The sequence below is a fragment of the Hippopotamus amphibius genome, chromosome 5, assembly GCF_030028045.1.
Source record: "Hippopotamus amphibius kiboko isolate mHipAmp2 chromosome 5, mHipAmp2.hap2, whole genome shotgun sequence".
Lineage (NCBI taxonomy): Eukaryota > Metazoa > Chordata > Mammalia > Artiodactyla > Hippopotamidae > Hippopotamus > Hippopotamus amphibius.
Genome location: NC_080190.1, coordinates 83242447 through 83530804, shown reverse-complemented (window position 1 = coordinate 83530804; position 288358 = coordinate 83242447). Strand labels below are relative to the sequence as shown.

The 288358-nt window shown below is 38.9% G+C and overlaps 6 protein-coding genes, 1 long non-coding RNA gene and 2 other non-coding genes across 24 annotated transcripts in view; 6 read left to right on the top strand and 3 right to left on the bottom strand.

Annotated features, from left to right (window-relative positions):
• B3GALNT2 (beta-1,3-N-acetylgalactosaminyltransferase 2) overlaps positions 1-3827 on the top strand; it is a 50459-nt gene extending 46632 nt beyond the window's left edge. The window contains exons 10-12 of one of the 2 annotated variants that reach the window (XM_057735396.1): positions 363-522; positions 1181-1237; positions 2466-3827. In XM_057735396.1, the coding sequence (XP_057591379.1) occupies positions 363-522; positions 1181-1237; positions 2466-2603 (355 nt within the window). In that variant the 3' untranslated portion in view covers positions 2604-3827. Of the gene's footprint in view, positions 1-266; positions 523-1180; positions 1238-2465 lie in introns of those variants that run through there. The other variant, XM_057735397.1, reaches the window with a different exon arrangement.
• TBCE (tubulin folding cofactor E) lies at positions 3825-94035 on the bottom strand. Of its 4 annotated transcripts, XR_009053770.1 has the most exons (19): positions 93952-94035; positions 82321-82398; positions 59130-59263; positions 34345-34429; positions 25792-25977; positions 20840-20928; positions 15098-15197; positions 13831-13933; positions 12376-12452; positions 10982-11077; positions 10381-10445; positions 10226-10290; positions 9703-9855; positions 8983-9136; positions 7439-7507; positions 6834-6893; positions 5645-5722; positions 4305-4396; positions 4093-4111 (listed from the first exon to the last, which is right to left on the bottom strand). XR_009053770.1 is itself a non-coding variant. In XM_057735393.1 (18 exons), the coding sequence occupies exons 3-18, from the start codon at positions 59227-59229 to the stop codon at positions 4019-4021; spliced, it is 1587 nt and encodes a 528-aa protein (XP_057591376.1). In that variant the 5' UTR covers positions 59230-59263; positions 82321-82398; positions 93952-94035; the 3' UTR covers positions 3825-4018. The 4 variants fall into 4 exon arrangements, 3 of the variants coding, with proteins under 3 accessions (XP_057591376.1, XP_057591377.1, XP_057591378.1); XM_057735393.1 differs by lacking the exon at positions 5645-5722 and having other exon boundaries at positions 3825-4111; XM_057735394.1 differs by lacking the exons at positions 5645-5722; positions 93952-94035 and adding an exon at positions 91493-91674 and having other exon boundaries at positions 3825-4111.
• Positions 38019-38119, top strand: LOC130854695 (small nucleolar RNA SNORD46). The gene has a single exon (XR_009054135.1). It is a non-coding gene; the product is annotated as a small nucleolar RNA SNORD46 (small nucleolar RNA).
• A 6036-nt stretch (positions 94036-100071) lies between the features above and the next one.
• LOC130853049 (uncharacterized) lies at positions 100072-106618 on the bottom strand. Its single transcript, XR_009053653.1, has 3 exons — positions 106533-106618; positions 100811-100944; positions 100072-100136 (listed from the first exon to the last, which is right to left on the bottom strand). It is a non-coding gene; the product is annotated as an uncharacterized LOC130853049 (long non-coding RNA).
• A 2485-nt stretch (positions 106619-109103) lies between these two features.
• On the bottom strand, positions 109104-120565 carry GGPS1 (geranylgeranyl diphosphate synthase 1). Of its 5 annotated transcripts, none has more exons than XM_057737454.1 (5): positions 120376-120565; positions 118070-118171; positions 115930-116022; positions 111793-111863; positions 109104-111543 (listed from the first exon to the last, which is right to left on the bottom strand). In XM_057737454.1, exons 3-5 carry the CDS (start codon positions 115997-115999, stop codon positions 110782-110784), a joined length of 903 nt encoding a protein of 300 aa, XP_057593437.1. In that variant the 5' UTR covers positions 116000-116022; positions 118070-118171; positions 120376-120565; the 3' UTR covers positions 109104-110781. The 5 variants fall into 5 exon arrangements, with proteins under 5 accessions (XP_057593437.1, XP_057593436.1, XP_057593438.1 ...); XM_057737453.1 differs by having other exon boundaries at positions 118070-118126; XM_057737455.1 differs by lacking the exon at positions 120376-120565 and adding an exon at positions 119962-120163 and having other exon boundaries at positions 118070-118126.
• Positions 120566-120961: 396 nt separating this feature from the next.
• Positions 120962-252755, top strand: ARID4B (AT-rich interaction domain 4B). Of its 7 annotated transcripts, none has more exons than XM_057735546.1 (24): positions 120962-121380; positions 122213-122267; positions 170558-170668; positions 173224-173289; positions 178460-178550; positions 180889-180968; positions 185859-185950; positions 194078-194216; positions 198320-198399; positions 200115-200191; positions 201427-201581; positions 204778-204850; positions 206532-206626; positions 207663-207760; positions 208487-208730; positions 209041-209216; positions 213806-214060; positions 230511-230595; positions 233578-233776; positions 238660-239874; positions 242927-243040; positions 245224-245439; positions 246358-246504; positions 250985-252755. In XM_057735546.1, exons 2-24 carry the CDS (start codon positions 122262-122264, stop codon positions 251110-251112), a joined length of 3942 nt encoding a protein of 1313 aa, XP_057591529.1. In that variant the 5' UTR covers positions 120962-121380; positions 122213-122261; the 3' UTR covers positions 251113-252755. The 7 variants fall into 7 exon arrangements, with proteins under 7 accessions (XP_057591529.1, XP_057591531.1, XP_057591530.1 ...); XM_057735548.1 differs by having other exon boundaries at positions 121077-121214; positions 213806-213952; XM_057735547.1 differs by having other exon boundaries at positions 121077-121214.
• A 3499-nt stretch (positions 252756-256254) lies between these two features.
• Positions 256255-269402, top strand: RBM34 (RNA binding motif protein 34). 2 transcript variants are annotated; one of them, XM_057737267.1, is made up of 11 exons: positions 256255-256361; positions 256474-256648; positions 256869-257008; positions 258894-259125; positions 260542-260601; positions 264087-264130; positions 265088-265171; positions 265320-265383; positions 266736-266775; positions 266980-267098; positions 268779-269402. In XM_057737267.1, exons 1-11 carry the CDS (start codon positions 256309-256311, stop codon positions 269055-269057), a joined length of 1290 nt encoding a protein of 429 aa, XP_057593250.1. In that variant the 5' UTR covers positions 256255-256308; the 3' UTR covers positions 269058-269402. The 2 variants fall into 2 exon arrangements, with proteins under 2 accessions (XP_057593250.1, XP_057593251.1); XM_057737268.1 differs by lacking the exon at positions 260542-260601.
• Positions 269403-271345: 1943 nt separating this feature from the next.
• TOMM20 (translocase of outer mitochondrial membrane 20) lies at positions 271346-285492 on the top strand. The gene is made up of 6 exons (XM_057736973.1): positions 271346-271540; positions 271988-272426; positions 277095-277141; positions 279567-279648; positions 282707-282849; positions 284248-285492. The coding sequence occupies exons 1-6, from the start codon at positions 271346-271348 to the stop codon at positions 284290-284292; spliced, it is 951 nt and encodes a 316-aa protein (XP_057592956.1). The 3' UTR covers positions 284293-285492.
• Positions 272859-272993, top strand: LOC130854698 (small nucleolar RNA SNORA14). Its single transcript, XR_009054138.1, has one exon. It is a non-coding gene; the product is annotated as a small nucleolar RNA SNORA14 (small nucleolar RNA).
• Positions 285493-288358: the final 2866 nt, after the last annotated feature.

The window sequence follows — 288358 nt, the reverse complement described above, 5'->3', positions numbered from 1 at the left end:
GTGCCACTCAGATTAGAAGCTACTGTACATTAGAATAAATTTGTGACACATTTCTGAAACCATTTTCTGTGTCTTTAGGAATGCAGTATGGATTGGTGATTTCTTTTTCATTTATTTTTAAAATGTCTACACAAGATGGTCGAGAAACTCCACGAACATGACTTCGAGAGAATTTAACATAGCAGTCTTTTATAAAAAAACACCACTAGATAATTCCTTTCCTCAGACTAAAGAAATCATCTCTCATTCTTCTCTTGCTTCTACAGCTTATTCCTTTGTAGTGATAATTAAGGACTCAAGCTTAACTAGCGGTAGGATAGGTGTGAGAACAACACAAAGCAGCAGCTCACGTTGCGTCTCAGTTTCAGACTGAACTGGGCTGTTGACCGGACCGGGAAGTGGCAGGAGCTGGAGTACCCCAGCCCTGCTTATCCCGCCTTCGCGTGCGGGTCAGGGTACGTCATCTCCGGGGACATCGTCCACTGGCTGGCCGGCAACTCGGCGAGACTGAAGACCTACCAGGTAATTAAGGACGTCTGACCTGACAGTACACTCATCGAACGCCTTTTATCCCACCCAGTATTCCATCACTGAAGGCGGAGCCAGCTGGCCTTGGGGAAAGGCATGTTACTCTTTCCAGATAGGAGTCAGCCCTCGAAGGTGAGGGATACACTCCTGTCCCTCAAATCTTGGCTCTACGTTCTATTCCTCAATCTTGGAGCCTTCTGTTATGTCTTCAGCCTATATTTAAAGGTATATTCCCTAAAGGAATGTAAAGATTTATATTCATAAGAAAGAAGACTAAGCAAACTTAAGACTAAGCTTTCTTTTTTGCTGATTTTGAGATAGCAAAAAATAAGATAAAATAAAACAGCTCTGCCTGGTTCTTAGCTTGACTGTATCTTTCATGCTGTCAGTGCTGGAAGTTTAAGGCCCACGGGAAGAGGGGCTGACTGCTTACTTAGTGTGTAGAGTCTTACTTCATTGTGGTGTGTGCGGCCTGTTAATGGCCAGTAGCTTTTACTTCGTGTATCAGTGTTAATGCAGGCTCGGCCTTTCATACTAGAATAATTACAAAACAAAGTAGAAGAAAGATTATTTATGGGAACGGGCGTGGCATTGTTTTTGCAGATGAAGTAGCATTTACGTTTTCACATGTAACCTTACGGGGCCTGTGCAGGGTGAAGATGTAAGCATGGGCATTTGGATGGCCGCCATAGGACCTAAGAGACACCAGGTAAGCAGGCCTGAGCGGGGCTGGCCTCTGGGTTCTGAGTTGAGTGAGGTTCCTCTTTCAAACCTTCAGCAGAACAGTGAGTGGAAGGGCTTCTAGCATCATAACTGTGCTCTTGATTCAATTCACAATTATCGGCCTAGATCTCATACAATATTTTTCTGAGTTTAAACCAAAAGGAAGTGTTTTGGACGGAAGGTCTGCTACTCACCAAGAAATTTTAAGTTTTTATACGTTTGATCAGAAATTCTTTGCAGCTTTAAAACTTAAAAGAATCCGCTGATGTCAGATTCTGGCAGTGAGGTTGGCTCCACAGGTGATGCCAGCCGCTGCCCCCTCAGTGCGGGCGTGGGTCCAGCCCCCCCCTCCTCCCCAGGGTCCAGGCGGAGAAAGACAAGCCTCCTCGGTTTCCCTGAATACCCTGGAGGCTCTGGGTACTCAGGGCACAGCTCTCTGTAGGAGGGAATCTGGTCAGTCCCCATCCCCGGGCACGGCCTGTCCGAGGCACACGCTGCCTCCAGGGCCTTCTACTCTCAGGTTTCCTCTCCTTTGCCGCCAATTCAGCCATCCTTTAAAAAGACATTTTTTAATGATATCCCACCTTTTTATGTTCCCACATTGAATGGGCTCTGTATTCTGCTACATTGCGGGAAACAAGCCAGTCGATGGAGCTGGAAAGTAGGCTGGTGGGTGAGAACTCGGGCTCTGAGTGGGACAAGACTCCATCTTAATCCTTCCTACTCAGCCTACCAGCATGAACCTCACTGTGACCTTGAGCAAGGTTCTTCACTCTTTGTTTCTCAGTTGTAAAAAGGAAATAATTCTTACCTCACAGGGTTATGGTGAGAATTAAATTGGATCGTATTTATAAAGCACTTGGTATTGTCCCCTGAATGTTGTAACCATTCCCTCAGAATACTTGCTGTTGTGCTACCTCTTCTCCAGTAGCAAATACGAAACTGCATGTGTGGTCTCCGCACCCTCTCTCCATAGAACTCCCGCTGTAGACTCTTAGCGCACAGCGCACGGTTTCTCTATTCCACAGCCTCGGGGTCACTGGCATGTGCTCTCCCTGCGCCCCCCCCCAGAACTGAGTGGGTTCACGCATGCACTTGTCTTTGAACTAACTTCAGCCTCACTGGGGTCTTGAAGCGCCTGCACGCACGCTTCCTGTCTGCCTCCAGCAGGGTGTCACGGCTGCCAGGTCAGCTTCTGTCTCATCTTCCAACAGGACAGCCTGTGGCTGTGTGAGAAGACCTGCGAGGCAGGAATGCTGTCCTCCCCTCAGTACTCTCCGCAGGAACTCGCACAGCTGTGGAGACTGAAGGAGTCGTGTGGTGACCCTTGTCGGTGTGAAGCAAGAGGATGATGAGGTCAATTCGCCGTGTGAAAGGTCGGGGGGAGGGGGGCGAGTGACGATCGGAGCGCGAGTCTGAGGAAAGCTCAAGGTTTGGCCGCAGATTATATGGTCTTTCAGGATAGTTCTCGGCCAGCACTTTCACTTGTCACCAATGTGGCATTTCGTAACATTTGCACAAAAAATTTCCTTTTTAAAAATCAACAGATACTGTAGCATAAGAAAAAATTTACTTATATGTTGGAAGATGATTTGAAAAATACCAAATTGTTTATAAAAGAAAAAAATATTTCCAAGTCCTGGTGCATCATTTCTAGTTAGTAACTTATTACCTATCATCTTTGGTTAAAACTTGGCCTAGTTGAGAAATCTTGAGTAGTAACTGGAAGTCTAAATTTCAACTTGGATTGCAGAATAGCTCTGGGTAGCATAAGTAGGATAATCAAGGGCCAAAAAGAACTCACAGAAGTGCTGTGTGATCTGTGATCCCTCCTGAGCAGCGGTCACTTATACCAAAGTCTGGGTTTCTGGAAATCGTGTCGGATTTTGTGGATCTCCAAATGAAGTGAGCAACTTGAAGAGGAACCAATCTAATTCTCAGTTTTGGACTTTGTTTTTCAAGTTCATTTTTAAGTGGACTGATTCCACCCAAGTTTTCTTTTGCCATTTAACACAAATCCTAACGATCACAGCTTAGCACTCCTAATTTAAGTGCTAAAGTTTTGTGAATATAAGTAAAATCAAATACCTCTCAGGGTTTTAATGCCATAGGGAAGGATATTTCTAAATCCTTGGCATGAAAGAATTTTGCTTTCTTCCTTTCATTGCCTAATGTTTACCCAATATGAGTGAATTTCAATCAGAGCTGGTAATCTGTAGAAAAACGTATGCTCAGTTTAGGTATAACTGTAGGGAAAAGCATGTAATTAATTTTTGTAAGTACTCTAAAAACACTGCAACCAAGAAGAGAGATCATAGCGTACACATTTGCATAGAGATGTGCTTCCTTCAGTTTAAGGAACATTTCCCAATATGACCAACCAAATCATTTTAGTACTTTCAGTACTTTTAAACCAGTAGTATCGATAGAGGATTCCATTAAAACTGGTCTTATGAAGGCATTAACTGTGTTCAGTTTTTCTTAGACTAGCAAGATTGTATTTAGTATTGAAATCTTCTCATAATGAAATACAGTCATGAACTATGAAATAAAATCTGCAAATTGTTAGTAGGTGCAAAGCCTTGATTATTGCTGTTATATATACAAGCCTAGAAACGGTCTCTTCCCTATGAAAAAAATATAGCTGTTTTATACTTAAGGCAAGTTGTGAAACCTCATTTTTTTGGACAGAATTGTCCCAATAAGTCATTTAAAATGAATCCCAGTCATGATAAATGGTCTAACCTCTGAATTTATTAGTTGGCTGTTACCATCGCACTAACAGACAGTCTCCATTTTCCACAGAATAAAACTGTAATGACTGTTGGTCATTTTCTAGTTCAATCTCTCTGCCCGGCATCTAAAATTAGAACAAAGGGATGGGGGTGATTAAGACAGACGTGACAAAACACATATATATACCCACCTCCCTCCCCCAACCAAGATGTATGGTTTCCATTTAGAATCAGCCCAGGTTCCACAGAGATTTAGCTTAGCAGTACATCACACTGCAGGGAACTCAGCCTGACTTTGTGTTTTGCTGGGCAGCTTACTTTGGGACTTTCATAGGACAACAGAAGTTCTGACACAGGAACTTTGAGAAGACGTGACAGCAAGCCTTTCACCTTTTGAACTGTCATGGATTCTGTCAAGGAAAAGAAAAACCATCAGTTCTCTCAGACAACAATTACATGTAAAATGAGCTCATGTCACAAGACCACAATTGTAATGACAGCTGTCACTGTCACTTCATACCATCAAGTTTACCCAAGTAAATGATCAGGGAATGGCTCAGCCACCACGTGGACACCAGATGACGGTGTCGCCACTTAGGGGGTTCGGGAGACTGGGAAACGGAGCCAGTGTTTGACCTAAGTGCCCTTTGATAATGAGTTTTCATACCATTCCAGTGGTGTTACTATTTCCTCCTTAATCTGAATAAACCAGAAATCATATTCTCAGCACAGAAGAATAAATGTGAGTGAAATCATGAACATTTTAAGCCTTTGTATTTACTTGTGCATTACTGAAAGAACACTGGTGTGCGGCTCAGGTGCTGGGAGGCCCTGTCTCAGTCTCTCTGGCCTTAGTTTCCTCCTCTGTAAAGTGAGGTGTAGACTAATGAGCCACAAGCCCCCTTCTGGCGCTCACAGTCTGTAATCATCGTGGTGTGTAACGTGCGACACACACATACAGGGGACCCCAGGTACGGGGATGTAACAATGGGGAGGAAATGCTTTGGTTTGTTCAGAAAACACTATGAACTTCTTTCCAAAGATGGGTTGGGATAAATACTGAATATTTTGATGACGAGAAATAGTTTCTTTGAAGCTTTAGCTGGTGGTACAGTGATCGTGTGGTGTTCCTACAAATCACATGTATTCACACAAATATTTTTCTATCAAAAATAATTTTTGTAAAAGCTGTCTGTTTTTATGCAACTTGTGATAATAAATGTTATCTTTATTTTAGAATAAAAACTGGCCCTTTTCTTGTCTGTGTATTGAATGTAGACACTAAATAGACATTTATGTCAATTAACATAATTTGCTCTTTTATTTGTGAGACTGATAGATAATCTTGTCCTTTCAAACGATCTAGGTGGACTGGCTTTCCTTGTTCAGAGGGCGGTTAGTGCTGGGTTAACTCTGACTGCTGAGTTGAGAGAATACAGGACTCAGATTTGGAATAGCTGAAAGTGTAATTATTACACATTTTTAATTTCTCTGGATTATTCTAATCTCTGCTATTTCCACCTAAGGATTAATAAAACTCAGAGCAGGAACGGTGGGTGTTCCAATGGGAAGGATGGGACCCAGTCTGGTGTGCACTGTGGGGGTGGGGGAGGAGCCACCAGCCCCATCGGCCCAGGTTGGCGCTCACTCCCACTCACCACTGTCCTTGACCCAGGGAGGCTGGGGGGGAGGGGGCATCCTTCATGCCTTCCCAGAGGAAGCCCTGAAAAGGAAAACTTAACACAGACCTAATGAGAACATTCTTGAGCATGTTCCCACAAGTTGATTTCATGTAAAAGAAGGGGAAATGGAAACACATGCAAAGCTGACTGTATTAACAAAAAGTTCTGGTCCTCCTCCACTTGTCTGTCCCCATGCGCGCCCTTACTGACGGTATTTAAGTTTGAAAACAATAATGAAGGGGGAACTGCTAATTTTAATTCATCATCATGTAACAGTAGCAAAATTACATGTCACAGGCATAGAGACTGGATTTCTAGTAAGTAAAAATGGAGCAATACTGGTAAATTGATACTAGGTGATGGTTTTAAGTCATAAAGGTACTTCTTTGGGCACAACCAAAGCCTTCCATAAGCAATACTGTGATAAGCTTGTTTTACTTGATGAAAATGAATTAGAAAATCAATGTGAATTCACTGCACTGACAGGGAAACAGAAAGGTATTTCACTAGAGTCATTTACAGTGATTGATATTTTATTTCTTCAGATCCTCACTGTGCTAAATTTAAGCTGTTTATATTTTAGTATTTAACTGTGAATCAAGTTTAATCTTGCGATACAACGATCATTTTTTTTTGAGTGAAAGTTTAGGTACATTACATTGATCTAATTTGTTGACATAAAAATATTTTCCAAATAAAACGAATTCAGTTCCAGTAGAATCAAGGTTTAAAATTCTGAAGTAGCTTTTTTTTTTCAAAGAAAACCATTTTAAGTGTGTCCATTAAAACAGCGGCCAAGAGCTGTCTCTGCAGGGGCTCCTGGCTGGTAAGGAATGGAAAGCAGCCAAGCCCAGGCCACAAGGTCTCTGGCCGAGGAAAGGCCCTGGAGCAGCAGTGTGAGGACTAACCAGCAGAGGGCCTGGGGGAGGCCCCGGAAGGGCCAGGGCTCCCTCGCTCCTGCCTCTGGCTAAAGAGGCAACCACACCGCAGCTGCTCCTTCCGGGGGGAGGGATGTTAGCATGATGTTAGTATTTTAGAACGTAAAAGGCTCGTGAAAACCTGTAAGCTGTAAAAGCCCACACTTGCAGAAATGATTGAACTATTTTACTTTCAGCTGCCTGGCCAGTGATTCAGAAGCATAAGGAGTGGAGAGACTCATTCTTACCTGGCAGTTGTTTCTCTGTGACTTTCTGATCAAGTTGATTAGGATATTTTATCTTCAGTGCTTGAAAGAAGAAAGGAAAGAGGCGAGCTGAGCCCTGCCGCAGGAAGGATTTAAATCACCTGCACATTAACAGTGATGGCCAAAGGATGCAGCTCTTCAGTACAACTTGGCTCAGATCCCACTAAAGGAACAGGACTTACGGATATTTAAAATTCCTTCTGTTAACACTTCACTGAATTACTAACAACAACAAAAAGAGCTGGACCAACCTTTTACTGCTTTCCCTTTTCCCCTCAGTACTTCTTTCCTGACAGTTTATCTAGGTTTTCAAATGTAAAAGTCACGAATTTCCAAATCACAATTCAGTTCACCACCCAGATAGTTTCCACATTCAGAACACTGTTAAGTGAGTGTGAAGAATGGGGATGGCTGACATGCTCAGCGTCAGAATTTAGATGTGTCTGAGACTCCTCATTTCTTTAAAAATTGAAGTACTCATCTAGGCACTTAAGAGAAACAAACAATCCCTGTTAGGTCACCACTGTCTGTTTCAGCATCTACAGACCTGAACACAAATAAGCTGTCTTTGAATGTGGGGTTCTTACTTAGTAGCTGGTTTTTGAGCAAAAATGGCTGTTGTGTTCTGAGTTCCCCATCTTCAGGTGCACCATATTCTGTTTAAGAAAAAGGAAATGAAAAAGGATGAATAATACACCAAAAGGCCACTACTGTAAGGGGGAAAAAATGTATAGGTAAGTGTCAACCTAGCCTTTTCCTTTCCCAGGACGAAGCCAGCAGCAGCTGGGATGCGAACCTGGGATCTGCTTCCTTTTATTTGGTTACTTGTTCAGTGTATTTTTGGAGGGATGGACAGACAGCAACTGCTTCCAAAAAGCCTGGCATCCTTCTGTCTCCTATGTATCACATCACTGAGACAAGATGAGGCTGTGCTTGCAAATACTTAGAGCACTGATGCTAAGTTTCACCTTTGGTCACAGTCCCCTTTCTTTCCGGGTCCTGAGAGAAACGTGACCCACAGACACCTTCACCAGGCGGCAGCCAGTTCATGCTATGCTGACCTGGGCACTCAGAACCACCTGCTGCAAACCAGGTCCCCCGCCAGGAAAAGCGGCCTCTACGTAAGGTGTAAGGAGAGCAGTCCCCTTCTGCTCTCACTTCTGCCAGACTCGCCGAGGACAAAACGTCTATAAACACCCCACACACATCTGCTTTGTCGTCTGCATTCTTAGCGGGGAGATGCTGAGCCCTACGTGCAGGGCTGCTTCAGAGCCTTCCCTTCCCGCCCCCGGGTGATTTAGAATTCACCTCAAGTGGCCAGGAAATCGGGCCAGCTAATGGAGTCATTTGAAAGCAATTCCCATGGGCAGCTTTTCTTCCTCAAAGATAATGTTCCAGCCTGAATCGTTTATGCAGTGAGCTTCTTACATTAGGAAATATATAAAAAAGAAAACCGCATAAAAATGAAATTTGGAGTAATAAGTCAAAATAAAATGGAAAGTACATCAGGGACAAAGAGTCCTGAAGTCAGAGCTTCAATGTCCGAGGACCAGGCTGGAGAAGGTCGGGAAACACCTTGCACACCAGGTGCCAGGACTGGTGAGTCCTTCGAACAGAGCGCCCAGGAAAAGTGCACTCAGCTCTCAGGAACATTAAAATTACCCGGGGAGCTTAAAAAATACCAGTGCCTAGGTTCCACATTAAATGCTCTTCATTTAAAACACTGTCCAGGGTATAGCCAGGGTTGAGATGACCTAGAGTGCTTTCTGCCCTTCCTACAGTAGGAAGTGGGACCCACCTCCCGAATCCAAAGTCTGGTGAGTAAACACAAATGAGAAGACCGTCTGTTTAAGAGCTGTTTTCCCCTCCCCAAATGCCATGCTCTCCCTTCCAAAAACCTAGAGACTGCCCAGCTTCCTTCTGCTGAGAGATGCTGATTTCTCTAAAAAGAACTACTGAATTAATGATCCGCTCCCAACGAGCTGCAGGAGCCCCTCTCGTCCCCTGAGCTGAGCACAGAAAAGCCCCAGTGCAGAAAAGCAGCAACCCCGAGGACTTCCTCTGACACCCAGAGGAAGCTGTGTCCCGGGGCACAGTCCCCGGGGCAAGGGCCCTGGCGCACAGCACGTACTCAGGCAGAGGGATAGGTATCTAGGATGGGCTGCAAGAAACTCCTCGTTTGGTCTGTTTTTGTCTGGATCCTGATGGCCACCAGCCTTTTTCCAGTCATTTCCAAATGCTTTTCGGTAGTCCAGCTCAGCCCCACGCCTTTCCTCTGGCTGAATCTATATGGATATGAAATAAAAGCAGGTCTCTTAAAGCACTTTTCTAATGAGTGTGTCTTGAGCCCTGGCCTTTCTCCACTGCCTACCTGTAGAGAATAATCAGACCGAGAGGGACAAGACAATATATTTCTACCTTTCCTTTTTACCATCAACAGAATCCAGTTTATTCAAAAAGAAAAATGGAGTGCAGTTTTATCCTTTTCTTCTTGAGAATATCTACCCACGAACCAGTTTCTGGACTATGCCTGGGGCCGAAGGTTATGGCACGAGGCCCTCGGCCTGGAGGAGCTGACTTGCTGAGAGAGTACCCAGTATTCCTCCCCCGCCTCAGAGGACAAAAACTGGGCCGGGGCAGCTGAGCAGCAGCTTTCCCTGCAGGCATCCGGGTGTGACGCCACCTCCTGAGGAGCCGGAAAGAACTGCCATGACTCAGCCGCACAGGGACGATACTCACCACTTGGAAACGGTATCTGATACCCTCTACCATCTTCCACTGTCGCGTCTCTTTACACTGGACTGTTTGGTTTCTAGTTTAAGAAACGCCTTGTCAGGACACCAGCACTCACCTCACACTTGTTCAGGGTCCTCAGCTGAGCGATCCTGGCGATGAGGAACTGCCGTGTGGTCTGAGCGTCTTTGCTGCCTTCCGTCAGGGGGTTTCTGGTGCAGGACAGCGAGTGCAGACTCTGCAACTTATCCAGCTCATTGATAGAGGACCACTGAAACCCAACAGAAGAAAACATATGAAAATAGACGTTTAAGGCTAATTTTTCAGATTATTTGGACTAGCAGCCGAAAAGCAAAAGTCCCCAGTTCCAATGGAGGCATGGAATTTCATCACGCAGCTAGCACCCACCAGGAAGACCACATTCTTTACGACCGTGCCGTGTAAACTGACAGGCGGGCTGCTTAAGTGTGAATTAATCTAATTTCTTTTTTAATATTTTTGGGTTTGTGTGAGGAGTTTCACTCTGAGGAAGCATTTCTCTTTAAATTTAAAATATTCTTTAATAACAGCAACCTACAAACCCCATCACGAGAGTGGAAGTAAGTGATAATATAGTACGTACGTTCTGAAGAAGCTCTTACCTGTGATATCCGATTGTCATTTAGTACAAGGTATTGCAAGGAAGGAAACATTGATGTTTTGCACCCTAGAAGAAGAATTAAGTTACATACTAGAAGAGAAAGAAAGCTGAAGCATGGGGGAGCCGGGGGAGGGGTTACTGAATAATCTCATATACCAATTCCAGCGTCCGGAAATCGTATAGAAGAAAGTCCAATGTCAGAAAGGATTAGTTGTTCTAATCTGAAATGTAAAAATGTTAAATTTGATTACATAGAACAGTATAAAATGTATGGGCTATCAACCAGACTAGACTTGTAAATTTTTTCCTACACCCTACGTTTTCATCCCATGTAAAATGCTTGGAAACCATAAAGTCCGATTTAGGGCACGCAAAGCAGACTCTGTGTGCTACATTCTGATGATGCTGCCGTCATCAAACAATTCCTGGTGCCTGCTGCTGTGCTAGGTGCTAAATGGGTCTCAGAGGAAAGAGACATGGTCTTACCTCCCAAAGTTTATTGAATGAAGACTTGATATTAGCACCAGGGCAAAGTTATTCATTCTTCAGTGATCTAGTACAGACACAGACTACACTGTATGTGGTTCACAAGTCAATTCTCTAAATGAATTCAAATCAAAATTTCCCAGAGGGAATTACTCAATTTGGGAATTCCATCATCATCATATTTCCACCGAGAAAGTGTACATAGCGCAGGACCCACTGACTAAAGATGCACCAAGCACTACTGTAATAGGCATTTCAGGAGCCGGGTTACCTGGGCAGGTACGCTATTAGAAGCAGCTGGTTTTCATCAATTAACTGATTAGAGGAAAGGTCTAACAATTTGACGGTCTGTAGAACATCAGTTGGCCTGTATGGGAGATAAAATGTTTTCAACATAAACTTAATTGTTTTCAAAGATCTAGCCTTAACATACCTGCATCTGGTGTTAAGGAGAGGTCGAGGGCTGGGAAGCAAGTGTATGATATGACTATAAGAGGGCACCACAAAGGATCCTAGTGGTGATGGGAATGTTCTGTGTCTCGACTGGACCAGTGTCCTGGCTGTGATATTGACCATAGCTTTGCAAGATGTTATTGGGGGGGGAACTGGGTGATGGGTACAGGTGATCTCTGGGTACCATTGCTTATAACTGCATGTGAATCCAAAATTAACTTAAAATTAAAAGTTTAATCTTTTAAAAACTGCATTGCCTGTATAATAAATAAAATTCTGAAGAGTAAATTTTCAGATTTGAATCCTTTGAGAATTTGCTGTAAATGTGTCCATGTTTAAGTTTATTTTACATACTAATTTAATGATATCAACAAAAGAGGAAGATTAGGCAACAACATATTTAATCTACATAAGAAAATAGGCTTTTTACACATACAGTCATCCCTCAGAATCCGCGGGGGATTAGTCCCAGGACCCCCATGGACACCAAAACCTATGGATGCTCAAGTCTCTTATATAAAATGACACTATTTGCATATAACCTACACACATCTTCCATGTATTTGAAACCATCTGTAGAGTACTTATAACACCTAATGCAATGTAAACAGTTCCAGTGCACAGCAAATTCAAGTTTAACTTTTAGGAATTTCTGGAATTTTTTTCCAGAATATTTTCCATCTGTGGTTGGTTGGATCTGGGGACACAGAACCTAGGGGTATGGAGGGCTGTACTTTTTGGTACACGGACCTTAAAAAGGTAATTTAAAATCCATATTTAATCCTTATAGCGTGTCCTACAGAACTTCCATTTAGAAGCAGAAGTTAAATACATTAAGTAAAACTAATACAATTCATGGCTTCAAAAATATTTAATTCAAGGTTTTCACTCTGGTGGGGTTTCCTCATTTAGAACCTCTTAGTGACGTTTGAACTGACATTCTAATTTGTGAAGGGAGTGAATAATAAACATTTCTCTATCTCTTGTTTGCAAATCCTCCTAAAAATTAATGTTAGGTATAATTGAGACCAGTTATTTATTCAGAATGACTAAATGATACACAGGTACTTGTCAGAGAGGAAATGATTATGCCTCTTTACCCTTGAAGTTTGGAAAAACTATAATATTTTAATACATAAAAATGCTTTTGAACTAATATAAAAAAAAGAATGACTAAATAGTGACAGATGCATTGATGTAAACCCTGGTTACCTTTCTGAAATGACGATATTGTTAGACTCAAGGTACAGTTTTTCAAGGACAGGCCACCCAAAGGCACAGCGGAGCACCTGGGGGGAAACTCAAGTCAGGGTGAGGCGGCCTCGCTGGTCATTTTCCCCGGGTGTTTATTACTAGAACCTCCAAAGGAATTCAGTTCAGCTACTGTTTTAGAAAACAGTGCCCTTTGGGGCTTCCCTGGCGGTTCAGTGGTTAAGACTCTGAGCTTCCACTGCTGGGGGCACAGGTTCAGTCTCTGGTTGGGGAACTAAGATCCCGTGAGCTGCGCAGCACGGCCAAAACCGAAAATAATTAAAAAGAAAAAAAAGAAAAGAAATGCCTTTGGACATCCTGTTACAGACTTTATCTCAGGCCAGGAGTGCTGGTGGGCGGCTGATTAAATTACAGTGTTGAAGGGCCAAGCTTGAATGGCACGGAGCACTCACTACGGCCACCTGGGAACAGCCAGGATAGGTATCAGCCCATCGTGCAGGTACACCCTGACCTGTCCAAGGTGGAGCTGGAGGTGGTGACTTCACACACTCTCATTAGCGGATACAGTTTAACAGAAGGAAACTGATGTTAAATACCTTTCCTCACTTCTCAATGCCAACCTGGGTTTATAAGGAACGTACTAATAGGACAAACTTTCTCAACAACTATTTCTACATTTTCTCACTGGACCTTTACTGCCATCTCCACCGCCGGAGTCTCTCTGGGCCGTGCCCTTCCTTCCTGTTCTGGAGGGAGCCGCTCTCAAGGAAGGAGCCCTAGGAAGGAAGGCGGCCGGCTGTGGTCACAGATGGCCCAAGTGAGAGGCCACTTATCTCTTGTGGAGGTGCCTGGGCTGTACTTCAGATGAACAGCTTTGCTGGGATATGCTTATCTGCACTTGGTTTGAAAGTGGAGTGTTCTGGGTGTGTGAAGTCAGTAAAGCTCTGACAGAGCCGAGCAGCACCAGATCTAAGTTCCAGAGGCTGCTGGGCCCAGGACCCACGGGTCCGCTCTGGAACCCAGCTGTGTACGTGAGCACTGGCTTCTAGGAGCTCAACTGCAAACAGGAAAAGGTTGTGAGAACTTGTCTGCAGGTTGGCCAAGGCCCTAACAAGAACCCTCGTGGGGAAACTCAGGCAGCTAAAAGCTCAATCCACAGCCAACTCTAAGGCTTTTCAAAGCCCGGTGCGCACTTGCTGCAGACCACCAGCAGAACCACGGCTCGGGAGACACCGGAACTAGTCAGAGGCACCGAGAGAGAGGATGGATTCTGAGATATAAACTTCTACTAACTACGAGGATTTCGTAACTCCTTTCTGTAAGGCTGTTTAAAGAACCCTATTATCTGGATAACAGGATGATTAAAATGAAGTCACTGGTGGACTTCAATCCCCCTTTAAACCAAGAATTTAAAACTGCTTATTACTGGGTAGCAAACCAAAGGAATACAATTACCTCCGCCCATGTTATTCCTGTCCGGTTAAGGACCAAAACCTTCAGTGCAGAAAATGTTCCAGTTGGAGATGGTGAAGAGGAGGGAAATTTTAGTTTATTTTCACTGTGTAGAAAAAGAGACACAATAAGCTTATTGCAATAGAGGAGGCCCAGCTGAGACAGTTACAGAAAGCAACAATTTGGGATTTGATAGGAGTTGTCTGGTTTGCTTCAACCTTAAAATGCAATTACATTAAAAACAAAGTGAGTCAAGACTACCTAATTTTTAATAGTTACAACATACAACTTGTTGGTATCTGACATGCAGAGATGTGTTCACGGGGTTAGGGCTGCCATGAGGCTGCAGATTTCCTGAAACACAAGGCTCAGACATGGATGTGTGAGGTCAGCTTCTGGGTTCACAAGCTGCAGCCCTGAACGCTGTAAAATCCAGTCCTGCTCGCAAGAGTCTTACTGACATGTTAGAATTTTGCTTCTAAACAGAGCCTGCCCTTCTGCTGTCAGAATGGATGAAATAAATTACTGCCCTTTAAGTTCTCTCTCAAGATCCTCATCTTAGAAGGTACTGCATCTTGACAGTCATTGTGAAAGAAGATACCATAAAAGCACATTAGCTCTTATTTCCAGAAGAGGTGACACCATGGTTCCAAGGACACTCTTTGTTCTATTTGGAAGGATAACTAATTTAGGCCTGTCCATCTGATCCACTGAACCTGCCTGAGCCAGGAACAACTCACCTGTATGTGTAAAGTTGGCTCAGGTGTGAAAGGGGGAGCCTGGCTGAGCCCTTGGAAAGTTAGGGTCTGAGATTACAACAAGTCAGATACTCGAGAAGCCCTGGCAAACTGTGACATTAGTCAAATATGGAGCTTGGTGAAAAGTCTTTATCAGAACTGAATTAAACAGCATTCCAATGAAATGAGTCATTCCTAAAGCAATTCCATTTTGGGCACTTCAGAAGGAACAAGCACCTTTACTCACATCTCCTTCTCCCCAGTTAAATATCAAGCTCCCCAGATGGCCCATCGTCTATGGTCAGGCCTACAAGAAACACGAAGACCTTCCAGCTTGATATGGTAACCTACCTGCCCCCCCATCAAAAGTAAAATACATTCCCTATTAATGAATTGCCTCCATGACCATTTGAAAAACCAGAATCATCCAAGAATATTAAAGAATAAGTTAAACTTAGGTAAATTCAACTAAGCTGTCCTCCCCACCTCAGTCTCACAGAGATGCTGACAATTAGGCCATGACGAGTTCGTACCTGAGGTTAAGGACTTCCAGGCGCTTGAGCTGCTCAGCAATATCTGTGACTTCATCCCATGATGACAACAGGTTTTTTGACAAATCTATGCTTCTAATATCTAAATGCACGTGTTAAGAAACAGTGATATGGAAAGATTCATAAAAGACAGGATAGTAATTACCTCAATTCTAGAACATGGGATTGTTACTTTTCACTTTACACCTTCTATTCTGCTTGAAATTTTTTCTTGAGCGCACATAACTTTAACCCATTTTAATCAGCCAGCTGTTCACCCAGAAACCAGAAAGTTCATTGTCACACACTGCAAACTTGAGACAGACACAGACAATCAAATGAGTGAGAACCGAAGGTCATAACGCCAAGATTCTAGCATTATCCGATGAAAAGAGAAAAACCAACAGTGATGGTAATTTTGATTCACGAAGCACCTCAGGTGCACCCACAGGCCTTGCCCTTGGCGCTGCGGAGCCCTGCAGTCTCACATCAAGCACAAGCATCTCCCCCCGGGGGCACTGCTGAACTCTGTGCTGTGGGAACCCCCAAGAAAGGAGAGGCACCTCCAGGGGGTCAACAGGGGTTAGTGTGGACATATGTTCAAAAGTGTTAGGAGTGACCTGGGACTCAGAGGGTCTCCTATAGACTGGATGGAGTAAGTGTGACACCCACCGTCCCTGGTACAGGAATCCAAAGGGGGTAAACCAGTAGGACGGAAAAAGAAAGGCAGCTGATGCCAGAGGGGAGTGGTGACAGCGCCATCAAGGGGCCTAACCCTGGGCAGAGAGGCAGAAGAGGAGCTTGGAGCAGCACTGGACCAGCTCAAGGAGATCTTACACACCGCTCTGATACATGCGGAAACTGTTCAGTTCATCCTCTATTCTGCAAGTTAATGACTGGGGGCCAGATGTCCAGCAGTGAACATGCCCATCAGTAAACACATGCATCTCTGGTGTGCTAGATACAGACACGTGCTCAGAGTAACAGAGCCAGACCTGCAGCAAAGGGAGTGTGTGGGGAATTTATACACGGTGCCCACGAAAGACCACTTTCTCTATAAGGTGACATGTGAGCAGAAAACTAAAGGAAATGAGGGAATGCCATCCTGGAGAAGAGCACTGGGACAGAGAGGATGGCATGAGCAAAGGCCCTGAGATCGGAACGGGTTTGGCCTGTGGCCGGGACAGCAAACTCCCATGTGCCTGGGCAGAGGGCGTGGGGCCACTAGAAGGGAGGTCCCAGAGGCCGCGGGGGCCAGGCCAGATCACAAAAAGCTTTGCAGGACCTTTGTTAGTCTCTGCCTGAAAGGGGAGCTACTGGTGTGAGCTGACCTAGGCCTTGAGAAGGTCACTCTGCTGCTGTGTGAAGGAGCAGACTGCTGGGAAACAAAGGGCAGAAAGAGGGGGCGGGAGGTTCCTGAACAATCTGGGCTCGGACCAGACCAGGGCACCAGAGGGGATGCGGATGTCAGACTTGATATCCTGATAGGAAAGCGGAGCTGATGGGACTTGGGGATGGATTTAGACGAGAGACGTGAGAAAAAAAAAAGAAGAGTTAAATTAACTCCAGGGCTCCTGGCCAGCGCTACTGGAGCTGCCCTTTACTGACCCAGGAAAGACTACAGTTGAGCAGGTGAGAGGGGACTTAACGTCCTGCCGTGTCCCGTTGCAGATGACTGTGAGACACCCAGAGTATCAGACACACAGTGGACAGAAAAGTCTGCAAGCGGACAGGTCTGGCCGCAGTGCAGGAGCCCGGCATCTGCAGGCTGGAGGCGTCTCCTCGGGAGCGAGCGTAAACAGAGAGGCCGAGGGCCAGGGCCTGAGCCTGGGGCGCAGCAACCTCTGCAAGAGAGACTGAGGAGGAGCGGCTGGTGAGGGAAAGAGAATCAGGATCAAAGAACAACAACTGCCCGTGTGCCCCACCACCCACTGCGCGCCGGCAGCACTGCCCCTTATTACGGAAGGAAACAACAGAGGCACAGAGCAGTTAGTAACTGTGCCGCCTGGTGCAGACCAACAGGTGTGAACTTAAACCCAAATCAGCCTCAGTCCAAAACCCATTTTCTTACAACCCACAATGCAACAGGGCGTCTTTACACATAAAGCATGGAGAAAGTAGCTTTTAATAAAAATAGTGGTGTCAATCGACAGGGCTGGCTGCAGAGGAAAGCCTTTCAGGCAGGTACCAGTTAGGAAGCTCCAGAGGTGGCAGGAAGAAGGGAAGGAAGGTTGTGGAAATGCACAGAAGGGGATGACCCCACCCAGCGGCAAAGCAGAGCCTGTGCCCGGCTCCAGCTGGCCGCGGGAGAATCGGGCTGGGGGCTGAGGTCGGTTTGGACGGTTTTAAATGGTTACATCTTAGGTGGTTGTGTAAGCACCCACACGACACCCTCCAGCTTGTTGGCTGGCCGTAGGCCCAGGTTTTCACTCTGTGACTCTTAGGGAACAGCTTGCCGGCTCCCGACCTAAGGAGACTCTAGAAGAACACAGTAGGGGCGCAGTAGGGACTTGGAACTAACGCCCAGAACGCTGGGGGCAGAATTCTTGGGCCCTGACAACGAGACGAGGGGCAGCACGGCGCTCGTCCAAGCTCTGGGTCCCATTGCCGGAAACAGGAGAGAAAAGCTGGGCTTCTTTTCTCCCCCTAGTAGGACAACTACCACCTAAAGGTGTCAAATCAAACAGCAGGAAAGCTGCAAGCACGGGCCCACTACTTACTAGCCAGATACAGAGCATCCTCAGTTCCCTCGGGCTCCTCCCCAGCGACCCGGCCACCCACTCCCTCTGAGGGGCTCTAGGCTGCCGCAGGAGCAGGGGCTTGACCCCGACACGGGCCTCTCCTCCTGTCCCTGCAGTGCAGCGCCTTGTGCTGCCCTGTGTCCCCACGGCCACTCCATCCTAGACACGCCGACCTCCGTGTGATGGCTGAGCCGGGCGCCTTTCATGCCTGGCGGTCAAACTCCAGCCGCCCTTCACTTCCACCAGCCCTGCTAACTCTGGGCCATTATGCTGGTGGGAAAGGGTTCAAGTCCAGTAATTCTCCACTCGCTCACACTTCCCACTGTGTAGCTAGAATTATACATGTTCCCACTAGTCTGTGCAGAGCACAGGGACAACCTGCATTCTGACACCAACTCCAAACAATCTGACAGTTGTGAACACAGTGCCCCCCTCACGTGTGCACACACGCACACACACAGTCCAGGGAGTTCCTGGTGCTCTTGCTCCTGCGGGCAGAGGTTCTTCCCCAAGTTTACAGCCAGCTGGTGAGGCATCTCTTCCCAGCGGAGCTCTCTGACCTGACACGCTCCCACTGCCTTCAGTCCCGGCTGAGCCAATGACCTGAGAGGAATGAGCCTAAAAATGATGACTGGATTAAACACAGCAGGCAATCCTTCAACTCAGGGCAAGAATTCAATCAGCAAGTCCCAGGCATCCATCACTGGGTCTGCAAATATAGGCCATGACTTGATTACCTCACCAAACTTCACTGCCTCACATCATGGGTGGACGTTCCTCCCCAGGAGAGAGCGGTATACAAGAGAGACGCTGACTCCCTAGCACACTGCCGACAGGTCCAATCAGCCACACAATCTACACGCCCAAACCCCTCTGCTGACCCGATCAGCGGATTCTGTGTGTTGAAAAGGAGCCTTGTCCAAAGAAGACATACAGATGGCCAAGAGGCACATGAAAAGCTGCTCAACATCACTTAATTATTAGAGAAATGCAAATCAAAACGACAATGAGGTATCACCTCACACCGGTTAGAATGGGCACCATTAGAAAATCTACACACAGTAAATGCTGGAGAGGGTGTGGAGAAAAGGGAACCCTCTTGCACTGCTGGTGGGAATGTAAATTGATACAGCCACTATGGAGAACAGTACAGAGGGTCCTTGAAAAACTAAAAAGAGAGTTACCATATGACCCAGCAATCCCACTACTGGGCATATACCCAGAGAACACCATAATTCAAGAAGACACATATGCCCCAGTGTTCACTGCAGCACTATTTACAATAGCCAGGTCATGGAAGCAACCAATATGTCCATCAACAGAGGAATGGAAAAAGAAGATGTGGCACATATATATAATAGAATATCACTCAGCAATAAAAAGGAACGAAATTGGGACATTTGTAGAGACATGGATGGACCTGGAGACTGTCATACAGAGTGAAGTAAGTCAGAAAAACAAATATCATATATTAACACATATATGCGGAATCTAGAAAAATGGTACAGATCAACTGGTTTGCAGGCAAAAATAGAGACAGATGTAAAGAACAAACATATGGACAGCAAGGGGGGAAAATGGAGGGGGGAGTTGGGCTGGGATGAACTGGGAGATTAGGATTGCCATACATACATTACTAATTAGAAAAAAAATCAAATTGTAGTTTACTGTATGTCAAGTATATCTCAGTAAAAGTCCTTCAAAAAAGAGAGAAGAAAATGAGCCTTAAACCACCCGATTCCCAGTCTTCCGAAACCACTGAGGAGGAGGCCAGGCAGACTACACAATGCGCCAGGCACCTCTGTGGCACTTTGCTCCCTCCAAGCGCCACTCCACACCCACGTCAACGCCCCAGCTCTGCCCCCTAACCTGCAGAGGGAGCCACCGCATCTGGGGCCAAGGCGGGGTGGGAAGCTGCTCACAGGCAGAAGTGACCCATGGTCCCAGGTCCCCACAGACCCCCAAGGCGCAGGGGACCGCGCCTCCGACACACTGGCTGGGGAGCGCCCCTCTAATTCTGTCACCACAAGGCAGGTACTGTCAGGGTGGCCAGAAGTATTCTGCTAAAGTAAAGCTACTCACCTGCCATCTCTTCAGCGGAGAAACCTGAGTATAAGCTGCTATCTTTTGCATAAACTATTATGTAGGGACTAGGCAGACTTAAGGAATTGGGAGAAGACCTTTTAAAGTTAGAGAAAGTCTATTTAATTCACCACCTGGTTTTGTTTTTTGGGGGTTGTTTTTTTGTTTTTTTTAAGGCCAAAAAAACCCCCACCAGCATTTATTTGGGGTTTGTTAGGACGGCAGCCCAGGAGATAGATCCAGGAAGTACTTGAATTGTGTCCCACAGACTACAAAACGGGGCACGTTTATTGGGAACGTTTTTAAACGTACCTCCTATATTTTTAGTTGTGGGCATACGAGCTATACAGGGCAAAAAACCCAAAAAACACACTTGTAAGAGAAGGTACTCATAAGAGATGACAAACCAGAAAAGCCTGTTTTGAGGTATTCTAACAAAACTGCACCCAGCTGCATGAACAGGAAACTTACTAATGGAAAGAGCTGACTTTCCTCCCTCGCAGGAAGGCAGTCGGGGCTGGCACGGTGGCCTGGGTACCAGCCATGATGCCAGCCCCTCCCATCCCTTCCCTCCCAGCCCACCCTGGACGGCCTTCTGCCCACAGGTCGCCTGCCGAGCGCTAGGCCTTCTGTCTGCGCTCAAGGCAGGGGGCACAGAAGGCAACGGACAGAAGCAGACCCAGCCGCATCCGTCCTGCTTGAAGGAGCCCGGTCCAGAAACTCCCACTTTACATCTCCCTGGCCAGGGAGAGTCACATTGCCTCACGTACCTAGACCAGGAAGGTAACAATCTACCTGGGCAGTGACAACCCCAGGTGAAACCGCATCCCTGTTAGAAGAACGGACACTGGGCAGGCAACCAGGGTGTTCAAGTGTCAAATCCATCCAGACCCCGGGGACGAGTTCCCATTGGAAAGGATACTAGGACAAGCTTTGGCAATTCCTCCTTTGTCACCAGCACCATTTACTGCGCAGTTCCTCAAAGACACTTCTTGCAACTTGCTCAGCTGACTGCATGAAAAACACATAGTTCACACATATGCATAAATAGGTATGCTATCCACCCATCATTCAAAAAAATTGAAAAGTGTTTCAGATGTGTAAAAAGGCACCAAAAATAAGTCCCAGTACGACCCACCACCCAACTTAAGAAATAAAGCATTACTGAAAAAAAAAAAAAGAAAGCAAGCATTACAAACACCACACATGTAACTGAAGTCCTTTGAGCTCCTTTCCACCACCCCTTCACCTCCTCCTCCACTCCCCACAGGAGTGTTTATTTAATGTTAAGCATTTCTTAATAGTGTTACTACATATTTCCATGTCCCTAAACAGTTACAGTATCTCTGTATATTATGAAACTTGACATAAATGGTAGCATACTGCACATATCCTCCTGCAACTGACTTCCCCTCAACAGTACGTCATGCAGCAGTGAAATGTAGCTATGTGGACATGTGCTCCAGAACATGCGTCTTCACACCCTGTAGTCTGTTACTGCATGGAGAGACCACAGGTGATTTATGTCCTCCACTGGGGACAGGTAGATTCGTCCCAACAGTGCCGAAGGACACACTACTGTGTAGTCTTTGCACCCACGTGCGAAAGTCTCTCTAGGGATACAGCCTAGAGAGTGTGTGTGCATGTCTTCACCTTTTTTAGATACTCTCAGAAGCCACTTAAAAAAAAAATTTATTTATTCATTGGCTGCCTGGGTCTTTGTTGCTGTGTGCGGGCTTCCTCTTTTTGTGGAAAGCCGGGGCTACTCTTCATTGCGGTGCATGGGTTCCTCACTGTGGTGGCTTCTCCTGTTGTGGAGCATGGGCTCTAGGTGCCTGAGCTTCAGTAGTTGTGGCACGTGGGCTCAGTAGTTGTGGCTCAAGGGCTCTAGAGCACAGGCTCAGTAGTTGTGGCGCAAGGGCTTAGTTGCTCTGAGGCATGTGGGATCCTCCCGGCCCAGGGCTCGAACCCGTGTCCCCTGCATTGGCAGGCGATTCTTAACCACTGCGCCACTAGGGAAGTCCCAGAAGCCACTTTTTAAGTGTAGAGAATCTGTGTTTTCTATTCACTAAAAGAGCCCATGGGGGAAAAGAAAAGTTTCCATAGTGACGCCTGTTGTCAGGGTCACTGCCGCCTCTTCTCAGACCATCCTGTCCTCCCCCCACTGCCCACCCGTCAACCCCATCCCTGCCCTGAGGCCGGAAGGTGGTTCTGGCGCCAGGACTCAGGTAGAGTCGGTAGAGACAGCCACCATTAAAAAAAGAAAAAAAAAAAAAGAGAGAGCCCACGGGTCACAGTGCCAGAGAGTTCAGAACGCAGGATCTGGAGCCAGACTGCCTGGGCTGAAATCCCAGTTCTACCCCTCTTCTGGCCTTGGGTGAGACCACATCTACACACCCACGTTCACAGCAGCGCTGTTCACAACAGTCACGTGTAAGCAAAGCAAGTGTCCAGTGACCAATGAATAAAGTGTGGTCAATCCACACGACGGACTATTACTCAGCCTTAAAAAGGAAAGAAATTCTGACACATGCTGCAACACTTGTGAACCTGGAGGACATTATGCTAAGTGAAACAGGCCAGTCACAAAAGGGCAAATACTGTATGATGGCCTTTGGATGAGGTACCTACGTGGGCCTCAACTTCACAGAGACAGAAGTAGAATGGTGTTGCCAGGGGCTGGGGGAGGGAGAGATGCAGAGCTGTTCCTTAAGGGCTACAGGGTTTCAGTTTGGAAAGATGACAAGATTCTCAAGACGGAAGGCGGTGATGGTTGTACAACAATGTGAATGTACCTAACGCTACCGAACTATACACTTAAAAATGGTTAAGATGGGGGCTTCCCTGGTGGAACAGTGGTTAAGAATCCCCCTGCCAATGCAGGGGACATGGGTTCGATCCCTGCTCCAGGAAGATCCCACATGCCACGGAGCAACTAAGCCTGTGCACCACAACTATTGAGCCTGCACTTTAGAGCTCGTAAGCCACAACTATTGAGCCCATGTGCTGCAACTACTGAAGCCCACGTGCCTAGAGCCCGTGCTCAGCAACAAGAGAAGCCACGGCAATGAGGAGCCTGCGCACCACAACGAAGAGGAGCCCCCACTCACCACAACTAGAGAAAGCCCGCGCACAGCAAAAAAAAGACCCAACACAGCCAATAAACAAACAAACAAACAAACAAATAAAATGGTTAAGATGGTAGATTTTGCGTGATGTATATTTTACAATTTTAAAATGCTATGATAGTTTAGTGAGTATTTGTGAAGCTCTCAGAATACTGCTGACATACAGTAATCATTTTATAAGTACTTATAAAAATAAACATAAAACTGACAACCTCTGGGCGGAATACGAAGACCAACACGCAAGGCATGAACTATTAGTCATCAGAAACTAGGGGGGAAAGGCAGGAGCAAAGTTCCAGGGCAGAGGCTCCCAAACTTTCCCAGTGCACAGGGCCCTTTGTGTTTCAGTAATTTTCCACAGTGCCCCTAGGCCAAAAGAAATACCTCACAGTTCCATTTACTAAGCAGTGAGGGCCAAACAACTTAAAAATTATTTATGTCCCATCAAACTAATGTCTGTCGGACACTGCGCAACTTTCCAAACTCTGGAATCAGACTGGACCCCACCACCTCCTTTTCCTGTTCCGTGATGATTTTCAGGACATGCTTCCTTTTCTTTCAGCACGAGAATGGCCAAAACGCCAGCTATGCAAGGATATGACACCATGGAAAGGAACAGCAGGAATAGCATGAAACTGAACTACCTCCAACTAGCAGTTTGCACTGTGTCCGACAGATGTCACTGTTTCCCTCTAAAATTAAAAATATCCTGCTGTGCCCCAGCGAGTTCCCTGCAGTGCTTGAGAAACCTTGGTACAAAGCTTAGGGATCCGGGTCTCAACACAGACATCATTCCAGGGCCACAGCCATCTCCAAAGAGAAACCATAATGGTCTTTATTTGGGTTTGATTGCTTTATTATGCATTCCTCAGTGCAACAAACTCAAAGCTGGTCAGCTGGAATTATTACGTAGATAAATACAGTGGCTTAAAGTAGAGGTTTCCGTCTCCAACAGTGATGCCTACCGTTCACGGCAGGATCTCAACAGCTATTCCGAACAGCTCTAAGAGCTTAGGTGTTGTTTTGGAAATGAGGAAACTGAGGCTCAGAAGCCCGAATTAACTAGCTCTAACTGGTGTCAGGGCTAGAAAGTGTCTCCGCTGACATCTGAACCCAGCCTGACTGACTCCAGCATTGGATCCTTTCCAGGGAAGACACCAGGTAACTACTGACCGCACTGATACTCAGGCAGCAGAGCCATTCACCAGAAAACTCCATGAGCTGTGTGCAGTTGCTCATACACTAGGGGAGGAAAATCTCTTCCCGTCTGTTGTTAATAGTCACAGACCCCATGGTGTTCTCTGAAAGAGATTAACCAATAGGGGGAAAAATGCCTCTTTTGGGTAAATGATATTTAAATATTTGCATTTTAAATGGAAAAAATAAAGCAAAGCACTCTAACCCTATGAAGCACATAGTTCTATAAATCAACAGCAGAAACCATTCACGTTAGTTCTCTCTTGACTAGTCACGACTCTTGTTCAATTTATATCTTCTAAATCCTCAACAATGAATATATATTGTTTGTAATTAACCATCAAGTTATTGCTTTTTCAAAAATCTTGATTTATTTTGAATCTTTTTTTTTTTTTTTAACGGCTGGTCATCTATGCTAAAAAGCAGAGGCATCAACACATGAATTTACTGGGAGTTCCCTGGCGGTCTAGTGATTAGGATTCAGTGCTTTCACTGCCATGACCCAGGTTCAATCCCCAATTGGGGAACTGATACCCCACAAGCCGCACGGCATGGCCAAAATTTAAAAAAAATTAAAAATAAAAAAAAGAAATATATTTACTCTTCAGCATTATCCCCATGTGCACTTAAACCCTGGATCATGTTAAACCTTAGTAACAATAATAACAACAAGAGCAACAAAGGGATAGCAGAGAATTTTACTGAGAACAAACCCACAAAGTGAAAAATCACAGGCCTACGCCAAGCAGCAGCAAAGCTACTCTCCAGAGTGGCCACCAGGGGGCACTACTAGGATGCCTCATCCAGGTCAGGGTCAACCACCAGGCCCTGACCATGGCTAACCCAGTGCAACCTGGGAGGTTCTTGAGCAGTCGTGGGTGGTTCTGTGTGAGTATCAGCTTCCACTCTCTCTGGTTCACGGGGTGCATCAGAATGAGCTTCTCTGCACAGCATCACTGTGTCCAGAGAGTTTGAGAGGACAGAGACAGTTCAAACGAACCAGTTTCAAAATGCACTGTGTAGTGCCCCTCAGACTGCTACACAGTCACTTGGGGTACTTCTTAAAAGCAAGAGCCCATGGTATTCGGATGCAGCAGGTCTGGGATGGGACCCAGGATTCTGCATAGTGCAGAAGCAGCCCCGGTGATGAGGGTGTGGAGCCAGAGATGGGAGCCACTGGGTTCTAGAAGGTGCCAGTGCTACACGGCTACAATGTAGACTTCTGTTTCCAATTCTGACTTATCACCCAGATGTCAACCTATCAACCTTAGTTTCGTCCTAATTAGTCAATACAACAGAGCATTAATATTAATAATGGGCAAATCAATGTTTTATATGCAATCTAGGACAGTCCTATGCTAAAATAAGGATTTTAATTTCCCTAAATACTCAATCCTTGGATTCCTCTGATTGCAATCTGCTGCTTTGTGGAAAAGACAGACCACTTTGGGAGCAAAGTTCTGAGCACTGACATACTGTCGGGTGAACTTAAATCCTGAACTGTGATAAAACTGTAAAAGCTGGCTCTACCATTATCGGTTCCACTGACCTTTGCTGTTTCACAACGGAGTCAAAACCAATGGTTTCTACAGGTTTATTTCCAATTGTAACAATCTGCTCTTTTTCCTCTTCCTCCGGTTCATCTTCTAACACATAGCGATTCTTAATTGCAGTGAGAAAATCTACTCCAAAACTGACCTTGTTTGGACGAATGAAAGATCCTCCTGTCGGGTGCCTGGAAGAGGAGAGAAACGCAACAGAGGAAGTATCACCCATGGGAGCCTTTAAATAAGACCACACACACAAAATCCTTTCTAAACTGTCCGTCTGCCACAAATGTAAAATGTCTGCATTTACAAATATATTAGCAAAGAAAAACAATTAATTTTTAAAAAGAAGGAAAAAGAAAATATCATCTTCCATGAGGCAGTGTTCTAAAGGTCTTCAAAATTTTCTGTATGCTGAAAAAGTAAAATCAGCATAAAAGGGAGGGTGATATACTAAAAAAATGTGTAATTGATACAACTGATTACAAATGGTTGTGAGCTGATGGAAGCACATAAAATCCCAATAGATAGACAAGAAATATGGAATAGATGATTCAGGAAAAAGGAAAGAGAAGTATTAAATCCATGGGGGAAAGTTTTACCTTGCTAATGATTAAGAAATGTAAATTCAAATAATGAAACTATTTTCAACAAAAATGACAAAAAATAAAGTCCTAACACTCAAAGACTGCAAGGCTGGGTTAGTTCTTGATTGATTGTATAATCACACTCCTGGGAATCTATCAGCAGGCAATGATTTAAAAATAAAAACAAAATTGCATTTACAAAGATTCTATATAATAGCATTTTTCTTTCTTTTTTTTTTTGGTAATTCAGCACCTCTGGAAACCATAAAAATGCCCAGCTGGACAGGAACTATTAAGTAAACCAGATAGATGTAGTCATTAAAATATTCTAGCTGTAATATTCAATAAAATTACTTACAGAATAACGTTGAGAATTCTAAAAATTGAACCAAATTCTACATGACACAACTGCGGTAGAATCATATCTACAGCTACAAAAAGATCGAATCAGGGCACAAAGAAATGAAAATATTTGTGGATAACAGGATTATATACAAAAATCTTTTAAATGATAATTTGAACTAAATGAAAGTTCAAATATGGGGCCGAAATAGAGCATGTGGAAAGAATTCTACAGAAATATAGGATAGTTTGCCACAATTTATATTTAGGTTTTATAGCAATTTTTGGTAATAATCTCTAGAATTTAATAAAATATTAATCATATTGCTGTATGTAATGACTGTTGTCAGGCTTTCCAAGAGATTCAAAACAGATCTTTAGACACATTAAATTTCAGCATTCAGCACCGCATCATGGCAACAATAGGTTACTTTCAGGGAAATCTAAGTATGCCTATAAAATGGCTGTAAATGTTAATATCATCATTTGATCACAGTAGAGAATAAATGAAGAAATATATGAATTGCCAAAAATTGTATGATAAACACTATTTTGGCTTACATCCTTTAACTCTTAAAGAAATCAAACTTCCCTAGAAGTCACCATAATTAAAGAGGATGAAAACAATCCTGATGATAAATTTTCTCAATATAAACATATATACTTTTTTCCTGGGAAGTGGGTCGATAGCGATTACCAGATTGTGAAAGGAATTTGTAATCCCAGGAAGTCAGAAGTCATGCCACAGGCAAAAAGAAGTGGCCCAGAGGTCGTGAGAACCCCCCGAGAAGTTGGTGTCCTGGAAGGCAGTGAACACCGAGGACAACCGTGTCCAGGGCTATGAAAGCCCAGACGATGACAGCTGAGTTTGGCCAGTGACTCTCGCACGTGGAAAGTGACCCTGGGAGAAGCGGCTGGGGTGGGGCAGTGGGGCAAGTTCCAGAGTGAGAGGAGCACGGGCCTGCACTACTCTTGCCCCGAGGAGTTTTACTGGAAAGGGGAGAGGAGGGATGGATAGGGAAGATGTTTTCAGATGGGAGAAAGCATCAAACTTGTATGAGATGAAAACAACCCAATGGAGAGGGGGAAACTGTCGATGCAGGAAATTAAATGTTCTATTGCAGCAAAATCAAGGGTCTGTGTCATCTGCTGTGATATCAGAGGATCACTGGCTTCCAGAAGCTGCCTAGAAAATATTTTGTTTTAACCATAGCAAAGGCTCCTAGTGTAAAGAACACAGTTCTGTTTTAACAAGCACATTTCCGTCACTCAGCTAAAGAGGTTCAATGTAGCTAGCCTCATTCTTTTTTTAAAGTTCAAAGGGATCTACCTAACAGATTACCTAGTCTAGGACTGCTCAAACTCAACCCGAAATGCAGTCAGTCACCTGGAAAGCTTACTAGAAACCACCCCAGGAAGTACATTCAGTGCACTGGGCTGGGACCCAGGTTCTGCTGGCTAAAACAATGCGGATTCTGATGTAGGGAGGCCTCGTGTTAGCAAACTCTGATCTAATGCAATCCCGTTTCAGCTGGGGATTCTGGGGTCACCACCACAGAAGGCAACACAGCCAAGACCTGGATTCCTGGCCACCAATGCATTCCTTTCCTGTGTTTCTGTCTTCATTCTCCTCACTACCACAAATTTTAGTAGTTATTAGATCCATCAGTAGGTACTATTTTAATGTTATTTAGTAAATAAATATATAACTGGAGCATAATTTTTAAATATTATTTTTGATTACTTCAATGTGACTAAATTTCCTCTGTAATGCAATGTATTTTTTTTCCCCTGTTTTTAAAAACATTATGTTATGCCTCCCGAAAGGACACACAACATAAAGAGAGTCCTGGTCTAGCGCGTATTCCACAAAGAAGTAGAATCTGAGCTGGACCTTGAAACACGAGTAAGAGTTTGATGAAAAAGTGGTGGTCCTTTTGTCCTACAATAAGCATCAAACAGGATCCTACAAGAAAATCCCTATGAGAAAAGAGAAAGTACAGCAAAAGCAGTACAACTTAAAAGAAAACATTTCTAGAACCGTAACATGTTAAATACAACATTATGTTTTAAACAAAGATGCTTCACCCCCAGTGTTCACTGCAGCACTACTTACAGTAGCTAAGACATGGAATCAATCTAAGTCAATCAACAGATGCATGGATAAACACACACACACAGATACTACTCAGCCATAAAAAAGAATGAAAATAATGCCATTTGCAGAAACGTGGACGGACTTAGAGATTATCACACTACGTGAAGTAAGCCAGACAAAGACAAATATGTGATATCACTTATACGTGGAATCTAAAAAAAAATGATGCAATGAACTTATTTACAAAACAGAAATAGACCCACAGATAGAAAACAAACTTATGGTTGGTTACCAAAAAGGAAGGGGGGGGGGAAATTAGGAGTGTGGGATTAACATATACACACTACCATATATAAAATAAACAACAACAAGGTCCCACTGTATAGCACAGGGAACTATACCCAATATTTTGTAATAACCTATAAGGGAAAAGAATCTGAAAAAGAGAAAGTATGTACATATGTATATATGTATATATGTGTGTGTGTGTATATATAGAACTGAATCACTGTGCTGTACACCTGAAACTAACACAATATTGTAAATCAACTATACTTTAATAAAAAATAAAAATAAACATAAAAATAAATAAAGGTGTTTCTTACGAAGTAAATTACAAAGATCACTTTTAGGTTGTCTCGTTTAATTTTCCATTGTGACTGCACATAAGCCAATCTTGTGTTTACTGACAACTAGATGTCATGTTAAATGCTTTCCGTGTACAAGGCTGAACTAAATCCCAAGGTAGGTTGTTAGGTGTTGGAAAAATAATTCCAGACAATTTAGAACACTAGTTTTTGTACCTCAATCTATCTAAATGCATACAAACAAATGAGTTTTGCATCTAACAGACTATTCCTAGATTCTCACGTTTATGAAATAAGCTTGGCTTATGAAACAGTGAAATTTAATGAAACGAAATCATGAAATGTATGAAATAGTATTAGTGTTGCTTAAAGGAATAACATGGGAGGAAATAGAAGTAGGAAAATATGTTGCTCAAATATTATGTGATTTAAATGTAAAAAGAAGTATGAGAGCACAAAATTTAAAACTAGCACATTTATAATAAATGAGAAAACAACAATGCAAAAACAAATATCATGGTTTTCATTTCTCTCCTAAACTTACACTTTTTAGAACAGTGGTAATGGACAATTCAAGAAGAGACTTTTATTGCCATTTAGTTTGCTGCAGGCAGAAGAACGGAGTCAGGAATGGTGTTAGGTGGGTGCAAAGCAGATGCTGTGTCCTTTACAGATCAAAGAATAACATCAAAGATCAGTCTCCTTTGGAACATTCCTGGCAGGTTTCTCAGAAAACAAAACAGCCCAGCAAATAATGAAAAATGCTAGTTGAATGAGTGCCCACCAATAACAGTAAATCTTCAAAGATAAATAATTCATAGATTTCACTGAGATCTTATTGTCAAGATGTTGCATCTGAACACTGAAATCCTGAACCCTGTCTAAAAGAGAAAAAACTGGGGGAGGGGAGGAAGTGGAGGGGGGAAGGGGCTGAAATTTTTTCTCTTATAGGCACTGTTCACTTCCTGTCTCCTTCTGCCCACCAATTACAGATGCAGCTAGGAAAATCCACATCCTGACCATGGCCCTTGCAGAAATGGAAGTCTCTCAGGAAGCCCTGAAAACAAGACTTAATCTGCCCAATAGAGTTGTCAGATAAAATTCAGGTGCCCAGTTAAATCTGGATTTCAGTTAAAGAATCTGAAATTTGTTACATACTTACAATTTCTCACTACAAGGATGTATGGTGCACGCCCCATGCTTAAACTCACAAATGACTGACTGCTTATCTGAAATCCAAATTTCACTGTGCATTTTGTATTTTTATTTGCTGAATCTGACAATACTACTCAAAGGTAGAAGGGTCCCCAACAGATTCCAAAACTCCTATAGTAAGCATCTTTCTCATTGGGGCTTGTTTAGATGCTGGGAAAGACTGGGTCTCTGGGGAGTTGATGAAAAATGTCATTGATCTTGATACCCTGTTTGTTACAGGCACGTGTAGATCCTTTTCAGCAAGATTGCGTAACTAACCATTCACCAGGAGAGGAGGAATATTCACTCTCATTTAATGCACTTTGCTATATCTATCTATTTTATTTATTTATTTGTTTATTTATTTATTTATTTAATTTTTGGCTGCATTGGGTCTTTGTTGCAGCATGCAGGATCTTTGTTGCAGTGCACAGGCTCTTCGCCGCAGCACATGGGCCTCTCTCTAGTTGCGGTGTGGGGGTTTTCTCTTCTCTAGTTGTGGCGCACAGGCTCCAGGGCATGTGGGCTCTGTAGTTGTGGTGCACAGGCTCTCTAGTTGCGGCACGCAGCCTCAGCAGTTGTGGTGCGCAGGCTTAGCTGCCCCACGGCATATGGGATCTTAGTTCCCTGACCATGGATGAACCTCAAAACACTTTACAACAATCTTATGACACACACAGGATAAGTAACCAAGGGGCTTCCATCTGTTAAGCTGATCAGTACTGTGGGCACAGTCTGGACACCACGTCCCCTCTGATGCCAAGTATTAAAATTACACTCCATTCATGGTGCTGAAGGAAAGGAAGAGTTTAAGATTTCTTGCTCACCAGGAAAAAGAAATCATATAATTACTTAGAGGACATTTTCAATAAAAGCTGAGGGTAAAATAATGACCCACGCAGTTCTAAGAGTTTAGAGTATACCCTTTAGTTTAGGTTGAAAGAAAAGAACTGGAAATCTAAAGGCCAGGTAGACAGAACTTCAAGGTTCATTACTTTAATTAAACCTCTCAATTCCCTAAAAGACAAGAGATGGAGAACAGAGGCACCTGGGAGAAACACTGATGATTGATTCACAGCCATAAATTTGGGATAAACCTAGGTACTACTACTGTAAACAGTTCACAAACATTAATTATGGGTAATTAAAATTATAATCAGGAGACTGCCATATTTACCTTAGGTTATATATGAGATCAGATTGAAACTAAAGAGTGACATGAAATATCAGCACCCATGTTCAGAAGGGAACTTACAAGGTAATCTGGTTCACTCCCTAAACTTCTGTCAATGTCACAGCAACTATTCCAGTAAAAAATTTACCCTGTTTTTAGAGACCTACACTAAAGAGGAGTTCATTCATAGCCAGGATTTGAGCTTGACTCCGTTTTTCATGCTCTACCCATAACCCACTTGGTCACCAATACCTGTCATAACCATCTCAAGGAGTCAGAGTAAGGAACAAATGTGATAACATGGAAACACTGAAAGCTAGCAGTGAAAACATTTCTTCTCTGGGTTAAAGCCCATCTTATATTCTTCTTTAAGGTCACTGTTAAAACAGAAATTAGACCTTTGCAGATGTTATTCTATTCTAAACTAGAATCTCCTGAGATCACCGTGAGCTGATCAGTTGGGAGAAAAATACACAGGGGAGAAGGTATGCCCTGAGGCAGGCCTTGAAAACCACCCTGTCTGTTCCCAAGTTCTGTCCTTCAGTGGCAGGACCTAACCCTGAGCAGCAGGGGGTCATCCAGCAATCTGAGATGCTGGAGAGACTCAAGAAGGAGCTCACCAAACACCCCACTCAATACACCCTGATACCCTGCATGCAACACAGAGGCTGGCAAACTAAGCCTTGTAAGACACACAACTGCACTGTACACTAGGTCTAACACACTCTCAGCCACTTGACATGAACACATGCTTCTGAAGAGATGGGGATCTGAGTTCTGCTATAAAAATGACAACTTTTGACTCATTTCCCTCATTTTGCCATTTACCTATTTCACAAGTATAAGATGGGAACATTTATGATCTGACAACTTTAAATTGGTTTGGCTTCAGGAAAATAGCATCTAGGCCTTAAAAAGAAATGTTTACTGTGGTAAAATACTTATTGTTATTATGACTTTCCAAGTAAAATCTGAACTGTAAAAGAAGACTCCAATGAAGTTAGTAAGAGATCTGAATTAGCTTCATAACAAGTACATGTGATATAATCTATTTTGTCTGATTTAGAGATCCTAAGATATTGGTATAATCTTTACTAGCTGAAGCCATGTTCTAACTAATACCAATATAAGCATTAACAACTATACAGGATAAAGTAATGCCTTTAGTCTAGACCAGTGCACATCAGAGCCAATGCTCCCTTTTATACTGCCCCCAAAGTGAAATGGAATTTCCTACCCATATAGGATCTCAAAGTCAACAAAATGCCCATTTCACTGAAACAAAAGTAATTTATAAGAAGATAATATGTATTTCAACATGCAAATGCTCAGGCATGTCTGCACTAGGAGACACAGCAAAGCAAGGAAATGCTTATTCCAAGGGTAAGAACCTGAACACTAAGTCTATGCCCATCAGCACTTCAGGGCAAATCCCAGCTCTGCCAGGACTGACACGGTCTTCATTTTCCTACTCAGAGTAACCAAGACTGAAAATACCACCATATCCAGAGACCATGAAGGATACGTAACCATGGACGATTTGGGAGGTGCTGGGGCAGGCTCCACAGGGAATGTTCCCTCACTGGAGGTTTTGTGAGGTCATGGTCCAGGCAGGTAAGGGATCAACAGGCCAAGCTAAGAAATTTCTGTTTTCACACCTCTCTAAACACATAAATTGCTCCCTTCATCCTCCACGAACTCTTGACAGATTCTGAGCTGGCCTCATGCCATGTCTGTCACCATCGCTGGCCTCTAGGAACACGCCAACTCTTCTTCTATCCTGACTTCCCAAAATTACAGAATGCTGCACTTGAAAACATATTTTGCTATTATCTGATTTTGACCTTCATTTTAGAGGTTAGTAAATTTAGCCTGGTTTAGGGCCATAAAGATTGTTAAAAGCAAAGCTAGAGGCCTCTGGATTTCCAGGCCAGGTGTGTGTTCACTGTACTACATGTAAAGAATGATAAGCTCAATATTATGACGTTCTTCCAAGAAACTGAAACTTAGGGAAAACAAACAATAACAAAAAATATAAAAGATAGACTCTGCCTGAAATTCCCCACCATTCTTTTCAGAGCTTCACGCAGTTTCTCTGAAATCAAGCAGGTAAAAATATTAGTAGATATGCACTATGAGGTGTAATTCTTTTCATGTAAGAGCTTTTTTTTAAATAGTGGCCTAGCATTCCACTATTTGGATGTTCTGTATTTTGTTTAATCAGCTGCTTCTTATTGGATCTCCAGGCTATTTCTCTTTTTTACTATTCATTTAGTGGGTAGTAAATTGTTAATGAATCAATGAGAAATGTTTGTATCCATCCAATTAAAAAAAAAAAACTCTCACAAAACAAAAGCACAAAAAGGACAAAAAAAAAACACCACTTGTAAGGTTAAGACTCAGAGTTTTAAAAACAAGGAAAAAACTCTACAAATAGAATTGTCTTTTTAGAATACACCAAATTCTATATTATTACTACCCCAAGAGTCACACATGTCTTCTTCTCCACCCCCCTTCATTCAGCTATTAAATATCCTCCTAGATAACCGTGTCAATTCATAATGGAAAATTACCTGCATTTAAAATACACAGTCCCTTCGTGGCTTCCATCATGCTTTCCCCTCTCAGGATTGTCCCACTCTACTCCTAACCAGAGTCCTGGCAGAAGAAGAAAAACCAAAAGGGCAATAGATTAGGACAGAGATCATGCTCCATTTTTCTGCAAGCAAATACAGTCTGCAATGGAAACCATATCACACAGATACCACTGGAGGAGACAGGAACGTCTTTAGAAAAAGACAAGTTAAGCTCAGGCTCAGGACTTCATCAGCAAATGCAACAGCAAGTTTGGTTCAAAAAGCCAACAAAAACCACAACTGCAGAAAACAACAGCAGCTAAAATTTAAGCACTTACCAAATGTCAGAAACTTTTCTTTGCTTATCTCATGTTATCCTTACAACAGACATTTCATGTTTACAAAGGAGATATTATCATTATCCTCTTTTTTAACAGTTCCTGGACAAATACATGCTTTTTTGAGTTCTAGTCTAGTAATATGCTGTTCATAAAGTAAAATTCTATATATAATTACTATTTTTATTCAGTATAGGTAAGCTAACACCCAAAGTTACACATCTTCAGTATACGTAAGATAACAGCCAAAGTCACACATCTTCATATCTAGGTCATTCTAACTCCAGAAGCCAATACTTACCCACCATACTATGCCACCTATAACTCATATCTTATATTTGCAAACCATCTTACAGTTTCCAGAGTATTTTCTTTACCTTGCCTCCTCTCCTCCACCTCTATTTATTAAGTACCCACTACGTATACAGAGCTGTGCAAGGTATGAAGGTAAGACAAAGAGTTTCACTTCTGGATCTACCCTCCTGCTAAGAACTAGAAAATCTAGATAAACTATTTTTAAAATCACTTTATACCAATTAGGACAGCTCATGTCAACAAAACAAAAGGGAAAATAAGTGTTGGCAAGAATGTGGAGAGAGTGGAACTCTTGCGCATTGCTGGTGAGAATGTAAAATGGTGCAGCCACTATAGAAAACAGCTAAACACAGAATTACCATATAATCTAGCAATTCTGCTTCTGCATAAACACCCAAAGAACTGACAGCAGGAACTCAAATAGGTGTTAGTATACTCATGCTCCTGGCAGCATCAGTCACAACAGCCAAAAGTGGATGGATGGATGGATAAACAAAGCGTCCGATGATGGGTCAGTGGATAAACAAAATGTGGTCTATTCATACAATGGAATATTCAGCCTTAAAAAGGAATGAAATTCTGACACATGCTACAAGATGGAGGAACCCTGAAGACTTTATGCTAAGTGAAATAAGCCAGACACACAGAAACAAATAATACATGATACCACCTACAAGAGATACCTAGAGTACTCAAATCCATAGGGACAAAAAGTAGAATGGTGGTTGCCAGGAGCTGAGAGGAGGGAGAATGGGGAGTTACTGTTAAATGGGTACAGAGTTTCAGCTTTGCAAAATGAAGAGTTCTGGAGATGAATGGTGGTGATAACTGTACAACAATGTTATTGTACTTAATATCACTGACCTATACACTTAACTGACTAAAATCGGAAGTTTAGTTATGTATAACTTACCACAATTAAAAAAAAAAAAAAAATATATATATATATACACACATATATCTTTTTCAAAGCACCACAGAGCCAACAAGGAAATGAAGAATTACAAGGCCAAAATCTGAGAGAAAAGGGGAAACCCAGAGTTAAATGAAGCCTTTAAAGCAAACTTTTTCCCCTCAAGGCATCTGCTGATTTGGTTAGAAAAGGCTGAAAAGCTAAAAACCTGAACAGAGCTTCGGCCAGAGCTTTTGAGGGACTAAGAGATCAATAATGAAAATTACAGCCTCCCAAGGAAGGTGGAGGTCGTAAGAAACTCTCTAGGTTTTGTACTGGAGCTTGAAGTGTCTTCATCCCAAGAGTAAGAAGGAAAGAACTCTAGATAGACTAGCCCTTGTATGGACTGAAGGTCAACTTCAAACAATCTCATTTCTAGATTTGTTTAAGTGATCTGGGATTGCTACAGACCCTCGCCATCTGCCAGAGTTAACTTCGGTCTTCTCTGGAGGAAGCTAACACCATTGCAAAGGTCAAATTATAACTCTTCACAATCAATATCTGGCACTCAAACAAAAAAGACCAAGCACAGAAAAAGTCAAGCGTCTATGACTGAAAACCAAACTGCAAGGAAGAGTAGCCCCCGCAAGCAACTAGAAAAAGCCCGCGTGTAGCAACAAAGACCCAACACAGCCAAAAAAAAAAAATCTCTAAGAATACACAGTACAAATGCAAAATACGAAAAAAAACAACAAAAAAGAAAACAAAACAAAACTCCACCAGCTGCCACACAACAAACAGAAAAATCTTAAAACAGCTCAGGGTGAGAGAGAGGAAACAGATTATCTTCAAAGGAAAAAAAGCCATAAGATAAATGAATGATACCTTCAAAATACTGGGGGAAAAAAAGTTAAAAAACAAACAAAACAAAAACAAAAAGTAAAGGTAAGCAAGGGGCCCTAAATACCCAAAACAATCCTGAAAAAGAAAAACAAAGTCAGAGGGCTCACCCTTTCCAATTTCAAAACTTGCTACAAAGCTACTGTCATCAAAAAACTGTGGTACTGTCATCAAAAAACTGTGGTACTGTCATAAGGATCAGATCAAAGGCGTAGAATTGAGAATAAAGAAATAAGCACATACATGGTCAACTGGTTTTTGACAAAAGTGTCAAGTCCACTCAATGGGAAAGGACAGTCTCTTTAACAAATGGTGCTGAGACAACTAGATACCCACATGCAAAAGAATGAATCTGGACACCCAACTCATATAATAGATAAAAAATAACTCAACAGATCAACAACCTAAATATAAGACCTAAAATCATAAAACTCTTAGAAGAAAGCTTAGAAATAAATCCTAAAACTTATACATAAATCCACAAAACCACTGATTTGGCACTGGGTTCTTACGTGGCGCCGAAAGCTCAAGCAACAAAAAACAGATAAACCAGAATTCATAAAATTTAGACATCTTTGTACATCAAAGGACATTATCAGAAATGTGGAAAATGTGCCACTCTGGTGGGGGATGTTAATAACGGGGGGGTTATGCATGTGTGGGGGCAGGAGGTATATGGGAAATACCTGTACCTTCCACTCAACTTTGCTGTGAACCTAAAGCTATTCTAAAAAACAAAGTCTATTTTTAAAAGGTTAAAATGGTGTGTAACTGACAAAAATATCAAATCACTATGTTGCACACCTGAAACTAATAGAATGTAAGTCAACTATACTTCAATAAAAAGAAAAAGATTAAAATGGTAGATTTTGTTACATATATTTTATAACAATTTTAAAATTTTAATGGAAAAAATGGATAAAATGGCAAATTTTGTTTTATATATGTGTAACCACAATTAAAAAAAATTTTTTTTAAGGCAACATAAAGGTAACTTCAACAAAGACATATCGACAGGGGTGATTTTCAAGGAAAAAGAAAATTATCTCAGAAAGAAGCCTGAGGATACAGAGGGGAATGAAGGGGAACAAAATGGAAAATATATGCTAAGCCTAAATTAATACTGAAATATGAAAAAGCAGTAATATCAGCTCTTCAGGCTTAAAATACACATAGATTAAAATACCCAGGGACTTCCCTGGTGGCTCAGTGGTTAAGAATCTGTCTGCTAGAGTGATGAAGTATCCTTAGGCATGGTTGTGGCCGTCTTGGTCACCTGTGTGCCACTTGCCAATGGTAGGACTTGTCATAGTTACACTGACTGTTACCTCCGTCCAGTCCGGGTTCCCTTCCCTCTCTCCAGCTTGTCCTTGATAACCCAGTTCCTGTCTCCTTAAAAAAAAAAAAAAAAAAAAAAGAATCTGCCTGCCAATGCAGGGGACATGGATTTGAACCCTGGTCCAGGAAGATCCCACATGCCTCGGAGCAACTAAGCCTATGTACCACAACCACTGAAGCCCACTCACCTAGAGCCCACGCTCCGCAACAAGAGAAGTCACCATGATGAGAAGCCCGAGCACTGCAACGAAGAGTAGCCCCCACTCGCCGCAACTAGAGAAAGCCCGTACACAGCAATGAAGACCCAATGCAACCAATAAAAAAATTAATTAATTTTTTAAAAAATCCAACATATGGATAAGGAAACAGGTAAGTGGAATTAATGTTCAAGTGTTCTAAGGTCTTTGCATGAGTCCAGGAAGAGGTAAAATCACTAATTTTTATTAGACTTTTGTGAGTAAAAGACATGTTTTAATCTCTAGGGTAACCACTGAATTTTTTAAAAATGTATAACTACCAAATGCATAGAGAGGGAAATTTTAAACTAATCAATCCAATGAAGGAAAAAAGAACACAGGCAAGACAAATTTGAAAGTAAATAATCAGAGGGTAGACATAAATCCAAATTATCAACAATTAAATAAAACAGTAACAGACTAAATATTCTAGTTAAAAGAGAGCTTGCAAAAACTGTCCTTGGGATTTTGAGAGGGATAGCCATTGAATCTGTAGATTGCTTTGGGTAGTATTGACATTTTAATAATACTAACTATTCAAATCCATGAACATAGGATGTCTTTCTATTTATTTTCTTTAATTTCTTTCAGTGTTTTATTTATTTTGTTTTATTTTATTTATTTGCTTGCATTGGGTTTTCATTGCTGTACACGGGCTTTCTCTAGCTGCTGTGGGTGGGGGCTACCCTTCATTGTGGTGCACGGACTTCTCAGTGTGATGGCTTCTCTTGTTGCAGAGAACAGGCTCTAGGCATGCAGGCTTCAGTAGTTGCAGCACACAGCCTCAGTAGTTGTGGCTTGCACGCTCTAGAGCACAGGCTCAGTGGCTCTGTGGCATGTGGGATCTTCCCAGACCTGAGATCAAACCCCTGTCCCCTGCATTGGCAGGCAGATTCTTAACCACTGTGCCACCAGGGAAGTTCCCTCAGCAATGTTTTATAGTTTTCATTGTACAAGTCTTTTACCTCCTTTGTTAATTCCTAAATATTTCATTTTTTGATGTGGTATAAACATACAATGGAATATTATTCAGCCTTAAAAAGGAAGGAAATTCTAACACATGCTACAGCATGGATGAGCCCCGAGGATATTATACTAAGTGAAGTCATCCACTTACAAAAGGACAAATGCTGTATGACTCCACCTATATGAGGTACAGTAGTCAAATTCATGGAGACAGAAAGTAGAATGTGGTTGCCAGGGACGGAGGGGAGGGGAGAATGGGAAACTACTGCTTAATGAGAATGAAGGTTCAGTTTGGGAAGATAAAAAAGGTTCTGGAGATAGATGATGATGGTGGTTGCACAATATGAATGTACCTAATGCCACTGAAGAGCACACTTAAAAAATGTGAAAAATGTAACTTTCATGTGTATTTTGCCATCATAAAAAATAAATAAGAATTTAAAAACTGAAATGACAGAGTAGGTTCTCTCAACACAGTAGAATTCAGCAGGAAGTCAATAACACAAAGTTTATTAGAAAATCCTCATATATTTAGAAATTAAGCAATATCATCCTAAATTACCTTGCATCAAAAAAGAAAGCACAATGTCAATTAGAAAATATTTTGAACCAAATGCTAATGATAACACTACATGTTAAAATTTGGGGAATGCAGCTAAAAGTTGCATTTTGAGAGAAACTTACCAACCTAAATGTATATGTTAGGTGGAAGATGGAAAATAACCATTTGTCTCAAAATGTTAAGGGGAGAAAGACAAGTGAATTAAACCTATAGAAAGTAGAAGGAAGTAAATAATGAGTGAAAACTAATAGGACAGGAAAATAAATAAGACAGTTCTTTGCTCCAAAACATCTTAAAGTTTTCTAATAGGGATAGATGTGTAAACTAACAGTTGTTACATAAAGGATCAATCTTGGAGTAAAAGTAAACACAGGTGTTATGGGAGCACAGATAAGAAGACAAGTTAATACTGTTGGGAGTGGTTATGGGAAAGACATACAGAGGTAACATGTGAGGTTAGCCTTGAAGTAAAAATGTGCCAGGTGAAGGCTAGTGTGAGATTTCATAATCTGTTTAGAAGACCTCAAAATATCTTAAGTAGCTAAAGCTAAAAGTGTTGCCCAGAGGTTGCACAGGAGCACATAGCTCAACAGAAAAAAACTAAAGGTGTTAAAAGAGACTGCACCTGTGTCAAAAGAGGCTGCAACATGGTAAAGAGTTTGAACTTTACCCTCCTTCTCTACAGAACCCTACTTAATAAGCATGGAGAAAAGACGACATACAGATGGCCAAGAGGCACATAAAAAGCTGCTCATCATCTAATTATTACAGAAATGCAAATCAAAACTACAGTGAGGTACCACCTCACACCGGTCAGAATGGACATCATAAAAAAAATCCACAAATAAATGCTGGAGAGGATGTGGAGAAAATGGAACCCTCTCACACTGTTGGTGGGAATGTAAATTGGTGCAGCCACTACAGAAAACAGCATGGAGGTTACTTGAAAAACTAAAAATAGAGTTACCATATGACTCAGCAATCCCACTCCTGGGCATAGACCCAGACAAAAATATAATCCAAAAAGATACATGCACCCTATGTTCACAGCAGGACTATTTACAATAATCAAGGCATGGAAGCAACCTAAATGTCCATCACCAGATGAATGGATAAAGATGTGGTACACATATACAAGGGAATACTACTTGGCCATCAAAAAGAATGAAATAATGCCATTTGCAGCAACAGAGATGGACCTAGAAATTATCACACTAAGTGAAGTAAGTCAGACATAGAAAGACAAATACCAGATGATATCACTTATACGTGGAATCTAAAATATTGATACAACACAAATGAACATATCTACGAAACAGAACAGAAAAAGACTCAGAAACACGGAGAACAGACCTGTAGCTGCCAAGGTGAAGGGGGCTGGAGGAGGGAAGGATTGGGAGTTTGAGATTAGCAGATGCAAACTATTATATATAGAATGGATAAACAACAACGTCCTACTGTATAATATGGGGAACTATACTCAATAAACCATAATGGAAAAGAACATGAAAAAGAATATGTGTATGAGTCACTTTGCTGCACAGCAGAAGTTAACACAACCTTGTAAATCAACTATACTGCAATACAATTTTTTTAAAAAGCATAGAGAAACATGATCTCAATTTTAAAGATAAAAACTGACGCTCGGGGGAAATACGTGACTTGTTAAACGGAAATCTCTGTTTCCTCCTCTAATCTCACAACACTTCTGACACCAGATGTGTGGGTTTTCCTACACCAAGCAATGCCCCAGTTCTTGGTGCACATGCAGGGGGTGCTGCAATTCAACTCAGTTCTGACACTGACTGCCTGGAGTTCGTGCAGACCCCCCAGGTTAAGGCCTCAGTCCCACAAGACTGCCCCCACTTCAGATGCCAGTCTCAAGTCTGTCACCTGCACTTCTCACCAATGGCCTATAAATCAGGGGTCTCCACATTCCTTCCTCAGGTTCAATTATTTGCTAGAACAGCTCACAGAACTCAGGGAAACATGCTTACTGGTTTATTATAAAGGATGTAATAAAGGATACAAATGACGAGGTACACAGGGCAAGGTCTGGAAGAGCTCTGAGCGCAGGCATCTCGCCCTATGGCGTTTGGGGCACCACTGTCCCAGCATGTGGGTGGGTTCACCAACCTGGGAGCTCTCCAAATACACAGTTTAGGGATTTTCACGGAGACTTCAACATGTAGGCATGATTGATTATTAACTCAATCTCCAATCCTCTTCCCTCCCCAGAAGGAAGGAGTGGGGCTGAAAGTTCCAACCTCTTAATCATGCTGTGGTCTTTCTGGTGACTAGTCCCGACTCTGAAGCTATCTAGGGGGTCTCATCAGTCTGGAGATTCCAAGGGCCTTAGAAACTCTTGTGTCAGGAACTGAGGTCAAAGACCAAATATTAGAACAAAAGAGGCTCCTAGCATCCCCACACTCGGGAAATTAAATGGGTTTTAGGAGCTGTGTCAGGAATCTGAGGCAGAGAACAATATCTATTTCTTATTATGTCACAATTGCCAAAATAACATCGGCAAAAAGAACAGGATCCTATACTAACAAACACACAATTCTCGTGTCCTAATCCACTTTTTATCAAAGGCCTTTATATAAGAAGTAAATACAGTTAATGTTATTCATCATAAAAGCCATCAAAATGAGTGAAGCTGATGGTTGTTACCAAGAAGAATGCACAACACAAGGCCACTCTTTCACGTTACGAAGAACAAGTCACAGCTCAAGCTAACAAAGGTGGAAAGAGCAAGGCCAGCATTCAGTTGTGATTCCTGTAACTCTGATGAAGAATACCTATTGTTTGGCAAGCTACTACCCAGAGGCCAGTGCATTAAACACAGAGTAGTGAGCAGAGAAATCACTGTAGTACATTGGTGGGGGGCGGTGCAGTTGGGCAGGACATCCTCATCAGTCAGCTCCCAAAAGCGTAAGATCTGGCTCTGCCTTCTACATGCCAGGGGTGGTAAGACCCTGATTAGCCTCAGTCTAGCAAATTCAAATGCACAAAAGGCTGAAGCAGACACGAGAATATAGGTTTCTTAATTTACAATGATAAATAAAACTGTCACACACAAGCCAAATCTTTTGACTAACCTGAGTACTCCATTCTCTTCCTGGACAGCAAGACACATGAAAAACCAGTTGTAATCAGACCCAACCTCACTGAAATCACAAGAATTAAAAACAATGACTCCAACAGTCCAGCAGTCACACTTCTTGGTATTTACCTAAATGGGCTGGAAACGTACATCTACACAAAAGCCTGCACACAGATGTTTATAGAAGCTTTATTCATAACTGCCAAAACTTGGACACATGGACAAATATTTCACCTCGACAATGGAATATTATTTAGTGCTAAAAAGAAATGAGCTATTAAGAAATGAAAAGTCATGGAGGAAATTTAAACACATTACTAAGTGAAAAAAAGGCGATGTATAAAGTCTACATATAGTAGGATTCCAACTATATAAATTTCTGGAAAAGGCAAAACTATGGAGACAGTAAAAAGATCAATGATTACCACAGCTTAGTGGGAGAGAGAAATGAATAACCTGAGCACAGGAGATTTCTAGGCCAGTGAAACTATTCTATGTGATAATAGTGGACAAATATCACTGAACACTTGTCAAACCCCAGAGAATGTACGACAGCAAGAGTGAACTCTAAAGTAAACGCTGGACTCTGGGTGATGATGATGTATCAGTGTAGGTTCATCAGTTATAGCAAATGTACCGCTCTGGAGCTGGGTGTTGGTGCTGGGGGAGGTTGTGCTGTTGTGGGAACTCTCTGCACTTTCTGCTCAATTTTGCTGTGAACCTAAAATTGCTCTAAAAAAGTCTGTTTTTAAAAAATAATGATTCCATATATATGACTGATATATTCTACTCCTGTAAACAGACTAACACAAGAAGCCATACCATAAATCAGGAGATTGCTTGGTGAGCATGAAATACAAACTAGAGGAGTTCAATAAATGAAATATTTAATGGTGTTTGGTAACAGTATCTAGACCTATCTATCTCATAAGGTCAGTAATCTTAATAATGAGACAGGAATCATTTCCAGTCCCCTGGCTATAACCCCTGGCTCCATCTCCCCACTAGGGCTGCGCCAGGGACAGCGTTCCTTCGCCTTCCCACTGAGAAGTCCAGGATGGGTGCTGGCAACATCTGCCTTGGTGAGTCTTCTGCTCCTTCCTTCCTGGACTGACCAACTCCTGAAATAACTGACCCTTTTTTTTTTTAAAGATATGTAACTACACTCAAGTCATCCAAGTCTGAGAAATTCAGAGAATCTTCCATCTCCTTTAAGTGATGCCGCTAATGTGATTCACTGTTAACCTTTATAAAATTATTCTCAGAGAGAGTACCAGCTTAGAGCCTCCAAATGCTGTCCACAGCTCATAGCTGAAACCAAGTCAGAGTTTCAGTCCTCCAACAGCTGGAATCACTTTACTACACAGTCTAAAAAACCTTGGGTCTTTGAAATAATGAAGTAAGTTACTTTTAACACTACCCTAGGCAGTCTTAGGAATATTCCAGAGCCTCCTGGAGGTAGGCTCTTGCTTTTAAGCTGTAATGTGTAACTTGAGAGTGTCCTTAAAAGATTTACAATAACATCCAATTAAAAAACATTTCAGGGGAGAGGGCTCCAATCAAGATGGTGGAGTAGTAGGATATGGAACTCACCTCCTTCCACAGATACATCAAAAATACATCTACAAATGGAACAATTCTCACTAAATACCTACTGAACACCAGCAGAAGACCTCAAACACCTGAGAGGCCACAAAAGAGCTCCACCTAACCAGATAAGATGATAGGGGAAAAAAAAAAAAAGAGGATGTGGGACCTGCACCTCTAGGAGGGGGCTGGAAAAAAGGAAATGTTCCTGTACTCTGGGATGCCCCTCCATGGAGGGGAGATCAGCTGGGACAGAAAAAGAGCTTCAGAGGCTCAGAGGAGATCCTAACAACCAGTCTGCGGCAGGCAGACAACAGAGAGACCTACACAGACAGGCCATGCCACCACCCTGCAACCCCCAGTCTAAGACGCACATCCACTGGTACCAGCGGGGGCTGGGTGCTGAAACTCGGTGTTTAGAGGACAAACCTGGGAAGAGGACTGGTGTTGGCTGTGCAGAGACAGCCTGAGGGGCTGGAGTGTGGTACAGCTGCAACCGGGGTGGCTGCAGAAGAAGACTGGGCCCGCCACAGAAGCCTAGCACCACTGTTAAGTGGTGTGCGGAGGGAGGGAGGGGCAGGGCCACCATTATAGCCGCTTTCTCCACTGTCAGGCCCCCGCCTCTGTGGGCTTTGGGAGAGCACGCCCCAGCCACCACCTTGGCTGGCTCTTGCCTGGGCAAGCTCGTTGGTCCCAGCAGCCACCTAGCCAGGCTTCCATGCCAACCACTGCCTTGGCAGGCCCCAGGAGCAGATGCCAGCCCCAGGGTTACCCAGGCACAGAGGTGGACCAGAACCACAGCTGAGCCCCAGGGGCTGCCTAACTCAGGAGGCAGGGCTGAAATCTCTCCCCGTACGGATTTACACCTCTGTCTCTGGCTTTGTAAATTCAGCACCTGTGAGACATCTGAACGGACAATGGGTGCTCCCACAGCTGGGACGGGTATGGCCTTAGCAGCCGTGGGCTTTGTGGGCACGTGACAACGGGGGCTGGGCCAGGACAGGGTCTGAGCTGCCTCCACAGCTCCCACAGCAGGTCTGGGTGCACAACTGCTGCAATCCTGGGACCTGACTTAAGCAGGTCTGCATGGGTGGCTCTGTGAACACAATGCCTGAGAGATACCAGGGCCAATTGCCAGCATACCCAAGGCTGAGGCAGTGCCAAGGGCAGTGGTAACGCCAGTGTACTTTGTGAGCTTGCACAACAGGTGAAAGGTGACACAACAGAGCAAACTCACCAGTGAAAACCTCTGGTGCAGGAATATTTGGTGGCTTCCCTCCCAATAGGAATGCTCCAATCCCACCTATCTCACACTGTAGCTCAGAAACACAGCTCAGAAACGGATCTGGGGCCTTCTAATCCAACAACTAGGGAGCAGACCCTGCCCCTAAAAGGGCAGTGACAACCACAGAGCAAAGAGGAGGCCCCACTCAACATCCAGTGCAGGCTCTGGTGACCACAACACCAGTCACACCATCTATCAATGGGATAATGGCCAGCATACACTGAGGAAAGCGGTGTCAGACACCTATAATGAATACAATCCTTGCACCAAAAAAATCAAACCCACGCAGGCTATACAGGGACACTCTCACATAAAAATAGCCTCCAAGATGAACAGTCTCCTCTAATACTCTCCTACCATTATTATCCACTCACATCAGTGGACAGATCTTCTAGATAAAAAACAATAAGGCAACAGAGATTCTAAATGATACAATAGAACAGTTAGACTTAATTGATATTTTGAGGACATTACATCCAAAACAAACAAACAAATAAAACCAGAATACACATTCTTTTCGAGAATGAAACATTCTCTAGAACCGACCACATACTAGGACACAAGCCTCAACAAATGCAAGAGTATAGAAATTATCTTAAGCATCTTCTCTAACCACAATAGCATGAAACTAGAAATCAACCACAGGAAAAGAAATGGAAAAAAAAAAAAAAAAAGATTACATGGAGACTAAACAACACACTACTAAAAAAAAAACCAATGGGTCAACAAGGAAATTTTAAAAATTTAAAACACCTTTGACAAATGACAATGAAAAAAGAACCATACATAAAATCTATGGGACAGAGCCAGAGCAGTTCTTAGAGTGAAGTTCATAGCGATACAGGCCTTCCTCAAAAAACAAGACAAATCTCAAATAAGCCAGCTAACATACCACCTAAAAGAATTAGAAAAAGAAGAACACACAAAACCTAAAGTCAGCAGAAGGAAGGAAATAATAAAGATTGGGGAGGAAATAAATAAAATAAAGATTAAAGAGCAACAGAAAAAAAAAAATCAATAAAACCAAGAGCTTGTTCTTTGAAAAGGTAAACAAAATTGATAAGCCTCTGGACAGGCTCACTAAGAAGAAAAGAGAGAGAACCCAAATTAAAAATATGAAGAAATAAAAACAGATAAATCTCAACCAATAACACAGAAATACAAAAAAACATAAGGAATACTATGAACAATTATATGCCGACAAATTTAACAACCTGGAAGAAATGGACAACCTTCTAGAAACTGAATTAAGAAAAAATAATTAATTTGAACAGATGGATCACTAGAAGCAAAATAGAATCTGTAGTTTAAAAAGAAACTCCAAACAAACAAAAGTCCAGGAACAGATGGCTTCTCAGGAGAATTCTACCAAAGACACAAGGAAAAATTTATACTGATCCTTCTCAAACTCCTCCAAAAGAATGAAGAGAAGGGAACATCCTGAAGACATTCTATGAAACTACCATCACCCTGATACCAAAATCAGACAGAGATACCAGCAAAAAAGAAACTTACAGGCCAATACCTTTGATGAACATAGATGCAAAAATTCTCAACAAAATATTAGCAAACTTAATCCAACAACACATAAAAAACATCATACACCATGACCAAGTAGGATTCATCCCAAGTTTACAAGGATGGCTCAACATACAAAAAGCAATCAATGTAATACACATTAACAAAAATCAAAAACCACAGGATCATCTCAATAGATGCAGAAAAAGCATTTGACAAAATTCAACATCCATTTATGATCAAAACTCTTACCAAAGTGGGTACAGAAGGACATATCTCTAGATAATAAAAGCCATTTACAAAAATCCACAGCCAATACAATACTCAATGGTGAAAAGCTGAAAGCCTTCCCACTAAAATCTGGAACAAGGCAAGGATGCCCACTCTCACCACTTCTATTCAACATGGTATTGGAAGTCCTAGCCACAGCAATCAGACAAGAAAAAGAAATAAAAAGTATCCAAATTGGAAGGGAAAAGGTAAAATTGTCACTCTATGTAAAAATGATATGACACTATATATAAAAACCCTAAAGATTCCACACAAAAACTACTAGATCTAATAAATGAATTCAGAAAAGCAGCAGGATACAAAATTAACATACAGAAGTCAACTGCATTTCTTAACACTAACAATGAAATATCAGAAGGGGAATGTAAACAAGAAATCCCTTTTAAAATCACATCCAAAAAAAAAAAAAAATTTGGGTGGGCCAAAAAGTGCTTTTGGTTTTTTAAGTAAAAATAAAAGACACATACTTCATTTTCACCAAAAACTTCATTGAACAATGTATTCACCCTTTTGTTCCACCACCTTCTGCCATTTTTCAGGCAACCTCATAATTTCATCTTCCCAAAACTTTTTATCTTTTTGAGCAAAGGACCGTTCCAGGTGTCTTTTAGTCTTCCACAGAAATGAAATTTTCTCCACTAAGAGAATTTTGTAAAGACCAAAATAAATGGAAATCTGGTGAATATAGCTGATGAATCAGAACTTCCCAGCCAAGCTGTAACAGTTTTTGCCTGGTCATCAAAGAAACATGCAGTGTTGCATTATCCTGATGGAAGATTATGTGTTTTCTGTTGACTAATTCTGGAAACTTTTCATCGAGTGCCACTTCCAGTTGGTCTAACTGGGAGCAGTACTTTTTTGAATTAATTGCTTTGTTTTCTGGAAGGAGCTCATAATAGAGGACTCCCTTCCAATCCCAACATATACACAACATCACCTTCTTTACATGAAGACCAGCCTTTGCTGTGGTTGGTGATGGTTCATTTCGCTTGCCCTGTGATCTCTTCCATTCCACATTACCGTACAGTATCCACTTTTCATCGCCCAACACAATTTGTTTTAAAAACAGAATGTTTTAATGTTTCAGTAGAGAACTGCATACAGGCAATCAGAGAAGAAAAAGAAATAAAAGGAATCCAAATTGGAAAAGAAGAAGACTGTTTGCAGATGACATGATACTATACATAGAAAATCCTAAAGATGCTTCCAGAAAACTACTAGAGCTCATCAATTAATTTGGAAAACTTGCAGGATACAAAATTAATGCACAGAAATCTGTTGCAATTCTATACACTAAAAGCAAGAGATCACAAAGAGAAATTCAAAAAACAATCCCATTTATCATCGCATCAAAAAGAATAAAATACCCAGGACTAAACCTACCTAAGGAGACAAAAGACCTGTACTCCAAAAACTTTAAAACGCTGATGAAAGAAATCAAAGATGACACAAGCAGATGGATAGATATACCATGTTCTTGGATTGGAAGAATCAATATTGTCAAAATGACTATACTACCCAAGGTAATCTACAGATTCAATGCAAACCCTATCAAATTACCAACTGCATTTTTACAGAACAAAAAAGTTTTTTAACTTGGATGGAAACCAAAAGACCCCAAGTAGCCAAAGCAATCTTGAAAAAGAAAAATGGAGCTGGAGGAATCAGACTCCCTGACTTCAGACTGTATTATAAAGCCATAGTAATCAAAACAGTATGGTACTGGTACAAAGACAGACTCATAGATCAAAGGAACAGGACAGAAAGCCTAGAAATAAACCCATGCACCTGTGGTCAACTAACCTATGAGAAAGACAAGCATATACAATGGAGAAAAGACAGTCTCTCCAATAAGTGGTGCTGGGAAAATTGAACAGCCACATGTAAAAGAATGAAATCAGAACACTCTCTAACACCATACACAAAAATTAACTCAAAATGGATTAAGACCTAAATGTAAGACTAGAAACTATAAAACTCCTAAAGGAAAACATAGGCAGAACACTGTTTGACATAAGTTGCAGTAATATATTTTTGGATCCACCTCCTAGAGCAATGAAAATAAAAACCAAAATAAGCAAATGGGACCTAATTACACTTAAAAGCTTTTGCAGAGCAAAGGAAACCATAAACAAAATGAAAAGACAACCCACAGAATGGGAGAAAATATTTGCAAATGAAGCAACCAACAAGGGATTAATCTCCAAAATATACAAACAGCTCATGCAGCTCAATATAAAAAAAAAAAAATTAACCCAATCAAAAAATGAGCAGAAGATCTAAATTAGACACTTCTCCAAAGAAGACATACAGAAAGCAAAATAGCACATGAAAAGATGCTTGACATGGCTAATTATTAGAGAAATGCAAATCAAAACTACAATGAAGTTTCACCTCATAGTAGTCAGAATGGTCATTATCAAAAAGTCTACAAACAGTAAATGCTGGAGAGGGTATGGAGAAAAGGGAATCCTTCCACACTGTTCGTAGGAATGTAAATTGGTATAGCCACTATGGAGAACAGTATGAAGGTTCCTTAAAAAACTAAAAATAGGGAATTCTCTGGTGGTCCAGTGGCTAGGACTCGGTGCTTTCACTGCCGGGGCACCAGGTTCAACCCCTAGTCAGGGAACTAAAATCCTGCAAGCTGTGTGGCACAGCCAAAAAAAAACAAAAACAAAAACAGAGCTACCATATGATGCAGCAATCCCAATTCTGGGCACACATCCAGAGAAAACCATAATCCAAAAATGTTCACTGCAACACTATTTACAACAGCCAAGACATGGAAGCAACCTAAATGTCCATCAACAGAGGAATGGATAAAGAAGACATGGTACATATATACAAGGGAATATTACTCATCCATAAAAAAGAATGAAATAATGCCATTTACAGAAACACAGATGGACCTAGAGATTATCATACTAAGTAAAATAAGTCAGATGGAGAAAGACAAACATCATATGCAGAAACAGATTCACAAACTTAGAAAACAAACCTATGGTTACCAAAGGGGAAAGGTGGGTGGAAGCAGGGTGGGATAAATTAGGAGGTTGGAATTAACATATACACACCACTATATATAAAAAAGGGAATCAACAAGGACTTACTGTATAGCACAGGGAATTCTATTCAATATTCTGTAAAAACCTATATGGGCAAAGAATCTAAAAAAAGAATAGATACATGGGACTTCCTAGGTGGTGCAGTGGTTAAGAATCCGCCTGCCAATGAAGGCGACACAGGTTCGATCCCTGCCCCAGGAAGATATCACACGCCGTGGAGCAACTAAGCCCGTGCACTGCAACTACTGAGGCCAGCACGCCTAGAGCCCGTGCTCTGCAAGGAGAAAAGCCACCACATCACAGTGAAGAGTAGCCCCTGCTCGCCACATGTGCAGCAATGAAGACCCAACGCAGCCAATAAATTTATTTTAAAAAAAAGAATATTAAAAAAAAGGATAGATACATGTATAACTGAATCGCTTTGCTGTATACCTGAAACTAACACAATATTTAAGTCAACTATACTCCAATATAAAATGAAAAGAAAAAAGCTAGTGTAGAATTTTGATGGCATAAACGGCAGATTAAAAAACCTAACATTTTGGGGGGCTGGGGCACCTGCCTCCTGGGAAAAAAAAAAAGACCTATAATTTTGAAGGACCATATGATGACCCATATTAAAGAATGTACCTACTCCATCTTGGGATTAATCTTCAAGGACTGTAAACCAAGAGGTTAATAAGGACACAGTTTTTCTATAATCTGGTTTATCTACTGGTTTAAAAGAACCCTATTCACCAATATGACAACATGAATCAAAATTTAAGTTTAAAGTATACATAGTATTTTGTAAGAAAATGTGTTTATTTTTTAGAGAAGCATAGTGAAGTGTTTAGGGATGAAATACCACTATGTATATCATTTAATTTAAAATGCTTAAGCAAAATATAAAGAAATGTAGCAAATATGGCAAAATGTTAACTGTTAAATTGACAAGTATACACAGGTGTTCCCTATACTAGTCTATCTACTTTTCTGTACGTTTGAAACTTTTTATAATGAGTACCAAAAAGTACACACATCCTCCTTAAATTTACCCTATCTCTAGGAATCCTACAAATACAGTTCTGTCCACTAAAAAAGGCCTAGAAACAATGACCAACCCAGTAGCAATGACCAACCTCAGAGCTCAGACTGAGGCCTCCAAATGCTATTAAAATGCCACTTAAAAAACAAAAATTAGGCTCTTGGAGAAATGGCTGATTGTGATGTGAGGCAAAACACATGTACGATGAACCTTGCATATTTGATTGTTTCCTTATCCTATCAGGAATAAAGAAGCTATCAAAAACCACTGGGTCACATCAAAAGTACTGAGGAGCCAGTGTGAAAGGATTCCTACTTGCCAAAGATGGGATAATATGAGCAATTAATAAGAATAATAACATCAGTAGACTGAAACATAGCAAATATGTTTAAACCCATGACTTTATAAAGCTTTTTAAGTTCACTGGTCTTCTAGGGAATCATCTCATTATTACACAGACTGATCAATAAATGGAAAGAATCAACCATTTCTCCTGCCTTTCAGTCACCCAATTATTTTGGAAAGTAAGCAATTAACACAGGGAATTTTCCCATGATGCAATCTGTCCAGCTACTTGTCTCATCCACCAGAAGAATGATGATAAGAGAAAGAAAATTATCAGAATGTCACCACTTTACAAGCCCAAATGGGATAATGGGTTTAAGCCATATACACCAACAGCTGCTACTGTAGCAAAGAGACACAGCCAGACATTATGCGCTTTCTGACTGAAATATACATCACCTATAAAGTATCTGCACAAAAAATAAAATATCAAATCTGAATCTAATCAAGCCTATACGTAGCTACCAACTTACAGGGAATGTAGGGGACAGAAGAACATATTAATGACATCATGGGGATGCAATCAGAAAAATCCAGATTATGAGAAATTTTACAAGACAAACAACACAATTTTTTCAATAAATAAGTTGTAAGGAAAGAAAAAAGAGAGAGAGAGAGAATCAATCCAGGAAATCCTGTATGCAACCAACAGAACTGCCAGAAAAAAAAACAAAGCAGGTATAATGGAAGGGTCAAATTAATCAAAGGTTTTTTTTTTTTTAATTTATTATTTATTTATTTATTTATTTATTTACTGGCTGTGTTGGATCTTCGTTGCTGCCCAAGGGCTTTCTCTAGTTGTGTCGAGCGGGGGCCACTCTTCGTTGTGGTGCGTGGGCTCCTCGTTGCCATGGCTTCTCTTGTTGCATAGCACGGTCACTAGGAGCATGGGCTTCAGTAGTTGTGGCACATGGGCTCAATAGTTGTGGCTCATGGGCTCTAAAGCACAGGCTCAATAGCTGTGGCACACGGGCTTACTTGCTCCGCAGCATGTGGGATCTTCCTGGAGCAGGGATCGAACCCGTGTCCCCTGCATTGGCAGGCAGATTCTTAACCACTGCACCACCTAGGAAGCCCAATCAAAGGTATTTTAGGAGAAAACTTCTCATAACTGAAGAAACACTATGACCTCAGACTGAGCAGGATTAACCAAGAAAACACCAAGGACAATGAGTGAAGAAATACCCGCAGCTGGGCACAGCTGCTTTCATCACAAGCCCTTTTCTACTGTATTTTTACCATGGTCATGTATTATGTTAATAAACACTAAGAAAAGAGAAAGAAAACACAGCAGCAAGGCTTCCAAAACGTCCCAGAAGATCTAACACCCACCCCAGGGCCTGTATACTCTGGTTTTCAGTATCTATGGGATGCCCACAGTATCAGCCCCTGCGTTCCTGGGGTGAAGTGGATTTGCTGAGTTTCACAGTTTAATAAAGGCTGCCCGCTAGGTGGCCCTCTGAGCATCAGGACCACCCAGGGGAGTGTGCAGAGGGGCTGCAACCAATCCCGCCCCCAGTGGGTGGTGAGGGAGCTCACCGCTAGCTTAAGTGAAGGGTACAGCCGGCTGTTCACACTGAGGTGAAGGGAGGGGTAAGGGACTGACTCCGAGTCCAGTAGCATGAGGGGAAAGAGGGATTAAGTAGGGCCTCTGGGCCCCCACTACCCTATGCTGAACATGGCCCAAGGCTCAGTGGGGTCTTCCAGGGTCATCCTCATTCTTCTGGGTTCCACAGCTTGGGAGAGAGCATGTCCCAGGCCCCTGAGCAGCCTGGTTCCCACCCACCCTTTCTCCCTTCTCATCTGCCTCGCACTGAAGCTGGACTCTCCCAGGAAGAGGAGGCAAAGATGTCTCCATCTCCCAGCTGCAGAAACTGACCTCCCTCAGCTCCTGTTTGAAGGGCAAGCAGAACAAAGCCAGTTCCCCAGAGAAAGTGGCCTGGCCGAGCAGGTGGGGAGGCCGTGGATGGACTGAGGGACGGAGCCCCTCAGCCGTGTCGCTCTCCTTCCATGGGTGTCGGTGCCTCCCGGGTCTTCCTCTAAATTATGGCGGCACCATTTGTCAAACGTTCACATTCTGTGACTTTAGCAGATGAACCGAAGCAAAGGAGTGAAGGTCTTTTTTGTGAACAGTAACTGTTCCCCCAAATGACAGACCCAAGATACCAGTGGGAGCCACACCCCCTTGGACTAAACTGGACTCCGTGTTAACAAGATTAAGGCACGCGCACCCCCCTCCCGCCCCCGCCCCCACCGACCCAGAGAGGAACCAAGTCTGCTGAGGCAGATGGGGCTAGGCTGCTTTAGCAAACAGCCCGGCCAGCTCTGGAAGCCCCACCCAGATCCTCTGGGGAGTTTCCAGCCCACGATCACCTGGGGAACCAGCTGGTGAGAGCTGGAATCCGTGCTCATAGTTCTGCCCACTGCACCGCTAAAGCAGATAAACGGCAGGGCCCAGAAACTGCTAGCACACAGCAGCGGATCAATCCCCACTGCCTGGTTCATTCCTTCCCCAGAACTGACACCTCCCTAAGAACTGTTAACCCTTCACAGCTCCGAATATGCCCTTACTCTGTGTTTCTTCCGCATTTTACTCAGCACAGGGGTTAAGAGTCAGAGCACCTGTGTTAAATCCTGCCTCATCAATTCCTAAACAGGCCTACTTAACCTTTCTGTGCCTCAGTGTCCTCATCCAGAAAACAGGGATGAGTCTGTCTACCTCATTGGATGAGAGATCATTCAGTCATTCAACAAACGTACTGAGCAGCTACTAGGCACTTGGTGGTCAGTGTACACCAGTAACTGGTCTAAGTGCCTTTAAGCTTTTAACTCATTTAGTTGTCACAGCAGCCCTATAACAACATCCAGTGAAGTAATCCCAGGAGTAAGTACTAAATCTGTGTCCAGTTTCTCTATATCTTTGTAGTACCATCCCACAGGTGATCTCTAAAAGAAATCCAAGAGTAGCACCAACTGAAGTAACGGAGAGAATGCCTCATACGATATAATTAATAAAGAGTAAATACACAGTAGCTCCCTCTTTGCAGAATTATAAGTTTCGGGGGAAAATGTCTAATACACACATGAAGAAAGTATCAAAATCACAAGCAATTTAATAAATAAAAATAATATATATCACTTCATATTTGCTAAACTACCATTAAATAGCTTCCATCTAAGTTACTGTATTTGTGAGGTGCCACTCCAATCTGCCTTTAGGAATTGGAACGTATTCACCCCAGCTGCTGGGAGTACTGGTTTAGGCAGTTCGCACTCAACTATGGGCCCTCTTTGAGAAGTGTCTCCGCTGAGAAAAGCACCTTGCCCCAAAGAACACCTCCTTCCTAAGGCAACCAGAACCCACTGATAGATCATCACACCTCAACTACGAAAGACTCTGAAGGGCCATCCTATCTGCAGAGTTCCCCCATGGGGTCAGCTGAAACCTGTATTTAGAATAATCATGGCCCAACCTCTCTCTCCACCCAAGCCAGCCCCCTCCCCTTCCCCTTCCTTGCATTAGTGTCAATCCTAATTGACACTAATACACTTTTTGAACTGTAAACTTCCTAAATGTGGATCTCCATCTCAGTTTGCTTCCCAGAGAACTGGGGTATTAGGAATTTCCAAGAACTGGACATTGATCCAATATTTTCAGACAGCAACTTGGCAATATATATCAAGACTCTCAAAATATTCATATTCTCATATTCTTGAGAAGCAACAGCATAGAAAGAGTATGAGCTCTAAAGCAGTTTCAAATTCCAGCTCTTCATGAGAAAGCTTTGAGACCTGAGACTTGGTCTCCTCATCTATAAAAATGGGACAAATAACATCTACATTTTAGAGTTGTTATAATTTTAGGGTTGCAATAATGTTCTTGTTCAAAGTGGAGAGCATATGTAAAAGTACCTGGTACACAATGACTGCTTAATTAGCAATTAAGTTTGCTAATCAGCTGATTTTAAATGTTATTTTCTCTTCTAATTTACCAATAATCCAAGACAAACAAGGCAAGAAACCCTCTCCATACTAAATATCCTAGTAAACCTTAGGTCCATGAAGGCAGAGTCGATATCTATCTAGGTCAGTGGTTCTCAAATCTTAGTGAACTTAGTAAAATATCCTGGAGAGCTTCTTAAAACACAGATCGCTGGGCCCCACCTCCAGAGTTTCTGATTCAGTAGTTCTGGGGTGAGGCCCAAGAATCTGTATTGCTGGGACTTCCCTGGTGGTCCAGTGGTTGAGAATCTGCCTTCCAATGCAGGGGACACAGGTTCAATCCCCGATCGGGCAACTAAGATCCCACATGCCCGGGGGCAACGAAGCCCACAAGTGCCTGCCACAACTAGAGAGAAGCCTGTGGGCTGCAACGGAAGATCCTGCATACAGCCAAATAAATAAATAAATATTTCTTTAAAAAGAATTTGTGTTGCTAACAAGTAACCAAGTGAGGCTGATACTGGTCAGTGACCACACTTTGAGACTCTCGGGTGTAAGTTAATCACTGAATCCCTCTGTATTGATTCAAGCCAGTTCCAAATATATAGGAGATACTTAAATATTTGTTGATTGACTAAAACGTATAAGTCTACTATACTGTTATAGTAGACTTTACAAAAGTAAAAAACTAGAAATTAATGTCTAAAAGGGGGGAATGAGTAAACAAACTATGTACTGTACTGAATGTAACCATTAAGAAACACAAGTAAAATCAACAAAATGAAAAGGCAACCTACTGAATGGGAGAAAACATTTGCAAGTCATATATCTGATAAAGGGTTAATATCCAAAGTATACAAAGAATTCATACAACTCAATAGCAAAAACAATCTGACTTAAAATTGGGCAGATGCTCTAAATAGATATTTTTCCAAAGAAGACATACAGATGGCCAACAGGTACATGAAAAGATGCTCAACATTACTACTTATCAAGTAAATGCAAATCAAGACCACAATGAGATATCAACTCACACCTGTCAGAAATGCTATTACCAAAAATACAAGAGATAACAAGTGTTGGTGAGGCACAAAGAAAAGGGAATCCTTGTGCACTGCTGGTGGGAATGTAAACTGGTGCAGCCACTATGGAAAACATTATGGAGGTTCCTCAAAAAATTAAAAACAGAAGTACCACAGGACCTAGAATTACACTTCTGGGAATTAACCCAAAGGAAACAAAACAGTAATTCAAAAAGATATTTGCACCCCCATGTTTATTGCAGTGTTATTTACAATAGCCAAGACATGGAAGCAACCTAAGTGTCCATTGATGGATGAATGGATGAAGAAGATGTGGTATATATATAGAATGGAATATCATTCAGCCATAAAAGAAAGGAAATCTTGCCATTTGCAACAACATGGACAGACTTTAAGAGCATTATGCTAAGTGAAGTAATTCAGAGAAAGACAAATATCATATGATCTCACATGTGGAATCTAAAAAAAGAAAAAAGAGAAGAGAAGAAAAAAGGAAGGGGAGGGGAGGGGAGCGACGGGAAGAAAAGAAGGACTTCCCTGGTGGCACAGTGGTTAAGAATCTGCGTGCCAATGCAGGGGACATGGGTTTGAGCCCTGGTCCAGGAAGATTCCACATGCCTCGGGGCAACTAAGCCCATGCACCACAACTACTGAGGCTGTGCTCTAGAGGCCACAAGCCACAACTACTGAAGCCCACGTGCCTAGAGCCCGTGCTCTGCAACAAGAGAAGTCACTGCACTGAGAAGCCCACACACCGCAACAAAGAGTAGCCCCTGCTCTCCACAGCTAGAGAAGGCCCACACAGAGCAACAAAGACGCAATGTAGCCAAAAATAAATATATAAAATAAATAAATATTTTTTAAATTTTATTTATTTATTTATTTATTGGCTGCGTCGGGTCTTTGTTGCTGCACACGGGCTTTCTCTAGTTGCTGCGAGCGGGGGCTACTCTTCATTGTAGTGCGCAGGCTCCTCATTGTAGTGGCTTCTCTTGTTGTGGAGCACAGGCCCTAGGCACGTGGGCTTCAATAGTTGTGGCACATGGGCTCAGTAGTTGTGGCTCACAGGCTCTAGCGCATAGGCTCAATAGTTGTGGTGCACGGGCTTAGTTGCTCCGTGGCATGTGGAATCTTCCCAGGGCAGGGCTCGAACCCATGTCCCCTGCATTGGCAGGCAGATTCTTTACCACTGCGCCACCTAGGAAGTCCAATAAATAAATCTTTAAAAAGAAAAGAAACACATAGATACAGAGAACAGATCAGACTGCTGGTGCCAGAAGTAGAGGATGAGGGGTGGCTAAAACGGGTGAAAGGGGTCAAAAGGTACAAACTTCCAATTATAAAATAAGATGTAACATTCAGCATGGTGACTATAGTTAACAGCAGCATATTGTATATTTGAAAATTGCTAAGAGAGTAGATCTTAAAACTCTCAAAAATGTGTAAATATGTGTGGTGATGTATGTGAGGTAGACTTATTGTGGTGATCATTTTACAAAGTATACAAACATTGAATCATTATGTTGTATACCTGAAACTAATACATGTCAATTACATATCAATAAAAAAGGAAATACAAGTAAAATAATGCTATAGAAACAGATAAATATATACCAAATCACAAGTGAAAAGTGGTAACACAAAATTGTATTTATATCAATTTAAACTACACATACAAATGCATTAATAAGAGAAATTTCAAAAATATTACTCCATTTTTGAGCTTAGGATTATGGGAATTCAAGATTTTTTGTTATTGCTTAAATTTTACTTAATATATTTTAAGGTTCACTTAATATAAAATAGCAATAGTAAATAATTAGATACGTCTGTAATCAAATAAAGCCATGGAGAGCACAGGATATTGTCACCAAAATAAAACAACTTATATCAGAGGCATACGTAACTTGGTTGTTTCCTCAAAACTGGTGTTATAAAGCACTACTGAGAAATCAACCCAGAAACAACTACAAAATAAACACACACACACACACACACACACACACACAGAGTCATAAATTACCTGCCATGGGAGGGATAACGCCAGAAAAACGCACTGTTGCAAATTCTCCATTAACTTCAACTCTCCGACCAATGACATCTGATGTCAAAGTGTCATTCATTATAACATAGCCAGAATCCAAAATATGAGGAGATCTAGAAAGAAAACACAACATTGACAAGAATTTAATAAAATTCTTAAAAAAGATTTTTTTTTACCTGTAGATACTCATGAGGTCCATGCTTCTACCCAATTTAGTCTTCATATTTTGGTGAAGAGAAGACCTAAAGGTTTATGTATCAGACTCCCAATACTTGATTTCACTTTACTGTCTAACTATATTTGATAATTTAATGCATTTTTTAAAATCCTGCTTAACTCCAGTTAGGTCATATCACATGACTGTGTATTTTATCGTTTACTGAAGTGGGTAGGAAGGGAAGGAGACTAGAAGAGAGGGGAATAAAGGTTACAGAGAAAAGGGGAAGGAAACAGGCAACATGGGCATCGTTCTCGCCCCAGGAAGGAGAAACACACACATCTACAGGTGCAGGAAGGAACGCAAATAATGAAAAATTCAGGGAATTCCCTGATGGTCGGGTCAGGACTCTGTGGAGTTGCACAGCACAGCACAGCAAAGCAAGAGAAGAGAAGAAGAAAAGGAAAAAAGAAAAGAAAAAAAAAAAGAAAGTAAAAAAAAAAAGAAAAATTCAGAACCCTAAAAATAAGGAGCACAAGAGAAAAGTATCATCTATGTAGGAATGATCACTAGATCCAACTCCAACAAATCGGTTACTTCAAATGAAAAACAATGAGATGGGAGGAAAACAAAGAAATTAAAAGAAATTTAAGAGATGTCAAGCAGTTGCAATGTATACGCTTTATCTGGAAACTAAATTCTTAAAAATTGCATATAGGGACTTCCCTGGTGGCGCAGTGGTTAAGAATCTGCCTGTCAGTGCGGAGGATGTGGGTTCAATCCCTGGTCTGGTAAGATCCCACGTGCAGCAGAGCAACTAAGCCTGTGCACCACAACTACCGAGCCCGCATGCCTAGAGCGCATGCTCCCTAACAAGAAAGCCCACGCACTGCAACGAAGACCAGCCCCGCTCGCTGCAACTACAGAGAGCCCGCGTACAACGAAGAATCAACGCAGCAAAGAAAAAAAATATTAAAAACAAATTTTTTTAATTAAAAAAAACTTAAAACAGTTAAAGAATTTTTTAAATTTAAAAAAATTAAAAATTTTTTAAACTGCATATAATTTTCAAAATAAACTAAGAGAAAATTGAAAATGTGAATGCTGACTAGATAGTTGATGATATTCAAGAATAATTGTCTCCAATAAGGCTAAGACAAAGTCAATTTATTTTGGGGAAAAAAGGGAAAGAATAATTGTTAAATGTTTAGCTGTGATAATGGTATAGTGGTTACGACTTTTTGAAAGACTTGATCTTTCAGAAATACACAATAAATTATTTACAGATTTTTAAAAGTTTATTTTAGATATATCACACCAGTGGCAGTATAGACAATACACTGAAAAGAAGTTAAAAGCAGAATAGCCAGTTAGGGAAATAGTGCTGAAATTCAGGAGAAAACAATAAGACCTTGAGCGAAGGCAATGGCCTCCATTCATTCATTCAACACACACTAAGCACTGACCACATACTGGCTAATACGTTGGACCTCACATTGCACACATAAACCCTACATGTGTGATTCCTGACTCAGAAGCTTACAGGCCAGTGGCAGTTAGACCTGAGAGAAGGGTATGGATTCTAGAGAAAGTTAAGAGCTAGAACAGGGTCTGGAGATTAAATGGATAGAAATGGTGAAAGCGAAGACTAGGAAGACAAGATTTTATTCAGGGTAGATGGTGGTGCCAGACACCAACAAGAATAATACAAGAGGAGGTTTAAGCCTGGGAAGGAAGAGTTTGTTTGGGGTGCCTACAGAATGTCATGATGGACGTGGGTCTCTAGTTTTTCAAAAGACATGTTTTCACTAGAAATGAGTATTTGGGAGTCATGAGCACAATTTGTAACTGATTACCATGACAGTGGGTTAGATCAAAAGTGTATTAGGTAGAAAGCAAAGAGTATCACTGACAGAACTAGGGGGAAATAAAATATTTAAAAGAGAAAGGGAAGAAACCCCTAAGAGAGTCAGAGGAAAACCTGGTTTCCTTTTACCCTTTCTGGCTTTTCCTCCTCTGACTCAGCAAGTGGTGCTGGGAAAGTTGGACAGCCGCATGTAATAAATCAATTAAGTCAGAACACACCCTCTCCATACACAAAAATAAACTCAAAATGGCTTAAAGACTTAAGATATGACACCATAAAACTCCTAGAAGAGGTCATAGGCAAAACATTCTCTGACAGAAACTGTACCAATGTTTTCTTAAGTCAGTCTCCCAAGGCAATAGATATGAAAGCAAAAATAAACAAACCTAATCAAACTTAGAAGCTTTTGCACAGCAAAGGAAACCGTAAACAAAACAAAAAGCCTACAGAATGGGAAAAAATATTTGCAAACAATGCGACCGACAAGGGCTTAATTTCCAAAATTTACGAACAGCTCCTACAACTCAACAACAACAAAAAACAAACAACCCAATCGAAAAAATGGGCAGAAGACCTAAAGAGACATTTCTCTAAAGAAGAAATACAGATAGCCAATAAGCACATGAAAAGATGCTCAGGCGCTTCCCTAGTGGCGCAGTGTTTAAGAATCTGCCTGCCAATGCAGGGGACATGGGTTCGAGCCCTGGTCCAGGAAGATCCCACATGCCGTGGAACAACTAAGCCCGTGTGCTACAACTACTAAGCCTGTGCTCTAGAGCCCACAAGCCACAACTATTGAGCCCACATGCCTAGAGTCCATGCTCTGCACAAGAGAAGCCACTGTAATGAGAAGCCTGCGCACCGCAAGGAAGAGTAGCTCCCATTTGCCACAACTAGAAAAAGCCACGTGCAGCAACAAAGACCCAACACAGCCTAAAAATTAAAAAAAAAAAAAAAAAAAAGCTCAACATAGCTAATTATTAGAGAAATGAAAATCAAAACTACAATGAGGCACCACCTCACATCAGTCAGAAAAATGGCCATCGTTAAAAAGTCTAAGAATAACAAATGCTGGAGGAAGTGTGGAGAAAAGAGAATCCTCCTACACTGTTGGTGGGAATGTAAGTTGGTGTGGCCACTGTGGAAAACAGTATGGAGGCACCTCAGAAAACTAAAAATAGAATTATCATATGATCCAGCAATCCCACTCCTAGGCATATATACAGACAAAACTATAAAGACCCATGCACCCCTATGTTCATAGCCGTACTATTCACAATAGCAAAGACATGGAAACAAACTAAATGTCCATCAATGGATGAATAGATAAAGATGTGGTACATATATACAATGGACTACTACTCAGCCATGAAAAAGAACTAAATAATACTGTTTGCAGCAATACGGATGCAACTAGAGATTATCATACCAAGTGAAGTCAGAAAGAGAATGACAAATACCATATGATATCATCTATATGTGGAAACTAAAATATGACACCAATGAACCTGTGTATGAAACAGAAACAGAATCATGGACATAGGCAGACTGGTAGTTGCCAAGGGGAAGGGGGTTGCGAGGGATGGAGTGGGGGAGGTTGGGGTTAGCAGATGTAAGCTTTTATATATAGAATGGATAAACAACAGAGTCCTACTGTATAGCAAAGAGAACTATATTCAATATCCTATTTTAAACCATAATGGAAAAGAATATTGTAAAAAATGTATGTATATGTATAACTGAATCACTTTGCTGTACAGCAGAAATTAACACAACCTTGTAAATCAACTATACTTTAATTTAAAAAAATATTGATTAAAAAAATAAATACATGCAAACCTCTAAGATATTGTGTGTTTGGTTCCAGAACACCATAATAAGGTGACTATTGCAATAAAAAAAGTGGGGGGAGCTGACTTTTGATGGTTTAAATATGTGAGGACAAAAACAACAACAACAAAAACAGAGAAAGATAAATATAGGAGGACAGGACAGTCGGGAAGGGGCCAACATCTAGATCTAAACTTGCCTGGTAGGGCTGAAAGGCAAAAAGGGTATCAGCCCAGAGCCTAAAAATTGGTGGGAAAAGTCAGAACAGTTCAGATAATCTGATGATAAAGTCAACAGGAGGGTGGGGCAGGTGTGGGAAAGCCATGTTTCAGTAAGCTCAGACACACGTGGAGTCTGGTCAGTAGGTAGGGCCCTATTCACAAGCCTGCGGTCAGATGTGAAGTTCTAGTCCCTGAGGAGACAAACAGATAAGATCACTGTAGAGTGCCATTCCTACAAGAAGTTAAAGTAGTAGGCCGAATCTTGGTTCCATGAACTAGAGTGCACGGGGGTTATCCAAATTCAGAAACTCACAACCAGGCCCCACAATCAGTCTGAAAGCTCTGGCCCGGGCTCAGCCTAAGGGGACCGCCTTGCAGATCAGGCCTACAGCGAGAATGTCTTGGTGAGAATAATGGATCAGTGGTCAACTGGTGATAGGAAACCAAGTGGCATAAATGGCAGAAGTGAGGAAAGAAGACATTAGGAAGTCGTCCTCATTTTCCTTTAACATATATAAGTAATTGATGAATTATACAGTTCCTTCACCTGCTTGATCCTATTTAATCTCTTTATTATTATTTTATTTTATTTTTTTGGGGGGTACACCAGGTTCAATCAACTGTTTTTATACATATATCCCCATATTCCCTCCCTTCCTTGACGCCCCCCCCCCTCGATTCCCCCCCACCCTCCCTGCCCCAGTCCTCTAAGGCATCTTCCATCCTCGAGTTGGACTCCCTTTGTTATACAACAACTTCCCACTGACTATTTTACAGTTGGTAGTATATATATGTCTGTACTACTCTCCCGCTTCTTCTCAGTTTCCCCTTCACCCCCCGCCCCCTCCCATACCTCGAGTTCTCCAGTCCATTCCCTGTATCTGCTTCCCTGTTCTTGTCACTGAGTTCATCAGTACCATTTTTAGATTCCGTATATGTGAGTTAGCATACAATATTTGTCTTTCTCTTTCTGACTTACTTCACTCTGTATGACAGATTGTAGTTCTATCCACCTCATTACATATAGCTCCATCTCATCCCTTTTTATAGCTGAGTAATATTCCATTGTATATATATGCCACATCTTCTGTATCCATTCATTTGTTGATGGGCATTTAGGTTGCTTCCATGTCCTGGCTATTGTAAAGAGTGCTGCAATAAACATGATGGTACAAGTTTCTTTTGGGATTATGGTTTTCTTTGGGTATATGCCCAGGAGTGGGATGACTGGATCATATGGTAGTTCTATTTGTAGTTTTTTAAGGAACCTCCAAATTGTTTTCCATAGTGGCTGTACCAACTTACAGTCCCACCAACAGTGCAGGAGAGTTCCCTTTTCTCCACACCCTCTCCAACATTTGTTGTTTCCAGACTTTGTGATGATGGCCATTCTGATTGGTGTGAGGTGATACCTCATTGTGGCTTTGACTTGCATTTCTCTGATGATGAGTGATGTTGAGCATCTTTTCATGTGTTTGTTGGCCATCTGTATGTCTTCTTTGGAGAAATGTCTATTTAGGTCTTCTGCCCATTTGTGGATTGGGTTATTTGCTTTTTTGGTATGAAGCTGCATGAGCTGCTTGTATATTTTGGAGGTTAATCCTTTGTCCGTTGTTTCATAGGCAATTATTTTTTCCCATTCTGAGGGTTGCCTTTTAGTCTTGTTTATGGTTTCTTTTGCTGTGCAAAAGCTTTTAAGTTTCATGAGGTCCCATTCGTTTATTCTTGATTTTATTTCCATGATTCTAGGAGGTGGGTCAAAAAGGATGTTGCTTTGATGGATGTCAAAGAGTGTTCTGCCTATGTTTTCCTCTAGGAGTTTGATAGTGTCTGGCCTTATATGTAGGTCTTTAATCCATTTGGAGTTTATTTTTGTGTATGGTGTTAGGAAGTGTTCTAATTTCATTCTTTTACATGTTGCTGTCCAATTTTCCCAGCACCACTTATTGAAGAGGCTGTCTTTTTTCCATTGTATACTCGTGCCTCCTTTGTCAAAGATAAGGTGCCCATATGTGTTTGGGCTTACTTCTGAGTTCTCTATTCTGTTCCATTGATCTTCCTTTCTATTTTTGTGCCAGTACCATACGGTCTTGATCACTATGGCCTTGTAGTATAGTTTGAAGTCAGGAAGCCTGATTCCACCAACTCCATTTTTCCTTCTCAAGATTGCTTTGGCTATTCGGGGTCTTTTGCGTTTCCATACAAATCGTAAGATTTCTTGCTCTAGTTCTGTGAAAAATGCCATTGGTAATCTGATCGGGATTGCATTGAATCTGTAAATTGCTTTGGGTAGTACAGTCATTTTCACGATGTTGATTCTTCCAATCCAGGAACATGGTATATCCCTCCATCTGTTTATGTCATCTTTGATTTCTTTCATCAATGTCTTAAAGTTTTCTGCATACAGATCTTTGGCCTCCTTATGCAGGTTTATTCCTAGGTATTTTATTCTTTTGGTTGCAATGGTGAATGGGAGAGTTTCCTTAATTTCTCTTTCTGCTCTTCCGTTGTTAGTGTATAGGAATGCAAGAGATTTCTGTGCATTAATTTTGTATCCTGCTACTTTACTAAACTCATCAATGAGTGCTAGCAGTTTTCTGGTAGAGTCTTTAGGGTTTTCTATATATAGTATCATGTCATCTGCAAAGAGTGATAATTTTACTTCTTCTTTTCCAATTTGGATTCCTTTAATTTCTTTTTCTTCTCTGATTGCTGTGGCTAACACTTCCAAAACTATGTTGAATAACAGTGGTGAGAGTGGACACCCTTGTCTTGTTCCTGTTCTTAGAGGGAATTCTTCCAGTTTTTCTCCATTGAGAACAATGTTGGCTTTTGGTTTGTCATATATGGCTTTTATGATGTTGAGGTAATTTCCTTCTATGCCCATTTTCTGGAGAGCTTTTATCATAAATGGATGTTGAACTTTGTCAAAAGCTTTTTCTGCATCTATTGAAATGATCATATGGTTTTTATCCTTCAATTTGTTGATATGATGTATCACGTTGATTGATTTGCGTATATTGAAGAATCCTTGCCTCCCAGGGATAAACCCCACTTGATCGTGGTGTATGATTTTTTTAATGTGCTGTTGCAGTCTGTTAGCTAGTATTTTGTTGAGGATTTTTGCATCTATATTCATCAGTGATATTGGTCTGTAGTTTTCTTTTTTTGTGACATCTTTGCCTGGTTTTGGTATCAGGGTGATGGTAGCCTCATAGAATGAGTTTGGGAGTGCTCCGCCTTCTGCAATATTTTGGAAGAGTTTGAGAAGGATAGGTGTTAACTCTTCTTGAAATGTTTGATAGAATTCGCCTGTGAATCCATCTGGTCCTGGGCTTTTGTGTGTTGGGAGATTTTTAATCACTGCCTCAATTTCTGTACTTGTGATTGGTCTGTTCATGGTTTCTATTTCTTCCTGGTTCAGTCTTGGAAGATTGTATTTTTCTAAGAATGTATCCATTTCTTCCAGGTTATCCAATTGATTGGCATATAGTTGCTTGTAGTAGTCTCTCATGATGTTTTGTATTTCTGAGGTGTCCGTTGTGACTTCTCCTTTTTCATTTCTAATTCTGTTGATTTGCATCTTCTCCCTTTTTTTCTTGATGAGTCTGGCTAATGGTTTATCAATTTTGTTAATCTTCTCAAAGAACCAGCTTTTAGTTTTATTTATTTTTCTTATGGTTTCTTTCCTTTCTTTTTCATTTATTTCTGCTCTGATCTTTACGATTTCTTTCCTTCTGCTCACTTTGGGGTTTCTTTGTTCTTCTTTCTCTAGTTGTTTGAGGTGTAAGGTTAGGTTGTTTATTCGATCATTTTCTTGTTTCTTAAGGTAGGACTGTATTGCTATAAACTTCCCTCTTAGAACTGCTTTTGCTGCGTCCCATAGGTTTTGGGTTGTTGTGTTTTCGTTGTCATTTGTTTCTAGATACTTTTTGATTTCCTCTTTGATTTCTGTAGTGATTCCTTGGTTGTTTAATAGTGAATTGTTTAGCCTCCATGTGTTTGTATTTTTTGCAGTTTTTTTCCTGTAATTGATATCTAGTCTCATGGCGTTGTGGTCTGAGAAGATGCTTGATATGATTTCAATTTTCTTGAATTTGCTGAGGTTTGATTTGTGACCCAAGATGTGATCTATCCTGGAAAATGTTCCGTGTGCACTTGAGAAGAAAGTGTAGTCTGTCGTTTTTGGATGGAATGTCCTATAAATATCAATTAAGTCGAGATGGTCTAATGTGTCATTTAAAGCTTGTGTGTCTTTATTTATTTTCTGTTTGGATGATCTGTCCATTGATGTAAGTGGGGTGTTCAAGTCTCCCACTATAATTGTGTTCCTGTCGATGTCCCCTTTTATAGCTGTTAGCATTTGCCTTATGTATTGAGGTGCTCCTATATTGGGGGCATAGATATTTACCATTGTGATACGTTCTTCTTGGATGGATCCCTTGATCATTATGTAGTGCCCTTCCTTGTCTCTTTTAATAGTCTTTACTTTCAAGTCTAATTTGTCTGATATGAGTATTGCTACTCCAGCTTTCTTTTGACTTCCATTTGCATGGAATATCTTTTTCCATCCCTTCACTTTCAGTCTATATGTATCCCTTGGTCTGAAGTGGGTTTCTTGTAGGCAGCATATAGAAGGGTCTTGTTTTTGTATCCATTCAGTCAGTCTGTGTCTTTTGGTTGGAGCATTTAATCCATTTACATTTAAAGTGATTATTGACATGTGTGTTCCAATTACCATTTTCTTAATTGTTTTGGGTTTGTATTTGTAGGTGTTTTCCTTTTCTTGTGTTTCCTACTTAGAGAAGTTCCTTTAGCACTTGTTGTAAGGCTGGTTTGGTGGTGCTGAATTCTCTTAACTTTTGCTTGTCTGGAACGCTTTTGATTTCTCCCTCAAATCTGAATGAGATTCTTGCTGGGTAAAGTATTCTTGGCTGTAGGTTTCTCTCTTTCAGGACTTTCAGTATATCCTGCCATTCCCTTCTGGCCTGCAGAGTTTCTGTAGAAAGGTCAGCTGTTATCCTGATGGGTTTTCCCTTATATGTTGTTTGTTGCTTTTCTCTTGCTGCTTTTAATATTTTTTCTTTGTGTTGAATTGTCGTTAGTTTGATTAATATGTGTCTTGGTGTATTTCTCCTTGGGTTTATTCTGTATGGGACTCTCTGTGCTTCTTGGACTTGGTTCATTATTTCCTTTCCCATGTTGGGGAAGTTTTCCACTAGAACCTCTTCAAATATTTTCACAGACCCTTTCTTGTTTTCTTCTTCTTCTGGGATGCCTATAATTCGAATGTTGGTACGTTTAAGGTTATCACTGAGGTCTCTGAGGCTTTCTTCTAGTCTTTTTATTTTTTTATCTTTTTCCTGCTCTGTGGCGTTTATTTCTTCCATTCTATCTTCCAACTCACTTATTCGTTCTTCTGCCTCAGTCATTCTGCTGGTTAGAGCATCTAGAGTATTTTTAATTTCCGTTATTTTGTTATCCATTGCTGTTTGTTTTTCTGAGTTCTTATGAACTGTTTCTTGTACTTTCTCTAATTTGTTATCGAGATTTTGTATCATTTTTAGTATCATTACTCTAAATTCTTTTTCAGGCATTTTTCCTATTTCCTCCTCATTTATTTGGTCTTGTGGGTTTTTTTCCTGCTCCTTTGCCTGCATGGTGTTTCTTTGTTTCCTCATGGTTGTCCAAGCTTTTGGGGTTGCTTGTCCTGGTGATAGAGGTGTTTATAGAAGACTGTCCAAGCCTCAGACTAATGTCCAAGTATTGGATTAGACGAATATTCAGTCGGCTATGTCAGGTTCTCCACAGCCCTTTCCGGTGTCCGAGGCCGTCTGCTGGTGTTCAGCTGGTTCTCTGTGGGAATGACTGTGTCCTTCCGTGCATTCCCAATGCATCTGTGGAGAGGGATGCCTATTCTTCTATTTAATCTCTAGTAACAATTCCTTTCATTCCCATCTGTATGTCGTGCCCATAGGACCTGAGATCATTAGGTAGAAGGTATTTAAGGTCAGTAATTAATTGGCTCTGCATCATGTTTTTGTTTTGTTGGTTTTTTTTTTTTCCTGGTCACACCATGTGGCTTGTGGGATCTTAGTTCCCCGAACAGGGATTGAACCTGGGCCCTAGGCAGTGAAAGCATGGAGTCCTAACCACTGGACCACCAGGGAAGTGCCTGAATCATGTTTTGTTTTTTTTTTTTTAATTTTTTTGGGGGTACACCAGGTTCAATCATCTGTTTTCATACACATATCCCCGTATTCCCTCCCTTCCTTGACTCCCCCCCCCTCGAGTCCCCCCCACCCTCCCTGCCCCAGTCTTCTAAGGCATCTTCCATCCTCGAGTTGGACTCCCTTTGTTATACAACTTCCCACTGACTGTTTTACAGTTGGTAGTATATATATGTCTGTGCTACTCTCTCGCTTTGTCTCAGTTTCCCCTTCACCCCCCGCCCCCTCCCATACCTCGAGTTCTCCAGTCCATTCTCTGTATCTGCATCCTTGTTCTTGTCACTGAGTTCATCAGTACCATTTTTAGTGAATCATGTATTTTTGATGATCCTGTCTAGTCGCTTGACCCTTCTAATAATTGTTTCTTGACAGTGTGATCTTTTGTGAGGGTCTAGAAATTGGATCCTTGTATTGGTGACCTATGCCTTGATTCTCTCTCCCTCTGGCCAACCACCCAATAAGTACCTGTATTCTGTAGTCAGACCCTCTTGATGCCAGTTATTGGTCCACCCTGGACCTCCACAGCCTGTTGCTAACACCGCCACTTCGATTACCCCCAATCCAAGCCCTCCTTGTATGTTAGTGTCTAGTCAAACTGTCCTGAAGTCAGGTGCCCACCTAGTTATGAGTGGCATGTCACTGTTCCTTGATTAGGTTCATCCAGGTGCCAACCAAGCCTTGGTTTAAGCCTTTTATTTAAATATACATGCTCACTAACTAACGAAGTTGGCCCATTTAATTTTCCAGTGACTCCACTTGCTGGATAGTAGTTCTTTAAAAAGAGATGAAACATGCCACCCTATCATTTCCACCCACTGATTTTCATACTGCTCTCTGCAGCTACAGAGAATCAAACTATTCCCTTTCCAGCTGACGTTTAAATATTTGAAGGCCACCATTATGTTATTATTTCTCCTCTCTCCGCTTCCTGTCCCCACTTCCTAAAACTCTTTACCAGCGTAAACATTCCCAGCTCCATCCTCATGTGAATTTCAAGTTCTCCATAATTCATTTACCAATTCTTTTCTTAAAAATACAACACCTAAATGAAAACCATGTTCCAAATGTGACAAACTGTGTGTGGGTTCAACAGTCTGAACATCACACATCTAATAACGTAGCCTAATATTACAATTCACTTTTCCCCCTTTTCATGGGAAAGACTGTTGCTTGCTATTAAGATTACAATGAAATAAACTCCAGTGATTTTTGAGTTACTATCACTTTCTGATCATAAAATTAAAATGCTTAAATTTCACTATAATTACATTACCCTTAAAAAGTTTTCAAGAGTTTTAAATGCCCCTTCGAATTTAATTAACATGTAAATAGAATTTTATTACAATAGAAATAGATATATAATTTCTGTTCTACTTCTTTTAACATTCTATAAACATTTTCCTATACAGCCACACTATCATATTAATCACTTTATTATTGACATGTATATACCACAACTTAATCTTTTCTCTATTGTCATGTTTTTATTGTTTACTATTCCAAAGAAAATAGCTAAAAAATCTTTCATTTTTAAATTATTAGTGTTCTTTGAAGTATTTCCTTAGGAAAAATTCTTGAGACAGTTATTCCAAGTAAATAAATATGTTTAAGATTCTAGAAAGCCATGACCAAATTGTCCGTCAAATTGACACCAACAGAAAATCTACTTGTTTACTTCTTTCTACAAAGTCTTAGGAATTCTCATCAAGAGTGTGATCAAGACAGTATGGTACTGGCACAAAAACAGAAATATAGATCAGTGGGACAGGATAGAAAGCCCAGAGATAAACTGTGGTCAACTCATCTATGACAAAGGAGGCAACGATATACAAAGGAGAAAAGGCAGCCTCTTCAATCAGTGGTGCTGGGAAAACTGGACAGCTACATGTAAAAGAATGAAATTAGAACACTCCCTAACACCATACACAAAAATAAACTCAAAATGGATGAAAGACCTAAATGTAAGGCCAGACACTATAAAACTCCTAGAGGAAAACATAGGAAGAACACTCTTCGACATAAATCACAGCAAGATCTTTTTTGATCTACCCCCTAGAATAATGAAAATAAAAACAAAAATAAATAAGTGGGACCTAATGAAACTTCAAAGCTTCTGCACAACAAAGGAAACTATAAGCAAGACGAAAAGACAACCCTCAGAATGGGAGAAAATACTTGCAAACGAATCAACAGACAAAGGATTAATTTCCAAAATATATAAACAGTTTATCCAGCTCAATATCAAAAAAACAAACAACCCAATCAAAAAATGGGCAGAAGACCTAAATAGGCATTTCTCCAAAGAAGACATACGGATGGGCAAGTGGTACATGAAAAGCTGCTCAACATCACTCATTATTAGAGAAATGCAATCAAAACTACAATGAGGTATCACCTCACACCAGTTAGAATGGGCATCATCAGAAAATCTACAAACAGTAAATGCTGGAGAGGGTATGGAGAAAAGGGAACGCTCTTGCACTGTTGGTGGGAATGTAAATTGATACAGCCATTATGGAGAACAGTATGGAGGTTCCTTGCAAAAGTAAAACTAGAGTTACCATATGACCCAGCAATCCCACTACCTGGCATATACCCAGAGAACACCATAATCCAAAAAGACACATGCACTCCAATGTTCCCTGTAGCACTATTTACAATAGCCAGGACATGGAAGCAACCTAAATGTCCATCAACAGATGAATGGGTAAAAAAGATGTGGTACATATATACAATGGAATATTACTCAGATGTAAAAAGCAATGAAACTGGGACATTTGTAGAGACATGGATGGACCTAGAGACTGTCATAGAGTGAAGTGAGTCAGAAAGAGAAAAACAAATATTGTATATTAACACATATATGCGGAATGTAGAGAAATGGTACAAATCAACTGGTTTGCAAGGTAGAAATAGAGACACAGATGTAGAGAACAAACATATGGACACCAGGTGGGGAAAGCAGGGAGGGTTGGGGGGAATTAACTGGGAGATTGGGATTGCCGTATATACACTACCAGTACGAAAAAAAATACCAAATTGTACAATCTAAATATATGCAGTTTATTGTCTGTTAACTGTATCTCAATAAAAGTTCTTAAAAAAATAAAAAAATAAAAAAAATTTAAAAAAATAAAAAAGCTTTCAAATCAGGTCTTCTCTATTCTATACTTATATGTTTGAAGTACATGTTAATATATTATTATATTTAGGACTTTATATTTATATACATTAAATATTCAATAATCCAATGTATTAACTATCTCTCCCAGCTGTGTCCTGTGCAACTTTTGTGAAACAAGGACAAAAAAAAGAATATAAGACACTGACCAAAGACAGAAACCCATGGGTAAAATTGTTCAGTTACAGGGTTTCCAGCTCACATTTAAGAACGTCATGAACTTTATGAAAATTTTCACTGAAATAAAAATACACTGTCAGTCAGAAGATATACTCTTGTCAATCAGATAGAGGAGGAATGGGGTAAGAGAAGGAATACTTTCAATTGTTAACTTACCTCTGAGTTGTATGAATATTTTTGGAACAAGTAATTGTTATTTTTTTTTCTATTAATGAGAAGGAGGAAAAGAAGGATGATTTTGAAAAGAGGGAGGAATAATGCACTGTTCTCACTGAATTCTCCTGACTTGCCTGCTGGTCACTTAGTGGCCATCTGGTTATCCAATCAACTGTTGAGGCATCACAGTGCCTGTGTTCAAGTCACCCTTATTTTACTTAAATAAGGCCCTAACGCACAAGAGTAATGATGATGGCAACTCAGGTGCCCAAGAGCAGGTGGTAAAGTGCTTCCTTTAAGGAAGAAATGAAAGTTCCCCACTTATTAAGGAAAGAAAAATAAATCATATGCTGAGGTTGCTAAGATCTACGGTTAAGAACAAACCTATCCAGGAAACTGTGAAGAAGGAAAAAGAAATTCACACTAGTTTTGATGATACCTCAAACTACCAAAGTTATGGCCACGTCCATGATAAGTGTTTCCATTTAAACATTGAATTTGTAAGGCATTGAATTTGTACAGTAAGATATTTTGAGATGAAATCACATTCACATAACTTTTATTATTTTTATATGATTATAATTGTTCTATTTTATTATTAGTTAGTTAATCTCTTACTGTGCCTAATTTATAAATTAAAATTTATAAATTTTAGGAAAACACAGAGCATAATTACGGTTTGGTACTATCTGCAGTTTCAGGGATCCACTGGGGGTCTTGGAACATAATCCCCACAGATAAGGACTACTGTATTTTTCTCTTTTTTTATGTTTAAAAATGTTTATGATTTTAAGTTAAAAGGGAAGGAAGGGAGGAAGGAAATGTATTACTATACCTAAGAAGTAGCCTTTCTCATACTACTTTTTAGTCTAAATCAATCCTAAAAGCTTTATTTTTCTTGTCTTCACATCTTTTCACATGTTAATTTTGAGGTTCATTAAGAGGTCTGTTCGAGGTTCTAAAAGTCATTGGTTTAGGACTATCTGCTTTTCCATTTTAGTACTTCCCTTTGCATTTTTCTATGCATATCTTTTCCACCTAATTTTCTATTTTTTTAAATAAATTTATTTATTTATTGGCTGCATTGGGTCTTCATTGCTGCACATAGGCTTTCTCTAGTTGCGGCGAGCAGAAGCTACTCTTCATTGTGGTGTGCGGGCTCCTCATTTTGGTGGCTTCTCTTTTTGTGGAGCAGGGGCTCTAGGCATGTTGGCTTCAGTAGTTACGGCACAGGAGCTCAATAGTTGTGGCTCACGGGCTCTAGAGGGCAGGCTCTATAGTTGTGGCACACAGGCTTAGTTGCTCCACGGCATGTGGGATCTTCCTTGACCAGGGATCGAACCTGTGTCCCCTGCATTGGCAGGCAGATTCTTAACCACTGCGCCACCTAAGAAGTCCCTCACCTAATTTTTGAGTGGGTGATACTTGAAAGTACAAAAAAGGAACACTCTGAAAGTTCCCCTTCCACTCCAGTTAGTCATTTTCCCTTCCCACTGACTACAGCTTTATTCATATCTTATAGATATTTCCATATATATTCTATGCATATAAAAGCAAATATATTCTTTTCTTTATCTACACAAATGATGACGTACTATACATGTGCTTCTGTTCCTTGTATTTTCACGTTCAATAATACATCCTAGAAATGTATCCACAGCCGTGTCAGGAGCTTTTAAATTTTTTATGGCTGCATAGGATTTGTACAGACATAACAATTTATGTAACTAGTCTTCAAACTGATTGACATTTAGGTTATTCCCAAGTTTTTGCAACTGCAAACAATACTGCAAGGATTAATCCTGCTCATTTATCCCTCACACTTGTGCAAAAATATCTCAAAATGGGCACTGCTAAGTCAAAGAGTATGTGCATTTCTCATTTTATAGAGTAATGACAAATGTCCCTTTCTAGTGGCTGAACCAATTTACAATTCCATCAGCTGTGTATAAGCCTCCACATCATCACAACCTTGCCCTTCACACAATACTGACACACTTTTAGTCACCTGTCAGTCTCATAAATGAAATATGTATTTTATGTGCATTTCCTTTTATGAGGGAAGCTAAATAAGCACATATTCATTTTGATCTTTTCTGTCAACTGTATGTTCAGAATCCTTTGTCCATTTCCTATTGGTTTGTGGATCTTTTCTTAATTTGTTTTTAAAATCTAAACTCTGTTTCCTATATGGTCTTGATGAGATACGACATAATTCCTCAAATAAAATAATCTGAAAAGAATTGAAAGGAGGGGGACTTCCCTGGTGGTGCAAGCGGTTAAGCATCTGCCTACCAATGCAGGGGATGCAGGTTTGATCCCTGGTCCGGGAAGATCCCACGTGCCGCCGAGCAACTAAGCTCATGTGCCACAACTACAGAAGCCTGAGCACGTAGAGCCTGTGCTCCGCAACCAGAGAAGCCACCACTCTGAGAAACCTGCACACTGCAATGAAGAGCAGCCCCTGCTCGCCACAACCAGGGAAAGCCCATGTGCAGCAACAAAGACCCAACAGAGACAACAAATAAATTAATTAAAAAAAAAGAATTAAAAGGAGTGACTCAAGCAGATGTTTGCACACCCACATTCACAGCAGTATTATTTACAGCAGCCAAAGGTGGGAACAACTCAAATGTCCATGTTTGATCCCTGGTCAGGGAACCATCCCACATGCTGAACAGTGTGGCCAAAATACTGGGAAAAAAAAAAAAAGAAGAAAAAGAAGATAAAATAAAATAATAAAAAATTAAATAGAAATGGTTAAGATGGTGAATTTTATATTATCTGTATTTTACTAGAATTAAAAAAATAATTTGAAATTTAATTCCCAAAATTTCAGATTCAGGTTTTAGAGAACTTTGATTTGGTTCAGCTTTAACTTGGACACTGAATCTTAAAAGTATGATAATTCTCCATTTTTCAAAATATACTTTCCTGATACCCAAGGAAGCAGTTTGACTATATTCAGCATTTTATTTGTTTGGGGAGACTCTCAAAAAATAATAGTCTCTATTTCCACAATATTTCAGGGTCTTCTACTTCACCTGTTTCTTCCTCCTTGTTAATGAGATTTCAAACCAAAGGAATCCTTCCTCTCATTTTGTTTCTTCCAAGGAACTTAAATGGTCAAAAACGAAAACAAAAACAAAAAAATGGTCTTCTCCCGAGAAAGGAATGGGCCTCTAGCAGAATTTAAGATAGTTGAAATCTTCCATCACAACTCTATCTTATTTTCGTGTCACTTTTACAATCTGGTATTAGGAGAACAACAATCTTATTCTCCTCCTTACATATGATCTATAGTGTGATCTACAGATTTCTTCCACTTCTTTCTCCTTTTGTCATTTATGCTTTATACTCTCATGCCAATACTCTTGGCTACAAAGAAGTATATGTATCTTCCTGATATACACTACCCACCTCACAAATCTTATATTGGATTGTTCTGAACAAAGACATATATTTCCACTCAAATAATAAGCCTATCCCAGCAAAATTTTAGTGATATTCATACTATTGCATATATTTTCTAGAAAGGACCCTTGAGGCCACAAGTTCAGTTACCATGGTTTTGCCACAATATCTCTTCCTAAATAAAAGTTTTTGGCTATTTCCTCCACTGCTTTGGTTATCTATCACATTCTCTCTTCCCAACAGCACCCAATTCAATGGTTCACAGGCAATTTTTTCCCTCTCCATAAAATGTTAGCATCCATTCTTCTCAATCACGTTTTCTTGATTCTTACTGAAAACTATTTTTCCCAATGCCTGTGAGAGGCAAAATGAAGCTGATCATTATCTGGGAAGACAAGAAAGGAGGAGAAAGGCCAGGATCTGAGTTACTATACATATTTATTAGAAATAAAAGATGGGGAGTTCCCTGGTGGTCCACTGGTTAGGAGCGTGCAGTGAACCCTGGTTGGGGAACTAATATCCTGCATGCCTCATGGCGTGGCCAAAAGGAAAAAAGAAAAAGAAAAAAAAAAGATGGAAGAGAATATATCTCAGTGGTTAAGTCTTGACCACCAGAAATTTAGACTGGAGGCAGGTCAAGGTTAATATCTGGTATCTATGGATTCAAGAAAAAATAGATGACTCTCCTCAAAAGAGGGGAGAGAACAGTAACCATCCAGGTGGATGATTCTCAGAAACCCAAAGCCAGTATCTAGGAAGGCTGGTCAAAGAAACATAGCACAAGTCACAAGACTGGGGATCAGGGGCAACTAATATGAGCAAAGTGGGACCAGGAAGTTACAGTGCTAGGCTGATCACCCACACAGAGCCTAAGCAAGGCGTTCTCTACCTGAGGTCCATGAACTCTCAAGGTATCTCCTCACTGAAGAATTTCACTAACTTCTAACTGAAATTTAGCATCTCTCTAAATTATAAAAATAGGAAAAAAAAATCAGGTGGGTTAGCAGCACCTACGATCACAAGTATTTATAATATTATAGCCATTACAGATACCTCAAAATAAACTTTACATTTACCACTTCAAAATTACAATATTTATTAGACCTGCCACCAGACTGTTATTTAATATATTTATAAAGAAACACACACACACACACAAAAGCGACTTCCCTTGCAGTCCAGTGGTTAAGACTCCACACTTTTGCAGGGCGCATGGGTTCAATCCCTGATGAGGGAACTAAGATTCTGTGTGCTGTGCTATGCAGCCAAAAACCGAAAGAAAGGAAGGAAGGGAGGGAGGGAGGAAGAGAGAGAGAAAGAAAGGAAGGAAGGAAAAGAAAGAAAGAAAGAAAGAAAGAAAGAAAGAGAGAGAGAGAGAAAGAGAGAGAGAGAGAGGGAAAAACACATATACTATTATAACTTTTAAAGTATTTTGACATTTTGATAACTTCATGTAAATGGTTTCATCTGAAATCCTGTTTTTCTGTATTTCAAAACATTCTAAGGAGTTCACAGCCTTTATCAGACTGCTAAGGGGTCTTTATCCTAAATAATTAAGAAAACTGGAGGACATGAGAGGAATTTAGTGGTGAGTCTCTCGTACCAACAACAAAGCATGTGATTGAAAATAAATTATGGCACCGTACAAAGTTCTTTCATTTTCCTTATCTTAACTGCACAACATTCATTCAAAATTTTAACAATTTGTCTAAGAATAACTGTGTTACTTTTTAAGAGTGGAAAGCTCTTAACTTGGGAAAGGCACCTAAACAAAGAGCAAGAGTTGCCCCTATGCTGCCAAAATGAGTCTCCCAATTTTCTGTTTCTTTCAACTCAGTACCTTCCCCTTTGGGGAAGTGCATTTTCTCCGACTAGTGGGCTACCTTTCCCTCGCTACAGGAGTAGACACATGGCCCAGGACAGCCAATCTGATGACTCTTCAACCCCATTTCCTTGCACACAGCAATTGATCCATGTGTGAAGATCCTAGCCCAAATGGAGCCAATCTTTCAGGAAATGATACTGCAAAAAAATTAATAAACAGAAACCTCAATTAAATAGTCAGGAGACCAGAAAGGGGGAGCTCTCATGCCCTGTGACCCTAGCAGAGCGCAACGGGAGGAAAGACTCCTTTTCCTGAAAGGCCTCAGCCAATGGAAAACCATGGACACTGTTTACTCAGCCCTCCCAACTTCTTTTCTCTCTATAAAGCCTTCTCCTTCCCTTGACATGTGGGGATTTGCACGTGGCCCACCATGGTTGCAGACCCTGAACTGCAATTCTCTGCTGATTCCAAATAAACCCATCTTTGCTGGAGAGATAACTGGCAGTCCACTTGTTTCAGGTCAACAACATGGACCTTGAAGAGAGGACTCATCTTTTTCATTCCCAAAACCTTAAAACAAAAGGACCACTGAAACAGCTGAGGAACACCTTTGCTATTATGTGGAAAAAACTGTCTGAAAATAAGGCCAAACAGAAAAGCAGAGTTGACCCAGCTATGCCTAAAGCCTTTCATTAGCCCAGTTAAATGAACCATGAAATTCCTCTTCTGTTTACATCAGTTTGACCTGAGATTCGTTCTCCTGAAATTGAAGGAATTCTCAAAAATAAGTAAGAATTTAGGTTATATTTGTTCCTATTTAATATTATATGGACATTATATGCAGATAGAAATTCTACCTCTCCAACTACATGCTATTATGGGAGACTGGACAACTTAATCTGTGTCAGTTTCCCCATCTGCAAAATGTAGATAATATTAAGACCACAGGGCTGTTTTAAGAATTAAGTGAGTTACTATGTGTAGAATTGTTCAAAATATAGTAAACATGTTAGTCATTTAACATCATAACTCAGATTGTATATTTTTTTAATGTTTCCTTATTGTGGTAGAAGTCACATAGCATAAAACATATTATTTTAACCATATTTAACAGTAGAGTTCAGTGGCACTAAAGGACATTCACATTGTTGTGCAACACTCACCATCATCCATCTCCCAAATTTTTCACTTTCGTAAACTGAAACTCTGTCCGCATTAAACACTAACTCCGCATTCCCTCCCCACCATCCCACTCCCCAACAACTACCAATGTACTTTCTGACTCTATGAATTTGATTCATTTAAGTGGTCAGGTTCCATATTTAGGAAAAGGAAAAGAATTCCACAAATCAAAAGAAATACAAGTTCAAAATAACAGTAGCTGAGACTGGAGACAAGATGGCAGAGTAAAAGGTGCTGAGCTCACATCTTCTCATGAAAACACGAAAATGATAACTACCTGCTGAACAACCACTGACAAAAAAGACTTGCACCTACCAAAAAATATATTCTACACCTAAATACAAAGAAGAAGCCACAACAAGATGGTAGGAGGGGCAGTTTCGAAATGTAATCAAAATCCCATACCCGCCAGGTGGGTGAACCACAAACTGGAAAATAATTACATCGCAGAGGTTCTCCCACAGTAGTGAGAATTCTGAACCCCATGTCAGGCTCTCCAACCTGGGGGTTGGGCATCAAGAGGAGGAGTCCCCAGAGCATTTGGCTTTGAAGGCCAGAGGGGCTTCAGTGCAGGGGCTCCACAGGACTGGGGGAAACAGAGACTCCACTCTTGGAAGACTCACACAAGTTTTTACATGCACTGGAACCTAGTGCAAAGCAGTGACTCCCAAGAAGCCTAGGCCAGACCTACCTCCAGGTCTTACAGGGTCTCCTGGGGAGGCGGGGGTTGGCTGTGGCTCACTGTGGGGGCAAGGACACAGGTCGCTGATGTCCAGGGGATACTCACAGGCATGAACTCTCCCAGAGGTCACCATTTTGGCACTGAGACCTGACCCCACCCAAAAGTCTGCAGGCTCCAGTGCTGGGACACCTCAGGACAACCAACAGGGTGGGAACACAGACCCACCCGTCAACAGAAAGACTGCCTAAAGTCATCCTGAGCCAACAGCTGCTTTGAGATGGCCCTACCCACCAGAGGGGCAAGACCCAGCTCCACCTGCCAATGGGCAAGCACAAGTCCCTTCCCACCATGAAGCCTGCCCAAGCCCCTGGACCAACTTCACCCACCAGGGAGGAGACACCAAAACCAAGAAGAATTACAATCCTGTAGCCTGAGGAACAGAAGCAACAAACACAGAAAGGCAGACAAAATGAGAGAGCAGAGAAATATGTTCCAGACAAAGGAACAGATAAAACCTCAGAAGGACAACTAAGTGAAGAGGAGAAAGGCAATCTATCTGAAAAAGAATTCATATTAATGATAGTAAAGATGATCCCAGATCTCAGAAAAAGACTAGGGCACAAACTGAGAGGATACAAGAAATGTTTAATAAAAAGCTAAAAACTTCAAAGAACAGAGATGAACAGTAAAATAATTAAAATTAAAAATACACCAGAAGGAATCAACAGCAGAATAAATGAGGCAGAAGAACAAATAAGTGAGCTGGAAGACATTGGTGTAAATCACTGCTGTGGAACAGAATAAAGAAAAAACAATGAGGGACTCTCCTGGTGGTCCAGTGGTTAAGACTCTACGCTCTCAATAAAGGGGACCTGGGATTGATCCCTGTCAGGGAACTAGATCCTGCATGCCACAATTAAGAGCCCACACGCTCAAGAATGAAGATGCAGGTGTAGAGAATGGACTTGAGGACATGGGGCTGGGGGAGGGGGCGCGAAGGGGAAGCTGGGACAAAGTGAGAGAGTAGCATAGACAGAGATACATTACCAAATGTAAAATAGCTGGTGGGAAGTTGCTGTATAACAAAGCAAGATCAACTCGATAATGGGGGATGCCTTAGAGGGCCAGGACAGGGAGGGTGGGAGGGAGTCATGGGAGGGGGTATATGTATAAATACAGCTGATTCACTTTGGTGTACCTCAAAAACTGGTACAAGGGTGTAAAGAAAATATATTCCAATAAAGAGCTTAAAAAATAAAAAAAGAGCCCACATGCTGCAACTAAAGACCCTGCATGCCGCAACTAATAAAAAGACCCCACGTGCTGCAACTACAAAGATCCCACATGCTGTAACAAAGATCCTGTATGCCACAATGAAGATCGCACGTGCCACAACTAAGACCCGGCACAGTCAAATAAATAAGTATTTAAAAAAAAAAAGAAAAGGAAAGGAAAAAGAGTGAAAAGAAAGGAGGACAGTCTGAGACCTCTGGGGCAATATTAAATGCACCAACATTCACATCACAGGAGTCCCAGAAGGAGAAGAAAGAGAGAGAAAGGGCCTTCGAAAATATTTGAAGAGACAATAGCTGAAAACTTCCCTAATATGGGAAAGGAAACATTCACTCAAATCCAGGAAGTGCTAAGAGTCCCATACAGGATTAACCCAAGGAGGAACACACCGAGACACACATTAATCAAACTGACAAAAAGACAAAGAGAATATATTAAAAGCAATAAGGGAAAAAAAACAAACAACATACAAGGGAATCCCCATAAGGTTATCAACTGATTTTTCAGCAGAAACTCTGCAGGCCAAAGGGAGTAGTACAATATATTTAAAGTGAAAAAAGGGAAAAATGTACAACCAAGATTATTCTACGTAGCAAGGCTCTTGTTTAGGTTCAACAGAGAAATCAAAAGCTTTACAGACAAGCAAAAGCTAACAGAATTCAGCAGCACCAAATCAACTTTACAACAAATGCTAAAGGACCTTCTCCAGATGGGAAAGAAAATGCCACAACTAGAAAAAAGAAAATTACAAATAGGAAAGCTCACTGGTAAAGGCAAACATACAGAAAAGGTAGCAAATCATCCACACACAGATATCAATGCCAGCAATAGTGAGAAGAGGAGAGTACAAACACAGGATATTGGAAACACATTTGAAATTAAGAGACCAACAACTTAAAACAATCTTGTAAATGTATAGACTGCTATATCAAAACCTCATGGTGGGAATTACCTGGTGGTCGAGTGGTTAGGACTCTGTGCTTCCACTGCAGGGGGCTCAGATTTGATCCCTGGTCAGGGAACTAAGATCCTGCAAGCCATGCGGTGTGACCAAAAAACAAAACAAAACAAAAAAACCACATGTTAACCACAACCTGAAAATTTACAGTAAATATACACGAAGAAAAAGGACTTCTCTGATGGTCCAGTGGTTAAGACTCTGTGATTCCACTGCAGGGGGCATAGGTTCAATCCCTGGTCAGGGAACTAAGATTCCACATGCTGTGTGACACAGGCAAAAAAATAAATAAAGCCATTGCCAAAATTAAAAAAGAAGAAGAAGAAGAAGGATTCCAAACACAACACTAAAGTTAGTCATCAAACCACAAGAGAACAAAAGAGGAAGAGAAGAAAAAAGACCCACAAAAACAAATCCAAAACAATGAACAAAATGGCAATAAGAACATACCTATGGGTAGTTACCGTAAATGTAAACGGATTAAATGCTCGAACCAAAAGACAGACTGGCTCAATGGATACAAAAATAAGACCCTTGTATATGCTGTCCACAAGCGACCCACTTCAGATCTAGGGATACATACAAACCGAAAGTGAGGAGATGGAAAAAGATTTTCCATTCAAATGGAAATCAAAAGAAAGCTGGAGTAGCAATACTCATATCTGACAAGATAGACTTTAAAGACTGTTACAAAGTACTTGGTGATGAGGAAATGACATGCATCTTTAAACTTGTTATGGAGAAAATTTAATATAAAACCAATTACAGAAAACCCTCAACTTAAGAAGAGAGCTTGGAAAATGGCACTGCAGCTGCCTTTTAAGGGACTGGTTTTCCAGATCAGTTAGTTGTGTGAAACTTTATGTTGTCATTTCTCTTTCTATACTGTAATCCATGTTTTAAATGAATTTGCTAAATGAAATAATGCCATTATTGTTCTTGACAAATATATTTTTTATTTTGTGTATGATTTTTCTAATGAAACTTTAAACCTTTGCAAAAAAAAAAAAAAGAGAGAGAAACAAAAAAGGACACTACATAATGATCAAGGGGTCACTCCAAGAACAAGAAATGATAATTGTAAATATATATGCACCAAACATAGGAGCATCTCAGTATATAAGGCAAATGCTAACAGCCATAAAAGGAGAACTCAACAGTAACACAATAATAGTGGGGGGACTTGAACACCTATTTACATCAATGGACTGATCATCCAGACACAAACTCAATAAGGAAACACAGGCCTTAAATGACACATTAGACCAGATGGACTTAATTGATATTTATACAGCATTCCATCCAAAAGCAGTAGAATACACATTCAAGTGCACATGGAACATTCTCCAGGATTGATCATATGCTGGGCCACAACGCAAGCCTTGGTAAATTTAAGAAAACTGAAATCACATCAAGCATGTTTTTCAACCACATGGTATGAGATTAGAAATCATCTACAAAGGACAGAGTCAAGATGGGGGACTAGGATGACATGGAATTCACGTCTCTGCACAACTAGGGCACCTGTTAAGCACTGGTGGGGGACCACGGACACCTAAGGTGATGGGAGGAACCCCCAGTGACCAGGTAGGATGTTGAGGGGAGTGAAGGGGTAGGAGAAGTGGAAGCAGGACAGGACCAGTGCCTCTAAGGGGCAGATTGGGGAGTGGAAAGGATCCCACAACTTGGCGGGGAAAGAAGAGAGACCACTGGGAGGGCAGAGGATTAGAAGGGAGCATGCCCTGCATTTCCCCTACCTACCTGCGCTCCAGGGCCTGCTGAGATCCTGAGCTGGATCCTCTGCCCACTGAGGCCCCCTCCAGCCACATGTGTCCTTAGGGAGTGGGAGGGAGGGAAGCAGGAGCAAAAGTAAAGGCCGACTGATGAGACCAGCACCCCTGAGGAGTGGCTTGGGGAGAGGAAGAGTTCCCATAACCAGTGAGACCCACCCACAGTTCCCTGGTGATAGGAGAGGCACTCGGGAGAGCATAGGAACAGAAGGGAGCATGGCCAGCACTTTCCCTGCCCACTTGGGAACCAAGGAGCCTGCTGGGCTCCCAGGCCTAATCCGATGCCCTTGGAGGCTTCCTCCAGCAGTACAGAGCTTAAGCCCCACCCCTACAACCCCACCCAGGGCCCTACCTCTACACACACTCCAAGACCCCCACCAAATGTGCTGGGCTTAAACCCCGCCTGCACACACTCACCCAGGGCCTTACTCCCAAAGTCAACCCTCCAAGGACCCCCTTCAGGACATGCTGCCTTTCCCCTGCTGCTCAGGTCCTAAGCCTAGACCCCACCCCACAGCTTGAAAGTCGCCCCACCTAGGCTCTGCCCCAACCCTAAACCCCACCCCCAACTAAGTTCCACCCCCTCACCCAAGCTCTGCCCTTCACAGATAGCCAAGGCCTTTTCCAGCTGTTTTTTCCTTCTGTTTCTTTTTTTTCCCTTTTTTCTTCTTTTCGATTTGGTCCTGTTTTACCTTGCTATTGTTGATTCATTTATATTTCTATTTTATCTACAAAATCTTTTATTTTTCTAATTTTATTTTATTCTTTATACTTTTGTCATTGTTCTACTCCTTTTGGGTTGTTCACTTTAAAATTTTTCTTTTTTCTGTTGTGGTTCTGCTTTACCTTGCTATAGTTGTTTCAATTATATTTTTAAATTTTTCCTCATTTTTTTTATCTTTCGAATTTTATTTTCTGTTTTATTCTTTGTTACTGTACTGCCATTTTTTCTTTCTTTTGTCACAATGTACCATGTGGCTTGTGGGATTTTGGTTCACAAGGCAGGCAGGCCTGAGCTCCTGTGGCAGGAGCGCTGAGTCCAAACCGCTAGACTAACAGAACCTCAGACCCCAGGGAATATTAATCCAAGTGAGGCCTCCCAGAGGTCCTCACCTTGGTACCAAGACCCAACCCTACCCAACTGCCTGCAAACTCCACTGCTGGACATTTCAGGCCAAACAACCAGTAAAACAGAAATGCAGCCCCACCCATCAAAACAAAAATGAAATGACACAAAAATATGTTACAGACAAAAGAGCAAGGTAAAAACCAACAAGATTAAATAAATGAAGAGGAAATAGGCATGCTACTTGAAAAAGAACTCAGTAATGATAGTAAAGATGATCCAAAATCTGGGAAATAGAATGCAGAAAATACAAGAAACATTTAACCTAGAGGAACTAAAGAGCAAACAGTGACGAACAACACAAAAACTGAAATTAAAAATACTCCAGAAGAAATCAATTACAGAATAACTAAGGCAAAAGAACAGATAAGTGAGCTGGAAGATAGAGTGGTGGAAACAACTGCCATAGAGCAGAAAAAAGAAAAAATAATGAAAATTGAGGACAGCCTCAGAGAGCTCTGGGACATCATTAAATGCACCAACATTCAAATTATAGGGGTCCCAAAAAAAGAAGAGACAGAGAAAGGGTGTCTGAGAAAATATTTGAAGAGATTATAATTGAAAACTTCCCTAATATGGGAAAGGAAATAGCCAACCAAACCCAGGAGGCACAAAGAGTCCCATATAGGATAAACCCTAGGAGAAACACACCAAGACACTTTTTTTTTTTTTTTTTTGCTGCATTGGGTCTTTGTTGCTGCATGCAGGCTTTCTTTAGTTGTGGTGAGCAGGGGCTACTGTTCGTTGCGATTCATGGGCTTCTCAGTGCGGTGGCTTCTCTTTTTGCAGAGCATGGGCTTTAGGTGCACAGGCTTCAGTAGCTGCAGCACACGTGGTCTCAGCAGTTGTGGCACATGGGCTGTAGGGCTCATGTGGGCTTCAGTAGTTGTGGCACATGGGCTCAGTAGCTGTGGCACATGGTCTGTAGGGCACATGGGCTTCAGTAGTTATGGCTCACAGGCTCTAGAGAGCAGGCTCAGCAGCTGTGGTGCACAGGCTTCATTGCCCTGTGGCATGTGGGATCTTCCCAGGCCAGGGATCAAATCTGTTCAGCTACACTGGCAGGCAGATTCTTAACCACTGCACCACCAGGGATGTCCCACCAAAACACATATTAATCAAATTAACAAAAATTCAGTTCAAAGAAAAATATTAAAAGTAGCAAGGGAAAAATGACAAATAACACACAAGGGAATTCCCATCAGATTATTAGCTGATTTCTGAGTGGAAACTCTACAGGTCAGAAGACAGTGACAGGATATACTTAAAGTGATGAAAAGGAAAATCCTACAACTAAGATTACTCTACCTAGCAAGGATCCCATTCAGACTTGGTGGAGAAATCAAAAGCTTTACAGACAAGCAAAAACTAAGATAATTCAGCACCACCAAACCAGCATTACAAGAAATGCTAAAGGAACTTCTCTAAGTGGGAAACACAAGAGAAGAAAAAGACCCACAAAAACAAACCCAAATCAATTAAAAACATAGTAATAGTAACATACATATCAATAATCACCTTGAATGTAAATGGATTAAAGGCTCGAACCAAAAGACACAGACTGGCTAAATGGATACAAAAACAAGACCCTTATATATGCTGTCTACAAGAAACCTACTTCAGGCCTAGGAACAAATAAAGACTGAAAGTGAGGGGATGGAAAAAGATATTCCATGCAAATGGAAACCAAAAGAAAGCTGGAGTAGTGATACTCATGTTAGATAAAAGAGAATTTAAAATAAAGACAGCTCCAAGAGATAAGGAAGTACACTACATAGTGATCAAGGGATCAATCCAAGAAGAAAACATGACAATCATAAATATTTATGCACCCAACACAGGAGTACCTCAATACATAAGATAAGTGCTAGCAGCCATAAAAGGGGAAATCAACAGTAACACAATAATACTGGGAGACTTTAACACCCCACTGACACCAATAGACAGAAAATAAGGAGACACAAGCTTTAAATGACACAATAGACCAGAGAGACTTAACTGATATTTATAGGACACTCCACCCAAAAGCAGAAGAATACACTTTCTTCTCAAGTGCACACAGAACATTCTAGAACGTTCTCCAGAAGAGATCACATCCTGGGTCACAAATTAAGCCTTGGGAAATTTAAGAAAATTGAAATTGTATCAAGCATCATTTCCGACCACAACACTATGAGATTAGAAATCAATCTCATACAGGGACTTCCCTGGTAGCTCATTGGTTAAGAATCTGCCTGCCAATGCAGGGGACATAGGTTTGATCCCTGGTCTGGAAAGACCCCACATGCCATGGAGCAACTAAGCCCAGGTGCCACAAATCTAGAGCCTGTGAGCCACAACTATTGAGCCCACATGCCACAACTACTTAAGCCTGAATGCCTAGAGCCTGTGCTCCACAACAAAAGAAGCCATCATAATGAGAAGCCCACACACCACAACAAAGAGTACCCCTGCACACCGCAACTAGAGAAGCCCACACACAGCAATGAAGCCCCAACACAACCAATAAATAACTAAATTTATTTAAAACAAACAAAAAAACTTCCAACAAAGAAAAGTCACAGGCAAATTCTATCAAATGTTTAAAGTTAACACCTAACCTTCTAAAACTCTTCCAAAAAATTGCAGAGGAAGGAATACTCCCAAACTCATTCTACGAAGCCATCATCATCCTGACACCAAATCCAGACAAAGATATCACAAAAAGAAAATTACAGGCCAATATCACTGATGATCAAAGATGCAAAAGTCTTCAACAAAATACTGGCAAATCAAACCCAACAATACATTAAAAGGACTGTACACCATGAAAAAGTGGGATTTATGCCAGGGATAAAGGATTTTTCAATATCCACAAATCAATCAGGGTGATACATCACATTAACAAGCTGAAGAATAAAAACCATATGATTATCTCAACAGATGCAGAAACTTTTTGATGAAATTCAACATCTATCTATGATAAAAACTTTCCAGAAAGTGAGCACAGAGAGAACTTACCTCAACAAAATAAAGGCGATATATGCCCACAGTTAACATCATACTCAATGGTGAAAAGCTGAAAGCATTTCCTCTAAGATTAGGAACAAGACAAGGATGTCCACTCTCTCCAGTTTTATTCAACATAGGTTTGGAAGTACTAGCCACAGCAATCAGAAAAGAAAAAGAAATAAAAGGAATCCAAATTGGAAAAGAAGTAAAACTGTCACTGTTTGCATATGACATAATACTACACATAGAAAATCCTAAAAGATGCTACCAGAAAACGACTAGAGCTCATCAATTTGGTAAAGCTGCAGATAAAAAATCAATACATAGAGATATTTTCCTGATGGTCCAGTTAAGACTCTGTGCTTCCACTACTAGGGCATGGGTCAGGGAAGCTAAGATCCTACATGCCACACAACACAGCCAAAAACAAAACAAAACAAAAACACGCTAACTTAATACACAGAAATCTGTTGACTTCAGACTATGCTACAAAGCTATAATAATCAAAACAGTATGGTACTAGCACAAAGACAGAAATATAGAACAATGGAACAGGATAGAAAGCCCAGAAACCCACAAACCTATGGCCAATTAATTATGACAATACAACAAAGGAGGCAAGAATATACAATGGAGAAAAAACAGTCTTTTCAATAAGTGGTGCTGGGAAAACTGGTACATGTAAAAGAATGAAACCAGGACATTAACACCATACACCAAAATTAACTCAAAATGGATTAAGACCTAAATGTAAGACTGAATACTATAAAACTCTTAGAGGAAAACAAAGCCAGAACACTGTGACATAAATTGCAGCAATATCTTTTTGGATCCACCTCCTAGAGTAATGAAAATAAAAACAAAAATAAACAAATGGGAACTAATTAAACTTAAAAGATTTTGCACAGGAAAGGAAACCATAATAAAATGAAAAGACAACCCACAGAATGGGAGAAAATACTTGCAAACAAAGCAACCAACAAGGGATTAATCCCCAAAATATACAAACAGCTCATGCAGCTCCATGTCAAAAAAAAAGGAACAATGCAATCAAAAAATGGGCAGATCTTAATAGACATTTCTCCAAAGAAGATACACAGATGGCCAAAAAGCACATGAAAAGATGCTCAACATCTCTAATTATTAGAGAAATGCAAATCAAGCCTACAATGAGGTATCACCTCACAGCAATCAGAATGACCATCATCAAAAAGTCTACAAACAGTAAACACTGGAGAGGGTGTGGAGAGGAGGGAATCCCTCTACACTGTTGGTGGGAATGTAAATCAGTACAGCTGCTATAGAGAATAGTATGCAGGTTCCTTAAAAAACTACAAATAGAGCTATCATATGATCCAGCAATCCCACTCCTGGGTATATATCCAGAGAAAACTGTAATTCAAAGAGATACATGCACCCCAACGTTCACTGCAGCACTATTCACAGTAGCCAAGATGTGGAAGCAACCTAAATGTTCGACAGAGGAATGGATAAAGAGGATGTGGTACATACAGACAATCAAATATTACTCAGCCATAACAAAGCATGAAATAATGCCATTTGCAGCAACATGGATGGACCTAGAGATCATCATACTAAGTGAAGTCAGACAGAGAAAGACAAATTTCATATGATATTACTTACATGTGGAATATTAAAAAAAAAAAAAGATACAAATGAACTTATTTACAAAATAGAAACAGACTCCAAAAACAAATTTATGGTTACAAAAGGGGAACGGTAGGGGGGAGGGATAAATTGGGAAATTGAGATTAACATATACAGACTACTATATATAAAATAGGTAATCAACAAGGACCTACTGTACAGCACAGGGAACTTTACTCAATATTCTGTAATAACTATATGGGAAAAGAATCTGAAAAATAGATATATGTATAGCTGAATAACTTTGCTGTACACCTGAAATTAATACATTGTAAATCAACTATAATATAAAATAAAAAAATAAATTAAAAAAAGAATAACAGTAGCTGACATGGGGAAGTTTAAACCCAGTGTGGCTACTCCTACAGTAGGTCAGGATTCAGTTCCCACGTTTCCTACCTTGTAGCCACCAAGGGATCCAAGAGATCAAAAAACAAGTTTGATGCACAACAGAAAAGATGAAAACACTGGCACTTTGTGAATTAATTTTAGGAAAAAAGTTGTTCATGTATTCTGTTATCTAAATGTATTTTGCTTAATCTTTCCTAATATTTGTTCAAAACTGTACCAAAATAATTGGCATGAGATCTGAAGTATCATTCACAGACTGACACATATCAAGTAGAAAACTCAACATGAACGGGAAACAGGCTTCACTGAAATTAGAAGCTCTAGGTAGTAATCCTGGCTTATAAGCTATGAATCCTGATATTCATTAATCTTTCCGTCATGAAGTACACAAGCAAGTAAAAGACATGCTCTTATAAGGAACTTAGAGTTTAATTAGTAGAGATAACAGCAAACAATTAAGACCTATACTTAGCAATGTAAGGATCAGATTCAGTGACGGAGAAGAAACAGGTGGGTTAAGAGTGAGGAGGACTTGGGGAGGGTGGGGGGGGAGTCGAGGGAGGGTGGGGGGGAGTCGAGGGAGGGAAGGAATACGGGGATATGTGTATAAAAACAGATGATTGAATTTGGTGTACCCCCCAAAAAATAATAAATAAATAAATAAAATTATTAAAAAAAAAAAAAAAGAGTGAGGAAGACTCCATGTGGAAATCATTCCCTAGGTAAACTGATGGATAAGGGCAGCATAAATGAAGAGAACAAGCTTTCCAGGTAGGGAAAGGTAAGAGGTGTTTCACTGAGGTTTTGGAGGTTCATGCTGGGAGATTAAAGAAGGAGAACATGCAAGGGCAAAAAATGACCACCTAAAATGTAACAACTTCTGAGTATTTAATAGCTCAATTTTAAACAAACACACCTTTTTCTCCTTTTAAAAAGAAATTTAATTGTCATAAAAAACACATACCATAAAATTTATCATCTTAACCATTTTTAAGTGTACAGTTCAGTGACATTCACACTGTTATGCAACCAATCACCAAAACTTTTTCGTTTTGCAAAACTGTAAGTCTATATCCATAAAACAACTCCCCATAACCTCCTTTCCCCAGCCACCACCTTCCATTTCTATTAACTCGACTGTTCCAAATATCTCACAGAAGTGGAAGCACACAGTATTTCTCTTTGGTGACTGTCTTATTTCACTTAGCATAATATCCTGCTGTCCTCTGGTGTGTCATACCTAATGTCAAAGCCTGTGTCCAAGTTCTTCTACATCTTCACAGTAGTTCCTTGGCTCTCACACACTGAACTGCCTCACATCATTTTCAGTAGCTCCTCCAAAAAGCTGTAGGCTTTCTGAAGAGGCTGTAGACATATCTTCTCTTTCAAACACCCATGACTTAAATCTACACCGAGCCCAAAATTTTTATGATACAACTATATGAAACAGAAAGAATAAAATTAATGAACCCATCAGTTTGTGCCTTTTCTCTACACACTTTCAAATACAACCAAATCTTCCCAAATCACTCCTCCACAAATTCATTCCAGCTGCTCCTAATAACCAGCAAACTGTTAAATTCCCTCCTTTCTGATAGTCTCTACCTACTTTCTGGGCAATATTCATTTCACACTTAATAATGTCTATCATATTTTCTAATGGACTCTTTTGCACATTTCCCAGCAAAATGCTAAGGTACAGAAAGTATCATACTCTTTTTAAAAAATAAACTTTGGAGTGCTCAGTACACAGTAAATATTCTATTAAGATGTGTGATAAATTTAATAAACCAAAAAGGAAAACAATCAAAACCACCAGGAAATAGCAACAACTACTAGTTTTATTGTTGAACATTTACATCTTACAAAATTAAGTACTGAGATGATCCAGGAAGCCTGATAAAATCAGTAGCTTATAGGTAAAAACAATATTGTTCTGCAAGGTTAAGATTCTGATTAGCTAAATTAAAAGGTTAACCACTATAAGAACAGAAATAAAGTATATAGAGTAACGTATCTTCCAAACAAGTAGAAGGGAAAAAGTGAAAAGAGAAGACAAGACAAAACAAAACCTCAGTTCAAAAATAGGCAAGAAAAGAGAAAGAAAAAGTATAAGATGGTGAAAACAAACAAAAAAAAAGGCCAAATCTACTTACTCATGGAGAGCCCACTAAAAGCCAGATATTGTTTCAAGCACTAGGGATACAGCTGTAAACAAAACACAAAAAAATACCAGCCCTCATGAAGCTCCTATCCCAGTGGGGTAAACATTAAAGAACCAGAGAAATGAGTAAATCACATGGCCCCCTGTCATACGCTGCTAAGCACAAGGGCAATGAATACAATGGAAACGTAAGGGAAGTCTATTTCAGGGAAGACCTCACTGAGAAGGTAATATTCAAAAAAATATGAGGGAGGTAAGGGATTAAATCCTGTGGACATTTAGGCAAAGGAACTGCAGGTGTAAACATCCTGAGGTTAGGATGTGCCTGAGGCAAGAGGAGAGCAAAGGGGGAGGGGAGCCAGGGATGAGATCAGAGCTAAAGCAAGGGCCGGATCACACAGAAACTTGACAGCCACTGTGAAGAATCTGGCTTTTAATCTGGGTGAAACGGGTAGTCCGTGGAGGATTTTTTGAGAGGAGGGAGATACTCTGATTTTTTTAAAAAGAAGAATCACTCTAGATGTGATGGAAAGACTGAGAAAAAGCAAACTACTTAAGTGGCTACTGCAGAAATCCAGGTGAGAGATGCCGGTAATGTGAATAAGGGTAAGTGGTGAGAAGGGCTCGGGAATCTGGGTAGATTCTGAAGGCCGAGTTCTTGCATTTGCTGATAGATTACATGTGCAGTGAGAATGAGATGCGTCAAGGATGACTCCAAAGGTTTTGGCCTGAACAAACATCTCAGTAATGACAGTGAATGTAAGTACAATAAGCCTGCCAGTCAAAAGGCAGAGACTGTCCACTTGGATTTCAAAAGAAAAAAGAAAAAATCTCTAGCAATATGCTATTTACAAAAGCATACGTAAAGGTTAATACTAAAAAGATGAAAATAGTTGAGACAAATATCAAACGACAGTGGCCATGGCTATATTAACGTCAGACAAAAGGGAAGTCTGTTCTCTTAATCTGTCTACTCTGTCCTTCTCTAACACTTTGGCATCTGTGAGCCCTGCCTTCCCGACGGGGCCGTCGTTTCTTTGGCACCAGGGGTGTCACACCTGCACTGGGATCCACCCACAACCTAGAACAGTCCCCGGTTGGTAGTGAGCCCTGTGTAAAACTTGTAAACGTCCTCCACCTACTTCACGTTATTTCTCCTACATCACAAATGGTAAAGGATTTGGAAAGCCAGGGCTGTTTCTCTAACCTAACACCAAGTCGCTGGTCGCCTGTAGCAGTTTCACCTCTTCCAAAGTGACAAGTCAATAAGGCTTTTCTGGGAAGTGCAGTGCGATGCTCCCGCTCCCGCTCGCCAGCCGCGGGCCCAGGCCCGGTACCCCGCCCGCCCCCACGAATGCATCCTCTCGACCTGGCGCAGCTGGGTTCGGTCAAATCCCAGGGAGCAGGCAACGCCCGGAAACCTGGGAAGTTTCTAGGAAAGGGAAAAAAGACCGAGAGCCCTGCAGGTTTGCACCGGTCACAAGCCAGCTAGCAACACACGGCTCCCTCCACTTCCCGGATCCTCGGAAGCTCACCTGCCAGCAGTCCGCCAGGGTGGTCAGGGCGGCGGCCCCTTGCTCGCGCCTTGCCCCAGGGCAACTTCCGGCCCTGGACGGAAGTGCTCCTTTACGGAGACAGGAAGTCCCGCCCCCCCCCCCCGCGAGAAGCGGCGGCGGCGGCTGGAGCTCGGCAGTAGTTATCAATAAGAGTCTGGGTAGCCGCAGGTGTAGTTGGTCCATCCAGACCCAGCGGAGCTCACTGCTCCTGTACTGCCCGAGCAGTTCCTCCGAAACCTGGGATGACAGAACGACCCCAGGACCGCGCATGTGCCAGTTTACTTGTGATCGCGGAAGCGCTATGTCCTGTATGAGATTCAGTTCCATGTTCATTGAGGATCTACCACGTAGGAAGTCTGTGGTGGTCACAGAGAAGGATGTAGTGTTGATTCCACAAAAACGAGGGGAACAAAAATTAACTCGCTGAACCTTAAAGCAGAATGAAAGTGAAGGCGGTAATAGAAAAAGCAAATTCCGTAGACATGTTCATTTCTAAGGCTTTTCTCATATCTCAAGAGTTGTGAGGGTCAAATGAGACGACGCATAAATAAACATGTAGCCGTGGAGCCTGGTACATGATTAAAGCATACAATTAATACCCGCAGTATTGTTATTGTTGGTGAAAATAAAAGAGGCCTTTAACCCAACCAAAGGGAAACTGAGTAACACTCCATAGAGGTAGCCTTCAAGCTGAATGTTAAATTTTAAGCAGAATTTCAATACATGGAGATACTCGTTATGAAGCTGTAAAAACTGCTTTTGTTGATTAATTAAACGACATAGGCTAAAAAAACACTTGTTCCAAAAAACAAACTTTCAGTAGCTTTGTTGTTTGAAATCATATGAGTAATAATGGAACATCCCAAGTCCTGGCAGAGCTGAGTCCTGGGGATCATTTTGACACGTGGCGGGCACAGGCATAGTGCTTCAAATAAGGAGTTTTCAGATGTAACATTCCACGTTTATTTTAACTTCATAGTTTTCAAGGATACATGGCCTTGGAGTCAGCTTCACAGCTCAGGCCTGAGCCTACTTAATTCTTATCTATTAATACACTCCACCAAATCCTATGCTATGTCTGCCTCTTCCTTTTTTTCCCCCCATTTACACTGCCCCAGTTCCTTTGGTGTGTTTTCCTCGTTTCGGCAACTTAATAAATTTTGTTAGACTACAGGTTTGACTCAGATGGCTTTATCAGATGGACTTTATCATTATTTTGATCGAGCCTCCTGTAGTCATGAAGGTTGGAGGACAACTTTGGCCCCAACTTGGACAAAAACTGAAACAGAATAAAGGTAAGTTATTTACTGACATTCATCTGTGTCCTGAGAAGAGCTGTGCACTTTTTAACTTGAGAGTTTGAAATTATCTTTTGGCAGAGAATGATCACAGTTTTTGAAAATTATTGGCATCCACCAAATTCAGACCAGCCCCACAACAGATACAGAAAACATGTGTCTTCCTTTTCTTTGTAAAATACTTTCCTGTCTCCACTGAGTTGCAACAATACTTGCCTGGTTTTGCCTAGAGTGAAAGAATGATCCCTCTCTGCCTTCAGTCCTTTTCTCAAGACATTGATCCCCTGCACTGCCACCTCAACCACATTATCTCCTTGAAGTGCTTTCTCTGCTACATTTTTCCGTAACAGAGATCTATACACCCTGTCTCTCATTCCTCACCCTCCTCTCACTTTAATCCTTTCCAACCTGGCCTTCTGGCTTCTCTCTTCCCTCCAGTTCTTCCACAATTATCTTTCAAATATCACCACTGACTTCAGATCACTAAGGTGGTTTTTTAGTCCTTATATCCCTTGATTTCTCTATAGCATAGGTTGATAGGGTTATTTATCCCCCTTTGTTGTAAAAATCATATTTAAAGCAGTGTATTAAAAAAGCACAAACTGGACTTCCTAGGTGGTGCAGTGGTTAAGAATCTGCCTGCCAATGCAGGGGACATGGGTTTTTGATCCCTGCCCCAGGAAGATCCCACATGCCGCAGAGCAACTCAGCCCGTGTGCCACAACTATTGAGCCTGCACTCTAGAGACCGTGAGCCACAACTATTGAGCCCATGTGCCGCAACTACTGAAGCCCATGCGCCTAGAGCCCGCACTCTACGAGAGAGGCCACCACAATGAGAAGCCCATGTACCACAATGAAGAGCACCCCTGCTTGCCACAACTAGAGAAAGCCCATGTGCAGCAACGAAGACCCAACACAGCCAATAAAATAAATAAATAAATTTATTTTTAAAAAAGCACAAACTTAAAATATCAAATATTTGCAATGCAATTCATTTTGAGTTTCATCATTCATGCATCAGGTAAATAGATGCGAGATCTGCACCAAACACTGTTTTTAGGCACTGGAGATCTAGCAGAGAAAAAGAGATGCAATGTTCCAGTCCTGGACAAATGTATATCTTAATGGTATGAGATAGATGATATATAAATTAAATGCAGAAGATAATTTCAGATTGTGTGAGGTATAATAAAGGAAATAGATGGTTCTGTGATAATATGTTACCAACTGAAAGTAGGACCGTAAGGGGAGGATAACTTTCAAGGTGACATGTGAACTGACAGCTGCAAGATAAGAAAGATCAAGCAATGTAAAAAAAGAAAAAAACTGGAGGAAGATCTTTCTAGGTCTATTGGTTAACAAGAGTGGGAGGCAGGGCTGAGGGAGGCTTAAGAAGGTCACTTACAGGGAATTCCGTGGTGGTCCATGGTTAGGACTCAGTGCTTTCACTGGCGGGGCCTGGGTTCCATCCCTGGTCAGGGAACTAAGATTCCTCAAGCCACATGAACAAAAAAAGGGGGGGGGGTCACTTTTGAACTACTGTAATCATTTCATCTTGGGCACAAAAGGAAATGGTGACTTAAGCCTGAGAGGTTGGAGCAAAACTGGAAGACTGTGGGGTCACCACTGCTGAGAAGTCAAGTAAGATGAGAAGAGAGAACTATTCACTAGATTTCACAAAATAAATGTCAGTGTCGTTGACAAGAGCAATTTTGGTAGAGTAGAGGCCTCAGAAGCCAGACCGCAGTGAGTTGAAGTGGAAAGGAGATTGAGGGAGCACAACCTAAATGGCTCTTCAGAGAAGAGCCCTTCTAATTGCCATACTGATTGAACGTTTTTCAGTCAATATCCTATTGGGTATCTCTACTGCATTATACTTTTAAGGGTTCACTCCTTGAAACCACATGGTTTCTTTCCAATGATTACTTTTTTTTTTCTTTTTCTTTTCTTTGTTGTTGTTGTTGTTGTTGACAGGGAGTTAAAAATCACTTTGGAAATCTGATGAGAGGTATCCACATACATGCAAATCTCGCATATAATTTCAGGGAGTTAATTAATCCTTTGAAGACTATTAATGGGCCCCAGAGAAGTCCATGGATCACAGATTAAGAACCTTCTCTCTTTTCAATTAGCTAGTCTCTTCTTCCTTCATGGTTTCCTTATTCTTTTAATTGTTCTCTCCTTGATAACTGTCCTTGCCTGTTCCCCTTCTTGTGCTACATACTCTCTCAGTGACTACATCTACTTTCTGGATTCTTGATATCAGGACCATGACACCTATTTTACTTTTTTATATATGTATATAAATTTATTCACTTATTTCTGGCTGCATTGGGTCTTTGTTGCTGCGCACAGACTTTCTCTAGTTTCCATTAGTAGGGGTTACTCTTCACTGCGGTGCACGGGCTTCTCATTGTGATGGCTTCTCTTATTGCAGAGAACGGGCTCTAGGTGCGCAGGCTTCAGTAGTTGTGGCACGAGGGCTTCAGTAGTTGTGGCTCATGGGCTCCAGAGCACAGGCTCAGTAGTTATGGCTCACGGGCTTAGTTGCTCCGTGGCATGTGGGATCTTCCTAGACCAGGGCTCGAACCCGTGTCCCCTGCATTAGCAGGCAGATTCTTAACCACTGCACCACCAGGGAAGTCCTATTTTACTTTTTTTTAAATTTGTTTTATTGAGATAAAGTTGATTTACAATGTTGTGTTAATTTCTGCTGTACAGCAAAGTGATTCAATTATACATATATACATTCTTTTTCAGATTCTTTTCCGTTATGGTTTATCACAGGATATTGAACATAGTTCCCTGTGCTATATAGTAGGACATTGTTCTTTACCCATCCTATACATAATAGTTTGCATCTGCTAACCCCAAACTCCCAATCCATCCTTCCCCCAATCCCCACCCCCTTGGCAACCACAAGTCTGTTCTCTATGTCTGTGAATGTGTTTATGTTTTGTAGAAAAGTTCATTTGTGTCATTTTAGATTACACATATAAGTGATATCATATGATATTTGTCTTTGTCTGACTCACTTCACTTAGTATAATCCCTAGGTCCATCCACGTTGCTGCAAATGGCATTATTTCATTCTATTTTTATGGCTGAATATTATTCCATTTTATACACACACCACATCTTCTTTATCTTTTCATCTGTCGCTGGGCACTTAGCTTGCTTCCATGTCTTGGCTACTGTAAATAGTGCTGCTATGAACACTGGGTGCACGTATCGTTTTGGGGTTTTTTTTGGCTGCACTGCCCAGCTTGCAGGATCTTAGTTCCTTGATCAGGGGTTGAATCTGGGCTATGGCAGTGAAAGTGCCAAGTCCTAACCACTGGACCACCAGGGAATTCCTAATTATTTTTAGTTTTTTGAAGAACCTCTGTACTGTTTTCCATATTGGCTGCACAATTTACAATCTCACTTGTAGTGTAGGAGTGTTCCACCTTCTCCACAGCCTCTCCGGCATTTGTTATCTGTAGACTTTAATGATGGCCATTCTGACTGGTGTAAGGTCATACCTCACTGTAGTTTTGATTTGCATTTCTCTAATAATTAGCAATGTTGAGCACCTTTTCACGTGCCTGCTGGACATCTGTGTGCATGCCACCTACTTTCGTACAGAAGCCCTTTAGAGTTGTGGGGTAACTTAAAAGAAAATCAAGATCAATTAAGCCCACTCAATATCTGGAGATTTATTTGATTTCATAGTGTCTCACTGGACATCATAGGAGTTGAGGCTGTGAGTAATTGTTCATAAGGGCATCCTGAAAAAGATTTTTATAAGAAAAAGAAATCAAAAGCTAAGTCTTTTATTATAACATTTTACAATCTTCTTCCATATCCGTCTTCCTCACAGCTCCATCACAAGGAGTCAGCTTTCCACTGGGAACTTCACAGTGGCAGATGTTTACCATGCAAAGTTCCCTCCACTCTTCTTCTTAGGAACTTTTGGTACCTTCTGATGCAACTTTTCATCTTGGCATGTGGTTGTGAAGATTAATTTTACATGTCAACTTGACTAGGCCACTGTACCCAGATATTTGGTCTGACACGAGTCTCCATGTTGCTGTGAAGGTATGTTTTAGAGGAGAGCAACATTTAAATCAGCAGACTTTGAGTCACGCAGATGGCCCTCCATAACGTGGGTGAGCCTCACCCAATCAGTTGAAGGCCTTAAGAGATAAAGACTATGCTTCCTCAAGGAAGAGAGAATTCTGTTCCCCCTGAAGCACATGGCCATGCAACATGGGGAAAATATCAGGGTTTTTTTTCATAAGGAAGAAGTGAGGGATGGCTGTTAGGTAGATAAACAACATCTGCCATAGATTCAATTCAGTATCTCCTCAGATCTCACCAATGATACCACTTACAGATTATGGTTTGTCTTCTTTTGTTTTAAGGTGTTCTCTGTTCCCTTAATTGTCCCTGTTTCCTCTAAATTAAGTTGTTCCTAGAAACTTACTTCTAGTTCTCTAAAAAAACACATCTTACTTTTTTGCTTGGGGATTAATATCCGGCTGTGACGATTTAGTTTGCTCAATGGTGTATAAGAAAGAGGTAGTGTGGGGGGATGTACCCTTCCATTTACAGACTATCAGTTAATTTCTGTTTTCATCCACATTTATCACTCCAGCCCTCTTTCTTGACAACCATAGAGCTGTTCCAGTTAGTTTCCTACTACCACAATCTTAGTAGCTTAAAGCAACATACCTTTATTATATAGAGTTCTGTAGAAGTCCAACACTTCTCAAGGTATCAGCAGGACTGTGTTCCCTTCTGGAGACTCCAGAGAGAATCTGTTTCCTTGTCTCTATAGTTTCTAGAAGCCGCCTGCATTCTGTGGCTTGTGGTCCCCTTCCTATATGTTAAAAGTCAGAAACGGTAGGTTGAGTCCTTCTCATCACACCACTCTGACTTTGGTTCCAACCTCACATCTCATTCTCTGACTCTCCTCTTCGGCCTCCTTCTTCCACTCAGAAGAACCTTGTAGTTACTAGTGGGTCCACCTGGATAATTCTAGATAATCTCCCTATTTTGAGATCATTGATTAGCAACCATAATTTCTCTTCAACCTTAATTCCCTTTTGCCATATAACCTAATATATTCATCAGCTCTGAGGATGAGGACATGGACATCGCTGGGGACCCCTTATTCTGCCAACCACTTCTGGTCCTCCTGAGCCTGCTGGTCCCATGTCAGCCACAACCCCTTCTCTACATAGCCTTAGCTCTGGTCATATCCCCACTGCTTTCATCAATCAGTAGTTTTTCTGCTTTCTGTATTACAGACATTTTTTGAAATTTCTCTCCTACTAACAAAGCCCTTCCAATTCTCAACAAAGCCCTTCCAATTCTCAATGTTATTTTGATATTTTAACCTTCTTATTCTTTCCCTTTCCTTTTAGTATTCTCAAAAGAGGGAGAAAAGATAAACACGTACTCAGTCCAGCATCTTGAAAAGGATGTTTTTTCACCTCCTTCTTGCAGGGCTAGCAGAAAATTTAATCTCAGTCAGTGTTGAGGCCTCCTTACCTCTCATAGTTAGAGCGGCTTCTAGATTTAAGAGGTGCCTAAGGGCATCTCAACTCCAGGCATCACAGACACCACAGGCAGGTTTACTGTTGAAGCTGACAGTGATCCCTCAAAGCCTGGCATTTTTCTGTTTCCTGTCACAGGAAGAGAGCGGGAGTGTTACTGCCTAGTCCATCCTCTATGAAGTCTTGCTCACCTCCTAGAGTACTACCGACAACCATGGGAACTTCTGGCTTTTGTTCCCTTCCCAAGAACATCTCCTCTCTCCTCTGTTCCATTTGCCCTTAAAGTCACTGCTCCTTTTCTCTGTGTCTCCCTTCCAGTACACCTAGCCTGATGTCTTCAACAGGCTCAGGTTGTAGGAAAATTAATTCAGAAAGGGAAGTGTGTTACAAGAGACTTCTTTTAGCTTTATCACCATAATACTTCCCCGAGGCAAGAAAGCACAAAAAGGCCCTGGGTAACTTTCTGTAACCAAAGATGGAAAAATAGAGGGAAATGGGGAATTCCCTGGTGGTCCAGTGGCTAAGACTCTGCTCTTCCACTGCAGGGGACATGGGTTCAATCCCTGGTTGGGGAACCAAGATCCCATACGCCACATGGTGTGGCCAAAAAAAAAAAAAAAAAGTATACAGTTTTGCCGCATTAAATCACCAAACTGTGATTTAATCAATTCATATTGATGAACATTTGTTACTTTTTTCTATTACAAATAATGCTGCAATGAATATACTTTTATGTACATTTTTCTACAGCTAAGGGATTATATCTTAAGAATATACTCCCTCCTCAAAATGTGAAACAAAGGTACCATATGGCTCAGCTAGGTATTTAACTTTCTTAGTTGGCTTGGACTGCTGTAATAAAATACCACAAATTGAGTGGTTTATACAATAGAAATTTATGTTCTCACAGTACTGGGGGCTGCAAATCCAAGATGAAGGTGCCAGCTGATTTGGTTCCTGGTGAGGGCTCTCTTCCTGGTTTGCAGGTGGTCACCTTCTTACTGTGTCCTCACATGGTGGAAAGAGAGAAAAGGGCTCTTTTGGGTCTCTTCTTGTAAGGAAATTAATCGTATTGAATAAGGTTCCCATCCGTATGACTTCATTTAACCTTAATTACTTATATAAAGATCCTATCTCCAAATGCAGAGATACTGGAGGTTGAGGCTTCAACATATAAATTTTGGGGGGACACATTCAGTCTATAATATTACCCAAGAGAAATGAAAATATATATCCACAGCAAAGCTTGTACACAAATGTTCATAGCAACATTACTCATAATAGCCAAAAAGTAGCAACTACTTAAATGTCCATCAGCCAATGAACAGATAAACAAAATGTGGTATTTTCATACAATGGACTATCGTTCAGTCTTAAAAATAACTGAAGTTATGATATAGTATGGATGAACCTTTAAGACATTATACTGAATGAAAGAAGCCAGTCACAAAAGACCACATAGTGTATGATCCATTTGTATGAAACATCTGGAACAGGCAACTTTATAGATACAGAAAGCAGATTAGTGGCTGTCTAGGGTGGGGGTTGGGGTGGAGTGGGGGAAATGGGAAGTGAATTCTAATATCTATGGCGGTTTCTTTTAGAGGAAGCAAAAATGTTATAAAATTAGACTGTGGTGATGATTGCATAACCCCATGAATGTACTAAAACCCATGGAATTGCATCCTTTAAAAGAATTACGTGGTGTGTGACTTAATAAAGCTGTTTCCAAAAAATTTTATATATATACACACATATATGTGTGTATACATATATTTAAGTATATATATACACACATACTACATGTCAGTGGCTCACAAATCCAGCTTCCAGCCTTGCTTGATCTCTCTACTCAACTCTATCTAACCTTGTGCCTGCAGATACCTTCTTGACATCCCCTCTATATCTCATACACATCTGTAATTTCCCCCTAAAAGTTGCTTCTCCCCTGTCTTCTTTAATCCAATTTATGGTACCACTATCTATTCAATACCTTAAGAAAAAAATCTCACAGTCATCCTTGATTCCTCTTTTCATTAACTCTGTGTTGTATCCACCAGTAATTCCTATCAACTCCACTTTCAAAATAATCCCCAATTTAACCTCTTCATACTGTGTGCTGTGCTACCACCCTTGTTTCAGCTACCATCACCTCTCATAGGACATTCTAACACCCTCCTCACAGGTCTCCTCACCTCCTCTCCTGGCCCTGTGTATGACCCATCCTCTACTCAGATGCCAGAACAATCTTTTATAAAGGTAAATTAAATCTAGGTACTCACTTTCTTGAAATCTTCCACTGGCTTCCCAATTGCACTTAGATTAAAGCCTCAAGTCCTCATATGGACACCAAGTGGGGAAAGTGGGGAGGGTGGGGGGGAATGAACTGGGAGATTGGGATACCAAACTGTACACTCTAATTACATGCAGTTTACTGTATGTTAACTGTATCTCAATAAAAGTTCTTTAAAAACAAATAAAACACCTCAAGTCCTTCCTCTGCTTTACAAAGTCCTACATGATCTGGTCCCTACGTTATCTTGTACATATTGGCAAAGCTCTTTCCTGCCTTAAGACCTTTGGATTCCTTTTGCTTCCAATGCTCTTCACGAAGATTGTGGTATGGCTTTTTTTTTTTTTTTAATCACTCAGAGCTTAGTTTATATGCTACTTCCTCAGAGAGGTCTTCCCTGAACACCAAATGTTAAGTAGCTGGAAAAAACTATGTTTAGCACTTTTTGATATTTCTTGTCTACTGCTTTTATGACTTTCAATATTTGAATAGATAATACATTCCCAAACTTCAAAGGTCAAAAGTAGTAAATGGGTGTACAGTGAAAAGTTGCTCTTGCTACTCTTATTTTCAGTCTCTGTCCCTTAGTTCTCACCCTAGAGATAATATATGCCAATATTTTTCTTTTATTCCATTCTTTGTCACACAGTTGGTAACTTACTATATACAGCCTCTTTAACAACCTTGTGTTTTTGTGTTTTTCTCTTCCTATATCTTAGAGATCTGCCTAACTTAAGAACGAAAGGGATTTCTTGGAAGGATGGATACTGGATAGCTCACAGCATACCAGGAGGGTTGGAGCAGCAGCTTCAGGTTCAGGACAAAGAACCAAGACAGAAGAAGAAGCAGAGAAGAAGCAAAACAGCAAGTACTACTGAGTGAGTCATTTGGTCAGTTTCCTAAAAGGTGAGTGGACTCCAAGTTTTCTCCATTCAAGAGTCCCCCTGGATGGGCTTCCTAGGTGGTGCAGTGGTTAAGAATCCGCCTGCCAAGGCAGAGGTCATGGGCTCAATCCCAGCTCCAGGAAGATCCCACATGCCACGGAGCAACTAAGCCCGTGTGCCCAAAAAAAAAAAAAAAAAAGGAGTCCCCCTGGAGACAGAATACAGCTGGCCGAGATTAGGTCATGTATCACCTTTTGACTGTAGCAGGGCGGTGAGAGGAAGGATACAGCAACGTCCTAGGATCCTGTGGCTTGCGTATGGGAAGGCAAGGTACCTTGGCTGTAAACAGTTGGGGACAGGTAATTCACCGGAAGGAAACAGGAACGGGATCAGGAGGAATTAGGATAGGAGAATGGCTAATAAAGGTGTCCCCTCTAGGGGCTTATACCTTGTCTTATTTTACATACATAACAGCGTTCAACAAAAATAATGTAGGTCAACAGTACAGGCCCAGGATAATTTTCTTTTAAAGGAGATGGTACATTATTCAAGTTAGAGAAGTACTGTTACATATCCCTATTAAAGAAACGTTTCCCTGCTGTCTTACAATGGAGTCAGCACCTCACTTACTATCAGAGAGCACTGCGTCTGCTGAGAATAACAAAAAAAGTCTTTATCGAGTCAATCATATGCCTTTTAGTGGCAATTTATTACCTCAGTTAACTAAAGACCATATTTAAGCTTTGCTTTGGAAGGTCTCTACTAAATACTTAAATACTTAGCTAACGGCCATCCTCTTACTCATTTTTTACCTGAATGGTGGGAGTGCTTTGTTTCGCCTATTTGTATCGTTATTTTCATCAGTATAAAGACATTTTGATTTGGAACAAAAGGCTTCAGCAAGGAAATATCAATACAACTTTAAGTTAGACTTTAGAGAGAGAGCAAATTTAATGGGTGGCAGGGGAACATTTCAGAATCAAGTATGTAAATGTAGGCATGAAAGTGGGAATGTGTCCAAAGCCTTTAGGTGAGAATGAATAGTCAGGCTTAGGTGAAATGAAGGGATGGTGGGAGATAAGATGAGAAGCAGGGAGCTTTGACTGTGAAGCGAAAGTGTTTGTTCTAAAAGGAAAAGACTTATGAATAGAGGCATAAAGTGAAAGCAAATTAATTAAGGTTAGTTTGGCAGTTCTGTGCAACATGGACTGAAAGAAGAAAAGGGATTCCAGTAAAAGAAGTTAGGTGACAGTATTTATCTATATATGCTATGATGATGCTCCAAGGCAGGAGGAAATTATTGCTTTGATCTTTTGTTTGTTGCAGCTGTCACTAGCTAAGTGATATTCCTGTCTGAGCCATGATGTAACACAGTAAACTGCAATAAATTCTCCCAACAACTTCCTCATTAAATTGATAGTCATGGGACTTCCCTGTAGGTCCAGCACTTAAGACTCAGCGCTTGCAATGCAGGGGCGTGGCTCAATCTCTGGTCTGGGAATTAAGATCCCACATGCCATGCAGTTTGGCCAAAAATAAATAAATAAATAAGTAAGTAAATAAATGTCATAGGTGACTTGTGGTCTCAATAAAATGAGAATTTCTCCTAATATTAATGACATTCTTTTGCTGAATCCTCTCCTGGTTTCCTCTGAACTACCAGCAATTATATTTGAGTTTTTTTCTAAGCCTTATAATAGTGTCTAAAATTATAGATTTTAATCTTTAGTGCTAAGTGATTTAGTGAATGCTATAATCTTATTTTTGTTCTCCTTCAATCCAAAGCTTTACAAAACTTAAATTGGCCAAGTTTCAGGATTCAATAAATTGAACAAATTTTTTAAAAAATTACACTTTCACGTCTGTTATCAAGCAACAAATGCATTTTCAAAAAATTTTAGAAAATCTATTAGTTTGTCTCAGAATAGCTGCTTTGGTTTGTTTCAAAGGGCTTATCATTACTTGTTTCAATAACTTTCTGCTTCATTTTCAGGTTCCTTCAGTTTTATACGCCTAATTCTTTTTATTTTTTAATTAATTAATTTTTTGGCTGTGTTGGGTCTTTGCTGTTGAAGGCGGGTTTTCTCTAGTTGCGGCGAGTGGGGGCTACTGTTCATTGTGGTGCGCAGGCTTCTCATTGCAGTGGCTTCTCTTGTTGTGAAGCACTGGCTCTAGGCTCACGGGCTCTCAAGTGCAGGCTCAGTAGTTGTGGCACATGGGCTTAGTTGCTCCAGGGCATGTGGGATCTTCCCAGAGCAGGGATCAAACCCATGTCCCCTGCATTGGCAGGCAGATTCTTAACCACTGCACCACCAGGGAAGGCCCTACAAGTGTAATTCTTTATGGTTAATTGACAATCTGTCAACTTTGATAAATCATTTCTTTCTTGTAAAATATGGATAGCTGTTAGAATATAATTTACTAAAGCTAAATCTTTAAAAGTTTTTTACTTTTCAAAATTTAAGTATTCCCATTTTGTAATTTCTATTATGTGACTTTACAAGTTTTGGTGAGATTTACAAATTACTTTTGTAGCTTACCGTTAGTACCGCTTTGCCCATTTAGGTCTAAATATCTTCCATTATTCACTATACCAATTTTCAAATCTTCAGATATATTTTTCTTTCTGTACAGTAACAAATATAATTCAAAGATAAATTGGTCATTCTCTTAAAGCACAGAGTGCTTTACAAACAACATGCATGACATGGCAGGTAGTGCTGTAAATGTTTCCCAGATATTTCTGACAAGATGCCCAAGACATTCTCCACAGTTAACTTTAATGGGTTAACACTGAAGCTTGCATTATGAATATTTTTGGTTATTGCGCTTACTATTATAATCTTTACTGGGAATATAGTAAAATTATGCCATATAACTGTGAGGTCCGATATATTCAAGCACATAAAACCTGAGGCTGCATTATTACAAGATTTAATGAAATAATGAGAGCAAGTCTGCAGTTAGCCAACAGGAGGTGGTGGGAGGCTGAGAAGCCAAATGCCAATCGTATTCTGAATCACGTTATTACTGTGTGGTTCATTACCATGAGTCCTCTTCTGTATTCCAATCACCAAATATCAGCTCTGCGTGTACGGCAATAAAGGCTGTTCTAAGTGCCACAGCGAAAATGAAAAGGAAGTGAAAACGGAAAGTAAGGGACACATGAGAGACATCTCAAAGGACAAGTCTATAGGACTTGGGAGGGCTGGATAGGAGGCAAGGGTAAGAAATAAATCGAAGACACTCCTGGAGCACTTTAAGAATGACAATGGTGACAGAACAGGCAGAGGCAGAAATGGTTTCATTCCATGATTTAGATCAGTAAAGTGACAGGGAGGTAGAAGTTGGTTTTAAATATGTTGATTTCAAGCTGATGACAGAAAAACTCAGATGAATAGTTAAAATATAAGACTTGAATATGAGGTCAGGGTGTTGATACAATGGTAATTATGGACAAAACTGAAAGTAAACAGTCTAAGAATGCTTTCAGAAGGGGAAACATTGAATAAGAATCATTAGAGAAAGAATTAGAGGTAGAAGAACCACATTAACATAAAAGCTAACATTTGAAGTTTATGGTATCTTTTCACATACATTATATTTAGTGGAACCCTTGAGAGGTGGGAGATTAATTTCAAGTAGCTTTGTTCATTCATAAATATTTATTAAGTGCTACTGAGAACAGGAGGGTAAGTCACAGTCCTTGCCCTTAATGAGTTTCCATCCCAATGGGAGAAGCAGGCATGTAAACAAGTAATTAGGGGCCCTGATTCCAGCACTAATGATACTGTTTAATAATTGGCTATTTACTTCCCGGTCTCCATTACAGGAAAATCACATGAGGCTAAGAGATAGTGTCTATCACTCTTCTAACTCCAAAGCCTAGCAAAGGATCTAATTTATACGCACTCAAGAAGTATTCTAGATGAACTGAATGAAAACCAGAATAGTGTCTCAGCAATGACGAGCACTATTTTCTGGCAGAGTACAAGGTGTGTGGGGAGAGTAAAGTATTAGGAACTATGGTTGGAGATCAGATTTTGGAAAGCTTTATAAAATTATATCAAGGAATTTACAGGTGGCAGTATTGAGGATTCAGAGAATTTAAAACATGGGAATGACATAATCAGAATTGTGCTTTGGAAAGACAATTTTAGCTGGAGTGTGAAGGGCAGACTGGAGTGGGTAGAGATTATAGAAACTGTTTACTGTATTATTACAACAGACCAGTGCTTTCTAAACTTTTAAACATATTTAAGTGTGCACTCAGAATAGGAGGTCAACAGAAGAGCAATGTGCTTTGACCTATATTCAAGGTCCTGGCTCTGCTCAGTCAGTGCTTGAAGAAAAAACATAAAACAGGTGGTACCTAACAGGTACTTCACAAATGTACATTTTCTCCCCTCTTTCCTTCCTCTCAGTATAGTGATTAAAAAAGAGCCAATGGATAAATCTTGAGGATATAAGGCAGGGAATGAAATAAGGCCCTCAAGAGGCAGACAGAGAGGGAATCAAAAACAGGAGAGCTTGTTTGGCCAAGAGCAGGACAAACAACTTTTCTTGAGATGAAAGGCAGACCTGAAGAGGTAGAGGGGAGGAAAGTTCGAAGAGTTTACATTTAATGGGAGAAGAATGGAGGAAGCACAGGGGATGCTAGATTGACATTTTAAATCTCCATCAGGATTAGATGAAAAATAGAAGGGCTATTGAGGCTGTAATACATTGAACTTGCAATGGCTACAGCAGTTGTGAAAACGTTCCCCAGCAGCACTCAGCAACCGGGTAGGAGCAAAGCATGTAGACCAATGCATTCACCCAGGATTGGGAACTGGCAGGATGAGACGGGCCTAAAGAAAAGAGGAAAGTGATCTGAGAAAGCTCTTGAAAGGCTCCCTGAAGTGAATGACTATAGGGTATAGGTTAGGAAGAGAAATAAGTTAAGTCAGGAAGTTGTCTGATAGAGTGGTGTAAGAGAAGAGTTGATGTATTTAAAATCTTGCTGAGGTCTGAAAATCATTTACGGCAACATAACTGGCCTTCATGCTTTTGATTCTGCCAACAAATAAAATCATTTTGGTTTTTTCCTGTATTAATCACCATGACTACCGTTCAAGTGAAAAGAATACATTTTTAATTATTTAATACATAACTTTTTATAAGTCCCCAATTCAATGCCAAGCATTTCTGTCACTGAAAGTCAAGATAAAAATGACAGAAGAATCATAAGTAGCACCAGGCCAAAATTAATTTGATTAGATAAGGAATAATCTACTTAAGCAATTTTTATACTTACAGGTAAATAACTTAGTTTCTGTCTATATAGGTAGCATTAGATCCTTTTGAATAATCAAGTTTAAGTTATAGGTTCATAAAAACAAAGTTCAAATATCCATAGTATAGGACAAATATCTATGATTTTCAGAATATGGGTTCTTGGATCAATTAAATTGGAAGATTCAAATTATTTTAAAAGTTAGTAAAGGCAAGATCCAACTTTTCAAAAAAGATTTAGGCTGAGTGCTTTGGTGAGAAATTCTCATACCAGTAATATGGTGATTTGATCTGAGATAACATACTTTACAACCAATCAAGCAAAACGTAATGTTACTGAGAAGTAGAATCTTTCATTTGGAGATGTCAGCGACATTTCTCATACAGAAATCAGGGTCTCTCTCTTTTCTCACACCTCTTGTGCCACAAGACGGCTCCAGGGGCTTAGGGCTTAAAATGAAACAAAAGGGATAGTCAGGGTTAAGGCACTATAAAGCTAATTGTGCCTGATAGTGTAGCCTTTGGCTAATTTTCAGTTAGGCACTAGCTCTCAGGTTAACACTTTTCTTTCCTTTAATCATAGAGATTAAAGATGCCTACTTCCTTTTCCATTCAAGCACCAATTGCCTTCAGCAGGGTTAGTGATGTGGGTGGGAAGGAAAAGGACAGTTCCCCCGGCTTTTGTACTTGTGAGCAAACAGCTCTTTTATGATTTTTACTACTAATGATAAGAGAATAGAAAGAGGTTTAAAGGCTCCTTCTTAAAATACTTTTTCCATGTACCATTTTTTCCCCCAAATGGAAAGATACTGCTGTACCCAATACTAAATAGTTCTGAGGCACAAGTTGCATTAGAAGGAAAAAAGAACTTGGGCTAGCATGTAAATTTCATTCAGTGGCAATTCCTTGGTTAAACAGCAGAATTTTCTGGGTTGGGAGGAACTAAAAGAGGGAGTTGAAAAAAAGGCCCAAAATGCTTACTGCTTGTCACTGTCAGCTTTCTCATGGAAGACTTTAGTAAGGGAGTTTCCAGGGAGAACGAGCTATTCTAAGCAACACCATTTAGGAAGAAAGAGCAGGTCCTGTGCTCTTTGGGCCAGTTAGCTATGGAAATTGGTCCCAAGTTGTCAATGGCTTGGAAATGGGGTAGTTGAATTGCAAACTGCCAGTACAGTACAGTCAGGAAGTATGTGGATAAAAGTTCCTGGAAGCTGAAGTCTTCTTTATTGACAGAATCAACAGAACACGTGTGGCAGAGCTGGCCACAACATTCCAACATAGCACATGCTGACATTCAGATGAGACATTTAAATGTGGCTCCTTGTGATTCCTTCAGCTTGGTACTATGATGATTATCTGTACACAGGGATTCTCAAGTGAAACAACCTCACTCACACCACCATCACTCAGTTTTTGGAGACGAACGGCTTGGTCCAAATTTTTTAAAAAGGTAATAAGCTAAAAGACAAATAAAAGTCAACTAAGCTATCAGGCCTAATCAAGAATGGCTTACTATTATTCATTCTCTTCTTTGAACATTTTACTTAAGTGTTCTATTAGAGCTACCAGCTCAGGGTTTCCACCACGTGCATCAATTTGTTTATAGGCTTTAGATTCAAGCTCTTTAAGAGTATTCCGAGTGTATTCAAAGGAACCTACATTCTCAAGATAATGTACACAGTACTTTTTAATATCGACGTTTTCGGTTCTCTGGCGCAAGATATTCTGCACCTGGGTGCTTTCAGGCCTTGACCAAATAGCATGAATAGTAGGGAATGAGAACTTTCCCTCTGTTAGATCTTCACAAAAGCTTTTGTTTTCACTATATTCTTTGGAGTGTAAATTAGCATAATCATCCCTAATTTGGAAAAAGAGCCCAAGTGTATTAAGTAGTGGCTTTAAATCTTCTTTGTAATCAGAGAACAACTGCATGAGACCTACTGCTAACCCAAACAGTCCACCTGTCTTCTGCAGCACCATTGCTTTATATTCTTCTTCAGTGGGGCAAGTGTAATTATCCCTCCAGTAGATATCTAGGCCTTGTCCCTGATGGAGCTCTAAAAGCTGGCGGGTAAAAAGCTTTACCGCATCTGGGTGATCTAGGGTTAAGACTTTCTCTAGGCCAAGAAAATATACATAATTGGCAGAATTGATGACAGATGGAATTCCATAGATGCTGTGTGCCACTGGAAAGCCGCGTCGGAGTTTGGAGTTGTCTTCGATGTCATCGATGAGTAAACTGGCATTATGCAGCATTTCCGTCACTTCAATGATAATCTAGTGAGAAATACAATGAAAAAATTTCATTTTATTTGAACTATTCAACAGAGCTTATAAATACTTATAGCATATTAACAGATGATCAAACTGTCAGGTGTCTTAGTTTTTACAACTAATTATTGTCTAGTGACCTCAATATAAAATATTGTATGATCATTAAACTGCATTAAGAGCTAGGAGTATTTTCACATGACATCTATTTAAATTTCTTGAGGATTAAGAATAAGGTTAGAATTGCCCAAATACCTGTAGCTTGTCTTCTGGAACTTTTAGCCAATGATTAAACGCCTGTGAAAGTTTGGTCCTCACTTGTTTACCTGCATTTAAAGAATAAAATGTGGCAATAAATTAGTATTTTTAATTATAAGAAACACATTCAGAAACTTCCTCTGAAACTAATGAGACTTGATAAATCTAGCGCCACCAATCCATTACCTACTATAGAGCTTGCCTTCCACTGCTGGGCCCCTACTGCCTCCCTCTGCCAAAACTCATATCCTAAAACACACAGCCTTGTAAAATCAGGGCAGGTAAAAGACAATTCTGGTACTCCAGTGACTCATCAGTAAACTCACTCCTTTCATCTTAACATCTTAACTTTTGGAATGGAATGTGCTTTTAAGGAATTATGACCTCATTCATTCCTTTTTTGAAAAGGGAGCCAGTCTAGTTAGTGGCAGTTAATTAGCATCATCCACTTCAGAGGCTATAGGTTTTTTTTTTTAATTGAAGTATAGTTGATTGACAATGTTGTGTTAATTTCTGCTGTATAGCAAAGTGATTCAGTTATACATATATAGACATTCTTTTTTAAATATTCTTTTCCATTATGGTTTCTCACAGGATAATGAATGCAGTTCTCTGTGCCCTACAGTAGGACCCTGTTGTTTATCCATTCCATATATAACTTCAGGTATTTTTCAGTAAATGTACTTTGCTATTGAATTACCTTACAAAATAAACACTTAAAATTATCTACCATTCCTTTAAATTAAGATTTTAGAGACTGGACAGCTCTACATTTTTTCTTTTTTTTTTAAATTTATTTATTCATTTATTTATTTAATGGCTGTGTTGTATCTTCATTGCTGAGCACCGGCTTTCTCTAGTTAAAGTGAATGGGGGCTACTCTTTGTTGTGGTGCACAGGCTTCTCATTGTGGTGGCTTCTCTTGTTGCGGAGCATGGGCTCTAGGTTCTCGGGCTTCAGTAGTTGTGGTGCACAGGCTTAGTTGCTGCGTGGCATATGGTATCTTCCCAGCCCAGGGCTCGAACCTGTGTCCCCTGCACGGGCAGGTGGATTCTTAACCACTGCGCCACCAGGGGAAGTCCCAGCTCTGCTTCTTTCCTATCAAAAAGTAAGATTACTACCCCATGAAGTATTCCCTTTTAATATCCTGAATTTAGTCAAAAGTTAATCTCTTTATTTTGGCTGGGGCCATTAGCTTTTCTTACACAGAGAGGTCTTTGGATAGCAGTCACCACTAGAAGTTGTTTTTAGCCCAAATATAAAGGAATGGTAGATAAAAACCACAACCAGTTCATTTAAGAAAAATGTTTTTTCAATGAGCTTCCTGATACAGTGGATACACAGTAACATCCTAATTTCAGATTAGGCTTCAGGAAAATAGTTACATAAAAAGTTTAGTAAACAAAAACATTATTCTCTGAGTCCTATCTGTGTTTTCTCTGCACCAATCATCCAAACAAATGAATACACACACCCTCATCACATACCCAAATGGAACAAAGTTTCACTTTCTGTGAGAAGTCTAAAAGGGAAGATCTCTTAGGGTTCTGGAAGAGTATCCTCTGTCTACAAATCTGTAAGGTGAACATGGTCTGAGTAGCAATTATATCCTTTATCCTTCTGATTTACTTTCCAGTTTGACAAAGGTCAATCTGGGCTATACTGAGAAGGCACAACTGTGCAAAGCAATCCTATCACTTAAAAAAATAAGTTTAGAAGATGAAGAACAGAAAATCAACATGCAGCCCCATTTTCCCCTTCACTTCAAAATGTATTTAGAAAACAGTACAATAAATGGCTTAACTTACAGGTACTCAGGTTTTGTTCTAATATTACAATAATGACCATTTCCTCTTTAAGACCTTAACATTACTGACTCCCGTTTTGCAGGCCCTCTCCTTCCTCCACTTCCAACCCCACCCTCCACCTCCCACTGCAAAGGCCAGGGCACCTACACTTCTACACTAGCATAAATAAACAAACATAAATAAAAGTCATTTCTACTTCACTAATTTCAGAACATCCTAATATCAACAATTATTATTATAACCTTTTATTAGCAAGAGTAACTTTACAATAGAATAAATGGTCTGGCCCACCTTTAAGTCACTTTAGTAACTCTGAAGCTGTGAAAAAAACTTGACACATAACACAGTTTCCTGTTTCTTTAGGAAAATCTTTTGAGGTTATATTCTATCATGGATGCAAGAGTATATTTGATTTCTAGATTTCCTAGGTGGCGCAGTGGTTAAGAATCCGCCTGCCAATGCAGGGGACACAGGTTTGATCTCTGCTCCTGGAAGATACCACATGCCTCGGAGCAACTAAGCCCGTGAGCCACAACTATTCAGCCTGTGCTCCAGAGCCGGTGAGCCACAACTATTGAGCCCATGTGCCACAACTACTGAAGCCCATGTGCTTAGAGCCAGTGCTCCACAACAAGAGAAGCCACGGCAATGAGGAGCCCACGCACCACAATGAAGAGTAGCCCCCACTCGCCGCAAATAGAGAAAGCCTGTGTGCAGCAATAAAGACCCAACAACAACAACAACAAAAAGAGTATATTTGATTAAAAAAAAAAAAAAAAAAAAGATGGGATACCTAAGGAGAGTCTTAAATATGTTATCTAATAGCCTAAGATATTACTTCCAAATAATAAGGATTAAAAAAAAATGTTATCGAAGTAGTTCATGACATAGGTAAGCATTATTGTTAAAATGTAACTAAAGGCAGTCCTTGCTTTGCACAGCAGTGGAGTGGGAGACACTGGGTGATGCGGGTTTAGACACCTGTCATCACTGACAACTGGTGTGTTTTATGGTAGCCCAGCTCCAACCAGTGTTTGCCAACCTCTAGCAAAGTTAAGTCCACAAACAGACGGAAAGAGTGCAGGAGAAACAGTGCTATCTTTCCCTCCCTGAAGTAAGTGAAGTTACTGGCTGCTGAATAAATGTCACGCAAAAGCACTCTCTTGGCTTTTTCTTAAACAGTAGGCACCTTTCCCCTTGCATTCTCCACTTCTGTCTCCCCTCCATTCTTTTGAAGCACTGACATTAGCAACTGTACCTCCATAAGGGCCTGCCAGAATAGAAATGACACTAATCATGATGGTTTCCACGGTGGAGGTAGGGAGCTACCACTCTTCTGGCTTTGGAGAACCACATTTATTCTCCCCAGGCTCATAAAGAATAGAAATGCCATATTACGGATGAGGTGGGCTCAACAAGAAAAGTGTGCACTTTAGAACAGAAACGAAAAACGTTTTATTGTACTTGAGTTGAGATCAACATTAGAATATAGTTGAGCCACACTATGGGCTAAATAGGTTTCTATGGTTGTCAACTTATCACCTTATTTTATTTTTTAGCAGCACTGTGAGGCTTGTGGGATCTTAGTTCTCCAACCAGGGATGAAACCCAGGCCCTCGGCAGTGAAAGCTCACAGTCCTAACCACTGGACTGCCAGGGAGTTCCCAACTTATCACCTTTTAGTAACTGGTTCATACGTGAATTTTTATTACAAGAAGCCTTACCATATGCATGAGTTTTTACTTCCTACTATCATTTCCCAGAAAAGCTAAAAAAAAAAAAAAAAGCAAAATCAAGCAAGCACATACACATGATCAGGCAGGTGTTTCTTTAGGAAGCCATGCCAAGTTACTCACCTTTATATAGGAATAATGTGTGCTATGCTTCCAAGTAATGTGCTTCAGATGCGTAACTGTGTCTCTTAAAGGAACTAGTAGTATAAGAAATGCAGTGTATGTGATAATGGAATACTTGAACAGGGAACTTAAGTGAAGCTTTTTGTTGTCATAGAAATTGGTATAAACAGTAGGGAATAGGAACGTGTGGTAGCCGTAAAGAATAAAACTTCTAATGAGATACTCAAATGTTTTAAGTATTTTTATTGTTTTAGTTATGTTATAAAATTGGATACTTTTAAAGTGGTGACTCAAAAATGTCCCTTTTAAGAACAAAAAATTGTAAAAGTTTGTTATTATTTTCCTTATATGTATCTCCTTAAATAAAAAAATCTCTAGAGCTGGCAATTCTAACCTTTTCTGTATGCTAATATTTAAATGACCACTACTTTATATAAACAACCCTATATGTACTATAACTAAACTGTTACCTGGTAACTGAAGTAAGTATTTGTAAGGTTCTAGAAGAATTCTTTGGATTGTTTCTTGAGTCTTCTCCATTATTTTTAAATTTCAAACCTGACCTGTAAAAAAGGAGAAACATAAAGATGATGTAGTTAACTAAATTACCTGAGTATCATAGTGCAAAGGAATTTGTATTTCAAGGTGTTTTAATAAAGGTAAACTTTCAGTTTGGTTTTAAATGAATATTCTACACCTATGAAATCTTGAAAATGTTATGCTAAGTGAAGGAAGACAGTCACAAAAGATCACATGTTATACGACTCCATTTATATGAAATGTTCACAACAAGCAAATCCACAGAGACAGAAAGTAGATTACTGACTGCATAGGGCTGGGGTGGGGGGAAAAGAGAGTGACTGGTAATGTGGTTTCTTTTTGAGGGGGATCAAAAGGTTCCAGAATTACACTGTGCTAATGGTCGCCCAACCTTGTGAATATAATAAAATACACTGAGTTTAATACTTTGAATGGGTAAAGTATATGATATGTACGTTATGTTATACCTCACTGGAAAAAAAAAAGCGAACTCTTCATTTAAGTGATTGTATTGGTCAAAGTGTTCACCTGGATTTTAAGTGGTTTCCTTAGTTACAAAACATATTAAAAGCCTCTGCTATTTTATCAACCATGAAAGGCTTAAACTGTTGACATCAATGTCAAAACAAATCCACAGAATTAGATACTTCTATATTTCACTGATCACACAAATTAGTAGACATACTTTTTTCTAAGAGCATTAAATGAGTATGTTTTACACATTTGACCCTTAAACAACACTGGGGTTAGGGGCACCAACAACCCCCTCTCCCCCCCCGCAGTTGAAAATCTGAGTATTACTTAACAGCTGAACCTTCATATCCCTAGTTCTGCAACCACAGATTTAACCAACCGTAAATCATGTAGTACTATCGTATATATTAGAAAGAAAAAAAAATCCCTGTGTAAGTGGAGCCGAGCAGCTCAAACTCACATTGCTCAAGGGTCAGGTGTATATTTAAAATATAAGGAGAAAGATCCTCTTCTGTATTTTCTTGATAATCAATCCATTTTAGACATTCTGATTAAGACATGCATTAACTTGAGGGCAATTATATTATTAAAAATATTCTCCTGGTGGTCGGGTGGTTAAGAATCCACCTTCTAATGCAGGGAACACAGGTTCAAACTCTGGTCAGAGAACTAAGATCCCACACGATGTGCCCCAACTACTGAGCCAGAGCACTCTAGAGCCCACATACCACAAGGAGAGAGAAGCCTGCGCATTATAACAAAGAGCCCGCGCAGCGCGATGAAGGATCCTGCATGCTGAAATGAAGGTCCAGTGGGCCACAACTAAGACTCAACGCAGCCAAATAAATGAATAAATGTTAAAAAAAAAATTGCCCTGTAGCAACTTATTATTCTCAACTTTATATTTACTTCAATATTTCCTAGAACATCACTCACAGTTTTCCTAGAATTCTCCTTTACTGTTGAATCTCTACAACTTCGTTGTAAATATCTGTTGCTAATTTTGTCTGTTCTCCTATTAGGAGTCTATTTCTGTTTTTTTTTTTTCTTTTTTTGGGGGGAGGTGGAGGGGAGCCAGCCTGCCTGCCTTCCTCCCTCCCTCCCTTCATTGGCTGCACTGGGTCTTCGGTGCTGCGCAAGGGCTTTCTGTAGTTGTGGTGAGCAGGGGCTACTCTTCGTTGTGGTGCGTGGGCTTTTGTTGTTGTGGATTACAGGCTCTAGGAGTGCTGGCTTCAGTAGTTGTGGCGTGTGGGCTCAATAGTTGTGGCTCATGGGCTCTAGAGCAAAGGCTCAGCAGTTGTGGTGCACAGGCTTAGTTGCTCCATGCATGTGAGATCTTCCTGACCCAGGGCTCAAACCTGTGTCCCCTGCATTGGCAGGCAGATTCTTAAGCACTGCGTCACCTAGGATGTCCCTTCATTTCTTTTTTTTTAAAGAACTTTTATTGAGATACAGTTAACAGACAATAAACAGCATATATTTAGAGTGTACGATTTGGTATCCCAATTCATTCCCCCCCAACCCTCCCTGCTTTCCCCACTTGGTGTCCATATTGCCCCTTCAATTCTAAGTGGCACATTTTAGAAAGTTTCTCACCTCTGTCTAGTTTCTTTTGCTTCTGGGGACAATGATTTGGTCTCTAGGATCACGAGCCTAAAGGATTGAAAAGTGTATTTTCTGTAGTCTACTCTTAAGTATCTAGGTGAAACAATCATAAAAAATCAGCACTTCCCAAAGGAAATCCTTTCAGCAATATGCATCCAAAGAGAAATCTTTACATATAGAAAATTTCTACATCTGCCTTGACCAACAATTAATATTAAGTATGTCTCAAGGGGAAAAAGTTCAGAAAATATTTTGAAATAATCCAAACACCAATTTAGTAACCTATTACCTATACTGTTTAAAGTTTGACACACATTACCTTATTCTTAAGAGACTAAAGGAAGAAAAGATGATGCACAGGAAGAATAATCCCTTAGGTAAAAGATTACGGAACAGAAGTAAAAGTAGAATTAAAAAAAGCATCTCTTATATACTACTCTATTTAAACCAGTTAGTAGCCATCTCTGCCCAACTTGGTTGAGAAAAAAATTACGTTTATTTTTTTCACAGCCTCCAGAACACATCTGACTTGCAGTCATTCTTTTGTCTCTGTCTGGATCAGTAATGACTATACGTTACTGGACAGGTAACAGAGCTCATCTGTTTCAGTTCTTAGGGCTTTGGTTGATGTTTTTTTCGACTGAAAATATTAGCTATGAACTTTAAAAAATCATTCTTTCCTTTGCTCACTCAGGTAAGTTTAAGAATACTCACTTAAATAAGTCAATTAACGTTCCTTTTCCAGAGAATGTTTATACGCAAGTATTCGCAACACTGGGAAAACAGAGAAGCCTCAAACTAAACTGTTTTCCCGTCTTCTAGAGTCTAAGGGTTTCTACGTTACAGTGGCATACACTGTGACTTGCCTCTTTCTTTTTTTTTAACCCAAAAGACTCCAATTTATCACACCTACACATTTCAGCTAACACATACTAGACCCAAATATAAAGAGGCATTAATGTGTTCCATGAACTCTACTACTTTGCTTTTCAAGAAATTAACTAATTTTTAAAATAATTCATTGAAGAATAGTTGATTTACAATGTTGTGTCTAATTTACTTTTAGAGTGAACAACAATCACAGAATGCCTCTGTGAGAGTCTGAAACCACTCATTTTCAAAACTAGGAAACTGCCTTAAATTTGTTCAAATAATGGATGATGAACGTTAACACCAAATCAGATTCTCTCCTCCGGGTGGACTAATAAAGCAATAACCCCCTGGCATTCGCCCCTCTAATCTAATCCTCTAGTCTTCAACCAGCGACCTTTTGAAATTCAAACCTGGTCCTATCTCCCTTCAGATTGGGAACGCTTCGAAACTCACCCGTGGCAATTAGTTAAGAACAAAACTCCCTAACAAAGCGTATCAGGTTCGGATAGTCAAGCCCCCACCCCGCCAGCCTCAATTCCTCAGCTCCCTTCTGGCACAAGGCTATTCTTACTGTCTGGAATGTTCCTTCCTTAGTGAACTCCTGCTAAGCCTTCCGCTCTCCGCTCGATCCGCACTTCCTCGGGAAAGCCTCCCCTCATCTCTCTAGGTCAAATCCCTATTTCCAGTTCTCATATCACTCTGTAGCACTCACACCTGTTGCAGTTTCACAATGACTTGTGTGTCCATCCTGCTCAATATCTGCTTGTCTCACTAGGCTCAGGTTCTTGACAGCAGGGACCACACCAGTTTTTTCCACACGGTGGGCCCTCAAACACGTGAAAGGCGAAAGGAACGAAGGAACGAAAGGTAAGTAAGTGCCTTTCAACGCGTTAGAGGATGCATTCAGGGCACACCTTTGCATAGAAAAGTGAAAATATCATGCAAAGTTTTTTTTGTTTTTTGTTTTGTTAAGGGAAGGGTCTAGTTTCAGGATTGCTAAATAGACGTACAAATGTAAGGGCGGCTGTGAAGCGGGACTGAATCCTTCCACTCAAACTCCGGGAGGTGATGGATGAGTCTGAAGAAAATTGTCGGAGAGGTACAGGGAGGGGATTTAAATAACTTCGAAGCAGATTTTCCACAAAGGCTTGGCAAAAGGGCTTCAAACGTCGACTCCGCTAGCACAGAGCCCGCAGGGTCGGTGAGGTTCCTGCTTCCTCTCGGCTTAGAGGCCCCCTTCCGCCCCGCCGGGTCCCCCACAGCTCCTCCCCTTCTCCAGCGAGAGGATGGAAAATTCATACACAATCCGGTTCAGCATCCGGGTCCTCACCCTCCTTTCTTTCTTTCCTCTCGGCTCCGCCTCCCAGCCTCCCCCCGCCCCCTCCCCATCCGGGTTCCCCCCAGCCGCCACCACAGCCACTCACCGCACGAGGATGATATCACAACTTTCACGCCGCTGGCCCGGGAGTAAGAAGCACCCAGCATCAACTTCCCACTTTATAGTTCAGAACAAGTCTCCCCACGACGCCTACATGAATCCCTCCCCCCACTTCACCAAAGAACTCTCCGCCCTCCTCAGCCGCCAGCGACACCGCATTACTCGGTGCAAGAAAATGCGCCATCCCGGTCACACTGCGCAGGCGTCGTTGCCACCTCCTGTCTGCTTTGTGGCCCCGCCCCTTTTCCCTCTCCCCTCCCGTTTCACGTAGGCGCGGGGCATTGCGGGTCTTGCAGTTCTCAGGGGCAAGGCCTCGCGCATTGCCCCCGGAGGCCAGACTACATTTCCCGGGGAGCTTTGAGGCGTAACTTTCTGTTTCCATAGAACTGGTGGGAAAATGGCGTCGTTGTTTGTACCTTGGGGGCCAATAGGAACAGGGTACAGGCGGGTTCTAAAGAAGTCTGACCAATCCGAGGTCGTCTAAGAGGCCATCCGGGAAAGAGGTAGGGGAGGGGGGGAAAAAGTCTAGGGGAGGGGAGAAAGGAGGGAAGGGGGGGACTTGGGGTGGGGGGGAAGCGATGTTTGCCCGTCAGTCGAGTCCGGAGTGAGGAGCTCGGGCGCCGGAGCGGAGGGAGACTCTTGAGCTTAAGCTTGCCGCCGCCACGGCCACCGCCTGGACCTTTGCCCGGAGGGAGCCGCAGAGGGTCTGTCGCCGCCGTCCTCTGGAGGGCAGAGCGACTGGGGGCCCGGACCTCCAGTCCGGGAGGGATTTTTCGTTGTCCCCCCTCCCCCCAGCGAGGGAGCCCGAGCGGCCGCCAAACAAAGGTACCAGTCGCCGCCGCGGGAGGAGGAGGAGCCGGAGCTTCAGCCTCAGCAACCGCTGGACCCGCCGCCCTTCTTCCCCCATCTCTCCCCCGGGCCTACTGGTTTTGGGGGGGAGCAGGGGAGGGGACCCCAGACGTGCCAGGGTCGGAGCTCGTCTCCCAGGAAGGTAGGGACCTTTTCTGAGGCTTCCGCCGTCTCGTGAGGGGGTCTTTGGGGGAGTCGCTGGGCCCGGCCGAGGTGCCGGGGAGGATCGCCGTGATGGGCTCCGCGGGCGCCCGAATTCGGGGCCTCGGTCTCCGAGGAACTCCCGCCGCCGCCCCCTCCCCCCGCAGTTGCCGAGTCCGAGTCGCCCCCCGGCCTGGCGGCCGCACACTCAGCGCCTTAGCGTCTCTCGGCCGCGGTGGGGGGTGGGGGGGCGGGGGGTTCTGCCCGCCTCCCGGCCCCTCGTCAGGCTCGTCGTCCCCGCGGCCGGCTGCCGTGGGTCCCGCTCCCGCTTGTCGGGTGTCCGCCTCGGAGCGGGACGTGGGCTGAGGCTCTGCGGCGGGTCGGTGCAGCCCGCGGCCCTCCGGCCCGTCCGCCGCCCCCGCCGCGCTCCCCGGGGCCCTGCCCGCGGCCGCTCGGACTCGGGCTGCGCGGCCCCTCGGAGCTGGGAGCGGCCGGGCCGGCGCGGAGGCCCGCGGGCAGGAGGGCGGCCGACCCTGCGCCGGCCCCCGGGCTTGTTGTGAGTTTCTTCTCTGACAGAAATGGCGTCATTGTCGGAGACGGGAAACTCCGTCGGTCCCGACAATGGGGACGGGAAGCTGTCGAGCGGTGTCGGGGGTCGGGTTCGCGGGGATGGCCGGCCCGGAGGGGGCCCCGGATCGGCGTCTGGTGGCTCGGCGGCCGACGCCTCTTTCGGCTCTTTTTCGGGGTGCGGGCTGCGCCCCGGTTTCCTCCGCCTCCGCCAGTGCAGAGGGGTGCCGGTGGTGTTGACGGTGTGTCTTTTGTTTCTCCTCCAGGTGCAGGTGAAGCTGGTGTTTTCGAGGGGATCGCGGCCCCAGGATCATCATGAAGGTAAGATCGCTTCCAGAAAACGAGCCTCGGGGGCCGGAGAATCCAGGAAGTTGGGGGGTTTGGTCGGGGTCGGTGAGGGGCCTCCGAGGTTTGCCTAGGAAGGTGTGAGTGGTGGCTTGGGGCCCGAGCTCGTCGCCGGAGACGATGGGGGTAGCTGGTGTGGATCTCGGTGGGCTTTTCTGTGGAGTTGGAGCCAGTTATAGGATATCTCGCTGAGGATTTTTTTTCCCCATATAGAACTTGTCTTTTTGCGGGGAGTGGTAGGAATAACTGCGTAAATTTAAGTGCTTTAAAAGCAGGTCAAGTAATCTGACTCTAGAAACTGAGCTGTATTGTGGTTCTATCGGTTACACTGATGAAAGAACATCTCATTTATCGTGTGAACAGTACGGTGAATTTTCAGCAGAAAACTTATTTGATTAGTATAATCAAATATAATCTCAATTGAAAGATTTTTCAAGAAAATGTTGGTGATCTTTAAACAACTCAGAGATAGCAGTTGTTCCTTGTATTTCAGGAGATTTAGGATTATATGTTGTTTTTCTCCACTAATCCATTTGGTCTCTAAGTTATCAGAATCTCTATTGCATTGTGATAAAACCGACGTGGAAAACCGATGGCCAGGTTCCTCTTAAATGTAAACATGTTAACTGAATGGAGGATATTGTCTAAAAAGTACAGTTTGCTTAAATGGTGTAAGAAATTAGTCATAAAAGTACAGGTTGTTTTTTCACTTTAGAGAATATGTAATTGAATGCTGTTGTATTTTTTAACGCACTTTAGGATGAAAAGCCTTAGGTATCTGAAATGTCTAGATTCAACTGGTGGAACTTAGAGACTAGTAGATATTTTTTCATCCATTACAAATTCACAAGTGCCTGAAAAGAGTAGAGGGTGTTCACAAGGATAGGAATGCAACAGTTAGCATGTTAAAATGTGAATGTCATCTACTTTTGACAGTTCCTTTGAATTATTTTTTAAAAATTTACTTCTCTTCAGAATCAGGACCACTTTCATAGTATTTAATAGTACTACGTCCAAATTAAGATTTGCAATACTTGTGTTTATGGTAGAAAGTGAGAGCTGTGGCTGCTTATATATTTGTCAGCTCTACAAAGTAATTAAACAGTCCAGTTTTTTTGTTTGGTTTTAGATTTTTTTCTTCTTGAGTTTGGGGTGGTATAAACTACTTGAAACAGTTTATATCTGCTGAATTACTATTTCACCATCATGTAAATGAGAAAACAATCAGTGATGTTTCAGAAATGAATCCCTTTTGTTAATCACAGATGTTAGCTACACCTTCTGTGACCTGTATGAATCAGTGACAAGTAAATATATTAGGAGAAACTATATATCATCTTTGGTGTTGGACAGCAGTTTCTTAAGTGTTGGGTTGAATAATGTATAATAAGTTCAGAAGCTGAATAATGCAGGATTTAGTTTGGGATAAATGTTGTAATCTGTCACAGTTTCCAATGTAGTGCCTGGCACATCTAGGGCACTCTGTTAATGTTTGGTTAAAATAAATGTAGTAAGTTGAAGATTCTTTAGATTTTAGATTTTCTTTCCTTTTCTCTCTTCCTTTCATTTCCTTTTTTTTTTTCTCAATTTATCTGTTTGAAAAAAATGAAAGTTCGTTGGAAACTTCAGCCTTGAAAGTTTCATAGTATTAGGCAAATGCAAATTTTGGGGTATCATTTTAGAACTACTCATTTTAAGGGCTCAGCATTTCCATTATTACTGGCTTATAAAAAGAAGTTATTGGTAACGTTAAAAGCAAAGAATTGTTAAAGTAATCTTCTAATTTTATAAAGGAAGAACTTCTGTTATTGTCAGTATGGTAAGTCTTCTCTTGGGGAATCTACTAGTAGTAATCAGAAGTCCTAAAAACTTAGCTTCTTGCTTTCAACTTAATTTTTTATGTTGTAAAAGTTGAGAGGCTGCCCATGAGTGATATTTCACTTTAACAAATTGCAGTTCAAAAAGTATGTAGTATTGATAGTATTAGGCTTAGATTTTCTTTTTTTGTGTGTGTTCCCAGTTTCTATATTGTAATGTGACAGCTGAGCTGTAGAAGGATTTATGCCAATTATCTGATCTTACCAAACTGATTTGTACTTTGTAGCATGATTTTAAGTTTGTATTATCTGTGGTACTAGTCACAAATTTAGATTTTATTAAGTGGCGGTGTATTGAGGTAATTGAAAAAGTGTGTAGGAATACACTTTTTTGCTTGCTGCTTTAAAGTCCCCAAACAAGGAAAAATATATGTATCATTTTAAGTACTGTATGTTTTAGAATCAGTTTTCCTGTAAGAATTTATTTAAATAAAGTCCCTTTACTGATTATTCTACTTCGTGGTATTTCTTCCCAGTGTGTTTTTGAGAAATATGACTGTAACAGGAAAGCAGTTTTGTGCTTTAACGTAAATCATGTTGTTGGTGTTATGTTAGGTTTATTTTTCATACTTTTGATAAGCCTTTCAATGTCACTGATAACACATTATCAGGAAATGATTATTGAAATTTATAAATGATTCTAAGAATTATGTCAGACACATTTCCTACTTTTTTTCTAAAAATTTTTTTTTTTTGCTATTACATCGTGCTTGTTATTAACACCTCATTACACTGCAGTAAATTTTCAAGTGGAAATGGGCTGGATAGAGTAGAAATTTCAGAATCTTTAGGGGATAAGTGATTTAGATGGTCGTACTTAGGATCTGGGAGATGGGCTTTTTCAAATGTACCATTCTCTCCTCAGTAATCACAGCCTGAGATCACATAAAAACAATGGATTGATTACAGGTGCCTTTTTTGATATCCTTTGCTTGTGTGAGTGTTCTCAGTCCCTCTCCCCTTCCTCCCCCCACCTTCCTTTTCCCTTCCTTCTCTTGGGCTCTTTCTCTCCCGTCTTCTTTCCCTTCCACCTTTCCTTCCTCTCTTCCTTTTTCTTTCCTCCCTCCCTCTCCCTTTCTCCCTTTCTTTCTCCCTCCCCCCCTTTTATAAATCATTAATTTAACAATAACACCTTCCATGTGTCAGGCAGTGTGGCGTGAAGGTAAATATGCTCTCAGAGGTGCTGTCAAGGAGCTCACAATTTAGTTGAAGACACAAAAATAAACCAAACAGTGCATATTGAATTATAAGAGTATTTTTTTGCAATATGCAGTATTTGTGATAAGAGCAATGGGAGGACAGAAGAGGACACATAAAACAGAGAGCCATGGAAAGTTCTCTGGTGGAACTGGCATCTAAGCTGAGTTAAAGCTTTTGCTAGGCAAGAAGAGTAGAAAAGAGTGTTTCAAAGAGGGAAAAACATGCAGGAAAGTAGAGGAAAAATACAAGATGATGTGTCTGGAAACTGTAAGTAGTTCACTATGGCTGAATTAACTTAAAGTGTGATGTATTTCGGTTGGGAATAGGAAAGCAATGATGGGAGATGAAGGTAAGTTAGGGAGTTGAAAATTTTCGGAAAAGCTACATGGAACCGCTGAAGGTAAAAATACTGGGTTTGTACTGTAAAGAGATCACTTTGGTAGTATTATAGTGAATACATCAAAAGGGAGATCTGAATGGAAAGTCTGGAGGTTCCAGGTGTTAAGTCAGAGTGAGAAATGAATAAGGACCTGAACTAATTCGATGGGAGTGGAACAGAGGGAATAGATCTGAGATATCTAGGAAGTAGAATACAAGACTAGTAACTCACCCTGGGGTAGGCGGAAGATGGAGGTTTCTGTCTTGGGGCGTGAGAGAGATGTTATCATCATTTGAATCATGTTGTCACTGGAGTAACATGAATCAAGGTTTTGAGTATTTAAGGGAACTGTAGGAGGTCCACATCCAAGTGGACTTACTAATTAAGAGGTAAGAGTAAGCGGGTAGAATGAAGAGAAATCAGAGACTTGGTTAAAACAGTGTGAATGTTAACCTATAGTTAACATTTATAATATTTCAAGGGATTTAGACCCATAATATGGCAAATGTTATTTTGTGCTATAAATTTGCAGTCTTTTTGATGAAAAGGTGATTTTGTAAAATACCAACTTGTTTGCTGTCCAAATTTCTAGTCCTTTGCTTATTGTAATTTTAAAAAGTATGCTAGAGGAATACATATTACACTGGAGAATGTTTTTGCTAACTTAGTTTGTAAATTCAGTCACTGAAGAGATATTGTGTGCCTTCTTTGTACCAGACATGGTTGTAGGTATTGAGGATACAGCAGTAAACACAATAAGAATTCTTACCCTTGTGGAGTTTACTGTCTGCAGTTGACCCTTGAACTGCACTTATATGTGGATTTTTGATAAATCATATATGTAGTATAAATGTATTTTCTGTTTCTTATGATCTTAATTTTTTCTCTTTTCTAGCTTTATTGTAAGAATATAGTATAAACTATATGTAACATACAAAATATGTATTAATTGACTTTTTATATTACTGGTAAGGCTTTTGGTTAATATTGGACTATTAGTAGTTAAGTTCGGGGGGAGTCAGAAGTTATACATGGATTTTCCACTGAATGGGGGTAATGGCGCCCCTAACCCTTACGCTGTTCAAGGGTCAACTGTATTAGGATAGACAGACACCAAACCAGAAAAAAAAAAGTGGTAACTGCTTTGAAGGGAAATGGAGCAGAATCAGGATAAGAGGGTAGAGTGACCAAGAGTGTTGCTTTAGATTAGATTGTTTGACCTTTATGTGTTTAAGGAACAGGGAGGTGGCCTTTAGGGCTGAAGTGGAAAGGAGATGAGGCTTGAGAGGTCACAGGGCCAGAACAATGTAGGGCCTTGTAGGCCATGGTAAGGACTTAGAGCAAAATCTGAGTGTGCTAGGAAGTCGTTGAAGAGTCCTAAGCAAGAGAGTGAAGTGATTGTGTAGAGAATAGACTGCAGGGGAGCAAGAGCGGAAGTAGGGAGATGAGTTGCAAGGCAGTTCTGGGGCGAGATGGTGGTGGACCAGGTGTGGGAAATGGTCGTGTTGAAGGTGGGGATATAGAACTCTGATGGGTGGGGTGTGAGGGCGAGGTTCTGCTTGCTGCTGCTTACAGATGACTAACCTTCCCATCTCTAGCCCCTTTTTTGCTGTGGTGAGTTGGTGGATGGGATTCTTGGAACTGAGTGTGAGCAAGAAGTGGTTCCCAACTCTCAGCCTTCCCCTACCGGTGAGCGGTGAACATTGAGCTGAGCAGTCCTTTCTGGTTTTGTTTCTGAATTTTAGGAAATGAGGTAAAATTCACCCTTTAAAGTATACAATTCAGTATTTCTTAGTCTTTTCACAAGATTGTGTATCCATCACTAGTCTTAACTCCAGAACATTTTCATCTTCCCCCAAAGAGCTCTCTCTTCCCTTTATCCCTCCCCTGGCAATCACTAATCTACTTTCTCTCTCTAAGAATTTGCCTATTCTGGACATTTCCTAACAGTGGACTCATAACAATCTGTGGCCTTTTGTGTCTGACTTCTTTTACTTAGCATAATATTATTAAGGTTCATTCATTTTGTAGCATATGTGAGTATTTCTTCCTTTTTATTGCTAAATAATATTCCATTTTCTGGATACACATTTTGTGAATCCATTTATTAGTTCTTGGACTGGATTATTTCTGTGTTTTGCCTATTATAAATAATGCTGCTGTGAACATTTGTTTACAAGCTTTTGTGTGAACATATATTTTCAATTTTGGCGGTGGTCCCAGGAGTGGACCTTTTAGTTTTCAGGGTGGTAATACTACCTGTGGTAATCCTGTTGAGAGCTGAGTGTTTGACTTCAGGTGTTTTGTGTTGTGGCAGATGGCCACCAAGAAGTTAGACATTTTAAGAATTCTCTCCGGACTTCCCTGGAGGTCCAGTGGTTGACTCCACACTTCCACTGAAGGGGACACGGGTTTGATCCCTGGTTGGGGCACTAAGATCCCACGTCCCGCACGATGCAGCCAAGAAGAAACAAAGAATTCACTTAACATTTATTAAACACTTATGTGCTAGTCTCTGATCTAGCTGTTTAGAATACATCAGTGAGCAAGACAGGTAGAAAGTCCTGGCCATGTGGATTTTACCTTTTAAGGTGTGGTGGGGGGCAGACCAATAAGAATAAAAACATAGTAAATTATCTAATTTGTTAGGTGGTTAGCAGTAGGGAAATAAGAGGGGAGCTTGCTAAGGGGGATAGGGAATGTGGGGTGGGCAGGTTGTAGCACTAAGTAAGGTGGTCAGGTAGGCTTTATCGAGAAGACGTTTGTGCATGTACTTGCTGGAAGGATGTAAGGGAGAGAGTCATGTGGCCTCAAAGGCAGCTGAACATGTTCGGTGATCTGCACAGAGGCCAGGGTGGCTGGAGTGGAAGAAGGAGGGAAGAGATTGGGAGTGGATGGGGTCAGACAGGAAAAGGGGGACGCAGGCTGGGGGTGGAGCAAATCAGATCGCATCACCTAGGACCTTGAAGGCCTTTGTGAGGATTCTGGCTTTCTCTCTGATAGAAATAGGGAGCAGTTGTGGGTTTGAAAGAGTGGCAGATTTTCATTATATTTTTAAAGGTTCACTGACTGCTGAGTTAAAAACAGGCTGTAGGCAAGTCTACGAGATAGAAGCTGACCAGGTAAGAAACTGTAGTGATAACGGATGGTGGCTGCCACAGTGAGGGAGGTGTGGAGTGGTCAGATTCTAGATGTGGTTTGAAGGTAGAGCCAAAAGGAGTTCTTGTTAGATTGAATGTAGAGGAAAGGCAAGGAGGATACCAAGATGTTTTGGCTGAATAACTGGGAAACTGGGATTTTATAGTGAAGTTAGGGCTGCATAAGTTTTGAAACTAAACAATTTATATTTAGTAAATTTATAGAATATATATTTGTGAAAAATGCTGACTGATACATTGCTCTGTGAAATGTGCTAAATATAAACAAAATATGGATACTCTATATAGTGGGCTCTTGAAGAACACAGGTTTGAACTGCTTGTGTCCACTAATACAAGAGTTTTTTTCAATGAATGCTATGGTCATACTACACAGTGTGTGGTTGGCTGAATCTGAGAATGTGGAACTGCACATACAGAAGGTGGACTGTAAAGTTATACCAGGATTTTCAGCTGCGCCCCTAACTCCGGTGTTGTTCAGCAGTCAACTGTATTAGGTTTTTAGTAACAGACATTTAAAAGCATTGCAGACTTTCATTCTTAATGAATTGTTTACACACAGGACTGCTGCTGCCTTCATTTTGGTGTCACAGAACAAGGATGGTTCTATGTTCACGAGACACATGCACTAGTATTCTGTGTAAGCTGACACCCACAGTCATCTGCAGGTCAAAAAGGCTCAGACTCTTTTTGATATTTAAATGTTGCAGATTCTAGAAGGGGTGGATTTTGATAAGGCATATACTGCGAGTAGAATTATTTAAAATCTGTGTTGGCTACCTAAGTGCAAAACACCACTTTTAGCTTGTAACTTAATTTGAATATGAGACAAAAGAAAATATTAAAAAACCAAATGTGTCACTATTTCTTTCACTTGGGCCTTCTTTAAATTTAGTGGACATTGAATGAAACATGAGCCATAAATAATGAGCTTTTGTTCCCAAGATGATTGAAATATTTTCATTTAATTACTTTACATCAAAATAAAACAGTGTATTTGTTACCTCTTAAACCACTAATCAGTATGTTTAATTTAATTTTAGAAGTGCTTTTGTTATAAAAATTATTACATTTCTGCTCTTTCAGGAGTGCAAGAAATTGTGATATTCACGTTTTCCATGGAAGATAATGTGTTTCTAGAAATCTGATAATTTTCATACCAAAATTGGAGACAGCATTCAAGTTTGGGGAGGAAAAATGAGTTTAAAAAAGTATGTAAACAGTTTACCAAAAAATAATAGATCTGCTAGGGTCGGTTTACAGAGACAGAGAAACCAAACTTCATGTTCATCTTATATATTTACAGTCATGTTTTAGGCTGGTTAATAGGACTAAGGGACAAAATAAAAGAGGCAGAAAAGAAAGTTTTAAAACAACACTTGTCTTACGCTCAGAATAACATCTAACTGTAACTAGATATACCTAGTTTTAGGACAGTTGGAGATTAAGTATACAATTATACATTATTCTGCCTACTGTGTCTTTCCAGCCTAACATTGGTGCTGGCAGTCAGGTGGTAGAGAGGCTGATTCTCTGGACCATTATTATGATTTGAAGGAAGAAAATCTTTACAGAAAATAATGTATCACCTTTAAGTTCTACATTTAGCTGTCAAGAGAATAATTATGTACATAGTCTTTTATTATTAAAATGTGTCAAATTACAGTCCATTTGGGACAATGGGATGGATACTACATAGATTTTTCTTATATAAGCCATTTTTTTCTGATTAATAGATGAAATTTTCACAATGTGACTGCACTCTAGGATATCTAAAGTCTTATGTCGAGGTTTTGACAAGTAACAGACTGCTGTCTCCTAATTTGATAATCTTGCAGGGCCTTATTGCTTATGAGAGCATAGTCATTGATAGCTGTTTAGTAAGTTTCATTTAAAGTCACACTTATTTTTTTTATAAATTTATTTTATTTATTTATTTATTGGCTGTGTTGAGTCTTCGTTGCTGCACATGGGGTTTCTCTAGTTGCAAGCGGGGGCTACTCTTCATTGTGGTGCGGGGGCGTCTCATTGTAGTGGCTTCTCTTGTTGCGGAGCATGGAGTCTAGGCGCGTGGGCTTCAATAGTTGCGGCACACAGGCTCAATAGTTGTGGTGCACAGGCTTAGTTGCTCCGTGGCATGTGGAATCTTTCCAGAGCAGGGCTCGAACCTGTGTCTCCTACATTGGCAGACGAATTCTTAACCACTGCGCCACCAGGGAAGTCCTAAAGTCACACTGATTTTTTATCATTTTCTTTAATAGCAGAAATGAAGATTATAAACTGTCAAACCTTTGGTCAAATGGCATTTAAAGAAAAACCCCCCTTATACTGATAGTAAAAGTTATACTTGAAAATGACTGTAAAAACCTTTGTTTAGTTACAGTACCCAGTTAGTAGTGTAGTTTAGTGATTAAGAGTGTATGGCTTGGAAAGAGAGAGGTCTTATTCCCAGTCCTGTCTTTCTGTGTTCTTTACTTGGCTGTTGAAGTTTGGGTGAAGTTTGTTTGTTTGTTTGTTTATTTTAGAGTGTACAATTTGGTGTTTTTTTTCTTATTAGTAATTATATATGGCAATCCCAAACTCCCAATTCATTCCCCCCCAACCCTCCCCGTGAAGTTATTTATTTTTGAAATGAAAGTAAACATCAGTTTCATTTTTTGCAAAGTAGGGTAATAGTAGTTACAAGGTTGTGTGTGTACTACATGAAATAATGTTTACGCTGTGCTTGGCATTGTTCTGAGCAGTCAGTAAGTGGTGGTTGCATTATTCTGGTAAAAGCGTGTCACTTCTTTTATAAATGGATAGAGAGGATTCTTTCATCAAAAATGCTTGGGATTGAATTGGGACTCTCATGCTTACCAAGTTGTGGGCAGTTTTCTTAAACTTGTCTAAGATGAGGAATGATGGTAGTACTTACGTTATGGGGCTGTTGGAGTGACTAAGTGTAATAACAGGACCTACTTCATAGTAAGTTCTTACTAAATTGTAGATATTATTATTAGTTCATGGAAAGAATGTGTAAACTCTTGTGACTTTAAATAGGCTTTTGGGGTGATATAGTGATTCTAGTCTCTTTTAAAGGTTGATTTGGAAGTTGGGGAAGAAGTTACAATTTTGTGATTAAGATTAAAGCCTGTTATTGCTGTCTTTATGAAATCCTTAAAAACAGACTGTTCAATGGAAGGTGAAAACCAGATTTCTTTATTCCAAGAACTCTTTGCTCCCATTTCAAACCTTTATTTATCCTAGCCCTTCCCGATGCAGAAGCTTCTCTTAGTAAATACAATACTTGTCCTCTCTTCTAATTTGCTGCTGGCTTGCCCAGATGGGATTCTTACAAGGGAAAAGTAAATTTTACTTCCAAGCCTAGAGAGTTGTTACTGGATTAGGTGAGCCACTGGAGATCTTCATTTTCTAAATAGGCATCCACCTCCAGCCTTGCTTATGTGGGGAAATTTTTTTCTTCTCGCGATCAGATCATTGTTCTGATGTGGCAGTTAGTCACCTGGAGCTGCTCTAGCGTGGGGAGCCTATGGGGGTGGGGCGAATGAGTGCTGGGGCCCTGCCAAGCCTGAGTCTCTACTCGAGAGTAAAAGGAAGACCGGATAGGCTTGATGACAGAGAGCTACTATTGCTGTCAAAGTTTAAATGAGGCGGCCTGGCTTACGCCTATTTGGGAGTTTTTAAAAAATTTAGCTTTTTATATTTTCAGTTCTATCTTGGTAAGTATATCTCATCCGAGGTCCTGTTTCAATTTTTTATCTGAATATCCTTGTTGAAACTTGTTCAGTATTTTCCTTTTCTTTTTTTTGGCTGCGCCCCTCGGCTTGCGGGATCTTAGTTCCCCGACCAGGGATTGAACCTGGGCCCCCTGCATTGGAAGCGTGGAGTTCTAACCACTGGACTGCCAGGGAATTCCCATGTTCAGTGATTTTTTAAAAAAGTTGTTCAGTGTCAGAGGTCTCTTGACACTTAGTAGGTCACCTAATTTTGCTCTGTCCCAACTTGGAGAAATACTTTTCTAAGCTAGTTCTATTTCTAGCAAAATTAAAGAAGTTTTTTTTTTTTTAATAGTAAAAGCAGTAGTTTGCTGTAAATATTAAAAATTACAGAAATGTAATGTATACAGTGAATAGTAAAAGTCATTACCTTCCCCAGTCTCGCTTCCTATTGGCAACTTGATTTAAAAGTTTGGGGTATATTCTTCCATACCTTTCTCTTTGCACACATAAATTTATATATGAGTATTTTTTGATATGTTTGGTTTTACAAAAATGGGCTTATACTGTACATGTTGTTCTGTGGCTGTTTCTACATCTTTCTAAATCAGTGTATAACAGATCTATGTCATTCCTTCTTGATGCCTTCAGCAAGATTTTATTTGCATTCAGTATGCTATTTTCTCTGCCACCAAGTGGTTTATTTAGGGCAACACTGTTTCTTTAGCTTTACCTTATGGCAGATATGTATAGGCCTCTCTTAGCAGTTTTCAGCATTCAGTAGGTGTTCAGTAAGTGTTATTAATGTATTTGAATATCTAGTGCCACTAGGTGGTGAATGGTGCCAGTCATCTGTAACATTTACAGTAGTCTCTCATAAACCTATGGATTATTATTACAGCTACTATTAACGAAATCTGATTGCATAAGATTGCTTTTAAAAGGTAAGCCGTGGGAGGTAGCGAGGGAGCATACGGTGCTGTATGGCTGCTTCTAAAGAAGCTAATGTTGTTCTTGGGATCCTTAGTAGCATTTATTAGAAAGGTTAATTTGGGACAGACCACTGTAGGCAGTGACCCCAGCAGATGCTTAGAGTCAGAATATGTGGTTTGTGAAGGATTTTTTAACACTACTGTTAGGTTTTTAAATGGCACATATGTTTGTAAAGTTTCATAATCATTAGTTATTTCTTATAACATCCCTTTGAGGCAGGTCAGCAGCATTTTTCCTTTATTATGGTTGGAGAAGCAGATGCAAAGATGTTGAGTGATTTGCCTAAAGGCACACATTAAACTGATTTGGAATCTGTTCTCCTGTTAGTAAACTGAACTGTGCTGCTTCTCTGCTTCTTGTGAGTGAGTAATAAAGGCATTGCCATTTAGTGACCTTTATGGAACAGTAAGTATAGTTTAGAAACCTTTTCCCTACTTTGATTGAAAGGAACAGTTTTAAAGCTAGAATTTATTTGCATTATGGTATTAAATATTTTAGGGAAGTTTGTCCTATTCTTTTAAAAAAAGAGAAGGAATTATATGAAAATATATTAAAATGAACTACAGTGGACTTAGTTTTCCTGGGAGAAACCTATACTAGCTTGAAAATTAGTATTGTAAATTAGAGGAAAACAGTACAAGACTTTCAAGATGTTTTTAAAGTAGGAGAAAAATGAGTTGTCAGGTTATATTTCCACAAGTAATTTTGAGTTGAAACACTGTGGCTGTGGGTTTAGACCCCAACTGTTCTGCCATGTGACAACATGGACTGTTATCTAGACTAAAAAACTATCTACAGTCTTGGTGGCATTCCTTAAGTTATAAGTTCACTTGTCTGAAACAGTCTCTATTTACTTGTTATGACTTGATTCTATCATTCCATAAGTTGCTGTCGTATTTTAAAAGAATATTTTAAAATTCAGGATTAATTCCTGTGTAATTTTTTTTTTAAAGTCAAGAAACTGTAAGAGTATACAGGTTGAATTTTGAGGCATTGAATGGGACACAGGCTTTTATAAACAAGTCATTGCTAAATTTTACTGCTTACTACCTGTGTTCTTTACAAAACTGGCAAATTCTTGCAGATTGGTGACAGATTTAGGCTGAATTTGTTTCGTATTGCTGTTGTAACAAGTTGCCACATATTAGTGCCTTAAAACAGCACGAACTTTTTATTTTACAGTTCTGGATGTCAGAAGTCTGAAATGGGTCTCACTGAATTGAATTCCTTGTGCGGGCTCTAAGGGAGAATGTTCCTTGCCTTTTCCAGCCTCTGGAAGCTGTACATATTCCGTTGCTTGTGTTCTCTCTTCTGTCTTCAAAGCCTACAGCTTAGTATCTTCAAATCTCTCTGGCTTTGACGCTACCTTTTCTGCCTCCCTCTTTCATTTCTGTTAGGACCCTTGTGGTTTCATTGGGCCCATCCAAATAATCCAGTATAATCTTCCCATTTCAACATCGGTTGATTATTAGTAACCTTAATTCCACGTGCAACCTTAGTTCCCCCTTGCTATTTAACAACAATTTCACAGATTCTGGGGATTAGGATACAGACATCTTTGGGGAGGCTATTACTCTGCCTACCACAGACTCTTTAGTTCAGCAAAATCTATTTAACCTTTTAGGCTTTTCTGTCAAATGAGATTAATGTTTACTATTTACCACAAAGGAATTCTATGAAAATGGAAATTATATGCCCATGCATAGAATACACTCAGAAATGTTAACTGACGCTTTCTGGTTGATTTTGTGTGTTAGGTGGATGCTTGGGGACAGGTAGTCTCCAAAGTAACCAGTGAGTGGGCTTGGTAAACTCCAGTCTGAATACCTGGAATTAAGCTTGGCCTCTGGAAGTAGAACAAGATGTCAGTCACTCACACACTTTCTAGAGAATGAGGCTTCACTACTGTTGTTCACTTTTCATATGACTCTTATAAAGGCGGGGTTTTGTTTTAGAATTCAGCTTTTCCAGACCTTTGCGTGTTGAGGATAGTGATAATTTATAGCATAGCATTGAAGAAAATAGATTAATGCTCAACCATAATTTGTTTTACAGTTTGAGTCTGTTTTAGTCTCAAAGATACAACATATTTTTTAAGCAGCAGGCTTTTCTACTTATTAGGATTTTTCAAAGAACTACTGTGACAGTAATTAATGGAGAGGCCTTGAGTAATTGCAGTTTTAAATCTCAATTGCTTATGATTGATTGTTTGGTATGTGCCAAGTTGGTATTCCTTTTTGAAGTTAAACTTGGGGAATTGCTATATTTAATGTTACCATTTCCTAATTTTTCTTTGAGTCTTTCAGCTCTCAAAACTGTGGTGCTGTGAGGCAAGATTCACAGAGTGAAGTGATAGTGGGAATGGCTGTTAGAAAATGCTGACAAAGGGAATTTTAGGGGTTAAAATTTGAGTTATGTAGCTCTAGAATAAATTTAGCAAAGCATTTCTGCGTGATCATTCACTGGGTTATCTTGTAGTTATTACAGATGGAAAGAGAAGTCCACTAATTCTGTCTTATTACAGACCTGTTTCAAGTAAGTAACTGATTGAAGTTTTCTCAGTTCTGTGGTTGCGAAAAATTGTTTTTTTCTACGTTGCATTATCATGTATTTCTTTGCATACATAACTGTTGATTGAATATGGTTAAAGTTAGAATGTGTCTAAAGATTGAGTTGTAACCAGTCATTTGGTTTTTGTAATGTGACAGGATCTTCTGACTCTGATTCTAACCCTTCTCTCCTTTGTTCTATCACTATAACCGTACATATTTCTAGCAGTGCCCCTGTAACACTCTAATGACAGGCAGAGTAAGTATTGGACAACTATTTATTTTCATACATGCATCAGTACAGATTAAGTTCACAAAGAGTTCTGTCTGCCTGGAGTTGTAAATTTATGTTCTGAACGTTTATTTTACATATATCAAATATTTTGCCTAGTGTTTCTTAGAATGTAGATATATGAAATGAATGATTTAAGTTTGATAGTACGTATAGTACTGTATTCAAATTATCTAACTTCTAAAAAATTAGATCTCAGTACCTCATTTTAATGGAGGTAATGAATTCATGCACCATCCTTCACTGTCAGACTTCATCCCAGGTGTCTTAGAAGCAAAAGAGCATGTGTTTCAGGCTGTGCTATTGTTTGCCTCATCACCCTGATGGTAGAGAAGTAGTGGAATGGAGTTGTTAGGTTTAAATCCTGCTCTGCCCCTTAACTAGTTGTAGGACCTCAGGCAGTTATGGAAAATGGGGTGAATATTTATTCCAGATACCTCATACATTTAAAACTGTCAGGGACTCTCAAGACTTCTGCTGGTCCTAAAAGAAGCCTTAGAATCCTTTCCAAAGTAATGCTTTAGGCAGCTGCCACTCATGGATAAGAATTATGAATTCAAACTGGTATGGGCCAGCCCCCTCGCCTGACTCATAATCCAGTGTTCCTTTCCATTATATCACAGAGAACTGCTCTGCTTCTAAACCAGTGCCAGAATTCAGATCTCCTCAAATGGCAAGGTTAAATAGTGATAGGCAAAAAATCTTTTTTGTATGAGAAAATAAATTCCTTGATGTATTAGTGTCTGGTGTTAATTTTTGACCAAGGCTGAACTCTCAGGATTTGTTATTGTTATTAGGATATTAAACTTTTGGATAATTCTAAAAACACAGTTTATCCCCTAGAAAAACACTAAAAGCTTCTTACGTATGTGAACTTGGATTAGGTTCTAGGCTTTAAAATGGCTCTAGAAAGTACAATGAGAGACTTATAAGACTGCAGTTTTTTAAAGGCTTGTGCCTTTTTTTTTTTTTTTAAGACTGCAGTTTTTAATGAATGAAATGCCACTGTGTATGGATAGAAGCCAGCTTTAACAATATGATTTAGTTCCCCGTCTCCATGCCCCTCCAGTTATAACTTAAATTGCCTTGATTGCATCTTAGTTGTGATTAAGTATTGATGAGACAAATATTAGGGTCCTAATTAAGCACAATGAAGATCTCAAATAAAGTGAAGCAGTATATTACCTAAGTAACCAGTCTGCTAAACAAATATTTAACGATTCTAGTGGATAGGCACGGTGACTGTTTAGAATGCAGGTATAATTTATATATGTGTTTACTATGATGTAGTAATTGGCTTTTTTTTTAATTAAAATTATTTATTTATTTATTGGCTGCATTGGGCCTTTATTCTTATGTGTGAGCTTTCTTTAGTTGCGGCGAGTGGCAGCAGCTCTTCATTGCTGTGCGAGGCCTTCTCATTGTGGTGACTTCTCTTGTGGAGCAAGCGCTCTAGGTGCACGGGCTTCAGTAGTTGTGGCCCACAGGCTCAATAGTTGTGGCGCACGGCCTCAGTTGCTCCGTGGCATGTGGGATCTTTCTGGAGCAGGGTTGGAACCCCTGTCCCCTGCATTGGTAGGCGGATTCTTAACCACTGTGCCACCTAGGGAGTCCATACTTGGCTTTTAGATTAATATAAATATATTATTTGAAACAAAGTTTTTTTAATTTTTGGAAAATTGAATGATATTCAAATCTGGGCACTCAATAAAAGTAGATGGTTAGTTAGAGATGAATACATGCTGGTGATACACAGCTTTAAAACTTTATTTTGGAAATTTAAAACATACTAAAATTAAGTTCAGTTAATTTTCCCATAGTTATCACCTAGCTTTAGCTTTTATTCACATTTTTTCATTCTTCTTTTATCAGTTTTACTCTGCTGCTCCTTCTCCCCCTCCCCCTCACCATGCAGCATTTTAAAGCAAATTCCATGTATCATTTCACTGATATCTTTATCTAAAACATAAGCACAAGCTATTGTCACAACTAATAATATTAACAGTTCCCTAATGCTGTCATATCCTATCGTTAGAAATGTTCAGATTTCTGTCTCTAAAATGTTGATTGGATTATTTACATTAGGATCCAAATAAAGTCCTCATGTTGCAATTGAAAGATGTCTCTTAAGTCCAGTCTTTTATACTATAAAGTCCCTCCCTTTTCATGCTATTTATTTGATGAAGGAACCATGTCATTTAACCTGTAGAATTTCCCACATTCTGTGTTTGGCTTATTGCATGTTTTTGATTTTGTTTAACCCCTGAAATTCCTGTAAGCTGTTAATTAGTACTAGAGGCTTTTTTAGTGAGCATTTTTTATAAGGAGGTGCTACATTCTTTCTACTACATATCATGAGGAGGCAGGTAATGCTAGGTTGATTCAGTGGTTTTAGGTGTTGTCAGCCTTATCTGTCTGTTATAAAGTTCCTATCAACTTTTTCTCAGTGATTTTAGTTCCTGCTAATGATTCTTGCTTGATCCATTGTATAAGGATTGCAAAATGGTTTTCTAATTATATCATTCCTACTACATTTGTGAGTTGAAATTCTTCTGTATTTAGTGACTGCAGCACAGAATGCAGGATAAATGCGTCATTACTTTCCCCCTCACTTTGCTGGTTTTTAGAATATGTAATGGGTTGGTGCTCTAGGAATGTCCTAAAATGACCAATGAAGTGTTTTTGCTTTTAGTTTTTTAGTATCATGGATTTTTATGCATTCTTTATGTCTTTATCCATTGTGGTTGCTGTTTAGATACTTTAATTGCCTCATCTTTGGCCATTTGGAGTCCCTTCAAATGGATTCCTGTGTTCTTTTGAATGTGATCCCATTAGGTTGTTTTTTTTTTTTTTTAAATACATCTTTATCAGAGTATAATTGCTTTACAATGCCATTAGTTTTTGATAAATTCCTTACTTTCTGGCACAAGAAGTCTCAGGTTCATCTTGTACATTTCTTGCCCCAAACCTTGAATCAGAGATTTCTTCAAGGAGCCCTGGTTTCCTCAAGTGGGAAATGGTTTTTAGAATTCACAATCAGGGTGTTAGGAGTATTAATTGCTACTGGTTTCATTATTTTGCTTCTAGGTTTTTGGGGTTTTTTTTAGTGTTTAGACCCAGGAAGTAAGATTGTTTTTTGTTTGTTTTTAAAGAGAAAAATAAATGATAACTTTATACTACTTCCAATTCCCATTAAAAAAATTAGTTTTGATTTAACTTATGTTTGTGTCTTTTTTTATGCTAAAAATCTTTTATGCTGAAAATATTCCTAAGAATGTTAGCATATATTACATGTAACATATATACATTTTGAAATAATAATACCAGTCTTTTATTAGTCATAAGACTAATTAATGCAGTTTAAGATTCCTTCATATTTCTTTTGTCCTTAGGCTATATCCCACTAGGGATATAAGAACAGAATACATATTTTAAATTGGCTTGAAATAATTGTTCCTATGTGCTTATCCTACCAACTTGATAAACAGGTCATTTACTTCACGTTGCTTTTAATTTTTAGGGATTACTCTGATTTTTCCTTATTTTTTTGATGTAAAATATTTACATTGTTTCAAAATGCTGGGGGGTATTTTTTCAAGTGATGCTACTGGTTGGATAATGATGTCATTTATCCCATATTCTATCACTAAGTAAAGAAATGAAGTATTATTTTACTCTATGTTTTAAAATTTAATTTATGCTCGTGTAAGTCTTTAAGGTTCTAATTTAAAAGTCCAGTATAAGTTTTCCAAGTCACCAGATGGTTGCTAGATGGCAGTAAATAGTTATTTATATATTGATTTTTTAGAATTTAAATTTACTGAATTTTGGAAATATTGCATGTCATTAGAAGGCAGAGGATATATAATTGCTCAAAAGTTGTGATTGTGATATCTGCAGATAATCAAGAAACAATTTCACCCCTTCCCCCCAGTTAACAACTGTTTAAAAATGTCTTGCAGGCTGATGTATCGAAATTATGACATAGAGTCAAACTTCCAGATTATGTGGCTCAAATTTGCCAGACTAAGCACTTTTCTTTTGGAGGAGAAAGGAGTCTTTTCCTAAAAGTTTTTTGTATGTATAATTTTGCTAAATGCCTAGCTACCATGGAAATAGATGTTAAAATCAGCTCTTGAGTAGGTAGGTGGTGACAAAACTGGCTGTACTGCTGTACTGGGTTGCTAGACTTTATTTGGCCCTATCTTCCTCTCATCCTTCCTCTTTGTTTTTTCAGTATCTGTGCTTTTTAGAATATTCTATATGTTGATTTACCTAAGTTTGGGCAATGGTTTGGCTTTGCTTACATTTGTACTGTGTAGATAAGTAAGATATTTTGCCTCACGGGTTGTTGAATTGGCTTTTTTGTTTTGTTTTTTAAATCAATTCTTGATGGTTTAATATAGTTAAGAGGAATAGACTGGTATATTGACTGTCTTTTTTTCTTTTTTTGTTAAAATAGCTTTATAGAAGTAGGCACCATAATTGTTAATGCTTCTTGGCAAAGGTCTAGAAGAACCTGTATCAAGTTGTTAATAGTGATTGTCTCTAGAGGGTGGGAGTATAGAAAGTGTTTAGTGTCTATTTTGTGCTGTTATAATCCTTGATTTTTTTTATTGGCGTGCACTGCTTTATTAACTATAAAAATTTTCTACTCCTGGGCTTCCCTGGTGGCGCAGTGGTTTAGAATCTGCCTGCCAGTGCAGGGGTCACGGGTTCAAGCCCTGGTCTGGGAAGATCCCACATGCCTCGGAGCTACTAAGCCTGTGTGCCACAACTACTGAGCCTGCGCTGTAGAGCCTGCAAACCACAACTACTGAATCTATGTGCCACAACTACTGAAGCCTCTCTGCCTGGAGCCCATGCTCTGCAGTGAGCAGCCAGTGCTCTGCAACTAGAGAAAGGCCGAGCACAGCAAGGAAGACCCAACACAGCCAATAACTAACTAACTAACTAACTAACTAACTAAATTTATTTATTTAAAAAAAGAAGAAAATTTTCCACTTGTAAAAATTTTAGTGATCAGTAATTCATATGTAGAAAAATCTTAAGGGAGGAAAAGTGGAAATTCTCTGTTATTGTATATATATGTATTTTTGGCCTTGACTCTGACATTTAATTGTGTGATGTTGATTCTTAGTTACTGTATTTAGATACCAAGGATAACACTACCTGTGTGATAGTGTTGTTACGAGATTAAATGGGATAATGTTACAAAAGCATAATGCCTGGCATGTGCTGAGTGAGCAGTGGCGTCTTTGTAGATGCCCTATAGGTCTTGAAAGGCGGTAGTATAGCTGTATAGATACGGGGAGTGTGCTGTGGAATCTTAGAAGAGCTTTGTCTTCATTTGAGCTTACAATCTTCCCTTGGAGCTTCTACTTCAACTTTTCTTCCCTGTAAATACATTCGCAAAGGACTCATTTCCAGTTTTTCTGCCCAGCAGAGACTTTGCCGTCTACCTTGTATAGGTATATAAATTTATTTTGCTCAGTAAAAATTTAAAAAGTCAGAATTCAAGTTTTACATGTATCCTTGATGAATTTACTTCCTCAATCTCAAACTGGGTCATGTGATTTTAAAAAAGTTTTTTGTGTGTTTCTTCCAGATACCACTGTAGATATAACTTGGAAATTTTGGAATTTTCAAGAGCTTTTATTGATACATAAATCAGCAGCATTAGAAATGACTGTGTGAAACTGGAACTGTTCCCGGAACGTTCAGGATACAGGTTTTTGTAGGCATATGCAACACTTCACAAAAGCAGACTCATGAGGACAGTCAGGATGATTACAAGATTATATCATATATAATATGTAATGAAATGCAGAAGCATACAGCTTACATTAGGGGACATATCCATATTGCTGAAGTCTAAATATCCATTTTTTTAATTTAATTTTTCAAGTGGTTAAGACACTTACATGGCTGAAAAGATTTTTAAAAAATACATAAAGAAATATAGTAAAAAGCCTTTCATCCCACTTTTTCCCTCCATCTTTTAAAATTGCCTTTTTTCTGCATAGATAACCACCATTGTTTCTCATGTATCATTCCAGTGTTGCTTATGCATAGAAAAGCAAACACAGATTTGCCACCTTATTTCTCTTTTTTGCCTTCATTTTTTAAATCATACATACTGTTCTGCACTTTTCAGTTTTGTCACTTAGCACATCTGGGAAATGTTTCTATACCAGTGCATGGAAAATGCCCTCATTTGTGTGTTCCTTTAACAGCTTTAAAAAAAATTTATTTATTTATTTATCGGTTGCTTTGGGTCTTCGTTGCTGCTCTTGGGCTTTCTCTCTTCGTTGCTGTGCACGGGCTCCTCATTGCAGTGGCTTCTCTTGTTCTGGAGCTCGGGCTCTAGGCACGTGGGCTTCAGAAGTTGTAGCTCACAGGCTCTAGACCGCAGGCTCAGTAATTGTGGTGCACAGGCTTGTTGCTCCGCGGCACGTGGGATCTTCCCAGACCAGGGATCAAACCCGTGTCCCCTGATTGGCAGGCGGATTCTTAACCACTGTGCCATTAGGGAAGTCCCCTAACAGCTTTTTTGAGGTATAATTTTTATATTACCATTCTTTTTATTGTTTTATTTTTTATTTCATTTTATTGTTTTATAAACTTATTTATTTGTTTCATTGGTTGTGTTGGGTCTTTTTTGCTGTGCCTGGGCTTTCTTTAGTTGTGGTGAGTGGGGGCTACTCTTCGTTGTGATGCGCGGGCTCCTCATTGCCGTGGCTTCTCTTGTTGTGGAACACAGGCTCTAGGTTCGTGGGCTTCAGTAGTTGCAGCACATGGGCTCAGTAGTTGTGGCTCACGGGCTCTAAAGCGCAGGCTGAATAGTTGTGGCTCATGGGCTTAGTTGCTCCGAGGCATATGGGATCTTCCTGGAGCAGGGATTGAACCCTCGTCCCCTGCATTGGCAGGCGGATTCTTAACCACTGCACCACCTAGGAAGCCCTTTGAGGTATAATTTTTACACCAAAAAGTTAAACCATTATAAGTATAAAAGCCAATGATTTTAAAATAAATGAATACATTTATTCATTGTGCGTTCATCACCACAATCCAGTTTTAGGACATTTTTATCACCCCTAAAAAGTTACCTCCTGCCCATCTGCAGTCAGTGCTCACTCCCATCTTTAGCCCCATGTAACCCTAGATCTCCACATTTGCTTTTGCAGTTCTGTGCTAGTCAGTTTTATGGATGTAGTGTAGTTTATTTAACTACTCTCCTATTTTTGGATGTTTGGATTTTTGTTGACCGTTTGCTTTTACAAACAGTTCTGAGATGAGGTAACTTTGTACATATAGTATTTGATACCTGTGCAAGAGTATCTATAGGATAAGTTTCCAGGAGTAGGGTTACTGGTTTAAAGGCTATATCTGTTTTTGATTTTGATAATTATTGCCAGTTTTTCCCCATATAGGTTATACAGATTTACATTCTCCCCAGCAGCATGATTGCTTGCTTTCCCAAACCTTACCAGCCAAGTATGTTACCAGATTTCTGAACTTCTGCCAGTCTGCTAGTGGAAAATGGTATCTTGGAGTAGTTTTATTTGCATTTCTCTTATGAATGAGTTTGAACATCTTTTTACATGTTTAAGAGCCACTTGTATTTATTTTTATGTCAGCTACTTCTTATGTTCTTTTTTCTGCTGAGTGGTTAGTCTTTTTTAAAATTATTAATTTCTAGATGTTCTTTGTATATGGGAGATCAGCGCTTTGCAGAGATATGGATTACAATCCTTTTAGAGTTTATCATTTGTGTTTTGATTTGCTTGCTTTGTGTAGTTTTTGTTATTTGCCATGTAGAGTTTTTTATTGCTAAATTTATTGATATTTCTTTTTATAGCTTCTGAACTTTGAGTTTATTTACTGTGTTAAAGGCCTGTATTGAATATTCTTCCAGAGTCATTAACTCTTCATCACTTTGTTTTTTTGGTTTTTGTTTTTTTCTTTTTTTAAAAAAAGAATTAATTTTATTATTTATTTATTTATTTTGTTCTTGGCTGTGTTGGCTCTTCGTTGCTGCACACAGGCTTTCTCTAGTTGTGGCGAGCAGGGGTTACTCTTTCTTGTGGTGCATGGGTTTTTCATTGTGGTGGCTTTTCTTGTTGTGGAGCACAGGCTTTAGGTGTGTGGACTTCAGTAGTTGCGGCTTGAGGGCTCTAGAGCTCAGGCTCAGTAGTTGTGGCACGTGGGCTTAGTTGCTCTGTGGCATGTGGAATCTTCCCGGCCCGGGGATGGAACCCGTGTCCCCTGCATTGGCTGGTGGATTCTTAACCACTGCGCCACCAGCGAAGCCCCTCATCATTACTTTGAATTCAGTTAGAGATTTAGCCAGATCTACTGACTTGCATCTATGAGGAATACCTTTGAACATAGATTATCTCAAACATATACAAGTATGTCTGTTGGATAAATTTTGGTGTATATTCTTGGGACTGTGAATATATGTATATTTACAATTTTGATAGTTACCATCACATTGAATACATGTTTTTTCAAAGACTGTTAAGATGTTGCATTGTTAATAACTGGTGAGGAAATTAATGGTGATTTGTGTTCAAGATGCCAGATTGTTAAACTCCTCCAGTACTACTGGAAAAGCTGTGGTCAAAAATAGAGTACTTAGCTATAAATAAGAATCTTCTTTTTTCATTATGTATTTCATTATGTATCTTCAAGGCACCAGAATTATATTTTAGAAATTCTTGAAAGTTTTCCATTATCTCTTAAGATAAAAAAAGTGCCTATTCTGCGTTCTCCTTCTTGACATCTGCCCTAGAGCAGCATTTGTACATGTGCACAAGGAAGCATATATTAATACGTTTATTGCAGCCTGTTTGTAATAGTGAAAAACTGGACACCACTTATATCATTAGTAGAGGAGAAGTTAAACAAACCATGGTGAATTCCTGCAATGATTATATCACAAAAGTAATTTGATAGTCAGTGTTTACTGATTGGAAAGATCGCTGAAACTTTTTCTGTGAAAAAGCAAATTTGAAAGGCAGTGTATTAAATATAGTACCAATTATGAAAAACATATTCACAGAAATACTATATATGGACACATATACATGTATAGAAATGGAAAAGTCTTGGAAGAAATCTAGAAGGACATAGCCCAAAATGATAGAAGTGATTACCAATGGGAAGTAGTTGGGATTGGGTATGGTAATTTAGGATTTACTTTAATGTTTTATTATTTATACAAGGATAAGATATTCATAGATTGTGTAACTAAAAACTAATTTTACACATACTTTGGCAGTAAAAATATGTTGTTTTGTACATATATCCTTGTAAATGTAGAGAAAGGAAACTGGAAGGATACCCTAAATAGGTGACAGTAGTTGTGTTGATGAGGGATGTGAGAAGATGAAGAGAGACACATACTTTTGTATAATCTGTATTTCTATATTTTCATAAAGCAAATGAATTCATTATTAATGTACAATGAAAAAAAGACTAAATTTTTTGAGACCAAGAATTCATATGAGACTATGATCTCATTTTGTCAGGCTCATTTAACAGTTCTTAGTGAAAATACTAGCTGCCAGTTGAATCACTAGGTAGAGAATTAAGATATATTTTACTAATTTGCTGATTAATTTACTTCATGTGATACATTTTTATCACTTTAGAGCAAATACAATAAAAATAAGTAGACCTTTTCTCATATACCATCATGAATACTGGTTGTTTCTAATATCATGCCAGATGGTAAACATGGTTTACCCTACACATGCCCTGCACAGATAGAGTAGAGGAAAAAGGAAACAGAAGAAGAATGGAAGTTTGCTGCTGGGTTCTTAGTATTCTATGCCTAATTCTTTTTTTCCCCCCTCACGCTCCAAGGATAAAATAATTTATTATTATTACAAAGAATGGACAGTTGCTATTTCAATTTCAGATTTTTTTGGCAATGATATGGTTTTTAGTTTAAGAACTAAAAAGACTGTGTATGCTGAAGTATTAAGGGAAAGTTTACCGATGTCTGCCTTTTACTTTAAATTCTCTGTCTGATAATTCCAACATCTGCCATAGCTAAGTCTGGTTCTGATACATGGTTTCTTTCTTCAGACTGTGTTAGCATGCCCTGTAATTTGTTGTTGAAGGCTGGACATGATGTACTGGGTAAAAGGAACTGAGGTCTTTAATGTGAGCATTTGTGTTTATCATCTAGGAGTTAGGCTGTGTTTACTGTTCGTAGCTGTAGGTGTCAGAGGCTAAAATTTCCTTTGGTGTCCTTGTTTTTGTCTTTGCGATTTCCTAGAGATTTCTTAACTAAGGTCTGATATATGCAGTTCTTTCATTTGTAATAGTCCGCTGTTACTATGCAGGAGTTCTCTGGATATGATGTCGAGGAGTAGGGGGAGGGGAAGCATTCCGTAGTGCTGTGATCAGATCTCATTCTTTAGTGCACTGGTGTCCCTGGGCCGTGACCTTTGCAGGTGCTTCTCCTCCTTAGAAGAGACAGGAAGGCTTGAGGGGGCTGGAGTTGGGTATTTCCTTCCCCAGGTCAGTTAGGCTCTAGTAAAACCCCAGTAGTTTAGGCTCTGATAAAATAGTTTCTCTTGAGGGCAGGCCTTGCTAAGAAAAGTGGAATGCTCTGCGCACGTTTCAAAATGGCCGACAGGGTTTTCTCTCTCCCTGTCGGAGCCTGAGGGGGATTTTCCTCTGTGAGAACCTGTGTTCTCATTTCATGAGTGCATGAAAGTGTGGGGGCTCCCTTAATACTGAGTCCCCTTGGAGTCTTTGACCCTCGAGCTGTCCACACTGAGTCTCCAGCACTTCATCACCTACGCCTAACTGGCTCCAGCCCCAGTTTCTACGCCGGTGCTGCTGCTTCTCTGATAAATTGTGGTTTTCCATATTTGCCTGCTCCTCTCTCCAGTTTTGGGGGCAGTGGTTTGTTCTGTGATCTTAGTTCTCTAATGGATCTAAGAAGAGTTACTGATATTCAGTTGTTTTTTTTCCTTGTTGTGGGGATGGGAGTGATGACTTCCAATCTCCTTTCAGGCTAGATGGGAGACTGGACGTTTCCAGCCTTTTACTTTAAATATGAATGGTTCACAGATAGGTAGAGGAGTGGTGGAAAGATGTGTCGAAGTAAGTACAGTAAAACACTGATGATAGAATCTGTGTGCTCTGACTAACAAAAGGTAGGACGAATACAGAGACATTGTCTGGCAACTGAGAAAAGGCTTTATATTTAAGCAGAACTTTGGCAAATGAATAGGAGTTTCCAGATGGAAAACTCAGGGGAGGGGTGGTCCAGGGACAGATAGCACTGTGGCCAAAGGCCCTCTGCGCTGGGAGAATTTAAAGTGGTGAAAGCCTGGCATGGCTGGAGCACAGAGCCTATTTCTGCCTGATTCTTACCTCTGAATATTTGATTAGAGTTACACTTTCCAATACCCATACCTCTCTATTTTGTTGCTCCAGGGCCAACACTTGGAGTGCTCATCTTTTACTTTGGCCTTAACCCCCAGCCATACATCTTTATGGGGTTTTCATTTAAAGAAAAAAAAAAAAGCTCCAGGGGCAGTATAGTATGGTATAAAAGTCTTTCAAACTTTTTTAAGCACAAATTTGGTGTAACAACCCAATATGTGTACACACACAAACAACGGAAACACAAATTTCACAAAATAATAATTCTTTCATGTTCATTTCACTCTGAAATTTTCTATACTTTTTCTGCTTCATTTTTTTAAATGTTGATCAGGGCCCATCAAATTACACTCACAATCTGTCAAGAGGCTGTGACTCACAGTTTGAAAACTACTTGTGTAAGGGAATCTTGATATATCAGTACTCTCAGAATGAGAATTTCATCTTCTGCCAGAATTATTCCCAAGTATTTAGTAATTTTTTAATTCTATTGTAAGTGGTATTGTTTATTTTAAAATTAATTAATTAATTTATTTTTGGCTGTGTTGGGTCTTAGTTGCTGTGCTCAGGCTTTCTCTAGTTGCCACTAGCGGAGGCTGCTCTTTGTTGTGGTGCTCGGGCTTCTCATTGTGGTGGCTTCTCTTGTTGCAGAGCACAGGCTCTAGGCGAGCAAGCTTCAGTGGTTGTGGCTCAAGGGCTCTAGAGCGCAGGTTCAGTAGTTGTGGCACACGAACTTAGTTGCTCCGCGGCATGTGGGATCTTCCCCGACCAGGGATTGAACCCATGTCCCCTGCATTGCCAGGCAGATTCTTAACCACTGCACCACCTAGGAAGCCCTGTGTTAGGTCTTTGTGGCTGCTCTGGCTTCCTGTAGTTGCGGAGAGTGGGGGTACTCTTCTTTGTGGTGCACGGGGCTTCTCTTGTTGCGGGGGCTTCTCTTGTTGCGGGGGCTTCTCTTGTTGCGGAGCACAGGCTCTAGGTGCATGGGCTTCAGTAGTTGTGGCACGTGGGCTCAATAGTTGTGGCTCATGGGCTCTAGAGTGCAGGCTCAGTAGTTGTGGCTCACTGGTTTAGTTGCTCCATGGCATGTGGGATCTTCCCAGACCAGGGATTGAACCCATGTCCCCTGCATTGGCAGGTGACTTCTTAACCACTGCACCACCAAGGAAGCCCTCCAGTTATCATTTCTTGTTGATGTGCTGTTGTAGTTTGTGTCTCTCAAGAGATTTGTCGATTTTATCTAAGTTGTTGAATTTATGGCATGAAATTGTTCATAATATCCCTTTATTATCCTTTTAATATTTGTATAGTCTGTAGTGATATCACTTCCTTCATTCCTGATAATGGTAACTTGCATCTTGCCTCTTTTTTTCATGTTCCATCTATCTAGATTAGCAATTTTATTGATCTCGTCAGATACTGTTTATTGATTTTCTCTATTTTTTCTATTTCATTGATATTCATGTTCATTTTTATTATTTCCTCTCTTCTACTTACTTCAGGTTTAATTTATTAAACCTGAATTTATTAAACTAGGAATTTGTGTAATTCCTAGTTTCTTAAGTTGCAAGTTGAGGTCATTGATTTGAGAAATTTCTTCTTTTTTTATGTACAAGTTTAATGCTATAAGTGTATGCCTTGGTACTGCTGTAGCAACATTCCAATATGTTGTATTTTTGTTTTCATTCTGTTCAGAATACTTTTTAATTTTCCTTTTGATTTCTTCTTTAACCCGTGGGTTATTTTGACGTGTTAACTAAATTTCCAAATATTTGTATACTTTTCAGAGCCTCTTTCTGTTATTGATTTCTAAATTAATTCCATTATGATCATACTTTGTGTCATTTAAATGCTTTCGAACTTACTGATACGTGACTTGTGGCTCAGAATATGTTCTTGGTAAGTGTCTTGTGTGCATTTGAAGAGGACGTATGTTCTCTTTGTGTTGGGTGGGCTGCTGTAGATGTAAATCAGGTTGAGTTTGTTGATAGCGTTATTTATTTGTGCTTGGGATTTGTGGAACTTCTTGGATCACTAGGTTTATAGTTTTCATCTAGTTTTGGAAAGAATTTTGCTATAATTTCTTCAAAAATTTTTAGTTTTTTTTTTTCTTCTTCTTTGGGGACTCCAACTGCATGTATTTAGGCTATTGAAAGTTGTGCCCCACCTTCCTCATGTTCTTCTCATTTTTTGTAAGTGGTGGGTTTCTTTTTTCTTTTTGGATAGTTTCTATTACTCTGTCTTCAGGTTCACTAATCTTTTCCTCATCTAGTGTTTTTTCATCTCAGACGTAATTTTCACATCTAGAAGTTTGAGTCCTTTATTTTCCATGTCTCTGTTTGACTTTTTGAACATATGAAATACACTTACAAGTATTCGATGTCCCTAGGTGCTAATTCTAACATTTGTGACAGTTCTGGATCATCTTTGAGTGATTGAGTGATTATTCTCATTACAGATTATGTTTTCCTACCTCTTTGCATAGCTTTTAATCTTTGATTGGATGCCAGACATTGTGAATTTTGCCATGTTGGGTGCTGGATATTTCTGTAGTGCTATGAATCTTCCTGGGCTTTTTCTTAGGATGTAGTTAAGTTACTTGGAAACAGTTTGATCTTCTTGAAGCCATGTCCCCTGCATGGGCAGGCAGATTCCCAACCACTGTGCCACCAGGGAAGTCCCTCTGCTGAATTCTTGAAGGTGACCCTTTGCCCATCTCCAAGGTTCTCTTTCTGCGCAGCCTTCTCTTCCCTGGTAGTCTGTTGTATGAATTCTGGCTACTTTGGCCTCTCTAGACTCTGGCCTTTGCTTCTTCAAAGGAGTGTTATGGCTTTTGCCTCAGTTCCCTCTTATTGTCCCGTGGCCTGATAACTCTCAGGGCAGTAAACTGGGGCAATTGTAGGACTCACCTCATTTGTTTTGTCTTTAGGAGAATCTCTGTCCTTTTTTGCCTGATGTTCAGTGACTTGAAAACCATTGTTTAAAGATTTCTGTTTGTTTTTTGTTTTAGGCTGGATAGTGAGTCTGGTTGCTTGTTACTCCTTTTTGGCTGAAAGGGAGACTAATAATTTCTCTAGAAGAAAGTATCTCACACATTAAAAAAAATCAGTAAGTCAAGATTCCAGAAACATAGAAATGGTGCATCAAAATTTATGTCTAGTGCCTGTTGGAGAAATGATCCATTTAGTTCACTATATTCATGGGATTGGGGCTGATAATGTTTAAGTTTGTGAATTAGACAAAAGGTCAGGTTGTCATTAAGAGTTTCATTCCTTCATCAATCTATTTATTCCTCTGCCTACTTGTACCTTCTTTTATATTATCTCATTGAGACTGTGGAAGCATTTTGGCTAGTGTCATAAATGTTACTTTAGAATTTCATGCTGATTATAGTTAATAGGAGGGTTGCATTTTTTGGTAATATTTGAATAGTTATGTTACTCAAGGATGCTATAAAACATAGGTTTGGGGGAACCTTTGGGAAAGTGAGTCCCTTCTAGATACTAAGTATAATTTGTACCTTTTGCTAACCTCAAGCCTTAAAATTTTTGAATAGAATTCTTCAAACTGTCTTGGTATTTCATATTGTCTAAAAGATTGTTTTAAACTTAATTTAACCCTATTCTTGATGATATTGACAGTATTATTGATAAACCTTAGTGCCCACTTAAATCTGAGGTGTAAGATAGAATAAATACAGTAGTATTTATATGTTGTGTTCTCTGGTTAACCAAATATAGTATTTTAACCTTGTGGAAGAAGCATAATTACTTCCTTTGATAACTATGGAAATGATAATAGGGCCAGTTATGCAGAAAATAGGGAAATTTTGGCAAAGTTAAAATAAAAACCAAATTAAGGTGAAAATGTGTATCACAATTAAATCACTTAATATTTAGTTGAAATAATAGGCCATAGTGACATTATATTTTTAAAAATATGCTTCTCATCTAAGTATAAACAGATGAAAGCCAGTGAAATAAATGTAATTAAATTTCTCTATCAGATCAGTTTATCACATTGCATCTTTCTCTTTTTTTTAATTTATTTATTTTATTTTTTTTAATTTTTGGCTGCGTTGAGTCTTCGTCACTGCACACAGGCTTTCTCTGGTTGTGGTGGGTGGGGGCTAATCTTTGTTGCGGTGTGGGGGCTTCTCACTGTGGTGGCTTCTCTTGTGGAGCACGGGCTCTGGGCACTCAGGCTTCAGTAGTTGCAGTGTGTGGGCTCAGTAGTGGTGGCTTGCGGGCTCTAGAGAGCAGGCTCAGTAGTTGTGGTGCACGGGCTTAGTTGCACCGTGGCATGTGGGGTCTTCCTGGACCAGGGCTCGAACCCATGTCCCCTGCATTAGCAGGAGGATTCTTAACTGCTGTGCCACCAGGGAAGCCCTATCACGTTGCATCTTAAGATGATCTTACAGTGTACTTGAAGGGCAGGCAGTGTTAGGCCTTCTAGAATTAATGGAGGTGCATTTAAAATATAGGATGAATTTCATTTCCTTAGAGTCTAGATAATTTTTTTTTCAAAAGGAAAGTACAGTCTTGGCAAGAAATCTCATAATTGACAGCCTTTAAATAAATATTAACCACTAATGTTTAATACTAATAACTTCATAATAAAAACAAACATTTTATTTGGTTTCTGGTTATTATAAAAAAAACTCATTATAGAAAATATGGAAAATTTAGAAAAGCAGACAGGAAAAAGAATACCCATAATTCAGACATTGCAGAGAGAACTGCTATTAACATTTATTATATCCTTTTAAGTCTTTGTGTGTATGTATTTAAAATAGTTATTAATAATAATTTTTTTAACCATTTTTAACATTGGCTCCTAAATGGGTAGATCAGTTTAATTTATATACTAGTTATAGATAAAATTTTAAATGTTGATAGGTTGTTACTACCTGATAGGCTGCATGGAATAACATTGAGTAGAAATCTGAATTTAAGCTCTTTTGCTGCTTCTGATTAGTTGTGACCTTAAAACCACTTAAAGTTCTGCTTCTGTTTGCTTTATTTTGCCAGTGGATAATAGTACTTTTCCTGTTTGCCTGCAGAGGTTTTGTTTTTGTTTTTTTGATGGAAATGAATATGCTTTGCAAGATGTGATGTCAGATGTATTATTTTGTAATAATATTAAATAATACCTAAGGTAGTAAATATTTCCATGTCTGGTTAAATCTGATTAACTTCAAAGTTTTCTTGTTCTCTCCCTTTTTCCCATTTAATTAGGTAACCTTTATGAAAAGCCATGCTGCAGTAGAAATTCTTAGACTTTTTTGGGTCTGTTGAAAGCACAGACTTTATTGTATTTGTATATATAATCTCCAAAAATTCTGTCTTTAATTGCAGGGTCTTCAGAGACCTACAGAAACACTGTTATGACTTCCAGAATAACTATGCCTCTATATAAAGTAGTCTTCATGCATTGTTCACAGCACCTTGGTTTACCTACTTGTGCTTCCAAAATCTGACACACCCACAGAACTAATTTTTGTATTGACTAAATTTACAAACTGTTATCCCAGAGTCTACCAGACAGAAAATTGCCTTTAGCTGGTTGTATCCTCTGGAGTAATCTAGAGCAAAATACTACCTTCTTTGAGTTAGAGGCAGCATTGAGGGCTAAAATCAGTGCAGTGCTAAAGTAAGGTCTTGGGTTTCCTAGATCACGTGAAAAATTTTGTCTGTTGAGGATATGAGTAAGTAAAGTTAGGGCTGTAAACAATTTCATATGATATCATGTGTTAAGGGCAGACCATTGTTAGGCACCATTATGCTTTACCTAGTGATTGTGTTTTTGGTGATTTTGATTCCTCCAAATATGCCACTAAATTCTGGTATTTCAGTGTTTGTCTTTATTTCATACTAGATTCCCCCCTTTCCTGAATCATGGTATGTATCCTTAGGCTAATATTTTACCCCAAATAGGTAAGTTTTTTTTTTTTTTAATAAACTTATTTATTTATTGGCTGTGTTGGATCTTCGTTGCTGCGCATGGGCTTTCTCTGGTTGTGGCGAGTAGGGGCTACTCTTTGTCTTGGTGCATGGGCTTCTCAGTACGGTGGCTTCTCTCGTTGCAGAGCACGGGCTCTAGGCGCGAGGGCTTCAGTAGTTGCAGCATGCCGGCTCAGTAGTTGTGGCTCATGGGCTCTAGAGCACAGGCTCAGTAGTTGTGGCGCACAGGCTTAGTTGCTCCGAGGCATGGGGTATCTTCCCAGACCAGCGATCGAATCCATGTCCCCTGCATTGGCAGGCGGGTTCTTAACCACTGTGCCACCAGGGAAGTCCAGGAAGGTTTTAAGGACCATTTTTGTGCCTGAAAAATTATTCCATTATTGATAATATTGATACCTAACAAAATTAGTAATATATTACTTTCTCTTCATTTGTCTGTCTCTAATATTTCTATCATTTTCTCCTGGTCTTTTAAATGGTATAAAGAATAGATTTTTGTCAGGTATTACCCAGCCTCCCTAGAGTTGCCGACCACTGAGTTAAATAATAACTCCTGCTCACCGTGTGGCATGCTGTATAGAGTTGCCTTGGTGAGAAGTAGCCTGATGACAAGTCACCCCTTCAATCTGTAGAGTCTGTGACTTTTTATTTTGGGCTCACACTTGAAACCACTTTATTTTTTTCTGTCTTTATGTCTTAACGTATAAACGAACAACTAGAAGTTATTCAGAACTCTTTGTAACTTAGTTTGAACTGTGAGAGGTCATGACTGTCCTCCTTGAGGTGCTTTCCCAATATCCTTGAAGTAAATTTTGTGTTTGCCAAAGAGCCTGATTTTAGTGGTCATCCTTCATTTGGTAACAGCACACCACTTTCCCTTAATGGACTGTCGGTATAGGTGCCCTGGCCTTCAGTGGCCAAGGACCGAGCATGTAATTCAAGTTACACTTACTGGATATGTTAAAAGGAATAAGAAAATAGAAATTAAGTGATATTAAAATATTTTACTTTATTAACAGATCAAGTAAGAATAGTGTGAACATGTCAGATTTGGTGGTCTTGTCAGTGTTATGTGACTGTCAAAGAGCTCATGATTGAAGTAAGGGAGTGTGTCAGGAGTCCTCAGGGATGCCCTCAGGTTTGATAATTGGCTGAGAGAGCTCACAGGAGTCGGTGTATAGTTGTACTTAGGCTTTGATTTATTACAACAAAAGGATACCAAGCATCATCAGCAAAAGGAGATGATGCTTGGGGTGAAGTCTTGGGGAAATCAGGTGCAGGCTTCCAGAGTCTTCTCTCAGTAGTCACACAGGACACACTTAATTCTTCTAGCAGTGAATCATGACAACATATCACAACTGTTAGAGACACAGCACCCAGGGTTTTTACTGGGGGCTAGTCACATAGAAATCCCATACCGGGCACATACCCAAATTTCCAACTCTGGGAATCAAAGCAGATGTTCAAGATAAACTGTATTATTTGTATATACAGTTTAGGCACAGTGAGCCAGCCACTCATCAATTAATTGTGGGAACCCTCCTGAAGTTCAGGTTCCCGTAACTTCCCAGATGCCATCCAAGGGCCAACCTTGCAAGTAGGCGAAAAAGAGCAGTCATGCCTGCTGTGTTAACTCTTCTGTAGAGAAGTTTTAGCTTTCACTTTTCTTAGTTTTTACTTTTTGCATTGATAGTTTGATCTCAGTTTCTGATTTCTTTGCTAGAATCTTCTTAAGCCACATTTCTATATTATTTTTATATTTTTATATTTTGTCTACACCATGTGGCATGCAGGATCTTAGTTCCCCGAACAGGGATCGAACCCATGTCCCCTGCCTTGAAAGTGTGGAGTCTTAACCTCTGGACCAGGGAGGTCTGGATATTATATTATTTTAAATGAGTCTGCTTTCATTGCGTTATTTCATTCTGTGTGTATGTTATCTATTGTTTTCATTATTACCATCCTGGCATCTCAGGTCTTTAAATGGTAGCCATAATTTCCCAAATTGCTTTCACTTTGGCCGTTCCTACCATAGTATCTCCTATATCCGTCAGGAAGCCAAATAGAGAGTCTGTTAGTTGCTGAATGTATCTATTACAAGTTCTTAGAGAAATAACTTCTAGGTCACTGATTTTCAAACTGTGGGGTGCATCAGAGTTCTCCGGAAGACTTGTTAAAACACAGATTGCTGATTCCCTTTTCCAGAGTTTCTAATTCAGAAGGCCTGGGGTGGGGCCTGAGAATTTGTATTTCTAACAAGTTCCTGGGTGATGTTGATGCTGTTGGTCCTGGGGACACACTTTAAAAACCGCTTTTCTAGTTTATAATATAATCCACAAACACATGTGAACAAGCATTATGTAATCTTGTTTGAATTTACATGTGTGAGCACATGTAACACAATATACTGCAAGTGAGTGAACAGTTGACAGCACTGTTGTCAACTCCTGTGTGTTGTGCACCTGCTGCTTTTCTCTCTGGACGTTCATAGGACACACAGGCTCATGTAGATCAACATAAGAAATGCTTATTAGAAAAGCCTTCTTTGTTATCTAAGATAAAAAATTCCTTATTTTTTGTGTGCTCAGTGCATCTTCCCCACACCACTTGGAATTAATCACGACACCAGGGTAATCATAGTTCAGTGGATTCTCTTTTCAGTATTGTCTTGGGAAAAATGGATTAGCAAGGGAAATGCTAGAATTTAAGGGCTTTATTGACTTTTCTTTCCAGCTAGAAATGCTTTATGGAAGGGAGTACGATTGATATATTTTTCATAACTTTGGCGGAGTCAGGGCATCATAAGGTGGCAGAGTTGAGCTGCTGGCATGGTGGGGCACGGTCATCATAAAAGACAACAAGGCAGGTTTGGTTATGAAATTCTGAGAATATTCTGATCCAGCTGGGATCCCTAGGCTGATAAGCAACCTGGTAACTTGTTTGGTATAATCTTTTAAAAAATCCACATTTAATAATGAAAATTTGATGTAAGCTATCCTGTTAGAATGCCTTGATAATTGAGTTGGTTGAAAGAAGTCAAGAGCCGCAGAGCCCATTGAAAGAAGGAAAGGTCAAGTACCCCAGAGGACCTGTTGTATATCCCTGTTTAGAGTGTGCCCCCTCCTACCGGCCTTCACTAACGATACCTTGTGTTCATTTACTTAAATAGCTCTGCAGTGGGGAAGGGGAAATACTCAGTTCCTCAAATGTGGGAGGAACTCTTGGATATTGGCTTTGGTGTAAGGATAATTTCTGGTGACCCAGAAGACTGCCAGTGTGCTCTAGCAGTAAGACTAGGTGCATGTGGAGAGTCAGGAGATAGAGTTTTGACTGAAGTATATTTCTCTACACCTATCCTGAAATTGTTTCTCTTGGTGCTAAGTGAATAGATATCCTCAGCAACTAACAGAGTCTCCATTTAGTGTGATAGAGTATGGTAAGTAGCCAACCAAGTAAAGCCATTTGGTGCCACTACTAAAAACTTGAAAGATGCTGGGATGATGTTGGAGAAAAACAAACGCAAAACAAAACAACAACAAAAATCCCTAAAATATGCACACATAAAAATAAGGTATTAAAAAAGTCTCACTTGTGTTCAGTGTCACGGTTTATCTTGTGTTGTAGACTAATAACCTGTAATAAAAAGAGAATTCTTTTGATGAGATGTATCAAGAAAGTTCTTTCCAGTTTTAGTGATAGTTTTAATACAAATTGAGACTCCATAGGCGGCAAGGACCATATATTGTTATGATTTCATTCTTTACAATTACTGTTTTCCTAGAGCGGTTTCAAGTATCTAACTTTGTGTTGTAGTGAAATATATATACTATGGTTAACAAGTTACTTAGATAAATTATTCAATAAGTATTCAGTCAGTAAGAAATAGCGGATTAATAGACTAGGAGTTAATTTTTCATATTAAGTTAAAATCTTATTTTTGCTGCAGTCTTTCAAAACTGTGGATCAAATTAGTTTTGAGGTTTCTGAGATTTTAATTTGAAGGCTTTGGCAACTCCCCAGCCCCAATCCAAATCATCCTAGCTGAATATACAATATTAAATGTGTCCAACTAGTCTTCTCAGTGTCATAGACCTTGAAGAGTTACTTAAAAAAAAAAATGCTTTTTGACAACATGGCTGAACTTGGAGGGCCTTATGCTAAATCAGATAAACCAGACAAAGAAAGACAAATACTACAGGGACTTCCCTGGTGGGCCAGTGGTTAAGACTCTGTGTTCCCAATGCAGGAGGTGGCTGGGTTCGATCCCTAGTCAGGGAACTAGATCCTACAAGCCTCAACTAAAGAGCCCAAATACTGCAACAAAGATCCCATGTGCTACAACTAAAACCTGGTGCAGCCAAATAAATAAATATTTTTAAAAAAAGAAAAAAAGACAAATACTGCCTATTACCACTTACAAGTGGAATATAAAAAAAAGTAAGTGAATAAATAGATTAATTTGAACTTGTAGGGGGAAAATTCTTTTATCTTTAAATATTGATTTGTACCTTTGCTCATTTTCTTCAACTAGATAATGAATTTTTGAGGACAGGAAAACTATTTGTTTTTTGTATATTCTGGGCACCTAGCCAGGAACTGCCTACTGGCAGTCCATTTTTGATTTGGTTTGATTGGTTGATTCACTCGTTCATTCGTTCACTTAGCTAGTATTTTGTTGAGCAGTTATTATTCCTGCCTCCCCCCCCGCCTCTTTTGGGCTGCGCCTTGCAGCTTTCGGGAACTAAATTCCCTGACCAGGGATCAAACCTGGGCCCCGGCAGTGAAAGCACTGAGTCCTAACCGCTGGACCGCCAGGAAATTCCCTATTCCTGCTTTGCTCCTGGTTAATGCTCTGTTTTTTTCTTCTGATTTGTTGACATTTCTAAGTTTTAAAAAATATGAGTGGAAAAAGGAGAAAAATCTGTTGAAAACAGAAACTATTTTTTAAGTACAGATATATTTTTAATAAGTTGATAAGAGTATAGGGCCAGAACTATATAGTAAAGGCTTATAAGTTGATTTTTAAAAATTGAGAACCAGAGGTTGTTTTTTACTATTTTTTTTAAATTAATTAATTAATTAATTAATTTTTTGTCTGTGTTGGTTGGGTCTTTGTTGCTGCACACAGGGCTTCTCTAGTTGCGGCAAGCGCGGGGCTACTCTTCGTTGCGGTACGCAGACTTCTCATTGTGGTGGCTTCTCTTGTTTCAGAGCACAGGCTCTAGGCGTGTGGACTTCAGTAGTTGCAGCACTCGGGCTCAGTAATTGTGGTGCATGGGGTTACTTGTTCTGTGGCATGTCGTATCTTCCTGGGCCAGGGCTCAAACCCTTGTCCCCTGCATTGGCAGGCGGATTGTTAACCGCTGAGCCACCAGGGAAGTGCTTACTACTGTTTTCTAATGCTACTAATGCTGTAATAGTGACCTGATGACCTTGAATAGCTTTTTTAAAAATCTGGGTTTTCCATGGGAAAGGTAACCAGAATGTAATGGTTTCCTCTGTGGAGGAAGCAGGGTCAGTGGCGTTGGGAGTTTTACAGTTGGCGGTAATCTCAACAACGCTTTATTATGATATTTCTTTCACATCTTAAACATTCATTACAAATATTTCTGTATTAAATAATAAAGTTTAAATGACCATTAAGAAATCTGGTTTTTTGCTTTGTATGTCCATATTTCATTTTCGTTATTGATCTTCTAGGATTTTGTATATTGTGACTGTTTAGCTTAAAATTTTAAACTGGAATTGGTTTAATATTTGTAAGAATAGAATCTAAGTCCTAAATATCCCAGGACATTATGAATGCTCAGTAAATGTTTGTAGAATTGCAATTACATTTTATGTCTTCTTTAATACATTTCTGGTGGGTTTCAATTTAAGGCTGTTTTGGTTACAGGTAATAGAAACCGTCTCAGATTATCAAAAGCAGGAAAGAGAATTTATTTTATGGATAGTGAGCATCCATGAGCAAAAAGTCCAGTCAGGTTTGAGGAGAGATTTAACGTTTGAAAAGCTAGCAGGAACTAAGGCTAGCGGTTCTCTCAGTCACTCAAAGGACACACAATTCTTGCGTGTCCCTTTTTTTCTCTGCATGTCTGTTTGTTCCTTCCCTTCCCCTTCCTTTCCCTTCGCTTCCCCTTCCTTGCCCTTCCTTTCCCCTCCCCCATCCCCTTCCCATTTTTGGTTGTGTTGGGTCTTCATTGCTGCACATGGGCTTTCTCTAGTTATGGCGAGCAGGGGCTACTCTTCATTGTGGTGTGCGGGCTTCTCAGTGCAGTGGCTCCTCTTGTTGCGGAGCACGGGCTCTAGATGCCTGGGCTTCAGTATTTGTGGCACATGGGCCCAGTAGTTGTGGCATTTGGGCTCTAGAGTGCAGGCTCAGTAGTTGTGGTGCATGGGCTTCATTGCTCCGCGGCATGTGGGATCTTCCCAGACCAGGGATTGAACCTGTGTCCCCTGAATTAGCAGGCGGATTCTTAACCTCTGCATCACCAGGGAAGTCCCTGTTTTTTTCCTTTTATTATTCCTCCTCTCTCTTGCAGAACTGTTTTCTCTCCTTCTCCTTACACATGCCAGAAAGTGGCTAACACAGGCCATTTGCTCTACTAACAAATTGATTAGCCTTTCAACTTTGAATTTTTAGGAGAGAAAACCTCTTTGGCACAGTTTGGATCAGATGGCTGGCTGTCAGTATAGTCAGCTTCTTGTCAGCAAAGCATATTGCCAGAACATATTGCTTTGTTAAGAAAAATAATCTGGTAACTGATACTTGTCACATTGGCAACTTTTTCTTTATAAAACTATGTGGACTCTTTTTAATTGTAAAAATGTAGTCATCTGGTAAGTTACAAACTGCATTTCAGATTTATCAGCATATGACAGTTTTATGCATAACAGGTTACAACTTTATTACGTTTTACTTATATAATTTATTTATTATATATATTAAATACATATTATATTTTTATTATATTACTGTTATCAAGCCCACTTTGCAAATGTGAAGCTTGGCTCAGAGAAGTTAAATAACATGTACCAAAGGTCACATAGTTAGTACATTACAAACGTGGAGTTTGAACCCAAATACTGTGATTCCAGAGCTCACGCTTCTGACCTCTTAATATCTAAGATGCCTCCCAATATAAGGTGTTTTTGAAATATAAATAATCTTCAGCTTAAGAGAAATCTCATTTAGCAGGGCTTAACTAATGTTTATCTTCTTTGGTTCAATAAATGATTCCTGAATTCCTCCTATATATAGGTGGAATTCTAGGACCAGGGCCTCCAAAAGATAGATAAGATGCTGTTTCTGCTCTAAGTTGCTCAATCCGGAAGAGAAGACAGATACAAATCACTAATATGCAGTGTGAAACTTTCACCTTTACAGAATGTTTGTATCCATTTGGGACAAACAAAGCCAGTATATAGTACAGCAATGGGTATTGTAGCATTGGTTACCAAAGTGGTTTATAGATTAGGGCTCTGAAATTAGAGTGAATTCTGTGACTTAGAATATTTATTATGTACTATGTGAGTCAGTTTCTTTTGGTCACTAGGCAAAGAGTGGATAGATTTTTCAAGCAATCAGAGAGAGATTGCTGTTTCCTTTTGATGGCTTCTTTCAAGGTCATATTCCTCTTTTTTTTTCGCCTCACGCCTTGTGAAAGCGTGGGGTCCTAACCACTGGACTGCCAGGGAATTCCCAAGGTCATTTTCTTGAGAATATAAAACTGAACAAAAGCTTGGTTGGTGGACCAGACAGCCATCAAGTGGGAAAATAGCCATAGCTCCATTAGTGGTCCATTGTTCGTTGGCCCAGGACACAGACCTCTGTGTGAGGCCCAGTCCTCTGGCAACAGGAGGAAATATACATAGGTGGAGTCCTGTGAGCTACAGAGTGATTAGTAGTGCAAAGCTGTGTCTTGTTCATGGGCAGTAGAGCAGGAGCAGAGTCTAAGCAGATTGTGGAACAGGACTTACGTTTCTTGGGTGTTGGTCTGTGGTTTCCCAGCTGCTTAAGAGAAATGGAGAAAATCAGTATGAGATTGAACCTAATATAAAATGGCCAACATTTGACCTTTTTCTGATTTCTGAAAAATAGCAATTTCATATGGTGTAATCTAATATTTGCTGAGTGTTTACTTAGAACCTGTCAGTCTCCTAAAGATTCTAAATATGCTACCAGATTTAATTTAAAACTTGCAAGCACCTTGCAAGATCAGTCTGCAGAGAGGAAGCCAAAAATCAAACTGGTGGGGTGACATACCCAAAGACAGCAAGTTCTTAGGTAAATGAATTGCAGTCTCTCTGGTTCCAAAGCCAGAGAATGTTGAAATTTGCCAGGGTCTTAATGTGTACCTCGAGCCGTTCAAGTGGCCAACAACCATTCTGCAATCAGGTAGCAGATAGGAGATGGCTTGTATCCGGAGAGCTAGTGAACCAAGACCCAGACCCTAAGTCCACATGGCCAGATATGATTCATAACAATGCTAGTTTATGGTTTTTCTTTGTGCTCCTGATTTTTGAACTGGCTGCACCACTAATTTCCAGATTATTAAAGTTTAAATATTATAAATAAGCATGGTATGTTCTGAGAGTGATGTTATGCTAATGCAGATTCATTTGAATAAAATTTTGATCTTATTAGCAAGATAACAAGTTTAACCTCTTCTGAGGGCAAAATAAATTGGCTACCTTTGTGTTACATGAAGTGCCTGTGTTTTTTTGGCACATAGAATAATGTCTTAAATACAGGAGGTGCTTAATAAATGTCCTTCCTAATATATCTGTCTTACCTCTTTGCTGATGATGAACATTCTAGTTAGAATGTCTTTTTTGAGTTAAGTTTCCAGGAATAGGAAAACACCCCTGTGTTAGTGTCTGTGAATATGTAGGTATCTCTGGTTAATAGATGTGGTTCTAAAGTTTACTTATAAATAATTTGTGGTTTCATCCCCCAAAGTAACTAAAATTTAGGAAGAAAACTAAGAAATATATGTACCATCCAGAGAAGATTTTTGCGTTTTGGGGAAGGGGTTGATTTTTTTTTTTGATGTGCAAGAACTTTTATAATCCAGTTTAAAAAACAGTGAGTAACTCAGATAGGTAAAGAACATAAATGAGTAATTCATAGAAAAAATATGCAAATGCTCAATAAATATATACTATTTAAAAATTATTTTCATGTAATTTCAAACTTACAGTACAAAGAATTCATACAATCTATGTATGTGTACATATCTACGTACCCATTCTCATTATCTTCAAACTTTTTGAGAGCAAGCTAAATACTTTCATCCCTAAATACTCCAGAGTGTAATCCCCAACAAAAAGGACACTATTCTTCGTATCTTGCATTCAGCTGCCTAAATCAGGAAGACAGCATTGGTATGATACTACCATCCTATTCTCAGGCCCCTTTCAAATTTCACCAACTTTCCTCCTGTCTCTTTTTTCTTTCTGGCCCATGCTCAATCCAGGCACACACGTTGCATTGATTATCACATCTCTTCAGACTGCTTCAGCTTGAAACTCTTGCCCAGTTTTCCCTTTATTTCATGTCCTTTAGAGTTTTAAGAACTGCAGATCGTACATTCCGTAGATCTAATTTTTCTCATTGTCAAAGTCATTCTTGGCAGGTATACCATAAAAACGATGTGCTTTTGTTCTCAGTGCATCGCATCATTCCATCACTGATAACTGAATAGTATTCCAGGAATATGCCAATATCCTGTTCTTCATCACGCCTTCACTCATCAGTTTAGGATCTATTGACAACTCTATGAAATCAGTCACCTTCGTGATGGCTGCCAAAAGATGATTCTCTGTTTCCATCATTCCTGCTATATTTATTAATATTTTACTGTAAGGAAGAGCTTTTCTCCTTCTGCATTTTCCGTTTTCTGTATTTATTTATTTAGTCATCATTCTGTTATTCGTCAGTATGGACTCACGGATGTGAGTTTTACTGAATGGGTTATAATTTATTATTATTAATTTTTTAAACCAAATATAATTTACTTACAGTAGAATACACACATCTTAAGTCATTCAGTTTTGACATACATATACATCCCTAACAAGATAACAGGACAACCAATATATATTTTGATGCTCAAACTTTCCCCCATTTGGCCAGTAGGAGCCCTTCAAGGTGGCTCCTGTGTCCATTTGAAATGTCCTCATTATTTATTGAGCATTTCCTTACTTTCTGGCACAAGATGTTTTACATTCTTCTTGTACTTTCCCTGCCTAGCTTTGAAATTAGCCATTTCTCCAAGGATCCCTGGTTCCTTTTAATGCAGGATGGGTTTTAGAAATCAAGATATACACCATTGATATGTTCTTTGTTTTTTTGTTTTTTAACATCTGGCATTTCCACTTAACACATTGATTCTGTTGCGATGTCAGAGGAATCAAATGCAGCCAGGGAAGTGGTAGAGTGGCTCTTGTTTCCCACTTGGGGAGCCTGAAAGTCAAAGAACTAAGAGTAGTCAGAGTTGAGCTGTCAGTTGTTCTTAGTGGACAGAGTTAGGAAAATATATGGAGGCATAATATATATGCATACCCACAGACATACATGCAAATATATATGTGTATACACATATACATCTGTAAGTACTTGTTCATTTTTCTGTGTGTGTATATATGTAATACCTATATTGTGTATATGTTTTAAACCATGAATTCATATTTCTAATTCCATTCCAATACCTAAGACTTCTTTTTAGCCTTTCCCCTTCTTTCCTTTTAAATTTCTTTGTCTATGAGAAACATGGCCCCAACTATCTTCAGTATATTTACTTATTTGATCATTCAGTTTACTGACTTGGTCACTGTAACAAATCTTCCAACCCTGCTGCTCATTTCCTCTGTCCCTACTTAGCTCCCAGCACGTTCTCAGCCACAGAGCCTGTCTGTGCTTCCACGTGGCCCCCCCCAGCCTCCTCCTCACCACCTTGTGTACTCCTGTCCCTAGTGCTGATCCCTCACTCCCTCACTACCCCATGTCCTTAGAGCCACATGAAAAGGAGGAGAGGGAATGGCTCCAGAGAAGATTTTAGAGTTAGATTGCACAGTTTCCTTTATTTCCTCAATGTACTCGTTTTTTTGGTCTGTCCCAAAACATTTGCATTTTAATTTTAAGCTTAGTTTTAAAATGATATACCCTTTGGTATATAGATGTGCTTTTCATTCACTCATCTGTTGGAATTATCTCCATTATTGTTTGAACGCCTCTTTGAGATTGTCATATACAAAAAGACTGTTTTCAAAGATTTATTGTCACACTGTGTGTTTAAATACATTTACTTAGTGAGGATTTTAGAATCAAGTTTAATGTCTTGTTTTCTGATTCTCTTGGCTGCATTGGCACTGCCTCAGTAACCAGTTTGAATGCTTACTCTTTTTGAAAACCTACTTCAATAAAATGTCATCTAACATGTTTTGCTTTTTAAAAAATAGATCTTGAATAACTGAATATTTCTTAGGCAATGTCAGCATTAGCCATTTGGAGCATTGATTCAATTGTTACCTTTCTGAAACTTATATATTTGGTGTCCTGTAGCCCCGAGGCACATTAGGGATTACTGTGGGTTCACTTGGGGACATGTATTTCCATGGCATTTTGGCTTCTTGAAGGATTATTATCCACCAATAGCTAATTTAAAAATTGCTTATGCTTTTTAATGTTTCCATGGAATTCAGTGGTTTTTAGGTGCCAGTTAGGGCATTTGGTAGATTGACTAGGAAAATAATTGTTTAAACAATGCTGGGATAAGTGTGCGGTAACTGTTGCCTTGACAACTGGAAAACTGTTCTGTTTGCTAAACAAAGGGACGGTAATTTAGTAGTTTAATTTCCTTTTTGGCATGGAGGTGCTATATAAAAACATTTTATTTTAGCCTCTGAGATGGTCTATATTTTTGACCAAAATCAGAAAAGCAGAACAAAAAGAGACGGTAAGAGTTTTGTTTTGTTTTTTTTTTCCTTTCTGGTGGTGTACATGTACACCTAACAGGGTTGGTGTTAGTCAAACGAATCTTGGTGAACCTGCTGACATGACTGTATATCTCTGCGTTGGATGAAAGTACAGTGGCCTCAGTAGGTGTGTGCGGTCTTGGTTGTCTTTCTACCACACTACAGGACTGTGATAGACTGTGGAGCATCCCCACAGACACTTCACCTCCCTTGCTGCTAGAACTCGGCATGATTACTTTACTTCTGAATTGAATAGGGGGATAATGTTTTAAACACCCCTCCCCCATGTATGCAATTATACTGGCATCTGTTCTGTTTATGTGGGATCTCTTTTGTATAGGACTTAAAATTTTTTTAAACTCACAGTTGTACCCCAGACTATTGAGTAATAATAACAGCCTTTTTTTTTTTTTTCTTTTTTTTTTTTAAGAGCATAGGCTCAGTAGTTGTGGCGCACAGGCTTAGTTGCTCCGTGGCATGTGGGATCTTCCTGGAGCAGGGATCGAACCCGTGTTCCCTGCATTGGCAGGTGGATTCTCAACCACTGCGCCACCTAGGAAGTCCCAGCCTTTTTTTTTTAAAGCTCTTTATTGGAATATAATTGCTTTACACTCTTGTGCCAGTTTTTGAGGTACACCAAAGTGAATCAGCTGTGTTTATACATATATCCCCATATCCCCTCCCTCCCGTGACTCCTTCCCACCCTCCCTATTCTGGCCCTCTAAGTCATCACCCACCATCGAGTTTATCTCCCTATGTTATGCAGCAACTTCCCACTAGCTGTCTATTTTACATTTGGTGGTGTACATATGTCATTGCAACTCTCTCTCTTTGTCCCAGCTTCCCCTTCACCCCCTCCCAACCCTGTGTCCTCAAGTCCGAATAACAGCCTTTAGTTGATATTGTATGCTGGGTCCTGTTCCAGTTAAGCACTTTACATGTAGCATTTCAGTCTTCAGCCCTGTGAGATAGTCACTATTTATTATATCTAGAGGCAAGGTCATCTGGCTGCTAAGTGGTAGATTTGAACCGAAGCATCTAATTCAAGAGCCTGTGCTTTTAATTTCTGTATTATACTGATTCTCATTAATAGAGTCATTCCAAGTACACTGGCGAATGTAGGCAAGTATTGATAAGAACATTAAAAATAACCCATAATCCCAGTCACTACAGATTGTAATACTTTGAGTATTATAATAATTGAGTTGATAATTGTGGGAGTCAGATTATGAGTATATGGGGGAGTTATTATACAGGCCTGTCTTTTTTATAAGTTTGAAATGTTCCTTAGTATACATTTTAAAAAGCAAAGACTACATGCCAATTGTAAAAAAAACAAACAAAAAAAGGAAGCTTTTTTTTTAGAAAAAAAAAAAGCAAAAAACAGGAAGACATACTTTGAATAAAATATTTTTATGTACATACCCTTCCTTTCCACTCCCTTTCTCATAGATTAATTCCTCTTTAACAGTTGTTTTTATCTTTAATATGTATGTTTTTTCTCTTATGTATAGCATAACATATATATCTGTATCTCTGCATTTCTAGAAGTAGAAAAAGTATAATATTTTAAAGACGTATATATATTACCAATTATCCTGTATTATGTTCTCACTAGATTTAATGCTAAAAAATAGTATATTCTGAGGGGTATTGACATTAGTTGAAAAAGTGAGAAAAGTGTCTTAACTTTCTCTTTACACTTACTTATGGTGAGCATTTGTTTAAAATGAGGTTTTGCCTCTCCCATTTTAAAAAGAAAAAGAGAAGAGGGTGCCAAATTTGAATTTACATTGGTTTAATGACTTATTTGCACACACTCTGTTTCGTAATAGTAATTGTGAATACTTAAGTACTTCCGGCATCGTAACTGAGTACTTTCTAATACTGGCCCTGTTTTCCTGTTATGGAAACTGAAGTTTAGGGGGGTTCAGTAGCTTATAAAAACTCATGTAGTTAACATAAGGAACAGAGCTGGGATTAGGATCTTGTCTTCTGCTTTGAAAACCTGTGCCAGTTTAGTCTAACATTACACTAATGATAGAGTGATAATTTATGGTCTACTAAAATTACATGCACAAATCTAACCATGTAGGTTGTGAGTTTCAATTGTTTCTTTTTTTTAGAAATTCATACTTTGGTTAGCATGGTTTCACTTCTAGACAGTTACATGTCTCAGGGTATCCCATTCTGACCATCTTTGTAACCCCAATCCTTTGACATAGGCTAGTTAAACAAATGTATACAGGATTCAGATTATTTTATTCATCTAATGATGAGAAATTCGGGACAGAAAGAAAATAGAGGCAGAAATTAAGATCAGAACATAGATCTTTGCTTTTCCTATGCTCTTTTTGAGAAATTAACACTGCTCTCACAATGTATTTAACAGGTGTTTGTTAAACTTCGGCTTCCCTTTGCAACTATTTTTCTAACAGACATATTCTTTTATATACCTTGCTGATTCCTTTTCATGTATTCTAGCCTGAAGGAAGGAAAATATTACCCTTCAAAAATAATAATTTGCCCTCATATTTGAGCTAATTATTATTCTTTTCTGTCAACATGGATTTTCAGGTTGGTAAGGATGTAGGATGGGCTTAGTTTGGGGGGAAAATCCTCTTTCTCAAATTCAAGTTGAATAAATCTGTTCATTAAGCATATAGTTTGCTGGGATTGGAATGTTGCCAGTGTTTGATATTGAATATTAATGAAAAGAGTACATAAATGGGTTTCTGTATACCAGTAGTCTAAATATATTACTATTCTATTCCCTCTCCCCCTTTTTGGTTCAAAATTCTCTATAATAAAAGTATCTAAAAAGCTAATCACTTCTTAAATATTTATTTGTTCCTGAGTAGGCACAAACATGCACTTTTAGGTGATCTCTTACTCTCTCCTACATTTCACAATTTCTGGTTCCTCATTAATTTTTATTTATTTTAACTATACTATTTGTTTATGAAAGTAAAATTTTACAGGCTAATAAGGCAGGAAGTGTTAATGGGAGAGGTTGCAAGTTGTGGAGAGTAATGAGCCTTACGGTCTTGAAGAGTGCCCCTCCATTTGGGCTTGTCCAGCAGTAACACAATACCAGTTGAACCACAAAGTGGATTGATGTCTTTTTGAAAATTTCCTAAAATTTGTGTGTGAAGTGCTGTGAGTCCCTTTCATATTCTTGCTAAAATAAAGCCAATAGCTTGTCTGGAATTTAATGAAAATATGACCAAGGAAGATGATAGTTTTAGAGGGTTAATCCATAGAGTAGAAATGCGTTTATTAACTTTAGGTGCAAGAGCAGTACAGAGTTATCAAATTGTAGTTAATTAATGATAGCATCAAGTTTTTAAAGTAACAATACAGAAATGATTATCTTTCTATGCGGGTACACTTATTTATGGAATAAATAAATCGAAATATAGGCATTTTCCTAAGTAGATTTAAGAAATCATATACTTGATATGTTTTTAGGGTTTTATTTTTTTTAAATACTCTTCATGAAATACATAGAATGTGAGGCAAATGGCCATTAAGGAGGGTGACCTCATATTTTTAGTTGTAGCACCTTGTTTTGGTTTGTGATACCTCCCCACCTTTCAAAAAGTTATTAAAATTATTTGTATATATTTATGGTTACTTTTGTTATAGCATTAGAATTTTTTTTTTGAAATATATCTCTTCTATGTGTATTAGCCACAACTATTAGGCGTGAATTTAAGATCCAAATGAAATAGATATTTTCATTATTCATTGCTATATAACAGCATTTTTCCAGCTTATGGTCTGTGGAATTTCTGCAGGACGTTAACAGATGTTAATTTAAAAAAGGTTCTTTGGACACAAAGATTGGGAAATGATGAGGCAGAGTAGGAATTCATTCAATAAACCGATTTTCCCAAACTTCAAACTCTTTTTCTTTCTGGTGGAGTGTCTTGGAATATTAGTGTTTCTTGTAAAACACTGTGGGAAAAGTTACTTACATAATCTTTCTTTGGCTATGGAATTGATTAATATAAGTGGAACTCCTTAGAAATATAGATCCTGTGCAGAAAAGTACCTGATTATAAACAGAACAGCTAGATTAGGACTATTAAAAATTAAATCACAAGTGAGGAAACTTAAAATAATATTTATTGTAGATAGGAAATAAACAGTGAACTCATGCCAAAGCAGTTGAGACATTTTGGCTGATTTTTACTTGAGATTTTTCTGACTGGATTTTTTCATATGGTTTTCACCAGTAGTTTGAATACATATGGTTTTCCCCCACCCCCTTTTATGCTGTTGTACCTTAGAATTGTCCAGATAGGGATGTAACAAAGCTATTCTGAATTTGGGTGGCTGCCAAGATATAGCCTAAATATTGAAAGAAATTTTCTTAGACTGAGTTTTAAGGATCTGCATTTTATTTCAGTGGTCATTTAGTAAAAGAATTTTGAATGAATGGGTGGATGGAATGATAAACTTGTGATTGAGTGGTCATATCATGGACCATATATATTTTATAGAGAGAAAAGAGATGCCTTTATCTTTTATAGATGTACATTTTAGTACATTTAAATAGGCTTTATGATCTGTATTTTACTTATTTTTAAGTTAGAATGTTTTATAGATTGTTCTTGTTAACAATACATTCATCTGTTACAACTTTTATAGCTGTAGCAGGATCAGATCTGCCATTCTGAGGTCTGATTGTTGGAAAGACCCAGAAAAGTTAAATCTAATTATATTTGTTTGCGTTTTTAGGCCCTTGATGAACCTCCCTACTTGACAGTGGGCACTGATGTGAGTGCTAAATACAGAGGAGCCTTTTGTGAAGCCAAGATCAAGACAGCAAAAAGACTTGTCAAAGTCAAGGTACAGTATATGTAGATTTTATAAATTATATGTTTAGTATTTGATACTTAAACTTTTATTGGTGAGTGTATTTAAGAATCTGCAAGGTGAGTTTAGTTGCTAGGAGTAATGATTGTAAAAATACCTGAAAACAAAGCATTACTTGTGATTTTAAGTATTCCAGTTGGAATGAAGTTAGATGATCACAGTTGGTATTTTGAATGCCATTTCGTTACAGACTTGGTTTTGTTTGTATTGTTAGCCTTTTAGAGCTGGAAAGGACCTTAGAAGTCTTGTAGTTTAATTCCTTAATTTTATCGTAAGAAAAATTAGGGCTCAGTAAAGGGTTAGTGATTCCTCCAAGGCCATTATGGCAAATTAGTGGCAGAATGAGAATTACCATAGTACATCAATTTTAAGGACCCCACCGTCATTTTAACCATGAAATTGAGATGTGATTTATAATTGATAATGGTAGATCTAGTTGTTGATTCCTTATCATCTATTTTTCTTGAAAAATCTTCCTACTAATTGTTAATTATTCATTGAGTGGCAAACTGCAGTAGGGAGGGAGGATGGGGATAAGAGAATAACCTAATCTCTATTTTCAAGGGGTTTATAATCCATATTAGCAGATACCCCAAAAAATATTGATTTGAACGTCACTGGTTAAACAGGCCATAGAGGTGTTGTACTTTAGGGGAGTGTATCAGAATCTTCTGAAGTGTCTACCGTACTTGTGTGCCTAGGTTTCTTCGTTATGCATGGATATGTTGAAAAAAGCTTTCTGGGTGATTCTGATTTACACTGCCAGTTAAGAACTATTGTGATAAGGCCTTTAAATTAATGTAAACCTGTAGGATGCTAGTCTTGGACCCCCACCGTACCTTCAGTTTTCACATGCTTAGTGCACATGAGCTCTGATAGTGGCCTTTCCTGTTCTGACTTCATACACTGATGTTCCCTGAGCACTCGTTTTTGCCATTACTATCTTAGAGATGAAGAGAAAGCTTTTTTATCAGTTTCCTCTTTCAGACAGAGCTACTGCTAGCACATGTAACACCTTAATGTGAATTAGACAAAGATCTCTCCCTTCTGGTGGGAGACCCTCCTTAGCGGAGCTTGGCCTACAGATAAGCACTTTTGTGCTGGTTAGAAAAGATGTTCCTTTGGGCAAGAGCAGTGTTACTCTAGGACCCATGCTTCACTGGATTTCAGATGTGATTTGTAATCAGCTGGGTGTCTCTGTGTAATGAATGAACCAGCAAAATGACACGTAGCAATTCTGCCATCTCTTGCTGTCAGTGAAAGGAAAAAAACAGTCTGTGCTGCTTCTGCTGTACAGCACAGGGCCCCAACCAGTACCTTGTGCCTTGTAAGTAGTGGCTGTCCAAAATTTGTTGTTAGCTTTCTGGGCCACTCTAAAAATCTGTTTATAATTCAAAGCTAATGATTTTCTCAACAGATAATGGTAGTATATTTCTGTGTCAGTTTAATTTGTTTATGATTCAGAGTAATCATAAAAATTATTCAACAATACTTCTTCCCCATCAGTTTTCATTTGATGAAATGCTCATTTCATTGAGCATTTACTACATGCTAAGCCCTCTATCAGGTATTGAAACTCTAATATTAAGACCTGATCTCCATTCTTAAGGGGCTTACAGTCTAAGTGAATGACACAGATATCTAGACACATAATTTAAACAAAGTGTAATAGTGCTGTTGTGTGAGACGGAGAAGCCTGGGATGCTGTGAGTACCGGACGACATCTTTCATAGCTGGTTTGTAAGCCTCTTACCTAAATTGATTACCATACACATCAGATAAGACCATGTTAATGGTTCAATCCCTGTGAGAACTCCTGCTTTATATAGGGAAAACAACCTTTTCTGTACTGACTACTGGAAGCTGTTTTATTTTTTTAACCAACTAATTAAATATTTAAACTTGATCCCTTTGTTTTAACTTATCTCACATCTGGTTTCCCATTCTCTGATTTCCCATTCTCTCTCTCTGGAAGAGAGTACGGTAAAGTTCTGGATCTAGATGGCCTGAGTTTGAATCTCAGCTCCACCATGTGCTAGTTATGTGATCTTGGACCAGTTACTTGCACTTTCTGTTCCTCAGTTTTCTTATCAACAAAATGGGAATAATCATACCTACCTAATAAGTTTGTTGTGAAGATTATATGTTTGATGCTTGAGCTGATGCTTGGCTCTCAGTAAATGTTTGTTGCTACTGCTTATATTAAGTGAGGCCTTCACAAAATGGTAGAGTACCTAGTAGTCTAAGATCACCACCTCCTTTTTCCTCATTTTTAGGAAAAGAAATTATACAAACTCATAACTAATAGTATTGAATAAAATATGATATGTAAATAATCAAGTAAGTTAGTCTGGGAAATTGTCTGGTAAATAATAAATTTTTCAGTTAATCTACTTCGGGATTGAGATTTTGTATCAACTAGACAGCCATTTGTTTAGATTACTCATAATAAAAATGAATTCATGCATTAATGAGCTTGTGTTGCTTTTTTTTCTTTTTTGGTGGCTAATTAAATTTACAATCTTTAGGTAACATTTAGACATGATTCGTCAACAGTGGAAGTGCAGGATGACCACATAAAGGGCCCACTGAAGGTAATTCATTTACTTACGCATTATTACTTCTAGTGCTTCAATGGGAAACAGTAATTATTTTGGTCTTTTAAAAATTTCATTGGTTATTTTGTTGTTGAGTTGATAAATATGTAATTCTCTCTAAATAGACTAATAGAAAAAAAGTAGACCTAGTGTTCAATAAAACCTGTATGACAGGAAATGCTAACTGTGTTCAGAAGTGAAATGAACATCAGGGAAGCATTGATTGCTTTTTATTTACTCATCTGCTTTGGTCTCACCATGTTTCATTTATTAAAAGGGTGGAATTTCCAGAAATAATAGGTGATAAACTGGGAATCAAGTGATGTAAGTTCCATGATGTGGACGTCGAGAAAACAAAGCAAAACAAATCCTCAGAGCTTTTAAGTCTTTGAAGCAACTATTGGCATATGAAATTTTTTAAGGGTCTTCAAGCAGTTAGAAGTGATAAACATGTTTATGTAGAGAGAGTTTTGTTTCTTTGCATTAGTTTTTCTTCATTGGCCAGTGACATAAGTGCTGCTTTGCTTTCCACTAGTGAGCAAGCTAGAGGGAATGTGTGGCTAGCCACTCTGCTATTTGGCTCTTTTTTTTTTTTAATAAATTTATTTATTTTATTTATTTATTGGCTGCATTGGGTCTTCGTTGCTGCACACGGGTGGGGTCTACTCTTCATTGTGGTGTGCAGGCTCCTCATTGTAGTGGCTTCTCTTGTGGAGCACAGGCCCTTAGGTGCGTGGGCTTCAATATTTGTTGCACATGGGCTCAGTATTTGTGGCTCTCGGGCTCTAGAGCACAGGCTCAATAGTTGTGGCGCACGGGCTTAGTTACTCCGTGGCATGTGGAATCTTCCCAGGGCAGGGCTTGAACCCGTGTCCCCTGCATTGGCAGGTGGATTCTTTACCACTGCACCACCTAGGAAGTCCTATTTGGCTCTTTTGAATGTCTGAAATGGACATTGGCCTAGCTGGGTGAATTTTAAGAAATACTAACAGAATTGAAACATTTGTAGATGCAAGAAAAATCCTTTCCTAATGAAGCTGTACTTTTCAGAGAGTTAGATAGATGTGTGTATTTGCCAGTTTTTGTTTGTGATTGATTTTAAAACTTTTAATTGGATTCCCAGGGCATTAGTACCTTGCATATATAGTAGGCACCATGGAGGACTAAAACTTGTAAGTTTTTTTAATCTTGCCTTGTGGAAATTATTTTCCACCCTTTCTATTTTATAGGTGCCATCTTTAATTTTGCATACACGTGTCCCTACAGGGACAAAAGGACAAACACACACACATGTATAATTTAACGTTAACCACCATTTATTTAGCACTTAGCATTTATTTAGGACTTAACACAATAAAGTGCTAAGTCCTCTGCACATATTATCCTATATAATCTTCATAACAGCTCTTTACAGAAGAGGAACCTGAAGGGAGGTGGGAGGTAAAGTAATCTGGCCAAGGTCTTACAGCCAGTAATGGCAGACCAAAATTCTGATGGACTCACAGCCTGTAATTGAAGCACTGTGCCCCTGGGTGATGAGAACACTCACATCTCCGTGCCTTATTTGTGTTTTTGTCTGGTAAGCACACCAGTGTAACTCTTCACTGCCTGACTACCCTGTTCCCCTGGCACAGGCTAGCTGGTGCCAACTACAAAAAATGTTCAGTGTTGCAAGGGATAGGAAAGACAGTTACTTTGTATCCTCAAGCCATCTTTCTCTCCTGTTGCCCCAGCCTCTTTGATTGTGGCATGGTTGATTTATTTTGCTTGTTTGGTTTTTCTTATTAAAATTTTATTTGTTTTTAGTTAGGGCTTAGGATCATTTTGATTTGGCATAGGCAAGTGTATTAAATTTCAGCGTCAAAATTGTTAAAATATTTCTCTTGCCTGAGGGTTTTTTTTTTTTAATATGGATTTTGAATGGTTCCCTAATATACTTTGTAGCTTTCTATCACCTGGTAGAAAGTATTAGCATTTGGATAAGTGTTTCTCCTAGAGGAAATAAACTTCCCATGGTGATAGTCATTTACTCTCAGTGTATTTCAGGGAGTTCACATGAAAATAATACTAGTCCACTTGAGTATTGAATTTATTTATTTATTTAGTATTAAATTTAAAAAAATGTACCGTGTATTTGTTGACAGTATTTGTTGACAGTAGTCCCTGGTAGTCCAGTGGTTTGAACAGTGTGCTTACACTGCAAGGGGCCTGGGTTCAATGCCTGGTCAGGGAACTAGGATTCTGCATGCCACATGGCACGGCCGGGAAAAAAAAAAAGTTCTGTTAATTCTTCAGAGTTTCCTTCCCTCTTTTGGACATTGTGTGGGGCTGACAGTCTCTTCTCTGAACAAGTTTATTTTTGCTGTCACTGTAAAGACCATATACATTTTAGTTTTATTGAGGTGTAATTGATACATAACATTACTATTAGTCTCAGGTGTACCACATAATAGTTCATTATTTGTATGCATTGCAAAAGGCTCACCACATTAAGTCTAGTTAACATCCATCACAATGCATGGTTGTAAAAAAATGTTTTTTTCTTGTGATGAGGACTTTTAAGACTTATCCTGTACTTTCAGATACACAATACAGTATTCTTGACTATACTCACTATGCTGTATGTTACATCCCCATGAGTTATATATTTTATAACTGGGAGTTTGTAGCTTTTGACCCCCTTCATCCATTTTGGCCACCTCCACTTCCTTCCCTGCTCTGGCAACCACCAGTCTGTTCTCTGTGTCTGTGAGGTTGGTTTTGTGTTTGTTTTGGTTTTTAGACTCCACATATAAGTGATATCATATGGTGCTTGTCTTTTTCTGTCTGACTTATTTCCCTTAGTATAATGCCCTCAAGGTCCACCCATATTGTTGCATATGGCAAGATTTCATCCTTTTCTATGGCTAACTTATATGCACACGCATACACACACACACACACACACACACACACACACCTTTATCCATTCATCCATCAGTGGATACTTAGATTGTTTTCATATCTTTGCTGTTGTAAATAATACTGCAGTGAACTTGGGGGTGCATATATCCTTTCAGAATAGTGTTTTTATTTCCTTCGGATAAATACCCAGAAGTGAAATTGCTGGGTCATATGGTAGTTCTATTTTTAATTTTTTGAAGACCCTCCGTGCTGTTTTCCATAGTGGCTGTAGCGATTTACATTCCCACTAACAGTGCAGAAAGGTTTCCTTTCCTCCAGCGTTCTGGCCAACACTTTTAATTCTTGTCTTTTTGATAATAAGCCATTCTCAATAGGTGTCAAGAGATATCTCATTGTGGGTTTGATTTGCATTTCTCTGATGATTAGTGATATTGAGCATCTTCCCATGTACCTGTTTGCCATCTGTATGTTTTCTTTGGAAAAATGTTCTATTCAGGTTTTCTGTCCATTTTTTAAATTGGGCTTTTTGCTTTTTTGATATTGATTTTTGGAGCTGTTTATATATTATGGATATTAACTCTTGTCAGTTGCATCATTTACAAAGATTTTCTCCCATTCAGTAGGTTCTTTTTTCGTTTTGTCGATGATTTCCTTTGCTGTATGAAAGCTTTTAAGTTTAATTAGGTCTCATTTGTTTATTTTTGCCTTTGTTTCCTTTGCCTTAGGAGACAGATCCAAAAAAATACTGCTACGATTTATGTCAAAGAGTGTTCTCCCTATGTTTTCTTCCTGGAGTTTTTTGGTTTCCAGTCTCATATTTAAGTCTTTAATCCATTTTTTTTTATGGTTATAAATTTATTTATTTATTTTATTGGCTGTGTTGGGTCTTCGTTGCTGCACATGGGCTTCCTCAAGTTGCGTTGAGTGGGGGCTACTCTTCATTGTGGTGTGCAGGCTTCTCATTGCGGTGGCCTCTCTTGTTGCAGAGCATGGGCTCTAGGTGCGTGGGCTTCAGTAGTTGTGGCACATGGGCTCAATAGTTGTGGCTCACGGGCTCTAGAGCGCAGGCTCAATAGTTGTGGCTCACGGACTTAGTTGCTCTGCAGCATGTGGTATCCTCCTGGGGCAGGGATCGAATCCATGTCCCCTGCATTGACAGGCGGATTCTTACCCACTGCACCACCTAGGAAGTCCTCTTTAATCCATTTTGAGCTTATTTTTGGATATGGTGTGAGAACCTTTGCCCCTTTTTGAGTTGGATTGTTTGATTCTTTTGTTGTGTTGTTGCATTGTGTGAGTTCTTTATATATTTTGGTTTTTAACTCGTTATCAGATATGTGATCTGCAGATGCATTTTCTCCCACTCAGTAGGTGCCTTTTCAAATTGTTGATGATTTCCTTTGCTGTGCAGAAGTGTTTTAGTTTGATGTACTTACAAAAACCATATAAACCATATAAATTATCAGCATTTTCTTTTTTCCTTATTTATTTATTTATTTATTGGCCGAGTTGGGTCTTCCCTGCGTGCCGGCTTTCTCTAGTTGCGGAGAGCAGGGGCTACTCTTCGATGCGGTATGCTGGCTGCTCATTGCGGTGGCTTCTCCTGTTGTGGAGCGCAGGCTTCAGTAGTTGTGGCACATGAGCTCAATAGTTGTGGCTCTTGGGCTCTAGAGCACAGGCTCAGTAGTTGTGGTGCACGGGCTTAGTGGCTCTGCTGTATGTGGGATCTTCCCGGACCAGGGATCAAATCTGTGTCCTCTGCATTGGCAGGCGGACTCTTAACCACTGCACCACCAGGGAAGCCCCAGCATTTTCTTGATCAGATGAAAATATTTCAAAGATTGTCATAATTGGTACATTATAACTCTTAAGGAGAACCTCAAAGTTATTTGCTAATATCCCTGCAGCCTTCTTCAAAGAAGAATTGTAACATGGGGCGAAGATAGTCAATTTCACAGACAGGGGGATTCCTAGGCCTGTGAGAGTTCCCAGGGCCCTATCAGGGAGGTTGTAAGGGCAAAACTGTTTTCATTACTAATACATAGATATTATTTGCCTTTTTCACTGTGTTGACATTTTCAGCGTGGTGTAGAAACAGCGGTGCGTAAGGTTGCTGGCACCGTATTACCGCAGATCAGATCAGTAGTTATTTCAGTCTTCACCGTCATGCGCTCAGTTAGTTAAAAGCAACAACAACCAAATCCAGCTCTTAGTTTGTTCCTGTATCTTCTAAAAGCTTTCCTAACTTTTTCGCATACTTTAGGTCGGAGCTATTGTGGAAGTGAAGAATCTTGATGGTGCATATCAGGAAGCTGTGATCAATAAGTTAACAGATGCGAGTTGGTACACTGTAGGTAAGGGAATACACCTTCTTTTAAAAATACGCTTTCAATGATAATATGAATAAAGCAGATTTTTCTTGATTTACTTCCTCCTCTAGATGTTATTACTGTTGTTGGTTTTTATCTTTCCAGATCTTTAAAAAATTTATTTCATAAATATATACATAACATATAATTTGAAGTTAGTGTATGTGTCATACAATTGGATTTCTAGCTTTTTTCACTTCAGAGTATATCTTAGGGGGTTTTTTTTTTTTATCTTCACCACTTTTAAGTGTGCATTCCAGGAGTGTTCAGTATATTCATGCTGTCGTGCAGCAGATATTTTTTTACCTGTAATGTTATGTTTCATAACATTTGATGTACCGTAGTTTATTTTCTCTTACTGATGATGTTGCCAGTCTTCTTGCTGTTATAATAAATGCTGGATTGAACGTCTTTTGTACATGGACATTATTCTAGTATTTCCCTAGTGTGTACGTTGAGAACTAGGCATAGATTGAAGGGAAATGTCCCTTTAAAACTGTAGTAGATTATGAAAACTGCTTTCCTAGTAGACTATTAATTTACACTCCCATAAACAGTATATGAGTGTTGTGTTAGTAATAGTTTTAAATGTGTGCCCACCTGGACACAAAATAGCATCTCAGTTTTGTTTTAATATGCTCCTCGCATGATTACTAGTGAGATCGGGCATATTTTCATATGTTTATTGAAAGGAACATTATTTCATTTGTATTTTCTCTCTTTTGAATTGTCAACTTATAGTGTCTTCCCAGTCCCCTTTTTTTCCTCTTGGGAAGGTTATCATTTTCTTATTTTCAGGATATGAGTTTGTATATTTAAATACATAAAGGGAATGTTAACTTTTGCCACTTCAGTTGCAAGTATTCTTCTATTGGTTTACTCTTATCTCTGCTAACAATTTTCATATGGTAGTCAGTTTTCCTTTGTAATTTTACTTTGAATCTTGTTTAAGAATGCTTTCCTTACATCGTTGTTATAAATCTGTTTTCCAATATATTCTTCAATTTAAAGCTCTGTTTTTGTTTTACAAAGAGCTTTTTATTTCACCCATAGTTTTTTTGAACATTCTGAAATATGATCAATTTTTTTTTTCCAAATAGAGATAAGAGTAATTATCCCAGTATTATCTATTGAATGGGAATAATTCTTACTCTTTAATGATCTCAGAGATGAGAGTAAACATCTAGTAAATGTCTCTGGTGATGTCAGAACTTGATGGAGCTTTGAAATAGTAATGACGAGTTTTTGTGGGAAAATCTGGTGGAGAGGAAAAATTTGATTTTGAAGCATAAGGAAATATTGAGTTTGTGTAGGCTGTGGGACTGTGAGCAATTCTGTGTACTAAGTATATCTGATAATTAGGTGAGATAGTCTTATAAATGTGGCACTTTTATTGTTGAATATTTTAGTTACAGCATTTGTAAAAAGTACGAAGTTATTTATCCAGTCTCACGTAATGTAAAAGTTCACATTATATATAAGCACCTAATTTTGTTTTTTTTGGCGAAAACTTCTATTTCTAAAATCAAGGACTGGTAACTATTTAAAATAGAGGTACTCTCTTCCCATGATCTGTAAGGAATGTAGTATATGCCAAAATTATATCATAAAGTATGCATCTGTGTATATATAAACTTATAATAAATTTGCTGGGACATTTTAGTACTTTAAATAAGTAGTTTTCACATGGGAGCAAATTAGCCACCCAGAGAACATTGACAGTATCTGGAGACATTTTTGGTTGTGACAGCTGGGAAGAGGGTGCTACTGGCATCTAGTGGTGGGAGGCCAGGGATGCTCTTAAATATCTCACCATGCACAGTTCCCCATGACAGTCCCCATCTGGTCCAAAATGTTTGTAGTGCTGAGATTGAGAAACACTGCTTTAAATAATAAAAATAGAGTAATTTTTAGGGGGCAGTATGAATATATAAATTTGTACCCTTATTTTTTGTTTCTTAGGTAAATTTGTCAGTATTTATCAGTAGGAAAACTTGCTTCTTCTTTACCATAGTGAGGAGGGTTAATCAGCACCTAAAAGGTTTCTTTGTGAAATGCTAACTTTGTATTTTCATTTGATGTTTTCTGTTCCAGGGAAGACGTTTTCATTACAGGTATATTATTTGTTTTCCCCTAGAAATTGGAAAAGATACTCTACATTTGAAGTTGTTTGCTACAAAACTTAAAATGTGTACTGAATTTCAGATCTAATCTTTTAAAGCAATAGCTCTGTTTGCACTAAGAAAGTTAAGTGATAATTTATGTCATTTTGTTAATCTTTGAAAAACCCTTCAGTAGTTTCCATTTCTACCTCTTCTCGCAGTTTTTGATGATGGAGATGAGAAGACGCTGAGACGATCTTCACTGTGCCTGAAAGGAGAGAGGCATTTTGCTGAAAGTGAAGTAAGTAATCATCTAACAACTGAACATGTCCTAGTATTTGGTATTGGGGGGCAGTACATTTTTGCTTTCTCAACTCAAGCAGCTTACTTGTTAATCAGGAAAAGTCATTAATATGTAAAAGCATTAGAGTGTAGTTTGTGAAACCTGTGTTTGAATACCAGGTTCTGTATGCTTTTTTTGTCTTAAAAAAATGTATTTTAGCATTTGTCCATGAAGAAAATACAATGGAAATGTTTGTTATCCTCAGGCAACTTTTATATAGAGTCCTTTAATTTGTAAATAATTGTAGGAAAGAGATGTCTCGTTTGTAATCTCCTTGAATCCCATCATCATTAAAGGCTATATCAATACGGCAAGCAATCCCTAACTACTGCTGCTGCCAGCAGCTGACATTTACTGTAGCCTGTCCTCAAGGAAGGCTTGCCTCACTGCCCTGTCTAAAATAGTCCCTTCCATTCCTCATAACCCTTTTAGGTTGATTAAATTTTCTTTACAGCACATATTCTCACCCCTGAAATATGTACATGTGCTTAATTATTTATTGTCTGCCTTCCTCACTAGAGTGTCTCAGTGGCAGAGATTTTGTATGTCTTCTTTACCATGTTGTTCCCAGTTCCTAGAACAGAGCCTGGCACAGAGTAGGAACTGAATAAATGTTGGTTGAAAAAATGAAGTGTTCTTATTTGCCAGGGACTTCGCTTAGTGCTTTACACATGTCCTTGCATTTACACATTATGGAGGAGATACAATTCTTATCTCCAACTTAGAGTTGATGAAAGTGATGGTCAGAACTGGTTCTCAGACCATCACTTTCTAGCACCAAAATCATGCTCTAAAATTGAAAGATATTATTAAGTTACTAAGAGTGGAGGGTTCACAGAGTTTTGTAAATCAGTAACTTGAAATTCAGAATTTTAAAAGTGGACATACTTGTTACAAATAGTGTTATATCCTCTAGTCCAGCCTATAAATATTAATTAATGCACAGTGTGGCCAAACCAAGATTTCTTGTTTTCTAGTAACTATTTAGAACAGTGGTTTTGTAGGGAATTTTAACATTTCTTCTAAATTATTAGACTTTATTTTATGTTTTTTTGTTGTTTTCCCTTCCCTTAAATGATTGAATTCCCGTTTCAATTCAGAATTTGGGACAGATTCTCTGCTTTATGATTCTGGCCTCTTTTCAGTCTCATTCCTTATGCATTGCCTGTACTTCTGACTTACAGGACTATTTGGTATTTCCAGATTATGGTTCATACTTTCTTTTCTTGCTGAGCCCTCCTCCTGTCAAGGCCATGAGAAATGCTTCCTCCTTCATGATGTCTTTCATGAGCTCTCTAACCAAATTTGATCTCTCTATCCTTTGACTCTTCTCCACTTCTCTTTTTATTTTATGATCTTTTTTGGTTACTTTTATCATTTTCCCTATAAAATTGTAAGCTGTTTTGGCGGAATAGCCAAGTTTTTGTCACCTTGATGGGCTCTCCTTTTCCCAGTAGTGTTTTCTGCACAAAAGGTTTCAGTAAATATTTGATGAGTTAATTTTGAAGGTTTAAATATAGGAAATACATATAGCTTTGGGACAAGTACAGTTTATTTGCAGTTTGTTTGGCTTCTTTCACTGATAAAGTAACAGAATTCTTTCTGGGTTGATGTAATTCTTAGAAGTAATTTCATTTCCCTTAGAACATGTGATAATTGTAGTAGGTTAAAGAATTTGGGAGCTTGAAGACTGGATTTTTCACCTAAGTGAAGGTATATTTCTTATTTATTTAATCCAGAGAAATATCTAAGATACTAATTTTGTTTTTACTTGGAGAATTTTAAGTTGGAATAGTTCACAGGACAGTTTTAGTATAAAGGCAGAAGCAATAAGAGCAATTAGCTCGATGTATCCTTCTTAACTTCAGGAAGGATCAGTTTTACTGTGTGTGTCTATACGTGTTAAACTCCGTGTTTTGCTGGAGGGTATTGGAATACTGGTGTGTTATTCTTTATGCGTTGCCATATGCCACGTGCTATGCTAGGTACCGGGGGTACATGGGTAAGCTAGGTAGACATGGAATTTATCCTTGGGTAACTTCTTTTTTGCTTTGGGAGGAGAAAAGGCATTAATTAATCAAAGCTATTTTTAAAATTTAAGAGTATTGACCTGGCCAGGAGTGTATTTAATCTACCATCTGTGTACATTCTTTTGCTTATTTGATATTTCTGATATTTTCAGAAAACAGTTTTGATTTTTCGGAAGTTTGCTGAGAGCATTGTTATTACTGCTAATGACTTTGACGTTTGAGTAAAGAGCCATATCACACTAATGCCATTAATAAGCTACATACCTAAACAAAGACTTAAATTCAAGATTTTCATGATAAGAGTTGGCAATAAGCAGGTCAGTCAGTTTGAATTCCAACACCAAAATCACTGGTTCCAGCCATAACCAGCTGAGTGAGGATGGTGCCCACTTGCTGAAGTCTGTTGGAGTGTTTGGGTATTTCTGTAGAGCATTCATAATTTGAATATTATCCAAAAGTTGTTTTATCAGCTGATATCCTCTCTGTGCATTTACTACATGCATTTGAAAACTCTGAAGAAAATTTAGATGAAATCCCAGCTCCATATTTCCTGCAGCCCATTTTAGGTAACAGGGCTATCAGTGAGTTTCTGCCACGCCTGTGGAATTTTCTTTGAGCCTTTAATATAGCCAAGAATCTCTGATTTTGCTCTATAGGTGTAAGACAAGACAAATTCTACCCTTCTCTTACTCTTTCGTGTCATGTGAAATAAAGGTGCTCCTGCTTTCCAGGATTGAGGCCAGGGACAGAGATACTGCTTCTTATTGTTATAATTCTTTTTCACATCCTAGGTAGAGATTATGATTTATTTGAGAATTCCTATATGTGATTCCTAGATAACACTTCAGAAATCCTGGATATTTTCTTTCCTAAACCAAGTGAAATGACCAGCAGATACTTAACATAGAAATCACAGTACATAGCAGAAATCTCTATTTCAAGAGAGCAGCCTTAAAAAAAAAAAAAAAAAAAAAAAAAAGCAGCCTTAATTTTACGAAAGGGGCATTTAATTCTTTTGTTAGCATGACAGAAAGTAAAGCCAAATTAATTTATTTTCCCTGTTTACCAAGTATAGTACTTTGAAATTTTTGCCCTTGGGAAGCATAATTAAGAGTTAATGACAAGCCACTTCTGAAGAGGTTTTGTCTGACATATTATTGTATTTGGGCCAACTTTTGCCTCCAAATATTTTTTAAATGCCTGACTTAAAAACTAAATTTGAAAGATTAAGTTTTTAGTCTTATGAAAGTAATCATTTTTGTCTCTCATTTCAAGGAATCAATTTTTATTTGATGCTTTATGGCTAGTGCCTTTTTCCTATACTGTTTTCTTTGTTGTTGGATATATATATATATATGTACCTTAAATATATTTACATATATTCTAACAAATTAGGCAAATCAGATTCATATGCTTCCCCCTTTCATGTTTTTAGTTTATCATTGTTTCAACAAAATTATATAAGTTTTAAAAATAAAACTTAAAATTTTGCTTTTAAATATTAGCATTAGTTTGTATTTAGATATCTGATCTTTAAGTTTATGGACATCCTTTCATATGATATTCTTGTTGTGTAACTTTGAGAAGTCTTTATCCTAAGTAGTTTCTCACCCATACTTCCATGCTGACAATTTTCCTGGGATCCCCTTGTGTTCATAAAAGTATCTGTAATAGCAGAGGCTCTGTTGGGGGGCTAAAAGGAGTAGCAAGTATGGAAAATCTTTAAGATGCAGAAAAAGTAAGGATATTATCAAAATTGATATTCAGAGAATTAGTTGGGATAGCATCTTCAGATTGGTACCTTAAATTCTTAGATATGTAAACCTTTTCAAGAAATAATGGCACGAAAAATCCAAGAAGTCTCTAATATGGAGAAATGAAGGGATTTCAAAATCCCCTTTTCTTCATTCTGCTTTTAACCAACAACCAGTTCCTTCACTGGAAATCATTATTTTTGAATGGGATGAGGGACAGAAGGGTTGACATGAATTGCCAGCTGAAAAGAAAGAAGTGTTCATTTGTTGATTATTATCTTCATACCAAGCACACTATTGGATGTTGCAGATTAAAAAGGAAGGGAAAATAAAATATTAACTGTAGAAAAACTAGATTTTACATTTTCTTTAAAAAAGGTTGATTGCAGGGAATTCTCTGGTGGTCCAGTGGTTAGGACTTGGGCTTTCACTTCCAGGGCCTGGGTTTGATCCCTGGTCTTGGGGATTAAGATCCCAAGAGCCTTGAGCCTCAGGGGGTGGAGGGTGGGGGCAGTGGGAGGGTTTATTGCAGAAAATGTTTGCAAAGTCATAATACAGCATATCTGATCCCTTTTTCCAAGCAGTTGATGCTTATCCTGGTAATTTCATTTCTGTTACTTACTAAGAATTCTGTTTTGTAGATTGTGATTCCCTACATGCGAAGAAAAATTTGAGCTGCAGTTGGCCCCAGTCTAGGGGTTAGATATGCATAGGTTTCTTATCTCTCAAATCTATGTTTCCACTGAGCTGTATTTGTTTTGTTTTATATTTTAATCATTCTTAGAAGTCTGCCAATCCTCAAAGAGATAATGAAATTATCTAGAGAGAACAACTAATTTTCTTTTCACTTTTTTTTTTTCCCCAGTCATGGGCTCATTCATCTTTATTCTGATATCTTTGATAGGAGAGTTTTCTACCTTTAGGAAAGTTGTATTTTTGTCTCCCTCAGGGGAAGTTTTAAATCTCAAAATCTAAGCATATTTTTTAACTGATTTGGTTTTAAAAAGAAAAAAAAAAAACCTCGCAACTAATAACTTTTGATGGGTTTATGTTCCTACCCACAGACATTAGACCAGCTCCCACTCACCAACCCTGAACATTTTGGCACTCCAGTCATAGGAAAGAAAACAAATAGAGGAAGAAGATCTAATCATATGTAAGTCCATTTTCATAACTGTTAGTTGAACCTGAATTCATTTCTCCTAGTATTGTTTTAATAGTTATTCATTTTAAAGTGTAATTTGCAAAATGCTAACTGAATCGAAGAGTAATTGCAGACTCTTTGGCATGGGTGCTTGAGATTCTCCACGCTCAGTCAACCTTAACAGCTGTATTATTTATCTGCCTCCCATTTCTCCTTACATGTGTCTTGATGCCATTGTCAAAATGGAATTAGTCAATATTTCCTGAATAATACATCCTCTGTTTTCCTGATATCATGTTTTTTATTCATGCTGGTTTTTTCTGTCTTAAATGCCACTCTTCCATGCTACTGGCTCACTTGTTCTTCACTTCTCAACCAGAAATGCTCCCACCTGTATGTGAAACATTTTGTGCCTCCCCACTCTTTTCTTAAAAACAGACATGTTTTTCTCTCCTCTGAACCCTCTGAGTTCTTTGCATTTATCTAATGTCATAGACAGTATTTCACCTGTTATCATTGTCGTGTTTGTTTTCCCTCCCTGATAATTTAAATCTTCCTGACAAGCCAAACTATCTTACTTATTTTTAAATGTCTTCTTACAGTTGTGACACATATTCTACATGTTTAACAAATTTCAGTGAAATGTGCTTAGGCGTCAAAAGATTTTAAATTAAAAAGGATCACAGGATCAAGGAGTCATGAAATTTCAGGTCATCAGAGACAAAGAAACAGTCTTTAAACAGGGCCAAAAAGAAACAACAATTTATTGCAAAGGAGTGAGAAGCACAGTGGCATCAGACTTCTCAGTAGTAGCACTGGATGCTTGTGGTCAGTAGAATGCAGAATGGAAGACGGAAGTTTCTGTTGAAGGGAGGAGGACTTGTTACCTAGTCTGTTGGAACATTGGGGGGAAATTAAAGATATGATGATAACAAATGGAGTAAAAATTGTAAAGGCATGTCGTTACTCCCCTCAAAAATTATATACAAAAGGATGGAGAGTAGAGAGGTTGCTTAAATATAAAAGTTAAGTCCTTATAACAACAGGAAGTCAATAGAGTAAAATCTACCATGTATAAAGAAATAGCGGTATACGAATATTACTTAGAGATAAGATATTAACTGTTGGAGCTGAAAGAGTTAAAAGCAGTTGCTTCCACAGAGTAGAAGAAATTGGGAAAGGATGGGGCAGGAGAATGTCATTTTTAATTTATTCTGTTGGAAGTTAAATTGTTTAAAAACAATTTTGAATATTTTACTTGGATAAAATTTTTAGAAATTTAATATGCCTGACCCAAATATTGTCAGAGTAGCTATTAAAAATATTGAGTTGCATTATTGAAACTTTTAATGTAAGTGAGTGCTTTCATTCAAAATATAGATTCGGGTATTAAATCTAATAGTGGGTAAGCTTTGGAGATAAAAATTGGGTAAGTACTCTCTATCATATAGCTTAGTTTCAGCCTTACAGAAAACCCATGAAGGTAAGTATTATTTTTATCTGTATTAAAAACTGGGGAAATTGGCCTCAGAGACAGTGACTAATCCAAGGAATACAGGAAGGAAAGGACCAGGACTAGAACTCACCCGTGTTCCATAGGCCTTTTCCCATTCAGTTGATTGACTGTTTTTTTGTTTAGAGTACTACAGTTACTTTCCAAATGAGTTTTAACAGGAAATAAATGATGACTCATTTGAGGGAGGAAATTAAAAGACTAATCCTTGCATTGAAAAAATATTTAATATTACTTATTTTCCTACTAATGATTTGGGCCATGCATTTCTTTTTCTCCCTTAGCTCGCTGAATCTTTAGAAAATGTTTTTCTCAATTAATAGGTGTAAACTTTCTCTCACTTGTGATCTTGTGATGTAGCTTGCTGGTGACTTTATTTTTAGGATACTGAGATTGTAACTATTATTTACTCTCCTTCATATAACATTTAAAATTTGAGTGTTCTAGCCAGAAAGAAAAATAAATGAAAAATGTACAACGATATTATTAGCAGGAAAGAGTCCTGTTGTGATTACTAGATGTTATTGTGATCTAATATTGTTTTCAGTTTTTTCAGAGGGCTATTACATTGCCGTAAAATATTCACTGAAGCACTTATAAGTTAAATCTTTTGATAAATCTTTGAAAAGTAATAACTTCAATTGTGAATTAAAATTTTATCTGCCATTGATCATTAGGGTCTTCCCATAGCTTTATAGTCAACTCTTAATTAACTATGATTGATGATGTCAGAACAGTGAGGTGTGAGTGTTTTTAATGTAAAATTATTTCATTAGCGAAGATTTTCCACTTCTCTAGCTCTTGAGAGTGGAAGTGTGGCTGAGTTAAGAGTGTGAACAGTGGGGACTTCCCTGGTGGTCCAGTGGTTAAGACTTCCTGCTTCCACTTCACGGGGCACGGGTTCAATCCCTGGTCGGGGAACTAAGATCCAGCATGCTGTGCAGTGAGGCCAAAAAAAAAAAAAAAAAGAGAGAGTGAGCAGTGGAGCAAGATGGCATGGGTGTGAATCCTGCCTCTGCCACTGCTTTGCTGTGTGACCTTGGGCAGGATGCCTCAGTTTTCTCGTCTGTAACATTGAGATAATAATATTCCCTGTCTCTTACAGTTGTTGCAAAGGTGAAATGAATTCATATCCTTTAAAGAGTTCATGTAGTAATCACTCTAAGTACTAGTGATGTCATCATCGTGTATTGAATGAAAAACTTTCATGAAATACCAGTAACATGATTTCATTTACATATAAAAATGTGTTTATATGTGAGTATGTAAGAATTCTGCTTACTAGTGTTTATGTCTGACACGAACGACTGTTTTTGGCTATATTTTATGAATTTGAAAGCAATATTCCTGTATTTATAAATAATACGTATCATACGGAAAACAGTTTTTGAATCAAGAATTCTTTTAATTTTGAAAAAAATGCATCTAATATTTAGACATTTTATCTTCCTACAAATGTCATTCAGAAGTGTAAAAAATCTTTTTAAGTAAGGTAATTTATGGAATATCACATAGATTGATCTACAAAAATGACCAAACGGGAATTCCCTGGTGGTCCAGTGGTTGGGACTCTGTGCTTTCAATGCCTAGGGCCTGGGTTCAGTTCCTCATCGGGGAACTAAGATCCCACAAGCCATGCAGCATGGCCCAATTAAAAAAAAGACTGAAAATTATAGTCTATTAAAATATCTGTTATGTTTCTTAGTTTAGGTCTCCCTTTCCTGTATATGAGAAGAAAGCACACAGTTGTCACTGAGCAAGTTGATCTTTGCTTTCTGAAGACTCTAGCAAACATTCTGAGTTCATGATTTTCCTGTTGAGAATCTCTGTGTGTAATGAAAGATTTGCTGTTGGGATCGTGTTGTGCACGTGCAGGGTATGAGGGCGGGTGAAAGGTCGAGAGTGACTAGTGTAGGAAATGAAGCACAGCCCGTCTGCAGTCTTACTTTGCTTGCTGTTCCTGCTGCCTCACTACTGCGGTCATTCTCACTGCCAGGAAAGGTGATTGGTGCTCTCGCTTAGTGCTTTAAGGCTTGGTGTGTAAGTGCCACAAGCAAGTATTGATACCACAGTTTAAAATGCCCATGTTCTTAAATTACATTTCCTCAAAGTTCTTTCTCCCCTTTCTTCAGAGTGATTTTCTGCAACAGAGTCTGGGACCTGGATCTTTAGGTCATTTATCTGATCTTCATTTCCTCTTCTGTTACTCAGCTCAAAAAGGGCTTCATTATGGTTCTCTGATTGCCATTTAAAATTTGTACAAAGATAAATAAGGTTATCTCTTCCCAGGATTCCCCAGACTCCATTGTTGCAATAATATATCACTGCCTTTGTTTTCTTTTAAGAACTGTTAATCCATATACCAGTTACTGTGCCTCCAGCTATTCCAGAATTGATTATTTTTGACACCTTCCTTTAATTGTTTTATTTATATTCTGCTTTTAATCCTAATATTTTCAGATATTTTATTTTTCAAAGATTTTCATCCTCTAGCTTAATTTTTTTTAAAGCAAGTTGTTGATCCTTTTTTTGTTTTGTTTTGCTGTTCGCGGGCTTTCTTTTACTTGCGGTGAGTGGGGGCTACTCTTTGTTGTGGTGTGCGGGCTCCTCATTGCCGTGGCTTTTCTTGTTGCGGAGCACGGGCTCTAGGCACATGGACTTCAGTAGTTGCAGCACATGGGCTCAATAGTTGTGGCTCATGGGCTCTAAAGCACATGCTCAATAGTTGTGACGCACAGGCTTAGTTGCTCCGCGGCATGTGGGATCTTCCTGGAGCAGGGATCGAACCCGTGTCCCCTGCATTGGCAGGCGGATTCTCAACCACTGCGCCACTTAGGAAGCCCTGATCCTTTTGATAATGTATAACTTGAATGAATTTTGCCCTTATAATTTACATTGTGTGCAGAGGTTTTCTTTGACTCTACCTAAAGAATAGAATTCTGAAATTATAGAAATATTTGTGCCCCCTCTCCCTCAAAAGTTTTTTCCAGTAACCGGATGAAAGAATATATACAACCGCTATTGTAGGAAAGCAGTCTACTTGCTGTTATCCTTCAGAAAAAGGATAAAGCATAATAAGGCTTATAATAATATTTGTTAGGGATTATTTGTGGGTACAGGTTCTACCCAGTTATGGTGCTAAGATTTACCCAATAAACGAGTAATTTGTACCTGGTGTTTACAAGTCTACAGAATTTTTTTATTGAAATATAATTCACATATAAAATTCGCCCTTTTAAAGTATTCAGTGTTCAGTGTTTTTTAATGTATTCACAAAATTTTACAACCAGCACCACTAAGTCCAGAAGTCCTTTTTATTATTATTCACTGCTTTATTTTGATAGAATTTGATTCTAGCTTCCTTCTTGATAAAAATTGGGGAAAAAATTAAAACCCTTTTATTAAGTCTGTACACATTCTTTTATTCTGTATGTTTTATTTAATCTCTAAGAAGCTACACATTTTCAGTCTTCCTGATACTAATAGAGATTTTTAATTTACTGTACAAAATTTGAAACTGAGTTAGTTGTTTGAAAGAATAAGGATCATTGAAATCTGAATTGCATTTCAAAGATTGAGCCTCTGAAGTTTCTGGCTCAGTTTTCTATTTGTACTTCATCATTTGATATTCTTTGGCACATGTCTTGTCTAAAGTTCTTACTTCATTTACAATTAATTCACAATTAATAGTGATGTGTGATCAGCTTTAAGTGACTAGCTGTTTGTTTGGTAAACATTCCCACGTAATTAGTTTTGTTTCCAGTGGCATCATCAGATGTTATTTCAGAGACGGTTAGTTATTTTGCTGTGGCTCTATGAACACATACCTGGTACCAGAGAAGCAACAGTGTCAGAGGGGAATAAAGACCAAGCAGATTCTCTGCTTTTCTATCTTTGCTCCCTTAAAATATTTCTGATGAAAAGAAAAAAAAAGAATTTCTGTTGCTCATTTCTTATAGTATATCAGTTTTTTGAATACTTATGTAAACCATTTCCTGGATAAACTCTGCTAAAAGGAAAAGTTAAAGGAGCCTTAGGTAAAATGATATGGTTTATACTGGTTGTATACATTATACTGATTGTATACAGTTTGTGATTTCAGGAGAAATAGAAATCAGAAGTACCACAGTAGAAAGAAATAAACCTATTCAGTTCATTTATTTAGTCAACAAATATTTATTGAGCATCTGCACTGTGCCAAGCACTGTTCAGGTACTTGGGATATATCAGTGAACAAAACAGGCATTTAGAAAATCTCTGGGGGACTTCCCTGGTGGTCCAGGGGTTAAGACTTCACGCTTCCAATGCAGGGGGCCAGGATTCGATCCCTGGTTGAAGAACTAAGATCCCACATGCTGTGCAGCACAGCCAAAAAAAACCCTCTACCTTTAGAACTTACATTCTCTTGTATGGGGGGAGATGGACAATACAGAAAAAAACATAAGTAAATTATGTAGTATGATAGATGTGTAAATGCTGTGGAAATAAGAGCAAGGTTGGGGGGAGATTGGGATGGGCAGGTTGTAAATTTGAATACGGTGATCAGAGTAATGTAATTGAGGTGACATTTAAACAGAGACTTAGAGGAGGTGAAAAAGTTTCCAGATGTCTGGAAATAAAACATTCCAGGCTCTTTCTCTGTGAAGAGGAGTAGTGGCTGGTGGGGAAAGTGAGATCAGGGGTTCTTTTGTTTTATTAAGTGGGAGAAGTAACAGCATTTTCATAGAAATAGTACTCTGCTGGTAGGACTCAATCAAGTAGAGGCAGAAAAGTTGATATGAGAGAGAGAAACGAGCATTGCTGGAACAAAGGCTTGAGTAGGTGAGAGGGGAGAAGGCAACCTAGTCCATCAGTGGGGAATAGTTTTGGAGTGGAACATAGACAGTATGTGAGGTGGGTGGATATTTTATGTGGCCAGTCAGTTTTTATATATGAATATATAACTTCCTCGTGTCTGAAGTCTTCACATTTGTTAAGTTTTATGAAAGAAATTAGAATTTTTATATTGAGGCAGGTGACTTTGTTAGCCAAGTAAAGCCCAGTTTTCTCTTTCTGTGTTTTTATAGATTTGATTAATGGTATTTGTGTCATTGTGACTTTCTGTCTGGCTAATGATAATAACGTGAAGAGTGTCCATAAAGCTCGCTGAGTGAGTCTTCATGACTGCTTGGAAAAAAGCAGTACTTATGGTGTCAAGTTTGGTTGTGTTCTGCAGTCATTAGGAAGTGGAGAGAGAAAAGTCTTTGTCCTTGAGTTCTAATCCAGTAGAAATCAGACTTGTGGTCTCTCATTATTATCCCAGGCTTTGTGCCTATTTGTAAGGTTTTAAATGCTCTGCTAATATGGAGGTATGTTGGTTTTTCCTGCTGTTACCTACTCTCTAAGTAGGGGTTAAACTGCCTTAAGTGCCATTTGAAGCACACTAGTTCTGCTCAGTAGCGAACTTTGAAGATTTGCTTTGTTTTTTTACCAGGGGATAATTTTTAGGTAGAGTGATCACTGAAATCAAAGAGTGAGATTCCCCCATCACTCTAAAATGTTTAATGTGTTTTGCTTCCTTTCTATTTATGTTGGAATATATAAATATAATTTGGAATACATTGGATTATAAAAAGATGACATTGTATTGTCATCTGCTTTGTTTTATAAAAATATTTTTATTTTATTATGTTTCTCATTCTGTTGAACATTCTCAATAGCTTTGCTTATTCTGGGCATTTTGAACACATTTTGTAGAATCTGTTTTCTTTACCTCTGATTGTGGGCTTTCTTGGAAACAGATTCAGAATTTTGTTTTGTTTTTTTCCTTTTCAGTTTTACTTTTTACTGTACTTCCCTCTGGCATCAAATGGGTGGTTTTGGATAGTTCCTTTTTCTTCAGTCTAACCTACTAGTCCAGTATATAATGTAACCGAAAGGAATTTGTAACATAATACAAAAGAACCATGTTGTGTGTCTTATAATACGTCGTTTGTGTATATTTGATATTAAAGACAGCAGTGGTAATCTCTTATCAGATTGCCTCCTCTTCCCAGCCTGACCCCCATTAATAAAGATCCACCTTCCCCCGTTTAAAATTAGCTTTGGGGTAATTCCCTGGCGGTCCAGTGGATAGGGCTCCGTGCTTTCACTGCAGTGGCCCAGGTTCGGTTCCCTGGTTGGGGAACTAAGATCTTGTAAGCTGTGAGGCGTGGCCAAAATAAATAAATAACATTAGCTTTGTACTGGGAGTGTAAAATTACCATCTCTAGAATTCCTTTAATCTGAGAGGAGGATCTAGTATATTTTAGTGCAGTACTGGGATGCTTAATATGGGGTCTTTAGCTTTTTGAGAATTTGGAGACCAGTGATTCTCTGTTCTGATCTTTCCCTTAATCTTTTCAAATAGCACTAAATAAACCCAAACAATTTTTAGGAAGATGGTGTGCTTTCCTCTAATGATAACCTTTTAAAAATTGTTATAATTATTCTTTAGAAATTTAGAAAACTGTTTAAAAATTTAAATTAGCCATTCTGTGGGTTGTAGGAAATGGGGTAAGATCCCTAGAATACCTGTATTCATCAACTTGGCGTGCTTATTCTTTGTGAAGATAAATAGAAATATCTCATTTTTTTTCTTTCCCTAGACCAGAGGAAGAGTCTTCTTCATCCTCCAGTGATGAAGATGAGGATGATAGGAAACAGATTGATGAGCTGCTAGGAAAAGTTGTATGTGTAGATTACGTTAGTTTGGATAAAAAGAAAGCACTATGGTTTCCTGCATTGGTGAGTAACTTCAGTATAAAAGAGTTTAATTTTCAACTGTATAATCAGTTCATGAAGAAAACAGTTGATTTTCTTACTGGTGTTTTTCATAGGTACAAAATGGGGAAATGGTTTTAGCATCATTCAGTTCACACAAAATTACTTTTGAAAGTTGTTTCTGAGTACAAAGAACTCTTGAAGTCACCCGAGAAAGGCAAAATCATAATTTTAGAGGCTAGGTATGTTACACTGTTCAGTTTTGGGTAGAAAATTCCTCATGCGAACTTTTAAACCGTCTAAATTTACAATGCAAAAGAAGAACAGAATCTTCTTTTCTTCTGTTGTCCACAAATGATGTCTATTTGTCATCCTTTTCAGTGGCCATTTTGTATTCTTTATCCCAAGTGTTGTGTTTTGCACAAAACAAGTGCCCAATAATTGTCAGCTCTTACAATTATAGTTAAAACTAATGAGGGCAATTATTTTAAAAAATACAACACCTCATGATACCTTTGTATCTCTCCGTATATCCATCTATCCATTACACATTTATGGGATGCCTGTTATATGTAAGGATTGTGCTAGGATCTTTATGAGGATTACAAGGTATGTATTATTTATCCTCATTTAGGGATAAGAAAACTGAATATTAGAAGGGTTAAGTGACTTCTCAAGCTTTGCGTTGATGGCAAGCTGAAAATTTAAGTGCCAGTGTATGTGATCATTGCTTTTTACCTAAAGCCCTAAGATTCTTTGTAAGAATTTCTTTTGAAAACATGTTTTAAAAGAGCTCCGTGTGTCTTTTTCTAAAACAACAGAAACATTAAAATTTGCACTTCAGTATTTTCAGTATTAAGATTCTCTCATCATAATTTATAGTTTCCTTGATAATGAGACAAATGTGTAAAGACTTTATGATACTGAAAGGTTAGTAATCTGTTTAGTCAACCATTTAATCATGATTTTAAAAATCTTAGCATCATTGATACATGTTATCCTCCCCACAAATTTGAGATCTTTTGGACAGTGATGAATAACTTTTGTCAACTAGAGTGTGAAACTGTGTTTTGAATCACAGTCTTGACATAATCACATAAACAATATTTGCAATTCTATTTTTAAAATTAGTGTTTATAAATTGAGTAAATTTTAACAGGTGTTGGTGATATCATGTTAAAGAACAATCGCATACTCCTAGGAAATATTAATAGCCACCATGCTTTGAGCACTTACCCGGGCCAGGCACTGTGCTAGCTTGTTAACATAAGCACATGGTCTCATTTAATCCTAATTGAGGCTGAAACATAAGGGGTATTTACCTCCATTTTAAGGGGAGGAAATCTTGGCTTTCCTGACTCATGCAGTCCTCTTTCAGTTTCCTTCACCGTTTCTCCTCTAACCAGGCTTTAAATGTTGTTGTTCATGGTTGGAGTATATCATTCTGTATTCTCGCTAAGGTGATCTCATCCCCTTTTATAGCACTGGTTGCACAGATAGTAAAATGAAATGTCTTAGGGACCAAGAAAATCACATGCATGGGTGAGTGGGATAGAATGTGGACTGTTGTTCCTGTAACAGAATGGAGAGTGAACCCACTTACACACCAAAGTCAGCACTGGCCAGAGCTGTCATGTGTGGTTTTCAAAATCCTAAGCTCGTGAGAAAGAAAAAAATGGGTGATTTTTGCTCACGGTTTTAGACCCCTGATATTTAGGCTGTTTACTCCCAAGTTTATGTCTTAGTGTTCAGACCTCTACTCTGAGCTCTGGACCTGGGTATCTACCTACTCATTATCTCCACTTGGCTGTACTTTAGTCACCTCAAAATTTAATAAGCCTAAAACTAAATTTATTCTCTTCCTCGTTCCCAAATTTGACCCTTCTCCATTTTTTCCTCTCCCTGTGAATGACAGCATCTGTATGAGGCAGAAACGTAGGCATCCTTTTCTCTCTCTTCTCTCTGCTTCCCTAATTATCTGTAATATTTCTCGTTCCTTTAATTTGCCATCACCACTACTTTACATCCAGGTCCCCATCTCTCACCTGGAAGATTTTCAGTAGCTTAATCTCTTTCAATTCTTGTCCTTCTTTGGTCCATTTTCTTTATGACAAAGTAATTTTTTTTCCTTTAGATCTTTATTGGGGTGTAATTGCTTTACAGTGTTGTGCCAGTTTCCGTTGTACAACAATATGACTGCTGTATTTATACATATATCCTTATATCCCCTGCCTCTTGAGCCTCCCTCCCACCCTCCCTATCCCACCCCTCTAGATCATCACCAAGCATCGAGTTGATCTCCCTGTGCTATGTAGCAGCTTCCCACTAGCCATCTATTTTACATTTGGTAGTGTATATATATTGTCAGTTCCACTCTCTTACTTCGTCCCAGCTTCCCCCACCATGTCTGTACCCTGAGAAAACCATAATTCAAAGAGATACATGTACCACAGTGTTCACTGCAGCATTACTTACAATAGCCAGGACATGGGAGCAACCTGAATGTGCATTGGCAGATGAATGGTCAAAGTAATTTTTTAAAAGGCAACTCTGTTATGACATTATCTTGCTTTGGATCCTTCCCTTAAAGATTTTGGATTTTATCCTCAGAATTAATATGACCTACAAGATTGAGAAATCTGAACTGTGCTTCTCTCTCTTATTCAGCCCAGGCAGAAAGTTAGCCACATTGACCTTTTACTTCCTGGAATGGGTTCCACTGCTTGCTGTGTCAGGCCCTTCCCATAATGTTTCCTCTGTTTGCAGTGCAGTCCTGTACTACACACACGTGTATACATATACATCCTTTGTCAAACCAGATCTTACTCAGTTTTCAAAGCTGAGCTTAAGTGCTGTGTCCTCAAGAAAGTGGTCCCTGACCACCTAGATAAGGAAGGACTTATCACAATAGCAGTTAAATAAATGTGCATCTACTTGTTGAGTGCTTGTCTTTCCAGCTAGAATACAAGCTCATTGTGGGGAGGAACGGTGACTGTCTAGGCCTGTGTGCTCTAGTACAGTTTCTTGATAAAATAGTTAATATTTGTAGAATGACTGGATGAATGAATGAACAGATAGTATTTACTTCTGGACTTTTGTGAAATGACAGGAAAGTTTTCCTGGATGCTAATACATGTAAAAGACGTTCATCAGTGAATTATTTCATAATGCCATCAACATTTAAGCAATGCTTAATGCAGTGCAATTACAATTATGGAAATTGTTAACCTTTTGAAGACTGAATTAGAACTTACCTGTTTCTGGCTCTTTTCAAACCTGTGTTGAGAATATATGCTTTTATGTACTGTCGTGTCATTTTTCAGAGCTAATGAGACAGTCCTTAAATCTGTCATACTTATTTGGCCCATTTTTCATTAAAAACCATAACTATACTGTTATTCTTGGTATGTGTAGTGGGCTATCTTGGGATTAAAATACTAAAAATTTATAGGTGTCTTGCATTAGTATTACTTTTGGGAAGGCATGTTTTATCTTTACTTTAAATGACAGCTGAGATGACTTCAAATAAAATAAATCTTTTATTTTGTTAACAATAAATCTTACACAGACTCCAGGAAAGTACCCACATTAAAATGCTTACATTTTAGAGTGGGTAGTGTTATGGAGAAATTTTAGTATGTGTTAAAGTGTATATTTAAATGTAAATAATAAGCAGAATGTCATCTCTCTCTTTTTTAAGATAGAGACTGCTCTGATTAAGGTTCCGATACCTGATCCCATTTTGGTCCCTGCGATTCTCCAAGCCCTGCTGCAGACCCTTTGTTAAGACTAGCTCTCCCTCTTTTTCCACCCCTGAGCTACTCTCATTCCAGCTTTCTATTTCTGCCTAGACTTGGTCCACAGCTTCAGTCTAGTCATAGCCACTGTTCTCCTCTCAGCACTGTGCCTGTGTCAGAAAACAATGTGGGTAATCCAGAGAGTGGGAAGGATATAAACTGAAAATTACTTGTATGTGTTCCCATGTGTGTGGAACTATTTACCCTCCCACTAAAATTCGGTTTTAAATTTTAAGCTGAAACTATTTTGAAAAGGATTTAAATAATTGATACTTATGTAACTATCTATAAATGTGCTTTTAGTTATGATACTTTCCACTTTTTTTAAAGGTGGTTTGTCCTGATTGTAGTGATGAAATCGCTGTGAAAAAAGACAATATTCTTGTTCGATCTTTCAAAGATGGCAAATTGTAAGTATAATTCACTTAGTATGAAAAATATGCTGTTTTTCCAGATTGGGATGGTAGATTATAAACTAGTTATTTCCAGTGACCTTATGCTTTTCCTTTTCATCATATAGAATGTTTCAAAGTATGATCATTTTTCATATTATTATTAAGTATAGTACTCTTATAATACAAGAATATGTATGTATTCTTGTTCATTTGGTCTTTTCTAAATGATACTCTCAGTGCTATCTAGTTTGTCAAAATTTGCTGGTATAATAGCTGATTATTTATTGAGGAAAATTCGATATATCTACCATATCTAATACTTGATTGAAATATTAATGGATATATTTATTGTTTTTGAATGTCTAGTTAGGATTTTCTAACATTTTTAATTATGTCTAAATGGGTGTATTGATAACTGTTGTGTAACATTCAACTTCTGCAGTAGTCTGAGGATTAAAATGAGTTACTATAAATGTATGTTAAGTATTAAGAGAGTGGCTTTTCATGTAGAACTTTTTTAGAACTGGGTTATCAATTCCTATGGTTTATTATTTTTTTTCTTTAAGAATTTTGTGACTAGAAAAGCCGTGTATTTTATGTTTTGCCTTATTGGGTGACTATACTTTAAAAGGATCATCATGCTTTAAGATTGGTGTTTGGGTTTTCAAGTTTTGACATGTGATTTTAAAAACAATCTATATGAAACCCACTCTCACAAAACGGGGATAATCAGAGAAATTGGAACATTGAAATTGAATACTGGTTTGATGATGTTAAGAAATAACTGAATTTTTAAATGTGTGGTAGTAATATGGTTATATTTTTAAGAATTTTCTTCTGAAGCTCTATAATGAAATATTATGAATTATATAATGTCTGGGATTTGCTTCAAAATAATCCAGTTGGGTTGGGAGGGGACTAGTAGGGGTATAAATCAAACAGTGACTCTGAGTTAATGATTATTGTAGCTGGATGATGGATACGTGGGAGTTCATTGCACTGTTCTGTCTACTTTTGTATATATTTGTAACTTTTAAATAAGAAGTTCAAAAAAGCAGACTGAAAAATGTATTTGGAATAGTTTCTAGGCTTTGGTTGAAAGAAACCAAGTGCAGAAAAGCTTAATGATGATTTATTAGTTTAAAATAGGAAATGTATGTGATGTATATGATAGAACGAACCTCTCCCAGTTGCTTGCATCTGACCCCTCCTTATGGTTGCTGAGTTCCATGAAAAACCTTAAATTGTGTATTAGAACTTTGCTTGTGAACCTAGAATTCAGTTAAAAGAATATTTTACATTATAAAATAGTACATTTTCTTCCAGTCTTAAATTCAGAAATTTCTTGTGATTGTCCTATGATGATGGCAAATTCTTGCTATTTAACTTATTTTTTATTGGATTGATGCATTCTGCTATGCAAACACTTTATTATTTTCAGTGTTTCAGTATTTTTAGTGTTGCATTTAGCCAAGTACTCTGGTATTTGAGAATACCCGGTTGTTCATGAAACATCTCTTAAGGTGGGGTCCTTCTATGGATGATTACATATTTTAACATCCTGCCTAGCATTTTATTTGGGACTTGCAACCTTTTATGCAATCATTTTCAGTGTAAATGTCAGTATTCCCATGGTTTCAGTATCTTTCTGTGGTAGGTAATTGGACTCTTAACTAATCTCTGTTGTATTTTTGTGGGTTTTTTCCTTTAAAATTAAAAAAAATATATAGTACTTCAGTACCAAGAAAGGATGTCCATGAAATTACTAGTGACACTGCACCAAAGCCTGATGCTGTATTGAAACAAGGTAAGGATAATCTTGGAACAAATTATAGTTAATTTAAAAACTGATGGGGAATTCCCTGGTGGTCCGGTGGTTAGGACCCTGTGCTTTCACTGCCAGGGCCTGGGCTTGATCCATGGTTGGGGAACTAAGATCCTTCAAGTTGCGAGGCATGGTGCCCCCCCCCCCCCGCCCCAAGCAAACAAACAAACAGAAAAACGGTATTTCTGAAGATTAAATATTCTTTTGGTCTTAAAATTTTTTTTTAAGTTAAGTCCAACGAAGTTACATTTGGTTCTTTGTGACTTATACTTTTGTAAACCCATATGCCTTTTGTTATCCTAGATATTCTTTTTCCTTTTTTTAGCATTTAATTGGGACAATCTAAAAATGGGAAAGAACAATATCATCAGTTATTACTGTCGTCTGGCTTTTGCCTAGTAAATAAAATATTAGTTCCTGAGGATGGTAGAAATAGGAATCAAAGTAACTTTGATTTGGCATTTCTTATAACAGTAGTTATATTTTATTCAGGAATATGCTATAATTGCATCTTACTTGATTTTTGGCATTGTAAATATCTGTTTATTTTTTCTTTTGCCCGTGTTCACCAAATCGAATAATATGCTATGGTAGACTGGTTAAAAATGACCAAGAATTTATGGTTTAGAATTTATTTCTATGTGTTATAAAGTAAGAATAACTGTGTCTAGCTAATTTTAGCTTAAGCTAATTGTTAATATAATTTTAATTCAGTCTTAATAAAAAATGTAGAGGACATACTTATAGTGTATTTTCAGGTATATATATTATTACAGTGACTGTGCCTGGTATATGATACTGTTTAATGATCTTTTTTTTTTTTGATAAAACAATTAAAGATTTACCTATCTTAAAGTTTTTTTTACTAGACACTCTTATTTTTTGTTTAAAAGAAAACTGCCCCTTTCTCTTGTGTTTGAACCTAAGTCATCTTCAGATGGTAACAGTTTTGCCATGTATAAAATGAGTGCCTAATGCCTAAGACTATTAAGATTAAGTGAGTTGCTGCATGGAAAAGCAGTGAACCTGATGCTTATTAGCACATAGCAAACACTTTATAAATGTCAGTGGTAGCAGCACAGTAGTTTTTATTTCTTCATCCTGTTAGTGTTGTTGTTTTTTTTTTTTTTTGACAAAATTCAACCTCCTGTTAGTGTTTTTAGACAAGTTAGTTGTCTTAATTTCTCCAGTTGATATAATTTATGGTTTCTTTCCAGCCTTTGATCAGGCACTTGAATTTCACAAAAATAGAACTATTCCTGCTAACTGGAAGACTGAATTGAAAGAAGATAGTTCTAGCAGTGAAGCAGAGGAAGAAGAGGAGGAGGAAGATGATGAAAAAGAAAAGGAGGATAACAGCAGTGAAGAAGAGGTGAGTAAACACAGTTAATGCCTTTTCAAGTGAAAGACAGTTGAGCTTCCTTTGTAAGTTGGGATTTGGCATAAAGTAATTAATCACTTAAATATTTTTAGTATTAGAAGTATTTCATAATACAATTGTACTGTGATATTCATCATAATCAAGTAGTTTGTGTGCTTACTTTAAAATAGAGATATGGTCTTGTGAAATTAAAAATATTAAGTATAGTTATCTCAGTAAACTCAAAAATACTTCTTAATCTTCAGTCCATAATGTATGTGTCAAATCAATATGTTGTACACCTGAAATTAATATCATATTGTATGTCATCTATACTTCAATTTAAAAAAAGAGAAAAAATGTTTCTTAATCTTGCTGTTTTTGGTTTATCAGATGGTTAAGGAAATTCCTACGTAATACAGCAAAACTCTACTTTCATATGCTTTTTACCGTCATGTAGACAGCTGTCACCTCATACTACATTTACGTCTGCATGTTTTATTAAAATACCTAGTAAAGTATAAAATATGTCTTCCATCTAGTATGAAAGGAATAATTAGCAAAAAAGTAAAGATTAACAGCTCTCTGACTCAGAGAATTTTAAATGATTTTATCTAGTACAAATGGGTAGATAGTTCTTAGATCGTAAATAAGACAATCTGTGAATTTATATGGATGGAGGAGCTAAATTTAGATTTTATTGTAGCTGGTACTTTGGGTCTAGCAACGACAGGTGCCGGCAAAAGATGCCTGTAATACTGCTAGTGGCGTTGCACCACTGTGTGCTTTAATGGTTTTTGGATGACTTTATAAGAGTTATTGGGGGAATGGTGCAGATAGTGAAGCTGTGATGTGTGACCATGAAGTGAATTGTATTTAATGTTTTTAAGGAACAAAGATAAATTAATGTCAATATGTAATATTTTAGGTAAGTTATGAAATTCTTCCATTTAACTGTAGTAAACAACTATTAATGAAATAGGATTGTTTTTAGAGTTTATGTTTTATAATATAGTGATCTGTAATTGACAGTGTTAGTATAAAAGTTTCCCCAGCTTTAGTCTTCTCCCCCACTGCCTTCTATTTAAAATGCAAGAATAAGCCATCAGTCCCTTGCATAGAACCTCTTCAGTGGCTTCTTATCACTCTGAAAGTCAAGCTTCACTTTTAGAACCTCCCTTTATAGTCCAACCCCTGCCCTTTTTTTATATCACTTCTCCTGGTATACCCTCCTACTTTGTTTTTGGTGTTTTTTGAGGGGAGGGGGGACCGTGCTGTGCATCTTGCGTGATCTTAGTTCCCTGACCAGGGATTGAACCCAGGCCACAAAAGTGAAAGCACTGAGTCCTAACCGCTGGACCGCCAGGGAACTCCCTACCCTTCTACTTATGAGCATTATGTTGCAGCAACATCAAATTATATACTGCATTTCTACTCACCTCTGCACAAACCAGTACCTCTGCCTACAGTGCCCTTCCCCACCCCCCTGGTCAGCCTGACAGACTCCTGTTCAGTTTTTTAAACCCTACTGACATATCACCTCTATAAAGGGAAAGCTTCTGAGAACCATCACCTTCCTCACCTTAGGAAAAGTTAGTCATTTCATTTGCTAGTCTAAACTGCTGCTGTTCCTTGTAGAAACTTTTGCCTACATATATATATATGCACATACGTATGTACATATATTTATTTTATGTTTGTTTTCTCTCCTACTAATCTATAAGCTCCTCAGTGGTAGGGACTCTGTCTTACTTGTACCCATACTCAGAGTGTCTGTCATAGTGTGTAACATGTAACAGATGATCAATAAATATTATTTACCAAAACTTTTGTTGCTTAGATTGATGTTTCACAAATGTTTTTATAAACGCAGATCTGGTTTCCAGTTTAAACATTTTTTTTAAGTTAAATACAAACTTCACTTAAATTTTTTTGCAACAGGAATAAATTTGACAGTTTATGTAAGTCACATATTGTACCATGGGGGCATTTAAGATAATATCTAGAAAACAGATTTCCTTAGACTTGTATCTGACTACCTTACCAAAATCCAGCATATGTGGACAGTGTTTAAGTTGAGAAGTACAGATTTATCATAAGCAAACTAATATTTGTCATTGATTCTTCTCTGCCCAATAGTTTATCAACATGAGTTCTTGTTGTTTTTAACTTCCTTTTTTTTGCTAGCTTATAAAATACAGAGGCAAATCTCACTCAAACAATGGCTTTAGGCACAAGATTTTATAAATTAAAATGATATATTTAGATTGTCAGTTGAAAAGTATGCTCCTGACTTTTCCTATTAGAAATATATTTGTTTCAGCCAGAGTAACTGGAAAGCCTGGGTGTGTATTTTGAATCACTTCCTCTGCAGTTAACTCCTGATCTGTTCTGTAATGGCAGGCGCCATGGCTTACTTCTCTTATCTGACTCAGCACCTTGCATAGTGCCTGCACTTACTGGTGCTCATTAAATGTTTGTTGAATGGATTGATAGTCACTGAATTGATGAGTTCTTCCATCTCACCTACTACCCTGCTCCTTGCAGGTTGCTTCAGGACCAGCTCCCTACTGCCACAGCCCCTGGCCACAGCAGCAAGAAGCTAGTCCCTCCCTTGTAATTGATAAATCGGGGAACTATTTTATTACTTGAAGATTTCCCTAAGTCTGAATCTTCAGGTATTGTAGATCAAGTTTGTTCCCCACTTTACTGATCTTATAAGCTTGAAGTACTCTACAGTGGGGCTGTATATATAATGAAGGATAATTGTAGATGCAGCTAATGGGACCCACACTTGTTTAGTTCCTTGAGGAGCAATAATAGAGTCGGTTTTGATGTTAAACCCTGACCCAATTTAATGTAAGTGAGAGTAGGTCTTCTTGAGCCTGTGACCCTGATTAAAGACTGGATCTCGGATATGATAAACAGTTCATGAACCATCTTGCTGGTCTCATTTCTTATATGAGCATTTACATTTGGAATTGTCACTATTGAGATACCTTTGAGGACATATATCTCTGTAAAGCATAAAATGTCTAGACTTCCTGGTTTTGAATAGCTTAGTGTTAAGAAATACTGTTTATTTGATAAAAAGCCTTTGAAATATTCTAGTGAGTATTAGTCTTTGCTGTTGGTAGGAAATCTGCTTGTGTTATTAAAATGCTTAACTGAGGAAAATAATATTCTATTCTTCTGTGACTAAAATTAGGAAGAAATAGAACCATTTCCAGAGGAAAGGGAGAACTTTCTTCAGCAGTTGTACAAATTTATGGAAGATAGAGGTGAGTGGTTTTTCTTTTATTCATCATTAGTGTGGGTATCAGATAATTAATACCTTAAAAAACAGAATTCTCTTTATTAGGCTTCATGTCAGTGGTAATCATAGCTGTCTTTTTGATTCCCAATATCACCAGCCCCTGTTCTCGTGTCTGTCACATAAGTAAGTGGAATGTGGAATTCGACAGTATTTTGACGGATATTATGGCCATGGACCCATAAATTACTGTATTCTGTCCTATCTATCCCCCTACCCATTCATGGGACCCCAAAGAACTCTTACACTAGGAAACAGTAGCAGAATGGGAATCATAGTACCTTTTTATGTGAGCCTACATACGTGCCTGTAGAAAAGTCTCCTCTAAAATCACTTTGCTATTCCCAGGATGTGTGTGTGTGTTTGTGTATATGAGAGATAGAGAGAGAGAGAGAGAGAGAGAGAGAGAGAGACCATATTCTAAGATGGGCCATGAGTCTTCTTATAACCCAGCCACATACAACTAAGAACAAAATTAAACCATCCATAGAGAAAGGTGACCCAGTTTCAAGGTGAGACTTGGTGAGCTTTGGCTTAACTTATTGAATCTGCTTTTGTGGTTTAAGAAATAGGAGCACGTGGGAAAGAGGAATGGGTACTAACAGGAACTTGTAATTTGCATTGATGACCTAGTCCTCCAGTAACTGGCCCTGTTACTCTCCTGCTCATCTGCTGTTCAGAGTGTAATTTCTCCTTTCCTAGGAAGGTGCTAGAAAAGGAGTGGTGAGAGGTGTCCTTCTCTTTCTAGCTTGAGAAGGACAAAATGAATGAATAATACTTGGAAGTGCTACTGTGCTCTGTGAATTAATGTTTTTTTTAAATCCAGTTTTGTATTGTTGATGATTAGAAGCTGGCTTGGTCTTCTTTTTGCTCTCATGAATCATAGCAGCTGCCATAATGTAGATACCTTTTTATTCTTCAGTAGAAACTGTCCTTGATTTCTGTATTATTTATTTGTATGAATGGAGGCTTGGCCTAAGAAAGCAGGCCATTTCCTACGGTTTTTGTGTGTGTAAGATAAATGAAAAAGCCGAGAAAATGAATAAAATCTAATACTGTGAAGGAGTGAAAAATGCTATCACGCCAGTCATGCATTTTTTGGAAAGGGCAATAAGTTGTGTATCTCTATACTGTTATTTTCTCTACCACATTCTAGCAGTTTGATAGATTTAGTCCTTCTCCTACATTTTCACATGTTAGAATAAACAATACTATAGCTTTACTCTACAGTATTCTTTAGAATAGTAGAAAATTAGTAAAATACAAAGAAAATATCATAAAGGTAACTTATTTTGAAGCAGTTGCCCATCAATTATCTCAGCACTTTCCAGTTCTACCAAATCTTGTTACTCTTAAAAAATTTTTGTTGGTATTTTATTTTGCTTCATTTAGTATTTATCCTTTTACTTATCAGGGGAATGAAAGTGGAATGAAATCGTATAAATAAGGTTTCAAAAATCTGATATAGGAAAAAAATTTTTTAATAAAATGGGTTTAAATAGTAGATATGTTTTTGATTAACAAGGGATTTTTTTCCTCATATATACACGCTTTGCACTATGTGTATTTGGTGGTAATGTTTGAATCTTTTCAGAGTTTAAATTAAAAATGTAGCATGGTTCTAATATATTTCGTGTTTTCTTTAATAGGCACACCTATTAACAAACGACCTGTACTTGGATATCGAAATTTGAATCTCTTTAAGTTATTCAGACTTGTACACAAACTTGGAGGATTTGATAATGTAAGTATTACGATCAAAAGTGAAACGTGTTTTTCATACAACATGCTTTCTCATCTAAAAATTATCTAAAATTGTCTATTGATAAAAACCTAAGAGTAAAAGGAAAAGAAAATGGAGAGTACAAGTTAGAAGCAGCTAGCTTCCTGAGACCAAATTTAAATTTAATTAAAGATTTTATAAATGAACTTTCTGATTTCCTGTTAAATTTGTCAGACTTTGATAAACTACCTGAGTTGTAACACAACCATATTTAATGGAGATTATTTCTTTCCACGTCTCTTTTCCAGTAGACCATAAGGTTATTGAGAGCAGGGATCTGTCTTAATATTCTTTATATTCTTAATCTCTACCACTGTGCGTTATATGTAGAGAAAACATTATTTGCATATATATGTGTGTATATATGCAGAAAATCTTTGTTGAACTGAAGAAATTTATCTTAAGGGTGCCGTGATATATGGTGCTCATCCAGTTCAGACTATTCTGGGGGATAGAAGTAGTCCATGTTACTAAGATTCATAACATAATGCTTTGATTTATTAGCTTGTAAGTTTTATGGGAAATCATACATCATTAAAAATTTTTTATCTCTGTCTTTTCATTAAGATTTTGATTTAGTAATGTGGGTGTTTTCTTATTTACTATAGCAGGGTTTATTTAAAAGTCAAATGGTGACTCCCTTGACAGTCCAGTGATTAAGACTCTGTGCTTCCATGGCAGGGGCATGGGTTCCATCCCTGGTCGGCGAACTGGGATCCTGCATGCTGCATGGCCAGGGAGGAGATGAGGGGAATCAAATGGCCTAATATTTCAGCATTTGTAATTCTCTGAGATTTGTTGATTACCAAAACTTAATTTACAGTGTTGTGAATCAAATTTTTGATTTAGAATTTATCAAGATTGATATTTTTCATTTCTTGAGACTATAACCAACAAATATAGAAAAAAAAAAGTATGCACACTATATGATAGTATTTATCAAAACTTTATCATATTCCCATATTTTAATTTGGGAGTTTTCATTTCACTTTGTTAGATTGAAAGTGGAGCTGTTTGGAAACAAGTCTACCAAGATCTTGGAATCCCTGTCTTAAATTCAGCTGCAGGATACAATGTTAAATGTGCTTATAAAAAGTAAGTCTATGCACTTGATATAGCTGTATTCAATATTTTACCTAGAAAGCAGGATGGAATTTATCATAAAACTGAGGCTAGTAATTTCTTCTAAGAAGAAATCAAGAAAGTTTTACTAGAGTAATCACTCTATGATAGCATTTTCTAGAGTGTATTCCATGAATGCTAGATCTGTGAGATAGTCCGTGAAGAAAGTGTTTGTGGCCAAGTAAATTTGGAAAGTACTGTGTAGAAGTTACATTGCCAACATTTTAAAGTCAGATAAACCCAGGTTCGAATCCTGGTTCTGCCTGTTATTTGCTGTTTGTGCCCTTGGACGATTTACTTGTTCTCTCAAGTCTCAATTTCCTGGTTCATAGAATTACTCTGATGAGTCAGTGAAATTTTACATGTACTTAGAGGTCCAGTGCCTAGCATATAAGAAGTGCTCAACAAATAGATGCTATTACTAATTCTTCTAATAGCTACTATTGTTACAGTTACTACATTTAAGATAAGTGTCTTTTTACTTTTAGCATCTTTTTTTAATGAATTTTTTTTCTTTGAAAAATGTTTCTGTTTGAGTAAAAAAAAAGACTGGGAAGAACTAAGCTAGAATAAATTAGAATATTAAGAAAGCTCAATATCTGAGACCTTAAACAGAAGAAATGAACACATACTTTAAAGACCACAACTCTACAATAACTTTTTGGAATGTTTTGCCAAATATTCTTTTCGTGTTTCCAGATACTTATATGGTTTTGAGGAGTACTGTAGGTCGGCCAATATTGAATTTCAGATGGCACTGCCAGAGAAAGTTGTTAACAAGCCTTGTAAGGATTGTGAAAATGTAAAAGAAATAAAAGTTAAGGAAGAAAATGAACCAGAAGTCAAAGAAATAAAGATTGAAGAGGAAGAGAATGTAATACCAAAAGAAGAAAAGCCTACTGAAGAGGGTATTGAAAGAAAGGAAAATATTCAGCCCTCTCTGGTAAATAGGATACTGTTAATAGTCCTTTGCCTTCTTTGGTACATTTTCTACATCCTCTGTAAAGATTGCATAGTTAAGTTATTATTTAATTTATACTTTATTGTTCATGCATTTTCTTTTAAGTGCTATTTTTGTATTTAAAATAGCTCTTAGCTATTTTTGCCTAGTGTTTTAGGAATGACAGGAGTTTCTTAAAATAACTTTCTCAATATTAGTATTGGTTGGTACCTCCTTTTGCTAACAAGTAGATAATGGAATTAGGCTGACAATTTTTACTTTTGTTGGTTTAGTTCCTCTGATCTTTTTCTAGGGAAGTAAAAAGAATTTATTAGAATCTATACCTACACAGTCTGATCAGGAAAAAGAGCTTAACATGAAAAAGACAGAAGAAAATGAAAATATGGAAGATAAAGGTGATGAGACAACTGGGATAGATGAATCCCTCAGCATAAAGGTAGAAGCTGAAGAAGAAAAAGCAAAATCTGGGTAAGAAATTTGTTTTTGGTTAAGATGCATTTTGGCCAAATGAATCGTTGTAATTTGCTCTTTGTGTGTGTGTGTGTGTATGAATCTAAATTTGATTGACAAACTAAATAATTGAGTACTTTTAATTTGCATTTATTATGTAAATAGCATTTGCCTCCTTCAGAGACCCTACTATATGCAAATTTATAGCAAAAGATCATATTTTTGATCCATTATTCTTGCTCTCATCATGGAAATTTATGAAACTTTGAGCTAGAGAAAAGCTCTTCTTACTGCATTAACCTCTGCTGGATAACTGAATAACATAAGTTTGAGAAGATGGCTTTCTCCAGTGTTTTATAGATGGTATGTTTGCTGTAGATTTTGAGAGTTGTAATCATTTTTTAAGCAAAAAATAAGAATGGAAAATTGCTAGTAATTAGTTTTTAAAAAGCCAAAATTGTTATGTTGTGTTTTATGTGATAGTAGCATTTACTTGTTTTGGTCAGTTTGGGATGATGAATTACTTAGCAGTGTAATCTCTGTACTGACAGTGGACCCCCTGGATTTTATAGATGATCTTTGGCATCTGATCTTGTTTCTGAGGTTTAAAAAACCTAAACATCCCCATTGTTGGTGGTTCTTTTAAATAAGTACAACCAAATACTTTTTTGATCATTTTTGTATTTTTCTGAAATTTGGCCACAGCATGCAGACAAGCAGGGAAGAGAGAAAACCGTGCTTAGATGAATGTAAAAGGTGTTTATTATACTTTGTAATATATATATATATATCTGTGTGTACAAATGTGTATTTCAGGTATTTGTTACTGATGTTGGAAATTATTGCAACTGTTAAGAAACTTAGTAAGATTTCAGCTCTTTGCCTGAAGTCTCTGCTCATTTTAGGGTTCTGAAATTTTGGCCACAACATGCAAATAAACATGAAAAAATGAAAGAAGACTGAGTTTAGATGAATATAGTATATGTGTTTGTTGGTTATATTTCCGTGTCTGTTAAATGTATATTTGAGGTACTCTTGCTGCTACGTGGAGACTGTTTTAACTATTAAGAAATTTAGTAGGGATTCAGCTTTTTGCCTAAAAATCTGATTTTTAAATACGCAGATATTTCCAGAACATCTACTGTGTGGAAAGCCTTGTGATCAGTCTGTATTCTCTCTGTTACTAATAGTTATCTTAAATTTTCAAGGTGGTACTTCAGCTTATTTTATGGTATAAACTATATTTTGTAGATTTTTAAAAATCCCTCAACTATATGGCCTTTTTATTTACCACAGATATCTATAAATGTATCTTCACAAAGTGAAATTTTCCTGATGTGACCACTTTAGAGGCATTATGGGTTCTTTAGAAGCATTATGGGTTAGAAATGCCCAAAATTGATCTCTGAATTTTATTAGATAAGTACAATAGAAAATTTTATAATTATAAAGAATTAACATTTAGGTATTTTTCTAGTATATAACTCTCTCTAACTTTCTCTAAGTAATTAGCTGCTACCAAGAACTTTCAGTGTCCTTCCTTCACAGTCCAGGTATGGGAGATTAAATAATTTAATTTATGTAAAATGTCCGGTTCAGTGCCTGGCCCATAATAGGTACTAATAAACTGTAGTTTTTTATTTTTAAATTTTTTCATTGTAAGTAAGGAATATGATATCAAACCTGGGAAATTTGATATTTCTTTGTGAGTTTGGATGAAAAGTTCCTTGTCGGTACATTTGGTTTCCCAAAATGTAGTTCTGTAAAAGATAACTTAATGAAATGTGTGTGTGTATGTGTGTGTGTATTTTGTATGTGTGTGTGTGTGTGTGTGTAATGTATACATCAACTTAATTTTTCTAACCTTTATACTGGCTGCATTTTATACTTTGAAAGGCTTGCTTTCTTGGCATTCTATGTTCTGTTTAATTTAGTGCATTTACCTCTGATTGTGCCACTAAGAGGAGGAGGAGTAGAATATTTGCTTTGGGTTGATAGCCAGTAATTGTTGTTTGCTTCTTTAAAATTCAGAGTATTATTTGAGTGAGTCTCATTTCCTTTCTGTCTGAGGTTGACACTAAATGAGAAATTTTAATTTTTGATTGCTTTTTAAAATTAATACAGAGTATTAGACTTTTATTCCAGACTAAATAAAAGATTGCCCTGGCTACCACTTAAAGTCAGGTTGTGCTTGCTATTATTGGCATTTACCAGTTGTGCTCAGTGCATTGTATAATGTTAGAATACAGTTTAGAGTTTTCATTTTAAAAATTGACTTTTTATCTCATATCTCTTTTATCTCTTTTATGATGGTTCAGAGGTACATGAGAAGTCTCTTTGATGCGTAATCAATCTCTGTGTAGTCACCAGAATATACTTCCTTTTCTCCTCTATGTGCAGAGATATATACTCTTATGATTTAAACAAGTATTCTTTCAGAAAAAAGTCTTAACTGTTTTAGTTTTATGTATGTATACTACTTATATATTGTATATACAAATCATTTACTTAAGGTTGTTAATAATAGTTTATCATCCATAGCACCCTTTCTGATAATTTCTTAGATATTTTAGTCTTATTAATAATTTTTTTCATTATACAAATGTTAATTTTTTTTAGTAACAGTTCTTAGTTTTTATCGCAGATTACAGCTGGATTCGTTTAATTTTTAAGTACCTATTTATTTGACTGTAAATTACTCTTTTTTAAAAAAAAAAGTATTTATTTATTTATGGCTGCAGTGGGTCTTTGTTGCTGTGCACGGGCTTTCTCTAGTTGTGGCAAGCGGGGGCTACTCTTTGTTGCGGTGCACTGGCTTCTTATTGTGGTGGCTTCTCTTGTGGAGCATGGGTTCTAGGCACAGGGGCTTCAGTAGTTGAAGCAGCAGGCTCAGTAGTTGTGGCACATGGGCTTAGTTGCTCCGAGGCATGTGGGATCTTCCAGTACCAGGGATCGAATTCATGTTCCCTGCATTGGCAGGCTGATTCTTAACCACTGCGCCACCAGGGAAGTCCCAATGAGTCTTTAAAATAGGAATAATTCTTAAGAATCTTTGTAGACTTTGTGATGTATTTCAGAGAAAATTGGCTCATTTGTTACTTTTGCATATAAGAATATTAAACTAAAGTGATCAATGAAGGAAGACTTTTTAATATAAATATTAATAGCCATTAACTTTTTTTTTAAAGAATTATTTTTTGTTTATTTATTGGCTGTGTTGGGTCTTTGTTGCTGCACGCAGGCTTTCTCTAGTTGCGGTGAGTGGGGGCTACTCTTCGTTGTGGTGCACGGGCTCCTCACTGCCGTGGCTTCTCTTGTTGCGGAGCACGGGCTCTAGGCGCGTGGGCTTCAGTAGTTGTGGCACATGGCCTTAATAGTTGTGGCTCATGGGCTCTAAAGCGCAGGCGCGATAGTTGTGACACACGGGCTTAGTTGCTCCGAGGCACGTGGGATCTTCCTGGAGCAGGGCTCCAAACCCTTGTGCCCTGCATTGGCAGGCGGATTCTTAACTACTGCGCCACCTCGGAAGTGCTAGCCATTAACTTTTAAAGCTTAATTATTTAGTTGTCTTGTGGTTCTGTTTTATGACATTCATTCGTCAGCTATAAAGTGATAGATTCTTTTTGAGAGAAAACTGTTGTAATAAGTATAGACATACTGCAGAGTGAATTAAAACTAAATATAGTCCAGGGTTTCCTATTTTCTGAAAATTTTTTTTTGTAAATCTAGTGCTTGGAAGGATTTATAATTTAAGATTTTCTCCTATTTGTTGAATACAGATTTGTGGCTAATATAAAATGAATATGAATGCTCAGTTTTAGAAAATACATGATATTGAGAAGACCAGAGTGGTTGCGTTGCTGCTTCTAGAATGCAAATGACTTTTAGCTTCATACTATTTCGAGTTGGCCTCTCATATACCCAGAACTTTAAAGTTGAGAGAATTGGTAGAAGAGGACATTCAGTAAATATGTGGTAGAGAGAGCAGAAATCGTGTTGAAGTTTAGACGAATAGAAAGAAAAAAACCTGCTGTGATAGTAATGCAAAGTTAGTAGGATATTCCTATGAGAGGTAAAGTAATGTTTCATTTAGTATAACTTTTGGAAGTTTAGTTGGAATTATTTTAAAGTTATTAAGACTAGCCATTTGGCTAGTAAAAAGTTTTGTTTAAACATCCTGAGACTGGAAATATTTGAATGAAAAATGATATTTAGTCAGAAAATGGCTGTGAGGTATGATGATTTTTGTTTTTGTCAACTGAGATGTGAAACGTTTTACAATACAACATGAGAAAAATGTTACATTCACCCTTACTAGTTTCTTGCTGTTCAGCACAACTTCTGTTCTTCTGGCTGTTGGACATTTTCTTTTAATGGACTTACTTTTCAATTTTCATTTTCTCTGAATGCATCTTTCTGTAACCATCCATGTTCATCTTATACAGTTTTAGTTTTTAATATTAAATTGAAACTCAGAGAATATCATACACTTGGAACCTGCTGTTCCCGGAACAATCACAGCCACAATTTTTATCAGTTTATGTGGTTTGGAACTGAAAAGCTTATGAAGTATCTTTTATTAACTGCAATTTTTTAAACCTTTCAAGAGATGAAACGAATAAAGAGGAAGATGAAGATGATGAAGAAGCAGAAGAGGAGGAGGAGGAGGAGGAGGAAGAGGAGGAAGAGGATGACCACAACAAAGAAGAAGAGGAGTTTGAGTGCTATCCACCAGGCATGAAAGTCCAAGTGCGGTATGGACGAGGGAAAAATCAAAAAATGTATGAAGCTAGTATTAAAGATTCTGATGTCGAAGGTGGAGAGGTCCTTTACTTGGTGCATTACTGCGGATGGAATGTGAGGTAACTTGAGTTTTAGTTAGTGATTACTACCTAAAAACACCTGTAAAATAATTTCCTATTTTAACATTTAACGAATTATAGATTTATTAGTATTCTAACTGAGGTCATAGGATACCACATAAAAAACATATAGTTTTGGCATGTAAGTGCCTCACTCAGTAACTTCCTACTTAACTGTTTTCAATACTTCGAAGATATCCTTAGTGTCTAGAGAAGTGAAGTCTGTGTAGCTGATTTTTATGTTACGCATGTAGATTAATAGAGGCCACATTATTAGTAAAATGATAGAAAAGTTTCTCTAAAAGGTAAAAAGGAATTTGAGCTTCTTGATGTCTACAAGCCAGTATCAGGCTTCTTGCTCTCTTGCATTTTCAGCCACCTTGCCACAGTAACCTCTCCTTTTAATCTTCTTAAGTCATGTTTCTTTCCTTTAGTAGGCAGGGATTTTAAAGTCGCAGTTTCTTAGGAAGCTCTAGCTATTTCAAGAAGGCCTTAATCCTCATTAACAGCTCTTGCATTGCAGCCTTGTTCAGAAGCCTCAGAAATTAATTTTTATGTTTGAAACAATATGATTGAAACATTACGAGCAAGTCTTCTTGACTGGAATAGAGTGCACAGTCTGACTACTCACCTAGGAAACTGAAAGGCGAAACTGAATTTTCTTCTTATACAAGCTTCCTTTGGTTTATCTAGAGAAGTTTTATATTTGAATTTTATCCAAAGTTGGCAACCTAGTTTTGGGATCTGAGCATTTCGATATCTTTTAAGAGAAACCGTGTTCATTTTGGAATGTTTGCTACTATATTTGAAGTAGCCTGTGATAGAGTTGTAGCCCTTAAAGAGGTAACCATTGGAGTTTTCATTGGTGGTTTCATGGTGTACTTAGTGTCTTCAAGGAGGAATACAGTTCTCATGCGTTATATTTAAATTGTATTCTGTGGTTTGGGAAGTTTTTAAGAAAGCATCATCTCAGATTCTCTGTTTCTTAAAAAAAATACACTCTCTGTTTCTTGAAAGTACAGTTTGTGTTGTCCTTTTGTGGCAATAGGAAGTTCTAGAAGCCTGTCTAATCTATTACCTTTCTTAATTTGAAAAAAGTACAGTTCTGATCCATTCTGAATCTTGGAAGAAAATAGCAACTTAAGTCATAAGGAAATGTTTAGGAGCTTTGTTCGGGACTTTTTTCTTTGTTATTTCTAACCGAGAAGATGAACAAAGCTTTGGATTTTAAGCATGCCTGTCATCAGTATTGTCCTGATGAAACATAAGCTTTTCCAGATATCACTTTCAGCATCATGTGTAATTTATCCTTTTGGCAGTTGGTTCTTGTGCTGCCTCTGTGGTGCCTGATTTTCCTGACCTGAAGAGCTGACTATTAATGATCATGTTCAAAGAAAGATACTTGAGATCTCAGATAGGGCTGCTATCAGAATATTTTGCTGTCTTTGATATTTAATCATTTTGATTTTACTAAATGATCTTATGAAATATAAATGTAAAGGGAGTTCCACTTTGGCCTAGGATGTAAATGTAAATGTTGAATATGTTAGTTTAAAATCAGGAAGGAAAAATTGAATCAGCAAAAATTAATGATTACTGAGTAATGCCCACAAGATAGATAATCTGAGCTACATCATCTTTTACTTCTTTTTTTTTTTCAGTTCTTTTAGTTATTTTGCTAGTTTATATAATGAGGCAGTTTTCCTTAGTGGCCTTTTGTAAAATGCTTTAAATTCTGTGACAAATGGATAGAATTTAGGTGTTCTGGAAGTTTCGCTGTGATGAGGCCTTGATTATTTTCTATTAACTATCTCATTAAACAGAAGGGGCTTAGTAGGTGTAAGAATTGAGACATTCATAAAATTATTCTGCAATTAAGAGGCAACTTTCTGTTTTGTTAAGAAAAGACCGACTAAAGGAAAGCATAATCCTATCCTAGGAACACTTGGATTTTTAGAGGGTAGAAAGAATGTTCAGTACTTGAGCTTTGAAATTGATAGGGGGTTGGGTAGGGTAAGGGATGATTTTAAATTGAGGCATTCAAGTTTTTAATAATATAGAAAAGAAAAACGAGACCTAGTTCAACAAGACATGCTTGTGTTAACGAGAAGGATGCCATCTACTCCTGACGACTCACACGCTTGTATGTTATGAATTTTCAAAAGAAGAAAACTTACCATGTTGACGAAGACCTGTAGGGTGGATCTCTACAGACTCCAACATCACAGAGAAAACAATTGTACTTCAGTAGATTAAGCAGTTAATTTTCTTATAGTCAACACAGCAGTATTCCTGTTTCTTTCTGAAATAATAACCAGAGTCTGTCTTATTAAATGAATAAGCAATAATTATGAATTTTGCTGCTCCTTCATGTCTGAAGCTAATCTAATGAGGACCTCAACAAATCCTCATCAGCTCTACAACTGTTTTCCTATAATTTTGGGGGTATTCAGCTTGATCTCTGAATTTACACTTGAGATGTGCAATTAGAAATGAAGATTTATGCATGAAGTTTCATAAAAATAGTTTTATCTTCATTGGCAGTTGTTCATTACAGTAGCGTTTTGGAAATTTTGTATGGAGCTGTTTGAGTTTTGTTTGATCTGAAACATTTTCCAGCAAGCAGGTTTTTCTGAAAGAAAATAAGAATATCTTTCTTAGAAAAATACCGTTTTTCTTGTGATTTCTACACTTTTCATTTTTTCTAAAGTGCTGTATAAACCTTTACATTAATTTTCATTTATACCCCTATTTCACAACTGAAAATCCTAAGTTTTTTGTTACACAAGATAGCGTTTGGGCCAATTTGTTTTTTACTACTACAATGAGAAAAAAGACATTATAACCTACTTGCATCAAATTTACGGAAAACAGCCAGAATTCTGGATCCTAAACCACATAATGACTTCTAAATGGTACAGTATTGGCACAGCATTTTTCAGATGTGGTGACCATATATAAAAATATTGTCTAGTGCTATATAGCATTTACTAAATGTTCACCACATGCTTTTTTATAGAATTTTTAAAAACTCATCTAAAAATAGCATTCAATGTAGAAAAATGAGAAAATACATAAAAGATAGGATCACTATTAACATTGTAATGTGTTCTCTTATAGTCTTAAAAAATGTATCTCCATACATTTAAAACATCATACTTCAGTAATTTTTAATAGTAGGCTCTCTGTTCTGTTTAATTTCTCTCAGTGGTGTTTTCTTCAGATCTTTATTGGAGTGTAATTGCTTTACAATGTTGTGCCAGTTTCCGTTGTACAACAAAGTGAATCAGATGTATTTATACATATATCCCCATATCCCCTCCGTCTTAAGCCTCCCTCTCATCCTCCCTATCCCACCCCTCTAGGTCGTCACCAAGCATCATTAGCTGATTGATCCTTTTCACTCTCAAGTTTCTAGGTCATGCCGTAAAACATGAGATTGATGTCTGAAAATAAAGTTACACTTTGAAATTCACTGGCCATAAACTTGAGTGTGTTGGAGTTCAGTAACAACTATCCTTGTTCAGTAATACAACCAAGTATGTTGGAACTATCTAGACTACTTGGCATGGGATTTAAAATACATCAATATTTTATTATGTATTGATGCTGATTTGTTTTTCTCCATTCATTTCTACTTTGGCTTTCCATAATCAAGGAGTTGGGAATTTGATTAGAGAATTTTTTTTAATATTGGCGATTCCCAACTGTGTTAAAGGATACCCTTAAGTAAAAGAAAAAGAGAAAAGAGACACTGTAAAATTTCAACTGTAAAAGTCTTGAATAAGTAACAACAGTTAGTTCTGTTCCATATTACAAGTTATAGAAGACTAAAAACAAGATAAATTATACTTAAATATGTTATTTGAAATGAAAGAGTATTTCATTTTAAAAATACCTTATTTTTCTAAGCAAACTGGCTCCTCTTTGGAGAGAGTGGGTAGAGTGGGAACTAGTAAAAAGCTTTCACAAACAAATGAGTTTAATCCCATTTTTTGTGAACATTCAACTGCTTTTTATCAAATATATTCCTTTATTTGGTAAACAGAAGTTCAGAATCTGTGGCCAAATACTATTCTTGGCACTAGAGGTACAAAGAAATAGTTTCTATCAAGGAATTCATTGTCCAGGTGAGGGAAGTACCATTCCAGCATTTACAACCCCCCCTTACCCGCCTAATGCCCTCAACCTCTCCTGTGTTGCTTACATTTTTCAGTCATTTGTTATAATTATGTTTGTTTGTTTTTTACCCCCATGTTCTTCTGTTGCTCTTGTGTTGCTTTGTAGTACCTGCTTGACAAAACCACAAGAATGCTGGTTAAATCTAACACTCCTCCTATTCCTTGCCTGCACCTGTACAGCTGATCCTGTCTGGAGGAAAGTAGACAACCACAATGACTGGTCTTATTTTAAATTTGCGACTGTGAACCTCAAGTGGGCAGTGTATGTCCTCCTTCCTATGCCCTTTCTGCTTTCTCAGACTGTTTCATTTTTTTAAGGGAGTAATTTTTAATTATTATTATAATTTTATTTGTATAATTAACATACAATATTAGTTTCAGGTGTACAACAGAATGATTTGGTACCTGTATATATTGCAAAATGATCACCACAATAAATCTAATTAACATCCATCATCATACATAGTTACAGAAAAATCTTTTTTCATACTGTTTCTTATCTCTTTAAATCCCCAGCAACCTCCCCCATCCCTACTTTTAGCTGGTGACCTCATTGAAAAATTGAAAGAAGAGAACTTCTACAGAATTCCACTATATCACCTTCTTATCTGCATCTGCTGCTACACTGGCCTTCTCTTCTTTAGCCTTAGGTGACCAAGCATGCTACTGTCTAAAAACCTGTCTTCTAACTGCCATACCTTCTTGCTTCAATCAGAGATAGGGGCCCAGAAATTCTCCCCTTTTTTCTCAGTTTCTCGATGTGTTCTAAACCATTCCCATCCACATATAGAACTGCAGTTATTTCTCTCATCTCAAAGAAGACTGATTTGAGCTTCCGCCTACTTTCCCTACTGTGCAGTTTCCTTGCTGTACTTCTGTCCAGCAAAAAACGATTTGAGTTATTTACACTTGTTATGCAGTTTGCCCCCTGTAGTTTTTGTGTAAAAGAAACCCAACCCTGTAAGGCTTTTGCCCTCACCATGCCTCCAGAACCATCATCAGGGACCCCATCTAGCCAAATTACATCCTTATTTCTTGACTTCTTGTTACTTGCCTTACCTGAGTACCTGACCCAGCTGATCCCCCCCTTCTGTGATACTTTTCATGTGGGTTCTGGCTGCTGCAGCTGCAACTACTTTTCTTGTTTATTTTCCTTTTCTACCTTTCTCAGAATTAAAAACCACCCCTCGGTCATTCTGTCTTTTGTGTCTTATTTCTTCATGTGTTTTCTCCCTTCTAATTTTTCCCTTCTTTTATTCTTCTGGTATCCATTTTAACTTATTTTACATTGTATTCCTGATTTTCCAGTCCTGATTTGAGTCACTTTTTAAAAAATTAATTAATTAATTAATTAATTGGCTGCATTGGGTCTTTTGTTCCTGTGCACGGGCTTTCTCTAGTTGTGGTGAGCAGGGGCTACTCTTTGTCACTGTGCATGGGTTTCTCATTGTGGTGGCTTCTCGTTGCAGAGCACAGGCTCTAGGGGCAAGGGCTTCAGTAGTTGCAGCATGTGTGCTCAATAGTTGTGGTGCGCAGGCTCAGTAGTTATGGCACACGGGCTTAGCTGCTCCATGGCATGTGGGATCTTCCTGGACCAGGAATTGAACCTGTGTCCCCTGCATTGGCAGGCGGATTCTTAACCACTGCACCACCAGGGAAGTCCCTGAGTCACTTTTCTGATATTGAATTTTTCTAAATTATTTTTCTGAGCCAAAGGGTTTGACTTCCTGGAATATAACTTCCATGTAGGACTGTGGATAAATTTTTTTTTCCATTGTTTAAGCTTTTTATATTGGGACCACCTTACTTTACATTACGAAATTGCATTTAATTTTAAAACATGAAAATAAACCCCTCAATTTCATATTCATTCCGCTAATAGCCCTTTCCACATCTAAAATGTTCTGTACCTGCCTGGCATATGGCAACTATTAAATGAATATTGAACTAGATTGGACCTCCTGGCAGCAAAATGGAAGTAGAGCAGAAGTTAAATCTAAAAAAGGGGGGCTTGTATGTAAAAGTAATACCTGTGGACTGTAGAGACTAGTGGGGGATTGGGACAGATATGGCTTGGCTTTCTCACTGGAATCTCTTTTTTATTATTTTATTATATGCTAGGTTTGCTTAACTTTTTGAGGAACAAACTATTTTTCACAGAGGCTACATCATTTTACATTCTTACCAGCAGTGTGTTAGGGGTTCCAATTTTTCCATATCCTTGTCAATGCTTGTCATTTTCTGTTTTTGAAAAAATGTTTATTTATAGCTAATCTAGCAGGTATCTCGTTGTTTTGATTTGCATTTCCTTAATAACTAGTGATGTTGAGCATCTTTTTATGTATTTAATTTTACATGATCATTTGTGTGTCTTTTTTGGGGAAATGTCTATTCAAGCCCTTTGCCCATTTTTGAATTGGTTGTTTTTTGTTGTTAAGGAGTTGTAGGAATTCTTCATATATTCTGTATACTAATCCCTTATCAGAGATGTGATTTGCAAAAGTATTTTCTCCCATTCTGTGAACCCACAGAATTGTCTTTTCACGCTTAATAGTGTCTTTTTATTTTTGATAAAGCCCAGTTTATCTGTTTTTTCTTTATTGCTTGTGCTTTTGGTGTTGTTTCCTAGAAAACATTGCCAAATACAGTGTTATGAAAGTTTCCCCATTTTCTTAGAAGGATTTTTAGTTTTAGCTCTAATATTTAGGGTTTTGGTCCATCCTGAGTTAATTTTTATATATGGTTATGGTAGTCAGTTTTTTAAATGACATCTTTGGGTCATGTAGAGAGCCCATCTCCTAATTAGCAGCCAAAATGGGATTGATAGTAAGATACTTGAATGAATCTGATTGGAAGTGCTCATACCCTGTGACTTTTCTTCCAGTCCATCTCTCCTTTTGTTCCTTTGAAAAATTTTATGTCACTTTTTCAGCTTAATTCCCCTGCTCTTTCCCTGCCGTACAAAGGCTGTATATGCCTTTGGACTTAGGAATATTGATAAGAGTACAAAGTTGTTCTACTCATATGCTTTGAAATAATTATTCTGGTAATGATAGCAGGGAAAGCAAGGTACTCTAGGAAGTTGTCTGCCTTATTTTTATTGTTGAAAGTTAAAGAACTATAAATGAAGGCCATTTGACAGTGGTTTCCCAGGAAATATCTGTCAGTCTGTTCTGGGGGGAGAAAGGGAATGTTGCCCGTATCCTTCTCACCAAGTCTTCCTCTTGCCTTTGCACGCTCGTCCTTTTGTGTGCCGTTCTTCTTTTCTTGATACCTCACTGCCATCTCCAAACTCTTGTCTCCATAAACCCTTCTGTCACTGTCTCCTAGCCTATTCACTTATGTTCATGCTATAAACCATTAAAATTAGCAACTACAGTGGAAGTCAAAGGGCTATATGTTACTGCTCGTGTGAAAATTCTTTTGCAGCACACAAATGCTTTGTATCAGACAGTCCTACCTGTAGAGAAATTTAAAAGAAAGCTTATAAGCAGTAAGGTGAACAGAAACATAATTTTTACTTAAAAAATGACTTTTGAGTTGATTAGTTTTTCAGTGCAAGTGAAAATAATTTCCTTTGTGAGAAAGATTAATAAACTCAGGTGGCCTCTCTCTCTTTCTCTGTCTTTCCCTTTCCTCTTCCTTTCGTCCTTTTTCTCTCTCTCTCTCTCACCCTCTCTCTGAGTGTTTACTTACCTGGGCCTGTTCCATTCAGTATTTTTTGTAGATTGACAGGTACATTTAATGTAAAGCATTAAAATAATTTAGACCTATTCCATTTCATAGTTTTGTAGATTGGCAGTTACATCAGTATGTATGTCTAAATGTGCACAAAAATACTAATCCCCTACACTTATCAATATTAAGAAAACAAACTTTGGGGATACCTTTAGAAGTCAGCATCTGCATCACAAATACGAGTGGCCAGAGTTGTTACCCATTTGCAGTGGTCTTTATAAGCCTGGTACAATGCTCTGTGATGTGTTCTTAGCATTATATATTGGTACTACCTTTGCCTGAAGATCTATACCTTTGTTTCATTTTACAGAGGTAAATTCTCTAGGAAAACAGATCTGTATGATTAAAATACATTTCTGTTGGGCAGTTTGTGTCAAATCTTTAATATGATGATGCTGTAATATTCATGTTTCTATCATTCTGCTATTCTTTATTACGATGAACACCATTCCTGTTTCTTTGATGTGGATTTTAAGTGTTATATGGAGTGGAAATATGAAATATTAATAGCATGCTTAGAATTTTTTTTAATAATATGATGCTTTTATCTTTGTTTTATCTTAAGTACATGATTAAAAGCATTAAATTGTACTCAGTAGGTTTCTTTATAAATTTTGCTTTAGATATTCTCTCACATTAAAAATAAATGTGTAAATTGAGATTATTATAGAAAGTTCATAAAGTAGGTAAATATTGAGTAAATTGCTTATAAGGTTTATAATTGATAATAACTAGTACTGCTGTTCATCATGACTTGGTCTTTTCTTCTATTACAGTGTCATATTCTTCCCCCTTACTTTCTTTCTCAATGGGGAAAAAATTACTTCCCATGCTAAGAGGGCCTAAATTTCCACTTTAGATGTGAGGTTTTTAAAGGGGACTTCCCTGGTCGTACAGTGGTTAAGAATCCGCCTGCCAATTCAGGGTACACGAGTTTGAGCCCTGAGCCCTGGTCCGGGAAGAGCCCGTGGGCCACAGCTACTGAAGCCCACGCGCCTAGAGCCCGTGCCCCACAACAAGAGAAGCCACCGCACTTGAGAAGCCTGCGCACCACAACAAAGAGTAGCCCCCGCTAGTCGCAACTAGAGAAAGCCCACCAAGACCCAACGCAGCCAAAAATAAATTTATTAAACAAAAAAAAAGCTTAGTTTTATGACATATATCAACTTTTTTGCATGTAGATAGGCTAGATATAAAATACATATTGTTTGGCAATTATGAAATGAGTCCATTACAGAAAACAAAATGCAAATGATTTTAATATTTCACTTGTATTAATGGTTGGTTATTAGACTTTATCTTTTATAATCTGTATGCATATTTTAAATAATGAGTTTTTGAAGTATTTTGTCAGTTTGGTTTTGCTTATGAAGTTATTTGTATAGTATCCTTATTCTGCATGTAATTATTGTGTGTTTATATTAATACATGGCTGATAATATTTCTTTGAAAGTGGTTTAGTTGGGTTTAAGCAGGACCAAAATCTGAATTCTTGTGGACACAGTAACCATTTTGTTATCTTATGTCTGGTTGACTAATGTTCTTTTCCATTTTTTATTGTTGCTAAATGATTTCTTAGATGATTTGCCAGCACATCCAAACAAAAGTCAAAACATTTTCTTTTTAGAACTCTATTTTTCTCTGGTGAGAGCAAGTATGCTGTGGTCTCTGAATGGTTCCTTTTAGCTTTGTATAAATATTTAATTCAACACATTAAAATTTCCACATATTTATGTAGCTACCCTTTTCGGATGGTTCAGGAGGTTTGTATTACTTATGTAATGACTGATTAGTGTTGTCCTCTCTGTTAAATTGTAAGCTCCTTGATAAAGAGCTGTGGTGCATTCATTACCCAGTGCCTAGTGCAGAACCTGTCACGTTACAGGTACCTAAGAAGTATCTGTTGAATGCATAAGTAGACTTTTAGTCTGGGAGTTTCATATAATTTTTTAATTTTGGGGATTATCTGTTCTACCTTCTTCATTTTATGTAGGTCAGGGAGCAGACCGCGAGAAGTTAAATGAGTTGCCCACGCATTTGTTCTTTTGTGTTTATTCCATTAGTTGAATGTTAGATGATCTCAATAGAATATTCTCGAATAAGTCAGTATATTCTTTGAAAATGTTTTTTTTAGTACTTTAAATATCAGATAAGATACTTGTCTAGACCCCATACATTAATTACAGTGAATTTATTGATAACTGAATTGAAAAAATATGGTCTAATCATTAACAGACCTAGTCTTCATTTTCGAACTCAGTGTTTGTTAATATTTGTTTCAGTATTTGTTTTTCTTTGTTTTTTAATATTTGTTTTTAAATGGAAGCATTTAGTAATCTTCTTTTCCTTGTTCCCTGGCAAACTGTATTTCCTTTTGTCACAAACAGGCCAATTACTCTCTTCTGTTCTTAATTTCTAAATTTAAAGTCCAACTAAAGGTAGTGTACAGGGATATATGTATAAAAACAGATGATTGAACTTGGTGTACCCCCCCAAAAATAATAAATTAATTAATTAATTAAAAAAAAGAAAACCTGGCCAACAGCGGCTTACACACACACACACACAAAAGGTAGTGTAGTTTATATCAATAATCCAGACTACTTGATTTTCCTCATTCTCATGAAACTCTATTGCTTGGATTACAGTTGCAGGTCATTTTGTTTGTAGGCCAACCACTTAGCTTAAATTTCTCTCCTGGTTTTCAAGCTACATTATCACAAAACATGGTAGCTGACAGCAACAGCCCTGCTACCCGTGGGGGGAAATCTAGGTATTTATCAATAAAGTGGTTTCCTTGAATACCTGTTCCCCTAAATAGCTGTTAGTAGTCTTGTTCCTGTGCAGTAGAGAGACCCCTTGAGAATACTCATTCTAATGTCTTGATTCCCATTATGGTACTTAAAGCAGAATCAAGAATTAGCCACTGTGACAGGATGACCATTAGAGCTCAGGGAAAGACAGCACGTCCATGTATTTGGGAATGTTTGAGAAAAGGATGGAAGCATTTTAAAACCAAAAAAATTATATTTGACTTAGTTTTTTAAATTCTTGTATTCTTTAAGAATGTATTTTGAGGGATGAATGGGTATCTTACTTGGTATGGTGCCCCAAGGAGAAATTGAGAAATATTTTATGGTCTTCTATTTCTTAGCTGCAATTTTCTGCACTTTGCCAACTTCACTGTAATTTCAGTTTTTATGGTATTATTCTGGATATTTGAATTTGAACTAAATTTTCCCATTTTCTATCTTCTTTGACTACTTTCTTATGCCTAAAGTAAATGTGTTATAATCTCTTAATATATATTAAATATACATATAAAAAGTTTGTTTATATAAAATAAACAGAATCAGTGGCAGGTTTTTCTGTAGTTCTGAACTAAATTCCCTTCATTCAAGTCTTCATTCTTGGTATTTGATAGGGAATCAGAGATTTTAACACACTAATATTACTTTATTTAAATTAACAAGCACTATACTACTAAAATAAACATTAAATTGGCCTATTTCTTATATAATTTAGTGTCAATAGGAAATGTTGAATTTTGGCTTGTATTAGTTTGCTTTTTACCAACATAAATTTGTTTCTCTCCTTCCTGGTCTTTGAAAGTATGCCGTAAAGAAAACAGAACTCCTGAACTTCCCTGGCAGCCCACTAATTAAGACTCTGTGCTTCCAATGCAGGGGGCGCAGGTTTGATCCCTGGTCAGGGAACTAGAATCCCTTGCAGCCAAAAAAAGAAAAAAAAAAAAAAAAAAAACAGAAAGAAAATAGAACTCCTGCATAATACTCTAATGAGTTATTACATAAAGGGAAAGAGCATTTCCTATTTTTAAAATACATACAATGATCAGCTGTAGATGTCAGTTTATTTTCTCATCTTTTTTTTTTTCCTTGTAAGGTTGCTCAAGCAACTAAAGTGCTATTTAGAACCTCATTACATTTTGAATATTTGTCTGTTAATGTTTACCTCAGTGATCTCAACCTCTGTTTGGTAAAGGCATTTGTAATTTGAAAAAGCTTCCTTAACCAAAATTCTCACACATTGTTTTCATCCCTTCTCCCTCATCATGGATTGGTTCATACTGTGCATTCTTTTTTTTTTTTTAAGAACTTTTATTGAGATACAGTTAACAGACAATAAACAGCATATATTTAGAGTGTACAGTTTGGTATCCCAGTCTCCCAATTCATTCCCCCCCAACCCTCCCCGCTTTCCCCACTTGGTGTCCATGTGTTTGTTCTCTACATCTGTGTCTCTATTTCTGCCTTGCATTTCTTCTTTCATAGTTGTTAGCATTTGCCTTATGTATTGAGGTGCTCCTGTATTGGGTGCATATGTATTTATAATTATCTCCTCTTCTTGGATGGATCCCTTGATCTTTATGTAATATCCTTTCTTGTCTCTTGTAACATTTTTTATTTTAAAGTCTATTTTATCTGATATGAATATTGCTACTCCAGCTTTCTTTTGATTTTCATTTGCATGGAATATCTTTTTCCATCCCCTCACTTCCCGTCTGTATGTGTGCCTAGGTCTGAAGTGGGTCTCTTGTAGACAGCATATATATGGGTCTTGTTTTTGTATCCATTCAGCCAGCCTGTGTCTTTTGGTTGGAGCATTTAGTCCATTTACATTCAAGGTAATTATTGATATGTATGTTCCTATTACCATTTTCTTAATTGTTTTGTTGTTGTTTCTGTAGGTCCTTTTCTTCTCTTATGTTTCCCGCTTAGAGAAGTTCCTTTAGCATTTGTTTTAGGGCTGGTTTGGTGGTGCTGAATTCTCTTAGCTGTTGCTTGTCTGGAAAGCTTTTGATTTCTCCGTCGAATCTGAATGAGATCCTTGCTGGGTAGAGTATTCTTGGTTGTAGGTTCTTCCCTTTCATCACTTGAAATATATCGTGCCACTCCCTTCTGGCTTGCAGAGTTTCTGCTGAGAAATCAGCTGTTACCCTTATGGGAGTTCCCTTGTATGTTATTTGTTGTTTTTCCCTTGTTGCTTTTAATAACATTTCTCTGTCTTTAATTTTTGTCAGCTTGATTACTATATGTCTTGGTGTGTTTCTCCTTGGGTTTATCCTGCCTGGGACTCTCTGTGCTTCCTGGACTTGGGTAGCTATTTCCTTTCCCATGGTAGGGAAGTTTTCAACTATAATCTCTTCCAATATTTTCTCGGGTCCTTCCTCTCTCTCGTCTCTTTCTGGGACCCCCATGATGCGAATGTTGGCGTGTTTAACATTGTCCCAGAGGTCTCTTAGGCTGTCTTCAGTTCTTTTCATTCTTTTTTCCTTATTCTTTTCCACATCAGTGATGATCACCATTCTGTCTTCCAGGTCACTTATTCGCCCTTCTGCCTCCGTTAATCTGCTGTTGGTTCCTTCTAGTGTATTTTTCATTTCAATTATTGTGTTGCATATCTCTGTTTGTTTGTTCTTTAATTCTTCTAGGTCTTTGGTAAACTTTTCCTTCTTTGCATCCAGTCTTTTTTCAAAGTCCTGGATCATCTTCACTATCATTATTCTGAATTCTTTTTCTGTAAGGGTGCCTATCTCCTCTTCATTTAGTTGTTTTTCTGGGGCTTTATCCTGTCCCTTCATCTGGTACAAAGTCCTCTGCTTTTTCATTTTCTCTATCTTTCTGTGGCTGTGGTTTTCAGTTCTGCAAGATGAAATACTGCTGATACTGCTTGATACTGCTGTCTGCCCTCTTGTGGAGGAAGTTATCTAGGAGGCTCATTCATGCTTCCTGATGGGAGGGACTCTGGTTCATACTGTGCATTCTTAATGAGGCTTTTTCAGTTGCTGGTGTGGACTCTTGTGTATGCTTATTCCCAGCAAGACCTGGTGGCCCGCCTTCTCCCATCGTCCTAGTGTTACACTGTAGTAGGCAGTCCATTTCCCGTTCTTTAACTCCCCACATAATGCTTTTTGGCACGCCTATAGCTTGCAAGGTCAGTTCACTTCCATGGTTTGAGTTTCTCTATCTTTGAAATAAATTCTTGATAGGTGTTTAAGGCATGTTCTAGTTCTGAAGGATATTAATTATAATGACAATAACAGTCTGTTATTACATTTTATGAAAAGAGCATAAAAATGGCTGAAAAAAGGAAAAAATCTAAAAGAATAATATTAGAACAAGGGAGAGGCAGAACAAATAAAAAGCAATGAAAAAGTAGAATACAAACAGGCAAATAATAAAGGAGTCATAATATAATACTAGGTAATACTTATAGAAGCATATATTGCCATGTAATTACTCCAGGAGGAAACATATGTAAAGAATTTCTCAAGGAATCTCCTAAAACCATACAGAATATTCAGTAATTTTAAAAACAAAATTGTTACATAGACTAGTAGGACCATAGTGTTTAATTACTGCTATTCAGGTATTTTAGAAGCATATATAGTCTGTTCCATCTAATTCCAAAATCTTTCTTTTTTTGTCTCCTGCCTGGCACAACGCTCTTTTCACCCCCAAACTCATTACTCAAGTTCTTCTGATAACCAGTCATCTTACATACTATCCTTAGTTTATATTTGGGTGGAGGAGAAAATGATGACTGTATAGCACCTGTGCTCTGTTGGAGCTTAGGCAGCGAGTGTCAGCCTGTACCATATAGAGTAACCAGTATTTTGTTTATGTATATGTTCCTTCTACCTTGTTCCTAAGAGAATTTCAGCAAAATACATTACCTCTAACTCATAAAGAAATCTCTCTCTTGTCATAATGAACATTGTAACTATGGAGACAGTAACTATTTTAGCTTGTTTGATGTGTTTGGTGCTCCATTAGAGCTACATTATATTGGTGATATTCTGGTATTGAAAGCTACTGTTCTACCCTAATTTGAAATATAATAATTCCTGTCAAAAATCCAGTTGAATTGAGTAGTACTCTTCTTGGCAGTCAGAATGTCTGGTATTACAAAATTCACCATACAGCAGATGGTGTTTGGTTAAAAAAGGTAAAAAACTATTATCCTCATTTAGCTTATGTTATGCTATGTGTCACCGTAATGAACTATTTTTAGTTTATCTCATAAGAAAATAGCTTGTTTTGTTTTTTTCTTAAAATACATAGCATTGATTTCCATAACTATATTCAAATAAGAGCAACTTCTAGAAATTCACATTCAGCTTCACGGAGGGCAGATATTTTCTGTTCATTCTTCACCTTCACTCTAATTTTGGAAGGAAGTAAATTGCTTTCTTCTCAAGCATAATGCAATTTTCAGTATTAATGGGGAAATTAAAATTACTGTTCATATACAGGTAGGTGCTGCTGTGCCAGTATAAATACTAGAGAAGTGTGTTTAGTAGAAGAATAATATTTGCCTTAAGCTGTTTCAAACTACTTATCATATATTTGATCCTCAAAGAGCCATATGTGATACACAGTCTTATTCTTTATTTTATCTTTTTAATGTGGCCTTATTTTATACAGAATAAACTAAGTCTGAGGCTGAGAATGTCTTGACTAGGGCCACATAACTAGTCAGCAAGGATTATGTAAAAATCTCTTTTAGAACTCATTCCATTCTTTCTTCGACTTCTCTAATTATCGCCCTGGCCCTCCACAGTTTTCAGCAGACACTGACATAACCCTTGTGGGGGTTAAGCCCTCACAGTGTTGTGGCAGCCCTTAGTTTGCACTAGCAGTATAGCTCTGCCTGGGATTTGTTACAGATACTTGCTAGGCCTACTCTAAAGCAAGAATATAACTTATTAGTAAGCTAATGATCCAAGTCATTTGTTTTCTGACTTAAGATCTTTATTACTTCACTTAATACTTCTAATGAGGACATTTTAATTTAAAAGCTCATTTTCAGTTGTTCATGTTCTTGAGTTAAAAATGTCAGTGAGTTTTCCATTTTCCAGAATAAATGTATGTAACTTTCAAACAAAAGAGATTAATTTGTTTTTAATGATTCTTCTTTCTGGCTGAGTTTTTACAAAAATAAACTTTGTTTCCCCCTTTAAACAAATAGATCTATTGCAGTCAGTAGTATCTTGCACCCTGTAAAATCATGCTGAGTGGAGAGGCCATCACAGCTGTTGGCTCTCAGCTGTCTGTACATGTAGGAAGCATCTCAGAACACTGAAAACTTGGCAGAGGCATGCTTTCCTTTATAGCTTCCTGATACATTTAGAAAAAAATGGTCTACTTGCTGCTTTAGAACAGAAGTAAACAAAAAAAGTATAGAAATACTGTGGTTTCTCTTAATAGCTATTGCAGGGATTTGGTTTCTCTTTGGGGTAGCAGAGTAAGGAGTGCTAGTCCAGGAGTCCAGAGATCTTGCTGAGTCTTGGCGCAGCCAGTAGCTGACATTGTGTCCTTGGACAGGTCACATCATCTCTTTGAGCTTTGGTAACTTTATTCCTTGAACCAGGAAGTTGAACTAAATGGCCTCCAAGGTCCTTTCCAGTTCTAAAATGTTATGATTCTATATATGAGTTTCTCTCTAATATGGCATAGTTCCTTCTGTGGTATATGTTTTATATTTATGTTAATTTCCTTCAATTTTAGATATGATGAATGGATTAAAGCAGATAAAATAGTAAGACCTGCTGATAAAAATGTGCCAAAGATAAAACATCGCAAGAAAATAAAGGTAAGTGCTTATTTTGCCATATATTATAGCTCTTAATTAAGGAATTTTGCCTCCAAAATGAGTATTAAGTATGTTTGCATTAGTGTTAATAGAGTTGGAAATACTCTCTTGAAATAGCAAATTTATTCAGTGCTAGATTTGGGTACAATTAATATTGTCAGCTTATGGAAAGACATTTTGAAAACACTACTAAATGATCTTTGAGGTTTTTTCAGTTCCAACATTGTATATAAGTCCACTCAGTCAGGTTTCACTTACCCATTTCAACTATTTCCTGCACCTCTGGTCTCCAGCTAGGCGCCATTGAGTAGTGTTGCTGGGAGGCTGGGTGACTGTAATAGCTGTAAACCATTCAGAGGCAGAGAAGGAGGTGTCTTGAAGGCAGAGGAGAGCTTATCTGCAGCTCATCTTTTTGTCTTCATCTTTCTCTGACTATATAGGTAGTGCCTTAGAATGTGTTCACAAGACCTTGTTAGGTAAATTCTACATAGATACCGTGGGAAATATGTTAATGAGCTTGTATGGAAATTAATATTACTTTTAGGTATGACAGAATTACTTACTTATTTTAGACTAAATCTTTTTTTTTTTTTTTACAATAGAACTGGCTTTTATTAAGGTCTGAAAATTACTGGAAATGTTTATAAAAGCATAGTAATGCTCTTCTTTCTCTTAAGCTATTCCACTGTAATGCTGATGGTTACATTTCTAAAAAAGAAAAAGGTCAGATCCAAGCAAAATAGGGCTCTGTGGCCCATTCCCAGTAAACTCCTGCCCCTTTTGCTTTGGAAACTGCTGCTTCTGGAAGGTCAGGGCCAGACAACGAAGCGAGATGAGCGGTCCTTTTGAAAGTCGTGCGTGAGCAGAGCTCACGGGAGGTGAGCAGCAACGTTGCCTCCTCCAGCCCTTTAAAGTATACTCGGGGGGGGGTGGGGGTGGGGGAAGGTCTTAGAAACTGTGCTTCCCCAGGCGAGATATCAGTGAGGCCAGAGGGTCTCTAGGTGGCTCTTACTATAATGTTTGACCTTTTCTTATTTCATTAAGAATTCTACACAGAATTTTAACAGCAGAAAATCCAGTTTACTTTCAGTCTAGACTAAATCTTCTTAATGTTTTATTAGAAAGTAGACCATTAACTAGGTTTTAGAATATTTTTTATCTTTTTAATGGCTTTTTAATACTTTGAATGGTATATATAGTTGAAGTGTTTAATAGTTCTCCTAAATTCAATTTTCATATTAAAAGTGAGGAGCTATTTACTTTCTGACTAAATGATACCCTGGTGGCCCTAAATACTGAAAGTTTTCCCCTAAAGTGATTATTCTTTTCTTACTGTGAAATTGGGTCCATATTTTTAAAGTTTTGGTATAGCAACTCAGTAGCTGCAACTCAGGGCACTCTTGGTCTTTATTACAAAGTGTGAAAGTCATGCTGTATTTAGCATCGTTCTTAGCTACTAGAAGAGTTGTGTGTGTGACACTAAAAAGCCAGTTTCCCTACACTGTTTTAGAAGTAGTATTTCTCAGGTAGAGAATAGGGTAGGGGTAGGAGAAGCAATATTAGAATATTGTTGGGGGAATTTTTTCTACATATTTATTTAGTTCTCAGTTTAGTTCTTGGCCCCTCCCAGGCATTTAAAATTCTTGGCACAGGGAAGAGGCATGTGAATTTTGAAAAAGCTTCCTAGAAAATACTTTATATCGTATACCCATCACTCAATCTCATCTGACTGCGCGAACCACTATTTTCAAGGCTGTCTTCTACAGCCGTCCAAAGCCATATTTGAACTTTGCATGAGGTAGACTATTTCTGCCTTCAGAATGCATGGCATATTGTGATCTCTGATATAAAGTGATGAAAAGACTGGCAAGAATAGGAGAATGAGAACAGCACTAATCATTGAGAGGTTTTGGTAGTCTGCCTACACATAAGCCTTCTCAGTGCATCCGGAGAATTCAGCCCCGGTGCTCTAAGCCAGTGGATCTCACACTGTGCATGTGTCACAGTCACCTGAAGAACTTGTAAACCTCAGATCGCTTGGTTCCATCCCCAGCGTTGCTGATTCATTAGATCTGAGTCTGTTTCGAGGAGTTACCACTTCTAACAAGTTCCCAGAAGATGCTAATGTTGCTGGGCCAGGATCCACACTTAGAAAACCAGTACCCTGAAGAGAGTAACTTCTGTGTATCCAGAATGATACTAATGAGTACCATCTCTGGGAGAACTTTGAAAATAGCCACTCGTGTTCTATATTCTAACCATACAACAGAACTTCAGCACTGTTTACTTCTGCATCATCCTCTGCACTATCATTTAGAAGCTTGTCTAAATCATTTTTCCTATAAATTATTTTTAAAACAAATTTAAAAAACGGTTTCCAGGAAATATATTAACCTCTGCTCATCTATTTGTAAATAGCGAATTTGAGAAAATTTCTCATTTTTTCGTGAAACATTAATTCATCAATGATACAGGGGAGGTTGCCCGCTGACTTGACTTTACAGCAAGTCATTTTTTGAAGAATGACTCCTAGCTGTCAACCGAATAAAGATACTTGATATTTTGTCATTCCCAACCCTCATTTTATATGGATACTCTTACGGGTCTTAGAACTACCAGGTTGAAATTGCGTTTCCTTTTTTTTAAATGAATATTGAAGCCTATTGTGATTTAATGTTTACAGAATTTGTAATACCAATTATTAGCAGTATGGAGGTTTGCTAGTCTTAATTGCCTGATTGCTAATTTTATTTGCACTATTAAAATATGAATATGACAAAAGCTTATTTCTCATCCTGTATTATTTGTTAAATAACTTTGAAAAAACGTCTCTGACTGTTTTGTGGGACTTTTTATATTCTTTTTACAGTTTTTAATAATATAGTCTATAACTTTGAGTTAAAAATGAGTTTTAACATTGTTACCAATAAATGCCTCATAAATTATGACTAACATGGGATATATATTTTTTTCTTAACCTAGAATAAATTAGACAAAGAAAAAGACAAAGATGAAAAGTGTTCTCCTAAAAACTGTAAACTTCGGCGCTTGTCAAAACCACCATTTCAGACAAATTCATCTCCTGAGATGGTATCCAAGTTGGATCTTACTGATGCCAAAAACTCTGATACAGCTCATATTAAATCCATAGAAATCACTTCTATCCTTAATGGACTTCAAGGTAAACATAACAAGCATCCTGTTGCATGCAGGTGTTTCTTTAATTTTTTTTTGTTTTAATTTTTATAAATCAAATTCTATGAAGGTAATTCAGTGACATTATCAAATTCCCTTTTTTAATTGACAGAATTTTGTTGACTGTGTTATTACTTGAAATAAAATCAGCCGCTTGGAAATATTTCTGTTATTAGTAGATCTGAGGGCACCATTAGATTTTAGTTAAAATTTAATATGCAGCCTCTAGAACTATTACTGTGTTTTTTTCAGCTACCACCCTTTCTGGTGCCATGTAAAAGCACAGCTTGTGTTCTGCAGTATCAGACTATAAAATTATACTGAACTTTTTATGAAGAATACCAAACTTTGCTTATCTTGGTTATGTTTATAATGATCTCTCTTATTATGTCGTTATTGCTTAATACTTAAGGCAAAATGAAGTCTAACTAATATAATAAAAGTGATGAGTACTGGAGGGGAAGATTTTTGTAAATCTGACTGGCAGGGAAAGAGAGAATCTGATCTATCAAAGGAAGTAAAAGAATGTATCTCCATAAAAACACTTTACGTTTCTTATGTCTTAAGACAGTTTGGATTTGTATTGATTTTGAATGTAATGGAAATTGTTTTTTGTCTCTTATTTCAGAGGGATATTTATATTTATTATTTGTAAATGTCTAAATATTCTAAAGTTCATTTTTCATAATTTTCTAACAGATATATATATACAGCGTATGGAAAAGTATATATATTAAAGAAAAATGATATGAATACTGTATGTCTACCACCGTGGCGAACAAGTAGTATTTACTTAATTATGTCTCCTTGAAAAGTAATTAATATTCTGACTTAATCATTCTTCCATTTTTCTTTGGAATTGTATTAAGTCTGTATATAGTCCTAAAGAGGATATTATTTAGTTTTTTAAAAACTGTGGCAAGCATAAACCATGCTGTGTAAAAAAAGGCGGTATTTCCACTTAGATGAAGGCTCCCTGAGAGTGTTATCTGAATAGTCTCTAGGTCATACTCAGCTTCTCTGTGCATCTACAGAAGCATCTCTAAGGGAATTCAGTGGGGCAAGGCTGTGAGGGCAGGGCGTTCTGGGAAGCGCCGGGGCTCACCACGTAAGAATATCTGATGTAGTCTCAGTGGACAACCAGAAGGAAGATGCTCGGTGGGAGTAGTAAGGTGCTCTGTATTTTCCTATTCGAGACTTCCCAAATACATCCCTAGGTCAGAATGTTTCTGCCGGGTAAAATGATGTCATTATCTGATCCAGGTGATGGCACATAAGACATTGAGGGGAGAGCTGGAGTTTCATCCCCAAATGGTTGAAAAAAGCTGAAATACATAGAAAGATTGTAGTTGACGGCAGGAGGCGTCTTGGTGATGACGGCGCTCCATATGACTTCCTTTGGAAATCACACTGCACTGGTCTGGACTGGTTTCCTTCTACATCTGGTGCTCACTTCTCTTCCTGGGAGCTTTTAAGAGCTCTCTTCAAAGTAGTCCCTAGAATTTCTTTGTTTTGGGTATCTGATTTTTTTTTTTTTTTAACCTTCTTTGGTATACTCATTGTGGTGGAGCATATTCTCTAGTAAATTTTAAGAACAAGTGAATAAGAGAGAAGATAAATTTTTAGAGGCTGCCCAGATCTGAAAATATCTTTATTCATGGTTTAGTGGGGTTGGACATTTTTCCTTAATTATGTTATTGGCATTGTTCAACTGTTTTTTTGCTTACAGTGTTATTTCTGTGAAGGTCAGAGCTCTTCTAGTTCCTGATTCTTTGTATGTGACTTGTTTTATTGCTTGTTTTTTTGCCTTTCCCTTTCTCTGGAATCTTGAATCTTTGTTTCTAATGTCCTAAAATTTCACAGAAATTATACCTTGTGTGGATGTGTTTTCATCCACTGTGGTGTGTGCTGGCTAAGCTGTTTCATTCTACAAACTTATGTCTTTCTGTTCTGGATAGTTTTCTTGAATCATTTTGTTGATTTCTTCCTCTGCATTTTATTGTTTTCTCCCCCGCTGCCCTCTCCCCCCCCCCGCCCCCCCCAACCTCTCTCTCTGACCTGCCGTTATATTAATATTGAACCTTCTGCAGTATACTCTAATATACTTATCCTTTGGCAGGGACGTATTATTTATTCTGTCTTTTTCTTCTAATTTCTTAGAAATTTTCTCAATTTTATCTTTTAATCCTTTTACTATTTAATTTACTTCTATAATCCCTATTGACAGCTGTAATGTTTTCAGTTTTCAAGAACTCTTTGTTTTCTGCATGCTTTGTACAATTCTGTTCTTGTATAATGGGTGCAATATCTTACATTTCTGATTTTCTTCTTTTTTTTTTTTAATTAGTTAGTTGATTTACAATGTTGTGTTAGTTTCCAGTGCACAGCAAAGTGGTTCAGTTATACATATGTATACATATTCTTTTTCATACTCTTTTTCCATTATGGTTTATTACAGGATTTTGAATATAGTTCCCTGTGCTATACTGGATCTTGTTGTTTAATTTATATATAGTGGTTTGTATCTACTAATCCCTAACTCCTAACCTATCCTCCCATCCCCTTTCCCCTAGTTTGTTTTCTATGTCTGTGAGTCTGTTTTTGTTTTATAAATAAGTTTATTTGTGTAATATTTTAGATTCTACATGTAAGTGATATATACGGTATTTCTCTTTCTCTTTCTGACTTATCTTGCTTAGTATGATAATCCCTAGGTCTATCTGTGTTGCTGCAAATGACATTATTTCATTCCTTTTTTTATGGCTGAGTAGTATTCCATTGTATGCATGTACCACATCTTCTTTATCCATTCATCTGTCAGTGAACATTTAGGTTGCTTACATGTCTTGGCTATTGTAAATAGTGCTGCTGTGAGCATTGGAGTGCATGTATCTTTTCAAATTATAGTTTTCTCCGGATATATTCCTAGGAGTAGAATTTCTGGATCATATGGCAACTGTGTTTTTAGTTTTTTTAAGGGAACTCCATACTATTTTCCATAGTGGCTGCACCAATTTACATTCCTACTAACAGTGTAGGAGGGTTCTGTTTTTCCCACACCCTCCCCAGCATTTGTTATTTGTACACTTTTTAATGATGGCCATTCTGACTGGTGTGAGGTGGTACCTCATTGTAGTTTTGATTTGCATTTCTCTAATAGTTAGTGATGTGTTGAGCATATTTTTGGGTGCCTAATGGCCATCTATATGTCTTTTTTGGAGAAATGTCTGTTTTGGTCTTCTGCCCATTTTTCAGTTGGGTTGTTTTTTGTTTTGTTTTGTTTTTTTTGTTATTGAGTTGTATGAGCTATTTGTATATTTTGGAAATTAAGCCCTTGTTGGTTGCATTGTTTGCAAATATATTCTCCCAGTCCATAGGTTGTCTTTTCATTTTGTTTATGATTTCCTTTGCTGTGCAAAAGCTTGTAAGTTTGATTACATTCCATTTGCTTATTTTTGCTTTTACTTCTATTGCCTTGGGAGACGAACTCAGGGAAACATCGGTATGATTTATGTCAGAGGATGTTTTGCCTGTGTTCTCTTCTAGGAGTTTTATGGTGTCATGTCTTACACTTAAGTCTTTAAGCCATTTTGAGTTTATTTTTGTGTATGGTGTGAGGGTGTGTTCTAAACTTCATTGATGTACATGCAGCTGTCCAGCTTTCCCAACACCCACCTTGAATAGAAAGTATAACAGAAAGGAGTAGAGATAATAATTAGAGAGAAAATCCTCACTGCTTAATATATTTCAGCAAATGGCATATTATTAAGAGATAATGATAGTAACTATTAGAGAAGATAGTTATAAGATTTTGGAGGCTTGGGAGGGAAGAAAGGAGCTTTTGGTGTTTTTTTATGAGTCTGAATTTGTTTTAACCGTGTACATGTATCACGTGAATAATTTAAAAAATTCAGTTATTTAGGAACACGTAAAGATTAAATGTTTTTAACCATCTTAATTGTATCAGTTATTTTTTACTTTTAACAAACTTAGCTAAAGAACATACATGCATTTCTCAGGGTGTAGTATAGTTAATATTCTAGATTCTGGAGTCCAGTAACTTAGATTTAGATTTGATCTTGACTTATTTTAGCTCTTTGAGGTGGTTTACTTAGCCTCTCTAAATCCTAGTTTTCTGAACTATAAGATGAGGCTGATAACAGACACTCATAGGATTATTGTGAGATTGAGTGAGATGACCTGTGCAAAGCATTTCAAAGTACCTTGCATGTAACAGTTTCTTAATAAATGTTATATTAAAATCATAATAAAAGCTATTATTTTTTATACTTAATTGAATTTATTTACTAAAATGAACATTTAAGAAATAAATTCTGTAGATATGTTTATATAAGGTCTAAGTTACTTAAGTTAATTGTGTTATTCTTTAAAGCATCTATGGTGGAAATACATTGTTCACAAAATCTTTGAATGATCGTTGCTACATTGAAAGTGAAGACTACACTTTTATAGAAACATAGACTTTGGAGTTAGAACAACCTGGAACTGCGTCCTAACTCCACTATTTTCTGCTCATAAATTTGGAGAAGATTCTTTCTTTTTTATAATCAGCCTTATTGAGGTATAATAGACAAACAAAAGTCATGACTTTTATGTTTACAATTTGATGAGTTTTGGCAAAAGTGTACAGTAGTGTAATCACCACTATAGTCATGATATAGAACATTTCCATCATTGGGTGAATGTCTTCACTCTCTGAAGCTCAGTTTCCTCACTTGTAAAATGAGGATAAAACCTAGCAACCTGGGGTGGTTATAAACAGGCGCTAATGCATGTTTCTATTAGCTGGCACAGAGAAGACATTGCTACTGTTCTGATCATACTCATTGTTTTTTCTTTCTTTTCTAGCTTCTGAAAGTTCTGCTGAAGACAGTGAGCAAGAAGATGAGACAGGTGTTCAAGACTTAGATAACAATGGCAAAGAAGAATCTAAAATTGATCATTTGACCCACGTCAGAAATGATCTTGTTTCAAAAGAAGAACAGAACAGTTCATCTTTGCTGGAAGAAAACAAAGTCCATGCAGATTTGGTAATAGCCAAACCCGTGTCGAAATCTCCAGAAAGATTGAGAAAAGATCTAGAAGGATTATCCGAAGATACTGATTATGAAGAAGAAGATGAAGTCACAAAAAAGAGAAAGGATGTCAAGAAGGACACCTCAGATAAATCTTCAAAGCCACCGGTAAAACGTGGTAAGAGAAGGTATTGCAGTACCGAGGAGTGCTCAAAAGCCGGATCACCTGGCAAAAAGGAAGAGAAGGCCAAGAACAAAGAATCCCTTTGCATAGAAAACAGTAGCAACAGCTCTTCAGATGAAGATGAGGAAGAGAAATCAAAAGCAAAGATGACACCAACTAAGAAATACAACGGTTTAGAGGAAAAAAGGAAGTCTCTGCGGACAACTGGTTTCTATCCAGGATTTTCAGAAGTTGCTGAAAAAAGGATAAAACTTCTAAATAACTCTGATGAAAGACTTCAGAACAGCAGAGCTAAAGATCGGAAAGACGTCTGGTCAAGTATTCAGGGACAGTGGCCTAAAAAAACGCTGAAGGAGCTTTTCTCAGACTCTGACACTGAGGCTGCAGCCTCCCCACCCCATCCTGCCCCAGAGGAGGGGCCGGCGGAAGGGTCGCTGCAGACCGTGGCCGAGGAGGAGAGCTGCTCACCAGGGGCCGAGCTGGCTGCCCCACCGCCGGCCAGTGCCGACGGCAAACCCGCTGAGGAAAAGCCGGTGGAGGTCAGTGACAAAAAATCAGAATTTCCAAGTAGTGGCAGCAACTCAGTGCTCAATACCCCTCCCACGACACCCGAATCGCCTTCCTCGGTCACCGTGACGGAGGCCAGTCGGCAGCCGTCTTCTGTGACAGTATCAGAGCCGCTGGCCCCAAACCAGGAAGAAGTGCACAGTATCAAGAGTGAGACCGACAGCACAATCGAAGTGGACAGTGTGGCCGGGGAGCTCCAAGATCTGCAGTCAGAAGGGAACAGCTCGCCCGCGGGCTTCGACACCAGCGTGAGCTCCAGCAGCAGCAATCAGCCTGAGGCAGAGCATCCGGAGAAAGGTGAGGCCATAAGTCTCCGTTGCCTTATTTTAGGATCCCCCACCCTCACAGTTCCAGTGGTCTCATAGCATCTCTCGTTACCATGGGAGGTGTTTACGTGGAGTACTTGTATGAACATGGTAAAAATGGGAATTTGAAGGGTAATTTGTGTAAGGAAGTGTGGAATGTATTTAAAAGCCTGAGAAGAATTGAATGTCCTGTGTTTCCGCCGCCTGTGACGTTTCACAGTGGACCAGACACACGCTAGAAACTGCACGCAGGCCCAAATCCATACCTGTTTGGAAACTCACGATACACTGGTTGGCTATATGGCATGAGCAGCTTAAATATATTTCTGTAACATTGTTTTTGCAGTTGTCATGTGCAGTTTCTCACAAACATTTTGATTTATTGACAGACCCCTCCACCCTTAACCAAATACTGTGTATAGGGGTTTGGAGCAACCAACTCTCCAGGCACTGCTTTCCTCAGACAACCGTGTCAAACTGATTTGCAAGCCTGACTAACTTTGTGTGAGTTTGTAAAGGAATTTGATGCTTTCTCCAATGCATAGCTTCCAAATTGAAGGACCAGTGTCTATGTTAATAGCCTGCAGTAGTACTTTTTTGATTTTCTGGGAAGTTGAAATCAGTAGTTTCCAAAAGCATTAGTGCCATTTTGACGGTGCCATGGCGATACTTCTGTTGTCATTTTTCTTATAAACCACTTCATCCAGGTGTGTTTAGATCAGTATCCTCTAGGCTGACACTTGGCTTTGAAGCACACTTTTCCAGTATAAAGATAGAGCACTAGGGTATGTATTTTATGTAACGTACCAGATTTTATTATGCTAACTTCAGGTTTTTAGCCAAACTTAGATATGATCTAGACCAAATTAGTTAATTCCAAGTTTTCTCACACAGCTCTTTTTTTTCCTTTTTTTCCTTTTTCTAGTTTCCTTGAGATATAATTGACATAACATTATCACAGAAATCTTAACTTAAAACGTTAAAAAAAATGTAAATATTAAGTAAAAAACATAGTTGCAATAAATTTCGATGTTCTTTGTTGTTTTTTACATTCACACACATAGCTACTGGGTTATGTTTGTGTGCTGTACTATCTTATGGAACTGAATTATCCAGGCATAAGTAGGATAGCTTCCAAACTGAGGGACCAATGTCTGTGCTAATGTAATATGTAATCAGAGCATATTACAGTATTTTTTAGAGTTTATATCTCTTTAAAAATAAATTCTTAAGCACCTATTTCATATGGCTCCTTTTAGTAAATTTGTCTGCTGATATTGGAGAATTCACTTTATTTTAAAAGTAAAAATATAAGGGAGTTCCCTGGTGGACCAGTGGTTAAGACTCCACACTTCCCCTGCGTGGGGCACGGGTTCGATCCCTGGTTGGGGAACTAAGATCCTGCATGCCGCACAACGTGGCCACACACACAAAAAATAAGAGTAAAAATGTAAATTTTACAATTTAGATTTAGGATTGCCTTCTAGTTTAGACTACAGTAAGCTTTTTATTTCTTGTAGCTGAAAGATTCAGAATTAGTCTTAGAGAGAAACCTGGCAATTATTTTTAAGATTCTGCACTTTAATATAGGTGATATCCAAATCACTTTCTTTATGTTTCACTTTGTTATATTAAAAGAGCATTAGGAAAAGTTATCAGTTAGGTGTAACCCATAAAAAAAGAAAACTAAGAAGTTGCAAACAAAACATCTCATAGCCTGTTCCATTTTTTACCCACAAAGCCATGTCTTGTGTACTCATGGTTGATTTTACTATTGTAACAAGACTAAGAAACTTTTTAAAACAAATATGGCATAATTTTATCATAGTATTAATTATATTGTGTCATTATTGTATTTGACATTGGAACTGAATAGAGATAAGACTTTATTAATGTCAGGAAGAAGATTACTGTATAGTCTGAGAAATAGTAGGTATAATTAGGGAGATATAGAAACACAGCAGATGCTGAGAATCAGATTAGTAGTTGAGAAACTAGTTTGGAGTAGCAGTTAATCATTGAAGCTTGGGCATCGGGAAAGGTAGGACTTGGGCTAGTCCTTGAAGAAAGGGAGACATTTATAATATTTTAGAATAACTTCCTACCAAGAAGATGAAACATTTCTTAGAACTAAATACTATGCTGGATTTGTAAATGGTGTATGTGTTAACCATCGCCCTGGGAGCTAAGTTATTGTTGTTATAAATTTATAATAAAATTGTTTTTATAATTTGTTAATATAATTAAGTGTGAATTACTACTAAAATTTATTCCATTAATATTATATCATTAAAATTTCATTAATAAGATTATAGTATATATAATTAATATTTTAACCTGTAATTAAATCTTAATATTTTGGTTTTATTGAATTTTAACAAATTGCAGCTTTTATTTTCAACATATATCTGTTTTTTGTTTTATTGTTTTTTTAAATCTTTGGCTGCACTGGGTCTTTGTTGCTGCGCTTGGGCTTTCTCTAGTTGTGGCAGGCCGGGGCTGCTATTTGCTTGTGGAGCATGGGCTTTAGGCGTGCAGGCGTCAGTAGTTGCAGCATGTGGGCTCAGTGGTAGTAGCTGCCGGGCTCTAGAGCGCAGGCTCAGTAGTCGTGGCCCACAAGCTTAGTTGCTCTGAAGCATGTGGGATCTTCCCGGCCAGGGGATCAAACCCGTGTCCCCTGCATTGGCAGGCAGATTCTTAACCACTGTGCCACCAGGGAAGTCCATATACCTGTTTTTGAATTACTAGATTTATGAACTCCCAGTACTATATTGAGAACTATATTCAGTTTATGTCTGATTTTTCTAGAAGGCTGTGCATACTTTATCTGCTTTTTAAAAAACTCTTAATTTTATTATGTGTAATAATTCAACTCCTTAGTGACAATTTATTTTTAAAATTTTAGTAATTTCTATGATAATTTATAAATCTTATGAAGAATGTTTAGTTTCAGAATTCATCTATTCTAAAATGTGGAATTAGTTTATACCTGGGGCAAGCTTGATTTTATTTTGTGTTACTTAATAATTTCTTTCTCATCAAAGCCTGTACAGGTCAGAAAAGAGTGAAGGAAGCTCAGGGAGGAGGAAGTTCATCAAAAAAGCAGAAACGAAGCCATAAAGCAACAGTGGTAAACAACAAAAAGAAGGGCAAAGGCAGTAAGTGTAAAGTCTCTAATTTTTTAAATATAAAGATGGTGGTGGATATATTTTTTCCCCATTAAAAAAAGGGTATTCAGGATATGGGATAGTTAATATTTTGATTTTGTCTCTGCTCCTCGCCCTGCCTCCCAGTCACACAGAAGTCTGTTGATCCTGGGTAAATTCTAGGATCGAGCAATTTATTATTCAGCAGTGGTAATGATTGCTAATGAGTGATCAGGTAATCTTTTAAAAAATAATAGCCAATATAATACAAACAGCATCTTCATGAGTTCTATGCAGTTCTTTTGCCATTATATGTATTACATATTATGAAATGCTTGAATTATATAATGGTTTTATTACAATGAAATTGATTGCTTTGTAATTCTTCTAGGCAAAATCAGCCTAGAAGAGAACAATCAGGACAGCTTTAGAGCTGTATTCCAGTAACTACAGTGTACTACCTTTATCTTGGGTATCCTAAGTGATGTATCCAAGGGCAGCTATAAGAATACTTTGGTTAAATATGTTCTAACTAATGGCTTTAAGCAATGATTCTGTTTATCAACCTACAGGAATATATATACTGTATTTCTCCTGAGAGCTGCACATTTTATCTCTCTTTTGTAGACAAAAGTAAGAAGCAGAAAATATGTAAAGAATTTTTTTTCAGGTGCCCCACACTGACCTCCTGCTGCTCTTCCAGGAGACTCCTGCCACCTCCACTGCCTGACCTTTGCTATCGGCCGGCTTGGCTGCACTTCAGTGCAGAAAAGGGTTATGCGGCCAGCTCCCCGAGGTTCTGCTGAGCCCATATGACTTCCAGGCGGTGAATATGGCATCCTTCGGGGCCCCGGGCGGCTGTGTTCAGCAAGGCCATGAAAGCCAAGCTGAGGCAGACCACTGCATCAGAGTGGGGCCAAGCCTTGGGTGGCTTAGCTAGGAGTTGCCAGGGGTTCCAGAGCAGCAGTGGGGGGACTGGGAAGGGATTCTTTTAAGATATATATGAAAGAGTGGTGGAGTTTCTTTATTCCCAAAATACCACAGTGGGAGGAGTTGTTATGTGTCTTTCCTATCTGGAACACTTTTCAGGCTTTTAGAGCTTAACTATACTTTTTTTTTTGGTAGCTGTTGTTAAATGAAGAATCGATAAATGAAAATCAATAAATTTGATGCCAAATTGATCACTTATTTCGAGTAACTGACAGAATATTCAGAATGTTTTTTTATTACACTATGATGTTTTTATCTTCAAGACTTTTAAATTCTCTAAGAGGGCTCATCTTCAACAAGTTATTAACATATTCATATAATTTAGAGATATAGCAGTTGACCATATATTCTTCCATTTAATTATTGGGTTTACATCTTGGTAAATCAGAATGAAGAAACAGTTCTCTGAGAATAATTTAGTAAAGTGAATTAACTCTTACAGAATCTACAATAATGCTTTGTATCCAGAAAGAGGTAATTTATGGAAATATCAATCCCATCGCCTATTCACCTGTGAAGGTGTGAAGCATTTCCATTCTAGTACTGAGGCTTTAATCAGCAGCAGCAGATGTAACATAATTATTACATAGACTTTTGAATTTTTCATAAATTACTGAATATATTTACCAGGGTAGAAGTGATGGTTTATTTTAGTCAACAAGCTATGATGTAGGAGTTTCTTAAATCATTGTGTGTATTAGAGTTGAGAGTTTATTCCTGAAGAATTCTTTACTAAATATGATGATTGTGCATCACTGTTTGTGGCTGAAGGAGTAGGAAAGTGTCACGTGTACACAAATCTGTACACAATTTAAAATATGAAAATTAAGTTTCCATTATGAGTCATTTTAAAAGATGCTGTATTCTACTTAATATATATCAACGTAATAGAGTTAAAAGCCATTTATATAACTACTGTATATTTGATAGTCTACCAGGTATAATGAAAGATTAGTTTGAGTGTTTTTTAAAAACGTTATTGGCAATTCAGGTAAGAAGAGCTTTTGTTTTTGTTCTCCTTAACTGAGGTACTGCTGTGTTCATACTCGGTCATTTTCCAGGTTTTTAGGCAGGGTCTGTAAAGCAAGTTGTTCATGGTAGCAATAAACTCAAATGGTTAATTTTAAATGGTCCACTAAAATCTGTTACAAATCCTCTTGTTACTTTCGTATTTACTAATGCTTTTCTTTTTATTTTTTTTTCAGCAAATAGTAGCGATAGTGAAGAGCTTTCCGCTGGTGAAGGTGTAGCTAAGGCTCAGCCCGTCAAATCAGTTTCCACTGGAGTGAAGTCTCATGGTGCCAAGTCTCCTGCTAGGACCCAGTCTCCAGGAAAGTGTGGAAAGAACGGTGATAAGGATCCTGACCTCAAGGAACACAGTAATCGATTACCCAAAGTTTACAAATGGAGTTTTCAGATGTGTAAGTGACATACATTAAATCAGCAGTTAAGCAGTGGAAACTTCATCCTAGTGATTCTTGATGCTAGTAATTCTGGAAAAGTGGCTGTAACCAAACTTAGAAACATAACCATTCATTGCAGTGTAGAAACCTTATTTGGATTTTGATTTGAATAAAAAATTGCTAAAATAAATTTTAGGCATTTGAGTCACATACCAGCTTTATGATATGTGATTAGATATTTCTGATATGTCAGAAATTTTCTTTAAAAAATCTGGTGTTGGGTGTGGGGAGTGGATGGGGGTATAAACGAGACAGAATTTGCCATGAATTACTAATCACTGGAGCTGGGTGAGGGGTATATGTGGCTCTGTTATACTACTCTTCATACTTTTGGTTAGATGAGAAATATGCATTAAAATTTTTGTTTTTAAAAAGAGACTATCCCAGAGTTTCTCACACAGGGAAATATTCTTAGGAGATTGAAAATTGCTTTAGAGCATTTGAAAATTTTCCTCCGACTTAAAAGTCATGCATACTTATAAAGAAATCTAAAAAAGAACAAAAAGAGGACAAAAGACAAAAATTTATCCACAGTCCTAACATTAAAAAAATATGCAAATCAGTGATACACTGTGGTGACACTGTACATGAATGTGGGAGTGTGTGTGTGTGTGTGAATGTGGAATTTTTAACATCTGTGTTTGGGTCATAAGATCTTTAATTCTGCAGTCACTCATTCAAAAGACACTGTGCACGTGTTAGTGCTGAGCATTGTTCTAGGCTAGAAGAAAACAGTCTTAGACAAACAAATATTTCCAAGCCTTATTTTTAGTGTATCTGTCTTGGCCTCATTCTACAGCCACATTATATGTTCTGTCTCTTACATATTAAAATTTTGTTCACAAATGCATATTAATGAAAGTTTTAAATTCACAGCGGACCTGGAAAATATGACAAGTGCTGAGCGTATCACAATTCTTCAAGAAAAACTGCAAGAAATCAGAAAACATTATCTGTCATTAAAATCTGAAGTAGCTTCCATTGATCGGAGGAGAAAGCGTTTAAAGAAGAAAGAGAGAGAAAGTAAGTGTTTTTCCCTTCCTTTACATAAACATAAAGCAGTTTGCAACTCTGCAGTAGGGCTCATAGGAGTTGTGTCTGTGTATCTCCAGGCAAGTTCTCTAATCCCTCTGGCTTATTCTCTTCATCTATAAAATGGAAAATTTTATCTAAAGAAACAGTTGTCTCCAACTGTAATGTTCACTTTTCCCAGAGCTTACAGTCTGCTTTCCCCAAAAAACTAAAAGCATTTCAGATAATGAAAAGCACTGTGAAGAGACTAGAGCAGTGTTAAGGCAGTGATTGGGTGGGTTGCGTTAGATTACAAATGGCTGGGCCATTTTCATTGAGACCCGAATGATCAGAGGAAGTGAGAGAGGTTAACTCAGGGAAGGGGGTTGTCTTAGTCTGCTGGGGCTGCCGAAACAAAGCTCAGGCCTGCCTTGGAGATGTTGCGGTTCTTTTCCAGACTACCACAGTAAAGTAGATATCACAATAGAGTCACATGAATTTTTTGGTTTCCCAGTGCATATGAAAGTTATGTTTGCACTGTACCGTAGTCTAAATGTGCAGTAGCATCATGTTGGAAAAAAAAAAATGCACCTCAGTTAGAAATACTTTATTGCTAAAAAATGCTAACCATCATTTGAGCCTTCATTGTGATCTTTCTGGTGGAGGGTCTTTGCCTTGATGTTGGTGGGTGGTGGTTGTTGAAGGTTGGGGTGGCTGTGGCAATTTCTTACAATATGACAACAGTAAAGTTTGCTATATCAATTGACTCTTCATTTCATAAACGATTTCCCTGCAATGCTGTTTGAAAGCATTTTACCCACAATAGAACTTCTTTCAAAGTTGGAGTCAGTGCTCTCAACCCCTACAGCTGCTCCATTAACTAAGTTTATGTAATATTCTAAATCCTTTCTTGTCATTTCAGCAGTCACATAAGTTCACTGTCTTAGGTGGGCATGGTTCATGGCATCCCAAAGCAATTATGATAGTAACATCAGAGCTCAGTGCTCACAGATCACCATAACAAGTATAATAGTAAGGAAAAAGTTTGAAATATTGTGAGAATTACCAAAATGTGACACAGGGACGCAAAGTAAGCAAATACTGTTGGAAAAAAATGGTACTGATAGAGTTGCTGAATGCAGGGTTGCTACAAACCTTCAATTTGAAGAAAAAAAAAAAAAGTCTCTGAAGTATAGTAAAGCAAAGCACAATAAAACGAGGTAGCCAGTATCATCGGCACAATTATCTTGGGAAACTGTGTGTTTAGAGAACCAGCTACTTTTAGTTCTAAGAATAGGTCCCAAGGAAGAATATGTGGTCACAAAGAAGTTTGTTATGGTAGTATTTATAATAGCAGATAGAAATCATTAAATTGTATTCTCCAATAATATATTGCATTGATGAAAAATAAGTAGACATTTAAATTTTTACTTATGATGCTTAAAGTATTCATTTGATGTTGGTAACAAGACTAGGAGTTAAATTAGTTACAATTTATAAATACAGTGGAACACTATTCAGCTTTGAAAAGAAAAAGAGGTAAATCTATATATGTACTGATAAGAAATCATCTCCTCAGATAGGTTGTTTTTTTTTTTTTAGAAATTATGTGGGATTGAACTGATAGGACTGGAACCCAGCCAAAACCCAGATTGAGACTTGAACCCACAGTCTTTTTTTTTTTTTTTTTTAAGAACTTTTATTGAGATACAGTTAACAGACAATAAACAGCATATATTTAGAGTGTACAGTTTGGTATCCCAATCTCCCAATTCATTCCCCCCCAACCCTCCCTGCTTTCCCCACTTGGTGTCCGTGTGTTTGTTCTCTACATCTGTGTCTCTATTTCTGCCTTGCATTTCCTCTTTCATAGTTGTTAGCATTTGCCTTATGTATTGAGGTGCTCCTGTATTGGGTGCATATGTATTTATAATTATCTCCTCTTCTTGGATGGATCCCTTGATCTTTATGTAATATCCTTTCTTGTCTCTTGTAACATTTTTTATTTTAAAGTCTATTTTATCTGATATGAATATTGCTACTCCAGCTTTCTTTTGATTTTCATTTGCATGGAATATCTTTTTCCATCCCCTCACTTCCCGTCTGTATGTGTGCCTAGGTCTGAAGTGGGTCTCTTGTAGACAGCATATATATGGGTCTTGTTTTTGTATCCATTCAGCCAGCCTGTGTCTTTTGGTTGGAGCATTTAGTCCATTTACATTCAAGGTAATTATTGATATGTATGTTCCTATTACCATTTTCTTAATTGTTTTGTTGTTGTTTCTGTAGGTCCTTTTCTTCTCTTATGTTTCCCGCTTAGAGAAGTTCCTTTAGCATTTGTTTTAGGGCTGGTTTGGTGGTGCTGAATTCTCTTAGCTGTTGCTTGTCTGGAAAGCTTTTGATTTCTCCGTCGAATCTGAATGAGATCCTTGCTGGGTAGAGTATTCTTGGTTGTAGGTTCTTCCCTTTCATCACTTGAAATATATCGTGCCACTCCCTTCTGGCTTGCAGAGTTTCTGCTGAGAAATCAGCTGTTACCCTTATGGGAGTTCCCTTGTATGTTATTTGTTGTTTTTCCCTTGTTGCTTTTAATAACATTTCTCTGTCTTTAATTTTTGTCAGCTTGATTACTATATGTCTTGGTGTGTTTCTCCTTGGGTTTATCCTGCCTGGGACTCTCTGTGCTTCCTGGACTTGGGTAGCTATTTCCTTTCCCATGGTAGGGAAGTTTTCAACTATAATCTCTTCCAATATTTTCTCGGGTCCTTCCTCTCTCTCGTCTCTTTCTGGGACCCCCATGATGCGAATGTTGGCGTGTTTAACATTGTCCCAGAGGTCTCTTAGGCTGTCTTCAGTTCTTTTCATTCTTTTTTCCTTATTCTTTTCCACATCAGTGATGATCACCATTCTGTCTTCCAGGTCACTTATTCGCCCTTCTGCCTCCGTTAATCTGCTGTTGGTTCCTTCTAGTGTATTTTTCATTTCAATTATTGTGTTGCATATCTCTGTTTGTTTGTTCTTTAATTCTTCTAGGTCTTTGGTAAACTTTTCCTTCTTTGCATCCAGTCTTTTTTCAAAGTCCTGGATCATCTTCACTATCATTATTCTGAATTCTTTTTCTGTAAGGGTGCCTATCTCCTCTTCATTTAGTTGTTTTTCTGGGGCTTTATCCTGTCCCTTCAATCTGGTACAAAGTCCTCTGCTTTTTCATTTTCTCTATCTTTCTGTGGCTGTGGTTTTCAGTTCTGCAAGATGAAATACTGCTGATACTGCTTGATACTGCTGTCTGCCCTCTTGTGGAGGAACCTATCTAGGAGCCTCCTGTGTGCTTCCTGATGGGAGGAACTGATTCTCAGATAGGTTGTTAAGTGTAAAAACCAAGAGTCAGACTCTATACTGTGCTTCCACTTGTAGTTTTAAAAGTGAAGTTACTAGTGTTTTCATTTTAAATGTGCATATCATATCTCTAGATTCTACGGAAAAATTCCTCTAGAACCAGAGTTGCAGTGATTTTCTCTAGAGACAGATAGTAAATATTTTGGGCTTTGTGGACCTTGTAGTCTCTTTAGAACTACTTGACCCTCTCATTGTAGGTATGAAATCTGCCTTAGGCAAGATGTAAACAAATGGGCATAGCTGTGTGCCAATAAAATTTTCTTAACAAAAACAGGCAGGCCATATTTGGCCCTGGGGCAGTAATTTGCCAGTCCCTGTTTTGGAGTTTTAAAGATTGTGAAGCAGCTGGTAACAGTGGGGAGGGGGATTTGGAGGGTTACGAGGGTCCTGGATGAGAGGGAGATTGGCTTTTCCCAGCACTGAGTGATTTCTTTTACCTTGTGCATGTATTCCTTAAAAAATAAGTTTTCAAACACTGATTTACAGCAATCAGAGAATTTCTTTGAAGAAAATAACTAATGTGTCATTTGCTTTTGTAAACGAAGTGGAGGAAAATGCAGCACTTGTGATGTGATGTGTAGTAGTAGTAATTTTTCCCCAACTTTAAGAAGCAATTAGCCTTCCATTCTCATCACCATGTAATTTCATAAGGAACTCCAGAAGTAGAAAGATACAGGAAACAAAGTGGTGGTGGTGGAGGGGGGAGGTTTGGGGCATAGATTACAGATTTTTCCTATTGAATTCAAAGATGTTCTTGAATTTGTTTCATGTTTTATTACAGAAAGTCTGTCTTCTGTTTTATTTCCATGTCCTGTAGACAGAGAACACGGTTTATTTTCCTCTTTGATTAGCGAAGGAGCGTTCGCTGGTCCGTCCTTTGTTGTTACTTTTCCCATAGTTTGGTAGTCTCTCGTTACTTGAGATGCACTAGGTTTTCCTTTCTTTATGTTATGATCTTGTAAGAATTGACTGGTCTCGTAGCAAGCAAAGTGGTTTTGAAGAATACAGCAGAATTTTAGTTTAAAGGACTAGAGTTTTACTTCTTTCTGCTGTTGCATATGCATGTTATTAAGCTGTTGGTTTCCCTTTCCCTTAGGTGCTGCTACATCCTCGTCATCATCTTCACCTTCATCCAGCTCCATTACGGCTGCTGTTATGTTAACGTTAGCTGAACCGTCAATGTCCAGCACGTCACAGAATGGAATGTCAGTTGAGTGCAGGTGACAGCAGGACTTGCTAAAGCACTTTGCACTTAATGGCTGTTGAGGGCCACGTCTTTTTTTATACTGCACAGTGGCACAAAAAAAAATCAGACAAGCACTATTTTATATTTAAAAATTGTTTCTTGACAAGCTGACTTGGCACTTAAGTGCACTTTTTTTATGAAGAAAAAGTACAATGAACTGCTTTTCCTCAAGCAATAATTGTTTCCAACTTGTCTGGGAATTGTGTGTCTGGTAACTTGAAGGCCTTCCACTGTGGCGAATGGAGGCTTTTCACTGCCTGTAGAGACAATACAGTAAGCGTAGTCATTGGGTGGCCAGAACATGTTAAGATAACTTACTGTATATGTATTCCCTTGTATTTTGTTAAAGCTGGAACATTTGATATTTTTCCATTTATTTATGAAAAAATATGAACCTATTTTCATTTGTACAAGCTAATTGTTTTTTAAAGCAAGTCACCTTAGGGTGGCTTTAATTGTATAAGTCAAGCACATGTAATAAATTCAAAACCTGCAGTTAACAGGATATTAGACACCAGTCCTGATAACCAAATATTAAAGATTCTCTTTAAAAAAGACTGAACATGTTTACAGGTTTGAATTAGGCTAAAAGGTCTTGTAGTGGCTTTTCATGCCCCTTCAAATTGGAATGGAACTACTGTACTTTGCCATTTTTCTATAAATCAGTATTTTTTTTTAATTTTGATATAATACATTGTGTGAAAAAAGAAAATGGCTAATAAACTGTATTAAATCTTAAACAATGTATAAAGATTGTACTTAGCCAGTTCAAAGTGTATATTTATTCATAATGAATTATAACAGTTATATTTTTGTGTTTTCTTGTAAATGTTTCTTTTTCCTTAAATACAGATAATTCATTTGTATTGCTTATTTTATTATGAGCTACAACAAGAGGACTTCAGGAACAAGTAAACTTTATTAGTATGGTTCAAGGCTGTTGCTATGAACTGTCTCAAAAGGATGGTTGTTATTTTAAGTATAAATAGCTAATTGGGGTGGTAGGCCTATACAAATTAAATGCCTTGTATAAAATCCAAAACGAACGCAGAATTGTTTTCACTTGTGTTGACTTTATGTTGTATGATTCCAATCTCTGTTCTGTTTGGCACTTGTATTTAATTCTACACCTTTGTAAGACATTTGTATATTGCGGACGTGTTCATTCAGGCTATTTAATACCTGGCACTGTTAATACATAGTACTTTACTGTACAGACTGTTTTACTGTTTTAATTGTAGTTCTGTGTACTTTTTTTGGATGGAGCTGGCATGTTTTATTTGTTTTCTGGCAATACGACGTGAGAATTTCGAAGCGTTTTGTTGTAGATGCTAACGTGTCAGAATCCTTTACATTCAACTTTTCTAAGAAAAGCATTTTCAGTCTTGTAGTGTGTGCTTACAGTAACTAATTTTGTTGAAAATGGTTTCAAGTTATTCAAATTTGTACAGGACTGTAAAGATTTGTTGACAGCAAAACATTGAAGAAAAGCTTATAGAATAAAAGCTATAAAGTATATATTAGGATCTGCAAACAATGAAGAATTATGTAATATATTGTACAAATGTAAGCAAAGGCTCTGAAATAAAATGCCATAGTTTGTGAATCCTTGATTTTGTTTCTAAAAGATTAAGTAATTTTAGTTCATTTCTGTATATGATGCCTGAATGAAACATATATATCTGTAGCATGTATTATCAGAAAGAGTAAATTGACATACAAAAAAGGTAATATTGTGCCTATAGGGATTAAAAGTCCATTAATCAGATTTATGTATAGGATTTATTAGGCATTCTTATGTCTTTGCATACACTATTGAGCTTGAGTCCGAACATGAATACTTATGACTTTGGAGGTTTGTCTGAAGAAGAAAATCAAATTTTTTTTTTCCTTTAACACTTGAAACCATTATTAGTGGCTTTTTTTTCCTTTATTTTATTTTTTTTGGTCTTTTAATGTAATTGGACCTTTGTGGCTCTCTTACACTTTTTAGCGCACTGTACCCTTGTTACACTTTGGAATCATCTGGGCATTGTTAAAACAATAGTACTTAGGCTCCACCCTCAAAAAGTCATATTTAATTGGTCTGGGATGGTACCTGGATGTTGGCCTTTTTTTTAGAGGTGGCCAGTGATTTTAATACTTAATCTGGGCTGAGAACCACTGCATTACTCCAAACCTTTAAAATCAATAACTCGGTTTTTTGCCCCATTTAATGAACATCCCACCAAGAGAAAATTGTTTCTTTAAAACAGGAAAGAAACTTTTTTAAGGTCTAAAAAGCCCAAATGTGTATTTTTGACACACCTTTGTGATGACCCTTTATTTATTTTCACAGAAATCAGTTTAACATTTAAGGAATGAGTTTTAAAATCTATAGAACAGTGCTTCGCAAAATGAGGTCCTAGAATACTGGTCCCTGGAAATGCTCTGGAAATTTATTATCAGACATATTTTGGAAATGCTATATATAGCACATTCCCTTCTTAGAGCTTGAGTGTTAGCATATTAAAAACTTTTGAGAAATTGTTTTTAAGAAGTTTTTTCCTTTTACCTACTGTTTTTAGGCTTACCTGATCACGTAACCCTGTTTTTCAAGGAACTCCCAATATCTCCTACTTGTGTTACAGAAACAGTCCTCTAACAGAGGATAATTCCAAGCTTTGTTGGAGTTGAGGTTTATACCCTTGGACTTTTCTGCCTATTTCTACCTTCCTCCCAGCTTCTCTGGAGAGTTTGAGAGTTTCATGGCATTACTAGAATTTGACTTAAATCTTTCCCTGGTCCCCTAAACTACATTTTATCAAACTAGTTTACAATCTCTGATAAAATTAAGGTGGTATTTTTTTTACAACGTTCTCCAAAACCTTTTGTTTCCTCCTGAAATAACCTGAGGGTGAGGTCTTGTTAATTTTAGTAACTTGGGAAGGTTGGGGAAGCTGAAGGAGATTTCATGAAACCCAGAACATTTTTTACAAAATGTATTTTTCTTTAATGAAAAGAGCTCTTATAAGTTTAAGGAACTCTTCAAAGGGATTAGTGATCTCTAAATGGTTGTAAAACAGTTCTTAAGAACAGTGGGAAGCCTTTTTTAACTATCTCCAACCACAGATTCGTTTTTATTTGCCATTTTCCTCTAGAAGTATGTGTTTCATTCTTTGTGAGTCCATTTCTCCTCCTTTTGTCTAATTTTAACCTGCTATTTAGGGATTTTGTCTAATATCATACGATGGGTTTTGTATGTATAAGATATAAATCCCCCGGAGGAATAGTTTTATGGTTTAGTTGTGGAGGTAATATGAGACCACAAAATTAAGCACTAAATTGTATGGGCAGGGAAGACACGTGCATTAGAGTTTAAAGAGGGCAGTGTATGCGCACACAAGAAATGTGATGACTGATGCGATGGTGACATAGAGGAGATGCAAACCTTAAATTAGCATTTAACTGAGATTCATCTGGAAATGGGATGCGTAGGCTAGAGTGGAGAAAGGCCAGATTCAATGAGCTTGCGGTGTTTCAGAGAGGAAGTGGTTCTTCGAATAATGGTAGGGAGAGTGAGGAAGGAATCTGATTGGAAGACATTCTGAAAGAAAAATCAGTGTATCTTTCATTGGATGGTATAGGATAGATGGAGATGCTTGAGTTGCAAATATGGACAGTTCAGTTTTTCTTATCTTTGTGAGATACCTCAAGGTCACAATTACAGGAAGCCAAGATAAGGGACTTAGGAATGAAAACCAGGGCCAAGCAGTTGAATATTGTTTTCCTACAACATTATCTGATGTGGACTCTAAAAATGGTCGCATATATTCCCAGTGACTTGTTAAGCAGCTCTCCAAAAATAGCAAGTCTGTTCTCAAGAATTCAAAGTCAAGTGCAATTTTATCACCAAAGCTACTGATTCAATTATTTATCTAATGATAATCTAATATTTATTTTTTATTACTTAAAAGTCAATTTACCACATATTCACTAGGTATGTTGAATGATGCAGAATACAATCTGAATAAGATCTCTGTTGTAAGTAGCAGAGAAATTTTCCTAAGTGAGCTGGGCCTTGAAGGATAGGTACAGTTTTGCAGGTGAAAATGAGAGGTAAAGAGGGGGGCGATTGTGGGGGGGGGGGTTCCGGGGCGGGAAGGAATAACAAGAATAAGAAGGAATGACAAAAGGTGAAGGAATAACAAGGTGGTGGAAAAAAGCAGGCTTTGGGAAGGTAGGCCGAGAAAGCAGCATAGTTTTGAGAGCCAAGGAGCCCATTTTCTTGGAAGAATAGCGCAGAGCAGATTAGTGCTGCGATCTGTGATTATTTTGAAATAATGTCAAATTTCAGAAAAGTTGCAAGAGGCTCACAAAGGAGTCCTGTGTGTCCTTCAACCGATTCACCAGTTAACACCGTGTGACATACGTCCCTGTAACCTCATTTCCTGACAAACCTCCCTCCTTCCTCTTCCAACAACGCAGGGGTTTTCGCAAGTGTTTTCCCTCTGCTTGAATTGACACCCCATTCCCAGCCTGGCTGATTCTTTTTATATATATATAAAAATTTATTTATTTATTTATTGTCTGTGTTGGGTCTTCGTTTATGCACACGGTCTTTCTCTAGTTGCAGCGAGCGGGGGGCTACTCTTCATTGTGGTGCGCAGGCTCCTCATTGTAGTGGCGTCTCTTGTGGAGCAAGGGCCCTAGGCACGTGGACTTCAGTAGTTGTGGCTCAATAGTTGTGGCTCACAGGCTCTAGAGCACAGGCTCAATAGTTGTGGTGCACGGGCTTAGTTGCTCGGAAGCATGTGGTATCTTCCTGGGGCAGGGATTGAACCTGTGTCCCCTGCATTGGCAGGCGGATTCTTAACCACTGCGCCACCTAGGAAGTCCCTGGCTGATTCTTATTCGTACTTCAGCCCTCAACTACTATCGGAAGACTTCCCTTCCAAGACGCGGTCCCTCAAACATAGAAAGGTACAAACTGGTCCCGAAGCCGGGCCGGGGCTCACCGCCCACTGTCTCCGCCCCCACCCGCCGACTCCGCCCCGTCCGTCACCTGCCGACTCCGCCCCCAGCGCGTAAGCGGAGACCCCCGGGGCGGAAGGGGCGTGGCTCCGAGAGCTAACCGGCCGGGACCGGAAGTGCGGGCTCACGTGCTGCCGTCCACTCGGAGGCCTCAGCTAAGGATGGTGCTGGGAGGGAAGAACAAACGGAAGAGAAAGCAGAGCGCGACTGAGGGGTGAGTGGCGCGTGGCTCGTCTTCACGGGCCGGAGTGTGCGTTCGGGGGCGCGGGGCGGGGTGGGGGGCGGGCATGGCATCGTGTCGCTGAGTCTCTGGCGTCCATGTCTAGAGAGAACCCGGAGGACGGCGCTCGTGGGAACCTGGCAGGAGACTATGAGATTGGACAAGTCGCCAGTAGTTTATTCCACGGCAAGCGGCCCTCCAGAGGCAGCACGGGTCGGCTGGCTTCCCTCTTCGGCTCTTTGGAGCCTCAGCTTCACCCCGTGTATGTGCCTGTGCCTAAAGTAAGTCCCTGCATTCTACTCCGAATGGCCCATGAGAACACATTTAAAGGCTGCAGCCTACCTTGCAGGGCGTGCTTTCTAAACTGGGGCAGAGAGGATCGATTTTAAGTAACGTTTCTTTACTGGACGTACCAGTGAGAGAGAAAAGATACTGCTTTAGAAAGACCACTGAATTACTAAAAAGGATGCGGTCTCAAAAATAACTTCAATTTTTTAAAAGGAAACCACCAAAAAAAGGAAACGGGATGAGAAGGAGGAGGAAAGTCCGTCCCAAATCCAAAGACCACTTTTGCGGGAACCTGCCAAGAAAATGAAAGTGAAGAAGAAGCTTTCTGATGCAGACACAAAGTTGGCAGACAGGTTGGTGAAATTCTCTCTTAGTTGATGTTAAAGAAATAAGATGGTGAAGAAATTGACATTCTTATACCTGCAATCTTCGTTTTAATTTATTTTCTCACTTCATAGTTACTTAAAGTTTTGTTTTATGGAAAGTTCCATACATATCCGAAAGTTGAAAAGGATAAGGACCCCTTGTACCCAGCATCAGCAGTTAGTAACATTTGGCCAATTTCATTTCATCTTTACCCTATTCACATGTCCCTCATTATTTGGAAGCAAACCTAAGACTTAGGTTTCATCTATAAATATTTCAGCATGCATGTAAAAGATGAGTTTGGTTTTCTTAAACGTATTCAGTCAGAGATCAAATGTCCCCCATTAGCTTAATTTTTTTTTTTAAAGAGTTTATTTGAATTGATATCCATATAGCAGCACCATGACAGATTCCTAGTTAACGTTTCTCAGTCTGTCAGGCTACTCTCTTCACGCCCTTTGTATCTCTGTTCTCCCTTGGCAGGTAGGTGATCTTGTTACCTATTCTGAGAGGGGGTTTTTTTGTTTGTATTTTGGCGGCATCAAGCAGCTTGTGGGATCTTAGTTCCCTTAAACTTGGGCCCTAGGCAGTGAAGGCGTGGAGTCCTAACCACTGGACCCCCAGGGAATTCCCCTGAGAGTTATTTTTTCATTGCTAACAGTTGTGAATTACTGTGTTTTGTCCTCCTATTGGATGCAGCTGTGCACATCTTTAATTTCTTTTTTTCTTAATTATTTTTATTTTTGGCTGTGTTGGGTGTTTAATGCTGTGCACAGGCTTTCTCCAGTGTCTGTCTCCTTCCTGGTCTCCCTTATCCAGCCCTGTCCGTTTCATAATTATGTTTTGCTCTGCTGCCCAAATGACCTTTTTTAGGCACTCTCAAAGTCTTCAGGGGCTCCCTGTCCTCTGTGGGGTAAAAATCTAAGCACTTTTGCAAAACAGGCATGGTCCTTCTTGACATACTGTCTCATTTCCTTTCACTCCTGCTAGGTACTTTATATACTGTAGTGAAGAAAGGACTAGACATGGACCTTCTCCTTAGTGGAGCTTGTGGTCTAGTGCACGGATGATAATGGTCAGCACTGACAGAGGACTGACCCTGTGCTACACACTCACTGCCTTTTCTCCTCTGAGAGCCTCTCTTGTTTATGTTTCTACACCATGTATTATACATGTTACCATTTTAAGGTGAACCTTGCCTGTCTATCTAGAGACTAGGCTATTGAAAGGCCTCTAATAATCTCTTTATCTTTGTATCCCCAGAGAGTAGAACCGAGTAGTACATATTTATTGAATGAATGAGTTTTATGACTCCTACTACCCATTCTTTCACTTCACTCCTAAGTTCCTGGTGCAGTTCTCTTGTTGGACTGGTGCACTTACTTTACAATATTGGAAGAATTTACTTTTGACAAGGAGTCCTTTCAATATCGCAGTAGGAAATCTAGTGTCTCCTCTTGGCCCGGTCGCTTTTACAAAGTACTTTGTGGGTATGTTAACCTTTATAGAACCCCTGGGAGTGCTGCAGTAACCCTAGAATTGTAGAGCAGAGAATGAAATTTAGTGTAAACTAAATCTCCAAGAGCTTTAAGTGAACCAAGTTCTGTTTAAATGAATTTTTGTTGCTCTGCTTATTACCTGGCAGTTTTAACCTATCTTCAGAAGTTGACCTTAACTTTTTCTAACTCTTTGAGTATCCTGAAGATATCAGTCAGTTTCTGATAATGCTGTTGAAATGTAGATGTATTTGTGAATGGTTAGTTTATATATAGGAGAGCCAGGGGTAGGCGGGAAGTATTTCTAATCAGTGTGCTTTGTCAAATACTAGACCTGACTTCCATGACTTTTTTTTTTTTTTTTTGACTTAAAAAGAGAAAATGCTTTAGCGAGTGCTGATTTAGAAGAAGAAATTCACCAGAAACAAGGGCAGAAAAGGAAAAATTCTCAATCTGGTGTTAAGGTTGCAGATAAAGAAGTACTTGATGATGTAGATCAGACGGTTGTAAATCAAAGAAGGAAAATTCAGATCAACCAAGAAGAAGAGAGATTAAAGAATGAGAGAACTGTGTTTGTTGGGAATTTGCCTGTCACCTGTAATAAGAAGGTGAGTGTGTAGTCAGTATATTGTAAACATGCAGGGAAGCTGATAATTCATTATAAATGGCTGCATAAATCATTCTAGAGATTGATTCTGGTATCCACCTGCTCCTTTCCATTCCTGACGTCACTGCCCTAATTCAGGCTTTTGCAAATCTTGTCTGAGCTATTGCAGTGGTCTCCTGTTTTTTCCCTCCAGCTTTATCTTCTGTGGTATGCCGCTAGAACGGAAGCACCATACGTGCAGGGATGTTTATCTCTTTTTTTCACTGCTCTATCCCTCACACTTGAGACAGTGGCTGGTGTGGAGTAGAGGCTTGATGAATATTTGTTGTGTAAATGAATGCATACATGCTAAGTGTCTTTCATTATGTGGGGTTCACTAAACCAAGACTTACCCTTTATCTTCTGCGTGTTCATGTGATCGTCACCCTGGTGGCAATCCCTTGGGTCGAAACCCTGCTTATCTTTTTTTTTTTAATAAATTTATTTATTTTATTTATTTATTGGCTGTGTTGGGTCTTCATTGCTGCACATGGGCTTTCTATAGTTGCTGAGACGGGGGGCTACTCTTCGTTGTGGTGTGCAGGCTCCTCATTGCCATGGCTTCTCTTGTTGGGGAGCACGGGCTCTAGAGCACAGGCTCAGTAGTTGTGGTGCACGGGCTTAGTTGCTCCGTGGCATGTGGAATCTTCCCAGAGCAGGGCTCAAACCTGTGTCCCCTGCGTTGGCAGGTGGATTCTTACCCACTGCGCCACCTAGGAAGTCCAAAAACCCTGCTTATCTTTTGAAGAACAATTTCAGTTCCACTTTCTTAAAAACGAAACACTACGAGAAAGTTGCCTCCTGGTTTTTCCCTTTGCCCCTTGGCCTTCCGTCCCCTAGCATGTGATGTGCGGTGAACTTACCTTCCTCAAAGGAAGTGTGTGCGTGTGGCACTTTACACACTTAATAAGTTGTTTTAGGATTAAAATTGCATATAGAAATTATTGTGCAAGCTGTAAAACACATACATTCCTCACATTCTGAGCCAGTCATAAGAATAATGTATAAAATTCATCCTAAGAGTTTTCTTCAATCCAGTGGTCGAAATTCCAGACAATTGGGGAATTTCCCATAGTGACATAAGGATCCTTAAAATTCATTTCTGGTTTAAATAAGCCAATGTGAAAAGATGAGAGAATTTATGGAATATATAATCTTAGTTTACATGTCGTAAAGATTGTAAAAGATTGAAAGACAAAAATGTTATGTACTTTATGGATACTCACATGAACTGAATTGTTTTCTTTTTATATAAGTTTCAGTAAAAGTTTGTTGTCTTCTAACTGAATACTTACCTACTTTTCCTGAAATATTCTGAAAACATGGCAGGAAAAGATTATCAGACAGTTTTACTTAATTCCTATATGTTTTGTTTCAGAAGCTGAAGTCATTTTTTAAAGAGTACGGACAGATAGAATCTGTACGATTTCGTTCTCTGGTATGTGCCCCCCCCCCCCAGTTGCATAATCTTAAAATGTACTGCATGTAAATCAGACTTATTCATGTGTTGGTTTTAGTCAGATGGAGGAGCCCTTGACTTTAACCTTTAGAATCAACAGGCACAAATCTAGCCCCCCAAAAGAGTCACGCATCGTATCTGTTGCTGACTCTTGGACTTTGTTAGGTAATTTAATGAGTTCACATAGTAAAATGATACCCTTACTAAGTGTATTTTGGAGGGTGAATGGGTGACTTTTGTTTGTGCGTCCGTTGAGTAGGTGGAAACATTCATACCTATTGAGTAGCGTTTCTGAAATCATAGGTGTTCGTATGAGGGGTTTGCGTGACTGTGCAGAGCAGTACTTATGCTCCGACATAGAAAGATAAAGTACTTTTGAATTGATTTAATGTTGAAACTTTATAGAAGTAAATGTCTGATTTCACCAACTGAGCCTCTGTAGACCTTGGGTCATGAATGAGCGTGATTAATACGTTTTGTAAGGTAACGCATATGTATTAGAATATAGGAGATGTTTGTTCCTTGTTTCAGACGGCTCTTTCTCAACGTGATTCTCTACATTGGGGGCTCGCACCCTCGGCACTGTTGACGCTTGGTGCTGGGTGATTCTTGGTTGTTGGAGGCTGCCCGGTGCCATGCAGGAGGTTTAGCAGCATCCCAGGCCTCTGCCTGCTACGTGCTGGGAGCCTCCTCCCCACCCCGGCTGTAGCAGCCAGAGATATCCCTAGACATTGCCAGATCTCCCCAGAGGGCAAAGCTGCCCACTTCTCTAAAAGTAGACATGTTCCAAGGCTTTGGCGCCATCTCCGTAATTTCTATCCTGGTGTTTGTTTTTCATGTTCGTCACACGTATATTCTGTCTGCCTTTCCGAGTCCCGTTTTCCTCATGTTCGATCCTTGCCGGACACATCCATTTGGGTGTCCTGCCAGCACCCCATTTTCAGCCTGTGTGTGCTTACCTCCATCACGCCCCCACCCCAGCCTATGCCACCTGCTGATGTTCTCTGTCATTTAGTGCCTCTCAGACGGCGAGCCTGTGACGCTCTTCTTTAGCCCACCCAGCCTGTTGTTGGTCATCCCTGCCTGATTTCTAACTGTGGTTTCTTCCCAAGATGAGTCATTCCTTTCTTTTTCCATTGTTCCACCTAAGTGTTCACTACCTTGTGCCAGAATAATTGCAGAGGCTTATTGCAGGTCCTGCTTTGAGTCTACCTCAGATGTATCCAACCCACCGCTGGCAACTTAATCTTCCTAAAGTACTTCTTCCCGGAACTCTTGCCGGAAATTCCTCTCCTTCCTCAACCCTGCTCCTCCCCTCCCATGAACATTATACACACGACCGCCCCTGCCGTGGCCTGATGTTCCCTTTGGGGGGCTGCCCTGATTCTTCCCTGCCCCTGGGTTACTGGTAGGCCGGGTGACCCAGCTGGGTGCCCTCCAGTGCCCCGCGCTTCACTGTAGTCCTTGCCGTGCGGCCGTGTCACTGTTACGTGGTTCGTCTCTCTCTACCAGACCAGGAGTGGTGATCACAGATACCCGTCTGTCTGGCTCCTTAGTTCACCACACCTGCACCTGGTGCACATCAGACACGTATGGAGCTGCCTAAAAGCTCTTCCTTTTCCTCGCTGTCAGTGTCCTTAGTTCTTCACCTGGCGGCCTGTGCAGGGTGGCCCTGGGGCCCTGCGTTCTTCCACATGTGGCTGTCCCGCAGCTGGGAGCTGCCCTCGTTGCCGATCACATGCTTGGGCTTTCCCACCCTTGTCCTTTTGCTCAGTTCATTTGTTTGTTTTTTTTCTAATTGAGGTAAAACTGGTATAAAACATCATGTTAGTTTCAGGCGCTCAGCAGAACAGTTCAGTCTTTGTTTACACTACAGAGTGGTCACCACAATAAGCCTAGTTACTGTCCGTCACCATGCACTTGACCCCCGTCACCCATTTCACCCACTCTCAACCCCCTTCTCCTCTCGCAACCACCAGTCTGTTCTCTTTATCTCCGAGTTTTGTTTTCTTTTGTTTTGTTGGTTGGTTGGTTTTTGGCTGTGCCTCACCACTTGTGGGATCTTAGGTCCCCCACCAGGGATCAAACCCAGGCTCTCTGCAGTGAGAGTTCAGAGTCCTAACTACTGGACCTCCAGGGAATTCCCTGCTTTGCTTTTTTGATTGCACATATAAGGGACATCATGCAGCGTCTGTATTCAACATTTCACTTAGCATAATACACTCAGCCTCTATCCATGTTGTTGCAAATGACAAGATTTCCTTCTTTTTTGTGGCTGAGTAGTATTTCACTGTATATATATTCTGGGAATCCTTCTTAAAGTCCCATTTTGCCTGTCAGGATAATATGTATTTTTCAGTAGGTAGTTAAAATTGTCAGTTATTCAAAGCTGATACCATTAAGTGGTATTTTTTCCCTCTAAATTGGTTTTGTACTTTACTGCCTTATGTTATATTTATTCATTCGTATCTTTAATAACAGGGCACAGGTCCTTGAGAGCTCCTAGAAGGTACCCAATAGATGCACTTTGATGACCAGCATTCACCTGTTGATTATTCACGTGGGCAGTTCTCATGTGTTGTACTGGTTTTCTGTCTGTATTTTGAGAGTTTGACCGTATGTTAGCTTGCGCAGGACAGACTGAGATGAAATAGTTCAAATTTCTTGGTTTTACTATATAAGCTATCAAATGACTAAAAGGAAAAAGTCTTCCAGAGGAGATTTATAGTAACTTTCCTAAATGAGATTGGCACCCCTGGACTGTGAACTTGCAGTCTGTATCTTTTCACCTTTGTGTTCTCAGTACTTGGTGGTATTTGGCACGTTGCCGGCAGTCACAGTTGTTGACTTGAATTTCCACCTCTCTGTAAAGTTTTCCCTATCTGCTCCCTTCACTCTTAGGTGCTGACAATAAAGTGATCCTGGAATATAAAAGAGGTTCCCTTATTTGTCCAATTACAGATACTGAAGTTTTTGTTTGTTTGTTTTGCTTTGCCAGCTGGCATATATAAACTCTTAGAGATATGGATGAAGTGATGTCTTCTTATATTATTTATCAATTTAGACATATTTAAAATCATATAGCATATACAGTAAAATATCAGTTTAGAAGTATCTTTTTTCCATGCTCATTTTATAAAACAATTTTCCTTAACTCTTCACGTGTGTCTTCAACATCATCACCCCTCATGACCAGAGACCCCCTCGAGTCATCTGTAGCTTCCGCCTAGTGTGAGAGTCACTGCCTGTGAAATCTGAGTATGGCACGCTCATTGGAAATGTTTGTCCTCAGCCATCAGGTCCTCTTCATACACTATTAGGACAGTTGTTTCTGATTCAGTATTTCCTTAGAATGCTTTTAATCACATCATATCAGAGTTAGATATTTAGAATTCATTTAAAACATAATTATTTTGAAATAGTATGTCAAATAATGACTAATACTTTTCTTTTTCTCTTGAAAGATTCCAGCAGAGGGAATTTTGTCCAGAAAGTTGGCAGCAATAAAGTAAGTTTATAATTAGAGAAAGGGAGTAGTCGTAAATTCTCTTCCATTTCGGTTAAAATGAGATCTTTTCTTAACCTCATAGATTTTTATATTTGGATAAAACATCATTTTTATTGTTTTCTTATGTCTGTAATAACATATAAATTTGTCAGAAGTTTGTCTTCAAGCCTCAATGTAAATTGTAGAGTCATGGAAAGAATTGCAGAATAATGTGCCATGAGAAATGAGAAATTTCAAGGACATTTAATCAGTGTTTGAAGAGAATATGAAAGTTTTGCATCTAAAAATTCTGTTATAATTCATAAGTATCATATTTCATCAATTCTGAGGCCACATTTCCCATACCTAGGTGCCTCGTGGTTACCGTTGGCTGTCCAGGTTTTTCCAGGGAAATTCTACAGGTCAGACCATAAGATAGAGAGATAAATGGGGAATCCTACAGATTAAACAGCATTCAAAAGACTTTTCAAGTTGAAAACTGGACAAGACCAAAGTTTGTCTAGGATCGGACACTTGGGTGATAAGACCACATAGACGTGCAGGGATGTGGTTCCTATAATAATTCCCTAAACTGTACATGCTTATGTAGTTTTTATTTTACAGTAAAAAGGAAAAAGCAAGTTTGTGTGTATGTGTGTGTGTGTGTGTGTGTGTGTGTTAGATACAGAGCTGCAGCTAAGGTCATAGTTTGTAGTGTGGGAGCTGCCTGGGGGCCTCCTTTTCTCTCACAGTGATAACTAGTAAGAAGGCCTTGGGCCACATGTATCAGCCAATATCTGTATAAGTTGTGTATTTTTTGAGTTATTACTAAATACTTACTAAAAGAGATGAAACTCCCCCCAGAAATTCTTGTCATATGTGTCGAGTGAGAGTGGAAAACAAGCTATATTTATTTCAGTGACTTTGAGAGTAACAAATTTTACATTGTCTTTTTTTTTTTTTTTTTTTTTGGTGTAGACGTAAAATTCATCCCGATCAGAAAAACATTAATGCTTATGTTGTGTTTAAGGACGAGAGTTCTGCTACAAAAGCACTGGAGAGGTAATTTCATCTCTTTGATGTTTGGACAGGATTATTGTATTTAAGTATGTGTGAGTCCATGCTTTAGTCTTTGGTTTCACTTCAGAGCAATATCCCAGTAACTCAGTGCTCATTTTTAATGACAATTTTCCCTTCATATTTATAACAGAAATGGGGCCCAAATTGCGGATGGATTTCGTGTTAGAGTGGATCTTGCATCTGAGACCTCATCCGTAAGTGCTTCTTGAGCTGTCTAAAGCACTTCGTTGGAGTCGTGTAGAGAGAAACGTTTTCTTCTGAGCTTGTGCTGGGAGAGCAGTGGGGTCAGCTAGGAGCATGAGGGAGGCACAGAGGAGACAGCCTTTGCCCTCTGTGGTCTCAGTGTGGGTGCCCAGGGTGCCGCGAGGGCTGAAGTCAGCATTGACTTCAAGAAATAATCCTATCTCTAGGATCCTAATCCTAGAGAGTGAGGCCAGAAGTTATGTTAGAGAGCATCTGGGCTAGTGCCTTATCTTACAGACTGAGGTCTAAAGCTGAATCAGTCATTAAACCGTTTTTGAGTCCCTCCTGCGTGTCAGGCGTTCAGTGCTGAGATACAGTCTCAGTTCTCCAGGAGTTCACAGGAGAAAGGTAAAGATGAGCAGACTATTTTATGATAAATACTCTCATAAATGCACAGGATGCTTTGTCGGCTCAGGAATGGGGCACTTGATTTGGGGAGTTGCCTGCAAGAAGGGACAAAGGAGGGTTTCCAGGAGAACAGGTGTTCTGTGAGTCTTGCAAGAGGAGTCAGCGTTATCCAGGCAAAAAGTTTGAACAGTTTAAGTGGTGGGGACCAAAGCCTAATTTGTTGAGGGAATGGCAAGAGCTTGATACAGTTACTAGTGGGTAGAGTGTGAGGAGGGGCGGGAGTAAGAATAGCTGTTGGAGAAGTAGCTGGAGGCCAATCTTCAACACCCTTGTGGGTCGTGTTGAGGAGTCTGGGTTTTGTCCAGAAGCTGTTCCTCGGGGTCTCTTGAAATGAATGAAGCATGAATTGCAAGAACTCACCGCAGAATCAGAATGCGTTACTGTCCGTGTCAGGGTGACTCGTTGAGAAATGACAACCCTGGCTTTGATTGTGGACTTGGCACGGGGTCAGCAAACTGGCCTGAGAGTGCAATCTATTTGCTGCCCATTTCTGTTGATAAAGTTTTATTGGCACACAACCACCAGCCACTAGTTATGTGTTATTTTGCTGTAAGAGCAGAAGCAAGTAGGTACAGCAGGGACCACGTGGCTCACAAAGCCTAAAATATTTGCTTTCTGGCCCTCTCCAGAAAAAGTTTGCCCACCCCCAACAGAACAGGCCTTTCTTGAGCGTTGCTGTGGGTCAGTGCCAGCTGTGAACAGAAATACTCCCCAGTCCCCGGCTCGCTCACACCCCAGCAGGGAAGACAGAAGAAACGGAATCAAACGGGCCTGGAGGGTGGGGAAATCAGGAGGTGGAGCCCATGAGATAGTGGGGTGAGGAGAAAGGTGGCCTCTAGGGTGACTTCCATTTCTGCTCCATGAGTGACTTTTATTAACCCTCTTTGTGTTTCAGAGGGACAAGAGATCCGTATTTGTGGGGAATCTCCCATACAGTAAGTCTGTTTAAACACATTAAAGTACCTGTTTATTGCTCAAATAACATCTGAGTGGTAACATGTTTCGCTTTAAGACTAACTTTAGTGGAGTGTAACTTGACTTCCACCAGGCTTGGTTTGCTTTGCCTTATTAGTAAACATCTCCAGCTTCCTGAGGCGATTCCAGGTCCTCACTTGCACTTGGGTTGAATCTGTTTTTAGAAGTTGAAGAATCTGCAGTTGAGAAACACTTTTTGGACTGTGGGAGCGTTGTGGCTGTAAGGATTGTGCGGGATCAAGTTACAGGAGTCGGCAGAGGCTTTGGCTACGTGCTCTTTGAGGTACGGAGGCTGATGCATCATCGCTGTCCTTGAAATGTGCCTGCTGTCCCATCATTCAGACATAACTCTTGCTGTCACCCTCAAATTCCACCTTAGGAAAACTAAATTCATAACCTGCCATAATAGATGACTTTCTGTAACTGTGTCCAACCAAGAGATGTTTTGGTTATTTCTCCTCATTAATGTCACTAAATGTTTTAGATCCTGGATATTAAAGGTATTTAATCTCTGAATCTTTACCTTCTGTAAAATGGAGAGAATTGATTGTTCACTCAGGTAGAAGAAAATTTTAGTCTTTGTACAAAATTGGTTATATTTAGTGCACTAACTATTAACCAGTGTCTCATGCCTAAAGTTATTAGAATACACATACGACCCAATGCACTTAGGTTTTTCTTCCCTCCACAACAACCCATTCATATATTTCCTTTCAGTTTTTAGCTGTGCCTTCTTTTTTATGGTCAGACTTAATATTTGTGAAAATAAGATTCTGCAGCCTGCTTTATGTTGTTTTCTATCATGTAAGTGTGTTCCCTTGAGCAGTGTAACATAATTTATACTGTCTTTTCCCTAGTGTTTCCCAAATGCTGCACATTTGCAGTCTTCTTTTTCTCTGTAATAATGAAATTAGAGGCGTTATGTTTTTCCTTTAAACGTTTGCCTCCATTTTTGGGTTACTACCTCTTTTTTTCCCCCCCATAAATTTATTTATTTATTGGCTGTGTTGGGTCTTCCTTGCTGTGCACGGGCTTTCTCTAGTTGCAGAGATCGGGGGCATCTCTTGTTGTGGAACGTGGGCTCTAGGGGCACGGGCTTCAGTAGTTGTGGCACTTGGGCTCAGTAGTTGCATGTGGGATCTTCCTTGATCAGGGATTGAACCCGTGTCCCCTGCATTGGCAGGCGGATTTTTAACCACTGCGCCACCAGGGAAGCCCTGGATTACTTCTTTAGGAAAGCTCCCTAATGGGTCGTCACGAACTGGGTCCAGATATATGATCATTTTTTAAGGCTCTTAATTAGTATGTATGACCAGAAGCGCTTGAAGAAACGTGGTCACAGCCTGATGCTGTCATCGTTACTGTGATGTCATTATCTCACTGTTGCTCTGCTGTCTTCTGACTGTTGATAAGTTTGTAAAGCCCTTTAACAAACATGTCATGAATATTCAGGGTGGTTAGCATTTAGTGGCTCCTTTATTATATTAGAATAAAAGAATAATATAATTTTGAACTTAAAGGGAACCCTACAAGGCATCTAGTGCAGCATCTCAAGGACTGTAATAGAGAGTTCTCTGCTTTCAGATCAACTAATACAGGAGGGGCTTCTGCAGGAAGAGCCTTGTGAGGAGGAGGTTTATTGGTTTAAAAGACTGCATAGGACTGATCTCATTAATTGAAACTTCATTTTACATTGAGAAAAATGAGGCTCTTGGATTGTGACTTATCTGATTATTTGACAGGGCAGCTTGAATGCTTCCTGGGAGAAACTTGTGAGGGAGCATGATTAATATTACAAGCACAGCTGCTGAAATACTTGGGATTGGACTTCTTGGCTGTGGAAATGACAGGGGTCTCTACATGCAAGCTTGAAAGTTGTTCTAATCCAGAAAAGTCACCATTTTATTAGTTTCTTTGCGGATGAGTTTCTGGTGAAAATTTAATATGTTGATTTTTATTGCAGGATACAGATGCTGTTCATCTTGCTCTGAAATTAAATAATTCTGAACTGATGGGAAGAAAACTCAGAGTCATGCGTTCTGTTCATAAAGAAAAATTAAAGCAAAATTCAAATCCTAGTTTGAAGAAGGTCAGTGAAGCTAAGCAGGGACTTAATTTTGCTTCCAAAAGTACACAACATTCTAAAAGTTTGTTTATCGGAGAAAAAGCTGTTCTCACGAAGAAGAAAAAGAAAGGACAGAAGAAAAGTGGACGAGCTAAGAAACAGAAAAAACAGAAGTAGCTATCTGAAGCTTCCCCCCCTCCACCCCCAACTACTGGTAATAAAATTGTGGTAAATCCATGTATTGAGCTGAAGAAATTTTTATGTATGTGAAACACAGATACTTGTTCATTTATTCACATTGTAATAGTATCTTTGAAGTGTTTGTTTTAGGATGTAGGCATATCAATCACCATGTAATAATGCCAATGCTATAAGACATGATTTTGATGTAGGGTGAACACTGAGAGTCTTAGTGGTTATGTGTTATTTTACCGTATGTTGGAAATACATGATTAACACTTCAGAGAGTTATTTTAAGAATTACTTGAGATGAGACTAAATTTATTTATTTATTTAATTATTTTTTGGCTGTGTTGGGTCTTCATTGCTATGCGCAGGCTTTCGCTAGTTGCGGTAAGCAGGGGCCACTCTTTTGTGCTTGTGCAGGCTTCTCATTGTGGTGGCTTCTCTTGTTGTGGAGCACAGGCTCTCGGTGGGTGGGCTTAGTAGTGGTGGCGCGAGGTCCCTAGAGCTCAGGCTCAGTAGTTGTGGCACAAGGCCTTAGTTGCTCTGTGGCATGTGGGATCTTCCCGGCCCAGGGACTGAACCTGTGTCCCCAGCACTGGCAGGCGGATTCTCAACCACTGTGCCACCAGAGAAGTCCCAGAAGTAAGGTTTTTGAGGGCTGGTATATAATAGCCACTCATTTTTCCTCCCTTTATCTTGCACTTAGGATAAATGGAGTTTTGGGTTTTAATTTTATTTCATCAACCTAATAACTAACCAACAGGAATTTTATATCAAATGTTGCTCTGATTTCTTATTCTTAATTGGTGATCAGACTGGTTATTGAAGTCCTTGGTAAATTAGCTATAAAGCAGATTTTTACTTTTACTTCTGTTTTTAATTTGAAAAATATTCTCCCAGGAAAACGTGATTTTTAATGTCACCCAGTAAAATAAAACAGTATTTTTAAAAAATCATATTTAGAGGAAACATTTTCTGGAGAAATATGATAATGAAGTCACAAAGTATAAAGTTCAACAAGGGGAAAGACTACCATTCATTCCCTTGGGACTTAATCTTGTGATATACAGCTGGTGCCCCCTCCCATAAATCTTACCAACCTGAGTTTGTATCCAGGAGGGAGGAATGGGAGTAAACCAGGGGGGCTGATCTGAGGCAGGCAGATCTGTGGTACATGCATCTTACTACTTAAGTGGGTAAGGGAATTGTGGGACAGTGAGTTATGAGCAGTGATTTTGAACACTCTTGTCTTTTGGGCATGGGACAAAGAAAACTTAATGGATCTTTAAAATGTAGCTCTATGGAAAACAGAAAGAGCTCCATTTTCCTGTGTCCAAGAACTGGGTATTTTATGCTTAGTATCCTCTACGGTGTTTAGAACTTTGTTTTTCGTAAGTAAGGTTCAGTGAATACTTATCACTTGATAGCTCTTGAACATTTTTGCATATATTTCCAGTTAAATTTATAGAAAGATGCTTTATCTGCAGACTATCTTTATAGGCTTTAATTTCACCGTATATATTTTCTTTATAGTGTATATATTTTACTGTATATGCTTTTTAGTGTATATATATTTATAAAATTTTAGTGTCCTTAACAGGTCTTTAGGTTTTCATGTAAAGAGCCCTGCAGTGGGGTGTAAGGACATCTGATTCTTGAACCAGCTCTCTGGCTGTGCATGCATGACCTTAAACAAGACTCTCAAGCTCTTCTTCTAAATATCTTGATTGGTAAAATAAGGGGCTTGGACTAGCTAGCTCAGTGGTTTCCCACTTTTTTGATTATGGTCTGCAATAGCTTTAATTTTACAGTGTGATCAGTACAAACGGGTATATTTAACTGACATGCAAGTTCCACATGACAGTACTGGTCCTTACTACACGTGTTGCCACCAGGTATTTTTTATTCTATTTTACTTAAAACACTGGTGATGTTCCACTAAGGTCATTCCACAACCCACTAATGATTCCACTCACAAGCAACATGCTTCAGGGATTTCCAGGCTTTTTCTGTTTCAGGATTCTATGCTTATAGGTATTTTACAAATGTAAAAAAAAAAGTATAAAACTGTAGAGTGGTTGAGAGATTCAAAGGCACAGGTATTGCCCTAACTGGGCTTTGTATAAACAGGTTGCCTGGTCTGTTGTACCTCACAGCAGTCACCTCTACGTTTACGGCATTTACTCTGCACAATGTAGGGAGAGAGAAGAACACCATGTTCTCTGTTGGCTCAGAGTCATAATCTAGTGGACACACAATTTCAAATTTCCACCAAGTTCATGCTTCCATGTCCAGAGCTTTTATTTGGGTGTCACTACGTAGGTCATGAAGTTGAACTCCATGAAGTTGATCTCCAGCCTTCTATTGTCTCCAGAAATAGCGCTGATAGCACCTGGATCAAAGTTCTAACCCTCTGGTCTGGCCAGCCCCCATCACGAACCGTCTCCTTAGAGCATAAACCGTCAGGACTCACTGTGAGTTAACACAGTCCCACCACTCCAAGGTTCTAAGAGGATCCTGCCCATGTCTTTTTAAATTCGAACTACGTACATAATGTTTTCAGCGGCTATGACAACTTGACAACTCAAGTTTTTCGTTTTTCCTTCAATCTCTTACCCCGTTACACGCTTCCAGGAGTCGCTCCATTTAATTTTCTTCCACTCCTGAGGCCACACTGTAACATGCTTTTGAAATCGTATCACTAAGATTAATGGTCCCTGGCACACAACGGATTGTGCTAGAACTTAAAAAGCAAATTCAGTTAAATTCAAACAAGAGTCACGGATTGCCTCTGTTATACAGAAAGACGAAGCACTTGTAGTCAGCGACCTCCCATCAGTGATGCGCACGAGGAACTCAGCTACACACGCTAGGGCGTGTGCGTCCCACGCCACGTGCCGTCCTCGTGACGTCACGCTCAGCGGCTCCTAAGGAAGTGCGCGGCCTCCCGCAAAATCCGGACTCCTACGCGAACAGCGGCGGGAGGCGCCCGGGCGGCGGCGTCTAGGCCCACGCGCAGGCGCAGAAGCAGCGCGGGAGCCTCCGCTCAGGCACTGCCGCGGACATCCCGGAAGGCCTCGGCGCCAGCGGCCGGAAGTGACGCATGCTCCGCCTTTCCGCGTCCCTCGCGGCGGGCGTCGGGAGTGAGCGGCGTCGTCCGCTCCGACGGTTCTCGGTCAACGGAGTCTTCGCGGGCCCCGCCGCCGCCGCCGCCGACCCCACTCCTTGGTGGACAGAAGATGGTGGGCCGGAACAGCGCCATCGCCGCCGGCGTGTGCGGGGCCCTTTTCATCGGCTACTGCATTTACTTCGACCGCAAGAGACGGAGTGACCCCAACTTCAAGAACAGGCTGCGAGAACGTGAGTGGGTCCCCTGGGCCTGCACCTCCCTCCGCACCCCCGGCGTCCCCATGACCCCCTGCCCTTCTGCCCTGCGCCGGGCCGCCGCGCGCCGGGCGACCGCGTGGTGCTGCTGGGCCGGGGGCGGCGAGCTACCAGCCAGAGAGAGGGGATGGCGCTGGCCGCGCGTTCCCCGGGCTGCTCTCCCGGTCGTTGTGTCCCGCACGAGTCCCTCCATTTTGGAGGAACGATTTTCCCATTTTGTGTTCCCCAAACGCTTTTGCCGTGTAAATGCAGACTCGTTTGTATTAGGGTGGGTGTTGCGACTTTTTGCTGTTTATCTTTCCAGATTTTTCCTAACTCGAAAGTCGCAGGGGCTTTTTGTAATTTACAGATTTTTGCCTGAGACTAAATCTGCACATCCAGCTCGGTATCGTTCTCAAAACGATAAGGTTGCATTCTTAAACCCTCTTGGTAGCTTCGCTCTAAAGGCTACCAAGATATGAGTGAATGCTATAGAAATTGCAGGGGAGTCCAAAGCGCTGCGCTTCTCCTGTGGCACAGTCTTATTTCATACCTGCGACATCTTTTAGGAGAGGTTTCCGAGAGGGAAATCGTGTCACCAAAACCTTTGTGATATTTGAATTTCGGAGGTATGCTCGTCTTGCAGCAATAGAAGAGCAAATTTGTTGCATTAAGAAATACTTTTGTAGCTTACCTAGGTTGCTTAGTCAAAATAGTTCCTAAAGTTAGAATTTATATGTAAGTTATTAAAGCTCAGAAAGTACAAAGAAGTGAGTATCCTATTTAATACCGATTAATTAAGCTAAAATAAAGCATTTCGCGTGTTGTGTAGTCACACGTGGCTAGTTGACTACCTGACTGGAAAGTGCTACTCTTATACCATCTACAGTATGATAATCTGGTTCTAGTTCTCTTATGTCTCGGGAAGAAAGGAATATAGAGGTAATTTATTTTATTTATGGTTAGGTAGACTAATGGAAATAATGCTGTTTTGGATTCAGACACTGAGTTTCCTGGCCCAGGTTAGTCACAGATTAGCAGCATAATCTTGGGCTTTCTGAGTCTCAGTTTTCTTAGCTTGCAAAACCAGGTAATGCCTCTAGTTGGTTTTGTGAAGGTTAAAACGTTTGAGGTGCCCAGCACCATTGCTGACCTGGCAAAGGCCCTATAATGCTGGCTGTAAGTGTAACTATTGGAATTTAGGTCATTTTCCTGTAGTTGCAAAAATAGTTGTGGGGTGGTGCGGTGGATGCAGAGCTCTGTAAAGAGTGGATTATTAACCTTTTCTCCTTTGGAAAAACTGCAATCCCATTGTCGAAAACCTTGAGAAAACTAATTTTTGGTTTAAGAAATCATAACAGCTATCATTTTGGACAAATTGAGAAATCTGTTATTTTCAGAATTTCTTTCCCATCATTCTCAATCCATAATTTTTTTTTCAGGTTTCAGCAGTAGCCTAGTGACTTACGTGGTCAGGCTTGAATTAGTAGCTGCATAACCTTGGGCGGCCGATTTCAAGCTTTAGTTTCCCTCTTTTGGAAAATGGTATAAAAATGTATGTAGAGTTTAGTACAGTGCCTGGCAAATGGTGATTGATAAATGCTAATGATTGTTTATGAATAGAATTATTACTTGATATTTTCTTTAGCAAGTAAACCTTTTTCAGAGTAATTTTGCTGTATGTATGGTTGACTGATTTTAAGAACTTGAGGGCATAAACTGTGTCTGGGGTGGTTTTTTTTATTATAATTAGGAAAAGAGACTTAAAATGTTTAAAATAGGTTTGAGGTTAGATCTGGGATTCTAATTTATTCAGATTTTTTTTTTTACCTTCCATTAGTAAGAGCAGATTACCAGAACTTACAGCATAATTTTTATCTAAATAATCACTAATAAATGAAAATTAACCTACAAATTAAAGTGCCAACTACAGATGTTTTTCATTATACAGCACTGTATAAAATGGTGCGTCATTTTAAAAATACATTAAGTAATCATTTCATTTAAACGAATGCTTTAAGAATGATTTAGATTTGGGACTTTTTGCAAGTTCATATTTTATGTGTATTTTTTTAGTCTGTTTTAACTTAGGTTTACACAATTAGCACTTTGGACTGATTTCTGGCAAATATTGAGTGAATGTGTAACTCCTTTGTTTTTCAGTCTGTTATCTGTCCTTTTATCACAGAGATACTGTTTGATATTGTCTCTGAAAATAAGTTACTATAACAAGTTAATTCTTCTAAAAGTAAAGCCAGAATTTTAATCTTATAGCTATAAATTTAAAGCAGCTAAGCAGTCTTAAATTTGGTAACTATCAAATATTCAACGACAATCATGCGTTCTCCACGCCATTAAAAAAAAACTATAAGATTGGAAACTTTCTACTGTTTCATTATCATTTTTGTCATTTTTCCATAAATTCTGACTTAGCAAATTGTATTTCTGTTTATTCCACAAACTTGCCAGGTTTATTTCTGAGGTGCCTATTATGTTGATGGGCATGTCTTCACTCTACAGTGTATAGAGGTAGTGTAGAGTACTGAGTACACGGGCACTGAAATTTGGCTGCCTGGATGTGAATAGCTACTCCACCACTCACTAGTTGTGATCTCGGTAAATTTTCTCCCTTGTAACATGGTGATGATAACAGTGCCTTTCCAAGTGTTACTGTGAGGATAAGAGAAACTAATAACATTTAGAATTGTGTCTGGCATGTAGCATGTAAAACAAGTGCTTCCCTTAGCATCCAAGTGTTCATGTCCAGTTCCTCTGTGGGGTCTCTGTTTCTCTTCTCATCTCCCAGCACTAGTCTGTACCGTGATAGTGATTAGTTAATATAGTCTGGTATCATTTTTTGCCTAAAGAGGGCTGAACGAAACCCTTAATTAAGCAAATTGGAGGTAGAATATGTTAATGCATTCTGTTTCCCCACAGTTGCCCAGTGACGAACACCTGGCAAAGGTAGTTGTTTGGAAAAACAGGCAGTCTTCAAATTAATAAGTAAGATAGCTTTAACCTATATATTTTTTGTTGTTGTTGAAATTGCTAGGACAGTTTTTAAGCCTTAGGGTTGTAGCACTCTGTATAATCTGGGGGCTAGAGTTGGCCAGAGATGCTGGTGGGGGTAAAGCTAGTGTGCTAGCGTAGCTAAGAAGAGGTTCCCTGACCATAGTAAGTCAATCATCTGTCTGCACATAGGCAGACAGGTCACTGCCTCTTTAGTCATTTATTGAAATTTGGATTTATAGAATGCTTTAAGGTTTTAAGAGGACATCTGCACTGTCTCAATACTGAATGCATAGATCTCAGCGATACCAACCAGGCACTGTTTAAAAATGCATTAACTCATGTAATCTTCATATCAGCTCTGTGGAGCAGGTATTATTCTTACACCAGTTTTACATACAGAGAAAGAGAGGCACAGGTTAACTGTAACTTGCCCAAGGTCACACTGCTAGTCAGTGAAACGTCTGGGATATAAAGAAAATGGAGCTTCCTTGTGCCAACACTCTTTCACTCAGGGTATACAATTAAACAGCAACTTAAAATACTGTTAGAGTCCTATTACTGATTTGGTTTTAAGGGTTGACTGATTTAAACAACATCACTTACTCCTAAGATTTGTAGTGTTTCTATTTCATATCAAAAACAAAACAACTTACACTGTAGGCAGAGGGGTTTTATTTTCTTAACTAGCTGGCAGTAGTTGAATTAAGAATCATTTCTGAGTGCTACCCTTCTCCCCCCCTTATTTTTGCCAAATGCATGAATACTATGCTTTTTTTTTTTTTTTTTAAGAAAACTTGCGCAAATGCTGAAGGGTTTTTTTGTTTGTTTTGTTTTGTTTTTTTCCCTATTTAAGAATGCCAGGTGGTAGGACTTCCCTTTTGGTCCAGTGGTAAAGAATCCTCCTTCCAATGCAGGGGACGTGGGCTCAGTCCCTGGTCGGCAAACTAAGATCCCGCATGCTGCAGGGCAGCTAAGCCTGCACGCCACAGCTACTGAGCTCAGGCGCCTCAACTAGAGAGCCTGCAAGCTGCAGACTAGAGTCCATGTGCTCTGGAATCCGCACACCACAACTGGAAAGGAGCCCGCGAGCCCTATCTAGAGAGAAGCCCAAACACCGCAATGAAGATCCCACGTGCCCAACCAAGACCTGATGCAGCCATAATAAATAATAAATAAATTTTTAAAAAATAAGTAAAATAAAATTGAGAATAAGTTACAAGAATTTTTTTAAAATGCCAGATAGTTTTCAAAATTTAGTAAAGATAGAATCTGTTATATATTTCAGTAATAAAACTCCGGAACAGCAATGGCTTGATTCTTGTTCATGTTTCATGTCCTGTGTAGGTTGGAGGTAGGGGAAGAGAGGCTTGCTCTGCTTATGATAATTACTCAGGAGACCCAGCTGTTGGAACTGTCTCCATCTTGTGAACTGCTGATGCTGGTGCCCAAGAGGGAAGGAAAAAGTTCCTGCCCAGAAATGTTCCATTGCCCATAGCATTGACCAGCACTATTTTTATGACCCGGACAAATCACAAGAAGAGAGCCTGAGTCAGGCATGTTTTTGCAAATAGAATGAATGACTGCTACAGCAGTTAGACTTCCTTTGATTCCCATTTTAATAATGGTAAAATGAAAATACTCCCTTTCTTGCAGGAAGAAAGAAACAGAAGCTTGCCAAGGAGAGAGCTGGACTTTCCAAGGTAATAAACTATTTTAGAGAAACAATTATTTTGCAGTCTACTTCAAGTATGTACTTTGAGAAAGCTGATTGGTATCAGACATTGGTTTTTCTATTTTAAAATGTAATTTGTTGTCTTTAAGAATACTTACTAACTCTGTTCAACTGCAGATTTTCCAGTTCTTCCTTATTTCACCTTTGTCGGCCATCACAGCAGACAACTTACTATTCCAGCAGTATTTAAGGGGCAGTAAGATGATAGGCCCCAGAATACATTTATACCAAAAAGTTCAAACTTTCTCACTTAGCTGCTCCATAATAATAAAACATTTATTATTGATTTAATTTTCCTTTCTCCACACTTTCTTTAAAAGATCCACATGTTACTCATTTCGAAAGTTACATAAGATTATTCACACCCACTGATCCAGAATCCCAATACCTGTCAGATTTTTACCTTGTAATATGTAAATGTAGACCTAAGTCTTTTTATTCATTTTTTTTCTTTTCGTAGATCCTGTGTTCATGGTTATTTTCAGTGACTGTATAGGTTTTACCTGCTTTATAAAAAATGTTATGGGATGTGTAAGTAAATTAAGTAAACCTTGATCATTGTGCATATAGTTTTTCTTTTTTATTGAAATTAGTTCCATTGTCTGGATGCCCAGGAATTGGACCTACTGGATCAGTAGTGGTTCTTTTTTTTTTAAGTGTTCCCTGTCCAGTTGTATTTAATTTTTATTTATTTATTTATTTATTTATTGGCTGTGTTGGGTCTTCATTGCTGTGCACGGGCTCCCTCTAGTTGCAGTGAGCGGGGGCAACTCTTTGTTGTGGTGTGCGGGCTCCTTTTTGCCGTGGCTTCTCCTGTTGCGGAGCACAGGCTCTAGACTCATGGGCTTCAGCAGTTGCAGCTCATGGACTCAATAGTTGTGTTGCACGGGCTCTAAAGCACAGGCTCAGTAGTTGTGGCGCACAGGCTTAATTGCTCTGCAGCATATGGGATCCTCCCGGAGAAGGGATCAAACTGTGTTCCCTGCATTGGCAGGCGGATTCTCAACCACTGCACCACCTAGGAAGCCCAGTAGTGGTTCTTTTTAAAGCAAGTTGAGGCAAGGAAAAAATTAAATCAATAAATGTTATATTTGAATGATTAACACTGCTAATTGACTGATAATAAAGAGGTGAAACTGGGAGGCAACCACTTTGTTTTCCCATTATTTCAAATAAGTTTCTGAAATATGTAATGTGTTCATTGTGTTTTCAGTAGCCTTTTCTAGAGATGTAGGAAAATGGATATATTACAGGCATACTTGAGAGATACTGCAGGTTTGGTTCCAGACTGCTGCAGTAAAAGGACTTTGTCAATAAAATGAGTCACGTGAATTTTTTGGTTTCCCGGTGCATATAAAAGTTGTGTTTACACTATACTGTATTAAGTGTACATAGCATCATGTCTAAAACAACTGTACATACCTTAATTTAAAAATAATGCTATTGAAAAAATGGTACCGATAGACATGCTTGGCACAGGGAACAGCACAGTATCTGAGAAGTAATGAAGTGAAGCACAACAAAACAAGACATGCCTGTATAGCCATATGCATCAGTGTGTATTTTTAGATTCAGGTATAATCATATTCTTGCCATATGCTGCGGTAGTCAATGAAAGATGCCTCCACTTTTGGGAATTAAAATTTTTTTCTTTCACCTATGTTGGTAATGAGAGCATACATAATAATATTCAAGAATCAAAAACTTCCGTTAATGGAAGTCTAGGTTTTTAAATAAAAAGGGACTTTTTAAGTAATTGGTTTACATTTTGAAAAAGATAGTGCATACAGCTGGTGGCTTATGTATCATCACAGCCAGTCTGGCACTGCACCACAAACTACAGAACAGCAAAGAAACAGAATTATTTAAGGCTGCTTGCTTGTAATAGCAACACAATTAGAAGCAGCTCAAATGCCCAACAAATACATCATGGTTATGCGATCATATGTTCCTCAGTGGTATGTTCTATGGCCATTTAAAAATAGCTAATCTTAGAGATGCATGTGAAATCTATACAAAACAGTGTTGGATGAAGAGAACGAATTGATTATACTTACATAAAAATCTATTGTAATGGCCATTACAAATTAGTGTAGATTGTAAAGTGCATATTTTATGGTAAAGATATTTGTACTCTTATTTTTTTGCTTTAGGTTTGATTTACAGTTTTCTAAGAACTGTTCAAGTACCAGCTTGATCAAAACGAATTTTTTCTTGCATTTATTTGAATGTAGATACGAAACTAATCCTTGCGAGTGTTGTAGAAGTGTAAATTTCTTTCTGTCAGTTTTCATAATGAGCTATTCAGTTTTGTTAGTGGCATGATTTTTTGTATTGTTTATACCCCTGGAGTAATTTTGGTATCAGTTACTAAATATTCTGTTTCTAAACAGTTACCTGACCTTAAAGATGCTGAAGCTGTTCAGAAATTCTTCCTCGAAGAAATACAGCTTGGTGAAGAGTTACTAGCTCAAGGTAATTGATAGTCATTAAGAGACTGGGAAAGAAGATAAATTCTTCACACTAATATAAATTTATGGTGATAAGGGGGCTTTTTTTGGTGTAGTGTGGCTATTTTTAAAAAGATACTCTAAATATTTTTTTTAGGTATTTAATAATGAGGCATTTAATTTAATAATATGAGGACAATAAGTAATCTTTACAAATGAGGTTGCTTTTAAGTCTAGAGAATGTAGTTATTATATGATATATAAATAGTAACTGAAAGAGTATCTGGGCATATAATTCCCTCGACTGCTTCATCTAATCGTCAAGTCTTTTCTAGCACTTATAGGAAGGAATGGTTAATATACTAAGTCCCAGAGAAGGTTAATTTACCTGATCAAGGTTACACAGTGAGTTCATGGCACGTGGTTTCAGAACCAGTGATCTAAATCTGACCCAGAGTTTAGGCTTTGTGCTATATGTATTCCATTGATAGGATTAAGAGTTCTTTCTGAAAAATTACTATTATGATTAAAGTGATCAAATTTTCAGTAATTTAGTCTTAAAGGTATTTATAAATATTTTTACTGTTAAATTATTATCTCAAAAGTAGCTTTGAAGTAGTTACTGTCATTAAGATATCAAGTGTCAACTTGTTTTTATTCTTACTGTTTTGTCATAATAGGTTTAGACAGTATTCAACCACAGGATGCAGGTCATTTGTGGATTTTTTTTTTTTAATTGGAAGAGAGTAAAGGTTTATGATGGTGATATCATTACTTTTTATCATGTCTCCCCTTTCCCTGCGTCACAAGAAATAATTGCTTGAGGAGGGTAAGGGAGGCAGTAATTGTTTTTTATTTGCTGCTACTATTTATAAATTAAAATGAAAATGTCTTGCTAAGAAATAACTGACTTTTTTTCACCATATAAGAAAAATATGAAGTTTAATCATAGAGCAAAGTAAAGTACTTAAATCCTCATAAGGATCATTTGAGAGACTATGATTATATTAATATCTGAAAAATAAGCATGTATAATGATATCTGTGTCTGAGGATAGAACTTATGTTTGGGTTATCTTGGATATCCGTGTACTGTTGGCAGCTATTTGTCTTGAGCCTTTAGATCCAGATAGAAAAGAAAAGTTAACTCGTAGGGGGAGGCGGGGGTGTCAGGGAAGGATAGGGAGGAGTGTTCTTTTTCCCAAGCCTGTGTTCCCACTTCAGCGCAGCACACCCACAGGGTTACTTGAGTCAGCTGCCAAGCTGCCTTACCAACCTAACCCGAGGTAGAGCACTCAGGTGGTAGGAATTAGGGAAGAGGAAGCCATGAGGAAGCGTGAGCAGCCTGGGCAGTGAGCCTCATTGCTGGGCAAGGCCGCCTTCATCCAGGGGTCTCCCGTAAACAGACTCCATTAACTGAGCAAGATCTCATCTCAGGATATGCGAATGGGATCAGAGCTACAAGTGCAGAGAGAAAATGGCTCCACTTGCACTGAATTGCTGTGGTTGTTTATGAATGGTTTCCAGTGTGTTCAGAAGGTTTAGGAAGTGTGTCAGAGGATCCCCTGTGTTCTCCACACACCATTCTGGTATAGCCACTGTACTTCTGTTTAGTAATCAGAATTAATATCCTCTGACAACTGAGTGATCTCCTCTATTGCCTGTAAATTCAGTGGCATGAGGATTCAGCGGCCACGTGGTGTCTTAGTTTCCAAGTCACTGGAGCCATTGTGTTCCCGATGGAAGTCCAGTCCCATGTGGAAGACCTAAATCTTACATTTTCCATTTTTAATGCTTCTTTGTAGAGTTATGCTTTCTTCAGTTTGAATACTTCAAGTGAAAATGTCAGATAGCAGGCATTTCCTCCTCATTTACCAGTCTTCAGTCCCTTAGTTGGTCAGATTCTTACTCAGGGGTTGGAAGACTTTGTGTTTACTGGCTTATTGTAAATGATAACTACTCAGGAGCAGCCAGATGGAAGAGATGCATCCGGTTGGGGATGGGGAACTTTGATGCCCTCTCTGTAGGTGCCACCCTCCTAGTACTTTGATGTATTCACCAACCCAGAAGCTCAAGAAATAGTTTCTTGACATAATCAGAATTTGTTGTTTCACCAAAAGAGTTAAAAATGATACAGTCCTTACATTAAATTGCTTAACAAAGATTAAACATTGGTGAGTAGGAGAACCGATGAAAATGTCTATAACAAGTGCAGGAAAACACGGGATAGATGCCAATCGGGGAAGCATTTTCAGGTCTCCTTCAGGCTGCACCTTGAATTCCCCGAAAGGGAGGGAGGGCCTAGGCATTGGGGAAAGGGAGAGCATTCTGCTCAGCGCAGCAGTGCTTCATACCAAGTGGCAGCTTCTATCTTGTAATGCTTGGTTTGTTCTTCCTCTGCTATGTCGTAAGAGGATTATATGATGCTTTCAGTGCTGTTGGTTTTATAAAAGGTACCACTTGAGATCTGGCTATTGGGTCAGCAAAAGTTGTACAAAATTTGTAACAACATTACGTGTGAAAGAAGCTCAAGATGACAAGTTGACTGTGATTGAGGTTGTGTCTGTGTGTAAGTGTATCCTGGACAGACAGGATTGTTTGGCATTGTTTGCTGCTGGATCTGCAGAGAGGATAACTGCCAGTGATGGCTAGGTTCAGAAGAGATTAAAGGCCTTAGGATGTCTACTTGCATGTGGTGATATCCAGACAGTATAAGGGATTATACTGTGAAATTGGGCCTGTTCACCTCAGTCCCCCAATCTTCCGATTCTCTCTTCTCACAGAAAAATATTGTTTCATTGTTAGCAGTTGTTTATGTATTCTTAGTATATAAATAGTAATAACCTTGGACGTTTCTGTGCCTTACCCTTTGAATGTGTGCTGGAGCCCCTCAGTGCCGACATGCATGTCCTGGCTCATCCTTGTTGCGGTGTCCTGGTCAGCGAGGCGCGTGCGCTGCACCCGGCCTCTGCTCGCGCTGTGCTGGTCGTTAGCGCTTACAGACGCAGTGACGACGTCAGGGCTGGGTTCTGGACAAAGGCAAGGCTTTTTCAGTTACACGGTATTTTTATGTAAATCTTGCAGGTGAATATGAGAAGGGTGTGGACCATCTGACAAATGCAATTGCTGTGTGTGGACAGCCACAGCAGTTACTGCAAGTGTTGCAGCAAACTCTTCCACCACCCGTGTTCCAGATGCTTCTGACTAAGCTCCCAACAATTAGTCAGGTAAGATTTGACACGTTATGAAATAAGTGAGTAGAATCTGAGAGTTAAGTGTTTAGGGACATTGGCATTTTAAAAATGAGCCTAGTGAACATGATGACATCATGAAACTCCCCCATAATGAAAATAGTACTGGAGATGTCAGTGCTTGACATTTTCTTACCTAAGAGGAAAATTTCCAAATGGGGGGTGGGGGGGGGCATAGAATCTAGCGATTGTGCCCAAGAGGTCGATTAGGAAGTATGTATTTTAGTGTTAAATCTCGGACCGTAGTGTTCAAATCTCCAAATTCAGGCCACTCCCAGCTACTTTTAAACCTTTCTGCCTCTTGTGAGACCACGCATTCAGTTAAGGGGCCTTGCAGAGGACAGAGGAGCCAAGATGACATAGCTTGGAAATCCGATCCTAAAGGTCTGTGGGTTCCCTCTGATCTCACTTGTCTGAATGCTCCTGTCATTGCTTCTGCAGAGGTGGGCTTCCAGTTTGGAGCTCTTTGAGTACACCCCCATTTAAATAAGAGAGTAAACAGAACTTAAGAGTTAATTGCATTCCATTCATTTTAAATCCTTCTCAAGGAGCCTGAATGAATCTACTTTTTGGAATATCATGTTTATTAAATGAATTTTCAGAGTTGATATAATTAAAAATTAGTAAAATGAGTGGTTAATTCTTTAAACTGATCTTTATTCATCTGGATTGGAAAGGAACTGAAAAGAAAAAGATCTTAAAGATTTAAGGGAAAGAGTTGAGAAACCAAGGAGTTGGTAGTTGGTTTTAATCCTTTTTATGTTAGACTAATATGGTTCCCAGTCAGAATCCTCTGGCTAATATTATCTGCCTTTTGAAAGACAGCATAGCATAGCGCTTTTGAAAAATTGACCTCAGGATGATGTCTTTTGAAATACGGGTGAGTTCAGGATGAGGCTTGGATTCCTCTCTAGAAGAATGCCCTCTTTTACTTAGTTCACTTTTGCCATGTTATCTGGAAATGTTTTCAGTTGCTAATATTTTGGAAGACTGTATTCCTTTGTATAATGACTGTGACCATTTACAGGCGGAAAAGGGAAATATTTGGAGAATAGAATGATCTGTATTCTTAGTTCATATGGGAGTGAAAAGATAAATTCTTTTTGGTTTTAGTTACAAAATTGACTAACATGTAACACAATATAATGTTCTGCTTCCTTTATTGACTTGAATTTTGAGATGGGACTGACAGTGATCATTATTCTCTCAGATGAAAACAGCATATGAAGTGTTATATGTTGACATCTCAGTATGGGTAAAACTTCAACAAGATTTGATTCAGAGATTTGATACAAAGAGCATTTTATGTTGCACTTAGAATCCTGGTTAAATGCTTATCATACTTCTAAAAATTAAAATTTTTTTCTCTTTCAGAGAATTGTAAGTGCTCAGAGCTTGGCTGAAGACGATGTGGAATGAGAAACAAATGTCAACATAATAATCTCAATTAAAAATATTTTTAAAATCTTTAACTTGGAAGATGATCAGCTCTGGGGGAGTAAGGGCAAATAAGCTTGTTATGGACTGTCCTACACTGAAATCTACCAGAGTTAATTTTTACTTTGTGTAGATCCATTTGTCTGTTTTATTTATTTTTCCCAGTGAAAAGTCTATTTTGATAGAGGGGTTTTCATTTTATAAATACACTATGAGTTACCGAAATATGGATTTTGTTTATTCCTGAAACGTGCAGTTAGAATGTACATACAACATCACATTACTTACATTAAAAATACCCAGTGCTCAGTTTTGAAAGACAGGCCAAAAAAAGTGTGGAAGAAAAATTGAGGAATGCACCCTTTTTTTTTTTTTTTAAAGGCTAGAACAGTTTGCTATAACAGAAAATTGGATGGAAACTTGATTGTGTTTATCACAACTGAGCATTAAAATCTTCAAGAGATTCTTTCCATTTAATCTCTTAACTGTATAATGTGCTGCTGTGCTATAATAACTTCACCCCCACCCTTGAAATGTTTGGTTTAAATCAGTGGGCTTCACGTGTTCCTGATAATTATCTCCTTGTGTTTTAGATATGTGTAGTTGCAAATAGCACCAGGAATTAGATCTGTGTACACCCTTAATCTAGCTGAGTAAGCTTCACCAAGTTAATGTCTGCCCACATTTATAAAATGAGGGAATTGGTCTGCTTCTAATTCAGCTTCTAATTCCTTTGGTTCTGTTCAGCATTTTCAGATCCCCTTTTCTGAGGGATATCTGTTTGGTCAACCAGCCCTTGCATTTTTTATACTCTAAATTTTGCATGCTTGCCTGACTTAGTATTTCTGAATTTTTTTTTTTAAGGTATAATATAACTTGTGTTGATTTTCACTGAAATCATGGTTCTGTCACTACTTTTGTAAATTAATCTGAAACTTAACCTTCAAGGAACTGGGACGATATGCTTGTAAAAGTGTTTATTCCCCTTTGCTTTTATTGTCAGTGTACCTCCTTAATCCCCTTCCGACCTGATTCATTTACCTTGTTATGAGAATAAGGTGTACTTTGTGGCTGAAGACTTGCAAAGAATGAAGATAATGGGACCTTTTATTCTCAAAATAGTGACACATTATCTGCAGCCACAGATTAAATATCAGACCTGAGAATAAAGATCCTTGGTACCTAGTGGTGTCTGTTGAGCGGCATTTCTCATTGTACAGGTTGCCTTTATTCTAAAAGTGTAGAGAGACCCTTTCTATGTATTAGACATTTTGCTTTATTTTTTTAAAAACTAACTGCAGGGTTTTGTGGTGGTTGTGATATAGTGAAAAGAGTTTGGCGTATGGTTCTAGTTTCTGTCTCTGGGTAGCTGCCCAGCCTTGGGCAAGTCCACATTACATCTCTGAGTTGCAGGATTCTCATATAAAATTAGAACATCAGACTAGGTCACTCACACACTAATGGACTCTTCCTTGGGAACCTTCCAAGTTTGTGATCTTGATCCCTTAAATAGTGTGCTTTTTAATCGGTGACAAGCCTGCATGCCTTTTGGGGGTGAAGTGGAGTAGGATGACCAATACAAACACGTTGGTGGGTTCATCTTCCTAGTAGGATCCCAAATCCAAAATAGGATAATGATCGGTCAGTGATTGGCCATTTAGCTAGGAAACAATCTTCTGTCCTGCATCTGCCCAGACAGGGGATGAGCTGAGACAGAGGGATTGTAGGTAGGGAAGGAGCAAGGGCCAGACAGCTTGGCAGGAGAGGGAGGGACCCAGAAAGACTAAGGACTAGCTGGAGGAGTGGGAGGAGTCAACTTAGGTCTTACTTTAGGAGGAAATGAAGACTGTGCCCTCGTGAACCGTAGTGCAGCCCAAACTGGGTATCACTTGGCTTTCTGAAAAATAATCAGCTTTGCTTTAATGCTTATTGAAGAGGTAGCCATATCCTTATGTTAGAGCTGATGATGCCAAGTACATCTCATTCGAATGACAGCTTTGATGCTTTAAAATTAGGTACCACTTTTGAAAGCTAGCTCTGTTAAAAACAACCACCAATACCAAAAAAGTTTTTTCTGTCTAGACACATCATTGCTGAACACTGCTTACTGTCTGTAAAATGTTACCCAGTGATAGAACCAGGCAGCGGTGAGGATGCTCGTGGAGTGGTGCTCAACCCATTTAAATAGAGGATAATAGTTTGGATGTTCCCGTGTGCTGATGCGCACTTAGACCTTTGGCAGTGGGAAGCATGCGCATTGATGTGCTTTCTTGGGCAGAGATTCATTGTTTTGGTCCCACGATTTGTACTTAAATTCTTCAACTCTTATTTGGTGGTTCTTTATATTCTTAAACTCTTTGCTAAAAAGCATCTTGTAAGTTCTCATACTGCATCCATTCTTTTCCTGAGTTCTTGGATCATATTTACAATCCTGACTTGAACTCCTGGTAGATTGGTAATGTCTGTCCACTTCACTTAGTTGTTCTGGCGTTTTATCTTGTTCCTTCACTCCTTGGCCACCTCATTTTGCTTAAATTTGTATTTGTATGTACATAGTAGCTTAGTTAACGTTTCTCGACCTTGAAGTGGCCTTGTGTAGGAGAGGTCCTTTGTGTCCCAGTACAGAGGACCAGGGTAGTTCTGACCTGTGCTTGCAGACTTAACACAAAGTGTCTTTGCTTCTGGTGTCTCCCGCCTAGAGGCTGGTCTAGAGCTTTGTGTAGCCTCCTGGTGGGAGGGGCTGGGTCGGGTCGAGGCGTGTGTCTAGAGGTGGCTGTAGACTCACGTCTAGGCAGCCTGCTGCTGATGGGTGGGGCTGCACTCCCACCCTGTGGGTGGTTTGGCCTGAGGCGTCCCAACAGGAGCCTGCACTGTTGGATGGGGCCAGGTCTCTGGGACCAAAGATCCAAAATGTCTGCCTCCAGCCAGAGTTCATGCAGGTTGCAGCTGTGTCCACCACCAGCTTGTATGACCCCAGAGAGAGCCACGGCCGCCCCCAACATCCCCAGGAGACCCTCCAAGACCCACAGGTAGGTCTGACTCAGGCTGCTCTGAAGTCACTGCTTCTGTCACGTGTGGGACCTTGTGTGCATGCTTCCAGAGTGGAGTCTCCTTTTCCCTCAGTGCCATCGGCTCCTGCGATCAAGCCTCACTGGCCTTCAAAGCCAAATGCTGTGGAGAGTCCTCCCGATGCCAGACCCCCAGTCTGGGGAGCCTGGCATGGGGCTCAGAGCTCCCCCTCCTGTGGGGAACCCCTGCCATATAATTATTCTCTGCCTCAGGGGTCGCCCACCCAGGGGGTATGGGATTCGATAATGAGAGAGCCCCCCTCCTACCGTCTCGTGGTTTCTTCTTTATGTCTTTGGATGTAGAATGTCATTTTATGGTAGATTCCAGCCTTTTTAAAAGATGGTTGTTTAGCAGTTGTGAGTTTGGTGTGCTCCCGAGAGGAGGGGAGCTCGGGTTCTCCACCATTGTCTCCACAGTTTGTACTGAAAGAGCATTGGAAACGGCTTACCTGGCAGTGTCAGTGCTGGTCCTGTTAACAGAGAAATAAGCGCTTACGTTCACATCTCACTTATGTGAAGTATGTGAAACCTGGTACATTGTGTGTGGTGGGCAGTCAGTAAACATGTGAGCCCTCTTACTCCTCAGTAAGTTCGGTAGTTTATCATCTTGCCTGCCTTTCTGACCTTGTTGAGTCAACCTGTGGCCAAAGTGTGTGTTCATGTCCTTGTAGAAGAGGTTTTTGAGAATATTGATATATCATGCAGATACACAAAATCTTCTTTCTTGTAACATAAAAAAATGAAGTTTTATTATTGCTTGTGGCTCAACTATTTAAGTGATATTAAAGGGCTTGGAGAAAAATTTGTCTTGGTGTATATTTGCAGAAGTGAATTCTGCCGAATTTGATGATTCAAAAGTAGAATCAAGTTTCTTGGTTACCATCCCTTTGAGAAAGTTGACAGCTATGCAGCGTTTCCCCAGGAAAATGCATATTTGCCTTTGACTTCAAGGGGTTGAGAGATCCCAGGTGAAGAACCCC

Excerpts from the sequence above, each read along its gene's own strand:
- TBCE (XM_057735393.1), bottom strand. The coding sequence starts at position 59,229 with ATGAATGACACTTTGACATCAGATGTCATTGGTCGGAGAGTTGAAGTT. Across the intron at positions 10,291-10,380 it reads ATTTCCGGACGCTGGAATTG|GGTGCAAAACATCAATGTTT; the intron begins GTATATGAGATT and ends TTCTTCTTCTAG. Across the intron at positions 9,137-9,702 it reads GGACCCTGAACAAGTGTGAG|ATTCAGCCAGAGGAAAGGCG; the intron begins GTGAGTGCTGGT and ends ATATCCATATAG.
- GGPS1 (XM_057737454.1), bottom strand. The coding sequence starts at position 115,999 with ATGGAGAAGACTCAAGAAACAATCCAAAGAATTCTTCTAGAACCTTAC. Across the intron at positions 111,864-115,929 it reads ATACTTACTTCAGTTACCAG|GTAAACAAGTGAGGACCAAA; the intron begins GTAACAGTTTAG and ends CTTTAAATGCAG. Across the intron at positions 111,544-111,792 it reads TTCCAGAAGACAAGCTACAG|ATTATCATTGAAGTGACGGA; the intron begins GTATTTGGGCAA and ends ATTTCTCACTAG.
- ARID4B (XM_057735546.1), top strand. Across the intron at positions 170,669-173,223 it reads AAAGACTTGTCAAAGTCAAG|GTAACATTTAGACATGATTC; the intron begins GTACAGTATATG and ends TACAATCTTTAG. Across the intron at positions 239,875-242,926 it reads GGCAGAGCATCCGGAGAAAG|CCTGTACAGGTCAGAAAAGA; the intron begins GTGAGGCCATAA and ends TTCTCATCAAAG.
- RBM34 (XM_057737267.1), top strand. The coding sequence starts at position 256,309 with ATGGTGCTGGGAGGGAAGAACAAACGGAAGAGAAAGCAGAGCGCGACT. Across the intron at positions 256,362-256,473 it reads AAGCAGAGCGCGACTGAGGG|AGAGAACCCGGAGGACGGCG; the intron begins GTGAGTGGCGCG and ends GTCCATGTCTAG. Across the intron at positions 266,776-266,979 it reads TGTGGGGAATCTCCCATACA|AAGTTGAAGAATCTGCAGTT; the intron begins GTAAGTCTGTTT and ends ATCTGTTTTTAG.
- TOMM20 (XM_057736973.1), top strand. The coding sequence starts at position 271,346 with ATGCTTCCATGTCCAGAGCTTTTATTTGGGTGTCACTACGTAGGTCAT. Across the intron at positions 271,541-271,987 it reads ATAAACCGTCAGGACTCACT|CGGCTCCTAAGGAAGTGCGC; the intron begins GTGAGTTAACAC and ends CGTCACGCTCAG. Across the intron at positions 277,142-279,566 it reads AGAGAGCTGGACTTTCCAAG|TTACCTGACCTTAAAGATGC; the intron begins GTAATAAACTAT and ends GTTTCTAAACAG.